Source organism: Rhea pennata, chromosome 8, assembly GCF_028389875.1.
Source record: "Rhea pennata isolate bPtePen1 chromosome 8, bPtePen1.pri, whole genome shotgun sequence".
Lineage (NCBI taxonomy): Eukaryota > Metazoa > Chordata > Aves > Rheiformes > Rheidae > Rhea > Rhea pennata.
In genome coordinates, this window is record NC_084670.1 from 18989241 (window position 1) to 19212025 (window position 222785).

The following is a 222785-nucleotide window of genomic DNA, read 5'->3' on the forward strand; positions in this document are numbered from 1 at the left end:
CCAAAGAGAAAGCAGCTGAACCAAAGTTTCACTGTTAGAAACATAAAATGTCACCAATTCTCTCTAATGCCAAGGGGATCACAGAAGTAACTTCTTAACAGTTACGTGATAAACCTTACATACATTCATGATAAAACAGACTTATTTAGCCTAGGTATGAGAACACATCTTTTTTCCATAAGCAAGAGTGGCCTCTCTTAAACAATATATTTTATCTAAAAAAGCATGATGGTAACAAATTAAAACAATGCAGCACAAAGGCTTAGTATCCATTAAGCCAAGTTAGCAAAAGACAGACAAAACACATATGACTGGACTGCTCTCTTCCTTAATTACAAGAAATGCAGTTAATGTTTGACAGTAATTTCTATCCTAAGTAGTTAAGCTAAAGCCCATGTAGGTTTTGAGTATTTGTTCTATTTCTATGGCTAAAAATTCCCAACCAACACATTCAGCAGTTTAGTAAAATTTTCTTGTTCCACTTCCAAGTTTTTGAAATATGGGCTCATTGTACTACTCAAAAAACTTAGTCCTTGATAGCTATTAGCATTTTATTAACTATGCCTATATGTACATTTTTACTGTAACCATATACATCTCTCATAGGGGCATAAGCTGGGGAGCATTCTTAGCTCATACTTATTTTCCCTATGCAGCCACACATGTGGTGAACAGCTGTAGAAGTTGTAAAATTGTCTTTACACATTGCACATGCTGTTGAATATAATATACACACACATATGCATGAAGCAAGTCCTAAAGCAAAATAATATACTGAATATTTCTTTTTACTTGTTTTTGTAAATAATTGGCTTTCCATAAATATATACAAATGCTTCTTGATAAACTCATTTTCACAGAGTACCAGCACTTAATTATTCAGAATTGCAGGTTTACCAGTTCATAACATGAGCAAGCCTTTCAGCCACCTCCATTATGGCAAAGAATCAAATGCTGTCAAAAGTGAATCTGCAAAGCAACTGTTACTATGGTATTGTGACCAGCTCCACTGCAATAAAATACAGAAATGAAAATGTAATGTTACTTAGATATACATTTTCCTCCAGGGTGCTATAAGCAAAAATTGAAAACAGCTGAAACTGAGTCACTCTTCTAGAAAATAAATATTGTTAATATGAATCTGATGTGTTAAAGGGAGGGGGATGCTCCAGAGACTGACGCTCCCCTTATTAATATTCTACAAAAAATTGAAAGAAAGGTGTGGCGATTTCCCCATCTCTGGTGGGAGCTCAGTTTTCTGAATGCAGCTAAGTCGATCCCCACAGAGATATCTTATCTGCAAGGCTCATGACAAATATCTGAGGAGTAAATGGTTAGCATTTGGAATGGACCACACTGCATGAAATAACAGTTATTTCATAAGAGAGTTCCCATGGTAGAAATTCTCAAACCCAACTATGAGGTCTTCATCCCCACACCCACCACAAATGATACTAGTTCAATGCTGTGCCATACACTCAGGGTGACTTTAAGCAACAAACAAAGCACAGTAGAAGGTTACCTTCTTTCCTGGCTATTATAAAAAGAATAAAGCAGGTCCATTTAAATGAGAAACACCTCACTGCCCCCATCCTCCATCTGCCAACAAATGCAGATATTGCACATGGGACTTATCACACACTAGGAAGGAAAGTGTTATACAAGCCCATTGTTAATTTAGTGAGCAAAAGATTGCAAGCAATCTTTTTTAAGTTCATCTCTTTTTCTGCTTTTTTACGGTTCTCACAACACTTACAATGTTCCAAAGAATGAACATTCTTTCCCGTGAAAAACTTTCAAAAGCATTTGTAATTTTTAATTATATTTTGACCACCTATGTAATGTAGAAATGTAGTATCACTTTTATTTTAATGTGAGCCTGTAAGAAAAGAAGAGGAACAATCAATTGCATATACAAATTCTCCACACGTCTTTCACACTCATGCACCACACACATCAGCTGCACGTACTAAAACTGATCAGATTAAATATTTTCCCCTTCTATTTAATAAAATTGGCAAAATCATTTTTATCTTATTTATGGAGATGAATAGGAGCTTACAAAAATTGTCAACTAATTTGAGAAATTTCACAGATTTCACAGAATTTGATTGTAATACATGATTGCCTTCCTCTCTCCCTTTTCTGTATGTTACATGTCAAGAAAAAAATTACAAAGTGGTTATATTTTACTATTTTTAGTATAGAGTTATATGTGCTCTACATGCCAGAACAGTGTATTGCTGATACTCTTAACTTAGGGTATCATCTTACCCACCTTTGCCAAGTTTTTATGGAACTCAATCCACAACATACACCTTTGTCAAGTCCCAGTTCAACCAACTACTTTTATGTACTGGTAAATTAGTAAGTTGTCCCACTCAGAGTTAACGAAGCTGCTCGTCTGTCCAAATTATGTTGATTTGAGCCCTAATGAGGTAATCTACCTGGAGAGATACAGGTTGGAACCCCTCACTATTTCACTTTCAATGAGCTCAAATCTACCGGTACCAGCAAAATGATACTAACCAAAGATCAAGACTCAAACACGAGAATCAGGCCAAAATAACCAACGAAAAAGGTATATGCTATTCTGTAGGATACTGCATGAGCTGAGGTCCCACTCCTGTTAGCTCTACTCATTGGGACAATTCACACATTATCTGACATGAGTAAGTATGGCTGAACCAGGGCACTTCAGATTTAAGAGCCTATGAGCTTTAGCATTTAGACACATGCTCATCAGATAATTTGCTCTCCCAAAAGTTAGTTCTTTCTTATTATAACTGTAGTTGTTACGTATTTAAGCTATTGTTGATAGATAGAAAAAGCACTGGAGTTCCACCATCTGAGGATTATCGTCTTAGCTACTGTAAGAGATATCAGAATTGATTTTTTTAAATATACAGGGACTTGCTTTTTTTCCAGCAGTTCCAGCAGAGATCTAGGAGAAGGGGAGGAGGGGAAAGTTGGAGAGATCCTTAAATCAGGAATGTAGCTTCCAATAATGACTTACAGATGTCAGAGTAACATTTCAGGATCCTTCTATTATTCCAAAGCTATTATTTGTTACATTAGCAGAATGAAGGCCCCATGCATAAGACTGTAAATAAGTTTCTCAACTTAACTAGTTGTGGCTCAGCTGACTTCAACCACTGGGGCAAGGGGGAAGAGGACCTCATTTTCTAGTATCACGCAGTAGGTTTTTTCTTATGATTTTACCACTGTAATTTAGAAATAGGATGTCTCTACTATTTAGATTCTAAATCACTCTCAAAACTATTAGAAATGTCAATGCTCAAGCAAATAAAACCACACCCATTATTATAAGAGATATACTTTAAATTCAGACATGCAACTGTACTGAGAAAAAATGGAGTTTTCCTTTAAAATGTATAAAGTTCATTGCCAAAAAGGGAATAAAATGCATCCAAGTTGGGCAGAGTTTATGTGTAACTGCATCCAGCTTGCACAGTAAATAGCGTAATATATAATTAATTACACTTCACTAATTCATTAATAAGATTTCAGCAGTAAATATTAAACTAATATGCTGAATGCCTCATTTACTGTTAAATACCGTCAAGGCCCTTTTTCAGATAATCTAATTTGCAGAAGTTGTTTAACAGAAATTATTTGTACATGTTAATATTAACATTTGATCTTCATGCTTGTTCTTAATTATCAGATAAAACTCTTAACAGTTCATCTTTGATGTAAAATAAGAGCACACGTAAGGTGACAGATTTCCTTTATATGTGACAATAAATTATTTATGATGTGTGTCACCAGAGAAGAGATTTGTCAACACACTTGCTTCAGGATCAGCAAGAGACAATTTGATTGAGTCAATTAGATTTTCATTTGGATGTCAATCAGCACTTTTACCAGCAAAAAGGTACTAGAGTGGGCCTGAAAGCATCAACTGCATCAGTGGCCAAGGTCTGCTGAGAGGGGAGCAGCTCAACAAGGAAAATGAACACCTGGGTTCTCACAAACACCTGTGATGGAGGGCAGCAGAAGATGGTCCAAAACTACTTTCCCCCAGGGCTAAGTAGCCACTAAGCCAAGATGTACTGGGCAGCGCTCTGCCTCTGTGGAGGGGCTCAGATATTCTGGCAGATGAGAGCGAAAGCTCCAGGCCCTCAGGAGGTACCATGTACATGGGAGCCGCCGAGCCTGTTAGATGTACCTGAGCTACATTTATGTACTGTCTCCAAAACTGCTGCTGGAATCAGTGGTGGCAGGGCAAGGCCTCGCTGCCAGGATCCATCCCACCACCCTAGGAGGGAGCAGGGCAGCTGGGGAGCTCCAGCCTTGGGCATCGAGCAGCTCCATGGGGCCAGGACTGAGGCTGGGCCACCCATGGATCAGGGTTGGGGTTGGGTGGGCACCCTGATGGCATCACAGGGCAGGAACGGATGGCCCCAGGCTGGGCTGAAATGGGAATTAGGGCCTGGGCATGGAGGAGGAGGCCCAGGGAGGTGGGCTGGGACAGTGAGGGCTCTGGGTGCCCTCAGAGCCCTGAGTGTAGAAACTTTTCACACTAATCACCAGGAAGGCAGTCCTGGAAATCCCTGACTAGGATCACGCTGCTGACCAAGAACTGTCATGCTGGTGGATCATGCTGCAAAAGCAATCTTACTGATCTCTCCTCATGCTGGAATTATTGCCATGGGAGCGGAGGAGTAACCACTGCTGCACTGGATCAGTCCCAGGGTTCAGCTGGTGCAGAGTTTTGTCCTTGGCCACAGCCATTTCGTAAGTTCAAGGAGCTTTACAAGAGGTAGTTAGGTCAATCACTCTCGAATAAATTCTTCTAGACCCCATGAGGCCAAAGTTGGTTTGCGTCTGAAAGCATAAGAGTTTATATCTTTTGTAAAACACTTGATTATTTATTTAGCAGTATTTCACGTCTGAGTAAGGTTGGTATTTTTAATTGTTAACAGCTACTCTTTTTCTGGATCCCACTAAACTCTAGATATCAAATGTCATCTGGAAATAATGATTCCCATAAAGAAAACATGCATTGTATGAAAAGGATTTCCTTCAAATTTTGAATGCAAAACATTTCAGTTTTATGAATACTCTCTTCATCTTATTTTTTAAGATAAGGTGGATAGACGTTCCTGTTCAAACTTACCTTACTTTGTTGAAAAAAATAGATGCATCATGGCATATCTTATTTACCCAGAATAAGGTACATAATTCTAATCTTTCTTTTAGTCAGAGTTCTTTATCTCTCTTAATGTGAAAGCTTCTCTCTGTTTTCAACACTTTTGGACCCTACTAATCCTGCTGTAAACTGCTGTAATTTGGGATGAGAAAGATGTTGCAGCAGAAGAAATGTTATCAAACTATGTGACAGATACTCTGTCTTCTCCCCTCCAATTACATTCGGAGCACATAGTGATGTGATGTAGGGCAAGCCACCTTAATGAGTGAACACACAGGGAATTAAGGAAGTCTGGCAAGTGGCAGCTGTGGGCTTTCTATGTTTGTAGATGCCAAATAGACAAGTAACAATATCTCTACAGTTTTACTTTGGGGCAAAACATTTTGCCTAGTAGTTACAAAGGACTTTGGCAATAACAAGAAGCAGCAACACAGAAAAGCAAAATGTTTCCAGTACTAAGGTTAATAATTTCAGGACAAATCCAATAGCCCTGGATGAAAACTTTGCATATCCAAGGACTGGCATTTGACAAATTTTTTAACCAGAAGGGAATACTGTGAGAGAACTGAAAATTATTTTAAATTAATGGAACAGGACATGGCATTAAAAATCTAGAAGGATGTCTCTTCAGAAGAGTTTCAGCAACAACTTTCAATTTAGATTTTCCATGAGCCTCAAAAAAAGAAAGTATTAGTACTTCATTCATATTTCATAATATTTTGTAATTATTTACATTCTTAAATAATTTTGCTAAAAACTATAGTTAACTGAGAACCACCTGTGGAATTTGTATATTCAGTCTAAAATCACATAGGTAAGACAAGATTTCTTCATGTTGTAAAAACTGCCTAAGTCTTCAGATCCTTGCAACTACAGGCCAGCATCACCTAAACATAAGCAGAGTTTGCTTATGTTTTGTTTTCATTTTTCCTTGTAGCAGGGTAGATGAGCAGCAGCTTATTTTGCAAGGTTCCCTTGGTTCCAGCTTCCTTAGGCTGTCAAAACCATCACCTCTATTGACTGCTGCAGCGGCTGTAATGAAGCCCACCTCAGCTCTGTTTGCCACATCCATCCCCAACACTTTATGCTTTTCAGAATTTACTGTTAATGCATACAGTACAAAGTCTTCCCAGGATATATTAAATATCCTCTAAGATTCCATCTCAATCCTGAGCTTGTCTGTTCAACTGCCTATATATAAATTTGTTCAGAATTATTATTGTATTTTAAGAGTTTACAGTTATGGAGCTTTAAAATACATAAATTAATGAGATTCAATACAAACACTAATTCAGATTTTCACATGTTCATTTTTTCCCAAAGTATTGTTTCTTATAAATAGAAATAGAGGGGATAATGCAGAGATCTAAATTATGGTTAACAATACAAACATTTCTATCAAAATCAATAATTACATATAAATTATATGTATGCATCTACATATGTATAATATTTTTTCTTCATTCTAAACATTGCAATGTCTGAGTTATGTTAGGTGTATGCAAACAGAAAGGATGAATACTTGCCATAATTCAGAAATAATTGCCGTCTCTGTTTTGTGGCAGCAACAAAGAAAGAAAAAGCTCTGTGAGAATACTTAAAAAAAAAAAATTATTTGTATCTCCTTTTTAACAAGAGTTGAAAATCACATTGCAAGTACAATTCAATAAAACATGTTTTAAAAAGACTAATAACTGATTTATTATATAAATCTGTTTACACTTTTAGGTCGATACAGGATTGATACCTTCATTTCTGATTAGTCTGTTTTCATTTTAGGTAAAATTATAAAATGCATAGTTTTATATTCCTAAAGTGACCTTTGTCTTTGTTTCAGCAATTTTCCTAGGAGAAATGGTAGAGCAAGTCCTAAACTAGTGTAAGCTATTTGGTTAATTAAAAAAGATTTAATCAAGCAAGTTTTCCATGCTGAATCTGTCAAGGAGTTATTTCTTTTTTAGTGAGTAAAAAAATATTTTTTGCAGTTATTCTAACTCTTGATCACTGAAATGAAGAGCTGTGGTGCTTCGTGACCCAGTTCTTATTAATTTTAACAACAGCTGAAGTGGGCTCCATTTTTCTCTTGGTATCTCCATTGTACTGCAGGCAAATAATACTTTTTCATTTCTGTTCTTTCTCTCTTTTCACAAATAATATATTTGCTTAAAAGGAAAAAGAGCAAAAAATATATATTTTCTGCTTTTAAGTGGGAATATAATTTAAAACACCTATTCAGCTTATTGACTCTTTTAATAATCTCTTAAACAGTTGATTAATAGGATTAATCAAACACTTGAAGAAATACTGAGCACTCACAACTTCCACTGAATTAGGAGGTTCTAGATACATCTTAGGACTAAATCCTCAGCATCTAACATTCTCACTGAATATGGCTACTGTTTCATTTGCCACTGACAAAGCACAAGAAACTACACGAACAACTGAAAACATATGAAGTATCTGAACACTGTTGCGGTTTTTCTTTGTCTGACACAGACATTGTGTTTACAGTGATATGTGCACATAGTGTAGCAGAATTTGTCCCCCTGCATTCAGAAATTTTTACAAACACAGAATGCTGAAAGCTCACACATTTGTAATGAGCCAAATCATTTCTCCTCATTTAGCATATTCCAGTGTTGGATGGATACTACAGTGGAATTATGCTTGCAGGAATCACCTGAAAAGGGTATAAGAAGGAAAGAAAATAAATTACAGTTTTTGTTACTCACAGAGGTAGAACTGTCCAGAACAATTTGTTCTTAATGGCTGTTCTAGCTCAAAAGAGGCCCTGAAGTGAAGAATAAACAAACTGTCAGAGGAACAGAGAGTAGGTCTCTTAAGATCAGGGTTAAGGTTCATTGGTACAATTGCTCTGAGGCAAAACATTACCACATCTTGTATTAATCTTGGCATGTAGATAAATATAAAGGTATAGCACTACTGCACATATTATGCCTTTTTTGCAACTACTATACTTGCAATACATCCAAATGCATAATACACAACGCAGTGTTTTGTAGAAGTTAATTGTGAATTCTAAATATATTGAAACAGAGGTTTAGATATTCAGAAAAACAGATAATAAACATAAGTTATAGAAACATGCTCTCCTGGCCCTGTCTTGTACAAATTGCATTACCCTTGTTTAAGCTAATACATGAACTCCAGCCAGCAATCTAGCTCAAAAAAGCTGTCAGATTTCACATCTACAACTTGCCTTCAGCTTCCTTCTCCCCCACAAAGCCCAACGTTTTATTTTTTGTTTTAAAACATGATTTTTAACATATTCTGACCCTCCCATGAAGAAAACGAGCTATGCAGAGTTAAATTCCGTGCAAGATTCAGAAAGGTACTCTGCACACTCAGTGGAAGAATTAGTCCATTCATATTTATCTATTTTTTTAGATCATGTTACTGAACAAACATTTAACTTAGTATCAGTTAAAAAAAAAAAAGTTGTACTAAAACACTCTGTTTTCCTCCCCATTCATAATTTATTGTCCTAGAGTACCTGAGTCCAGAATTAGCTACCTCTCCCTCTCATCCCTAAAAGTAAGCCCCTCCATATTTCCCCTGCCCATTCCAGCTAAAGAAATTTCTGCTCTGGGACTGGATAGGAAATAGCTTCTCAGCACACAGGCCGTGGGCTCAACCCAAGCAGCCTGTTCTCTTTGCCACTGTATCACCTTGGCTTCAGACAGAAGCTGATCACACACAGAAGTCTGGACAGTTCTAGCTGCAAGAATGGGACTCTGGGCAAGGACCTTTCTTCTCATCTTGCCTGAGGCTCCTCATTCAGGCACTATGGACTGCAATTTTAGTTAGTACAATGCCTCATACCATGCAAAAGTCATATATCACTACACTGATATGGTGATAAAGATTTCTGACTAGCAAAGCACGGTTACTAAGCAGCACAACTATGAGAACAAGGCTGCATAAAGCTGTATGTCCACACTGCTTATCCTTCGTTGTTTATTCACAGAACATAGCTGAGCTAAGAGGGTGAAGGGGAGAAGCCATTCGTCTGATAGCAAGCATCCGCATCCTACTTCAGCACTGTGTTATCATTTCTCTTCTCTGGCAAACATTATTTATTAGAGGAAGAGTGCTAATTGTTTGTTGGATTTCTGAACAGGACAAACTCACAAGAACTGCTTTGGTCACTTACTAAACCTCTGCATTTGCTGATACACTGCTCACTTCATGGACTCTGAAAAAGTCTCCTTGGCACAGAGAGCTGGAATATTCCCACTGGCCTGAAATATTAGTTCTTTTTTCCATTATGGTATTTTAAAAACTTTTATACTGTCCAGGCCTTCCCTGGCCTGCAACAAAGCTAGAATCAGCATGGGTAGCAGAGCCTTTCTCAGGTGAAATTCTAACATCATTAAGCTGTTCTTACCACAATGTGTCTGTGGTAAGAGCTGCTGTGGAATCACTGATCAGTCTGGGGCCAGGAGTTTGCAAACACAGTTTCATAGCCAGCTTCTTTACCAGCTTCAGTATCAGTGGCAATGCTCTAAAGCACCAGTGCCCATACACTCAGCTTCAAGCCACTTCGTGCAAGCAGTGCAGGATCTGCTGAAGTCTCGGGATGGCTCAGAAGCAGACAACTCCATGAACAAGGTAGGTGTTTCTCATGCACGCTGCTTTCTACCACCCATGCCACTGCGCAGCCATGTGCAACAAAGGCAAGACGCTCTGCCAAGAGGAAGGAAGAGCTCTTCTGATAGCCATTACCAATAAGACTGATCTTCAATACTTTCATTTTGTGACTCACCTATTCTCACTATAGCTGTTTTAGATGTATTCAGCACACAGACTTACAGATCATTTTAATTCACGTTGCGCAGGAATTATTTCTGTATGTGAGCAACCAGTTGGTAAACTTAAAATGGTTTGACTTGAATTGCTTAGTTAATAATTTGGTTTGACTTTTAAAATATGTTGCTGTGTGGATTCTGCACATGCAGAAAAGCCAGGGAACATGTTACTAAGCTTTAATAAAATTGAAAAACGTCACAATCACATAAAATCTAAAGCCATATTAAGCCTGTAAAACATATGGTCACTTAACACCTAAAATCACAGTAAACCATTAATCCTTGTGACAAATGTACTCATGGTTGTATAGTAAAATCTGATTACAAATTCATTAAAATTGTTCAAATTATTATAACCCCCTCAGAAAATCATATCCTATGTCACCAGGGTGTAGGTATACAAAACATCTCTCAGCTCCCCCACCTGCCTTGATCCAAACCCGGTAATGAAAGGGAAACTTTCTGGTTGCCCATATCAGCTCGGTAAACCAGCAGGCTCCTGGAAATGCTCCACAGAAAAATACTACTGTAGCTTAATGTGCAGGGTTTGTAAGCCTCAGTCTAACCGACAACATTGATCTCACTGGCACCCAAATTGATTTCTCTCAACAGCAACAACTTTCATTCAGCTTGACAAAATCACTTATCTGCAGTAGTCAAATATATATAACCAATCTCATGTGCCTGTCTTTCTGTTGCTAAGCGAGCATAATTTGTTGAGCAATGGCACTAATGAGGAAGCCCAGAAAAACAAATGGCCATGACATATGGTGAGCAGCAATGTCCCTAGAGTCAAAATTTTCAGCAAATAAGCACTTGATCTCCTTAGGACATTGCTGCTGTTTGACTGTCCTGAATTTAGTATATTGGCATTCACAAACATACTTTGAGCTAGGCCATAGTGTAAAAAAGACAGTTTTCCTGGAATTGATGTATTTGCTTTGTCTCTGTAGACGACACAGTGGGAGCAGGTATGCCATCTATAGGACATTTACCAATTCAGAAGGTCTAATCTCTGAAAATGATCTATTATTTCTTATATTCACAAATTTGAGGAGACATATCATTAATCATTTTACAGACTCCACAGTACTAATACAGAGAACTGAAGTGCTAACTTCATTTTAACTTAATTATAAATTACAATTTACAATATACATAACACATTACAGCCTGTGATAGCAAACTGGCTACACGACATTCCTTAAAGCGTTCAGGCGTGAGAATGTTAATGTCAGGGAGCAAAAGGAGCAGGCTGCTCTGCAAGGGAAGGGGAGCAAGGAGCCAAAGGTGACAGTATCCTCACCAGCAAGAGCTCCATCTCACTGGCCCAGAGCGAGGCAAGAAGAACAGGTCTGATGATGGTAACCAGGGTTAACTGATAGTCCAGTGATCATCAGACAAGTCTGTGATGATGAGGCAGGTCCAAGGTCAAGCCAGGAAGCCAGTCAGCAGGACAGGACGAGGAGGCATATGACCAGGCATGGGCATAACTACCACATAGCTCAGTCAAGGGCAAGGGGCTGCGTTTTAAGTGCAGCTCCTGAGCCAAAGCAGGGAGGCCCCAAGGAGGCTCTTCACAGCCCTTTCTCACACCGCTCTTTGCACAGCAGCCTCATCCAAGGCTATACAGCTGCACTGTATTGGAGCTGGTCTTGAACACATGCAGCCAAACCTCCCTCCTGGAGTAAAGGGGCTGTACAGCCCTGACAGTTAGGAGGAAACTCCTTATTCAACTCCATGGCCTAATTCCTGAGTGCCCCACTGTTCGTTTTCCCAGATGTGTATGATAACACGACTTCAGCCCACCCTAAAACACCAGTTTATCCATAGAAATCCACAGTGACTGCAGCATTCATCATGTCTGCTAAGTTTGTGTCCTCACCCTCCATATTCTGTCTTCTAAACTTCAGGAAAAATTTGTTTCTGAATGCCAACCATTTCACCAAACATCTACTCCACTAAATAAACAACTTGCCTGCAAGCAGGAGCAACTGATCCATTCTAAAATGCTGATTTGAACAGACAGGGCTCAGGAATGCACACAACAGGAAGAGCCTTAGCTAAATGTGACAATGGCCTAAAATCGCTGCCCCAAAGGGCTGAATATGCTCTTCCCAGTATACTACAGACCAGCTCCCAGCACAGTTCCAGTTGTTGAGGCACTAAGGTCTCTGGGGTATTCCTCCAGAAATCCTCAGGAGAAATAGCTACAGCTACAGCAGTACTGGAAGTGTGGGAATATACTTGTGGTATGCATCTAATCTTGAAGCATGAATTTCTGGACATAAGACTATCTTGCACAAACTTGCAGAATAGAGGAACACACTGCAGTTAGACATTGTTTGGGACACTCCATGTCCCAAAAGCACAGGAGTAAGTCATTCTGTACACCTGAGAAAGAAAATGCCATAAAACGAGCAGAGAAGACAGCACTGTGGCACCTATTTCCACAGTATATAGAAAAAATTACTTCTTTCTATATGGGCTTGCAGATGTACATACAGTGTCACACTACTCTTAAAAACAGATGGTCAAATTTTTGCCTTTTAGATGATGTTCCAGCAACATATATAGGCAACAAATATCCTTATAATTCTAAGAGAAAAAAAATTTCCAGCAGAGCTGTATAGAATCATTCCCTGCTCTCATTCTCTCACACAGGTCACCAGTTTACTGGGGCAAAGACTCCTTCTAATGCCACAGTAATTCTGTTTCTGACTTTGCAGAGGTTGCTACAAATTAGTATGTCACTCTTTGAAACAGTAATTGCTATTGCCCTGGCTCACTAGCTCCAGGTATGTTGACTTTAGGAACCAGAGTCTGATTTTTTAAATTTTTCCTTAAAATTACGATCAGTTTAAAATTAACAGAATAACTGTTTCTCCTTTTTTTCGATCACATATCAGTTCTAATTCTTTCTCTTCACAAATGTCACAAAGTGTTCAAATGTCATCCTGGTCATGTGCTGAATTTCTGAACAGTGGCATCGTGCTGTCTGATGTTCAGAACAAGCATTCTGATACAGAAAGACACAGCAGAAGCCACTGAACCACTAATTGTAATTACCTTGAAACAAATGGAATAAACTTTCACCAGTTCTGAGCTGACATCTACTGGTAGAATATTGCAACTGTATAGGACACTTGACATAATTAGGAAATACATGGCAAGCTATTTATTAATGTTCTCCAGTGATACCTGGTAAAATGAGCTGAGATAGGGGAGGATGAGAGGTCATAAAATATATATTTCATGCAAATCTGCTGTGAGGATAGCAGTCTCTCGCAGAAGGATCAAGCAAACAGCTGAGGGAAGTAATTCTTCAAACGCTACCTCAAGTTCTGCTTTTCAAATACAATTTTGAGGCCATTTTGTTAATGTAAAACATTGCACTGGAATTCATTTTAATCAGGTCTGCTCTGAGTTAGCTTAGCTCATGAATGATTTGGTTCTCTAATTCTTCAGAGGCAATCATATGATGACAGGATTGCCATACCATAAAGGCACTTGAAAATTGTTACCACAGATTTGGCCCAAACTACTATAAATTATATTATCTAACATACTTTAACAAAACAGAAATTAGAGCCCTAATTTAAGACAAGGTACACAGGATACTACCACATGCTGTTGCTTGAGCAAATATTAGACCTCCTGGAAAAGATGAGGTGCCTTCTTACATATTCAAAGAAGGAAAAGAATGAGATGAAACTGAGACTCCATATGCTGTTTTGTTTCTCGTGTTCTCTGCCACTCTAGTTGATTCTAGTAACTGCAAACTTTAGCTTATGCAAGTTTAGTTCTGACAGTAACCGAGTATCAGTTTCAAGGGGAATACAAACATACATTCAACAAGCCAGTTATCTTCCGTTACCAACTTATTTACATCATAGGTTCTGCAAAAGATGTAGAGAAGTTGGTTTTGGCAGGTTTACACGTTAAGAAAAGAGCCCCCTTTTCCATGCCACGGTAATCTCTAGAGTTGGTAGATTTTTTTCCATTCTCCTGTATACCTAAATGTGGTGGGAGCGTACTTGAGCTCTTCAGAATAACACGTTAAACTCCTATATAGGGAAAACTCCTGATCAGTGTTTTAGTAACTGAGAGGGCTTCTGTTCTTGCTCAGTGTACAGAGGAATTTGTATTTTCTGAGGATACCCTTTGAAATCACAGAGTAGCCCCCAAATCTTTATATGGGTGTGGTCTCAGGACAGATTTCTAGCACTCCTGGAAGAACAGAAGGAATTTGGCCAATGGAAATAAGGGCCTGAAATTATTTTGAGGAGGTAATTGCAATTAGTGAGAGGAGTAAGCGTAAAAGATGAATATAAAGGATATAAAGAGTTAGTAGACATCCCTCCCCCACTCAGTGTACAATAAGGCTTGGCAGGAAGCCAAGCAGCTAGAGGGACACATTTGTTTCAGGTGAGAAGAGGAAGTGACAGAAGGCAGAGCAAGGCAGAGGAGACTGCTCATCTGCAGGCTGAATAGAGAGCAGCAGCAGGGGTACGAGGAGAATCACACAGACTGTCCAAAGTAATTGATTCAACTGTAATGAAAGAGTTTAGGAATTACTTTTCAGGGAGAGAAAGAGGTAGTTGCCAGCTCCATCAGCTCATGATGTAGTATGGCCTAAGTCAAGGATCATTCTGTAGGCTCCCTTGGTTGGACACTGGCTGAAGGCTGAGTTAATAAAGTGTGAGATTCCTCTAGCAAATGAGACCATTCTAAGTGGTGATAAAGGCAGCAGTAGGAACGAGCAGAGCTACCTTCTGGGACAAGTGATTTTTCTTCACTGTAGTTTCTTGTATGTGCCAAAGGTCTGCCTGCACAACCTTCATGTATACTCTGTCACAGAGTCTCAGCTAAACACAGCTTTACAAATCACTGGGAAAAGAATTCAGTAAGTTAAATAAATAACATAGGGCTATACTTCGCTATCAATTTCCCTGATGAGTAAGACATCTTCAGAAAGGCACAGTCTAATCCTCTGCAGGAAGAGAACACTGTCAAGGAACCTGCTACCGAAGTACCCCTCCATCTCAGTAATCCCATCAAACTTGTAAAAATTCATTGTGTGTGTAAGAAATGTTATACTAATCTCTCACATATGTGGACAGTGCTATGACTGTTTTAGAACAGCAGATTGGGGTTGAAGACAACAGCGTGGAGGTGACCACCTCTTATCTCTCTTTTCTTGTCCTCTTTTCCCCTCTACTTAATTATCACCCAAAGTATTGACTATATGTCACATAGACAGCCAAAATCAAAACAGGCAGCAAGCACTGAGATTATACAGCCAGCAAGGATTACTGCAGTAGTTTTCAAACCTTTTTTTAACACTATGTTTATATTAAATTATTCTAATACACTCTTCTTTAGCTTATTTTAACATCAAAGACATGATTATTTTAAAACTGAGTTTTCTAAAACCAAACCAGTATAATTTTAAAGCACAACGTTTCTTCATACTCTAACCAGAATAACAGTAAGTTTCAGACTAAATAAATTCAATCCAGTCACCAGAACATCCTGCCACAACAGTCTTGAAAAAAAAAATCTGAAATATAAACAAGTAGATCAATCACTTGCTTGAGAAGAACGCAAGCAGTTTCTCATTCCAAGCTGACATGTGCAACTGAATGAAGAAAGATATCAAATACAAATTTGATTTTACAGAGCTATCTTGTACCATAGCATGCTAGGGCTAAAATTTTAAGGTAAACTGAAAAAAGCAAAAGCTTAGTCAGTAATCAAAATTCAGAACTAGCTGCCTAAATTCCCAGTCTTTGTAGTTTTAATGACAACAAATTTGATGCATTAGGAAACAACCTGGTCCTGATTCTTATGCTACGGCATCATTTACTAGATGTATTTGGTTTTTTAATTTGAGTAATGATTCTGGGGAGAGAAGGGGGGATATAAATATTTAGGGTCCTGAAGTCAGAAACACTCTTTACGCATGCCTGTTGCGCCATAAGACAGTATGATTAAGGATAACTGATAAAGCGTAAGTATTTGCATTCTCTTTAAGCTTTACAATTTAAAGCTGGGACAAGGAAAAAAATTAATCTAAGTAGAACCACTTGTGTTTTCTCACAGCTTCCCCTATCTTAATGACTAACTAGTAACTGAGTAGGCCTGGAATAAATAACCGTCTGGTAGATGTCTAAGCCTTAACAGCTGTTCCTATTTTATACTGATAAATTCCCAATTAGAAGTGCTGATGGAGCAAGTTTTGGTCAGAATTTTAGCTCTGTGGTTGTGCTAGTGCTAGAGGGGTAAAACTGGGGAATTAGTAGATTATAAAGACTTACCTGTCTTTCTTCTAAAGCCCTGTTCTTCCTTTCCCTCTACTGTAAGGTGAAGAGAAAGTGAGCTGTGGCCTTTTCTAAAGCTAAGGTAAAATGATGCTTGGTCTGTTTTGGGGGTGGTGGTTTAGTTTTGAATTGCCCGGGTCTAGTAAGACTGCCTAGTTATGATGGTGTTTGTAAGTTAATGGTTTCTCTGGATCTAATGTTTGTGTGGTTTGTCTTAATGGCTAATGTTTGCTTGATATATCCCCTGAGAGGTTTTAAAAATAACAAAATGCTGTCTTGTGGATATCTGCAAAGGAGTAACTTCTCCTCTGGAAGAAGAGATCATCTTATTTGGAATCAGAAGGTTGTAATTGGTTCTAGGTGGCCTGGATATAATGTTAGGTTTTTTCAATGCTTTTTTTTTTTTTTTTTTTTTTAACAAAATGTTTATGCTAAAACTAAATACCAGTTAAACAAAAAGTTATTAAAAGACGTTGAAGGATGAATTGCTCTTGCTGTGTAGAGTGACTTCTGACAGACAGCATGTTTCTGTTCTGTATATAGTATGCTAATACTTCTCTGAGATGCTGCTCCTGATCAGTAGGATAATATGTGTGGACTCTAATCATTCAGGTAAAATAGCAGACTAAAACAAGGAGAGATCTCTCTTTCTGCAGGTTAGCTGATGTGCTCTATGAGAGAACAGATAACCTCTTAAAAATACTGATTTGCTGCTGAACTTGCTTTCACGGAGTCTCATGAGATATTGTATCTTGCGAAAAGCCTTGACTTTGAAAGTGATGTAATTACGTAAGATGCTTGCTTTCTGCTCTTAAACTAAAAACTCTGCCTGTATCAAGTTGGCTAAAAGCTCTAGTCAGAATCTGAGGGGAAAACTCATACTCCCTCTCCCATGACTGTTTGACTTTTGGGGCCCATCTCAGCAACTCCAGAATGTGTGGGGCTAGAAAGGGGACAGTTAGAAAAATATCGAGCAATCTAGCTGACTGGAATCTGATCACACTTCTGTAGAATATAAATCTGTTTTTTATTTTAAACCAAAAACAGAACATGATGTGAATAGTGGAGAGGAGAAATGGGGGATGGACCAAAATAGAAGCCTTTGTCCTTTAGATGATGCAGGCTTGGCTCTTCTGTTGGCTTGGAACTTCCCACAGCATAAATCAAGGCTTTAAAAGTAAAGTATCAAGGCCCAGGGTACTGTATGTATTATGTATCTAAAACTTTGATCCTCTGCATTCCCTGAGACCTTTGACACTAAGACTGAGCTCCCTTCAGGGGTTTATTGTGTTATCTTGTAAAATGTGCAAGAAATTAGATGTTATTTACTTGCTTTTTATTTTATTTTTAAGATTAACCTGCAATCTTTCCCTTTCTGCCTTCAACTTCTAGTCTCTGTGCTTCAAATAGGAGGGGAATATGAACAACTGCATTGTTGCATCATAAAATGGGCTTTTGGGCAAGAAGAACCATAAATTGATAGTGTGGTCTAATAAGTGAAATAATGTACCTAAAAATACCTCAGAGCTTCTCCTGATTTTTTTTAATATTGACTCATCATAGGAGAGATTGATTATGTGTGTACCTTTTTTGTGTGTGTGATATACATTCTAGCAAAAGGACTATTAGCATGACGTGTAATGTTATAAATTAGCTATGAAGAGTGCTTATAAAGTATAATAAACATGAAATTCAACTTAAGCAAGTAATTTAGTTAAAAAGCTTTAAGTTCTTGTAAACCCTTCTTCATGTAAGAAGTGATACATACAGCACTAGAAATAGTAGATCTTCAAAGCAGCTGCTCTTGGAATTGGATGGAGCCATGAGCTGTTTGGTGATAGGAGGGCTGTTTATACTTATATGTGTAATTTTTATATAAAACATATTGAGGGAGGGGAGAAGGGAGGATACCACTTCAGGTATCATGTTGTAAAACCTTGGAATGTCTCTGGTGCTGGAAAGGATGAAGGAAATGAAGCTGCTGCAGCTGTTGTTCTCTGCCTTTCCCCTACCTTTTCCTGGCATTAGATCTTGATTAGATGACAGCAAATCCAGTATCTGGAACTTGCATGTCCTTCCAAACTCTCTTCCACAGTTCAGCATAAATCCTTGTATTGAGTTCTAGTCCAGCCTTGTTTTGGATACTGCTACCTGCTTGTGTGACTATCTGATGAAGAGATACACAACAGCTAAAGCTGCATGCTCGGTAACAAAAAGACCATTTGCATTCACTATTCACACTATGCAGATGTCACTATCTTCCAAGGCATATGAACACTCAGTATGTGCAGCTTTTGCCTAGAGGAAGAACAGGATGATAGGTGCCTTAAATTGATACTGCATCACCAGAAAGCATTATGGTGAGCTTGTGGCTGGCTTGAGGTAGACACAAAGGAGGGGCTTCGGGCCTACTGGAGAGAAGAGGGACAAGGCCAGTGAGGTTGTCCTCGGTACCTGAGCTGGGGCTGGTTTCCCTCTCAGTAGTTAGAGACATCTCCAGTTGAAAGAACAAAACCCGTGTCTGACTATTCTGACATCAATTTCCTGCCTAGAAGGAGGGGAAAAAAAATGGTTACATGACTCTGACAACCACATACAGTAAAAAATGTTGTATTTATGTTTAGTGCAGTATCTGAGACCAAAATGATATAGGGTGAACAGATTAACTGTCTGTTTTCCTTTAGGGAGACGTGTGGGAACTTTGCTTACACCACCTCATCTTTAAATACTATGTTGTTTATAAGCCCTTCTGAAGGGAAAAGTGGGGATAGCAAAAAAAATGAGTGTAAATTTGCTTTTGAGTTTGGAAAGTGATCAAGTGCCTTACTGTACCACACACTAGTACCTGCCACTGTATCAGCTAGCTTTGTAAAGGCAGTCAGCTGTGAAATATCTAACTTCCATATTAACATACTACTAATCACAAGGCAGACTTCTGAGTAGAATGCAAGCGGTTTTTGCACATGCTGTATCCTGACACCCGAATGTTTAATTTCGGGAAAACTGTTTCCCCCTTGTGGACTCTGAAGTTTGCTTCACAATAAGTGCTAGGTTTGGTCTCATCAGAAGACACTGAGTATGGGATATAAAGGATGATTAGCTGCCCATTTAAAAGCAACATAGCATGTTATATAAATAACTTGAAACTAAAACATCATGTCTAAACAATTAAAATGGTCCTTTCAAATGAAATTAATATCCTGAAAAAATTAATATTCTTGATACCTTCCTTATTGTGGACCTCAAAACTAGCTGGTCTTGTAGTACAAGTTATTACTGATGCAGTGTGTGTACAGATGCATTGAGTCATAGCCCAGAGCTGTTCCTGATTTAAACAACTCAGGTTTGATGTATTTTATTCTTTTATATACCTGATACTACTGCTCAATGAAAGACTTCTGTGTTCTGTAAATGACTAAAATGAACACATGGGGGAGAAATCTGAACAGCTCTTTAGCCTCAAGAGCAGTTAGAGGAAGGATTTTCCTTTGAATGTAGAAATAAAGAACAAAGATGAAAATGTAAGATGTGATATGTAATGGCTGATGGAAAGCTGCTGCTGTTGAAAGAGGGAGACAGATGCCTTTCAGTGGTGTGATTAGAGTAGCTATTTAGGTGCTAATGACACTTTCTGAAAAAATTGCACACCATAATCAAAAGTAGGCTATCAGATTTTTGAGTAAAAGCAGGACAACTTAAGAATAGAATAAGTAATGCTTAATCTAATGAATGCATGAACAGTAACTTGGTAAACTTCAGAGCAATGTCAGAATTTGGGGGGTTTTACTGTAATGGGGAAGGGGAAGCTTCACTCTGATTTTAGTGTTTGGAACTCCGTGAAGAGCTAAGAAGGTGGGCAAGGACTGAAACTTCTGCGATATTTGGCAAAGGTCCTGCCTAGCTAACACACTCCAAAAGGCAGCATCTCTGCCATTCCTAAGTACCTATGTATTCTCTTCTGGCACAGCAATACTGTACTGGCTAAAGACAAATCACCATAGTTGGTTTTTGTAGTAATTTTTAAATAATCCAAAACAGTTGGGAGGGGGAAAATGTTGTCAAAGTCTTTAAAACAAAGGTGATGCACAGTGGCAGAAGATACTGTTGTGCACATGCTCAAACCTGAAAAGTACTGTGTCAAAATATACTTTTATGTTAAAACTTAACTTTATTAGTTGTTGCAGGGTTTCTGTGAGGTGACTGGCAGAAGTACTTGAGGAAGGTAATATCTAGCTGTTGCTGTATGCTAGACTAGATTTGTAACACTCTGTAAAGGTGTGTGTTTTTTTTTTTTTCCCTCTCAGGTTAGATGTATAATGAAGATCTTGGAACAAGTGGCTGCATAAACTTGCTGAAGATGTCTGTTCCAAACCAACAGCGTTCTATTATTGTTAACCCTCCTCCACCTGAATATATAAATAACAAAAGTAGTGGTTGTCAAACAAACCAACTTCAGTACTTGCAGAGAGTGGTCATGAAAGCCATGTGGAGACACAACTTTTCCTGGCCATTTCATCTTCCTGTAGATGCAGCAGCACTAAATCTTCCTGTAAGAACAATTCTGGTATTGTATTGAAGTAGGGGTATCTAAAATACTAGAAGACTAGTGAATTACTGCTGGTAAAAGAAACTCTTCAGATCATGGAAGACTGCTTTGCACATGAACTGCTTGTGTTCATCCAAGGACTTTGTTATGCTCACGTTATTTTTTTCTAATCACTAGAAGGATATAAAAGTAGTAGCCAGATAATGATTTAATCCCAGAAAACTAAATGGACAGTACAGATTTTGCTCGTTTGTATTAATGACTCCTGAGGAAAGCTAAGCATTATCTGGATAGATTTTTTTATGTGTTATTTCCAAGTATATTTACTTCCCTCCACCCCAAAAAGTATCAGTACTTTAAAGTCAACAGGCATGTCATAGAATCACAGAATAGTCAGGTTTGGAAGAGATCTCTGCAGCCATCCTCTGGCCAGATTATCTCCAATACATTGACCTCAGGGGTATGGGCCAAGCATGTTGTGCCTTTCTGCTTCCCTCTATAGATCTAATGATTATAGGCAGAGTTCAAGAAAACTGCTTTCTCTGGTTCATTTCAAATGCTGCATCTTTGTTTTTTTGCTTTCTGATCTAAGATTGTTATACCTAAGTATCTATAAAGAACCAGTAAGAGTGCTTAGATGTAGGAAGCACAAGAATTTCTCACTTCTCCCTTAGGTGTTGCCAGAGGTTAATATTCTGCCTCTACTTCTTTCCATCTCTCTGCTGGTTTATTCATTATAACTAATCTTTAAAAGACTAGTTTTCTACCTTATTATTCTTTTAATGGGAGGGGGCCAATTCTATCGGTGGCAAATGCTTTGTGATGGAAAAGCAGACTTGGTTGATCCTAAGGTGAACAGGCAAACCTGGATCTGGTTTGATACACAGAAGTAATTAAACTTGTAATCAGCTTTTTTTATTTCAAAACACTTTGGACATCTTGGTCTGAAGTTTCTAGAGGAATTGCATGCCTCTGCAAAAACAGGAAAGAACAAGAAGGTATCACAGTGATAGAACATCCTTCTAGAAAATACAAGGTTCTTACACACTTGAATCTTGTTCCTGCTCAGTATTGCTTTGTTAATTTATTTTACAATTTAATTGTGACAAAGTGCGAGAGTATAACTTCATAACATACTCCTGTACAAACATAATGTCTCATGACAAACTGTCTTAATTAGGTATTGTCAAATTTCAGTTTGATTACCCCAGCTTTCTCAGTTAAATGGTAATGGAAAAAAACAGTAATTTATGGAGTGGTATTTCAAATAATGTGGAAGATGCTGCTTTGGGTACAGGAGTAGAAAGGTGTTAAACATGGTATATTTCCTTTAATTCCTTTTTCCAGCCTAAGTAAGCCTATTAGTTTTGTGGAAATTCTGGGAAAACTAATTCTACCAAATCACTGGTGCTTTTTAGACTAGAGAGAACTCTCTGGACCTGTTTCTCATGACAAGCTTACTTGGTTGGGCTCTCCAAAAGCCCTGCCAAGTCACTGTCGTCTTGTATCTCCCTCTCATCCCCTTTCTTGTAATGAGCTGTCACTTAAGGTTAATATTAAAGGTCATTCAGTCAGAGTAGTGGCAACAATTGCACCTAGCCTCAGGCCAGTTCTGTCTCTTTGGATTTCTGAGGCAGCCATTTAAGTTGCTAAAAGTATGTATTTTAGTTTTAGCCTCTTGCAATCAACAAAAACTTCTGGCTTCATGGCAAGGAGAGTACATCTCTCTACTTCTGCTTCTCCCTTCCAGATGTTAGATGCAGAATGGACAGACTTGACTGACAACTGTATTTAAGTTCTCCTGCTGGTGTTTTGATTGAAATCAAACATTCTACACTGATGTTTAGTTTAATTTCACTAAAACAGATTCCTTTTTTTAGGACAGCTTCTGAAGGCTTATAATTAATTGGTATTAACTTCATAAAACTACTATGTGTATGCAAACTTATTAGTGGCGATATTCATGTTCTGATTATTAAACTCACTATCAGGAATGAGTAGTGTCCTGATTCTGTCTTTAACCAATGCTGCTAAGATAATACAATAGTTCATTATGCTTTTCAACCATCTTACTGCCTCATTATTAGATACATAACCTGGTAGATGAAGCATTAAATCAGCATGTGGGGGAACTTGGCTTTTTTTCCCCATATTTGTCAATGACTGAGTGACTCTTTAGTGCTCTCACCTTGTCCTGTTCTGTAAGATGGAGTTTTAAATCAGGTAACCGCTCTGAGTTTAGCAAGACAGAAGTACATACGCTTTTCATAACCATTACTGTCAGCATAGCTTTGGATCATATTGCAAAATTCTTTGGGGCTTTGAAAATTCTGTTGGAGAATGTTGTAAGAAAGGGCTAGGAGAAAATGCAAAATAGAGTTTCTGAATGCTTGCTTTTATGGTACCTATGACTAGAGGAAAACTTTTCAGTGTAATAAAATATTCCTTCCAACATAAGATAGTTCTCATCCCTTGCAATTTAATAAGTTTAAATAACTACATCTGTAAGCATCTTCATGTCCAAGTATTAGTACTGCAGTTCTTGTATTATTAACACTCTTTCAAAACTACAGGATTATTACACTATCATAAAGAAACCCATGGACTTGAGCACAATTAAAAAGCGTCTGGAACACAATTACTATGCAAAAGCTGCAGAATGCATTGAAGACTTTAAAACTATGTTCTTGAACTGCTATATATATAACAAGGTATGTGAAACAACAGTACCCTCTTACCAGTAACCAATTATATTGAACAATACAGGCAAGCAGTTACTGTAACTAACTAGCACATAAACAGTCAATGTTCTTAAAGATACTCATTTTCAAAAATTTCAAAAAAAAAAAAATGGAGGGGGTGTTGGTTGCTAGAACTGACAGAAGGTACACATGCAAGTCTGAGCCTACTGTTCAGCAAATGAATGCATAGGCTTTTCTGCCTAAAGATTCTGCCTGAAAAATCTCTAGGTTTGTTGTGCAGCTTATAAACTTGTACAGCAGTTACACTGTGCTGTTCAAGGCCTGCTATTATGAATCCTGCTCTGTTCCTCCAATAAGTTGCATAGACTAATCTAACTTGAAATAAGCTGCTCTCTGTGCTTGGATGCTTTTTGTTGGCTGTGTTTTAGCACTTTGAGCTTTAACATTTTTCTTCAGAACATGAGAATGAATAAGTTCTGCCGTCTTTCCTTTACTGTGACGAAATACGTGGATATGTGAAGAAGCAGGATTCTGCAAGTGGAAAAGTGGTCTATTCTTCTGGTTACAGAGCTACTTATAATTGAATGAGTGTGGGTGGAGGAGGTCTTAGGTCCTCCTGTGATACTGGTGGCTTGTTTTAATTGTCAGAGTGGGAGTCTACAGATTGGTTAGCTGAAAAAGTAAGATTTGCAATTACAGCTTTTTCTTATACTCGAACATTACTGACTATTTTGCAGCCAGGTGATGACATTGTGTTTATGGCACAAGAACTAGAAAAAGTGTTTTCACAGAAAATAGCACAAATGCCACCGGAAGAAAGAATAGTGATCCTCAACAAAGGGAAGAGAAAAGGAAAGAAGGCAGAAGGTAAGGACTAAATTATATGCTGAATTGCCTATATATACACACACACACAAATATATAAAAAAACTAAAAGCCGAGGACAGAATTCCCCACAGCTTGCTGCAGCTTAACCTTGGAATAGGCAAGATGCTCTCACAAGACTGTGTCTCCCAGAACATATTGGACAAGCAAAAACACTGCTACAATGCTTTAGGTTCACTGCAGCTGTAATATTTCTACAGGTGCTGTCCAAATATTCTTTCTTTCTCCTTATAAATGAACTTAACTAAGATTTTGGGGGGGGGGGGGAAACAGAACTAACAATTTCATTAATAGTGTTACAGCATAGTTCCACGAGCAAACTTCTGGTGAAATGTAGCTTTTGCCTATAAGAAGGAATATTCAGTGAGACTCCTCAGACTTATGAGGGAATAAGCTTCAAGCTACATTAGGAAGACTAGTTACAAGGGGCCAGGATATTAGCTTCCACCTGTTACTCATCATGGACCTCTATGCTTTTTTTTTATTGCTTTCATAACTTGTTTCACTACCCTGAAAATAGTTTCACTTCTACAAAGTCTCTAATTGTCTCTAATCAAACTATTATCACATTACTTCAGAAACATCTGATTTGTCAACACTGGCAGACAAATACATTTCTGTTGATGGAGATACATCAGAAAGCAAATAATTAATAAAAGGCAGCAGGGTACAGAAGTGTTGCAGTAAAGTCTGTATGAGAAGCATTGATCTCAGCTAGCTCAATTCTTACTGCTTCACTTTACAGAAGCTCTTATATAGCTAGGCAACTCTTTTAGGTCTCCTGATGACTTTGTTGCCTTCACCTTACTATTCTTTGCGACATGATTGTCCTTGTTGATATCTTGAAGAAAGGTTTATTTAGAAGCTAGTATAGTTTGACAGACCTCTAACTTCCTCCTCCGTGTATATTTGAGGAGCAGCACTCTCTTTCAAAATGATCTGGTAGATCATGCCATTTATAGACAGGCATAGGAAAAACATTTGGATAACTTGATTCTTCCATACACTTCTTTGATGGAGGGGGTAGAAGGAAGAGGATGCTCAGCTGGTTTCCTGCTCTGACTAGTATACTTTAAAGTGAGGCTACTAGTAAAATATCAAACATTTCATTGCTTTGGCAGAATGTTGATTGAACAGAGAGGTAACTCCCAACAAGGAATTACCTTGTTGAAATGTTGGAAGCTGAACTAACTTCTAGTTCTTGAGTGATTACATCCATTTGAGATGCACTCATAACACAATCTTGCTGGTATTAAAGCTGTGTAAGTCCACTTATTTCCTTTGTATGAACAAACATGCAACTTGTACACACTTTGAAATGTGTTAGTATTCCCTATTGGATTTGATAGCGGCGTACGCTGCTGTGATCTAAGAAATACTTCTTGTTTTGTAGACTTCAGCTTTATAAGTAGATTTGCACATACAGTCTGTTTCCCTGAAACCAACAACTGATCTTCATTTTGGAAAATGTCCTGTTGTTGCTTAGGATTATATAGTATCAGCTAATAGGCCTGAATATTTATGAGAAATAAACAGGATGATTAAAGCACTGGAGAAGATCTTGAGAGCTAACCCACCTCCTTGCTCAAAGGAACAGTCATATACAGAAAAACATTGGTCTAAATTGTTCTTAAATCAGAGAATGAGTTCTGTAATACTTCTAAGCAAGATATGCAGGACTACCTAAGCTGCCTTAAATTTTAAACTGTGCTCAGACTCAAATGTTCTTACTGCAGCTTGAACCTACTGCTGCTTGGCCCTTTTAAAGTATCTGTAGAGAACGACTTTTTCTCTTCTTGGCAAAAACCCTTTTCAGCTTGCATAGTGTAGCATGATGCATCTCTGATCTTCTTGCAGAGTTATTCAAAAGGCTCCTTGAAGCAGAGCATCTGTAACTTAGCACAGTGCTCTAGCTGACACCCTAACAGTGTTGAGTAGATAGGAGTAGAGCATATAGAACTGTCTTATTGTATGCAATACTCCTGTATTTGTTACTTGTTTAGTTTGGGGAGCAGGAAAAGAGGTTCTGTTGACAATTGTTCATTGCTCACCTGATTGTGAAATAAACTGATTGCAATATTTAGAATATAAATGGAAATTTTGTTTTAAAATCATTAGCAGAAATTGAGCTGCCCAACCCTGGGACCTCTTCAACTAAACAAAACACAGTTCAGAAACAAGTTGAAAGCAGTGAGCAGCCTCCAGTGATGACTCAAGAACTGCAGCAGGTTACAGTAGCTCCTTTGTCTACAGCTCACCTGACTGCTTTAATGCCAGCTGCAGTCCCTACAACAAAAGTAAGTTACCTCATAGCAACAAAGGTATTGAGATTATTGTTCCAGGCACTAACAGCAAAACTATAGGAGCCAAGTATATACATTTTCAAAACTTACACTGTGATGGTAAGAAATCTGCTTAGGTTATCTGCTAAATAACTGGGACAATACTACTAATTCTACTGAGGAAGCAGAGTTTGTGTTGATCACTTGGTGATAAGCCATAAAAATATGGCTAAGCGTTGTTTGCAAAGAAACAAAGTGAATTTGAAGATGGTCATTCTTGAAGTGTACTTCTACAGGCTTCACCCAGATGTAGAAATTGCCCTTTCCTTGAGGGTTAGACAATAGTTCTAATAGTAAAATAAAGCTCTCTAAGGTCTATTTATGTTCTCAATGTCAGTCAAATGCTTGGTTGCCAAAAATAGTATGCTTGCTTAAACACTAAGTAGTCTAGAAAGGTGTTTGTAGTGCTCAAATTCTGGTAACTATCTGTAATCTGAATTATACATGACTGTTTTGACCTGATAGTTCTACAATGGTTTAATTTTGTTTGCACTATTGCAATTAGGAATAGGCACATGCTAGTCTCTTCCAGTGAATGCTTTCTCTTTAATGAAGAGTGAAGCATTAATGAAAACATGTTTTATCTATTCCAAATATCACCAAAACTAAAAAGAACTAAAAGATAAGACTTTATTCACAAAGTCTGCAACTAGGCTTAGAAACTAAGTTGCAGTTACTTTTTCTGCTTTTTCCCTAATAGTAACCTTGTGTCAACTTATAACCTGTCAACTTCCTGGAATCTTCTCATGGCTTAAACTGACCATAGCCTGACCTAGAGTACACTCTGTTCTTGCCTTTATAAGTCAATGCCAAGTTTAGTTTTAAATGTAATGCTCTAGGTTTTCAGTCTAAACTTGCGAAATCTGGACTTTGATAACTGTAGAACTTATAGCACTTAGTTTCAAAGCTGACTGTTCCGGATACCTGTATTCTAAATAACTGCAAAATCATCTTCTAGGCTAAAAAAGGTGTGAAAAGGAAGGCTGACACTACAACTCCTACTACTTCAATATTCACAGCAAGCAGTGAATCTTCTGCAACATTTAATGAAAGAAAAACTGTTAAAACTTGCAGAGGAGAAAATGAATGTATGATACCAAATAAGCTGCTGAAGAAGGTCTTGCCAGATTCTGAAGAGTCACCTGAAATTCTTAAAAAAGTTCAGTTATCAGAACAGCTAAAACATTGTAAGGAGATTCTTAAAGAAATGTTTTCAAAGAAGCATGCAGCATATGCATGGCCTTTTGTAAAACCTGTGGATGTTGCATCCTTCTCCCCTGGTGAGAACCAAGGGACCACTAAATGCCCTATAGACCTGGGAACCATTAAAGTAAGTATGCTTTGCAGGGAACTGAGATGTGCGCATGTTTGCTTCAATAACTTGTATTGAGTGGATTTTAATGTTGTTAGCTGAAAGTGTCATGAAAGCTGCTTCTCTTTTGAAAGAGAAAACAGGTATGGAAACTACATACACTCATAGCTTTACTGAAGTTCTAAGTCACAGCTTACTGAAGAAAATCTTTTAAGCCTCACTGTGACTATGTGTATAGTGGCTAATCTATCTGAACATGTTAATAAAAGCACTAACAGGGATTACCTTCCTGCAATGAAGCACTTCAAGCAAGCTGCTAACAAAACATGCTAAATAGCACTGTGCAGGTAAACTGAAAGATACTGTTCCATTTTTTAAAAAAGGGCAATTCTGCAATTGCGACTTCTGCTTCAGTCAGAATCATGTTATCCTTGGTGAAATGCTCTAGAATCTGAAACATCAAATACTCACAAGCCACCTTTCACCTCTCTTGTAAGAGGCACCTTTCTAGATCAAGATATTAGTGGCCAATTCTTTGCAAACAGCGGGCACATCTGTCTAATGTTAAATTACTTAACCAAATTAAGACCTAATCTTGCAGGGGGAGTTGAATTTTGATAGTCTATTCATTAGCTTGAAAATTGGCTTGCACATTATAAAGAGCCCTCCCGACTTTCAGCCAATTATTTTGACTTCAGAATAGTTATGGAAAAGGCTTTGTATGAGCATGCTTAGAATTAAAGTGGCTAGCACATAATCAAATACAATCACCTGAAGCTTTTTGTCTTGATTTGAAAGCTGAAAAGTAGTACTATAAAGTCCTTACAGCAAGTATAGTTAAACTGTTCAAAAGGGGAAACTCTAGTACTTTAATAAAGAGACATTGGTGGAAGGAGAAGCAGCAAGTCTCTGACAGCTCTTCTGTTTTCTATGCAGAGGCAAGCTACTTCTAATCCTGGATGTTCATTCTTGTTCCTTTTCTATTGCTGGTTCACAGTGATATGCTCTAGCTCTGAAGTTAGAAATGCTAAATGCACATTCATTTTCTTTTCTCATAGAAGAAAATGGATAACTCTGAATATAAAGATACACAAGAATTTGCCACAGATGTTAGATTAATGTTCATGAGCTGCTACAAACATAATTCTCCAGACCATGAAGTAGTTGCTATGGCAAGAAAGCTTCAGGTGAGTTATCATGCAGGTCTGACTGAAAACAGGTAGGAGATTCTCTTATGGTGATACACCCTGATACAGCATCTATTGATGTTACAATTACTATGTTGCTGTGTAGTTCTAGAAAACAAGCAGCAGCTTCATAATATTCTCAAACCTGAAAAAAAGGGCTACTCTCTCCACTTGACATTCCTGAACTCTTCCTATCTCTTAGGATGTTTTTGAGATGCATTTTGCCAAAATTCCTGATGAACCTGTTGCAAGTGTTCCTCTGTCACAGCCCACAAGAGAAGTGACAAAGACTTATTCCAGTGAGAGCAGTAGTGATGAATCTTCTGAAGCAAAATCATCTGAAGACTCTGAAAATGAAAGAACAATGTGCCTTGCAAAGCTTCAGGAGCAAGTAAGCAATAATACTCAGACATGCATGACAACTGTAATCTGTCTCTGACAGTGCTACTTGCAATTCTCTATTTAAGGCTTAGCATCAAAGGTCATAATTTTTTTTAAAAAAAACACAATCTTCTGGATTTTTAACATAGCTTTTGTTCCTGTTTGGATGCATCTCCAAACAACATCTAAAAGTGAATGTTCTCTTGGCAAATACAAACTGTCTATCTACTGGCTTAAAGATGGGGGGGGGGAGGGAAGTTTCTCTGAAGATGTCCAGTTGGTATTTGTTGCCTTCCCTTAAAGATAAGATTGCATTTGGATTCTTCACACAACTCAAATGCAGAAGAGGTGGAAAGGTGAGGTGAGCAAGATTTTTCTTGCTTATTCTAAAGCTGAGTGAATCATGGGTCTGGTACCTCCTGCCTAACTTTTCCCCAAGAGGTTCAAACTTTTTTAAAGCAAAAGCAAAATTACATTGACATAGGATAACAGCAGCCAGATACTTCATACGATGTCTAGTGACATGGGCTTCTAATAATGCTATTTGCTTTAAATGGTTGAAGAGCTCCATTATGTTCAGTCTTTCAAAGAACACTAGTTTTATTGAGTAATCCTGGGTTCATTTTCATAAAAGCAAGTCATTAAATTCTACATTAGAAAACTCGATATGAAGTAAAACGTAAGGAATTTCATGCTAATGCTGATAGTATGGCTGTGCTTTGCTGGCTAATAGTAGGATGAGACTTGATTCTGTTCGACCATAATGCTTTAACTTATGTATTTAATGTGGCAGGAAACTTACACTTGTTCTGCAAGTCAAATGAAGAATAGTTCAGTTTTCAGTATTTGTCAGAGTAGTACATGTATCATGAATACAGACTTGCAAAACAAATAAAATCCTACAAGATGGCCTTAGCAACAGCTAAGCAAAAGCATTTTAATGTGGTTGAATTGGAATCTTTACTGTCCCCTTTTCTTTTAACTTCTATGGAGTTTAAACAAATTTGTTAGCTTTTTCTCCAAAGTTGTATAAGTCTCTCCCAACTAGCCATTTCATGTCACAATATCTTGGACTTACGTGCTGAAGATGTAAAAGTCTCCCTAGCCTGGCTCAGTAATTTTGTTAGAGGTGTAACCTAATAAAATACTATGCTTGCCAGATGCCTGAAATAAGAGAAGCTTGCTGGACACTCCTACAGTGATTTTCAGCATTTTAACCTTCACAGGATGCTAGAAGACAACTGTTAGAAATGCCTGCTTAAAACAAGCAGCCTTGCATCTTCTGAAGACCTAATCTCTGTGATTAATCTATATGACAGTAAGATGCCTGGAAAACAAACATCCTATTAATAATTATTAAGATGCCACAAATATTCCATGATATCGAAGACCAGTTCATTGTTCATGTTGCCCTGCCTATGACTCAGGGTTTTTTGTTGTTGCTTTCAACAGCTTAAAGCTGTGCACCAGCAGTTGCGGGCTTTGACCAGAACATCCCTACCTAGACTGAAAAAGAAAAAAGAGAAGGCTAAAAGAGAAAAAAGGAGGAACAAAGAAAAAGCTAAGATAAAAAGAATGATTCAAAAGAAGAAAAATCTAAAACACAAATCTAAGAAAAAGCTGTCTTTAAACATGTAAGTGTGAGGGACTCATGTGGGTGTCAGATTACTTTAAATTGCTGTTACCACAGTAAACTTTTTTTCTTACAGTCAATCAAAGAAAACCATGAAGCATGTCTTGTTGGCACATAAGTCAGAAGATGGTGCCAAGCCAATGAGTTATGATGAAAAAAGGCAGTTGAGTTTGGACATAAATAAACTCCCTGGAGATAAGCTTGGGAAAGTAGTCCATATAATACAGTCAAGAGAACCTTCACTGAGGCACTCTAATCCTGATGAAATAGAAATAGACTTTGAAACTTTACAGGCCTCAACACTCAGAGAACTAGAGAAATATGTGGCAACTTGTTTGAGGAAGAGACCGAGAAAGCAGCATGGTATGTATGTAGCATAAATGATGCTTAAACATAAACTTGCTCTGTTTGGCTCTAAGTGTTAACTTCTATTCCACGTGCAGCTAAAAAAACAAAGTCAAAAGAACAACTTAACTCTGAGAAGAAACAAGAACTAGAGAAGAGACTACTGGATGTCAATGGTCAGCTAAACCCAAAGAAGCAAAACTTCAAATGTAATGTGACTCTTACTTTTATTAATTTGCAATACAAATATCTTAAAATGTGATTATTTTGGGCCTGTTTTCTGGTATCCATGTGGGGAATTTCTCCTCAGTATATTTGAGGTATTAAGCTCCCATTGCTGGTCTTCAGACTGCTTGCATGTTAAATCAGCTGGTGAATGAAGCAGCAACTTCATTCGGTTACTTGTCTTGCCTCAGACCTTTCCTTATTCTTGCATCTAATCCTTTATTATGTCTTGCCTTATATTACAGAAATGACAGAGCTATCATTTCTTTTTTATAATGGGAGTGATGAAGTTTGGCATTCTGTATCTGATAGCCAATAGTTAGAAGAGACTTCAAACCCAGTTGAAGAATGACACTAATCACTAATCGTATCTGGATTAGATAGTCAAAACCTGGCTAGGTGCTTTCAAATGCTGCTTCCTCCCCCCCCCCCCCCCCAACATCCCTCACTATGGACTGAATGCATCTACCATAGATATTTGCTGGCACAAGTTTAGCAATACCTGACACCTCTATACCTTTTAACATATTATCAGTTTACTAATTCATAAGATTATCAGTTTGTTTTAATAGCTTAAGTGACATGATAACTTTAGGAAGCTTTGGAAACTGAACACTACTTCCCTTTTGCTGACATAAACATAGCACAATCTAAACTGTCCCCATAGTCCATATATTTGGTTTGCAATTCACTTCCTGTGGCATGAGATCAAAGAGTAACGAACTCTAGTCATACTTGGTTAGCTACTAGCCTCACTACTGCTTTTATGCTACAGACAAGTCTGCATCAGTGACAGAACTGCTGTGTTGCTCTAGGCTTAAGAAACTGCACTAAACAACTCGGTTGTCCAGGCTTCTCAACAGCAAAAACAGGAGTTCAATACATGCTTGACTAAATCTATACTTACTGATAGCTCTGTCATTTATGGACTGAGAACAGATTAGTGCAGTTGATACTACTGTTACAGGTTGATAATCATTAAACTAGTGAGTGCCACTATCGCCCTTTATTGGCTATCTAATAAGCTCCATGTTAAACAAGTTGTCTGAAATGACAGAAGCAGCCCTGCAAGATGTGGGCTTGCACCAAGCTCAGGCAAATCTGTCTGGTGTACATGGTGGCTGGAAAACACTCTAGAAAGCTGCAAAAAGTAGCTAAAGCAATTGCTAAGAATATGTTGTGGGAGAAGAAGCAGGCTAGGGAATCTTTACAACCTTTCTTGCAAACAAGAAGGCATGTTTAAGCAATTTGTGTCCAGGGAAACAGCTATACTTGTAGCTTTTCATTTTCAAAACTTCATTGGAGCAACACATTTTAAAAATATGTTTTTGACTGCAGAATCACTTTAAATTCTAAGTTAAGTCAACCCTGCAGAGGCGAAATGGTCAGATGGTGGGGAGGTGGCAGAAGATGACATCCTACATTACATATGGCTAAGGAAAGAGGAGAGTTGGCTATATCTGGACTTCAGCATGCGAGTCTGGAAGCAGCAAAAAGCAGAGAAACAATTTCTTAACAGCTGGAAGACTGCTGGTAAAAACTAGTAAAAACTGTGCTTGACCTGGTCTGAAGGCAAGTCAGATTCTAATTTGCCTTAGGACTGTGCATGTGAATTCCTCTTTGGATATTTCACTTATACAGCCATCTTGCAGTTGGTAGATCTTCCTTCTCTATGAGGGTCTCAAACTGTTAAATGGATAGTGGGCAGGGACATGGCAGAGGTCTAGGAGCCATATGACAGCGCAGCCCTTACAGGGTAGACCTAGTCTTTCATGTTAAGACTGCTCAACTGCTGAGTATTACGAATTTTTCCTTTTCATCTTATAGTTGAAAATAATGCTGAGCCTAGTATTGGACCAAGCCGACTGAGTGACAGCAGCAACAGCAGCAGCTCCTCGGACTCTGGCAGCAGTACCAGCAGTACTTCTAGCTCCTCGGAGAGTAGCGACTCTGAATCGGGTTAGATAACTTCCTTTCATGGCTGTGCAGGCAAAATGTCTTCTGACTTATTATGCCTGCTTGTTCCAAATGCTTATCAAGAATTTCTGTCATCCTTCTAGGCTTGATTCATGTTGAAGGCCTAATTTCAGTGCTGTTAAATGTCTTGAAAATGAGTAAAAATTTAATTGTGAAACATCTGCTTTAATTTATTTACAAGCAACTTTAGGAAAAACTTGCCAGTAAGAGGTCTGCGCATCTAATCTGGAGATTTGGCTACCAACTTACAGCTTATCTATGATTTAATGATTTTTTTTTAAAAAAAAAAAAAGCTTTTTTTTTTTGTTTTTTTTAATAATCTGGTCTGCAATGTGAAGGGAGCCTTAAACTATTAAATAGATTTTTTTTCTGAAAAAAATCATCAGGAATGTTTTAGATAAAATTCCTTTAAAAATAGTTGAGACTTATATATATCCAAAATCCTAGGCTGACTCCATGGGATTCTAGAAGTTATAATTCAGATAGTGGAAAAGAATGTTTGACAGGATGCTACAGATGGCTGTAACCCTTGTGGGAAAGGTTTTGACCCTAAGACTGGGAATGAGTGTCAACAGCATTGACTGTAGGCCCAAACTCTGCCCTGGGAAGAAAGGCTGCTTAAGGTGTGTCAAACTTGTCTAAAGGATACTACAGTCTAGATAACCAAAAAGATGTTTCTCAGCCCAGAATCTTTTAGCTTTCTGGGACAGGATATGTCTGCCGAATGTGAGGGCTACAATTATAGATATGTCTGAGGTAACACTGTAAGGTAAGATGAATCCTATGGTTAGCCATTTGAAGCACAGGGAAGCAAAGATCTTGATCCTGCAGGAATCTGCAAATGGCCTCTTTGTATATTCTGGGAGCACTTTTCTATGTAGGTCAGGCTAAAGAAGTCAAAGTGTTCAGGATAAGAATGTTCCTTTCTGAGATCTAGCTCTCTAGGTATAACTGCAACTTGCACATTATGTGTGTAAATAATGCAACATATGTGGATGCTGTTTTCCCTCTTCCTGCCCACCTTGCTTTATTTGCAGTTACGGAAACACACACAAAACAGAATGGAACCAGACAGAACTGTCCAATTTCTATGGAACAAGCTAAGGTAAACTGATTAGAATGGATATAACTTTAGTTAGGGCAGAAGAGTTATCTGTTGCTTCTAATGCTATTGTATTTAACAAAAGTTGTTTTATTAATAATGTAGTTTGAACACTGCTTGTGCTGTGACTTCCATGGAGATGTAAAGTTTGCTGCTTGTTCAAAGTAGCCTGTGTAGCTGTATTAGATAGTAATAGACTAGGAGAACTCCTGAGGTTCTCTTACCACTTTCAGGTATCCTGGCAGTTCAGTGTGCAGTGTTCAAAATGCTACTGAGTCACTTTTTCTATAACTATGGTATTATTATGAGCAACAGCAAAGTCTTATGTAGAAAGTGTTTAATGCCTCTAAGGTCAAATTGCTCTATTCCTGTGAACACAGTGGGTGTTAATCTTTTTTCAGGGTTATCTCTGCCTCTTACCTTTTCCCTTAAAGTTAGCATGGATGGAGAGACTTCAGATTTCAAAGCAAGATCGCAGCAAGACCTTCATTCTTCTTTCAGTAAACTAATTTCAATTTAAATGAAAAAGTATCAAAACTTTACCTTGATAGAGGAAACCAGGTTGTAAGTTTAACTTGCTAACTCTGTTCAGCAGTTCCTTCTGCATCTTTATAAACAAAAGCTGAGGAGAACTACACAAGATGCAGTTGTGCCAAAAAGCTCAGCATCTGCAATGACAGAATAAAGACACAAACTTGAGAAAACAAGATACTGGAGTTAAGCTTCAGCTTGGTCAGTTATAACAATCTGTCATAAGTAGCAAAAATACTTCAGAACAAAATGCAGTGTGAGGTTCTGATTGAATTCTGTATATATCAGGTAGCACATTTTACCTTGTGGGTTTTTTGTCTAGTCATCTAAACTCTAACACTAGATCAGTCTTGCAAGCATATACAATCTCTATAGTGGAAATAGTGGTTGAGTAGGGGGACAGGATCAAGTGACTATTAGAAATCTGACTAAATTACTGAAATTTCTTTCTAGAGAATACCATTGTCTTTACAGAGGACATACTGCAATGCTGTTTCAGAAGCACAGCCTTCATCTGCTCTTACTAGCAGCTTGAAAAATCGAGGATCATCTGAAATACAGCAGCCATCTCCCAATGTACTACAGAGGCTTAAGCCTTTACAGAGTGGATCATTTAAAGCATCAGAAAAAAATACCCAGTCTCCCTCAGGTAAAATCATTATGGCAAGGAACATAGCTTATTTTTTAGTGAACTTTGAGGAAAGGCTGGGAGAACTAATCTTGATATTGCCCAAGAAGGTTGAGTCTTTGGAGTTTATCTAGTTAGTAATGTTGAAATCTCTTGCAGAGTGTACACTATAAAGGGTGTGACTTTAAATATGAAACTGTTAAGATTGGCTGGGATTTCAGATTACTGGGGCACTTGTCATGGAGCAGAGTAGTATTAAAACAGTGCTGTTTATGCTCACTCAGTAAAGGGAGGTGGCAACTGGAGATGAGATGGAGAATATCTCAATGAACCTAGGGCTACAGGAAATGCTGAACACCCTAGGGCTGGAGTTAGATGTTTAAACCCACTACCTACCCCTCAAGCCCATGTCCAAAACACCTGTTACCTGAATTTAAGGCTTGGTACCACAAACCTTCTGATTTGCTCAGTATTACCTAGACATGCATCAAATACAAGTTGCTTAGAATCATGATCAAGAAGTAGCTAGTCTTATTTCTCTCTTCTCCCTTTCATCTCTAAAGGTCTAATAACTTTATATACTTTGGAGTTCTTGGTAGAAGACAGCTTGAGCTGGTAGCTGATTCTCTATCTGAGAAACTAATTAAGAACTAATTAAAAATAAGTCTCCTAGTAGAGCTAAGATGCAAATCTTTATCTAGTTAATCTTCAGTTTTAAACATTGACCTAATTTTGAGATGTTGTAAGATTGCCTTGTGTCTGATAGTCATAAATCTCCCCCTCTTTTCTTTCCTCAGGTATAATCACAGCTTTATCTGCTCTGCATGATGCTCCAGTCCAGCAAATGCCTCAGAGTACAAGGACAAATCAGCCTTTTGTCACACCATTTAGTCGTGCTGTTCCAGAGGTGAACACATTTGTCTACAATGGATTCATCTCCAAGTAGCTTTTTTCCCCAATATGTACTTGCCCCTTTAAATATGATTTGATACGATATTGTAGCACTCTTGGCTTAAGGCTGAAACAATGAAGGTCACTTCAGATTTACAGCAAATAACTCATTTAAAACCCCACTGACAAAATGATTCTTACTGCCTGTTAAAAGAGCATGAATTCAACTCCTGTTTGCCATAGCACAAGAGGGAAGAGTTTGGCTGATGAACGTATCGCATTTTACACTGCATTATAAATGCTTTTCTCACTTCGGTGCTTAGATTCCTGTAACCCTTGCAGAAATATAGGTCAGAAGCTCACCCTGTAAACCAGCAGTTGTGCAAAAGGGTAATGGGCAACTTGCATGTTTTTGTTCTCTAGAAATACTACTATATCTTAAGCTCAGCAATACAGTGAAAATTCTAGAGGCTAGAATTAAGTGTGGTGCTCACTTGCTGTTCCTAAAGCACAAAAACTAAAGCTGTTGGGGCACAGATAGGAGATCACGAAGTATTTACCCACAGTCCATTTCTCTATCAAGCTGTTCTTATAGTATGCTGGTTAGAAGGGTCTCTGTGCTAGACTTGAAATTGAAACAGACGTTACTGAGACAGCATATCTTCTATCCTGGGATGTATAGCTGCCTTTCTAGGCTTTATTTAAAAAACAGTCCTTCAGCCATGACTTGATAGTCTTTATTTTGGGTAGAAACCACCTCTTCTCCTAGCTCTGAGTGTAAGAATGTATCCTTTGGAACAGAAGAAGAGGAACTTCTACCCATTTCCACATACATTCCAAGGTAGCAAGTCACACACATCATTTGTGCATCACTTGTGAGACTTGTGCAATCTCTTCCCCAGTTTAAGGGCTGCTCTACTACATAATCTTCTCCAGGAAAAAAAGGTACTATTGGACTATGGTAACTTAGGTGTTCTTCACTGAACCATAAGCCAGAGTGAGGCAACTGGCTTTACAACAGTCAGAGACAAATTCTATTATGTTGCACTGTGTAAGGGTTAAAGAGCTGATTAGTTTCTCTCTCCATCACCTTCAACACTTGATATCTCGGAGCAATTCATGTTCTAATTCTGGAGTGTAAATGTATGAACTTGCTTTGGCTATCATAAACATGAATGAAATCAAATTCTTCTCTGTTTATATAAGCTAGAACTGCAACAATTAACTGCTTTAAGTCTTTAATACCTCTACTGTATAATAGGAACTGACAAATTAAGTATTCTAGAGTATATTCTGAAATCTAATTTCCTTTCTAGGTGTCTGATACAACTTCCCAGGCTGATACTACTCCTTGGACTGACCAAGCTGAGAAAACAGTAATAAACCCAGATGAGTCAAGTAAACATCAAAACAATGATAGTGAGAGAACCACTGACTCAAAATCCATAAGTCAAGAACAAAGTATGTACTGTCACAATAAAAAGTGTAACTGAGATCAGGGGTATAAAGTTAAAATGTATATGTGAACCCTGCCTTAAAGAAATAAAACGTTGAATGCTTGTACGTTAATTAATTTGCAAAATAACGTGTAGAGAAACACTTTTTCCCTTGCTCTTTCCTCCTTTTTTTTTTCTTGACTATCTACTGCTCTTAAATATAAAGCTAAGTTAATACTTTATTCATTTTCTGTGTTTAGAATATATAGAGCCAATGCTGCTTTTTTTTTTTTTTTAATTAAGGACCTAACTTCCTGAGTTTAGCACTAAGAATAAGCACTTCAGTCTTCCAGGAAGCTTGAGAGAACTAATGCTCTAATCTGTTATGTAGAACTTGGCTGGGCTTTAAGATGTTTTATGCTGGAGCTCTACAGAAAATGTTTTATGCTGAAGCTCCATAGCACTCTTCTCCCATGGAGCTTATTTTGTGTGTATTGAGTTACCACCTCTGGTTCTTGGAGGTGACAAGGATCTGCCGGAGTAAAGGAATGTCAGCTCTTCATCACAGAACAAATTGATAAAATTCATTGATCTTGTGATAACAAAGGAAAGGGGTAGTGGCTAAGGTACTATAATACTATGCTTCCCTGTAATATTGTGGTACTTCAGCAAGTCACCATGCATAAAGTTCCCCTCTAAAAGCAGCTTGCAGGAAACTTGAATGCAATACTTAGAGCAGCCCAGATACTGGAGTAATTTACACAGAGAAGGCAGATTTGAAACAGGTTCCCTGAAAGCTATGTTCCATACAGGGATGCATCAGACTTCATGCATGTTTCAAGCTAAAGACTTTTAAGATGGAGATTTATCATCCATGGTGCTCATGGCCTACTCATCTCTAGAGGGGAATAACCAAGTGTTACCAGAGAGTGCTGCTCTTTCCTCCTTTTAGCCTTACCTCTCCAAACGACCTGCATATGGTTGAAGAGGAGATGATGTAACAGGCTTCTGAAAAGTTGATTAAACTTAAAGGCATAGCCTTATCACCTAACTCTCTAAGTATTGCCAATGAATAATACTGGGCACTTAAGAGTTGTATTAAATCAACTCTGAAAAGTGGGACTTAGCTCTCTACTGTTTCTATTTAATAGTTGTATGCTCTTAACACACCTATTCATACATATTGCTGATTGCTCTTTTTAGGCTTGTAGCAGCTGGAGCTGGTACCTATTTTCCATGGACTTGGCAACTGATCTTCTCTAACAATGTTTTGGGGCCTTCTAGAATTTGCAGTTCCTGACCTACGTATCAGACAACTAACTGCATCAGGATCTTGGTGTTGTCTGAACATGTTAAAGGACTTGGGAAATTAGTAGGAAGTCAATCTGTTTAATGTTTATAGGGGAAAATATAGCTAAATTTACTGGAAAAGCTTCTTTCTATACCTGTTTACTGTTTAGTCTCTATTCCTCCTGATTTTCTATTTCTAATCTTCATTTAAGCTGCACTGTCCTGCTATGTTTTCCCCCTCTCTCCTTTTCAATTATGCCTCTGCTGAGAACAGTAGGGGGGCTCCTACTTCTAATATGGGAACTATGTAATGATGACTCTTTGCCTTCGAGTAACTGAACTTCAGCATTATGTGTAACGCTGTTCTGTGAGTGTAGTTATCTGCCCCCTTCCACAACACAGTGGTGCTTGTTTCTGTAATGATACATGCCCCAGCTGTACTCTTCCTAGGAGGGTCCTTCAATCATCAGCTCCTCCTCCTGTGGAAAATGAAGAAAAAAGTGCAGTATGCTTAGTATTATATATACCTATTTAGACCAAATGAGGGGACCTTTAGTTTGGTCTGGATATTAAATCCTTTGAAATTTGTAAAGAATCCTACTGTCTCGGGCATTTTCATGAAGTCACCTACATCTCTAAAAACAAGAGCTTTTTGATATTTGCACTTGTAATACCTCTGATACTGTGGGTAAAGGCTTGGTGCTGCGTATCACTGAACTTAGTATTGGCTGGTTAAGAAGCTTAACTTGTGTAATAAATTGTAATCGCAATCTTTCTCTCAGATTAAGAAATAGGATATTTCAGTAAAAGCATTTGGAAAGGCTGCTATTACTATCAGCAACCCCAAGCCACTGTTTTTAAGCTCATGGCTGCAAATTCTCTTGTCACAAAGCCTCTAGGTTTTTGTGTTATATCTAGATCTTTAGATAAATGTGACTATAAATCTAGATTTGCTTCAGGTGAATCTTCACAGGTATAACAGGTTTTGAGGTTGCTGTGCCAGGTTTCTTATCAGTTGCCCATAAGAGGATAAATGATCAGGGAAAAGAAAGATGTCTATGGTATTGAGACAACCACCTTAATACACATTTCTGATAACAGAAGTTGACCAGAATGGATATATTTTGCTTAACCTGGACCAGGAATCTATGAAGATAATGAAGATAACAGGTTGTGAAACCATCACCAATTGGACTATAGAAGTCTTCCATCCTATTTTACTTTTTTGCGTGGTAAAAAAAAAAAAAAAAAAAAAAAAAAGTTCTCCTGCTCACTTGTAATTAAATTGTCTCAGAGACGACTGTGCAGGATGCAGAGACAGGTGACATTCTTGCCTTGAGTTTTGGAGGCTGTGGGTCGTCTTGTAAATCCTACTTAAAACAAGCTTAAGAGTTTGAAATGTTGTTTTTAGCATTCTGGATTCAAATATCTAAACTTTTTCATTTTCTTATTACTTTTACTTGGAAGACAGACAAAACATAAAATCAAACTGCAAGAGGATTACTGTTATGATACAAAGTAATGTGTGTGTTATGTTTACAGCTGGTTCTAAAATAATGGCTTTTCCAGATATGTCTGGACTTTCAGCTTAGAAAGGCATTATACCAAAGTAACACGTAACGCACAAAATGCAATATGTAGCTATTGCTAACTGTGTGCTATTTTAGCAAATTCCTAATTTTGCGGAAGTCTATTTTCAGGCCTACCCTAATGACTAGCAAAATGCACCTGTCCTTGCATTTGAAAAGCTGTGGGGTTTTGCTGTTCTTTTCTTGTGTGTGTTTTGTTTTGTTGTCTTTTTTTGTTTTGTTTTTGCCTTAAAAGGCTTAGTAAAGGCGCATTTCATATGGAATAGTAAGGCCCTCGTGAAGAAACACAGCATATCAGAACTGTTTATCTGAATTTAGTATTATCAAAATAACAGTTCCAGTTTGCCTACGTAAATGGCTTTCTTCTTCCCCTTCTAATAAATGGACCACAGCACAAAGTATTTATGCATCCTGTAAGCTAATAGAAATGTAGTGATGAGCTTTCACTGGCTGACCTACTTGTTTAAAAAAGTGGAAATAGGCAGACTAGAAAGCTTTAGGCAAAAGGAGTTTATCTGATGAGTGGGAGATTACTAAGTAATGCTTGAATCAAAATGGAAGCGTGCTGGGAAGCAGACAGGAGGGGAGTAACCGACAAGGTGCTGCAGTGGAAGACTGTCTGCCAAAATGATTTGGACATTTTTCAGGGAGCCCTCCTAGAACTGGGAGTTATCTAGAGTTATCTAGAGTTGTTTAACTTACCAATTCCTTTACCCACTCCAAAACTGAAAGAAGGAAAGAAGCTCTTCAGTTCAACTTAAGCTAGGAAAAGTGCCTGTGTTTGGGAATATTTATGCCATTCAAAAAAAAAAAAAAGTAATGTAAATCCTTAAACTAATTTCTAGAATGACTAAATTCATCACTTCAGTTTGAGGTAACAGTCCATAAAAATCAACACATAATGGAAAATACTTTTTTTTTTTTTTCCTCTTTTCTTCCATCAGGTCATTCTGACAGACCTAATGATGGTAAAACAACACTGGAGCCAAAATCCCAAGCTCTTTCTAAAAAGGTAAGAATTGCCCAAGCCCTGCTTGAGGAGGAGAATCTGGATATATGCCCACTAGCATCAAAAGTTCCCTGCCATGGGCGGTTCTCTACAAATCCTATCTCTTATGACTTAAACCTGATAGGTCTTTGGCATTGTTGTAACCCGTACAGCTTTCTCTCTCACTTGTAAACAAACGTATATCTCTGAGCTCTATTTCTGAAGGTAAACGCTATGCAGGATTAACTTAAAATTAGTATCTCCGTGTTGTCATTAATGTTGCTTCTCTGATCTAATTTTCGTATTTAAACTATTAGTGCACCTTTCTATACTTTTAATTTTCAAGTTAGTTGTACATCTAACCCTTTATCTCGCTGATCCAGTAACAAAAATAATGGATAGCATGTCCTTATGGAGTAGTGGTCACATACAATCTCGGGTGCTGTTGAAAAACCTGTACTGAAAAAGCACCACATGCTTTTCCTGTGACCTCACCACTATGACTGGAGGGGCCACTTCAAAGTTCTTTTTATGAAAGATTTTGTATGTGATCTGGATTAAAGCGCTTCTAGAACTTTTTTAAGGCATTCAGATTTCAGAAAGCTATTAACTTGAATTCAACTCCAAAAATATGTTTCACATTCAGGATGGTCAACCCGGAATACTGCAACACATGCAAATAATATCGGCTCTTGAGGTTTTGTTTGAAATCTTCCCTCTCCTAAAGGAGCCAAGGTGTACTCGAAGACATCGTACATCAGCATTCCTCCTTCAGTGCAACTTACTAGAGATAATGATGCAACTTGTGCTTAAAAACTGTAAAAGAAACAGCGCCAGTGCTTTTCCTCTTCACTAACACATAACCAGTGTGTTGTCAATTCTAGGCAGCTGTCAAAGAGAACCAAAAAATGGTTCTCCTGACTTCTTTTCTTTTTTTATGGCCAGATAATTGCCCTTTGCTCTCTTTTGTCTTCTATAAATATTTCTCTGCAAGCCCCTAGATGGTAATGATTCATTGGGGGATGAGACTACTATTTGTTAAGAAAACCTCTCCATCATTCTCTACTGTAAGAGAAGCATCTATAGAACAAGTCTTTAGAGATGTTTGCCGGAAGTTTGTAAAGTCTAACTCAAATAACTAATTGAAGCAGTGGAGGATGAACACAAAACATCACTGGCTAAGGAAGTACTAGAAACTTAAATTCCTTGCAAGATACATACACTTGATTGCAATGTAAGTTTTGTGTAGCACACATCCTGTGTGTGTTGAATGGAGCATAGGGAGCCTTATCTTTCTGCAGTGCAAAAACTGTATGCATGTACCTCTTGCAGAGGGGAATTATCATGAATCAACATATAAAATGGCACCACACTGAGTACTATGTGCTGATCTATGTGCAGAATTCTCTTCAGGTGCAAATGTTTGTTATCATGAAAAAAAGAATCAATTTTTCCAAATTGATTAAATTGAAGTTAATCCATTTAACGATTTTTAATTTCTTAATAAAGAATTTATACTTCTTTTCAAAGGGGCCATGAAGGGGCGGGATTGGGAACTACGGCAGTGAAAGCTTTTGAGGCACAAAAAGAAGACTGCAAGAGCAAACAACTGCCAGAAGCTCAACAACACTCTCTTGTACAAGACCGTAACTTGGCTAGAAAAATGGAACAAGAACGTAGGAGGAGAGAGGCAGTAAGTTGCTAGCTTTCCAGCTAATTTTGTTTCATTTTTAATAGAGGAGAAAAAAACATGCTAGCTCAGGTCCTTATTTTGAAGAACTATTATAAACAACAGAACTATGCTAACTGAAAAGTTAGTCCAGAAAATGAAAGAGGTCTTCAAGCGGTGCAACATGAAAAGCAATCTACTTGGTCCCATTACTCCCATTAGCTTAGAATAACTGTGTGGTAAAATCAAATTTAAAAGTGGTGTTCCTGGTCTCTGAATAACTTCAAACCTTAAGTCTTGCAAGCTGTCCATCTTCTCTTATGTATTGCATGTTAACAGAAGTACTACTCATATTGTCCTTTTAAAACTGGGCCTTTTTAAAAGTATCTTATTGGTTTTATTAGTATCAGTAAAGAATAGTCTTTACACATTTCCCAGATTCGTGTGTTTGTTTTTTAATTCATAACATTGTAAAACCGAATGCAAGAAGTGCAGTGTGATAAAGGTCACACTGGATTCAAGTAAGATTTCCTGAAGCTTTCATTCTGTTCAGCTAGTTTCACAGAGGACTTAAACAACATGCATATGCAAGTTTGTAGTGACAGAGGAAGTTCTGGGGAAGGAGTGTGTGGTTTTTTTTTTTTTTTTTTTTTTGATCTAAATAGTCTCTATATATGATCTATACGGTATTCGTTATATCTGACTGCTCTAAAAATATATTAACTTGCTTTCTTACAGATGACTTGTACAATTGATATGAATTTGCAGAGTGATATTATGGCAACTTTTGAAGAAAATCTTGAATGAAAGCAGTGCTTCATGCAGAACTTTGACACTACTACAAACTGCTCAACTTTGAAAATATACTGGTTATGCTTAAACACTAATACCACTTTAAAGGAGTGTGTAAGTTGCTTTAAGATGCTTAATATTAAAAGCTTATTGATACTTGAAGGATCTGTTGCTTGTTTATAATAAGAGATTAATTTGTTGCTAAGCTTACTTTTTCTTGATTACTGTTTTATATATTAAATACTTACATTTTCTCATATATCTTTTTAATTTAAAACTTGTTTTGAAATCAATTATTTTTCAGATATACTTGAGAAACTCTTATATTGGAACATAGTTGATTCTTGGCTTTGACTTTTAAGTTATAATATACTAAATATGCACATATAAAACTACTCTAAACCAAGGTCTCATCAGTTACGTGATCATTATTAAAATCGTTGTTTTCCTTCAACATACTTGTACAAAATCTGGACTGCAACAGAAGACCTTTATAATTTCTGTAGGGTCTATACATTATTTGTAATCAGAAAACAACACTTCTGGAACTCTGATTTCCACAACAAATCCACTTCATTTGCAAACTCTGTTTGCCTGTCCTTTAAGACATAGGCACGTTGATCTTCTTTGTAATGCTCTTTGTTAATGTAACATGTGGCTAAGTGTGCATGCATGTCTGTCAGATTTTTCTAATTATCTATAGAAAGCAGTTAACTAAAATAACCTGTTCTTGACTCAAGTTTGAGAGGATATATGATCAATGAAAGACTTGAATGTTGGGATACCTGCCTGAAGCAGAAACGGGGTGTAAGAGATCTCTATTCTTGTTGATTACACGCAGCTCTCTCATATTAAGTATAGGAATAAGAAATATCTTTATAGAATTAATATCAAAATAAAATATGCATTATACAAATGTTGGTTGGAAAGGGACTCCTGGGCATGATCTAGTTGAACCTCCCACCTAACTCTTTTCCCCATGGTCCTTCCACTGTTTCCCAGGGTTGCCTGTTCCATTTCTGCACAGCCTTCTTGTGAAAAGGCTTTTTCTACCAAGCACAAACTGATGACTCTCACCTGCCCTGCACATGTACATGTATGTGTGCATACACACATGCACTTTTTCCTTCACCTTCTGTCATTGCAGTGTTTGACCTGATCATCTTTTATACTTTCCCTTCCAATAGTTGTAGGCTACTTGCTTACTAGCATGTCCCCAGGCCCCTGACTAGTAATAGTGTTCTGCTGAACTTTTTTTCTTTTTTTTGGTCCCCAGAATTCTTTAACTACAAGGTCCAAGCCCTGAACAAGCCCTAAGTATTTTAGGTAACAGCCTCCCCCCTGCCAAGTCAAGGAGGAATAATAGCTTTCCTTAGTTTGCGTAGTGCACACTTATAAGTAGTGAAGCAGAGCTACAGTTGGCTCATACCCAACTTGTCATTCCTTATCAACCTCAAGTTCTTAGCGGGGCTGCTGTTCAGCCAGCTAGTACTGACATGTGGAGCTATTCCAAGTTTTTTTGTTGAAATTTTAGGTATTAGTTCAGCACTTAGGCTTCTCACCTTGCAGTGAGATCTCAACCACTTCCTGCGATTTGCTACTATCTTCAGACTTCTCTCACTGGTGAAGATGTTGAAAAAAACTGGCCTTGCTATTACTTTTAGAGTTGTTCTGCTTGCTTCTGGTCAACAGCTAGCTACTAAGCTATTGGTTACTATTCATTAAGCATAGCAATTTAAATGTTTTTCAAACCATTTAACAGTCAGTTTGTCCAGCCTATGCTTCCCTGATTTTCAAAGGAGACTGCTGTGAGAGTTGATACTAGAAATCTCTAAGTATTTTACACTAGCTGCTCTGCCCTAGTCCACAAAATTGGTTACTTTTTCATAGAAGGCAATCAGCTTGATCAAAAGTAATTTGTAATAAGCAAAAATGTTGGCAGTGCCTGATGATCTTTCTTTCCTTTGTCTGGAAATAGATTCCACAAAGGTGTGCTCATTAGCTTGCTAGGCACTAAAGGGAAACTGGACAGCTTGTAGCTCCCTAGATAGCCCTCTTTTCATTCTTTTAAGATAGCTGTAATGTAAATTCTTCCCTAAGCACTCGTTATTTTTTTGGATGACATGATAGCCTTTCAACCATATTAACCAGCTTGTTCACCTGCCTGGAGGAACAGCCAACCAATCCCATGTTGCTGCTTATCTGTAGAAAGGCTTTCTGCTTAGTTTACTTAGCCAGGTGATCTGTGGCAGGCTCTCAAAACAACACAGTCAATGTTACTTCCCATTTTAATTTTGATCCAGGTTCTCTTGATAAGACCAGATGTCTCCAGATTTGTAGTGGAGTGGTATGTAAAGGTGCATGGAACACAATGGTGCTTCCCTGCATATCCTTCCTAAACACCATGTACTCCTTTTGACAGTGCTCCAGTCATGTCTCTGATTCTAATTATTTCATAGTCCTCTGGCTGTACATATGCTTTCAGTTCTCTATGTCTGTTAACAAGGCTCGGTACGCTAGTATCCAGTGGTTCATGGTATGCCTATGAATGCTATCTCTTCCAAAGAGGAAAATGAGCTTCCTTTGCAGTCTTCACCCAAGTACACCTCCTCTATTTGCACTGTTCCCTCATTTAGCACTAGTCCCTACTTACAAAAAGTTTAAATATAGTTTAAAGCCCTTCTTGCTAGGTTAGCTATTCATTAAAGCATTCTTTATTTGTCAGGTGATTTCCTTCTTCTACAAACATGGTATCATTATCAAAGAACCCAAAGCTTTGCTGATAAAGCTAGCTTTGCAGTCAAATGTGGGTCTGCCAGCTGCATTCGCTCCTACATAGACCTTCTCCTTTGACCAGAAGAATTGAGAATACCACCTAAACTCCTGGCTCACTCTCTCCTGTGTTTGGAGCCTGTTGGTCATTACTTTTGATCTGCTTTAAGCTTTCACTCAGCATGTGGATGTAAAACAACGTAGTTAAAAAGACTACATTAGCATCAATGATCTTAACAAGATCACAGATCTGGGCTTTGAGCCAGCAGGAAATCTCTTGGGTCTGTAGGGTTAATAGGGTCTGTGAGTTCATCAGAACTTATTTTGAGATCTCCTTCTAATGCTGGTTCTGAATTTTCAGATACAGGAGAAAAAATGCATCTAAATACATAAATGACAGCCAAAGCGTGACTTAAAGGGCTTTCTGGTCCTTCAGGTAGGAGGTTGATGAGGTAGTACTAGCTCCAAAATACCTATTCTGCCATAAAAGACTGTTCCATATCTTCTGCTTCTGTCATTGCCAAAACCAGTAATATTTGATTAAATAGTAATAATTTGTGTATTATCAGATGCTCAGATATTGAGGTATCGCCCCTTGAAATATCTCAGGTAAGTCCTCCTACGTGAGCTCTATCTGGATGTATGCTTAAGTGTCCGCTATCTGTGAGATTTGAGTATTTGCCTAGGAAAGGGATTTGGGGTGAAATATGGGTAGACGGGTAGTATCTAGAGGGGTTCTGCTAATTAGGATATTGTGTTGCACATCCACATCAAAGGTAATCTAGCCCTGCCTTCCCTTTTAGTTTACATGTCATTAAAAACTGTTTGTCCTAGAATAAAACATTACAGTTCACATTCATAGCTTCCTACCTCACCCTCCTCTAGGCATATTTTCTGATGCCATTAATGCAAGCTCAAGATCTCTTGCTTTTGAATCAGGTGTTGACAGAAGGGAAGATGAAAATTTATTCTCTGCATTTCTTTCATCTTGTATAACTAATGTGTGTTGGTACTCTTGTCCATTTGAAAACTAATTCCTGGTTCTGTAACAACTTTTCCTTTGATCACAGCCCCACTGGCTCAGCAGTTACATGTGATATTAGCCTTATTTCTTACTAACTGTGATATACAAGGGAAACATTACTCACTGTTATTCCACACCACTCTATATTGTCATGAGACTTGCAGTTACAGTGTCAGTGGAGTTATAATAATGTGATATACCTCTTATTTGCAACCTACAATTCACTTAAAGATGGTAACAGTTCCTACTTATAGACAGAAGGCTACATTCAGGGGAAAGGAAGAAGGCCTCCCGATGTGAGTGAGTAGCAGCCTAGAATGGCTGCAATTGCCCAAAGCACACACTCATCATCACACTCAGGCAAGCAGGAATACAATCCACAAATAAAAATCTATGCTGCTTGAAAACACTAAGTATTAGCATTATTAAAATGTGTACAAAGTTCTGCGATGATACTATTAAGTTTTCTTGATCATCATTATTTGTGAAAATAGCTGAACTAATGTGGTATTTTTGTTCTTGTAAAATTGTATCTAGAACCGAGATAGTTAAAAGCTTAAAAGATGTCCTCTGTCACTAATTGAAAGAATATGTTTTGTTTTGTTCTATTTTGTTTTACTATCAACCAGGCTTTGGTCAGGCTGGAGGCAGAGTCAATGACATGCAAAGTTGTCCTTTTTTTCTCTGAGAGAAACAGGGTTAGTTGAACTAACAAAAGATAAGCAGGCAGATGGCACATCGTGGAGAGCAAAGTACGCTTTCAAAGCTGGTAAGACAATTTGGCCTGGGGTTTGTTTGACTTGGCTCCCATTAGAACAATAGTTTAGAACAGAAGATGAGAAAATCAAAATACAAGGATGCCAGAAAAATAACTGGTTGTAGTCCCTACTTTCTCAATTTTATTTACTCACATTTGCTAGAAGCTGACATGAAAAATACAGAAGATTCTAGACTTTGTTTCACTAAATGCTGGAAAATGTATGGAATACTCTTGACTGGCACAAATTGGTTTGCTGTGCATGTGTAGACAGCATGGTCTTGCAAATATAAAGACCATATTCCTCAATAAAAGAGGAATTCTACTGCTTTCTTGCCAAATAGGTCAGTTTAGGTAGCTCGGCTTGAAATGCCCAGAAACACTGAGTCAGGGTGCGCTGAAGGCAGCGGCAACAATTTCATTGTGCAAAAGCCGTTTGGAACTGCTAGTCTCCAGTAATTTCTTACTCCAGTTCTGCTACTAGATCCATATCTAATATCTCAAGACTACGTCACTAAACTTTATAGGCATTTGAGGTTTTGTGTGATTGAAGAGTTTGACATAAAACTACCCGAATCAAAAGCAAAAGAAATGTTCTTACTTTGTTATGGAAATCCAGGGTAGGCTTATCCAATTGCTTTTGGTCAAAGACTACAAAATGAGGAGGAGGGGTTAGCAGCTGAGAAATGCTGACAATTTAAAGTGACTCTGGGATTCCCCTACAAAACCATGTTCCAATTTTTCCACTTTTCAAAAGCCCTGAGGCAACACAGGTGACACAGTGCTAAGGCTGATAAATCTTATGTGGACAGCATGAGGGTATGGAAGATTGCAAAGATGCATGTTCACCAAAGGAGTAAGCACTCTAGACGCTACTAAGTGTTCTAGCACTTAGTGTACCCCAGAACACTTTAAGAGGATGAAAGATGTAATCTACATTAGTACAGACAGTGCTAATGTGACAGTAAAATGAGAACCACACTTGACCCTCTGCTAACAGCTGTTTCACAAACCAGGTCTGTGCACTTGAGTTTGTCTAGGAACTAATATCTGAGATTCTGATACAATAACCCTGGTTCAGATTTATAAACTACCAAGCTTTCCCACCATTCACCAATCAACTCATTCCAGCAAAAAAAAAGGTTACAGGAAGGAAGATTGGACCAGTATGGACACTGGTACCCCTATTCAGTTCATCCCTGCAACTTTTCCATAAGACTAAAATATTCAAAGGCCACCTTACCTAGAAACTGCATAATCACCACGATAGCTCCAGGAAATAAAGGAAAAACTTAAGTTTTTCTGTTCTTTTAAATACACTTCTTGGCAGTTACTATGGTTGTAATAGGTTTTGTGTTTTTGCCAATCTTGACGAATTTTATACCGCATTATGTTTTCAAAACTCAATAGGAAAAAAGGGATCTGAATGTCGGGGAAAGATAAGGGAAGGTGATAGACACATGAATGTATTGTCTCATGCTGAAACACAAATATCTTGCAAAAATGTCCTCAGTCTTGAAAATGGAACAGAAAAGGAAATATCCAAATAAAAAGACACCATAAATAAGGAAGCCGTGACAATCTCTTGGTAATAGAAAAACGTTGGATTAACAAAATATAAAACTCGAAAGAAAAAAAAAAGCAATAAAACCTCATAGATGGCATATACGCAATTCTTGGGAGCAGAAGTGATGTACAATGTATTGTACTGTTCAACTATAGTAGTGCTTCAAGTTTCAGACTAATTTAGTTCTATGCTAGTGAAAAAAAAACCAGCTAAGTGAAAATACTATTTTTCTTTGAGTAGATCTCATGCTCGTACAAGAAACGTGGTTTAGCTAGGCCAAATATTTGCTTATAATAAGGCACATTACGGTTCCATACTTAATCCTTTTTATATTCTAGATGGCTATTATCAGCTCATGACTGAACTGAATGCTGTGCCTAATCTATGGCTAGGCTTGCATCAACCTTTCTTTAGAGGTTGGGAGAAGCTCACAGTAACTCCAGGATTTCCAGTCTTCTTTCCCCAGTTTTTCTTAGAGGATGCTTTCTATTAATTCACTCTGACATCTCATTTACTAAGAAACTCAATGCCCACTATGATACAAACATCAATTACTTTCCTCCCGCCATGCTTTCTAATTTACGTAACTGAGTCACTGGATGGCTCAAGGGCAGTGAGGGGAAAATCCTGCAACTAGTCCTGAGAAGCTGTGAAGGCTTCTGTGCTACAAAAAGGCTATTAACACAAAGGCTGACACATAAAAAAATTAGTTATATGCTAATCCTAAAGTTGGCGGTATGAGTAATCTGAGTATGAACGGAAGGCTCAGGGTTGGCAGGCATGATTCATATAATCTTATTAGGGTGTCTTAACTGAATCGTATCAGCCTCTGTTTTTATTCCTCCTCCTCTTGCCCAAGAGAAGGAAGCATCCTTGAACAGCCAAGCACCTTCTTCCCCCGATAGCCTGATAAAGCCTCTGAACTTGAGTTTGTAGGCTCGCATTCTGACAAGCATGGCCAGTCATCAGCACGATTCACACAGTTTTCTAAATACATAAACTGAAACCACCATTGTTGTCATCTGATATAGTTTACTGGCATTTGATTTGTGCTATTGATAAAAGGAAGCTAGATGGTTTCTTTTACAGTTACTTGAAGATGTTATCTTTATTAGTTAAAAAAAAGAAATATGGTTTTTTATCTTACTTAAACTTTAAAATATGTGAAAAGGCAATAATGGGCAATTCTTTAGAACATTTCCTTCTGCTGCTTAAGCTTTAAATTGGTTTAAATGTAAGAAAAATTCTGAACTTATTGAAACCAGCATTAATTCTGCCACTGCATTCAATGGGACAAGGATTCAACATTGGGATCTATATTTGCAAGTCTGAATTTAGAACAAGTAGGAGAAAGCATTTGGTACGTTACAGACAAAAATTGTCTACAAGCTGTGTTTCAAGCATAATGTAAAGTATGATATATATTCCTTCTGTATACATGCTTATCCAATTTGTATTTTAAAATAACTCAGTTACATGTCTTACAGTTAACAGATGGCATAGTGTCTTCACACCAGCTTCTACTTACATCAGTGGACAGAAAAAAATTTTTTTTGAAAAAGTTTTTTTTGAAAACTGAATTCTAATCTTCCACACACAACTGAACCAAGAACAAATTTTGGCCTTGAAATAAAATTTGGCCAACCCTCCTCACCAAAAATTGTAAAGGCACACGGGTGTACAATGTTAGCTGTGACTCTCTCCTGGGGCCTCTGCAAGTCCTGGACATGCTGGTAACCTCTGCTCCCAGAAACAAGGGTTTTAGAGCACGGAGTGAAGGTGAGCAGGTTCTGCAACGAGTTGGATCAGGATGTGACATGCATTCTCACCTCCACCTTTCTTGTAACCAAAAACTATTAACTCCACATTTCTTTAACTCCCAAACTAATCAACTGCAATATATTCCTGCACTTTTAACATGAAAAATCACTGATTTAATATATTTATGCTTCTTCTTATACTTTTCAATTACATGAATCACTATCATTCTAAAATATCCTTTACCTGCATATCTGTCAGTTAATAAATGATAGGTGCTGACTGGAGCTCCTCTTCTTAGCTCAGCTGATCTCTGGCCTCACATGTGACCATGAGTCCTCGCCTTGCGCCTGTAGCAATTTAAAATATTGGAAAGGCGTAAGACTGCTTAGCTTGCAACGCCGGCCGCGCGGGGCTGAGCTCTCACTACCAAATCGCACCGTCAGAGCAGAGTCACTAACAGCGATCCAGCCTCCCCTGTCAGCAAACCTCTGTATTAGAGTAAGTGGAAAAATTAAAAAGTTACAAATTTTGCTGCTGCAGTTCAAAACTAGATCGGGATCATTCTGAGAAATGTTTTCTCCAAAGCAGCAGAAATTAATAATTAAAACTGTAACACATACGCAATGGTGTTTATAGTGTCACTTCCAAGAGCGAAGGAGCAGTGAAAAAAAATCTAGTTTGAACTGCGTTTCCCGAGCGACGCGGCTCCCCGTCCCGCCGGGCGGGCAGACCAGGCGCTGCCGGGTGACGGCCCGGGGGGCTGCGCCCGCCGCTCGGGGCCGCGCTCCGCGGCCGCCCCGCCCGCCGGGCCGGGCCGCGGGAGGCGGCGGCGGCGGCGGCGCGGGCCGGGGCCCCGGGCGCGCCCCGCCCTCCCCGCGCGGGCCGGAGGCGGGCGGCGGCGGCGGCGGCGGGGCGGGGCGGCGGCGGGGCGCCGCGCCCGGCGGCGGCGGGGCCCAGGGCGGCCGGGGGCCGCGGGGCGGGCGCGCCGCCGCCGCTCGCGGTGCCGCCGCTCGCGGTGCCTCCGCTCAGGCGGCTGCTGGCGGCGGCGGCGGCGCTCTGAGGCGCTCGCGGGCGGCGGCGGCGCGGGCCGATGGCGAGACCCGGCGCGGGGTGCCCGCCGCCCGCCCGCCGCGTGATGGTGGCGGCGCGGGCGCTGCTCTTCTGGGCGCTGGTGTACAGCTACTGCGGCGTGTGCGCCTGCCTCGCCGGGCTGCGGCTCCTCTGGAGCTTCGGCCGGCGGCCCGGCAGCACCTTCCGCTGGGCGGTGCGGGAGAACCCGCCCGCCTGCCTGCACGACCCCTCCCTGGGCACCCACTGCTACGTCCGGATCAAGGTGACGGCTCGCGGCGGCGGCGGCGGCGGGCGGGAGCGGGGCGCCCCGGGCACGCGGCCCCGCGCCGCGGCCCTGCCGACCCCCGCGCGCACACGTGCGCCGTGCGCGCGCAGGGCTGCGCGCAGGGCTGCACGCACGCCTGCAGCCCTTGCGCGCCTGCTCTCCGGCGTGCGGGTGTGCTGTGCTGCGCAAGCACACGTGCGTGCATGTTTGCTTCTTACACCCGCACACACGTGTGCGGGCATGCCCTCCTCTGCATGCACATGTGTGCACGCATGCACGCCCTTCTGTGCATGTGCATACCTATGCATGCCCTCCTGTGCATGCACACATACGCACGCATGCTCGCCTGCGCGTGCACGCTGGCCCACATGCATGGCTGTATGCACACAGCCATGCGTGCACATGCAGTTGTGCCCCGCCGCCTGGCCTTGCCGCTGCGCACAGTTGGCGGGGCGGCGATGGGGCCGCAGCGGAGCGCGGTCGCTGCTGCCCCGCGTGCGGGCGGCGGGTGCGGAGCCGGCGGCGTGCCGCTGCCCAGCTGCGCAGTCACGTCCTGAGTCAGTCTTTAGGCCACTCTCAGGACTGCAGCCCAGGAAGCGAGAGTCGTGAGCGCTCCCGCAAACGCAGTGAGTGGGGCTGCGTGAGCTTGCTGCTGTCTGTAGATACACTTGAGCAAGCAGTGCCCCGCGCATTTTATAACGTGCTATTGTTAATAAAATGAGCTCCAAGCTCTGACTTTTCTGGGATCAGGGGAGATTGCTGTGTGCCACACGAAACTTATGAAGGATAAATTATGAAGGATCCCTGTTTCTCACGGTTCCATTGTGCTCTTCTTCCGGCATCGTTAGGCAGCATGTGCATACTTTTTGCTCTAAAGCTGTATTCTTTTCTATAGCTCCATACAGTAAATGAGGGGGTTGCTGGAGCAGGGAGGGGTATGGCCGTAACGAAGAGCACGTGGGAGGCCGGGGAGCTGTCGGCATCACGGCCACGCGCTGCGCTCACAAATACGAGCACCCCGCGTAACAGCAGGCCGGCGGGTTGCCCTCTCAACGCCTCCTTCGTGCAGTTCATGCAGAGTCCCATGGAACAAAGGAAAAAGACCGCGTGTTTCAACAGAGATGGCAGCGTCCCGTTGTCCTCGGGCTGTCCCCGTCGGCAGGGGCTGCAAAGGCTGTTGCAGTAACACTCAGGAGGGAGCAGCTGGAAAGCTGGATGGTGGCCCTGGTCTGGGGCTTGTGGCATTTAAACTGCGGCCTGGGCTCTGTGAGACAGCATGGGTTTGGGGGGCAAAAATACTTAAGGGATGGCAGGATAAAGTGTACCAGTGATGATTAATGTGTATGAGTAAAGGGAATGTCCTTAACAGCAATAAATAGATTGAAAAAAAGTCATTGAGGGTAAATCCCTAAAGGGCTCCAAAACCAAAAGCCGTTGGAGGGAGCAGGACTTACCAACTACTCACTAAACTGAGGATCTGAGGAAGGAGGGGGAGAAATGTCTGGGATCAAAGACAGAAGTGATGTAGGGGATGGTGAAGAGGATGTCATGGCCCTAAAATTTACCAAGAAGAGATCATTAAGTACTTAGAAACCTATAGATACTGCTACCACCAAGTTGGAGGGACTCCAGCTTCACTGGCATCCCAGAGAAGAAATATCAGAAATATCAGTCTGGGCAGAACTTAGCAAAAAGTCCCTATTAAATCTACAGTGAGTATGAAAAAAAGAAAACAGATGTTCTCTTTTGAGAGGCCTTTCAAGTAACAAGATGTCAATTAATGATTTTGTAGCTGATCAGTGACTTAACAGTGCCAAGGTAGCTCCAGGAATTTGAAGCATCTGTGGCAAGAAAAGTTTGGTTTTCTGTGCATTTGTGATCCTGGACATGGCATAAGCTCTTGATATATAGGCAAAGGCACAAGTTGACTGTGTTCTTTTTTTCCTCCCTTAAGTAGGAGAGACTGCAACCCATGACATTTGTTCAGGAGATGTATGACCTTTCTTCTGGCAGTTCCCTTCATGTGGTTTCTAAACAACATGTAATATTTTGTAAGCTAAGTCTTTCCCAACTTCTGTATCCAATTCTGTGCAAAAATTCAATAAACCTGTTAGGTCATAATTTCAGCTTATTTAAATTCTGCCAGGTTTGACCTTGAGTTAGCATAAGCTTGTGCACATCCATTCATTTCGATGGCATTTCATTGCTCAGCTTCTGGACTGCAAGGCAATAAGCATCTTGCCTATTGGTAATTCTAGTGATGCACCTTAAAAGGTGCATCAGAAATAATGACTATAGCAGGGTAGGAAGAAGGTGATTGCATTACGACTGTTTTTTCTGAAGCAAGTCTGAGACCTTGACTAGTAAAAATAAGCAAAAACCACTTACTTTCCAGTTATCTTAATTCTGATCACTTTTGTTTTTTAAAAATCCATGCAGCCCTTTATCATGCCAGATTGCAATGTGATCTAGTTTTAAATAGCTGACTATACTGTAAATTAGCTGACAAGATTGACAGTGCATTTAAGGTATACTTTACTAAGTCTTCCCATCAAGTGTATGATGGGTGTCTGTTTGAAAGAAAGGTGCTAGCTTCTGGAAGAATCTGCCTTTCCCAGGCACCATCCCTGGCGGTGCTCTTTCAGAAACGTCAGCGTGCCCGTGGCTGAATTGGCACGCGGTCAACAGAGCTTGTCGCATATTAAAGATGGTCCTCCCTGGAAGGAGCTGTGGCGTTGAGGGTGAGGACGCTCAGCTCTGCCATGGAGCAGCAGATCGCCTCATCTCAGAAACACAGACGACTCCAGCTTCAAGGGGAAGCAATATGTTTTTTTTTGAGGGGCAATAAATTGTTTCTTAGACTATTATCTAAACCATATTTACACTCAGAGCCTAATATTAATAAAAATTCTATGCAGCAATAAAACCCCCCTTTTTTTCCCTTTTCCTTTAGGATTCTGGATTAAGATTCCACTATGTGGCTGCTGGAGAAAGGGGTAAACCGCTCATGCTGCTGCTCCATGGCTTTCCAGAGTTCTGGTAAAACTCTCTGCTTGCTTTGCTTGTATAAAAGAGGCTGCTTGAGATACCAGGGAATGGTCATCTCACTTTAGGTATCCCCAGAGGGATCTGTTGTATATAACTATGCATACTAATAGTATTAAGTTCTAAGGGGGAACAAATGATGAAAACTGTTTTTAACTGCAGCATCCAGAAAATAATTCCTGCAGCCTAACTCAAACCAACCATGCTTTTTCCACTGCAAAGCCATTTTTTCCCCCAAGAATGTACGCTGCTCTTCATACTTTGGAGAAATTACTTATTTTTAATGAATTTCCTGTTTGAAAAAAAAATATGTATAGTCATGGTTAAAATTAGGAACCATAGCAGAGGGTGCTAAAATGAGAATCCATATATATTACGTACAGCATGGACTGCTGCATTTGTTAAAAATAATATACATGAAGTTTTAACTGAAGGAGGGGGAGAAGAACTCGTTCTACAGTGTCTAGTACAGCCTCATTTCAGAAATGCTACTCAGGGAAAAAGGCTCTATTATTAGTTCATCATGAGATGAAGGATGGCACCTGCAGACTCATGAAGGTATGCAGTGAATCAAAACTCACCCTAAACGTTTGTTGACAGCGATGGAAAGCAGTCACCTGTCTAATGTTTTCACCAAGCTGCTTGGGCTATCATTGCCAGATTTAACCAGTGAAGCATGGTTTACAGAACTTGCACCTTAAAAATTAACAAGGGAGTAGAGGGAGCGGCGATGCCAGTAATTCAGCAAGTAAACGATCCTTTTCCATTCTGCACTCAGCTATGGAGCCAGGCTCCACTGTTGACACTGTAATTTTTTCAAGCCGAGCTCAAGTCATACCATGTTGATCTGATGTAGGTAAAAAAGAGGTCAGTTCTCTTCCCTCAGTAGTTTCCTATAAATACTAAAGGCATTGAGGATGATGGTAAAAAATGGTATATATTATTTTCAGATAAATTTTCAAGGAAGCAGATTTTTCTAGTAATAACATGCTAACTAGTGGAATAAAAAATGTAAATGTAGATTAAAAACAGCCTGTTAGATTGGGGGGAGTTTGCATTTTCTATGCAAAAAATATGCTTATCTTGCATAATGTATGTTCTGACATAAAAAGACGGCTGAGACGACAGATAATTTCCCCTACAGTGAGCTTGATACCCAAAATTTAGCATTTTAGTACATATTCTACTAAGATTCAGTATATTTTTTCCAAAATTCAGAAAGCCATTTTTACATTTTAGAACAGTGAGTCACACTTTAAATGACAATTAATATATTATATTATCTGACTACTCAAATGGAATGGAATAATGAATAAAAAGCTTGTATATAGGTCATTGCTACCACCAATAGCATAGCTTATATAGCTGTTTTTAAAAACAAAAAATCATGCAAATAGTTTATAAAATAGGCACACTAGAAATACTGATGTTGGTTGCTTACTCAGTCTGTGTAGAATGTCTTATGCAAGAATTGAGATGGTTTTGAGAGCATAAGATAAAATAATCACAATTTAAGAGCCATTTAAAGCAGTATCAAATTTGTATTGTTTGGCTGGAAAAACAAATGGGTATGTTTCACAGTCACAGATCTTAATTACCAAATCCTCTGCCTTCAGATGTCTCAAGGTTATAACTAGAAGAACTATAACGAGCCAGTACTGACCTTGATGAGTGACTATGAATGTCTTAAGATGAAAGATTATACTTAAGTATATAATGGATCAGAGCCATTAAGAGCCTTAGATGCCTAAGAACGTGAGAATCAATACCAATTTTATGGAAAGACGATATTAAAATACTTCAAAGTGGGCATAATGTGAGATAGCTGGCATCTGTATGGATGTGTATAAGATGGAAATAATGTGATCAGAAAATCATAAAATAATTTCCATTATTTAGTCTTACAAAAAAAAAGGCATTTACCAACTTTTCCAAATCCTGCTTGTGAAGCAGTTTCTGAGTAGTATGTTTCATATGTGGTAACAGGAGTTCTGTGAATGCGAATGTACTTACACAGTCAGACATTTAGTGATTGTTGGACTGCTGTGGAAACCAGATACGGGAATAGCAAGCAGGCATGCTTCTAGAAACAAAAATATTTAATTTATTTATTTACTTATGGGCCTTGTTGTTTCTTCTTACCGAAATATATATGATAGCTCTGACAGTTACCATGGCAAATTCAGCTCCCAAGTTGGTATACAATGACTTTTTAAAATTTAATTCCTGGAGACCTGTCATAAATCATATATTTGCATTATATGGTATTGAAACAAAAAGGTGATGACTGTTCTGTTTACATGAATACAGATTTCTGTAATTAAAAAGTGTTATTGTAATATTGCTTATGTTATGTTTGACTGGAGGCAAAGCTAAAGTGGAAGAGAAAAAAATCTCATATAAACACAGTTTGAATTAAGGTAGAATTCCATGCATCTCACTTACAATAACTGATGATACAAAAGCTTTATATAATTTATCTCAGAGTTTGAAACAAGGCCAGAAGTAAAAGCTAGATCCTAGAAGAGAAGGATTCAGCCATATGCCTAGAAGGATCATATTTTTCACGCATCTTTGAATTACAGTACAAGATTTTTACTTTCTTGGTACTGGCTAGTCACAATTTTAATTGATTTCAATAACAATTGAAGGTCAGGTAGTTCTTGCAGCATCAGGTTTGCCATCTTTATATTATTTTAGCTTTATACCATACTCATACATTCACTACTAACTATTACAGAATGAGGACTATTCTAAGCCTTTGCCCGAGTTCTTCATTTTCCATGTCTTTTAATGTATGTAATTTTATCCCTGTTTTCCACAGAAGCACAAGCAATTAAATGTTTTGTGTAGTACCAACACATTGAGAGATTTCTCTGGAAGAATTCTGGTAATAGAGAGACACAGCTAAAGAAGTAGTAATATAAACCATAGCAGTTGACCAAGTTCATTTGTTACTCATTTCTTTTTTTCAGTTTAATTACTGTATGAGTTATCTGTCATTCCTTTTCTGAAAAGGAGGAAAAAAAATACCCTGTCCCTTGAGGCAGTTCTCCATCCAACCCTTCTTTGTATCAGAGGAAGCTGGGGAGAAGAGAGAACCTATTAGAGCATTATTTCTTGATACTGTTGTGGCTGCAAGCATAAAACAGAAGAGTCGCCTGTGTGCTCTGGTTTGTGCTTGCCTCCTTCGCAGCAAAGGGAGCACGCCAGCTCCAGCAGCAGTGGAAGCAGCCAGGCTCTGGCTGTATCTCCTTCTGAGCGGCTGCGCTTGCTTACTGGGGAACTGAGGAAGGGAGCCTAGAGCAACAGGAGCTGCAAAGGACCACCAGCTCACTGCACACAAAGAGGAGTTCATTGCAAACAAAGCCCAAAAAATTCATCCTCAACTATTTGGGAGCAGGAGGATTGACTAAATTGTACTATCATACTCCTTGACCTTATAACTCCACCTTTTTTTCCCCCTTTGCTAGGTATTCTTGGCGCCATCAATTGCGGGAATTCAAAAGCGAGTATCGAGTGGTGGCCCTGGATTTGAGAGGCTATGGAGAAACAGATGCTCCTTCTCACAAAGAAAATTACAAGTTAGATTGCCTGATAACAGATATAAAGGACATTTTGGAATCTCTTGGTGAGTCAGTAGAAGACAAACTGCTCAACTCAGACTGTTTAAATTTCTGGCAATAAATACCTATCCTTGATTGTAAAAAACTGCATTCTCTTTAATTGATAGACATTATAGATATATATCAATACAGGGTTAAGGATTCTCATATCTTACAGACTATTATCAGTATCAATGAAAAAGATTTGTTTTCAAACCCTGATGTTTTACGTCAGTATAAACAATATGTAAAGACAATTTTCCATCATGCGTTTTAAAAAAGAATCTCCTGTGTGTGCTGTGAAATCCAGCAGCTCGTTCCTATGATCTTTTCTTCTGACTAAAAAGATCTTCACTTACTCCTAATGCTTGCACTTAATGAATACTACTGTGAATTAGAGTCTAATAGCACTTGCAGACAAAAGAATTGAAATCAGGTGAAATTTTTCTGGCATGCACAATATGGAATAAATATACTGGATTTTGTAAAAATGATGACAGTACATGTGCTGTATTTAAAAAAAAAATCCCCAAATATTACTCCTGCACAGTAGTCAGTTCTCAAGAGCTGAATCACTCTGTCTTTTATAGCAGTGAGGGAAAAAGAAAGGAGAACAAGGTTCATATGGCTCCCTGTGCCAAATACACTAAGTAACAAATACACTCAGGAACTGAAGCAGGTCTGCAAAATTTGCCCCTACAGCTCAGCAGGCGGTGTAGCTGTTTTGGGAATAAATTGTAGCACCTAGTGGAGATTATTTCCCCTCCGTACCAAAAGCAAGACAAAGAATTAGACTGTCACTCTCTGAATCGTTTTCATTCCCAGGATGCTGCAACAATAATGAAAATACTAACTGCATTTCACATAAAGAAATTGTAAAGCAGTGATGTAGGCCTAAGGCTTGAATTTAGGATTTGCTTGTGATGTTTGAATACTGTCAAAAGACTAGGCAGGCAGTCCCCACACTGTGTTTACAGTTTCCAACTGTCTCTGGCTGTGTTAATTTCCATGGTAATGCCATAGTTATGCTTGTGAAGTGCTGTCATCTTAATGTAATTTCATAGAGTGTTAAAAAAATTCTGGAAAAGATATTTCTGAGGCTTGTTATCTTTGTTCTAAACCCAAGGTTCTTCTGGAGAGCCTGATTATATCAAAAGTGCTGAAAGAGATTTCCATTCAAGAGAGATTTAAAGATGGTTTGACAAGTGTGTCCAAATTTCTGTCAGAATTTGAAAGAGTTTGGCTTTTACGCATTTGATTTGGCACATATCTGCATTTCATTCAGTGGGGAATGTGATGGTCTCTGACAACACGGAATGTATTCTAAGACTAGTTGGAAAAGGATGGATCAAGCTTTCAAAAAAGTCATGGTTTTTCTCCCCGTTAGTAGTAAAATTCTCATTTTCATCAGTGGAAGGATGAGTAGGTGAATGCTGAGAGCTTTAAGGATTGTCATCAAAGCAGGACATGGAGAAGTGCTGTGGGCCTACTGAGCATATACAATGCTATGTGCATTACATAAAGCATATATATGTAAATGCTATGTGCATATATGCACATACACACACAAATTTATATATACTTCATATAAAATGTATCTATAGCTATTAAGTGTAACTCTCACTTTTTGCATGATGAGGATGTTTAGAGCTTAGACCACCTCCCATATTTAAACCAATTTGTACAGATCAGTTTTGTTAAGGGGGGGCTCAGATCTCTCAGTCTTTCTGCCTGCAGTTTCAAACTCCAAACTCTCCAAACACAACAAGTGTGCATGCATTATAATGACTGCAAGTTGAATTGTGTATTTGACCCTGCATTGGCTGAGATGTAAACAGCGTGGCCATTTGGATACTTGAATGTCTTTAGTTTGACGTTGACATAGTATGGTCAAAGCATAATTGAAGGCAAATTAAATAATTCTACTTGTGTGTTAAAATTCTAACTATAACAGTGCACTAATTTTTCTGGCCATTAATAATGGAAGCAGTGCAGTATGAAATAGCTGTGTTAGCAAATGTGCTGGACCACTAGTTTTACCTAAAAATCATTGTATGTGATAATTTGTATGGATAGAAATGTTACTGAAATAAAGTCCAAATCTGTGTTTATGTGGCAGGATACAACAAGTGTGTGTTGATTGGCCATGACTGGGGAGGAATGATCGCTTGGTTAGTGGCTATTTGTTACCCAGAAATGGTGACTAAACTGATTGTGGTTAATTTCCCTCATCCTTCTGTGTTTACAGGTGAGTTTTATAGTAGTCTTACGTTAATCCAGAATATTTGTATTTTCACTGAGATTGTGTCTGCTTTGAGGGGATTTGAAGAGGAACAAACTACTTGCTTTTAGTAACATATTCAGCAGACAAGTTACTAGTATTCAGTGCCTCTCACAAACTGGACTGCATTTCATGAAACATTAAAGTATCAAGTATTTTAATTTTGGAAAAAAGTTATTGTAGGAAGTGGGAGAACTTGCAAGCAAGCTTACTGTTTTTTTTGTTTGTCTGTTTGTTTTTTGTTAATCCAAAGGTCCAGAAATTTAATTTTCTTATACATGAATCTCTTTCATACCGTTTTGACAGGATAAAGTTCCCTGAGCATGGGTATATATTACATTACATCTAGGTTAAGGCCTCACTGCATTATTAGAACTTTATAAAACACCCTCTGTATGAATGAGAATTTAGATTTTTAGAATTTAATCCTGTTTTAGGTGACAAGTGAAACTTTTTATGATCTTCTACAATATTCATTGGAATAAGACAACCTTTCCAGGCTATTTACTAGAGGCTCAGGAACATACTAGCAGTGAGATGAAGCAAGGATTTACGTACACTATTAGAATTTGTGGTATGATAGGCTTTGAGTTTGTCTACTACCCAGAGTTACAAAAAGATTCATAGGGATTAGATTTATTCATTCACTATTTAAAATTACAGTAATATCTCACTAATTTTAATTTCTTCAATTGCTGTCCTCATCCTTTCTCCATTAAGATACTTAATAATATTCAATGAGGCTTTAATTTTCATCTCAGCTGAACGTAAATGTGACTTTCCCTGGTGTACGTCACTTAGAACCAGAACCATTCACACTCACTGCTCTTACAATGTTCTTGGCTACCCTTCCAAGACATTAAAGAACATTTTGATGGGTAATTAAACCTCACTTACCACAGAAGAGGTCTGTTCTCCACTGCTAGAGCAAGCAGGAGCTTTTACAGTATTTTCCCAGAGAGCAGTAGCCAGCCTGCATAGAAGCAAAATACATTTTACTATAGGCTTTTTTAGTATTTGTTTGCATACTTGTTAAAGTACAAAATCTGTTCTGTAACTTGAGATAATCTCCCTGGATCAAATTTGTTCTGCTTTGGAAAATACACTGCTTATAAATTGACTGTTCTGCCTATAATCATTACCATATTCTTTACTATGATAAAAGTCAGGTTCTTTTTTTGTATTATTTATACATTTAATTCCATAGTAATAATTAAAATACTCTCAGCCACTCCTAAGAGATTACTGTACTTCTTATTGTATGTCTCACTTGCTTGAAATTGCTTGATCTTCAGTCTTGTGCCTTACATATCACTACTTTACACAATCTATAATCACTTAGTCACTTAATGCATGTCATTTCTTGTTGTTAACTGATAGCAATTATGATACTAGATTTTGAGAGTTTCTTCCTTATGGTTTCCATCTCAGGATTTCTTGACTTCTCACTGCATTCATATGTCCTAACATCAAAGGATTGGTAACAGATCTATTTTTATTAGTTATGCTCAGCAATGAGGTGGGGAAGTCTGCCTGTTAGAAAATGGTGAGTTAGCTTTTTCACTATTGAAGAGATCTCTGTAGTCCTTGCAAAATTAAAATATTAAACACAAACTTTAGATATCAGGCAATTCCAAAAATACGTTAGCTTCCTAACACCCTAGGAAACATATTAGTAACATATGAGTGCAGAAAAGTCACGTGAACAGTGCTGATGATGGTCCATCGAAGGAAAAATATAATAGCTGGTGCAATTTAAGAATGTAAAAGGTAAGAATGTTTAGAAGATAGCTGAGACTTAAATTTATTTTGTTTTAAAACCAATTTTCATTCACTGTCAGAATTAATATTTCAGAGTTGTCTCCTATTTTGGGAATTAAATGTTGCCTTCCTGAATTTGCATCTGTAAAGGATAGGTTCTAGACTTCTACCCAGTATCTGCCTTTGTTCTGTGCTTGCTCCTAGGCAGTTAGATATTTGAATGTCAGTGTTGGCTCTTGCAACTCACTGGAGACACAAAACTACAATTTCAAAAAAGACTTAATGTAAATTCAGCTACATCATTTCCTTTTGTTATATATGTCTCCACTGTCTTTCAAAAGTGACACTCTATGATCTTGATTATGGTTCTTGAAATTGCCAAGAAAGAAGATTGCTAGAAAAACAGTCCTTTCATGAGCAGGATTGATGCTGTCTTTATCAATGTAAGTAGATTATCATCTATGGATTTTTGTGCATCACTTTTTTTGATAAGAGAAAAACTTAAAGACAGCAGAAACACCTGAATTTATGCCTTTGTTATTCCACAGCTGAAAAAATGCAACTTTAAGTGAAAACTTCCCAAGCTATGAAACCCTTCAGTGTCACTGCTCTCACCTAATCTTTGACAGGCTTCTGTTTTGCTCTCTATTTCTATTAACACCTAAAACAAAAGAAGTATGTTTTAATAACCACATTGTATACTTCTGAAACAATAATCATCTTTTGTCACACAGCATGTTCTAATGTAATACTTTTAAAACATTCCTTTAAGTTTAAAAAGTAGTGATATTAACAGTAATTTTGTTTGAGTCATCAGTTTTCATTTTTAATTCATGGGCATTTTTGTTTCAGAATATATTCTACGACATCCATCACAATTGATTAAATCTGGTTATTACTTCTTTTTCCAAATGCCATGGTTTCCTGAATTCATGTTTACAGTAAATGATTTCAAGGTGAGCAAAATGAGTGCCCTTGTTTGTATATTGAACTGTGAGTGATGGAACAATTGCCACCTACATTGATCCCTTCTGATGTTACTGTGTAACTATAGTTACTGGAGAAAAATTAGGTGTTTTCTGTTTTTCCTTCAGCTTTGTGTGTTTCTTTTAGGCTAGTGGAGTATTAAACAGACTAACACATATTTGGATGTAAGTATTTAGTACTTACTAAATACTAAGTATTCATTCTTGCTTTTGCGTTTCTGGCAGGTGCTTAGGTATGTACTTTTAACCTACAGGACTATAGTGCATTTCTCCTTCTAGGCAGTCAGCTGGTTGCATATTATTTGTGTCCATGCCCATGTGACACATTTGGTACCTGGGGAACTCCTCCTGCCTTTGCAGAAGCTCCTGTGTGCAGCAGGACAACGCCCTGCCCCTCACTGCCTGACACAGGGCAGGCAGCCAGGGATCTGAATATCAAATTCTGCCACGTGATTTATTCTGCCTGAGAACCAGTAGGGCCAATATCTTGTATAAACTTAAAAAACAAATACAAATGCATAGAAACAGAAAAAGCACCTAAAAGCTTGCATCCTCCTCCACACATACAGTCCAGACCAGAGCTCCCAGTGGTGCTGCAAAGGCAGCATGCACGGGGAGGACACAGCCTGAGGGCAGCCTGGCTCATTCTCCCTCCCACTCTCTCGGCTGCTGGGGTCCATCTCTAGGACAAATCTCTGCATTAAACTTGCCTTTGCCTGTAACAGGTGACAGGGTGGGACCCAGAACTGAGTAACTTGGTAATATGGGTATATGTTAGTACTTTATTCTTCTGAAATAAATTATACTAGAGATAAGTATATTGTAGGCTTTGCTTATGGCTCTCTAAAAAACATTTGAATCGTTCACTACATACCAAAATGTATAGGTACGTTTAGAAAGATGTGTTCTGTTGAAGGAGAGAAATAGCCTTTTCTAGGTATCTTAGGTCATGACTTTTTATTTTTCATTTTCTAGGTTCTGAAAAATTTATTTACCAGCCAGGCTACTGGAATTGGAAGGAAAGGCTGTAGATTAACAGCAGAGGATATTGAAGCTTATCTCTATGTCTTTTCACAACCTGGAGCATTAACCGGACCCATTAACCATTACAGAAATATTTTCAGGTCAGTATAACATTCTGAAACCAGGTAAAATATTTTAGAGACCTCTGGAGGCCAAAAATGTTATTGTATCTTCTGCCACTAAGGTAGGAAGGAAAAAGGCAAATCTGTTCCTGAAGTCTGAACAGCAAATAAATACATTCAGTGTCAGGCAGTGTGAAGCAAAGCGCACTGTATGGTATATCCACAGAAGATAATGAAACAATTAGTGTGCTGATGAAGAATTTTTTTTTTTCAAAATTTAAGAAAACAAAGAAAGATCCTTCATCATTCATAGAGCTTGAGGCAACCACAAAAGTTCATCCCTAAATGATAATAAGTTAATATCAATTAATTGTTTGTGTTACGGTTCATATTATGGAATAAGCTCTGTGAAGAACAATGAGATCCAAGTAAGTTTCCCTCTTTATCATTTTATGATACCATGTCGCTCTCTAATTTTATGATATTTGGGCTGGCTTTTATAAAAGGCAATTCCGTGATTTCTTTTTTTTTTTTTTGGGGGGGGGTAGTTAACCCTAAAGGAAAAAGAACTATGGTTTTTCTTTTTGTCTTGCGTAGGTCTCATCAGACTCAGTGACAGCAATGAGCATATATAGCAGGGTGCATGTACAGGCTAAAAGAGAGAATATCATGATAGGAAATAATCTTGCAAGCTTAACATTTATTTTTTCCTAGAAGTTTTCTAATGATTTAAACTGTCTTGGAAAAAGTTGGTCTGGCTTTAAAGACTGAACCCCATTTTTATCCACTAAAAACTTTGTGAGCCAGAAAGTCTTAATTCTTCATGTACTCTACTCATGATTTGTGGCCCTAACTTTAAGGAATACCCCAAGACGAGTGGGTTTGAACTCCTTATTCCCTCACTGCCTCCAGTCTTCAGTAGTGCCAAATCTCCTGCATGCTTCTCTAACAACAAGCAAGCTTCCCAGTGTTCTTAATAATGCTAATTCTTTTCTTTCTCTAAATTCAAACAGTAGATTATAGGAGCAGATTAATTTTTCATTTTCTCTAGCCCTAATTTAGTGCCACCCTTTCGGCTCTTTCTGTGCCTTCCATGTTGTCGCTGAGCAGGAGAACATTCAGCAGGGAAATAATGACAGAAAAACGGGGATCTGAGCTAGATGCTTCTTGTACAGGTTTGGAGACGAAACTGGAAAGAGGAAGTACAGAGGTGATTTACTTTTTTCTAAGCAAGAGCACTAAGTGCAGATACCAATGGGGAAAAAAGAAGTGGCTGTGCTTGTAGCAGTTCACTTATTTGAAGCTATGTGGGGAGCAGTTGATGCCATCAGCTGGGATGCCCCAGGGCACTGTGGCAGCTGCACTGCAGGAGACTCTAGGGTAGAGCTAAGGAGGAGCTCTAGGAGCACGAGTCTCCTGAGCGTTGTTCCTTGCAGTTGCTGCAGCACCTCACATCAGCAAGTGAGCACATGGACCAGATGCTTCTCTGACAGTAACAGTGAAATATTTGTGTTTGTTGAAAGCTGAATTGCTATGGGATTCAGCTTAGATGACTGCAACAGTTGCATGTGCTAGAACTATTGTTTCAGATCTTCAGGCTCAAGACAAAAGCCCAATACCAGCTATTAATCAGAAAGTATCTTCACAGAGCTATGAACTCGTGTGTGCCTGTGAGTGTACACGCTACTTGGTTTATTCTTCTAAGGAAAGTATGACTAGATTGAATTTGGAGGATGCCATTTTAACTGACCTCAGCCACAGTGCAGCAGGTTTTGGACTAGAAGAGAAAGATTGGTCTTCAGCTCACATGGCTCTTGCCCCAATTCTCATGGTCACATTAGAATGTGAATCATTAAATACTAAAGCTGGATTGAAATTTGGATTGAACTGGACCTGCCAGTGGGCTGGCACTGGTGACCTGCATGTTAAAGGCTCCAGCTCATTACTGTCCACCTGTCTACCTTGACTATTGGGATCTTCAGAGCTTAATTCTACTGGGTTATTATCAAAGAGATGATGAAATCATCTAGTTCCATCCATCCATCAACAACACATTTTTGTTTAGATAGCATAGCAGTAATTCCATAATCTATAATTCAGACGCAAACACCTTCGGAATTATACTCAAAAAGCTTTTGTCTCACACTTAAGAGAGATAAGCAATTGAAGTTTGAATTTTCTTCTGCCACACAATTTTTAAAAAATGGGATTACTCTTACAGGAGTTAGGAAATACTTCAGTAAAACAGAAAAATTACTGGTCAGTAGTACCATATAGAAGGTCTGAATGTTTTTCAAAGATAGACTTCCCAACTGGTATTCCCTTTCTAAATGTGAAATTTGCATGTTAATTCTTGTTAGAAGATATTTCTAGAAACTTAAGACACAATGCAATGTTCCATACTCCAGACTGAAAAGAAATGTAGTGTGCATCATAGGCAATGAAAAATGACAAATAAGTGTCATTTTATCTATGCACTGTGTGTAAAAAGCCCAGTTGAGTTTTCTTAAGCAAGGCTACAAATTTTGCACAACACTTAGTTACAAGATAATAGTAATAAACTGTACAGTAGTGCAAAATATGTATACAATATAAATAGTGAAGAAATCCAGGACTTAGAAAGTTAAGAGGTAAAGAGATTAGTCTAAGTATACTAAGTGTGCTGAATCAGATAATCAGATTATCACTTTTAACAATGATACTACAAATAAGCTATGGTTCAGTGTGATCGGTCAGTTTGAAAAATGAGATCTAAATCAACTACTACAAAAGCCACTTTGAATTTCCCTAGTTCATCATTCAAACCTGAGAGAACTCACATTATTTTACCTTTGCTTCTAATACATTCAGTCTGATTAGAATACTGAATACAGAATGTTGAGCTCAAAAAGAAAAGGCCAAACTTTTAATTATATGACTTTATATGACTGATTTAATTATATGACTGAATTATATCTTTCTTAAGAATATAGTGATTTTTCAGGAAAGGCTGTCTTTATAACTGTCTTTAAATATCTAAGAGACTGTTGCATACGAAAGGAGAATAATCTGTTCTCCATTTTCCTGCTGGATAAGATGAGCAATGGTTTTAAATTTCTACAAGAAAGATTCATAGTAGATAGAAGGACTGGTGTAGCACTGAGTTATGGAACTGCCAACTTGGAAGACCTTACAGGAAAAGCAAGATAAATATCTTCTGTAGGTTGAGTCCACTTTAGGGCAAGAGAATGATTTTCTAAGGTTTCTGCCACTCGGTATCTATGATTTTATGTTTCTTTAAGAAACAAACACAAGAATGGGAAACAGGAGGCCATTTACATTAGAAAACATGTAATCACATCATCAGTAATTTTTTTATGTCTTTTGCTTAATAATAGTATTTATCAGAATAAAAACAAGCTGAAAACTACCATTTTGTTAGAAAAATTAATCGCTATTACATTCAATAGCTATGAAATTCTTCTCTTTTTTCCCCTTTAAATTTCACAACCAGTAATTCATACTGCAGTGTGATGCATTAGAATATAGCCTATCAATTATATATAAAAAGTGCTGTTTTACCTCTGCTTTGTATATACTTTCTCCATGCGAGAACATAGTATGCCATACAGTGTAGTCCCAGCACCACACAAAATATTTGTTTAAGCCTTATGCAGAGAAAGTGCAAAGAAATTTGGAGATTCAGCCTAATAAATGCTTATTAATATATAATTGTAAAAACTGAATTATGATTTAAAGTGGCCTTTTATTAAAAGCAAAAGCTCTAGACTGCTGAGGCTTCAAACAGATTATTGCTGTGCAGATTTTTAGGGAACAGTTTTATTTCACTGCATACAGATTTAGGTATGCAAGTTCAAGGCCTTCAAAAAGATACTGTATCTATCTGTACTGAGAACTTTGATGCATTTTGAATGTTTTTACGAATCTCAGGGAAGAGCAAATGTAATCAGTTCAGCACTGCAGCCATCAATGTCCTATTGAAAGTTGTTTTCTATAAATACTTTTAGCCATGCCACTCCGTATTTAATTTTGAGCAGATCTGAGACACTCTAGCTGATACTTCCTTTACTGCTTTAAAAAGGCAGTAAAAACAGCCTGCCATTTCCTGGACAAAAATTTTTTTTTTTCACTTTGGCCAGTCAGTAGTAGGATGCCTTGACACTGTATTCTAACTGTGATTCAAAGCATCATGTTTCATTAAAAGCTACTTAGAGTAAATAATACCAGTTCAGAAATTTGTCATACCATTCATCAACCAAGGAAAAACTACTGATCTACAAAATTCTGGCCGTGTTTTCTACTTCACTTTTGCAGAGATCACAGGGCTCCTGAGCTGTGCATCGTGAGGAAGCATCATTCATGTTCCAAAAATAAGACCACTGTTTGCAACTAGCTACTGATACAGACATGTTATAGTAAAAGTTTCTTCTTACAGTGTTACCATCCCTAAAAACAATGAGAGGACACTGATTCACATGAGTTTTTTTTTTTTTTTTTTTTTTTTTTGTATGGTAGAAGATATCTTGGAACCCGGAAAGCTTGAAATAAGTTACTGTATGTTGATTTCAAAAGCTAAGTTGACTAAATCTGTCTTTGTTCTTTTTTTTAAAAAACGAGACTAAACTAGGTGTGTTTTATTTTTTGAAGTTGCCTACCTCTACAGCACCATGAAGTCATTATGCCAACCCTGCTGTTATGGGGAGAAAGAGATGCATTTATGGAAGTTGAGATGGCAGAAATTACACGGATTTATGTTAAAAATCACTTCAGATTAACTATTTTGTCTGAAGCCAGTCATTGGCTCCAGCAGGATCAACCTGACATTGTGAACAAGTTGATATGGACCTTTCTAAAGGAAGAGAATACAAGAAAAAGAGAATGATTGTACATGTTTTAAGGGGTCTACATAGAAGCTCTTCAGATTTAAAAACTAATTGTTATCAGGGCCATATTTCCAGCCTGCCTTCTATTTTGAGCTCTGTTAGAGAAAAGTGTTTTCAATGTACTGTACATTTGGACACCAATGTTACTGCTAAAAGAAGTGAGTATGAAAATATATGATACCAACACTGGTTTTACCTGTATACTTGTATTTTGCACATAAAACACCTGCCTTAAGATGTATGTATTTGTACAGAAAGGAAGTCATGGAAAGCTGCTTGGTTTTGTTTTTTCACTTGCTTTACAGTTTTAACATGTGGTGCCTTTTACAGATTTATAATCGGACAGTGGAGTGGTGCCATACAAAAAGGAAGCTATGAGTTTTCATTCTAGATTCACCTGAATTTTTTTACTGTATTTTACCATTAAGACACTTACTAACTCTTTTTATTAGGTATATTTTAGCATACTGAATGAAAAATTTCTGGGCACATTTCTAGTCTTCAAGTGAACAATGATACCTATCTTGTTGTATTGTTGAATGCAGCTGCTTTGTGCAATGTGTTTTTCCTGACTGAAAATTGAGAACCTGTACACTCAACATGTCTGAACAAGAATAGAAAATTAAGATCTATACTCGTAACTTATGTATCAAATCCACCTCTGCCTAATAAAATGCAACTTACATTATGCCCTTTATCTGGCTTCTTATGGAGAGAGTTCTCACTGAAGCGAAGAATGAGGTCTGAAAAGCTGAAGTGTCTGTCCACTGTATAGCTTTCCTAATACTGTGATTGTTGTAGTTGCTTGGAAATAAAGCCCCATTGTTGGCATTACTCTTCCTATGTTAGAAACTTCTGTTCTGGCCTCCAAGAACTGCTGCCAAATTCCAGTGTTTATAGGAGGAAGAGACACAACGACTCTGAAAACAGAGGGTAGAATTAACTTGGATGTGATGGGAGAAGAAAACTGGATGCTACCAACAAAGAAAAACGTATTAAATGGGAGTCCCCAGAAGAAGTGAGTCCCCTGCCTGTGCGATCTCCCAAGGCTCCTTCTCCACTTGCAGCTCTGCAATTGCATTGGGAATAGCTGAGCCTGAGCCAAGTGCCCACACCACAAGTGGGAGACAGCTGAGAGGTACTGGAGACTTCCAAGCATGATATGGCCCTGATAACAATCTGTAGTAAAAGAAGCCTGTGACCATTAGAGTTTATAAATGTTGAAAATGTTTTGGGAAAGATCATCCTTGCAAGTCAAGTACCATCCACAGCTGGAAAAGGCAAGATTAATACCATTACCATCATCCTGAGGTGACCCTTAGATCATGTGAATTGCATGAAAGGAAGCAGATCAAGTGTGCTTAGGCTGACAGCACAGGCTAGTTATGAGCAGAAGCTATGAGCAGAATCTGTGCTCATAACCTACATGAGAGTCTGCAAGAACTGGACTCCAGGACTATTCCTGGCAGCCAGTTGGGCCAGGCGGGTTCATCCCTGTTTAGATGCACACTTAGCACAAACATGAAAGGGGAAGTGAGACCTTCTTTAAAAATAATAAAAAAAACTTTAACTTCTTTGTGCCCTAGCAATAAACTTGAAAAAAAACTCTCCTTGTCCTAGAAGGACGTCGTAAAGCTGCTTCTATTGTCTGCAGAGCAGTTGAGTTCAGTTGCTTGGTAGGAAATCCCTTCCTGGACTGCACGAGCTTTTCTGAAGGGCTGGGGAGCCCCTGGCCCGGCAGGAGCCCCTGCGGAGCCCCTGGGGAGCCCCTGGCCTGGCAGGAGCCCCTGCGGAGCCCCTGGGGAGCCCTGGCCTGGCAGGAGCCCCTGGGGAGCCCCTGGGGAGCCCCTGGCCCGGCAGGAGACTCTCGGGAGCCCCTGGGGAGCCCTGGCCTGGCAGGAGCCCCTGGGGAGCCCCTGGGGAGCCCTGGCCTGGCAGGAGCCCCTCGGGAGCCCCTGGGGAGCCCCTGGCCCGGCAGGAGCCCCTGGGGAGCCCCTGGGGAGCCCTGGCCCGGCAGGAGCCCCTGGGGAGCCCCTGGGGAGCCCTGGCCCGGCAGGAGCCCCTCGGGAGCCCCTGGGGAGCCCTGGCCTGGCAGGAGCCCCTCGGGAGCCCCTGGGGAGCCCCTGGCCCGGCAGGAGCCCCTGGGGAGCCCCTGGGGAGCCCTGGCCTGGCAGGAGCCCCTGGGGAGCCCCTGGGGAGCCCTGGCCCGGCAGGAGACTCTCGGGAGCCCCTGGGGAGCCCTGGCCTGGCAGGAGCCCCTCGGGAGCCCCTGGGGAGCCCCTGGCCCGGCAGGAGCCCCTGGGGAGCCCCTGGGGAGCCCCTGGCCCGGCAGGAGCCCCTGGGGAGCCCCTGGGGAGCCCTGGCCTGGCAGGAGCCCCTGGGGAGCCCCTGGGGAGCCCTGGCCTGGCAGGAGCCCCTCGGGAGCCCCTGGGGAGCCCCTGGCCCGGCAGGAGCCCCTGGGGAGCCCCTGGGGAGCCCTGGCCCGGCAGGAGCCCCTGGGGAGCCCCTGGGGAGCCCTGGCCTGGCAGGAGCCCCTCGGGAGCCCCTGGGGAGCCCCTGGCCCGGCAGGAGCCCCTGGGGAGCCCCTGGGGAGCCCTGGCCTGGCAGGAGCCCCTGGGGAGCCCCTGGGGAGCCCTGGCCCGGCAGGAGACTCTCGGGAGCCCCTGGGGAGCCCTGGCCTGGCAGGAGCCCCTCGGGAGCCCCTGGGGAGCCCCTGGCCCGGCAGGAGCCCCTGGGGAGCCCCTGGGGAGCCCCTGGCCCGGCAGGAGCCCCTGGGGAGCCCCTGGGGAGCCCTGGCCTGGCAGGAGCCCCTGGGGAGCCCCTGGGGAGCCCTGGCCCGGCAGGAGCCCCTGGGGAGCCCCTGGGGAGCCCTGGCCTGGCAGGAGCCCCTCGGGAGCCCCTCGGGAGCCCCGGCTGCCGGGATGCGCGGCCTGCCGGGCCCGGCTCCCCCCCCCCCCCCCCCCCGCAGGCCGTTCCCCCTTTCGTGCGTTACAGGTAGGCGGACACGCAGCCGACCATCATCGAAACCTTATTCTGCCTGTCGAGCAGCCCGCGACGTTGCCATGGCAACGCTCCGGGTACGCACTGGAGCCCACGTCAGCCGCCCAAACGCTCCCATCCGGAAGAGAGGCGCGCGGGGAGGCGCCGCCGAGCGGCCCGCGGGCGGGGGGCGCGGCGGCGGGCGGAGCTCCGCGCGGCCCCGCCCACAACGCGTCACGCCAGCCCCGGCCGCGCGCAGCCGGCCGCGCGCCTTCATTGGCCGAGGCGGCTGCCGGCCCCGCCCCGCGAGAGGGCGCGGGGAACGCGCCGCCGCCGCCGCGGCGGCACCGTTTGTGCGCCCGTCCGCGCACCCCCGGCTGGCACATGGCGCGCTGCGGCGGCGGCGGCGGCGCCGCGCCCAGGGGCCCCGGTGCGGCGGCGGCGGCGGCGGAGCGGCAGCGGCTGAAGGAGGCGCTGGCCGAGCAGCTGCGGCAGGACCTGGGCAGGTGGGCGCGCGGCGGCGGGTGGCGGTTGGTTGGCGGTTGGTTGGCGGGGACGCGCGGCGGCGGCGGGTAACGGCTGCGCTCCCGCAGGCTGCTGGCGGAGGGAACGCGCGCCGACGTGACGCTCCGCGCGGGCGGCGCGGCGCTGCGGGCGCACCGGGCGGTGCTGCTGGCGCGGGCGCCGCGGCTCTTCGGCGGCCTGGGCCTGGGCTGGTGCCGGGGGCGGCCGCCCGCGGCCTGCGAGCCGCTGCGGCTGGACGGCGTGGGGCCCGCCGAGCTCCGGCGCTTCCTGCGGTAAGTAAGTGCGCGGCGGCGGGCACACGGGCTCGGCCGCGGAGCATCGCTACTCGCACCGGCCCGGGGGCCGCTTCGGGGTCTGTTTTCTGGTTTTGTGCTTTTTTTTTTTTTTCTCTCCTAGTCTAACACCTATTTTAAAACTCTCCCCTTCAACGTGTTGCCTTCGCAGCCTTCACGTCTCCTGCAGTGTTTGCAGAGTACTTCGCAGAGTACTTTCCGGCAGCTTGTTTATTTACCTCTGCACTCCTCCCTTTGCAGACAGCATGCCCATATACTCATCACTGTAAGGTGGTTTCACGTGGTATGTAAAGGCTTCGTAATAAAACGAGGAAAAGGCAGCAAAAATCCTAGCTATATCCTTAACATTGTCAGTAGGTATTAGCACTATTGCTAACAAGACTACATCATGAAAACAGCAAAGAGAAAACACTCTTGTCGTGTTTAAAAAAGAAAAATTACAGACTTGGAAAGGAAAGAGGACCTTTGACTGACTCATTCAGTGGGAAATCGCGTGGTCATCACTGGAGTTGTAATAATCCCTGCTGTAGGGCAGAGAGCAGAGCTTTCCGCCCAAAATGGGATCCCAGACCGAGGTGTGCCAAGCCATCAGTGCTGTGTGTGGGCTGCCAGCTTCCTGTGGGAGAGCAAGACAACTGGTGCAAGGCCAGAGTGCAGGATTTTCCCGTTGCCAGCTATTAGCATGTATCTGAAATCCCAGTTGCCCAATCTAGACTGCAGGTAAGTACATCAAAAATGTTGGTTGGAACCTCTGCTAGACCCTGCAGTCCTCCCTAACTCCATGCCACTAATTTGTCTCAAAGAACTGAGCAGCATTTGCTTTCCTTTAACAAGGCTGTGATGGTGCCATCTATATTTTATCTAACAGCACAGCTATTGGAGCAAGTAAGCAGTTTGGGACATGCACAGGAGCCCATGGTAGCCACTGTGGGACTCCTGAGAGGGACTCTGGATGTGCTTGAAAATGTAGGCACTTTCAGACTCCAAACAGATGTGGGAAGGGAAAGGCATTGCAGTTCTGAAGTTTAGTGCCTGAAATGCAACTTAGGCTGACTTGTTCCTTTTTACCTCATCCATTCTCTCCTGAAAGTTATAAATGAGGCAGCAGATGGCTAAAAATGTCTGTTCAGGGTAGTAAAACTAACAGGGAGGAATTGTTTTAGATGTAACTCTTTCATGGAAACACTGCAGTTGAATATGCTGACAAATTAAAGTCAAAGTCTCTAGTGGGAGCATCAACAAAATGAAAGTGGATGTAGCTTTTTTTTTTTTTTTGACAGATGTTTTTGTCTCAGTCTTTCCAAAGATCCGTTATTCTTAGTTCAATTTCATTAATTTGCTTCATATTCACGTAAGTGGTGGTACAGAGTGCATTCTGCAGAGACATGATAATGCAAATTAAATATTTTCCTAATAATTTTAATTGAGTACTGTTGTTGTTCTGTCATTTTCTTCATGGTAAGCACTTAATAAATCTACAGTTCATTGATACTTGCTTTTACTTCTGTCTGTATTTGCTGGAAGGCAAATAGTGATCTCTAGAATCCTGCAGGTTCTCCAAGGAGAAGTACAGTACTAGTCTTGAAAAACATTTTTAAATTTGGAACAGCTCATCTAAACATAAACATTCTATTTTTTCAATCTGTATAGCTTAGAGGCTTATAGTGAACCTCACTATACATTTTAAGCTATGAATGAAGTGCACTTTGAAGGTTGTTCTTAACTCAATCTTCAATGGTGTTTAATACTTAAGCTTTACAAACTTGTAACCTAGCACATCTTGTGAAAATGCCTGTCATAAAATGCAGAAGTTTGACCGCCTTGAATTGCTTTGGACCAAGGCAAGGAAACAGCTTTCATTGGAAGGAGGCTAATTTCACTGTGGAACTGATGACTTCGCTAATATCAGTGGTTGCTGAATCTCAATGGTTTCTTATCACTAAAGTGCAAGTAAATTAGATCTTCACAAACCCCAAAGGATGCCTTGAACTACAGCCTGAAGCTGATTGGAAGCCACCCTAGTTCTTGAAGCACATGTGTCACCAGGATGAGCAAAGACCTGTAGCTACTGTTGAGCTGCTGTCCTAGAGAGAAAGTTGTGGTCTTCTACAAAAGTTATAGCTTTTTTTGCTTATGAATATTATTTCTCCTGTAGAAAAGGAGAAACAATACTAGAATAGCATAGAAGAGTTCATCAAATCTGTAACAAAACTTTTTTTTTTTAATCTGTGTTTAACTCTTCTTTTTTTTTTTCTTTTTCTAACCTCCCAAGTAAATATGATCTTCCCCAAGGGATACTTCCTTTGGGCCTCTGTCTCTCAGTCAGGAGAAACAAGACAGAGGGTGCATGTCACTTGCATGCTGACGGCTGTGCAGCTCCTGTTCCTGAACTTCTAGGTATTTTTTAGCAGTATAGGAGACAGGATTAACTTCATGATGATCTTGCCCCATAACCTCCAAGTGAAATAAATGAGCAACTGAGTACTGGTTCATTTCCCTTCCTATACTTGCACTGTCTAAGGAGCTCTTTTTCATCAGGAAGAAGCTGTTGGTCACTACAGATAGTACAATGTCTATATTGTAGATATATTCACTCTAGGATTTTTGCCTGATGAAGCTAGATAAATGTTGAGTCTGCTTTCCTGTAGCTTTCTGTTGCTCTTAAACCCACTTGAAAGGAGTCACCAATTGCAGGCATGCCAATGTCAGATGATTGCTCAAGGGTTCTGCAGGCTGCCTCAAGAGAAGCAAGCAGCATAGCACTTCTAAAGGACAAATCTGTCATACCTCATTAATATCTTGCCCTCTGAGAGAAAAATTGTTTTTTCACCCTTTGTCCCATCAAATGTGAGAAAGTATACAAAGACATAGAAAATATGTAATTCAGTTGATTAGCTTTTGTGGTAAGGATGGACTATCAAAACTAAAGCATGTTAGGGGAATTTATTTCTTGATAATGCTAAGATGGAAAAAAGTAATAATGCTTCTTTTTAGATTTGGAACCTAGTTTTATTAATTCATATCACTTACAGATGTATTGCTGGAGACAGTAACTAAAACAGAAAACAATTTCTAACATATCTGGAGAAAGAATAGCCGTTACGTGCTTCTGTGCATGCATGCACACACACACCATAGTTAAAGCGTATCTATGTGAGATTAATTCTGCAGAGGAGTATTAGGGATCACAAACTTTAGGGGGCAGGAGTATGTGTACTACATAGACATGCTCTTAAAATATTTGGTCTCAGCTCTGTAGCACTTTCTTTGTGTAAGCAGGTCTGTAGTTCTTACTGTTAATTTTTTTCTCTAATCCATTATATTTCTACTGTACTTTTAACTAAAATGCTGGCTGGTAGAGCTGTTTTTTGATTAAGCCAAAATAAAACTTTTTATAAACGAAGTGGTTAGAAATTACTTTTTTTTTTCCATTAAAGTATTCTAGTAATCTGTGCTTCAGAGTACAGGCCTGAAACTTAGAACCCAGACGTCATTAGGTGTCATTAATAGGTGTGCTGTCATCCTCATGAAGATCTGCCCATACTTGGGTAGGATTAAAAAAGCAACATACTTGTCCTCAGTTGACAGACTTGTTAGAACTTTAACTGCAATATGTAAAGCTTGTCTGTGCTTAGAATACCCTGTGCCTGAACCATGTTTTTCCTGTAGTTGTAACCCTGATTTGATAAGTATTCTTATTTTTAAATATGTTACTATAAATGTTAACTTGCACGCTGGTGTAAGATGGAAAGGGGGAATATAATTAACTTAAATCTTTTTTCCATTGTACTACTAGAGAAGAAATCTCTTTACTAGTGTATATAATTCTATATTGTGTGCAATATGTCATTTTTCTCCTTTAATAAGCTTATGTTTATGCTAAGCTTTGTATGGCTTAATTACATTGAACTGTTTCAGTACTGGCTCAATTATTTTAAAAAGAGTCTGGAAAGTAATAATGCTTCTTTTTAGATTTGGAACCTAGTTTTATTAATTCATATCACTTACAGATGTATTGCTGGAGACAGTAACTAAAACAGAAAACAATTTCTAACATATCTGGAGAAAGAATAGGCGTTACGTGCTTCTGTGCATGTCTGGAAACATAACTCAAAACTTTCAGTCTGGAAAACATAACTTTAGAAATGAAAATTTAGTTATTATTCTTACTGTCTCCTGATATGTATATTGAACGGATCTGATTTAAGGAAGGACAGAGAAGGACCTAATGACAGTCAGATGAAGTTAAAAAGCAATAAATATAGATCAAATACAAAGGAATACAATTGTCATTGTGACATTTACTGCCATGGGGGTTAATCTGTAGCATCAACGCTTGATTCGGAGTAGATTGGCCAAGACTTTGACCTTGCTATATTTATGCAGTTCTGTGTTGATTAGTACAGGGACGCCACATCTAGTGGCATCCCCGCAAAAGTGCTAGCAAAAACATTTTTGAAGATAAACTGCTAGAGAGCATGACAGTAACTTCTTTCTGTACTCTACATACATCCTTCCTCTACAGAATAAATTTTAGATAGTAGCAGCCACTATTAATGCAACAGATATCCTATAACATTGTTCCAGTTTCACCTGTCACTTAGTCACACCTATTGCAATCTCACACCTGCTTACATCTGTCAATCTTTCTTATGTGCAAGGAAAAAAAATAGCCAGAAGGAGGAGTATCTGTCAACACTACAGGGTACGCTGAATTCTTTTAGGCTTACACCTCAGCCATCTTACCCTTAAAATACAGGCTTCCACATTATAATTGCAGACCAGTCTATTTCAGAAAGAGAAGAGCATGCTTTCTCCCGTGTTCTTGAAATTCTGAGTTATACAATCTACTCTGGCATGACACATCCTCATATCATATTATGTGTTCATATCTGACGAAAAATGCAAATGAGATGATCCTATGCATAACATCTTTGAGTAACAGCTTAGAAAAAAAAAGTTGCCCATCCCAGAGCAAATGGAATTAATAAACACGGCATTATAAATATGGGGAGTACAAGATGTGTGATTTGATTGTTTTAAACTTTGTAAAACTATAAATGCTGGATTGTGGAAATTAAAATGCTCTATAAAAGCTTGTTTTCAGTGAACAGAGAATACTGAGAAACTTCATAACAAATGATTGTAAATCAAAGTGTGTATTTCCAAAGTGGAGGGACTAAGGAATATTCTCCTCTGGTTAGCCAAGCTGTTCTAACTTAATAGATTTGGCTCATATGACCATATCTTCTCTGACTTTTAGTACAGTGCCACATTAATTTTGTGTTGTTAAAAACATGAGCTAAGCTAGACACTAAGCATTATCAGACTTTACTGAGTGAGGAAGGTGGGAGAAAAGGAATAAGTAAGAGGCTACTTGAAGCTTGTAGTTTACATTTTATGCCATATCCTGTAAAGAAAAAGCTTCATGATAACTACTTTATTTTGATGAAAACAGGCTTCAAACACATGCCAAACAATCACAACTGACAATTTTATCTCTTTTCCACATACACAGAAACAAGGAGTTTTTCTTTTCTCTTCTTAGTTTTTTTATTATTATTGATTCATGTTTATATGTAATATCAATTTCACAAGGGAAGTTGAGAAGCTAAACTGTCAAGTAGCAGTATGCTCAGTATTTATATGATGTTAATTTTTTGCTTAGGAAGATACTGCATCTCAATGCCATGGATTTATGCCAAAAAGAAAAAAAGAGAGCGAGCAGGAAGGAAATTAGATTTATAAGAAAAAGGCAGAAACCTTTCACTGGAACAGTGATTGCCTAAGGGCTGGATTCTTCTGCTGAAATGAATAGCTTTTATGAGGACTTTGAAAATGTAACTGGCATCTGTGTGAGGCAGTGAAGTAGCTGATGTTGCATCTCATGAGAAGAAATTACTGAAATATTCCTCTCAAGAAATCAATTACATAAAAGTAACCATCTTAGCTACAAAAATCAAACAGATGGCTCCTTTAGCAAATCAGAAGGGAAATGCAAGGATCTTAAGTGATTCTGCTCAGCTGGGATTGCACAGGTAACATGCTCAATTTGTATTAGCAAAGATTCACTGCTATAGGTGTGCACCAAGTTCACCAAGGTTAAATAACGGTGCACAAAAGTATTTCCTGCAGCTGGGTTTGCTAAGAACTTCAGTCCTCACACAGAACCTGCCCACATTTAAACAGGGGGCAGGAATTCATAGACTTTCTAAACCTTCAGTGTTATTTATCAGCAAAAGTTAATAATAGATCTCATTTTTATTTTGGCATTTTATTGTGATAACAGTTTTACCATTTTAGTAAAATGGTGTCGTGGTATTTTAATACATGCACAGAAGGTACTTCAGTGCTGATCTAGTTATTATTTGAAGTTTTGATATGTGCTATATGAAGTCCCTACTGAAAAACAATCCACAATACTTGTACAACTTGTAATTAAAAAAAAGTAGGATTTACGTTTTATCTGTGTCCATTTATTCTGTTACTGGCCATGCTACCTGTTCTGGGGGTCTGTACTTGTCCCTTCATTCTAAAGTTGCAATAGTTCTTTCTTTCAGGACATACAAGCTGATGCACTGTCAAACAGCAGAACCTCCCTTTCTTACACATGGCAGGCTTTTTTCCTGGCAGCTTCATCCTATCTGTGTGTTTAGTGTTTATGATGAAGAAACTTCTGAATTAGAAATTAGTTTGTGTTGCTGGCTGGATTTAAGAGGAAAAAACAAAAACAAACAAACAAAACCCTCTCTCCTGGCATCAAAGTCTTTGTTCAAGCCTGGTTTGTAATCTCTTTCCTAATGTTCTGTGTGAATCTGGGCATATCCACAACACACACACTCACACAGTGAGTATGTAAGAACTCAAAAGCATTTCTGTAGTGCCACTGATGCATAGAGAGCTTGTATGTATTGCTGAAAGCCCTTAGCCTTGGTCGGAAAGGCATGTGTATGTATAACTTCATTTAAGGTGAATGTGGGTGAGGAGAAAGAAGGCAGGTAACAGTTTCCTCCAGATGGATTCTCAGTGAGTAACTCAACTCTGAGAGCAAGTCAGCTCTTCTATAAGGAGGATTTAAAAGGTGGGTGCCTAATAGGTGGAGGTTTTTTAGAGCTGATTAACGCTTAAATCTAGTGTTCTTTCAGCCATGCTCACGATTGCTTTGAGACAATAGGACTGGCTGTCCTTAGAGCTTTCAGTAATGTTTGGTGGCAATAATGTTAATTTCAGTGACTGTAGGTATTTTTGGAAATGATATCAAAGATATGTTCCTCATATATTTAAATATGGTATCTCATTAAATTAAAGTCTGCCTTTTCCCTCCCCCTTGCTGCTCTGTCCTTCCTGTGCTAGTGTTTTACAACATTTCTGTCTGGGATCTTTTCAGTCTTGCCAACAGTGGATGTGGCCCACAGTAAGAACAGATACCTTTTTATCTTAGATAACTAACAGAAGTGGGCCATAACTCAGAACTCTGTTTTAACTCAAATATTATCCTGGGATTTTTGTGATTATGGGTTTTCAAATTTTTTTTGGTGGGTATAAAACATACATAAGGCATAAACAAGCCTTATTTGTTTCTAATCAATATTTCTGACTCTTTGGTTGTTTTGAGAACAGAACTAGATGACTGTGCTTCTAATGAGACTGTTGTTTTCAAGACCATGTAAATTCATGCATCTACAATCGATAGAAATAGATGGGCCTTAAAGAGAGATCATTATCTGAGAAACCTCCCATAGAATTTAGCCAAAGTGATGTGGAATGAGAGAAAGCTTAATTTCAAGATCTTTTTCAAAAATGAAACTGAATGAAATGATTTAATGCACTAAAATAATCTAACATTGGCCATTTTGGGTTTTCTTCGTATTTTTGCAAGCTACCTGCAAAGTACCTGCTTTTCCTCAGACAGTGTTTGCATGTGCTGTTACACAAATGAAATAATACTAGTTATACTTTCTGAGAAGCTGACCACAGTGAGTATTATCTTCATTCTATTGATCTTCATCAGATAGGTATGTTGAAAGAATTGAAACACTGGTTTACGTGTTCCTAGTGGGAAGCTGCTTTCCTGTAAATACTTAATTCAGTTCAAAGCTGGTCAAGTTCAAAGATTTCTTTCTCTTAATAATGGCTCCTGATTTATAAAAGAAATGTACACCTTTATAGAAACATAACCTCTTAAACATACTAAACCAAGATGTCACAAAGAATGATGACTGCTCCAGGTGGTCTAGAACAGCAAAAGCTGTTCACAGCATAAGTCTGCATCAAGGGTCCTGGTTTCTTACAACTGTGTTTTAAAGAGATAGATTTACAGTATTGCGTAAACATAAGAGCTCCAAGATCCAAGCTATGCATTTTGCTGCGTATGAAGTACTTCTGTAGCTTTTACTTAAACAAAAAAGCATAATTTGATATTCTGTAGAAGATGGTCTAGAAAACTTCATTCTGCCTTTAAAAATGAGTCCCTAAAATAACAAATGTTGGCAAAGCAATGTTTTCTGTAATCATTTTAAAGAAACTGTAGAATCTTCCCTCCTGGAAAGAACAGTTAAAGGGATTTAACTGAAATAATGAACACATCTAAAAGACGTGCTAAAAACATTACTGGTGTCTGTGAAGTAGAATAATGTATATGCTCCATCAGACTTTAAAAGTACTGAATTACAGTCTGTGTGAAACAGGACTGTCATGTGATATACAGATACTTTGCTGAGCTTTTGAAAGTAATTGAGCCAGTACTGTTGGCAGGATTTTTAGTTAGCCCCATCCTGTGTCTCTTTAAAGGAAAAATATTTTGAGTGGAGTAACTTTTCAGATCTAAAAACAAATTACTGTGTTGTAGTTTAGCAGCATGTCATTTTGATTTATTTGCAGAACCCCATACACTTTCTAGTTTTGATAATGGTGCCACTTTTATTGCCTTAAGCCTAGTGACAACAGAATTGTGTTCCTGAGCTTCCTTATGTAGATAGTCTGAAAGATCCAGGATTCCCAGAACACTGTTGTCTCATTGCCTAGATTACCACATTCCCTGTGAATGTTTTTTTAGTCACTGGCAATGAGAAAGCAGTAATGTTAAAATCATGATTTTTTGGCAAAAGTGTATTTAATTCTCCTTCCTTCTCCTCAAAGTACAAAGTCAATATGTACTGTCTTTACATGTTGAATATGCCACAGATCTCAAAACAAAGGAAAGGTAAATAAAATTCCAACATAAATTTAACCTAACTGCCTAAGAATGGCAGTTTACTTTTTAATAAACCCATACTAGGAACCTTCCTGCACTTTGTTTCACATTCAGTATATGTTACCAGTTTATTACTACTTTAACTGTAGCATTTGTTTGCATCTGCTAAAAATGCAAGGAGAATGTTGGAATGATTTTTTTTTCTTGTCAAGTCGTGCCTTGTAAGGCACTTGTAAGTGGCATTGTCCATGTTTCTAAAAAACATGGGTGTTTCTTGGAAGATCTAATGCAGTCAACAAACCTGAAGAGGCAGAAAACTAAACTTTATCTACATCATTGAAATTCTGAAAATTCTAGGTCATTTGGAGTTCTACTCTGACTTTTTGCTCCTGAGTCCTACTGCAACAGAACTGTAAAATACAGATGTTAAACACTGAGAAACATAGTCAAGTGGGAAATTGTCTGGAAGTCATAGTCTTATATTTTCTAAAGAATAGTTAGTTGTTTTTAAAGAATAGTTGTTATCTGTCTTTCTCTGATCTCTCATGATAATTTATGTGGGGTTGTAAAGCATTGTAAATTGGAAAAGCAATACAGGATTGGGCCAAGTTCACAAGGCAGAAGTTTTACAGGCACGTTTACGTACAACAGTCTCAGTAAAGAGAGTAGCAAGGACATCAGCTTTACTATTTCAACATGAAATTTCATTTCTCCTGTTTCCACATATTCCTGGCCCTTGCTTCCTAAATCTAGCAAAATATCAAAACTCCCATTTCTCTGAGCTTCCTCACAGTTTCTTGTAATTCATCTGTTGGTGAGGACCCTTACCCCATTACACAAAACAAATCTACATAACTCAATCCTTTAAATATAAGAGGTAAGAAGGAAGGTTGCTTCTTTGTATCTTTTCTCTGCCTATTTAGAGGACAATGTTCAAACAGCATATTCAAGTTACTGTGTCCCCATTCTTAACAATAAATCCTCTTTGCCATAGAATAAGTGACTAAATGCAAATCTATATGTCTGCTAAATCCAGAGTAACTGTAGCTCTTCTGTTAAATTTTGTTAACTTCATCTGTCTGGTATGAAACCACTGATTAAACATATTATGCATTCACTTTTTAAGGCTCCATTAAGTGATTAAGTGCAGTATATTTCTATAAATAAGAGATCTCTGCAGTTGCATACTGCAGGCTTTGTTAGCCTTTCCAGATCTTGATCCAAAAATAAGCTGGTGAAACAGATGGGAAAGTGGGAAGCTGCAATTACTAAATGGAGAAAATGAAAGCTTTTGGGTGATCTTTACTGCAAATTTTCATGCTTCCAAGCGTTTAATATCCTTTGAAACTGAAATTTAAATCTCAAAATTTTCTTACAGTTCTGTATTTGTGATTTTGATGTTAGAAGCTTTTCACACTTTGTTTTTGTAAATTTGATGATGATATTAAGGGACAATCAAATGCTTTTTCTTGGTCATATTAAGATTTATATATCAGCGAGCTGTCTTTAACAAAACAAAGGGTTTGATTCTGCTGTTGCCAATAGATAATTATAACAGGCAATGCAGAGCAGACAAAAATTTTATTAAATAAAAAAAAGTTAAGTGAGAGAGGGAAAATTTGTTCCTTGCAACCTGATAATAGATTTTATTTGTTAGAATGTACCAGTGCTGCTTTTTGAACCGTTACAAAACATTTGTTTGCTTTCACAGAGACACTGTTTAAAGAGTTTTAATTATTACTAAGCTGTCCTCACTGTACAGTCCAGCTGCTGTTTTCTGTTCATGAACCTTGTTAAATGAGATATGTTGTCATTTTGAGCTGGATTTTTTGTTTTGGTCAATTAAAAACTACAGGAGTAAACTTAGTGTCATTTTCTAGGCTTGTATATTCATCTGATATAAATCTTAAAGAAGCCGAAGAACTAGCTATGATGGAAAAAATATTGGGACCCAAATTAATACAAGAAAATGAGATTGCTGCTCTTCAGAACACTCAGATAACAAATGTAAATTGTCTTGGAGATGACAAAAGAACAACTACTAAGCAGAATTCTCTAAGTGGAGCTATGCTAAAAGAAGTCGCCTGTTCACCTTCTATTGAAGAAGAAATTCCAGGAGCCGATGCAGAAAGCAAGAAAGCTACAGCAGGTAGGTATGGAATTCTATTTGTTTTGATTTTAATAGTTATCCCAAAACTGTTATTGAAGGAAAAAAAAAATGTGGGAAAAGGTTATAGCTATTGTTGTAACACAACTAATATGGTTATTCATTATTATGGTCCACTTCATTCTTTCACACCTTGAAAAATGAACTGCTATAGAACTTTGGCTAGAATTGTTCCCAGACCAGTGGAAACCTGACAGCACGTCAGACATCGCGTGCGTGCACCTGCATTGTGTCCAGCCTTTATGCTGTCTGCAAACTTGAGTCCTGAGAGCATGAGACTTCCATAGTATATAATCTCTCAATTTCTTTCCTTTCCTAGCAAAATTTACTAGTTCCACTGTTTTTAATTTAGGGATTTTGGAATCTTTCAAATGTTAGTCTTCCCTACTACAGCTCTGAATGAAATAAGTAACATTAGCAATGTATAACTGCATCTACACCAGAGGTGTTGGCTGCTACACCTATCAGTAAGATATACAAAAAGGTAGGATCAAACCACATAGTGTTTCAGGCAGCACTTGGTAACACTACATGACCCGAAATTTCTTCAGAGTCTACTTTTCTTGAACTGAGAGGTAGCAGTGTGATAGCATATCTGTAGAAAAATGAACTGGCTGCATAATCCTCTAAAAGAATACCTGTAGCACTCTTCCACCTATATCAAATGTGAAACACTGGTCAAATTTCCAGCATCTCAGTTCAAAATGACAAGTATAATGCATTTTCCCATTGCTGTGTCTGAAAAGCCTTTCAAGAAAAGTTCTAGCTTTAATATGCCATCTTATAATTTTTTATGATGCCAGAGTCTTCTTTAAAATATTTTAAATTATCTGTACCCTGACAATAGTCTAGCCTACACTAGAAGAACTCAAAATAACTCTTTCTCCTGCCACCTGCAGGTAATTCCAAGCTAGAAACTGCATCTGTACTAGGAGAAGACTTAATGATGCTCTACAGGAAGTGTTGTTGTCCAGATATTACTATTTGTGCAGAAGGCAAAGAGTTTCAAGCTCACAGGTACATACATTAAGTATTTAGCTAAAGTATTTCAATAGGCATCCTTTTAAAATAAAACACTGCTGGTGCCATCTATCTAGTAAATTATCGCTGATGTTCTCCAAGTGTGAACTATTTTTTCTGGTTTCATGTCAGAGGTGGACGTACTTTGCTGCTAATGAAAATTATTTTGTTAGCTGCAATTATTCTGAAAACAAGTGAGTTTTAGTACTTTTAAGATTGTTGTGTACTCGTATGATACTAGTATAAACCTGTGTATAAACACTAGGTTTTCTTTGCTAACATTTTTTAAGAGATCTGTGCTCTTGGAAGAAAATGAAAAATTATATTTAAACTTATACACCTGTTATTTCTGAATAAAATTACCATACATGTATAAAAATTCTGCGGCTGAAATATTTTTTCTGCTCTTTAGAATCTGTGCACACAAAATCTGATTTTGCTTTGATTACTCGAGTCAAGCAGATGTAAAAATTGTTCTTAGGTTTTAAGAGGGCAGCGGTGTTTTTAGATCTAAAGTTCCACACCACATGAAAATCATGACTTCTAGCTGAGAAAGGAGCAATATCCTTTTCTTTTTACTTGTATGTTTGATATTAGTCTGCTCTATTTTGAGATAGCAAATTGGAAAGGTTTTTTGTTCATATTGTGTATATTTATAAAATAGAGCTGATCAAAAACCCCATTATTTTCAATGTTTTCTCAACGCAAATTGGGGAGGGGTTATATTAATTACATTACATGTATCTTTACTGAAGATATGGGAACATAGTGATTATAATGGTGAGTCTTTTTTTTTTTTTTTTTTTTTTTTGTCTTTGTTTTTAATAATAAGATTAGGATATATGGAGAATTTCCAAAGTGGAATGTAGTTAGATATAGCTCTTTTCCCTCTGATCTACACTATAAGAAGGCATGTTATCAGCTCCATATTTTTGAGAAAGAAATACTTCAATGCAAAAAGAAACTCCCTTAAAAATATTCAATCAGCAGAGATTCTTCAGTTTAAGGCACTTACTGCCTGGAGTAATGTATCTTGTCTAGTCAGAATAAAATACATGGCAGTAAATCATAGAGAAAACAAGGTTGTTCTGATGCAGCTGCAAGACATGATTGTTTCAGGACATCATGTGAACAGTAGGAATCAAGAAAGGAAAGTTAACTTCAGGTATAACTGTAGTGAAAGCACCTGTGTAATTGATTTATTTTGAGAGATTTTTTGGACATTCTCAAACTGGAAACAGTAATATATGCATGTAAACAAAGACCACTTTTCTCAGCAGTCCTTAAATTTCTTCCATGAAGTCCTATAAACTTCTAATAGGTTTGTAAAGTGTAAGGAGGAGGGCTGCAAAGTTATGTCTCACTAGCGCTTTGTTCTAGGCTCTAAAGAATTCTGCACTTAGCAACATAATTTGTTCAGTAAAAAACTTGTGGTACAAATCATGACAACAGGAAAGTACAGATAAATTTACTTCAGGCTTCAAATGCACTTGGTATGTCCATGTATATTATAAATTATTATATCCATGTATTTTATAAATTATTTTATCACTGTTGTAAGTTTAAGTAATACATACTTATCAAAAGTATGTGTAGCCCCTCTTAATTTAAAATGAATTCTTGAAATATCCACTTCAACTATACTTAGCCTTGTAGTTGACCTAACCTTGTTCATTACTAAAACTTACTTAGAAGAGACTGATAGTACTGGAGATACTGTATTTTGTATCTTCATGATCCTGAATTAATGTATTTTGTAAGAACAAGAAAGTGTGTGTGTGTGTGTGTAAATTCAGAATTTCACATACTCAAAGCTGTGATGTAATACTAACTTAAGCATGGCCATATTTAATCAGATGTGAAGCACTTTAACAAACTGAATCATTGGAGTAATGTGTGAGAAGTTTCAAATTTGAAGTATAAAGACTTTTGAAGAAGAAAGAAGGGAAAGCTATAAGAAATTCTAGAGTATATGATGAATGGAAAAGAGATGGTAAATAACATTCTTCTTACTACACAAAAATGAGAGTGCACTGAAATATTTTGGGAGCCAACGAATATCAAATATGTAAAAGAAAGTATTCTCATGCATGTTTTTTTTAAGAACACTTTGATTTTTCTGCTACAGAAAATAAATAACGAAGTAGTTTTATAAATAATCAGAAGCTTAGTAAGTGTCAGAAAAGCTCATATGTATGAGCATATGATCTACAGCTACAGTAGGCCAGATAAAATGTATAAAGGCTGACACTACAAGTGGGGTAAATCTGGAAGGTTAAAATCAAAAGCAGATTTAATTGACTATCCTCTTCCTTTTTGCCCTTGCATTTCTACTTTAAGAAAGGAAGTTTTGTTGCAAAGGTCATCTCTCTGAAGAATCTAACATTGGTAGAGATGAACTAGGTACACTCCTTGTCTAGGGTTTCTTTATTGTCTTTCATGGAAGAAGTAGTAAATCAGATAAGCCTCTTTATATCTTGTTATGCCTTTTGATTATAGAAATACAGGATAATAGTCTAAACAGAAGTAATTCATAGCTCTTCTCGAATAATGCTGGAAACACAGATCATGTGGCTGGATTATGTTAGCATCAAGGGGTTTTTTTTGACATTTAGCATGTGCTGGTTAGATGGGCAGCTGATCTGGAATGGCAGAGGTTTTATACTTACCTTTTCATTTTAATAAGTAGACTTATTTTAATACAAATGGAATTTGAGACATTCAGGATATAATTATTTGGCTAAAATGGTGCTGTATAAAATGGTTATATACTGTTATTTTGATTTTTTTTTAAAAAAAAAAGGTAGAAGAAATAAATTCACAATTTAGTTTTATGTAAAAAGAGAATGCTTGTAGTGATAGATTTCTTCTGTGTGAACGTTAAAGTCATACTAGAAGTGAGCTTTAACTGAGAAATTTAGAGCACCAATTCTTTTCTTTAGCATGTTTTGAAATTCCAAACCTACTGAAAGAAAAGGCATGCAGTATCCGATGACACCTTAACGCATAAAGGGAAAAGATTTAAGTCAATGTTATCAAAGAGTTTCATAATAAATATTTGTATCTAATGGAATAATGTTTACTTTTTCCTCTCTTAGGGCCATTCTATGTGCCAGATCTAGATACTTTGCTGCTATGCTGAGTGGAAGTTGGGCTGAAAGCTCCCAAGAGCACATCACTCTTCAAGGGTAAGTGCTGTCTTTGCAAGTCATGCAGGCAAAGGTAGGCAATTTAAAATCACTGCAAATATGCAGCAACTGTGCTGCATATAGAGCACTGGAGATTAATGTGCCTTGACATCTTTTTGTGTGATATATTTCCTGAATAGCATTTTGACCTCAGCACAAAAACACTGTTTGAAATGTATGTGTTAATATTGTCAGATGTACAAGACAGAAGATTTTTTGACAAAAAAAAAGGTACTATCCTTTTTTGTGGAACATGTTTTAGTATTCACAGCCTATTTTGCCTTTCTCTCTTATTTGCCTCCTGTCACACACACCATGAAAAGTACCATAAATGATTGGATAGAATAATTTATTCTCATAGCTAGTTGTAAAATAAAAGTATCGTATTTATGATAAAAAGACAAGCAATTAGATTTCATAAATAGTGTTAAATAATAGTATTTCAGCATCATACACTAAGAAACACTTTTGACGAGCATGCTTGTTTCTAATGGCTTTTTGTGCAAGTGCTGAAATATAACTGAGCTGTCAGCGTAGGATGAATATTTACGACTTTGTGGATAAATTGAGGAACAATTTAGTTCTTTCCAGTATCACAAAAATCAATCAAAATATTTCAAGTTTTCTCTAAAAGCAAACTAATACTTCTGCGTACTTGCTTTTTTAGTTTGTGTGGTGTTGGCTGATTCAGCTTTCTTCAGGAAGAACTATTATCTCTTACAGTGCTGCAAAATATACTTGCTTAGTTTTAATATAGAATTGCTTGGCCAAGTGGTTCGTTCTTGTATTTTCATCATTTTAATCTTCTGTCTGTGAAATAATATTCACAGGTGCAGAATCATGAAGGGTTTTTTGTTGATTCATTTTTTTTTTAATGCTGGTAAAAACAATACACTTTAAATGTAATTGATTGCTTATCTTTATGCTATATGTAGTGAATGTTTTAGAGGCTGCTAGTCAACAGTTACTCTGGTATTTACATTTCTCTCTCTGAAATAGATTTTCATATTTGTTATTTTCTATCAAAGAAATTTTAGTGGTTTTTTTCTGTAAAGGCTTTCTCCTGAGAAAAGGCCTTCTCTACTATAAGAATGTACTCTCATGCCAATGTCATATAATTTTCAGTATTAAAAATCATCTGTATTTATCATACCTTTTGTATTGCATTTTTCTGCTTTGTGCAGATTTTCATGCTGTCTTTTTAAACACTTATAAATAAAGTACATATGGCTTACTCTGAAATAATGAAAATTTTGCATAAGATAACAGCTGTCAAGACAGCAGGGAAACTCCTCCTTGCTGATTTTATGGCTTTCCTGCGTGCTAATATATTGAGAGACAACTGTGTTGATTTTGCTGCTTAGCATGTGGCAACTGTTTTTTTTTCTTTTGTTTTTAGTCATCGATGTCTGTTGCTTAAACATGGCTAATGTTTTGAAGAGTCTTAGCTCCATTTGCATGACTAGCTTACACTGAAGTACACTGCATCTTTAGGTTGTGAGTACATAAGTACTATAATGTAGTGTTAGGAAGATTGTGTCCACCATTTAAAAATACATATTCTAGGACTTTTCTCATTATGGGGCTGGAACAATGCAAGGATGTGAATGGCAACTCTGTGAAGTGCTTTCAGGTTTCTTCTCCTTATTTCTTCTGAATATAGCCATAAAGACTTTTTCTAAATATTTTGAGATGCAGCTTTTCTCCTTAGCACTGTAATAAAACTATTTAATGTATTTTATTAAATATATTCATAAAACCAAGAATTAAAAATAACAGAATGATTTTGAAACAATCAGTTACGTAACAATTAAGTCATTACTAGTAAAGGACCTCAAGAAGATTAAAAAAAAATCTTTTCTGCATGTTATTGGAATAAATAATCTAGAGTTCAGGTAATTTTATCACAGATCTTACTAGTATATGGTACTATTCTGCTTATGACTAATCACAAAGATTTAAAGTATTATAAAGTTTCACCAAGACTGCTGAGTAGGCAACAAAACCCACAATGCTATCCCTTAGATAATTTTACATTGCAGTAATCTTGGAGACAGGAAATATTTTATTGGGTTGTTTACCTTCCATTCACAGAATGGCTGTATGATATATTAGTCTTTTGACCAACTACTTCAGTTAAAAAAAGTGGTAGTTTTTATTCTGGATATGCCTTTATTTGTAGTGATGTTTTTCTTTCTTTTTTTTTGCAGCATAAACCATGTAGAAATGAGTGTCATCTTGCATTTTATATATGGAGGTATTCTGGACTTTCCAGACAAAGTTGATGTTGGGTATATGTCAAGTTTTAATTATTTTGAAATGCAGTTTATACCTGTTCTGTATTTTCTCAGTTAAGAGTCAAAAGCAAACTTATTCATCTAGTATAAATACAAAGACGTCAGATGTGGTGATCATTATAGCTAAGCATACTTGAGGAAATTCTAATAAAGCTGTTCAAGAAATCTTGTTTATTCAGCAGCTACTGGAAAAGGTGGGCCAGCAATTTTTGGAATATTATATGAGAAAAGTAGCACCCAATGTAACTGTTAACTTTTTTTTTTCTGCTATAGTTTCTAATCCTATTTTTAAGTTGCTAGTCTACAATAATTCTAAACTAATGAAATAAATTCTGAAATGTATAATTACTCCCTGAAATAATTTATATATCAGCTATTGAACTTTGCCACTAAATAATAAAACCCTACAATTTCTGAATTTTAGAAACTGTTGGTTAAAACTTATCTAAAATTAAAATATAGTATTGTTTATAATATGCCTCAATGTCAACATTTAAAACAGTAACTGATACAGAAAATAATTTTATGCTATTGATTAGTGTACAAAATTAATAGCTTGTTCACCGTGGTTGTTTTAGTATTTGAAAGGGATGTAATTCTCAGATACTATGTCATCACTGAGATTTTATGTAACCCTTGAAAAGAAGAACTATGAAAAGCCAAAACTGCCGGTGCAAGTATTTTTTTCTCTGGCTAACATTAAATAAACTGAGCATTTTTCAAGAAGTTGTTGAGGCTTTCATATAGGCTGGAGTTCGTGGTTAGGGAGATTATTTTTAGGTTAATACATGTCCCCATTCGAAGATTATTCTTTGGAGTGTTTCGTATTTGGTTATCAGTTTATTTCCTGCAGAAACACCTGATTGAATGGAGAAGTGAAATTAGTGTGCAAATTGTCTTGTAAGCAAAATGTATATATCAAAATGATTTCTTTTTTGATTCCTCTTGTTACTGCTTTTTCTTTAGTCGCATATTGGGCATTGCAGATATGTATGGGCTAGATGGGCTTAAAGAAGTAGCTATCTACATTTTGAAAAGAGATTACTGCAATTTTTTCCAAAAGGTATGTCTAGATCTGTCACTTCTCATGCTATTTTGTTAGCCAAAGGGAAGAATTTCAATCTCATTACGTAACAGATCACATTGGGATAGTTAACAGCTGTGTGGCCGACAGCAGACCCTGTTCTTCTGTGTGGATATTTTAAATTCACTGAGACCACTGATAAGTCTGTGGTACCATCCACTTATTTATGGAAACCTGTCATCCACACCTGCTGAAAAGCAGTATTCCATTGCATCAATTATTAAATTACATGGCATATTATTTAACACATTCCAATGTATACATTTAACTTGTTCTTAACTGGAGTAGGAATATGGAAATACTGTATACTTGCATATCAGATTTCATGTGCATAAATTTTTAAAATACTTTTGTTCAACTTAAGGGAGTTTAAGAATAAACAACTGTTTAAAGTTGAGCATTTTCTTGTAATAGGTTCATTAGGTTAAATGCTATATTTTTGACCTGTATGGAGGCAGATGACTTTCCTGTTCTGCACAAAAGCAGACAAACTTAAATACTGTGATAACTATCAGTTCTTCTGACTGAATTGAAGATATTGTACTTCTGTACAGTTTGTGTAAGTAAGAATGTACAATAATTGTGATAATTTTTGAACTACTGTAGCCTGTTCCTGGAAAGCAGCAACCTGTGCTAGAATGTATGGCTATTGCTCATTCATTGGGAGTGGAAAACCTATATGCTGCCTGTATGAAGTAAGTAAAATAAAATATACTGTGGTTTGTCTTCCATTTCTCTGTTCACTGATGAAATTAATTTATCGTGAGAGATTGAATTTATTAAATTTTCATGTTTTAAACAATTTTCCTCATAATATTTTATAGGGATCACTTAATGTTAACAAGTGAAGATGAAAAATTGTTTCATCTATTTCTTACCTGAAAAAGACACCTTTTCTTTTTCTTCCCTCAATAGATGGGTACAAAAACATTTTGTGAAGTGTTTGTCTGAGAGAAGCTTTGCCAGTTTACCTGATGAACTTCAGAACAACTGTCTTGTTATGTTGATTCAGTCTTTAGTAAGTAGTATACGGTGTGTTTCATATAAAAATATGAATATATAAATTTTTGCTTATTTAGCTCTGCAAAGTAATTTAGGAGATAATAAATACAGTATTAAATTTGTAATGCATTAATTATATAAAGATCTCATTAAAATAACAATTTAAGAACAAAATTTGATGTGCAGATGTAGTTGCTATGCTTCATGGAACACAGTCTACTGAAAATCATGCACAAGTCCAACATAATAATACACAAGAAGTTTATGAAATACAGCTGTGCCATTGCAGCACAGAATCATCTATTCATACACAGAGGAATAGCAAAGTGCTGTTATCAATTCTTACATTAGATGGTGGGGCACCAAACTGCAGTATTTATGACTCCCTTTTCCTCTTAGTCTATACTCTAATTCAGAAATGTACTTTTTTTTCTAGACTTAAGGTGATCACTGGCTATCAGTGATCACAAGCCACCTATTTACAGGCACCTAGTCTTTCAAAATAAAGTAACAGTATACTATGCATATGATCTTCTACTGTACATATGACAATGTTGAAATGGTTCTTCAAAGCTTAGCATTCACTCTGTGAAATATATTTATTGTTTCAATTTCGATCTGTCTGAACTTACCTTTTTCCAAATTGTATTTGTGTTTAAGATCGCCATCTGAGCTGACTCAAAGCAACTGCTTTGAACTTGACTCATTAACAGAAAATTCAGTCCAGTACTTAGTCTATAAATGCACTGAACTCTATTAGAAATATGAAGAGTAGGTAGAGGAGCTAAAGGTAAACCTGTAGAGCTGCTGCCAAGCATTACTAAGTATTACTGTAATGTGGATTGGCATACATGAAGTTTAGTCTAGCTAGCTCAGGCAACGTTTATATGAAGACAGGATGATTTCAACTCTAGCACACACTAGACAACTAAGTATGTGAGGTCTCCAGAGGGCTTGTATAGCTCACACCAAAGTCTTCGTTCCCATGTCTTTGTTACTGTTGTTCTCCAAGCTAATTAGCTTGGGTACAGCTACCCGTGCTGCCAGACATCTCTAGTTCAAGAGACGTGCTCTCAGATGATTCTGGCTAAGAACTGCCCCTTGCTGCAAGAGTTGCAAAGGCTTCTGGGCGCCTTCTTGGAAGACATGGCAAGAGAGTGCTTACACCATCAAGTGCTGGTCAGCTGCGAGTGGCTGCTACTCCATATTTAGGTGACAGCCTGAGAACTGAGATATTTCAGAGTTACATGGTTGTAGCAGGGTTGCTCCAGGGTATCCAGAGTTATAAATAAATTGTCCTTCTACCAGGATAAATAACTTCGCTTGCATTAGTGAGGTTTGCAATATACTAATACAAGACTGTAGCTATAGCTGTTACTACAATAGGGGTATTTTGCCATCATACTAGATTAGTACAGTGAATTGTTCTACTATATATATGGATATACACAGCTTTGTAGTCATATATATATATGTGTGTGTGTGTGTATGTCATAAATAGTTTAAATACTACAGTACTTTCAATTAAATTTCTTGTAGATCAGTCCATCTGATCTGTGGGTTTTCATGGTTACACCACAACCCATTGTCAGAATAGCTCACAGCGTACTGAAGATGCAGCTCTAGTATCCCCTCCAGTCACCCAGTGACAGCATTAGGACAGCATAAAGTTAAAGCCAAGCCACTTGGCATCTCTTCCCCTCTACGCTTATTATAATATGTCAAGATACATTTTACTAATTTAAGGTTAGTGGAAAGGTTTTAGAATTGCAAATTAAAAAAAAAAAAGTGTATCATAAACCTCTTCTGACCACAGAACAGTTCTGTTGACTGAACAGTTAATTCTGAGCTCTTGTGGTACCCAGTCCAAAAATTTGTGGAACTCCCTGTGTAGTTTTTTCAACTCAAATCTGCAAAAAAGCTTAAAACTTTTGAGGGAGAAAGAAGAACAGGTCCAATATTCATTTTACAGGGGACACTGTATGTTTTAAAATCCTGTTTTTGAGTCCTCTGCTTTAGAACTTTTTAACAGTTTACACCCAGATAAATAGTATGACCCTACCAATCCCTTTATTTATCAATCTTGGAAATATAAAAATTAGTTACTGTGGGGCAACTCTTTAGAGGAAGAAAAAATGCAAAGAAAAGGATATTGCTGGTGGGAGACTCTTTGGGAAGCCTCAGTGATGAGCATAGAAACATTAAAATGGGAGTGCAGCTTAATCACCATTCAGGTACTTTTCAGGATTCCCAACTAGATCTAGGGAAATTACCATGTTTTTAGGAAAACAGAGTAGACTCCAGTTTAAAATGGAGCTAGGTAAAGAATTGTAACAGAAGTTAAATTCAGTTAGAGCCTCTCCTGCAAAGTGTTGATTTAATCAGAAGTTCATGAAGGCATTTTATATTTCACTGGAAGTGTCTAATGGGAATAAATGCTTATTGCCTTGTGAGCAAGGGCTGAATCCTAGACAACTCAAAAAGCTTGTAATTGAGTCCAATGGGAGCAGCAAGATCAAACCATAAGCACGTATGTGATCCTTAATTTACCTTATATGCATAAAATCAAATTGCTTTTGCTCAGTTTGCTGAATAAAATAATAAAAATATAGTTGAGCAATGGCTGGCCAGACTGTATATGTTCACTACAATATGTATTTAAAAAATTCATACTGATTTCTACTTTGCATGGGTCAATATAAAATCTGAATTTACAGTGAGCTTTTTTGTGTCAAATGTTTGAGTTGTTGCTTTTTCCAGCATTACAGATCTCATTGCATAGTTTATCAGTGACCTACTGGGTCGTGTTAAATAAAGCTTTTAATCCATTTTACTTGTGAACAATGATAAATTGCAAATTCATTTCATGTACTACCCATAGTGTTGCTCAGGTACTTTGCTGATGAGGTGATGCCAATACTTAGGTAAGTACAGAGGTACTAAAGGCACAGAATAGGGAGTAGGTATCAGGGAATCTGTTTGCTTGTTTTTAAACTATGAACATAACTATTATTTCTTAGAGAAGCATTAGAAAATGCAGAGGGTGAGTTCAGTTAAAACTCCAGTGCCTAACAATTGCTTTATCTGAGAGGACAAATATTTGATGTTTGACTCCTTTAACACAAGCAAAAGGATTCACGTATATAAAAATTCTTCAGTATTTATGTATCCTGAATGCTAAGCAGCCATCTGTACTCACCTGAAACTTTTACTTCCCATTTTGTAAAAGTTACTGTATTTTTCCGTGACATAAAAGGATCTTCTCCATTCACTTTCTCCAGTTCTGATTTGCCTTATTGTGTTCAGAATTACAATACGTAGTGACGCATAGTTGAAAAATACAATAAAAGCTACTGAGAACTTTATTGCCCATCTTCAGCAGGCAAAACAGAAGTGCTAGATTTTCAGGTTTTCTTTAGCTTTTAACCCTTAAGGTAGGTATGATGTCTTGAGTTATAAAAATCCAAATTTATTTAAATAAGGTTTTGATATTTGTGTAAGTGCTTAATAACTGAACAGAACCTGTTCTATAAGCAGCAATTCTTTAGGTGGTTATTCCACAACAGGCTAATTTCTGTTTTTATTTTCAGAACCATACGAATGCTCCTTTGCTTTTGATGGAAAGTGATCGGCTGATCAGTAGTCTTCCTCAAGTGAAATGGACTGAGACAGCTTTTGCCTTGGCATCTAGGCTACAAGAAGAATGCATAACGTTTATTGTGGCAAACTTCCTACATATAGTACAAAGTGAAGGCTTCTATATTTTGTTGCAGGTAAAAAAAATTCTCAAGTTATTGTATGTTAATGCAATAATAATACCTGTATAAAAATTGTATAAAATTTAAATTGTATTTACACTTTGAATAGTTCTGGCTGTTAAATAATCAGAATGATTTTTTTGTTTTAAAGTATGTTTATATGGAAAATTAATATAGAATTGGGCCATTTTTATAAGCGTTATTTTAAAGTAAATTAAGGGTTAATACTGCATTCATGTATATGCCTAAATTATATAGAAGTTCCAGTGAATTTAGTAGGACAATTTCTGGGTCACAAAGAGATAAATAGGTACATAAACTTCCAACAATTTTCTATAACAGTGGGTCCCCCCACATGACAGCATATACCTGTAGGAATTATTATGATTATTAGCAGCATGCTCGAACTGCCAGTGATTTTTGCTGAGAGATGCAAGAATGCGACAATGTTGTAGGTCCTAGTTAGAACTTATCTACTCATCTACCAGGTCCATTTTGCCCATGAAAGCTTTTATTTTTTTTTTTTTTTAATATTAACAAATTTAAAAAATTAAATATGAAGATGTTAAAACATTTTGGATTTCGTCGTGTGTGGCCGCAAATTCTTCACAGGCTGTATGTTCCTAAAATTTGGGTTAACCAGAGGTCTCAAGATTCTTGCAGAGATCTCGAGGGGGAAGGAGTATGGAATAGGTACACAGGAAAATGTTCAGCTTTTGGCATGCCTTTCACACTGACGTGATAACCGACCCTTTCTGTTCTGCATACAAAGTACACTCTTGTTTTAAATGGCTGCCTTTTGTTGTTTCCTCAGGCACAGGCAATGAGCAGCGAACCTGACCTTCTAGAACTAATTTTTAATGCAATTGAAAGAAATATTAATACTGAAAACAGCTGCTTGCTTCTTGTAGCTGTGGATATGTTGTTGAACTCCACAAATGTGAAGGAGATGGTAGGTTTTATAACGCACAGTGCTTGTAGGAAAAAAGTATTCTGATACTGTTTTGTGTAAGGGTTCAAATCAGATGACGCAGTTTGAGCTCAGGCAATTAGATGAACACAGAAAGACACTAGCCTCAGTCCAAAGTCCTGTTGGTGCAGAAAATATGGGTAGTAGTTTACTGGATAATGACTTTTTTATTTTAGTATTGCATTAGTATGTATTGCATGTTAGTGAGAATATGATTCTCATGGGCACCATTACTCTGTTGATCTTTGCTATCATTTTAAGTTTGTGATGCAGGAAGACTTACTAAAATGTTCAATTACCTCCACTGTACTGGGGAAGAGAGCTTATTCTCTGTCTGACTGAATGTATGTCTGGGTTTTTTTCCCATTTTGTAAAAAGCATAGCACACTTGCTTTTGTTTAATATTATATCCTCTGAAATAAGAGGGCTTCTTAATCTGATGCATTTTGTGGACTGGGGGGAGGTGTCTGTCTGTGTGTGTGTGTAACATGGTGTGTATATTCCCACAATTTAAATAATGAATAATAACATTAAAGATGTGCTTGACTGTAATGCTAGGGATAATTCATGAGTAATATGACATACTGATTAAAATCCAGAATGATGCTACCAGCAAAAAATGAAAAATAAATGCAAAATGAATTACTGTGATCTGGTGCTATTGCAGATAGTCTTGGTAAAAGCAATGAAAATTTAATCAGATGCATTATTTTTCCCTAGAGTATTTGACCTTGCTGTGACATAGCTGATAGTAAAGAGCTATTAAGGGTTCATTAAAAAAAAAAAAAAAAAAAAGGGTTGTGTTTTCTATGCTTTAGTATGCCTTGAAATGGTTTGGCTTCAAAGTATTGTAAAAATTACAGGGGTGGACTATGCTTTCAAAAACAGCATCTCTATCTACCAGGCCATCATAAAATATAAGTGATGACATCATTGATCTAGCTTAGAGAATAAGTAGATTCTGAAAGGAATAATGACTGGTTGCTATGACAATATGCCTCTCGCCAGCTGCTGATTTGTTACTTGAACACAGGGTTTTACGTGCAAGATCCAGGCTCTGCGTGATAAGCTCTGGGTCTTCCTGGTTCAGTCTTTTTATGCTGTTCGTCACACAGAAGGCTGGAAGCTGATGAGGCCAGACCATCAAGAAAAAATAGAGGCAGGTATGTGTGGCATCAAAGGGCATTATAGCTATTTAATAATCTGTTTAGTATACAAAATTTAGGCAGTACTGGGGAGTCAGAAAGAAATTATAACAAGGTTTGTAATGCTCTAGGTTTCTGAAGCAGTTTCAGAACTGAAAGCAAAATAGCATGCTTAGTTAGTTTCAGGCATGGAAATCAGCAAATCATTTTCTGTGAATAGATCCCCCCTGTTTTGTTGGGATTTTTTTTTTCTTTTGTTTTTCTGGGAGCGTATGCAATAGCAACCAAAGATATGCAGATTGATTCTATTCTTGTTTTATTGAAAATATTGCAGTAGGACTTATCTGTCTCCTTTTTAAGGAGATAAGCCCTGTGGATGAATTAAATCTGCACAAAGCTGATTATCAGTTCTATGAGTTTTATGAATTTGCTTTCTATCTTTTACTGGTTTTCTATATCATTGCATATATATTGCTTGTCTCTTGCATAATGCTCATCTCGTGGTCTGTGAGTAAATGCAGATGGCTTGACTTCGCAGTTGATTGGTATTGTGATACTGTGTATGCTACTGCAGAGAGCCCCTAAGGAGCGGCATAGTGTTCTCTAAAAATGTACTTCAGCTTCCAACAGAAAGGAGTTTTTGTTCTGAACGTTTCTTTGTTTTGAAGTACACAAGTATTCTGAGGGTGCGGAACTGATGATGGAGTTAGGTTTATGGCTGAGTATTAGCTTTTATAGTACAGTGTTACAGGAGAAAAAATGTGTTGAAGACTTCTGTGTAACCAAATCACTTTTGATTCAAAGAAAAGGTAAACACTTGAATGTCCTTTTTGTTAAAGACATTAGCATCTAGAATATTACAGTAATAGAATTGTTGATGCTTAGAGATTAAAATTTTAATCTAGAATTACATGTTGAGAGAAAGACACAGTGTCAGTCTTTATAAGCATGATTTATGGGTGTAGCCAAGCGAGTTCTCCTTGCTGCTTTATAGAACAGGCTTATGATTTCTTCCTAGATTATAAAGAACTTTAGAAGCTGAGGAGGTGGCTTCAGAAACAATCTCTCTCTCTTTTTTATTATTTTTTTAATATATATATTTGCATCCTTGTTCTAAATTATGTTTAGGCCCTTTTACACAGGGCTTTCAATGCTAAATAAATAAATAAAACTGAGGTGTGCCATTAGTTGTCTGAACTCCATCTTGCCAGAAACTGTTTTTATCTTTTACACTGTAACTCGGAGCTGTGACACATTTTATTTGTAAACAGACAGACTTGAATGTTTGTATGAATTATCAGTTTTTAATTATAGATGAAGCAATTATGCAATACTGTCAGACTAATTTTAATCTTCAGGTGAAATCTGTCTGGGATAATTTAAATCAACTTTAATTTTACAGATTTCTGGTGGTGGCTTACTCTTTAAGGATTTAGCCTGTATAGAATTAGCACACTATAAAGGAGAAGGAAAAATGCCACAAAAGATGACATAATATTGTGGGTTTTTCATTCACAACATTTTTTGTGTTTTCCTAGACATAAGTTTATATAGGTTTTGTCTAATATATTAGTGTGTATTAATGTGCAGAGTCATTGCTGGAAAAAGCATTAGGTCCCTGTGGTGCCATTTTCAGCATACCTTTTCTTTTGTGATTTTTACAGATTTGTATAAAATTTAGTATCTTAAATGAGAATTCAGCAGAATTTTCATCTTATTGTTATACGTGGATATGTTTTTTCTATGTATAAATATGTACATAGAAAATGTAAATATGTTTCTATGTATGTAAGAGTATGAGGGATGAGTGCTTGATTTTTTTTAATCCTTTTTTTGTAAAACCTTTTTTCCAGCTGGAACACTAATACAATCAAAAAAAAGTCCTTAACAATTTGCGGTCTGTACAGTGTCTATAAATATCCTTTTTCTATTCTAGAAGCACAATTGATTTAAAGGCTTTATTGAAATATGCTTCCCTCCCAAAGTAGAACAGTCCCCCAAAAAAAAAAAAATAAAAGCATTCACTGCTCATAGGATAACTCATGACATTAGGCTGTATGCTGACTAAAGAGATATTGCCATATACTGCTATGAGATACTTTGGCTTTAGAACTTCTGCAAACTTTGAAAGTCTCTTTTTTTGGTATATTTTTGTTCATATTTTCAAAGATCTCAGTTCACTGCAAGCCTTTAATGAGCTAAGCTTGGAGATACAAGTGTGTCATATCATGCAGAAGGGGAAACAGAAGAGTTAAACAACTTGCCTGTGGCCACATGAACATAAAAACATACTTCTCCGCTTAACATTTGCTATGTCAGCAAAATTAGCCTTCCTAGAGTAATTACACAGCCTAAAGAATTGCTTTCTCATTTCAGAACATGCTAATTGAGTAGGCTGGACTGTTTTCTGTCTCTCCTTCCTCTCCTGCACAACAGTAAAGAAAATGCTTTTTTCCCTTTTACAGCGGCTTTTGACAAGGGTGATAATCGAAGACTTAGCAAAAAACCTGTATTCACTAGTTCTCAGGTAAACATTTACATCCAAATATTAAAAATACTCAAAAGCTTGTAAACCTAATATCAGATTAAAAAGTAAATAATTAAAATAAATTTATCACATATTAATTAATAGAATTTACTTTTGAAATTTTATATTTTCCTTGCAAACTAGTGTTTCATCAAAATCTGTAATGTCCATTACTGGAAATCCATTTAGGACTCATCCTATGCTCTACTACATTTTCAAATGGATAAGCTCAAATAAAAGATAGGAATTTGTGTTCAGAAACTCACATTCCCCTGTTGCTACGTAATGAAACTGATCTCTGTTTCCCAAAGCAAATGATTTGCTGCTGAGCTAATGAATCTCTGGTATTGTCACAAGCCATCACAGCACAGTCTACGACACTCCCTGCCCTGAAATAATACATTTTAGTGCTATCACTCTTAATAATGAGATTCTCACTTGAAATTACATAACTACTTGGTAGAAAAACAGTATAGGTTTTATATGATTTGATGCTACGGGATGGATACAATGTAATTATTTTTGGTATCACAAAGATTCCATTTCATTCATTTAATTCTCCGTATTCCAGAAAATATCTTTATCTGAGAGACAGAGAATGAACTACAGTTGCTTAATGGATACTCTGTTAGTAATAGTTAAAAACTTCCTGTATCACACGTGTTTTGAATTAAATTTTGGTTTTATGTTCATAATAATTCAGTCTTTGTTTCTCTTTGGAATATGTGCATATATACTCAAAAGTTTCCTTCAGCAGACACTATTCACATAAATAACACAGAAAAATCTGTCCAATGTAAAATTGAGATTTTGCCTAGATATTTTCATATCCTCTGTGTAGAGCACTATTTCGCAAGAGATGTACTGGGCACTGCAGTTCATTTCTGATACATTTCGATCTTTGAAAGCCAGTAGTCTGAGCCGGAAATATATATATAAATTTTATGTTCAATCTTGTTGGTTTAGATTCATGTACTACTAAAATAGTAGCTGTGTTTCAGAAATGAAAGATCATGGATGGTTTTAGTGGAATAAATCTCTTCTGGGTTTTTTGTTTTTGTTTTCTCCTAGCTAAACAAATCCGCAGGTGAATCAGTTGGTATAAAGAATACATCCTGGACAGAACAAGGCAGGAAAGATTGCTGGGGAAATACTTCCACTAATCAGGATAAAATGAAATCTGACGGATTAGGAGCATCTGGACATACATCAAGCACCAACAGAAACACCACTAATAAAGCTTCAAAGAATGAGGATGTAAAGGGAAAAGATGGCAAAAAAACAGTTTCCAAAATTACTAAAGATTCAAAACCTGGAGAAAAAGTTGCTTCACCAAAGGCTAGAGCTGTTATAAAGCCAAAAATAGAAAATAATGGAAATGTAAAAGCTGAAAGCATGCTTACCAAGCAAGACGTTGAAAAGACCTCATCTGCAAGTGGACAGAAAAATTCAGGAAGTGGCAAAGGACTAAAGAACCAAGAAGGAAAAACTGCAGGTGCTAGACCTAAAATGCTGACTGGAACCTCAAGTGCGCAGATCAAATCAAAGCCATTGAAAAAAAACACAGGAAAGGAATCTCCTTCCTCTTTAACTGGGGCAGGAACTTCCAGCAAATCAACAAATTCAAACATAGATATCCAGCCTGCCAGTGAGCAGACAGAAGAACCCAAAGAGCATAAATTGGTGGAAGAAGAAAAAATATATACTGGTAATTTAAAATTAAAAGTCATAATTCCCTTCTAACTTGTCACAGGCTGGTCATACATTGAGAAACAGCCTAGGGAGTTAAAAAAAATAAAATCTAGACTGTTTGTATCCACATGTTCCTATGTAAATAAATATTAACTTCAGATAAGACTATTAAATTTCTCCTCTGTTAATAAATTTTATTTTATGATGTTTTAAAGAAGTCTATCATCAACTAGCTGCCATGTAAAATGGTAAAGTTTTCCAGGTTTAGAATCTACACTGTTTTCAATAGCTCAGTTTCATAGATTAGAATTTTTTCAGTATTTGTATGGTATGCATTTTCCCCTTTAATTAACTCTGAATTTACTTTACTATAGTGAAAACAAAGTTGTCTTTGAAGACATCAAATGGACTTACCAGCAAAAAAAAAAAGACTGAGCTTGAGACTAATGCTGCAGCAAGCAGGTTTGTTACAACTCAATGAGCTACTTTATATATATAATGTATGTGAAGGGCTTTTTCAGTTAAGCTATTAAACTTACTACTGGTCAATGTATTCTTTTTAACCTAAGAATACATAAAACAGTTTTCTGTTGCATGTTACTAGCAAAAGATAGCTATTGAAAGCACGGCTGTAAAGATAAAACTGCTTTTGCCTTTGTGTTGGATTGTTGTATAGTAATCATTCCAACGTTGTTACAGGTTATTCAGAACTCTGTATAATCATTAACAGTCCAGTAAGCAAAGTGTTGTAAAATTGTCACCTCTGGAATAGCTTAGATTGAATTACAAAAACACCAGACAAGAGGACAGCTGAAACCCTGTGAAACTGGTTATTTTCATATATATACATAAACACATATATGTATATTTTTTATTTTCAAAAAGAGAAAAGTCACTATGAATCTTAGGTTGCATTTTCCATGTTTTTGTTACATATTTGTGTATATTAAAATACATATATTATTTGTTTAAATATCATAAAACATTTATAGATCTTAAGCCTATAAATAATGCATATAATTTATTTCCAGTGTGGCAAAAAAATCAACTGTAAAAGTGTGTAATGAACAAAATGTACAAGCAGCTCTGAAGAGAAAAGGCACTATGAGTAGCAATTCTGCAATTCAGCAGAAGGCACAGAACACACCTACCAATTCTCCCCAAAACCAAGGTAAAGTTTCATTGTGACAATGAAACAGTCCTCCTTTGTTATGTAAAGCTTTATGCTATTTTTTTTAGCACAAATATTTGGCAAAATCTTCTGAACAATTGTTTATTTTCCATATTTCATTTCTGTTGACAGCCCTAAACTGTAAAATGTAAATGAATATGAGGCAACTCCACAATAAGTAAACAAGCAGAAAAATCCACCAATTGGCAGTGAAGGCCATCTCTCTAATCTCCTTTGCAGTCTTTTATTTTGCTGATACATTGCACTTCTGCACTTGGAGCCACCCTAGAGTTCAACAGTAATTCTGTAGATGAAACATTTATAATATGCATCAAAGATCCACAGTGCACACTGCTTGAATGAAATACTTCTAAATAATCTGTTGTAATTTTTTTTTGTAATTATAAAACTGGTGGAATCCAAGTTCAAAGTAATTTTTGTTTTACATAACTAGCTTCCTAAATAAACAGTTAAGAAAATCTTTTGTATGATTTAAATGCTTCCATTTGATTTTTACTGTTACAGAGAAGGTAGTTGCAATTAACTGTAAATAATAAACTTAGATGTGTAATCTAAACAAATAATTTAAATCAAAATTAATGCAAAATGTTAAGGATGGAACCCTTTTTAATCCCATTTTGACCGATAGGGGGGAAATGTTCAAGTTATACTATCTTAAATGTATTATGATATATAAAACACAGGTCCTGCGAATTTGTGGTCATTAAAGATCTTGCAGCACTTTCTAACAGAGCAAGAATATTAATTCTGGTGTTCTAATCATATTGTAACTAATAAAATTATATTCTGCCTACTTTCATTTCCTCGGCAATATAAATTGAGTACAGTGCTCATCACTTCCTGTGTTAAACCACTGTGCAGTGTTTTTATGCACTATTAGTTGCTGCTTTCTACCTCAGTGATGACTCCCTCAGTGACAGGTGAAGTAATTCCTTTACATATAGTCTGTAAAATGCATTAGTTTCAAACATGGCATATAAATGCAAGGTGGTATTTTGTCCAGTGTTTGTATTTAAGATTTTAATTTTTAATTCTTTAACAAGCCTTAAATCCCTTAGCTGCAAAAGAGGTTAAATAACTATAACTCAAATGACATAAATTCATTCTACATACTTTGACTGAAATGTACAATCTTTACTTTTTTTTCTCTTGTTTGTTAGGATCTCAGGGAGGATCACCAAATTCACTGAAATCAGGAATGTCTCTGAAACAAAATGAAGAAAAATATGTGATACAACATCTGGTTAAGACAACACTTTCAGAAAAACATCCTTCAACTAAAAAAAAGAGTGTTAAACAGATGCAAACACCTGTAGCAAAAGCCACTGCAAAAATAACACCTAAAACTCAGACTCAGTCAAAGCATAGTGAGAATATGAACAATAAAGACCCAAAACTGAAAACAGCTGGGCAATCTGCATTAAAATCACAGTCCTCTGCCCAAAAACATTCAAGAAGTGAATCTCCTGTTGTCCAGAAGACTATGCACAACTCTGAGCACAGAACTTCAGGACAGAAACTGGAAAAACATACGGCTGATGCTGTGGCAGTTCAGCTTCAGGAAAATAATGAATACTGTTCTGCAAAGCAAAATGAGTATTTGAACTCTTTGAAGGAAGACAGCAAAGAAGATATACTCTTGGAATCCTGTCAACATGATAAACAAAAATTATTGAATCCTCCCGACAGTGGGGAATACATATTACAATCTGAATCACCTTCTCCTCTAAATATTGAACAAACTATTCCTAAAACAAATGTTTCAGTCCAAAATGAAATGGAAGCAAAACAAATCTGCGGAGATGCGACTGAAATTGAACAGCTTAAAGATGCAAGGAAAGATGATGATGTTGCTGAATTTCACTGTCTCACAGAGTGTGCTAGTGATGGATACTCAGACTTTTCCAAGGAAACTAATCAAAAGGCAACTGCTTCAGGAGAAAAGATGAAACATTCAGAAGCAGCAGAAGTCTGGGCTGAACAAAGTAATACATTAAACACAGAAATAGGTCTGAACTATGGTGAAAACATTTTACCAAGCTTTTCTAAAAGGATATCCACTAAAAAGAATGAAATATCATCTCAAATTCATATGGAGGGATTTCTGACAGCTGATGATTCATGTGATAGATCAGCCTTGACTGAATACAAATCAGTTGCAGAAGATTTAGATGATGTTTCAAAATGTGCCGCAGAACAAGTAGCAGAAAAATGTTCACCTAATTACACAGAGCCTACAGATGCTACAGAAATGCCAAAAAAACATGAAAATGCAGAAATCATGGACCACTGGAGTACAGGGGCACTTGATCCAAAAGAGAGTCCTGAGTCAGATACTGGCAGTGCTACCACATCCTCTGATGATATAAAACCAAGATCAGAAGATTATGATGCTGGAGGCTCTCAGGATGATGAAGGATCCAATGAAAGAGGGATTTCCAAATGCAGCACTATGTTATGCCATGATTTTCTTGGAAGAAGCAGTAGTGACACAAGTACACCTGAGGAATTAAAAATTTATGACAGCAGCCTAAGAATAGAAGTGAAAATGAAAAAAGAGGGTTCTGATCTATTCCGTGTTAATTCAACAAGCGACGATGAAATACCAAGAAAAAGATCTGAAATCTGGTCACATCAAGAAAGTGCAAAACGGACCAATACTAGAGAAAATGAAAGTTCTACTTTTGGCAATGCCCAGTTTACTCAGGAAACAGACCAAGTTTCTTCTTCTGCTGATGAAACAGAGGATGACAGATCTGAAGCAGAAAATGTTGCAGAAAACTTTCCTCCATCAGATGTTCCTACTCAGCAGTTCCAAGGAATTGATAATTTAGCTTTTGAAGATGCAACAGAAAATAATACTGCAAGACAAGACTTTTCTAAAACTAAAAATTTCAAACGATCCATTTTACTTTCAGTAGATGAATGTGAAGAAATGGGATCAGATGATAGAGCGGAAGCTCGTACATCACGTCAGCATTCAATAGATTCTCTTACTCCTTCAGATGTATTCGACAGTGTTTCTCATGAGCATCACGGAACGACTTTTTATTCAAGATATTCACTGGAAATTGAAGATGGATTCCTGGACTGCAAACAGCATAAGGATAGAGGCAACAGACTGGATAACAGTGAAAGTTCTCTTCTTTGTGACACTGAAATCCTAGGAAAGGAGAATCAAGGTGCTTCAACGGCTGAACAAAACTGTCCAGAGAAGGTATACTGTGCAGCAAGTCTGTGTCCACCAGCAGAAAAGCAAAAAGTAAATACGAAGAATGAAATAGCTAGTGAATTTCAACAGTGCAATAAATTCTTAGACAATGATGCAAAATCTCAAGAACGACCATGTCATCTGGATCTTCTTCACAGAGATGCTAATTCTGATATGCAAAAGAGCAGCTCTGCAAAACCTGTAGAACCCGATAAGAATCAATTACTGACTCAGGAAAGTCAAGTGAGAGACAGTCAACCAGCAACTACTGAATACGCTAATACTGATTTACTTCCAGGTAATGTAAAGAAATAGAAACATTCAGTCATTCAAAAACATATTAATAGGGAAAATATTGGCAGTTTGTCTGGGATTGAATCCTGAAGTAATTTTGGCTGAAAAAATATGTTAATTTTAAATATTTTAAAGTACTTCACTTGGGTACAGAATGCTTGTCTGTTTGAAATATCCATAAATAACCAGCTGTTAATAAGAAACTTGACTACTCCGGGAAAACAGATTTTACATAATATTAAAAGGAAGACTGGACACAGTTGTCTGTAGTTCAGTTGTTTGGGATCCAGTTTAACACTGACAGCATCAGCTTTTGATGGAAACTCAGTATTTGTTTTGTCTGCTTGACAACATAGAGTATGTCTGAATGGGATGTGCAATAATACAGTAATAACCTTAACTAAAGTGCACTGAACTGTTTACTTAACAGCTATATGCATTACTGTTGTAAATTATTTATATATTATATTATACACAAATTGGATCCTTCTTCCACTGAATATAACTGAATATTTGCCATATACATCAGTGGGAGCAGGTTTGAACTCTGATTTAGAGCTTATGAGATGTCTACAATTCTAAATTTTACCAGTAAAGCTAATTTCCTAAAAGAGAGATTATACTTAGAACTAATAATTATATACAGAAAAATTCTACTTGTTTCACATAGTTAGATGATTACCTGTCTAGTTGTTTTGTGTTTTGTCGTTTTTGTATCAGTGATTCAGTTTATTATCCCATCAAAAATATACAATAGCTCTGATTATAACTATTGTGTATTCAAGAGTAATGAAATGCTGACGATGACCTATGTTCAGCTACATCACAGAACAAAAAGACGTTAAAAGCTGTACTATTTTTTTAAGTTTGCTTGCTTTTGCCTGCAGCTGCATGTGCAGTATAGAAATAAGCCTGTGGATAAACTATTTTGTTTTTAATTCTCTTCTAAGCTGACATAGCGTAAGTCACCATTCAGTAATCATTCTCTATTAATTCCCTCCATGCCCCTCCTGGTCTAAATTTAATTTATGTAGTAATTGAGAAATTTCATGTGCATTAAATGTGTACTTACATAGCTTGTCACTTTCTGTATCAGAAACTATAATGGAGGTTTAATGTTAATTACCAGTGATGATTGCTGCTTTAATTTATAAACCATACTTTGTTTTTATATAGGAAATAAATGCCTCAATTTCTGTCAATCTGTATTACACTCCTTCCCCCTCCCCCTTTTTTTAACCTGGTTGGATTGACTTTCCTGAATGAGTTAAATTTTGCTCTACACAGCCCTGAGGGGAAGATCATGTGCAATTTTTACATTGTACAGTATTGTGAATTATTTCAGGAGACATAGATGATTATGACACAATGGCACAAACCTGCATGTATGAACATCGACCTTCAAAAACCCTTTCTCCAATATATGAGATGGATGTTGGAGAAGCAATTGAGCAGAGGATGGATTCGGGAACAGCAGTTCTAGATGTGGATTTTGAAGATCAGCAATTTGCAGAACAGGATTGGACTCTTCTCAGGCAATTATTATCTGAGCAAGACTCAAATATAGGTTTCAAAAACTCTGTTCCTGAAGACCTTAACTTAGCACAATGTCTTATCAATCAGACACTGTTTCTGGCACGAGATGGTTCTAATCCTCAGGGTTCATCACAAGTTGACACTTTCAGTAGGTGGACTGAAATAATGTCTCCACTTGAAGATTCTTCAGCAAGCATTACAGTGGCAAGCTTTTCATCTGAAGACTGTTCTTCCCCACAAGGGGAATGGACAATTCTTGAACTGGAAACCCATCATTAAGATGATCAAATGTTTGCAACTGGACTCCAACCCATTCCCCAAATCTATTTTTGATGCGTTGTTTCCATACAATAATGAAATACTGCATCAGTCAAGAACAAGAAATTCTTGAAACTGAGGCAATCTTTCTGATATAAGGAGGTAAATATGTTAATTTATAACCTAGATTTAATCACAAGTACAATAATTTTTCAAAGCTTAAATGTGTGTCTTTTTCTAAATCAACTTTGAGCATGTATTTTCTAGAGTTGTTAGAAAAAACAGATGACATGAAAGAAAAACCCAGGTTTCTCCTTTCCCTTTTATACTCCTTTCTGCCATTTAATTTTCTCATTGAGCAAGAATTTAAAGATGACTGCACAACTAGTAGAGCTATTCTCCCTTTTTTCTCTGTGTGGTGATTTGATTTTACAACAATAAAGACTTAGAACAGTTGTGTCAAAAGGTGATGTGTGCCAATGCTGCTTTAAATAATAGAAAAGTATACTTGTTTACAGAAAATGTTTAAATATGAATCTGCTTTAGGCTTTATTAATATGAACAGCTTGTTTCATCTGTCTCTTCCAGATTTGATTTTTGTATTTTTGTTTTTTGTTTAGAAGTTTCCAATAAATTTTTTAATTGTCTTTTGTTCAAATCTAAGATTTCAGAGGGTCTGTGCTCTAGGAAGGGCACAGTTTCTTTCTTGGAAATGCACATGTTTAAATGATATTTTTAATGACTTAGTGCATGTATTCAGAGGAGTTGGCAGGATGCTGATCCTGTTCTTAAAACAATGTGTCCAGTATCTCCAAAGGTATATTTCATTCTAAAGTGCTGATAGGAAAAATCTGGTCACTGTTACAGCAAAAGTCTGACCGGTATGAGAAGTCCCTCTGGGCTTCAATTCACTACACTTGTGCTCTTTTGAGACTTAGGCATGGCTAAATTCTCAAGGATTTAGGTTTGTTTATTCTCACAGATGCTTCAATTTTGTAAGGGTAACAGGATTTTTCTATCTTTCCAGCTTCATTGGTACCTTAAGTGTAACCTTTATACGGAGACTAAATGTCAACATAACCATTTTTCTGACTAAGGAGAGTAAAATAGAAATTACTTCTTCACACTGCTCATTCTGCTGTTTCTGGCTATTAAGTTGGGTGTGCTCAGGACTGTGACATGACAGGAGGAGGAGGGAAGTTAGAAAATATTTGTAATTCTTACCAAGTCAAAACTATTCCTTAAACATCAGGGTTGTTTTTTTCCCCACAAAGGTTAGGCCCTCTAAGGAACATGCATTATGGAAATAGTAAATCTTCTTTCATGCAACCACAGAGGAAGTGTTCTGCCTCCTCTTAGTCATTAACAGGTGCAGCACCTTCAAAAGTGGGTGACATATGGCAGCAAAAAGTTACTGACTTTTTTTGTTAAAACTATCTATTTAAGATAAGTGCCCAACTTAAGCTGGCCATAACAACAGATACTATGATCAATTTTGCAAGCTTTTGCACTGTTTTGACAGAGCCCTTAATTTTGTTAGAAACTTCATTTAATTTTGTTCATAGTCAGAAGTTCTCAGCTGTACTGAAATATGAAATTGCCCTGGCGTACAACTAATGAATTTATCACTCATCTTATTTTTGGACTTGACGTAAGAATCTCATGCAAAACATTTACTGAAGAAAGCCACATCATTTATCACATACAGAAGTAAAAATGATACTTTATTTCCTCCAAATTAATGGAGGAGACATGAAGACAGAAAAAAAAAATGAAGGGCTTCCCTCCTCTTTATGTTCAGGAAGAGGAAGGAGTCAGAACCCATGGAAGAAGGATACTCAAGTCTCAGAAGAAAGCCCTTTCCCCTACTCCTTCAGTTTTTAGCAGCATAAGCAGTCTGTGATATTATAATTCAAAATATTTAAAATGTAATACGCTATATTTATACCAGTCTTCATACAGGGGGAGTTAGATGTACCTTTAAAAGTGTAGATTCATCAAAATACTTTTATTTTCAAGTTTAGAAGGAACACAGACAGTGGATAATCTTTCGGATAAATGAAAGAACTCCAGTATTGGTAATAGCTAAAGACAATACTCTAGAGCGATTCTTAAAGAAGGCACAGGAAATAGGCTTATTTCCTCAATTCCAGTGTAGAAGACTAAAGTAAAAGATGTTTAAAATCAAGTTTAATGAACTCCAACATCCTGGCTGATAATATTGAGATGGTAGATATTCATACTTAAACAAAATTAAATAGAAGAAGAAAATAAAAGATCAGTAAGTGATAAAACGAAAAAAAAGATTTTTTCTTTGTTTTATGCATACTTTTGAGTTCTATTTGAATTTACAAGTAACACTGAAAAGTGGCACATGGTGCTCCATGTTTATGTCAGAACAAATACAATCAGCTATAGGATTTTAGTTGTTTTTAATTTACTGATTGTAATATGAAAACTAAACCAGATTCTCACCTCAAGTCCCCGTTGATGTTGTTGTATTTCCTTTAATAGCTTTCCACTAGAGCAAATGATTAGGATTTGGTGTATTGTTCAGTTGATGCCTATGAAATAACAGAATACAGCTTCCCATAGCCACACAGTCTCTGCAGAAGTAGCAGACATAGAGAACACTATTGTTTTAATTTGCATTACTTGAGTGCCTGTGAGCCTTAGGCAGACCAGCATCCCACAGGCTAGACACTGTACAAACACAGAAAAAAAAACAAAGACTTCCCACAGAGTGGTTACAATCCAAGTTAAGACAAAAGATTAAAAAAAAATGATGGAAAAGCAAAATGAGAGAATCAATATTTGTCTAGCTAATAAGCAATGGTTTCAGCACATCATCAGTTTAAATAGTGTCACTTTCTCCATATGCTTTATGGCAAGGAAAAATCAGAGGGTGAGATTTGAAGACTGGATAATGAGGGAGCTTGTAAAGATCTGTATTCTTGACAAGCTCTGTGTGCCATCTTAACTCTGCCCATTTTACTTTGTTTAGTAGTCTTCAGACTACTTCAGAAGGACATACAAGCTCTAAGCAGGTGTGGGTGACTATCTGTTAAATAGTACTGATCATCTGAGGTCTCTGGAGTCCTGGTTATGTCTCCTAACAGTGATTTTTGTGAACGTTTATTAGCCTCTTCTCCAAAATATGAGAGAATGGGCAAAGGTCTCTGAAAAGTTAATATGCAAACAACTAAAGATGGTAGTATGGGAAGTAAGTGAACAGTGAGTAAGAGGTCTTGAATGATCTTTAAGTAAAGACAAGGTACGTACTCCTAATGAAACAGCAAAGGGGAACTGGTGAGGAGATGACATGGTTAAAATAATGTTTAAGAAGGCAGCAGTATTTTGAAAAAGAGCAGTAACATTGCTTTTGTCAAAGCCTTGATTCTGAGAATAGAATGTTGCAGTCAACAGGCGATACTGACAGCGTAAGAGATTCAGCTATGTGAATGGATGAAAGTCTGCATCTTACAAGAGATAAGGAAAGAACCACAACAATTTAGAGGACAGAACTCAAACCTGAGTTGAAGACAATGATCCTGCTTTTGCCTACATTGAAAGACATGTTACTAAAGTGAAGAATAAGGAAAGATGTTTTAAATCTACTGACTTAAAGACAGGCTGGACCTCCACAAACTGATGTTCATAGACAAAATAATTTTTTTTGCTTGAAAAAGAGGTGTCTGGTCTGGATTAGCGAAGCAGCTGTCCAGATTTTTCAAATAAAGACAGTAGCTAAAATTGTATTGGTGGAATAAATTACCAATAGATGTATTACAGAGAGAAAAAAATAAAGGAATTGAGGCCAGAATACTTAGACCTCTATAGAAAACTTAGGAAATTGGAGGTTCTTACAAAGCATCAGCTAAAATACAATGAGGGGAGCTAAGGAAATAAGCAAAGATGGTAAAGGGAATCAAATGAGGATGGCAGGATTTTAAAAAAAAAATGCACTATTGGTTTGTCAAAGATGGCCCACAAGGCCAGATGAGGATAAAGTACCATTTTTTGAAGCAAGTTAAGGAAACGTTCTTAGAGACTGTGATCAGAGTGAGATTCTGGCTTCCTTGTAACAAAAGGAAGGTAGATACCAATTTGAAAGAGTAGATGAAAGGAAAGAAACTGAGCTTAAAGATGAAAGAGATGATGATAGATAGGCAACAGTTAGAAAAGCATATTGGTTAAGTATATTTTGTCTTGTTTTTTTAAAGGCATGAGATAGATAGACTGTATTTATATACCATGTAGCAAAAGAAATGAGGAGAGTAAGACCTGAAGTGAAGGTCAGGAGAGAGGAGTGAGTATGCATGAATGAGATCAGCATGCACTCTGATAGTGGTACTGCAAGAGAGTATAAAGAGATAAATATCTGCTTTTGTGGAAGGGTAGTGGAAAGGACACTCCATACATTTATCCTTTTTCTCTCAGAAAGATTTGCTCTAGAATCGGAAAAATCAAAGAATCACAGAAAAAATTAGGCTGGAAGGGACTTCTGCAAGCATCTAGTCCAAACTCCCGCTGAAAACAGGGCTAACTTCAATGTTAGATCAGTTGCTAGGGCCTTGTCAGGGCCTGTAGCACATGGAATGGTAATAGAGTCAGTAGACAGGAATATCATGTGCACAGGAAATAAGTATTCGAGATTAAAAAAAAAATCTCATTATAATAAAATAACTTTGGATGTTGTTGGGAAAGATAACATTAATCACAAAGTACAAAAAATATGGCTTACTTGCAATATTTCCAAATTCTGGATGATATGTGACTTGACTGTACATGTTTAATAATCTTGGTGTAACATTATACATTTTAAGTTTTTAAGCTGTTTCAAAATTACCTTGAATTTTTGACTTTGTATATCTCATTATTATTTTGGAGGAACTAGAGAGCAAGAGAACTTCCCATGTTTCTCATACAAAGACAGTCTACAGGATCAGTTCCCCTAACATTGTTTATCTTAATTTCTTTCAGAGAATATATACGCAAAAGTAATGCTCCTGTTCTAAGAACAGATTGCCAAGAGACTATTTAAAGACTTTGAATATATGTTACTGACATCTGGAAGACAATTACTAGCATGTTTATTCTACTTTATTCCAGAAAATCTAAACCTTTGCATGAGGAATTAAGAACTGCTGTTATGTTTTTCATCTGTTGCTCAGAACCAGAACACTTAAGAATGAGTAATTTTGCTTCCACTAATGTCAAAGTAAAACTCCTGTTGACCTCAGCTGAAGCAGGTTCAGGGCCTACCTATATGAAATGCATGCAATTGAAATGCTGTTTTTCCAATATGTGTGTTTCACAGTTCTCTCAGTTTTACTCTACTAGCATGTAATATTGTACAATTATAGATGTGAGAAATTACAGCTAGAAAGACTTCAATTTAAGAGTCATAACTGTGTGCATTCTGTTAATATTTCATGATGGGGGGTGATTAACAGCTATACACTGACAGATGACATTATTATTTCCTGGACCCAGCAGGAACTGAGGACAAAAGACAGAATCAGAGGCAGAAGCTCTGTTAAAATAGATATTTCATGGAAAAGGGCTTTTAAATTTGAAATACTGTATACTTAGCTTTTTATTTCTTGCAGAAAATCCTTAATTTTTTCAGGTATATTTCTTGAACACAAGCTATGGGTGCTATTTTTGACAAATAAGCATCAGTATGTTCCATTCTGGAAGAATTTCGGATAAAATCCATTCTTTGATTAATTTAAAACTAAGCTTCCTGTCAGCAACTACAACATGTATTTGAGGGAACTAAACCTGCAGCAGTGAAGAATTATTTATTTTAAATGCGGATATCGACCGGGGAAAAAAAATTGGTTTCCGTAACAACTTTTTTCTGCCTTTGATAACTAATAAGTGAAGAACCACAGAGTGCATGTGTGTGCACACATGCACAAATATGTTTATTTTTTTGTGTTTGGCCATCCTTTTATACTTTGCTTTACAGTCTACACAATATAGTCAATTAAGCAACAGTTCTGCAAACCTGTAAGCATGTGAGTGAATTTGCTTAAACATTTGCAAGTTGGCTTTCAGGTTAACAATCACTTCTCAGAAAGGGTAATGGAACTGGCATTGGGGGCAGGCATTGTGCATACTTGTGTTTTTATATAGTACTCAACTTAATGAGGTTCTAATCTTGATGTACCATCTGGATGCAGTTAGAGTATGAAATGATTAATAATGGAATTCCATTAAGTTGCTACCCTGCTCACCTTGATTTATTACTGATCTTCCCCGCTCAGAAGATAGTTCCATTAGTGAAATCAAAGCCCTGAGAATGTAACTTTTTGCATTATGTACAGCAAAAGACTTTTTGCTATTACACTGTTAAATATGAATATTGATGTACAGGTCTTGAATAACTGAAGCCTCAACTTTTTAGGAGAATGGAGGAAGGGAGGACATCAAAACTAGACACAGTTAACTAGGACATTAGTAATCAAAATACTTTTCATATTTTAAAAGAGACTGAAGTGGAATGGAGTGCATGCACTGTCTAGTGAATGTGAACAGAGGCTCGCACATATAAATTCTGAACTGGATGGTTGGTACTCACCTCCCAATCAGCTGCATGGGTGCAGCTGTGGGAGACTGAGCCCAATGACACAGGTAGTCTGTCAGGTTTTACATACAGGCATACCAGTAAAATCAAGTGGCTTTACAAAAAGTACTGAACTTCCTCAGCTCCCAGTGAAGTTTAACATTTGTTAAAATCAGCATATTTTTTATACAAGTGTCTGAGCAGAAGGAATGGTACCAGAAATAAAATTTTGGCTCATGAGCTTAGTAAGGCTCTACCAAAACACTTAAATTTTACAGGATCCTCATTTACACAGTCCTTATTTAGTCCTCTTTGTGGTTCTATTCTGATCAGACAAATATGTGATTTTCTTAAACTTGTGTTTAATAAGTCATTTTAATTCTTCACTTCCTTATTATAATCCTCCTTGTGTGTGGCATGGCATTCTGCCTCTCAGTAGAATTATATCAATGTGCTTAAACTCAGTATAACCAGGACAAACCATATATACATGCCAGATACTGTGTAGGTAGTGTAAAATCTTTTTGTGTTACTTTCATAGAATCAAGTAATTTTCATGGCTATGAACCGGATAACTACATATATGTCAAACCTCCTACCACACAAAAGTAGCCACTTTTATTTTTGTGATAGAGCAGAAAACTTAAATCCCTATTTTCTGGATTACTGTGCTCTAGGAATTGAGATTAATCCTGTGTGTGTGTGTGTGTGTATGTATACATATCTACATGCATGTACACACACACATACACACACAAATATATATATATAGTAGAGTGCATTCTGAAAAAAGGCTGAGTCTCTACTGATAGTCCATGGCTTTTTGATCCTATAATAGCTTGACTATTCAATCATTTCAGGGAGAAGGGTTAAGCTTTCAAACTGAATGCTTACATTTTTTCCACTTGCTTGCTTTTTCAAACATTTGTCATTAGGATCATAGCTAGGACCTAAGCAACCATATTTCCAAAGGATTTCTCACAAACCCACTTTCTGTTTCCAGAATCACTGTATGGTTTCATACTCCTACAAGCTTTCTTCCCCATGCTACATATTGAAGATTCTTAGTGGCTTTGTGTATGACAGATGGAAATAAATCCTATGTGTAACTTAATGCTGAGTCATTGTACTTCATTGAATGTATAGACTGCAACCACTGTTTCTAATTTGTGCTTATTAATGGCAAAAAAATGTTACTTTCCAGTTGTTTAGTGGAGCTTCAGATCTTTTTTCTCTTGCACACTCTTTCTTGGGTTATGTCATGGGAGAACAAGGCATAGGTGCTGTGTCTGAGGTTGAATAATCAGTCCTCATATAAAAAAAAATCTAGAAAAGGAAGATGAGTGGCTCTGTGATTGCCCTACAAAACTGGGTATTAAAAAATTGTGCCAATTCAGTACAAAAGGCTGCAGGACAGCACAAAGAAACACTACTTTTGAGAGATCTTGCCTTGTCATAAATCAGCTATTCATCCAAACGCTTAAACCATTATTTTCGTCATACAGGAGTTTTAATGCCAGGATCTTCCTATTACAGCCTAAATACGAGCATCCCCTCTGCTCCCAGGCGTTACTCGATACGCTGCTGGATATAGTACTATTCATTCTCCCTCTTGCAGCTTCTCCTGTATGTGAAATGCACCCTGTAGGTATATCGAAAATGAATGTGGTTTAAGACGAAGTTAAGACTAGCAAAATGTCAGAAATCTTCGGAGCAGAGATGAATGTAAGCAGTAAAATAAGTCTAACTTCTATTCCATAAAAAAGAATTATAAACATCGCTTGACTTACAAGTCAGCTTTGATTGACCTTTATCTCAAAATCACTGCAAATGAGATAGATAGGTTCTAGAAGGTTTATGCAGGTTATGCTCTGTGCATCTCCCTGAAGGATAAAAAGCTGGATTAATAGCTGTAAATTGTGATAGACTTCTGCCTCTGCTGCATAATGAAACCCTAAAGTTGCGGGGTCAGATGTAGTCTCAAGACTCCAGGAGTGATAAGAGTATTCAGCATGGAAGAAGAACAATAACTCCTAGACTTGATGTGAGAGAATTTCCTGACTGAGCACAGATACGGTAGTGAAGCAGAATCTAGCTCATAGTATCAGGTAGCAGAGGATCCCTCAAAATCACTCTTTGAAAGTGCGACTACAGGGGGAAGAATGTCCCAAAGGATATGCAGTCCAGAAAATTCTATTGTCTTTGAGTCCAAGTTCTATTTAAATAGCCTTCTACTTAGATAGGAGCCTAATTTATATTTCCTCATTATGCAAATATGTCTCATTCCAAAAATAAAACCTAGTCAGTCAATATATTTAAAAACACTATTTGTGTTTCTCATATATGTATGGTTTTAATAAAGATGTAATGATGAGTATCTCTGAGGAGCAGGAGGCTTAATATAATGATTTTGTCAGTCATTCACTTTTCAGTATGTTGAATGAAGACTGAGCTTAGCACTTCTCAAGACAATACATATTTTTATATGCAAGCAGTGTGTCTACGAGCAAGATTCTTGTAGATATCATAAACTGCACTGCTTGTACCCAATATATTGCATGTTCTGAGGAGAGCCTTGATATTACTAGCAGGCTTCAATCTCCTTAGAAAGTTTCCTGAATACGGGTTAAACGTGATGTACAATTTTAGGCACGCACATCAGTGAAAACTCTGCATTTTTAATTGCCCACTTAGCCTCTAAACATTAAGAAATGTTATTTTAGTAATCCATTTCAGAGATGGAATCAGTAGAAATAGTTATTCACTGCTCAAATGTGATAGCAGGATTTTTTCCATATGTATTTTTGCTTTTTTGCTTGTTTTTATATAGTTAGTGTACTAATCTTCATGCTAATAGTGTGCATCCTAATAATAAAAGGATAAAATTTCTCACTACAATTAATTTTTCCAACATGCAAACTTCACCCAAAATGTGATACCTTAATTTAAATTCAGTGAAGGTAAAGTTCATACCAAACATTAGTTTTTACTCCTTTGGCTCAAGTGAAAACATGATCTGCATAAAAAAGTTTAGATAACAAGTAGAAGAATGCAGGCACATTCTCAGTTAACTTTTTAATAAAAGTACTAGTTTTGGAACTGGGAAGGGAAAGAAATTACTACGTTAGTACTGCTCAGATGACAGAGTACACCTATCTTAAGAACAAAAAAAAACGAGCTTTCATCACCTTTTACCTCTAAGCAAATAAATTAAAGCATGTTGCTCTAGGTTTGTTCCAAATCTTTACCCTAATTTGATTTTTGTTTTTCAAAACGTTATGTTTTATTATTTTAAAACATAAGCACATCAGTTTATGTTTTTGTATTGATCATCTATTAATGCAAAACTGAGTAAAATGTGTAAGGAAGGAAATGGAAGATATTCTTACAAATCATGAAAGAATGAATATGGGGCTGTGATACAGATCTTCCCCTAAGGAAGACAGTTGAAAACATTCCCACCACAGCTTTCCTAATTATCACTTCAGTAAAATCTTTTTTGAGTTATTTTCCTTTTGTGGCACACACATCAGCAACAAACTTGGCACTGCAGCATATACAAGAGAAAGTGCACCGTATCTGCCTTTTTAGATCATTACCAGCTAGAAAAGCCATGGAGTTCTGAGAAAGTGAAACATGCGGCAAAAGTGGAGCTCAAAATGGGCTATTGAAGTAAAGCTAGGGCTGCTGCTAGGATTCTCCCCTTAGCCATCATTAGCCTGGCATCTCAGCACCCCTACTGAGTAAAACTCAGTCCAGGTGAAGGATTAAGATTACGGTTAGGGTTCCAGCTCCAAGAAAGAGCCAATTAGGACATACAGCAAGAGTAGGCTCAATAGGAGCTGGCAAAGTTTCTGAGGGCTGCTGGTTGATTTCTCCCCTTACTACACATTCAGCTGAGTTTCTGGTCTAGAGGCTCAGTATAAGCTTAAAGTCAAGATTAGTGCTGGGCTTCACAAACATGAAGACTAAAACACACAATAAAGCGGGGGTTAGAAGTTGTAAAAGCGAGGGCTACTACCAGAACTCTCTTGCAAGCAGTCCATAGGCTGGAGACTGAGTCGGTCCCATAAGACAAACCTCAGCCTAGTGTTTGGGTTCATGAAAAGAGAAAGCCAAGTCATATAGTAAGATTCTGCCTCAAATGGGATTGCAATATATATACTAGGACTGCTACTAGAATACACCCTTGAGCTGCTCCTAGCCTGGGGACTCAGCACCTCCCATTTCGTAAGACTAGACAAGTATAAGGCAAGGGTGGTTCATACTGGGGGAAGTGAGGCCCATTCCCCTCAGAAATTTCTGTCTCATAGTCTTATTTTTATTTCAGCTGTGTCCAACATAATGGCAGCCAGAAATACATTAAGTTTCCATAATAACATTCTGCCACCTGAACTTAAGATATATTAAGATATAGTAATATTTAATGTTATTAGTTAGTGATTAATAATATTGATCAATTAATATCATTTGTATTTAATATGTAAGCAAGTTTAAATATAATAATTGGCATCAACAAAGTAAGAAAAGCAGCTTCTGTTAACTTGATGCTTCTCCTCATTATGTCCTCATTATTGAGTGCAAGTGATTTATTTCATTAATCCACAGTGACAGAAACTGAATACCAAATCCATAAAACTTTGGAATAAATAGTTGATCCATTGTGCTCTGATGCCTCTCAAGTGGATATTCTAAATCTGGGGCAAGAGAAGTTCCAACTTCATTTTATCTCCTATACAGTAAATGGCTACTGGGGAAAAAGACATCTTGCAGAAGCCTAAATCCACTGTTTCAATTTCTTAGTAACATTTTCACAATGTAAAATTTACTCTTGCTTTTATGTACCATATATTCCTATAATATTACACAGAAGGAAGGAAAATCTACTCACTTGTTAGATACGGCACTGTAAACTGTCATCTTACCCCATCCTGTTCCCTGCTATTCTTTTCTCCCCGTCTGAATTGATGTGATTTAGTTAATGCACGTACATATTAGACATATTGCAAAACATGAATTCAGAGACACTACAGCATAACAAATCAAGAACCATTACTTCCACAGACCAGTTCCTACTCTGTACCCTAGGAACACATCTAGTCCTGAAACACAAATTCATTCATAGTAGGCATGAATTCAAACTTCACATCAGCAGACTGTCCCTCTGGATCATCAGTCCTCATTACAAAACTTACTTCCTTACAGTAGTATTTTAAAAGAATTCCTGATGTTCTCAACTCCCTGATTTTTGTGTGCAGTCAGGGCAGTGGAAAAAGGCTCGTTGCTCCACTGTGTTACAGGAAATAACCCCATAGTCCATTGGTCCCGTCACAGCCATCCAGAACACTGGAGCCCAGCTACCTCCTACATTTGTTGCTTTCCTTTAATTGGCTTTTACATTTATGCCTCACCGAAATAAAAAAAAATCATCATTAGAAATATTTGACTTACCATTGCAGTATGGCCTTTCCACACCCTTTCAATTAAGGTTAATTCAAGTTTTCTGGTGCATCTGACCAACAGAAGTAGGCAATCCAGTGTGCATCCATTTCTCCTGAAGCAAAAAAGTCATTTTTAAATCACTAAGGTATCTAATTCTCTCTTCTTGAGTACATTAGACCATTTGTTATTTTAATGTTTCTATATATAAACAAGTAGGCCATTCTATTTTTAAATCTTCTAATAAGCATTTGAGAAGGAAAAGCTTTCACTGTAATTTCAGAATTTTAGCAAAAATACTATTTTCATTATACAAGCAAGAGTCTAGATTCACATATTTGGGCTAAAGACACAAGCTGGAAATTAATGGTCTTTTTTTCTTCCTAATTTTAGTGAGGTTCTGCACAACAGCTCTGCTTTAATCTTTAAGCAGTGCTGTTTTCTCGCACACGATGAAAAAGGAAGTACCAACATTGTCGGTATTCCCCTTTCTCTAAAAGCATTGCTATTTCTTGCTTCTAAATGTTGGTACTGTGTAAACTCTTATATTTATTCTATCACAGAAAATATTTGAAGTACTTTCTCAGAAATGGCTGCAGAAATAGCTGCCCATTTAAAAACAATCTGTGAAGACTTTCTCTACGCAAAAGAAAATTAATTATCATTATCGCTTAGGTCGCTCACTTGTTCGGGCCGGGGTCCTCCCACAGTTTGGCTTTTTCCATCCTTTTTCTCACCTGAAAATGTCACGTAATCATACTCCCGCGCAGCGGGCTCTCAGGCAAACACTGGGTTTCTGCAGCATTTTTACTGGGGCACTGATGTCAGCCAGGGCTTTGGACGCTACCGCGGCAGGAGGCATCGTCCTCCCACGCCACGGCGGGAGCCCGGCCCGCCATGCGCCCCGCACCAGCGCCGAGCCGCGAGGCCCCGAGGGAGACGGGGCGGCCCGGGCGCGGGAAGCCCCTGAGGGGGGGCGCGAGGCGGCCCCGGGCGCGGGAAGCCCCTGGAGGGGGGCGCGGGAAGCCCCGGGGCGGGCGGGGCGCGAGGCGGCCCCGGGCGCGGGAAGCCCCTGAGGGGAGCGCGCGAGGCGGCGGCGCAGCGCTGAGGGCGGCACCGACGGTGACGAGCAGCGGCCCGAGGGCGCGGGGGGCCGTCCCTGTCCGACCGCCGCCGCGGCTTTCCCTCACGCGAGGCGCCTGCGGCCAGGGGTGACGTCTGAGTGCGTTTGACAAGGATGAGGCATTTCGGAGGAGGATAGGCCCCGTTAAGCTCGGGAAACCTCAGGGTTGAAGGGTTTTACGCGAGCCAGATCTCCACCCCGCCGCCAGCCATTTCGTGGCGTTTTGCCCCAGGTGGGGCCGCGGCAGTGAGAGCTGCCTTCACCAAAGAGCCTCTGTGCCCCCCGATGCACTAAATGAGCCTTACTGAAATAGAAAATAGCTGCCGAGATGGATATCGAGCAGTACTTTCAAAAGTAAAAATGCAAATATACAGAAAAGAGCTACTGCGCCAGCAGAAAGCTTGGTGGCTGAGCAGGAGGGCCAGGGTAGCCTTCACAGAAGTATCTTACTGCGAAAGGTGTACCGTGGCTAACGTGCTGCTTGAGAGGGGACAGCAGTTCCTTAATCATTTAAAAGTTTTTCAAAATGTTTTCCTGAAGTCATTTATTCACTACACCACTCTTGCCCTGTTGGCTTGTAGAGGAAACCTCTTGGATGCGAATCCTTTACAGGCATTTAGATACCTAGTTGCCGTTTTATATATATTAGTTCAATGGTAGTAGGCACCTACACACGTTTTTGAGAACTGGGTAGTGTGCTGATTTTGATCAAATCTTCAATGGATCCTGTTGCCTTAAACATTTCATCAACTTTATTTGACAGCTAGTATTTGTCATCTTTCTTTTGCTCTTTTTCCTAAGTTTTTCAGAATGCAGCAGCAGAGATTTCTTTGCAGAGATATTAAATCCCTGTAAAAATGATGGAAAGTGCTGGGCAGGAAGAGTCAAGATGGGTAACAACCGTTATTATGAGCACAGCCCTGCAGGTACTGTACTATTTGTCAAAAACAGCGTCTTGCTAAACACACTGAAAGAAGCAGTTCCTATATTCTATACATTAAAATATTGAATGCAGTATAAATGAATTTTATACTATATTAAGGAAAACCCAGAGTCATAGCCCTGAAGTCACTTCTACCATAACACTGATTCTTTTGTATTTTTTTGTGTTTTTTCTCTTAGCTATTTCTGCATGTATTTGGCTACCTATTTAGTATTCTTACTACCCACTATTCTGAGTTACAGTGCTTCAGGAATTGTCTCCCTGGCTCATCGTTTTTGCACTGCACCAATGCTGCTTTCAATGAGTACTAAAATAATTCTGCAAGCGATGTTCTTTTTATTTTCTAAATTTCTCCATAAACATTTTATTTTCTAGTATATAGTGAGATAGATTATTATTGGGTAAGTGTGCCATTTAGTTTAAAAATAGAGAGTCTTCCAAATATTAATGTATATTTATATCTTTAATATCACACCAAGACTCTCTGTGCTCCTCAGTAAAGGGAAAGGGGCTGTCAAGGAGCTGGGAGTTAGTTCTTGATGCTGAGGCCATTTTGATGCCAGCCTGAGAGAATTTAGAGGCTGAGGGCTTTGACTTGCAAGGAAGGACAGCATGCGTTAGCTGGGCTGACAGGGTTACCTACCCCCCCACCTCTACTGCACAGATAGGTGAATGGTGGTGAAGCAGTTCCTGAACCATCACAGTGTAAAGCCTCTTCTTATTTGCCTGCTTGCCTCAGAATGACAGCCTGTAAATTTTATCAGTTTGAGAACTGTTTCAGGAGCAACTTAATCCTCGGTATGTTAAGAGGTGTCTGTGGTGACCTCATCAGCTATACCACTGTAACATACCTCTGCTCTTAAACACCTAATTCTACTCAAAGCTACTGCCATTGGTAAAGACTCCCTGGGAGTAAAGATGTGGAAATAGCTGCAATACAGTTCCAAGACTTTTTTTTATAAAGGTATTACTTTGTATCAATATGATTTCTTCTGCATTATATTTTTTCTTCCTATGCAGCCATGTGTTCATTATAGTTGTTGCTTATATTTGTATATTACATAATTTAATATCAGCAGTGACTTTGAAGCAGAGTTTTTCCAAAATTGTAGTCACACCTCATAAGCAGTTATCATTGAGTGTTCCATTTCTAGATCCAATTTGAAACATGAAATTTCTAGTAACTGTCTCCTTCAGGATTCAGTTCTCCTCCCTATATTGCAGGTTGGTTGCATTTTAAATGGGTAAGCTAAAAGACATATTTGAAAAGGATTAAGTGGTTTAATCTTTAAAATTTATGGGCTTGAGCAACTTTTGTAGAACACACTGTAAAAATGCTTTTTGCAGGCTGAAAAATATCCAAATGCACCCTGCTCTGCAGATGATTATGTTGCATAGCACAATGTTCTTGTCTTCCTGAATGGATTGCATTCAGTCAAAAAGCTTTAATGAAAATCATGCCCAATACATTTTTTCTGAACTATCTGCTGAATGAAATGCTGACATCCATGAAAATGAATGCAGTCTAATTAACTGGAGTCATAGAAACACACTACTGTATGTTCCTCATTTCTGCAAATCCCCCTTTAGCACATCTGCAAAAAGATAGACTGTAAAATGTTTGAGCTTCTTTATGTATTATGCAAGAATTTTCTGTGGCAAACTGAATGTATGCATACAAAATTGTGATTCAATTATTTGATATTGTCCAATACGAATATTTCAAAATTTCATTAACTGAAAAAGTTAACATTTTACTATTTTGTATTGCAAGTAGAATAAATATTTTCTAATCAATAGTATTAAAGTTCTATATATGATCCTTCAGAAAATGTTTTATGAATGCTTCTATTCAATTTGTTTGCTGAAAACATGTAAAACTTATTTTTCTTTAGTATTAATTTTTTAAATATTTATTTAGAACCACGAAATTTCTACAGTTCTACAGAGTCAACATCACCGAGTTCGATATTCAGATTCAGTGGAAATTGGATCTGTGATATTCTCTCTTTCTGGTACAGTATTTTGAAGTTTGTTTATATTTTTAAACTCATAAACTCTAATGAGGTATGAAATCAGGCCGTGTTGTAGCCATGTACACAGAATTGGAGAAAGCTGCCTTGCTCAAGTATCATACACTAGTGGATGGAGTTGTGCCATAATTGCACATAAATCAGAGGGCAGAATTAAAAATTTTGAGGCTAAAAAATTTTCATTGGTCCTTACTGTCATGGAACTCATTGTAACACAGCTGCTTGGATTTGATGATCATTGGCTGAACTGTTTAGTCATTTCTTGTTATAGCTGAGCAGACACACTGAGGTGCCACTAAAATGTAAGATAGTCATCAAGATTTTTAGTATTCATGACTGTTAATACAATAATGAATCAAGACCCTTGGCTTTCATCTTCCAGATTGAGTTTGCAGACCTGGTAGTGATGCAGGAGTTAAGGAAAGGTTTTTACTTTTTTTTTTTTTTTGGTTGATCAGGCTTGATTAGTAAATCACTGACACTGCAAATACAAGATAACTATCTTTCCTTTCTAGAATAGAAGATGCTTTAGACAAGTAGACCAAAATAGAAGGATAGATCTGATTTTTTCCTGAAGTATAAGGATGAACGAGGCATACCTTGACTTAGTCTTTGTTACCTTTGTTTTTAAACAATTATGAATAGCATGGTAGACATGTTAGCTTAAGAATTAAGATGTTACAGGCATATTTGTCTTATTTAGAGGTGGGAATTGCTGATGTCTTAAAGCAGTATTGACATGATTAATTCTAAATTCATTGCAGATAGCAGTTTCTCGTTCCTGAGGCATTTGCCTTCAAAAGCATTCAGATGTCTCTCTGTACTTTTAGTAGATTGAACACTTTTATTTTGATATTGTGAAAATAACCTCCAAATGATTTATAGTTTTATCTTAAATTTACCAATCATTGCTGGCCAAATCTCGTGACAGGCGTATATAGCGGTTGCTTCAGCATTGTTATTCCCAGTATCTTGCATGTTACTGTCAAGATGTGTAAATTCATTCACAGCTTTGTTTTATTGCCTTTTAAACTAATGCTTGAGCAGGAATTCTGCTTCCTGATAGGGTATTTGTAGTAAGAAGACATCATCTCAGTATCGCCATGAAGTATACGTGTATACTGTAATCATTTTCTTCTTCAGCAGGTGTTGCATTTATACTGGCAGACGCTCAGGACTTACTTAGGACAGGAGAAGAACATTTTTTAGACAGAATTCAGAAGTTCATAAGCATTCACCGAAACAGTTTTTTGGTTTTGTCAGCTGCCCTTCATGGACCAGAAGAATGGAATATAATGTTCAGGATTCAGAGAAGGTATGGATTTGACACTAAACCAAACTTACTATTGTTATGAAGAAATTAGAAGAAATATATACTCAACAGTCATATATTCAAGTGAGTTTTATTTTGCTCATGCAATGGAAAAATAACCAAAGGATACATTTATCACACTGACCTATCTTATTAATGGCAAATGAAACAAAAAGAATGGTGAGTGAATCAACCTGACATGTCATAGTCAACTCAACAAAAGGGGACATTTCTCAAAAGATAGCAAATAACATTCCTTTCAAACACTTTAGGACTATGTAGTAGAATTCTTTTTCAAGACTTTTTTTTCTCACATTGGAAAATTATGCAATTTTCCTTAACTCTTTTAGGTCTGTCAGCATATTTTTATGTTAAGTTAAAAAAAAAAAAAAAAAAGTACATTTTCTTCATACAAAAAGGCTTTATTGTAAAGCACATTCTTTGCCAGCTTTTAACATCTGGTTACTTGGAACAGCATCTATTATATAAAAAACTGGAACAACTGAAATAGTAATCAGCAATTACCAAAAGTGTAATACTGTACATTAAGACAATGTCTGATTTCAACTGAAGCCTGAAATCTCTTATGTTGCAGTACATACTGGCTGAGAACATTATCAAATTCTGTGTTCTTTATTTCTCCTCTAGTCAAAGCCACTTTCTTATAGTAGCATAACTGCAGCTGATTTTCACTCTTGACATCAAATAAGTGACTATTTTAATAGTCTGTGATCTTTACTTTCCTGAAATTAGCACCAATTTAGTTAAGTCCTGGGCACGCTGCCAATTGCTGATGAGTAGCATAGTGTATGGGATGAAATACAGAGTTCCTATTTCCCATTTGTGGAAATTCCATATATTTTATGAGAGGTCTTAAAAGATCTGCTACCATTCTTGTTGAATATTACCATTCAACACGAATATGCTATTCAGCTGATGGCGGAGCTAATTCTCAATTTACATTTATTTCTTTGTACACTTGATTTCCAGGATACGTTGCTCACTAACAATACAGTGTTTTGAAAATAAAATCTATTTGCCAAGCCAGTAATTTTATTAAAGTAAAAATTATACTTTTTTCATTGCAGGCCATACCAAACTGATGCTGACAAGGCACAATTGTATTTTGAATGCATATGCTTTGTTACTAGTTATTTTGCCGTTGTATGTATATCAGCGAATAAGTTGTTGTATTGGTGGGTGGGTGAAACTTGTTCTACATTCTCAAAGTAGAAGTCGCTTGTTGGATTTGTTAAAAAAAACAAACAAAGCCCCTGCTAGTTTCCAGAGGTCTTTCGGTATTACTGTTTTTTTCTGCCTATCTACAGTTTTGTTGCAATTAGGGAAGGATTTTTTTTTTTTTACTTAAAAGGAACATTGTAAGAAAGACTGCTGTTCAACACCAATAACACTTTATGTGGGGTTGTGCATATGATGGGGTGGGAAGGAGAAACTTTATCATCACAGTTCTGGAAAATGAGCATTATAGTAATATCCTCAATAAATCCACATTTATTTTTATACTCCTTACAGCGAAGATCAGTTATGTGCTTAAAAAGGCCAGTATTCTGTCCACTGATCAAAATTAACAAAACAAACTAAATTTAGATATGGTATAATTGGTAACAGCACTATTGACAGAAGTAGATTTTACATGTACTTACCCCAATACATGAATTGCGTCTTTATTGTGCTTAGTTCATTCATGCTTTACTTTGCCAACAGCTGGTACTGGCAAAGTTGCATATGTTAATCTTCCTAATCCTAAAACCGGGATCAAAAGGTAAAATCAAACCTATTTCTACACTGGATTTTAGCACAACTCAGAGAGATCCTGGCCACCAACTCTTAGGGAATGGCACTGCTTACATTTTTGCTGATTAGAAGAATAGGCTGCCAAGTTCAGCAGGTATCCAAGTATCAAGGGAGTTGATGTGAATGAGTCCAAGTCATCAATCAGGCTGAGGGGAAGAACAGGTGGTAAACGTGTACTGAGTACACAGTTGAGCAGCTGGGTCCCTCTCTGCTTTATTTTTAATTATATAAAAAATTCTTCATTCCTTGCCATTTAATCTCTAGAGTGTTTTAGCTCTACAATAGAAAATGGCAGCAATACTAACTACATTGTCACTGTCACAACACACTTAAGGTATAAGAAGAGAGAGGCTTTGTGCTTGCCTCTTCCATGACTGCTTTGACTAACAGGATAACAGCTACAGAAGTACATATGAATAACAGATATTTATAGAGAGAGCAAGAGAACACATTTTAGGCTAAACTATTTGAATGTCCAAGTCTATAAATGAGATTCTTATTAGAATTATCCCATTAGTTTAATTACTTTAATTCATACACAGACTGCTGTATCTAGATTGTATCTACAGAGATTCAGGTCAAATATTTGAAGTATTTTTAGAACATTTTTTCAGATACATTCCTGTGTTCTGCCAAAGCCATCAAAAAACATCTTTTCTTTTGCTGGCATTTTGAGAACACTCAGTCTTCAACAATATATCAGAGGAGTTTTTAGGTGTTTAGTTCTCCCTGAATGTATGCATGCTTAAGAAGTAACAAAGATTGCTTTTATCTTTAGAAGCAGCTGCAGGGTCTGTGATGTTTGCATACCCATCTGTTTCATTTCTATACAACTAGTTTATCTGGGATTTTAGAGAAACTTTATCTCTGCTAGGGCTACTAGAAAAACAATCCTCTGTGTACTTGCGGTGACAGCACCGTTAGAAGAGTCATCTGCATCACGTGGGAATGCTTTTCTAGTTTTACAGCGTAACAAACTAAACATACATTCTAGAAGTAACCTTAAATTTTTTTGATGTGCAGATTCCTGGGCAGTAATTTACGCATCATTCCGGTTCATAATACTGCTGAAACTGTTAAGGTTATGCTAACTATAGCTAAGGTGAGTCTAGTCTAGATATTAGATCCTCAGAACTTCAGAAGTATATTAACCTATAAAAATCAAGAACTATAAAATATTTTTCCTTAATATATTTGTGTCATATTCATCACAATCTATATAATACATTGTGGTAGGAACACAATTCAGATGCTTTAGCCGAGTGTTTAAATTACTGTTGAAGGTAACTTTAAAGCTCTCAATATCACGTAGGAAGACAAATGAGATATTTAAATATTATTCACCACTGTTAAATTAGGGTATCTTCACTTCATCTACTAGTGCAGAACCAGCATGACATCAAAATGACTTCTAAATATTTAATGGCTTCTTAAAATAAAACCTCAATCTAAATTCTGTAGTTACTTGTGGATTTTTAATGATGCACATAGTATATTATTTCCATGGCTTAACAATTTGTATATAGGTGCATATTTTTCTTTATCTGTTTTTGTAATTGCAATTGCATCTGTAATTACAAGGTATCTCATATGCATAAATATTTTTCATTGAATATATTTGTAAAAGCTCTCTATACATTTCTCCATGAAAATTCTAAGTTGGTATTAGCTGTAACAGTCCTAGCAGCATCCCATGTACTAAAAAAATAAAGAACAGAATGATATTAGAAATCAAATACAAATTTACTTTTTATCCTCTCCTGAGATGAGCTTCTCAAAATAATAAGCATTTATCTATTTAGAGTATTCATCATTTTGAAAGTTTATAAACTCCATCTCATTTGTTATGCAGCAAGAGCTGTTAAATGCTTATTACATTGTTGAACATTCTACTTTTCAACCTTTTTATGGAATCTATTGATATCTCTGGTCTAGCCTCTTAATAAGTATTAAAATGAAATTAACAAAATTACTGCTGATCCTATAAATTTGAATCTGCTCTTCTATTTGTTCTGAGTGAATACACTAGATTTTGATGCAAGAGTGCCATAAGAAGAAGACAGTACATACTACAAATTTATCCATTGCCATTGCATTACTTTTTATTATTTTTTACAGTGTCAGTTTTGGCACTGGTCTGGCTGCTAAAGGGATATATCAAATCACCTGTGTATACCATTCTTAAACATCTGCTTCAGAGAACATGATTGATGTTATTATGCTAAAAAAACTTTACATTTGTACTATTTGAAGAATAAGATGTTGAATATTCCTTTAGATAAAAGTTATTTTCTCCTACTCATAATATTTTTCTTTCCTCTAAGATAACTTCCAAGCCATACAGAGATGATATTCGTTACAAAATGGCAATGACAAAAGCCTACATAATAGAAAAGAGTCCAGTTTGGGAGATGCTTCAGCAGTACCAGCTGCATTGTAATTAATTTAGTGTTTGTTTTTTGATTTTTTTTAATTCATTAAATATAACAGCTACATTTTAAATAAAATATAAATGCTCTTAAAAATATATTCTTACATTTTCAAAGACTATATACAACTGAGGCATTTGGAATGAAAATTTAAATAACTATACAGTGCAAAACTGGCATAATTATACCAAATATGTATTCTAAGAAAAAAGATTGTGGTTTAACTGCACTATAGAGAAGTCACCCTTATTTTTAGCTTGATTCTGAACATACAGACTTTAAAATTTGTAATCATTTCCCAAAATACATCTTTAAGGAAATTTTCATCATTAAGGATAAGGATTATCAAAGTAATTCCAAAATAGTTTTCTCATGCACCAAGATTTATGTTTATAAAGCTTTATGCATTGTATTTTTTAAAATAAAAGTTTCATCTGCTGTGCTATAATGTTTTAGCATCTTATTTGGCTCAAGGTTGATGTTTGCTTTTCTTTAAACCTGGTTTCACTCACCATAGTCTCTCTACTGTAATTTATAGCAATAGACTTACAGTCCCATTTGTAAATATAGAAGTTTGTTGATATTAACAAGTCCTAATGAAAACAGCTAGCATTTATACAATGCATTTTAATTCATGGTTCTCCAAATACTTTATAAAAATCTTTATAATTCAGCGCTCAAGTCAGCAAGTATTGAAAATGTGAACAGAAAAATAAATGCGCAACCATACCTCCTTGCCACAGGATAATAACAATAACAAAATCTTGTTAAGTAGATGTAGTTTCTAACTTCAGAAAAAGTGTCAGTCTGAAGAAGAGTACTTCAGTAAATAGGCCATCTCTGCGAATCACATACAACAACAGTAAAAGGGGAAAAAAAGAAAACAGAGCAAGAAGACATGCGAAGAGCAGGATTTGCAATTCTTCTAGTAGCCATTCAAAATTACTCTTCTCTAAAGGTTGGGAGCCTCTTTTTCAAGTAAAATCTAATAGCTAAAATCAACTTGCAAGAAATATGTTTATTCAGATGTTTCAGCTGAGCTGAATATTTTCATGTTACAGCTTTTATTTTCACTTCAATGAGTTCTTCTACTCGCGCTAGAACACTTTCTATTAAATCAAATGTGAAGAGAGCTGAGCGTAAAACCTGAAATGACAAAGGAGATTAATGTTATTTTATTAGAACAATGATTTTCCTCATCAGCTGTATATGTATGTTTGTCTCCAGACCTAAAAGACAATTTCAGGACGTCTGACTGAGGGGATTGCAAACTCACCTGAAGCTGCATTTCGGTAGTCATGGCAGGCATCTTCTCTCCACTCACAGTTACAGAACCGACTATGTTAGCATTGTGTGCCTCTGTAGGAAAAGCAGAAGACAAACAGAAATCAGCCTGTTGTTCCATGTAAACTTTTAGAATGAAAAGAATATTTAATATGTTATCATTCATTCATTAGCATTCCCCGTTAAAATTGCAAACCTAGGGATTGGCCAAAGGCTGAGGAGGGAAGGTGCTGAACTTTAAAAGGAGGACAGTTTGACCTGGATGCTATCTCTGCACTTTCTATTTGACATATGACTAAACAGTCTATTCCTGGTAATACTATTTATGAACTGTTACATAAGACAAGTTACATAATACAGTAAATACAGTCGCAGCAATTAGTCTATTTTCATGTAATTCAAAACAATTTTATATAGCTAAAATTCACCTTGAAAGGACAAAATAATAAAATTTGGTCACTTTTATTTGAAATATTTTTTTAATACTTCTATATCCAGAGATATAGACAGGCCTTTCAGCTTGACTTAATAACTCTTGACATTAAATATTTCCTTTATGAAGCAAAGGCTGCAGGCTCATCTGTTTCAGGCAGGCTTCTTGTAGCAGGCAAAACTACAAGGACAGGTCTGAAAACTGAGGCGAAAACTCTTACATTCAAAGTATTTACTTGAAATTTATCATAATGCTTAAAAAATTATACATTGGAGTGAAAAACTAAATTATTTATTGTTATGAGTTTGATATTCTCTCCTGAACTCACTTTTCTTTATGCTTTATCAAAGGCTAGAGGAATGTAAGATGACTGTAAAGAAAAAAAAAATCCAGATTCATTTCAGAGAAGGGTTTCCTACAGGTTGCCTTCAGAAAAACTCTTCCTCTGCCACATACTAACATGGTTACAGCAACACAAGAGGATAAGACTAGGGGCAAAAGCATTACTGACATTTTTGGCAGCTGAAGCAACTTCCTTGGGCTAGCTTAATTATATTGGAGTCCACAAAGGAACAGAGGATCTGACATACACAGAGATGGCCTAAGGCAGCTGTAGCTATAGCTCTCATTCCCTATAGAAAGTGTCTGTTTAACCCAGAGCAGAATCTGATTGTGTGTGTCACACAAAACAAAACAAACAAAACCAAAAAACAGAACGTAATCCTTCAGGCTTTAAGAGAGTACCTATTTGCCATTTGAATTATTTCTTCTCTTAACAACCTCCCCACACCTAGTCTGAAAAGGGTTATAATTTCACAAAGAGACTTAGATGCCCCTGTCTAACCTTAAATCAAAATTATAGGTATAGAACAATGTCTTCATGTGGTAGTTTAACTTCAAACAAACCATATTCCATTCTGTTCACAAGCAATTTCTATAAAGTTTCAATAAGGTTTAAGAATGTGATGAGAGATAAAACAAGTTTAGATTTTTCTGACTAATGAAAATTATTAGTATTAAATATAGAAGCAACTGAATTATTATTTGAAACCTGGAATAGTCTGAACAGTTAAGTAAAAGCATAATCTATAGAGCATTCACCAATTGTTTGCAGTTTCAAACATGAAGACCAAAGCTAAGAAAAAAAGCAAACAACTAACCTCTTTTGTTTTCTTTCTTATTCTTTATTTCTGCTTCATAATGTGCTTTTGACATATTGAGTCCTACATGCAATGGTTTTAAAAATTTTTGCTCAATCTTGGCAAGCATGGTCCATACACCAGTCTATTCAAACAGAACAGAAGAGAGAAGGTTACAAATTAGTTTTATTGAGGCAGTGCAGTGATAAGCAACTTTTTTTTGGACTAGTTTTTATAACACACATTTCTGTTCTAGGCAGAAAGAGGGGGGGAAAAAAGAATGTAGATTCATCTACATCAGCATGAATAGCATTGTGATGAATCTTTAAACTCCTCTCTCTCAAAGCAGACTAAAAGTTTTCTTAAAAAAATAAAAACACTTTACCTGATGCTGGATTTAAAAATACATGCTTTACATGATACTGTCAGTTAAATGAAAATATACCTACCATAAACAAATAGGCACTGAGGCACTGAAAGCTGCAGCAGACTGGAAATATTGAGGCATACCGCCAAAAACAAACAAAAAAACCAAAATCAACATAAAATAGTATTTCTTTTCCTTTTGCTATTTTATCTTGCTGCATTTTCAAAATTACTTGTTGAAAATAGGAGGACTGAGCAGTCCCAAGAAAGGGCAAACAGTATGTAGGCTGATAACTATAGCAATGGAAATGCACATTTTCAACTCATTCTTTTAAGTAAAGATGAAAGGATGTTGATATGTTTCTTGAGATAGTACCTCAATTAGTTATAGCAAGTAAACATCAGTTATATATTCTTCTAACATAATTCAGCAGCAAAAAAGTATAGATACTTAATGTTCCAGAATTAACGTTGTATTGAGATGCAAAATAGAAGCTGTAGCAAATGCCATGCTTCCCAAATATCGAAGGCCTTGTCTGTACTGCATTCAGTTTAAGAAGCATTACAGGAATGTGATTTAATTTACTATTACCCTAACTTTTGCATCTTCAGTTTTTCCAGTGAGGCTCATATATGTAGGCTCTGCCTGTATATATGAACAATATGTACTTACTTAAAGGTCTTTTCACCTTATTAGAACACCTTATCATTTTTTTTCAAGGTTATTAGAATACCTATCAAATATGTACTATATTCAATCTGCCTCAAAACATGCACAGAAAACTTGAATATTTGCTAGCTGCAGAATCAAATTCTGCTATAAGCTGTATCCATGTTACTCTGCGTGCGTAACCCCATTGAAAAGGGAAAGACTCATCACTGGCTGTGCGTCACTGGAAACCGCATTCACAAACAAGCGAAGACTCCACCTTACAGACTTTATAATCTAAGGCAGAAATTGTTTCCCCATCCCTAACCTTAACTTCAGTGTATTTTTTAACCAGAAAATGGCATTTAGTATTCTACTAATGTGAAGATTTTAATTCTGATTGATTAGGGATTTCATTAAAAAAAAAGTTACATTGTTATGCTTTGTATTAATCTGTAATCCTAGGCAGAGTAGCCAAAGTGCTAAAAGAAGCCTTCTCCAATTTGGGATGGATGAAGGAAGGAGTTTACAAAAATAGCACTCAGAAAGCAAAAAAGACAAGGGAAAAAAAAAAAAAGGCTGTTCAAAGTTACACAGTATGAGAGGAAAACTTCTCTGCTTTGGCACCTTAGAAACTTTTAGTTACAAAACTGCAGTAGAAGAAAACAAATATAAAGCAGTCTTTGTGTCTTTAGATATAAGAATCATATATATGACTCCTTTCTTCAGGCAAGTGCCTCAAAGAGCAGTGAAAGGAAGATAAAAATAAGAATTCTCAATGGTAAATGATTACAGGGAGTTGATTACAGGGGAAAATACACCAAATTTTAATGCTGAATGATAAAGTTAACTGGTCTAATAAGAAGACTGGTAATTACTTCCACTTGAATGGAGCTACAATGAAAAACTAATCTTCCAGAAAAATACCAAAACTGGTTTTTATACTTGATTAATAAAAGCACTTGTTACAGAGTGATCAAAATATCTGAACTTTCATAAAAGAGACATTTTCTTTTTGTCTCATTTTCACTATATGAAGGAATAAATAAAAGATAAGAACATCATGCAGGGCTGAAAGTTAGGAGAAGAAGCTGGAAGAGATGATGCTATTTTTTCATCAAACCATAGGGATATTCTTTATGCCAGGTACTAAAGAACATTGTATAGATTTTTAATGATAATAAAGGAAGCTTTCTCTCTTTTTTGAAAGAGCTATGCATTATAAAATTTACATGAAACTGAGTGGACCACAATGAGCACTTAAACAGAAATAATTCTATAAATCTGAGAAATAGAGCCTACCAACACTAATTAATTAACAATAAATTAGAAATGCATCATTTGAAGGCTATTTTTACCATTTTTTCCCCTACAGTGGTTTTGGTAAGCCCTATAAACTATTTTATCATCATTCTATTTAAACTAGTAACATCACTAAGGACATATAAAACTTGTATTCAAATTGAAGTGCTCTGAAAGTGGATCAGATTTTTTTCCGTATTTTAGAAGTCAGAGAAAATAAGATGCCAAGGTGACTTACCCCAAATCAAAAAGAGAGTCAAGGAACAGAGAATGGGAAACAAAACACCTTGAGATACTTTTACATACTATCTGATTGTTAAAATATTCATCTGACCATGGTATCATTTATTCAAGTCATGAAAGGCTTAGATCTACTTTAAAACTGAAAAGCAATTTTTATCTAACCTGTGAAGAACATCACTGCCACTAATTTTAGAAAAATATTTTAATGCAAAATCAAAGTCTTTAGTACTAAGGAGATCAGATGATATTGGTAGCTGATAAAAAGAGACTGAATTGAATGGATTAGAGGAAGGTTGGGACATAATAATTAAAAAAAAAAGAATCAATAAATGTTGCATTTGTTATTTGAATAAGGGGCCTTTCAATAGTGGAATGAAGGCCGAAAACAAAACACAAACAATTCTAGTGGCTTTTCAATGTGGCACAATGCAGGCCAAAGCACTCAAAATTATAAATTAGTTACTAGAATATGGAATCCTTATGTTGACCCAGTTGTGAAATTTAAACAATGACTTTTCTCTTGACTATCCAGGGACACAAAATCCCAGATTCATCACAATATACTGCATTGAAAAGCCATAAAGCACCTGAATGATAAACATGGTTTGTACTGATCTACCAGTAACAAATGGTGGCAACTGCTTCAGACAGAAAAGAGCTAACCAAATCAGAGAAAAAAAGAGGCAGAGATTACTGGTAAAGCTATAAAATACTGCTTTAAATGAGACAGCATAAAACTATATGGATAAAACATATAAGGACAGAGCTTTGTAAAAACATATTGCAAACTTCTAAAAATGCAGAGTATTTCTGAAATATTTACATTCAGACATCCAAGCACCGGAGAAATGAAGGCGAGGGAGCATTCCTATTACCCATCAATACCTAGGTAAACTGCAGGGGTGGAGTTTAGCCTGGTGAGTTAGCTTTGTTCGTGAAACATTTTATGCTGTATGTGGTAAAGCAAGATAGAAGAAAACAGGAACAATGTATACAAAAGGAGAGATCAAACATAGGAAAGGAATTAGGAATTAAACATATGCTATGCTTGTTATAACTAGATGAGAAATCCTTTTTCCAACAACAGAAATCTCCAAAATTTGAATGACACACGTTATTAACTGAGCGGCTTATAAAGAAGAGAAATTGTATCAGGAAGAAACCAATCCAGATCAGTAAGACACACTTGCCATGGAATTAAAACAATGGAATTAGGGATTTCTTTTCTTCCCCCTTCTGGCCAACATTTCAAATGTTGTAAAATGTAACCATTTTGATATTGGCAGTTGGAATTTCATAGTATCAAGGATAATGCAAAACCATACCAGAATTATAGTACAGTCTCTGGGCAAGTAGAAAGAAATTATTCCTATCATTTTGCTTGAAGGAAGAGAAAAAATGAAAAATCGAAAGGAAAAAACTAAGCTGATTCTCCCATTACAATCCTTCTTTTCATTCGTACATACTAAAGACCTCCCCCACTGTGCTATATTGGATAGTACTATCAATTCCATTTGTTACTTCAGAAGGCAGAGCTTACACACAAGAATTTGTCTGATGTTAATACCTATAGAAGCCTTTAACGTGTGTCTAACATGCAGCTGCATAGTTGATATAAATAAAGAATATTTTTGCACAGTTAAAATTATTTAAATATGATTATTAAATACTATCTGAGAAATCTTAGTGCTAACAGCTTTTATTTTAGTGTGTTGCACAAGAAAGTATTTTTGCTAAAGATGAATGAAATGGATTTCTTGAACTGCAAAGAGTTTGTAAAGAAACCAACATTTGGGTCTTGAGGGATAACAGTGAATAAGTAAGCAAGGGTGACAAATAAAATATGGTTTTTTTGCATGGGAATACTTGATAGTGATTTTATTTTGTGATGCCATCCTCTAAAATTACAGACATAGACCACAATTCACTTAGCAAAGCAAAAGGATTAGCTTGTTTACATTAAGTATGAATGCAATCAATTTTCATCAGAATGAAATAACGCATCATGCATTTCTTAATATAGTCAACAAAAATATCACTTCTAGACTTCTAAACACTGCAAAGAGCAATGAGAAAATATTTTTGCATCAGAGAGAATTCATATGAATTTGTTCACATGAATCTGTTCAAATGAATTTGTTCAGCTCTCAGCTAAATGAAATCAATCTTTTTCATGCCAATTAACACTTACTTGATCATCGTATTCACTATCCTTAATGATTAAGTATCTCAGTAGATTTAGCGATGCCATAATCCTGTGAATTAAAAATACACTATAAATCATTTAGAATGAAGTTTTACATTACAGGGATAATAACTTACTATTAGCCAGGCATCCTAAAAACACCCATTTATACAAAATGCAACCACTCATCTGCTGAGCAATATAGGCTGATCCAGAGTACCAGTGTGCAGTAACTTCCTTTTTATAAAAAAATTGACGCTTTACAAGGAAGATTAAAACTGGCAGCAGATTGGAAAGGGCTAATGGTTGTGAGGAAGAGATTTTCTGAGGAGACTGAACTGTATTACAGAATTTAAGAAGCAACAGAAAAATTAATATAAAGCTTATTAACTTCTTGCATTTCACCTTTCCCCTCACTTGCACATTAGCATCTATAATTTTTCTTTATTTTTTTCCCCCTCACATATGCTGGAACACCTTATTCTTGTTTCTAAACTACTTGAGACATGCTCATACTACAGTGAGGGAGGGAGCAGAGAAGGAGGAATCAATAAAAAGACATATAGCTTCCCCCTCACCAAATGCACTACTGGCGATCCAAAGTTGATTGGAAACTAGTTTAACAGTTCTCTACTAAATTTTATATAATATATTAAAATAAATTATATGTATTATAAAAATAATAATAATACTAATTTTTTACTTTGAGCACTTATTTAAATATCCCCTTTTCTTTTGTTTTACTCTAAGTTTTTAGCAAAAAACTAATAATTGATATTTCCAGATAAACAGTAGCACTGTCTCCAGTTATGGATTGTACATGTAGGATTTTAAGTAGCTAAGTGTTCTTCATCTGAACACCACTACCCTGCTGACTTACAAGCTCAATCTTTACTCCAATACAGGAAAATTCTTGGCCTATACAGGAGATTTTTGGAGACATTTCTAGTTATTTTTGTACTACTTAATGGCAGTATTGCTGTTCAGGTGCTTCTATATTCCCACTCATGAGACACAGGACTCCCAGCAGCAATCTGTGAAACAGCCCTGAAAAGGCTGCATATTATAAATGTACCAGATCATTGTTACTCCCCTATACCACTAAAGCAACATACTACATTTTTTTTTTTTTGTTGTTCTTCCAACTGTTAAAGTTCCTCTTCTGCTTCTGTAGAAGTTGACAAACCACATATCCCTCAAGGAATAATGCTTTACCAATTAGTTCTGCAATTTGACACCAGGTACTACATCCCACAGAGATGCACAAGGAACACCTTTCCTCATTGTTAACCTCAATATAATTGACTGGGACATTTTTGATGAGTCAGTTAAACAGATGGTTGAAATAAGTGATCATTCCCTTCTCTAGTTCCAAAATTCTAAAATACATTGCTGCATTTTAGTAATGTAGTTTGAAGGTTTTTTTTAAATGATTAAAAAAGAAGAAAAGTTTCTAACAGTGATTACAGCTCACCTATCTGAATTTTGCAGAAGATCTGTTTCAGCACCTTCAGGAAGCAAAAGCACTAAATCTAGAAGGGAGATCAGGTGATGTCCTGTAAACCAGCTATTGTCACACATGTTCTGAAAAACAATACAAACAGTTCAGCTGTGTGCAAAATTTAAATCTTAAATAATATCATAATTTTGCAGAATCAAGAAAAATCAAATGTTGAAAGAAATATTTTCTAATTACTACAAGTGATCAAAAGGAAATATATTCCTCTCTAGTTTGTTTCACCATGCCAAGCTGTTCTTTTCCAATTCATCAGAATGAATTCTCTACCTCTTCATCAAATTATTATCAATATAGTTAATATTTTTTTACATAAACTTAGCATACGGTACTAGGCACTCCCTTCTTTATGGAAGTTCCTAAGTATGGAACAATTTGTTTCATGACAGTATTGTGTCATACCATGTCACAGCATGCGTTCCTGGCTTTCCTTTTCAAATGCTAAGGACAGAGAAAGCAATTGTGTAGGTAGACATTAACTCTGTGCACAAATAAAATCAAAAGGACATCTGCTAGCACAGTCCTGGGCTTGGGCTGGCACATACAGGGCAATAACAAAGTTAATGTGATTTAATTACACACTTGTACATAGCTACATTCCTAACAGCATATGTGATTCTATTATGAATGTTCTAGCATTTCCTCTTTCAAAGATCTTACTTCAGGTGCTTATTACTTTCTTAATGAAAACCATTTGGATTAAAATGTTGCATACTAGGTGTTTGGCGTGGCCTCCGTTTTTCAAGAGATTTCAAATAAAATGGATCAAATGTCTCCCAAACTAATGCTACAGATGATGCATTTTATTTATTTGTTTATTTTTAATGACAAAGTGTTTATGCTTTCTTTGAGCATTTCTAAACTCACAATTCTTCTTAGCAATGCTTGCAAGTGAAGTACAACTTCACGTCTGTGTTTCTTTGATGGAGGAAGCACATGCAACTGCTTTTTATTGAAAGGGGGAGGGAGAAAAAGAACAGAAAGGACAATCATTCAAGCATAAGATGGACAGCACTAGGTTTTGAAGTGACAGAGCATACCTAATGATTCTGATGCCCTCCACATCAAGGATGAGCCACTTGCTATATTCAAAAGATTTCTCCATATTAGGTCAAATTTCAAATTGAGAAGCATACCCACTCCTCCTCCAAACTTGCTTTGAAGTTTGTTAGAGCTTTGTATTTAAGATACCTGAAAATCTCCTCTCCTCAGAGAGGCTGCTTGAACCTCCTTTAACTGGAACTGACAACTAAGGGGTTTCCACATGATTCCCAAAGAACAAGTGCACACGTTCCTCCACAGGAGTCTCATGGCATCTTTCAAAAGACTGTTCCAGGCCAGCACAATGAAGGTGAAAGCATAGACTTGTTTTTCTATGACTTACGAAGACCTAATGTTGGCTAAGTCTTTACATCAGGTAAAGGAGAGGAATAAGTAGGCTGGGGGGAAAAGAGATCACACAGCAGATAAAAACCAGACAAGAAGAACCTGGGACAAAGCCATAAATGGACTGTTAGGAAAATTGCGATTAGACAAGGAGCTTGAGAAGGGTACCTAGCAGTATTACGGCAAATCAGATGAGGGACCTTGGAAGACTAAGACTAGCTGGGCACAAAAACTAAGATGGCAACAACTGACAACTTTCTACTGCCATCCATTTATTTAATTAGGTCTACAGCATGATTTTATGTAATAAACCTAGAATATTAAGTACCTGAAGGGAGGGTGTCAAGGGGACGGGGACAAACTCTTTTCAGTTGTCCCATGTGACAGGACAAGAGGCAATGGGCAGAAGTTGAAGCACAGGAAGTTCTGCCTGACCGTGAGGGGGAATTTCTTCCCTGTGAGAGTGACAGAGCACTGGGACAGGTTGCCCAGAGAGGCTGTGGAGTCTCCTTCTCTGGAGACAGTCAACCCTGTCTAACATGCTCTAGTGACCCTGCTGAGCAGGGAGGTTGGACTAGATGATCTCCAGAGGTTCCTTCCAACCTTATTGATTCTATGATTCTGTGATTCTAATATTTAAATTTATACAATAACCTTAAAAAAATGCCTTTTAGACAGCCAGGAAATTCTACCAAAAAAAGGAAAAGGAAATGGAAAAGGAAATGGAAAAGGAAATGGAAAAGGAAATGGAAAAGGAAATGGAAAAGGAAATGGAAAAGGAAATGGAAAAGGAAATGGAAAAGGAAATGGAAAAGGAAATGGAAAAGGAAATGGAAAAGGAAATTTTGAAGCTGCATAGTCAAAAACTCATTACTAGAACATTTCAGGGTATATATTACCTATTAAATTTTAATGCAAGTCCCTTTTAGAAGAGTTTTCTTAATATTTATCTGCTTCATCCCTGCCCCGTTCAATATACAGGGTTAACTATCATTTAATAAACAGGAATTCACTATTTTCTAACATAAGTTTAACAGCCTGAATGTGTTAAACTATATAAATGCTAGCTCAAAATATGTATAAATATTGTCCTATTTAGCAAAAGGCCATATTTCTGAGAATCAAACTGGCTTAGGAAAGAATATCTTAAGTAGTAAAAAAGAAAAAAAAATAGATAATTTATTTTTAATTAAGTTTTCTGACTTCTTGATATAAATGATGATAAAAAATGTGATTTAAATAGCTTCAGTTTAGCTCAACCTTTTTTGATGAATTTATCATTTGTGAGTCACTCTATTATAATGCTGACTGTCATTATAAAACTGCGGAAAAATGAGTAATTCTGTCAGGACTTCAGGGTTTGAACTATATTCAGGAAATGAGAAACTGTGAAGATAAAACCAGATACTGAGTAGTTCCTCCTTAGGCAAGGAACATGCTTTTCAAGTACAGAAAAGGTAATAACCTACTACAAAAATACGAGACCACGCAATTACAAGTATGTAAGTAAAATTATAATGTAAAAATATATATGCAGAAAGAAGTCAAATTAAAAGTTTTAACTATACCATTTCCCAGTCTTACTGCAATCATACTTTCCTTTTCAAAGCAGTATTTTTAATTTGTTACTGAAAGCTTAAGCTATACACGTTTTCTTACATAATACTGATAGAATGTTGAAGTGGCAATTTGTTTTTTAATGATAACAGCCTTACCGTTAATGCTAAGTGAATCTGATCTTTTATATTTTGAATAATGTATCCTTCCACACCAGCATGGTTGCTCGTCTTCAGTAAACATCTTGAAAACAAAATAGAGATTATCTCCTCAAGGCTACCAATAATAGTTAACTCAAAACTTGGGTGATATTATGGCCTTATTCATTAAATGGGAGTTTATCACAGAAAAATAAGGTGAATATCTAACCTTTAAACTCTAGGTTATGTTAAGACAGCTGAATTTTTCGGAAGGTATTTGAAACTTATTATTCATCCGGAGATTAACATAATAAAATTAATATGTTTTTTCCAGGTAGCTACAATGAGTTCTGATAGAGCTTCTAGGCAACTAAATTGTGAAAAAAATGATATTGCACAATCTACAATAATCTGGATGTATACCTGAATAATGTGTATTTTCCCTCTGCATCAAACTTGTCTATGAACAATTGCAAAATATTTAAACTCTTCTTCCTCTAAGGAAAAAAAAAGATATATGATTTATTCTAATTTAAAAAATTCAGCACTTAACTCATTCTACAGGTCAGATTACATACCAGAATCTCTATGGGACAAAGGGTCATAACTTTCACCAAATTCTGCAACAGGACAAAGAAAACAAATTTTAAATATATCTAGATTTACTACCATTACATCAAACTGACTGGCTAAAATCTACTGTAGAAATGAAAACACAGAGGGAAAAAAAAAAAAAAAAAAAAAGGCAACCAACAGTGCCTGCCTGCATGAGCTGCCTGTACATACACTAAATATATTTTAGTTGTTACTGAATTTAATTGTTACTGAAATTTCATGCTTTAGCATGCAGAAAAGACTTACTTGCGTGTTTAACATAGGAAAACACTAAAAAGCCTACTGACATGTCATATGCTGCCACTTGAGTTTAACATTATACTTGCTATATAGTCTATTTTTAAACTCCATAGGGAACACAGATGTAGTTAAAAAGCAGAACGTTCTGTATTACAGAAGTGTGACCAGGAAGATTTAGGTGCCTATTTCTGTGGAGTGTGGCAACCGATAAAACATAGGACTTGTGAAAACATGATATATTCAAACTATTCACAGAGCAAATACAGAATAATGTTATATCTGAAATTAATTGTTTTAAGGTTATTTAAGGATTCATCCAGCAAAATAGTAGAACGACCTTCTTAGCTGGTGTTAGAGTAATAGAAAATAATCAGTGAAAAGCTTAACAGCTACACTATATAAAACACAGGACAGAAAAATTTTGTGTAATGATCTCTCTTGCTTTGCAGAGGAACAACTAAAAATTTTTAAGTCTTCAAAATTCAGGTCTAAAAGAATTTAAAATATGCAAGGAAGTATCAGGCAGCTGAAGTCACAGAAGCATGTTTCTAACTCTACACAGTGTACCAGTTAAGATACTGGAGACTGCATTCTCCATTTAAGTATTATTTATGGCAACGATACTCTACAATTGCACTATCAGATAGCTAGAGCAGAGGTATAGTAGCAAAAAGAGGAGGGATCATATCCCTACTGCATGTAGGTAAGGGAGGGAAGCCTTATCTATGAAAAATTCTTCTCATCCTTCAAGTAAAAGCTGCCTCTGCTTTCCATTTTTCCTCACATCCTCATCTCTTTTTCCCATTGTGTTGTATTATATCAATGTGAAAGGCCACACTGTGACTCTGACAGTTTCTCATGAGTATCACTGCTATAATTGAACAAGCAGAAGGTCCAGAGCCAGTGTGAAGTTGGTGGAGAGTAAAACACTTGACATTCTGCTTTGCAGAACAATCATAGCACATTGCAGATTTCCCTTGTCCACAAACAATTCTGTATAGCAAGACACCACAGACTTCAATGTGACAACATAAGTATATAAAGGCTCAGTAGTACATCCTCTCAAATTCTTAAAAATAGCTAGATATTATTTATAATCAAAATTTAAAGACTTCTGTATTACCTGAGGTATGGTAAGAAAATTGCTGAATTCTAAATACTGATGGAGAAGGCTATTATCTTCAATTCTCAATAAAGAGCTCTCAAACAGATCCTGAAAGTGGAAAAAAAAAATGAAATGGCTTAACATTTCACAGTTAAAAATTCCTTTAGTATAAATGCTTATTCACATATTTAGAGCTCCTAGAAACTACAAACGTAAGTGATAATGGTAATTTTAAGATTTACCCATTTGTGTAAAGTTCAATAAACACGGAAGAGTTTGCAAAACTGAAGAACATCAATTAAGCCTCAAAATATTTCAGAAATTGTAATCTGAACTACCATCTGAATTATCATTTGTACCTTTCCTAGAAAGGGAAACTAAATTTACACTATTGCTTAAATTGGAAATAATATAAATTCAAACAATGAAAATTTATTAAAGGAAAACTTACAAGTCCTTTAGATAACACAGATTCTTCTGTTCTAGGAAAAAAAATTTAGACATTAACAAATTTAAGATGCAAACTGAAAAAAACCACTGTGTATATTTTAGAAGAAGTACTAGCAGAGAATAGTAAAAGAGATATCAAAAAGGAACCTGGCCCTCGCCAACTGTCATTGTTTCCTATCTTCTCTATTACTCCTCTCAAAGATTTTTAGAATATACTGGACTGATGGAGAGGCTGCAAATTTGACTTATCTCTTTGAGATCAAAAATAGTATATCTTCTGAATATTTATAAAAATTCAAAGGCAGGACCTCATGTCCCACAGGCATCAAGATATTAATTAGCAAAGAGAACGAAACTTTTCCCAGATGATTCCATTTGCACAGTTCTGTAAGCCAAGGCGAAAGACAGCAAGTCCTAATCTGAAGAGATGGAGAAATTTTACTTAAATTTTACTAGGAAATGGTAAGCAGTCATAATAGGAAATCTTTCTTTAATAGCACTAGAAATTATTTTGTCAATGGTGCTACTTACAGAATGCTCAATAATCACAATATATGGAAAAGTATGGTTTCTGTAGAAAGCCTGGCCTTTATTCAGATTGCATAATATATCAAAATACACTCAAATAAATGCTATTGTAATAGTCTTCTCTAATAGTAAACTGATTGTTACAGAAGTACAAATAAATATATATTCCAATTATTCTGCATTTGTATATATGGCCTTAATTTTGCATTTTCAGAATAGAATTTCTAAAAATGATATCACGGTACAAGCTGAAAGCATTAGCCGAGTTCTTAGGACACCTTTTCATAGCTCTTCAGAGAAAATAAAGCGATCTTGTCCTGAAATGTGCCATTTTAATTCCCAGCTTTAAAAACCTCCCATGGACATAATCGGTATATCCAAAGTTTCATTCAAGGAATTATTATTAAAAAAAAATCAGAAATATGCCATAGGATAAACAAAAGAACCTTCACTTATTTAGAATGCCAAATATCATATAAACCTACCTTTTCAGTAGGACTTCAATGTGTGTCATATTGCATTGCAGCAGATATGATGGACTAAAAGAGAAAATCAGATTTACATTAAATTGCATAAGCTATGTAGGCCATAGTCACAAACATACGTTTTCACATAGTAACTATTTATTATATTTGAGAGGTTTAATCTTTTTTTCAAAAATCTATACAAACATATTTACAAAAATAATAATTTTGAAATAGATATATGAGCCAATAAGTCAAACTGCTGTTCTTAATTCTTATGTGGCATCCATATATAAATAACTGAAATTTTAATACATGTTAATTTTCAAAATATCACCAATAATACCAGTTTCTTCAAAAGAACAGCTCGTGTACAATTACTACAAGTAGTAATTAACTAATCTGAAGAACTGAGCTATGTACTTATGAATATAAGCTACATAAAATACAAACACAAAAATGTTACCATAAAATAAATGCAAAATACACAGTTTTCCATAGTAACTATTTATAAATAGAAGTTTTATTCTGCTCATAAAGAACCTTCAAAGTATAGACTTATCATAAGAGAGGAAGAATAGCTCTTACCTAAATACCATAGGAAAGCAATCAATACCAAAATACTGAACAAACATCAGATATGATAGACATGCCAAAGAATCCGCAAAATTCTTTCGCTCTATGTCCGCGAACTCCTCATTCTCCCAGGATGAACTTCTGCCTTTATGATGTAAAAACACTAATGGTATCAATTCTCTCATATCCCATAAAATGTCCTAAAAAATAAAGTTAGATTGCATGTATCTGCCTTTAAGTTTCAAACCTTATATTTACAGTAAAATCTCTTACATAGCAAAAGTTACTGAAAATATTTTGTGACTATTTAAGACACACACAAAAAAGTTTCCAGGAAAAATAACCACTGTTAGAAGGACATTATTAGGATAGCAAAGTCAGGCACTCACAAGTTAGCATAAGACAAAATAAAATTACCCTGCAAAAACCTGGTTTGGTCCCCTTATCTACACATGCTAAGAAAAATAATGATAGTTACATGATCATTTTTCAGTTAACAGAATACTTACTTAGTATTTTGCTTTCTCTTCATTGTTCAATATGCATCATAAGGTTTATCTACTAAGGGCAAGCCCTGCTTTAAAGCCAGAATCAGTCTGTATGGCCTTTCTTTCCATTGATGCACAACACAGGAACATCTGAGTACTTCACAAATATTAATGTTTTTTCCCACACATTCCTGTGAGATTAGGAGGTAGGGTAATTCATATTGCAAAGATTGTGGAGGAAGCACAGAAATCAAGGTTAACTCACTATTCTGGGATTATCCAATTTAGATCTTTCAGAGAATTAGCATTACATAACATGTCAAATATTCAAAGCATGACTCTACTGACCTTAGCTGCAGCTCTCACTACCAAATTCTATAAATAGCTAAAGTGATTTTCTTCAGAAAAAGGAAGAAAATGTAATTTGTAATAAGTTGTATAAAATGTAGTTTTAAAAAGGCAGGGATAAAAATCCATTTTTCAGAGCAGCCTTCAACCTTCCTAGCCATTAAATCGATTTCTAATAATCCCTGCCTCCTTCACTGCATACCTTACAAGTTTGGCACCAAATGAAGAAAAGATCTTACAGAAAATAATCTCTTTCATTACACAACCCTGATCAATCCACAAAGCGGTTCAATCCTATGTTCTGACTGAGACATCCTGTGGAAAAAATTGAATGGGATCATGATTGCAAAATCTAATTACAGTTAAGTAACAATTCAGAATTTTGCTAATTGCTTATTCAGTGTGCTTCACTTCACAACCTGAACACTTAGAGGATAACTCTTAGATTTTAATGTGAGCTAATACTGTACCAAAGATGTAATCCTTCAGATACTCTAATAGATTCATACATCACCAAAAAAAAGAAGCAATTACAGCAAAATAACAGCTGCTGATTGAGACAGCAGCCCAAACTGGCGTAGTAAGAAGCAAAGTCTATGAGATTTATAGGTTTCAGAGATGGCATCTGAAACTATTCCAGATCTTTCTCAGAGTAAATATTATCCTATAGAACCATGTAAGTCATCTCTAGAACTGATTGTAGGGAATTCTGAACTGCACAATGGGTTTGGCATACACTGTAATTTGTTTTGACTACACTTACTATAATTTCAGTTGCAAAGCGCCTAAAAGGATGTTCTTCAAGGCTTTCAAGTTGTTCAAGCTGAGCTGTTAACAATGGGTATTTCAGGCTTTTCATACAGCTGAAATAGAAAGGGACAATACTTAAATAAAATCACCAGTAAAGTCACAAGTACAGACCAAAAATAAAGTCTATACTCAACAGCTGCTGCTATTCTCAGTATTCCAAGGAGAAGAAAAAAAGAATAATGCTTCCCTTAAAAGCACTGCTTAGACTTCACCTCCAAAAAGGGATTATCTTCACTCTTGTAAGCTTGAGAAGAAGCAGAGTACTACTAAATCAGCTCCATACCACAGGGACTGAAATTTCTTTACCATTTTCCTGCATTTAAAAAATTATTTTTACTCTTCTTTCCTCATCTCAAACATGTAAGGGATTTTTTTTTCTTTTTTGAAATATAGCATTAGTTTATATAAATTGACAGCATTATAAAAAAACTAGTAAGATAATTTATTTACTGCCTGTGCAATAAATGACAACTGCATTATGTTACATTATGGGAATATATTAAGTGGATATAAAATACTCACAACTTCAGTAATTCTTCCTTCAGCTCCAAATCAATGCATTCTGATGACTTTTCCATGTTTTTAACAACTTCATTCACAAAAGGTTTAGCAAAGTCCACAACAGCATTACAACATTGACAGAGACCGAGTTTATCTTCTTGTATTTGTTGTTTTGTGTAAGGTACAGGCAGTGGAGTGAGCTGATTCATAATCATGGCCAAAGATAAGCCCACTGAATAGGCCTTCTTGTTCTGAAGTTTAAAAAGCACTGAAACAGAGAAGAGTTTAAGACAAAGTTATTACTTGCTGGAGGAAAAAGTCAACAACAAAAAGAAGTGACTACATAAGAAAGTCTCTTGTTTCAGTGAAGGAGAAGGACTGATGCCTGAAATAACACGAGCAAGTACAGCACACGACAGCACACGACAACACGATCAGTTAGCTTAACATACAGTGGTTAACACGGCCATAGAGTTGGTACTGACAAATAAATATTAAAGCAGACACACCTTTGAAAATATTCCTCCTGTCTCAATAGCACAGTGATGAGGATTGAAAAAAAATTGTCTTTTTAGAGCTAACGTAAGTGAATTAATATTTATCTTCCTGACCTGAAAATGGATTTGCTCTTGCTTTATCTCTTGATTCTTTCTGTGTCTGGCAAGACCAAAGATAATAGACCAACATCTGCTGAGATCTGACTCTCAATGAGTCAGTTCAGAACTGTTCTATATTTCATGGTAGAAACAGAGTGGCCCCCAGACTGAGAAAAGAACAAACTGCTCTCCACTTAACTGCATTCAGTGCATGCTAACTGCAGATCGGCAACAAAACATATCCTTCCAACTATCAAAATGCTGTTTTAAAAGTTAAATAATAAAGAATTCCACACATCAGTGTAATTTTCCATTTATGTAAGAAGAACATGAATAAATTTTACTTCTGTAAAGGTAATTGCCACAAGACCAAAAAGTTAAATGATGAAAAATGATGAAAAATAGCTGAATATTGCTTTTCAACTCATGCTATCACTCCCATCTAAAATATTTTTTTAAACAAGCCAACACAAGCATGGAAATTATACCTTGTGTTATTCTGCTGAATGTAAAGAACTGTAAAGCCTGTCAGCCATTTCAGTAAAGGCTAAAATAATCTAATAATTTAACAAGAAAAGTATTTAGTTCAAAATCATACAAGAAAGTGAATGTTACCTGTCTGCAAAGGCTGAAGCAATAACATGACAGTTTGGCATACTTGCTCTCCAGAGGTCTGCTCAATCTGCTCAAGTAAACCTAAAAAAAGTTCCTTTGCATTACATAGCTGCAAGAGAAGAAAAATGCATATTTTTAAATTATCATAGTCATGAGCTAAAACCCCACCACAAACAAACTGCAGTACAGAAGCTCTTGTACGTCAAAGAAAGCAGATCCAAACATCCAAAATAATCTTTAAGAAAAGTAAATAAGATAAATATTTGTTAATGTCTTCTGTAGGACAGGTATGTGTGTACACAGGTTAAGGCTTATTTTTCTACTACATCAGAACCACCAGATAATTATTGTCATACCCCTGTATCTGCATTAGACAAAAGGCAGTATTTCTGTGGTTGTGGCTACAGTCATGCTGACTGTAGCAGCAGTCTACCAAACAACTTTCCAACAGATGACCTCTACCTGTCTTTTTCTTCACAGTAGTGCTAGAGCTCTTTGGTTTGCCTAATTACTAATTTCACAAAAATTGTAAGAGGTTAATTATTTCTGAAAACACTATCCCTGTGCCTAATTCAGATTAAATCAGGCCTATGAGTCAAAAAGTTATGGGAAACAAGCAGAAGAATCCAGGTTAGAAAAGGTTAAAAGAGAGAGGGGCAGAAGGGGGAAAGAAAAGAGAGGGGAAGAAGCATTTCCCCTTCGCTACAATTACTGTACTAAAACTATATATTTCAAAATCATACCTGTACCAACAGATCTAGTATCTTCAGGCAGTGTTCTCTCTTATCATCTTCCTGTTTAGACACTAAAATACATCTAACAAGAGGACAAATGAGATTCCAACCCATATTCTTGATGATAACCTGCAAACCAGATTTTCAGAAAACAAACCAAAACTAAGCAACTTCTAAATACAGAAGTTCATATACAGGAAGGCCAAAAATGACACTAGATCTATGCCCTGCTTGTAACGAATACCATAATAATGTCATTGAAAATTTAATATCTATCATAATAAACTTCTGTGCTTTATACACGTTGTATTCTCTCCCCATATCTGGCAACATAGCTGTATATGCCGTATAGTTTTCTTCTGTGTATTAATTCCAAAATGTCAATATATATTTCCAGATATTTTATGACAAAATAGTTCAACTAGGACCGGGCTGATGGTTTTTGCTGGTTTTTGATTAGACAAATCAAAGAAAGAAAAGTTAGAGAAATTATTGTTTTACAATATTTTGTCCATGGGAGAACCCATTCCTTCAAGATCTTCAGTTGCTACTCGCAGAGATCATAACCAGATCATAGAACTGGTAAGGTTGGAAGGGACCTCTGGAGATCATCTAGTCCAACCCCCCTGCTCAAGCAGGGTCACCATTAGACAGGGTTGCGTCCAGGCTGGCTTGGAATATCTCCAGAGAAGGAGACTCCACAACCTCTCCGGGCAAATGTGACCCTCAAGCAATATCACCAAAACATTCCATCCTTCCCTTCCTCTCAGACTTCCTATTTATCTGGATTCAACACAAGTATGTTCTCCTAATCCCTTAATCCCGGAAGTGCCCCCACACAATTTCTCTTCCATTAGCATCAGCTTAGCTGTTTGCTCTTATGGTTTTGGCCAACGTTACTGTATCCACCTGAAATTCTCTCTCCTGCAACAGAGGGCCACTCTCACTTTCTCTTTGTTCTGAGATTGGCCTCTTTTTTCTCTTCTGCTTAATCAGTTCAAAAACAGCTATTAATAGCTTTGTTAAGATTACCATGACTTGAGTACATAAGTCATAGTAATTCAGATTTCACTAGAATGTGCACTTAACACAGAGCAACAGACTGACTATTCATATTCGTACACTTACTCCATAGTGAAGGTAGCTTTCCTGCTTCACATACAGTTTCATCTATTCAATGGTTTACTACACAGCTAATACATAATACAAATCTAAACTCACCTTATTTTTCTCATTTTGAACTACTTCCAATAACTGAGCTGCATATCCATCTTCCAAACATTTCTGGCCTGCTACCTGAAATAAATTGAAATCTTCTCCTCTGAAATCAGCTTCTTCTAGAACTTGCTAGAAAGAAAACATGCATGTTTAACTCCATATTTATGAAAGATGAATAAAAGTAAAGTCAAGCTTTCATTTCAAAGTCAAATGTAATGTCGTTGTAACTTATTTCTTCTTGCACATCATCTTTCACATACTAAAAAAATTACTGAGAGCTACTATAGAAGAGAAAGCAGCATTTCAATAGTATTTTCCAAGTCTAGACAACAGCATGTTATTTGAGGGATATATTTTCTACAACAATCTGCCAGTGTTTTCTTCCTTCAGAGAGATACTTCTGAGTGAAACAAGAACACGTCTTCCTCCAAGAGGCAGAAGCTACCAAGCATCTTGGGAAGAGCACCAAAGAGAAGGCAATGAAACATGAAGGCTAAACCCAGTTGCTCAATGATGAGTTCTGGCAACAACTGTCCTGCATGTTAGGTCACTTTGTTTTTAGCAACAGTGTATAAAAACAAACTTACACTGCTGCATCTACAACTGTTATGAGAAGTACTTACACATCGCTGTATGATGGCTTGAAGTTCATCAACTGCCATTATAAGTTGACTTTGTTCTTCCAGCATTTAAAATTTCTATTATAAATTAAAAAGAGTGCAATATTAAGCCACATAATGCAATTATTTTTCAACCTCTATTTTTACTTTATCAAAAAATGCTAAATGAGGAAATAAAAGCAATCAATACAAACAGATATTATGAAGACTGAATGACAGAAAAAATAGGAGAAAAGTATCTTTAAAGTGTATGCTATATGATTCTATCTCCTGTACTCTAGACAGAAAACAGCCTACATTCTGTGTACAGGGAAGTAATTTTTCAAATACTATCAAGGTTACCTTAAAAAGCCAGGAGGCCTTGGCTACTACATGGACAAGTACATTAAGAACTGCAGCTACCACAGAGCAAGCCTGGGCTCACTGCACCCCAGGTACGGACACCCCTGCTCCGCCACATTTGCTGCAAATGTACTGATCAGATGAGCTCTCTGCTCAGATCTGACTAGAAGGCTCTGATCAGATGCCCGGGATGGGTACAGCTGATCCAACCACTGTGCCAGTTTTGTATCAATAGTGTTTTAGTCTCATAAAGATTACGTGTGCAGAATCATTTACTTCTTTCTACTGCTATTTGTGGCATTTTAACTCTAGACATTATAATTGTGTTGCTGAAAGAAACCAAGTAAAGCATTTGAGTAAAATTAAGTGCATATCAAGTTTTACAGTCAGGGCCATGACTTACAAATAAAATCAAGTTCAGTTTTCTCACATGACATATCGTTGCAGTAGTCTCAATCTTTATGTTTCACAGTAACTCCACGTGCATAAACACGGTTACATACTCACTGTGACCGTATGCACGAGTCACTTGTCTCCGCACTTGAACGATTAGCTAACTTCCATGAAAACACCCAAGCCTCATATTCATACAGACACCTCAAGGTATAGTCCTCCACCCTCCCCCTTAAGTTTGACTTTAGCTAATGCAATACCTGAACAGTTGAGCTATTCGGTTATTTACAAAAATCACTCAGTTTACCATAACCTACAAAGCACCTGTATGTGAATTTTGTTACTGAACAAATAAACAACTTTCTGTTCTCAACTGCCTATTTTAACTTTTCTACTTCAGTAGAACGTAGCAATGTATATCTAGCCTGTCATTTTAATTTTGTGATTATCATATAGTTTCTTACCACTCACTGTACTATTTCAGCTCTTACAGGATATTACCAATTCCTCTAAAACAATTTAAACACACTTCTGAACGTTAATATTCCCGCTCTTTCAGCCCCCAGCACATTTTCAATGCATTTACAGCCTTGAAATAGGCCCCGAGCACTGCGCTGTCGCCAAGGATTTGCCAGCTGAGCTCAGAGCCAGTTCGGGCCTAAATACTTAATCCACTTTCCAGCTACGCCTCCTCGGCGGTTTCAGTATCGGGAATTTTCCGCCATCAGTCCCCAGCAAACCGCCTCCTCCCCGCGGAACCGCGCTCGCACCCGAGCCCTGCCCGCCCGGGCGAGGACGCGCAGCCCAGCGCCAAGCGCCCGCTCACCTCGGCCGGGCGCGCCAGGCCCCGCGCCAGGCCCCGCGCACGCCGCCGCCTCCCGCCCGCCCGCCCGGGCCAGCGGCCGCTCCGCCCGCTCGCGGCGCGGCCCCGCCTCCCGGTGAGGGGTCGGAGGGCGGGAGCGCGGCGGCGGCGGCGATGGCGGCCGCGAAGCCGCAGCGCAGCGCGCAGGGGAAGCCGAGCCGGCGGCGCGCAGGTAGGTTCTGCTGGCGCCCCCCCCTCCCCCCGTGCAGCGCCATGGGCTCTCCCTGTGCCCTGAGGCTGCTCCGGCGGAATGACCCAACTCGCGGCCCCGCGGGGGGGACAGGGCCTGCGGGTTCCCCGGGGTCTGTGCTGTCCGCCTGTGAGGCGGTGGCGGTCGGAACAGCTCCCGGCGAGACTCCCGGCCCTCCTGCGGTGCCTGCGGGGCTGGAGGGGGCGCCAGAGGCTGCCGCGGGCCCGGCGGGGCCGGGAGGGGCGGGGGCGGGGGGCTGCCTGGCCGCGCCGCTGCCGCGCCGAGCGCCAAGCGCGCCGCATTTCTCAGCCCGCGCCGGCCCTGCAGGCGCGCCGGCGGGGCAGCCTGAAGGTACTGAACGTGGCTTCGCGATTAAAATGATAATAATAACGATAATGGTAATAAAGGGGTGTTAGCGCCCAGGGTCCGCCCGGCCTCGCAGCCTGCGCTGGTGGAGGAGCGCGAGGCGCCCGCCTCGTCCCGCCTCGTCCCGCCTCGTCCCGCCTCGTCCCGCCTCGTCCCGCCTCGTCCCGCCTCGTCCCGCCTCGTCCCGCCGTAGCTGCGCCAGGCCGAGGCCCTGCGTGGCCCAAGGCTGCCCTGCGCCAAGCTGCCGCGACGGGCCTGCTCGGAAAGGGCGCCGCTTCGCAGCAGCGTGGCTGCAGCGGGCGGCCGGGGCTCTGCAGCAGGGAGACAAGGCCCGTGCAAAATTATTCGGGCAGAAACGTTTTTTCCTCTAGCTTGCTCGTTGCGCAGATGGTGTCGGAGGGGAGCACGGCGTCACGCCCGGCTGCCCTCGCGTACGCAGGCCGCACGCAGGCCGTGTGCGGCTGGCTGCTGAGCCGGTCACTGCCTTGCTGCGGCTGCGCGCTGCCACCCGAGTGGGCTTCCCAAGCCGCTGCCTCGATCATGCCTGCAGCTTGGAGTTTGCGGTGTTTCCTGGATAAAAGTGTTTGTACGCTGACAAAACATGAGAGTTCTGTTTGTTTGCTACTTAAAATGTATTTCAAAGGAAGAAAATGTTCTGATTTATATACTTGATTTCTAGGAAGTAAGCATTCAGCTGCTCTGAAGAGTGAAGATGCTGCTCAGAGGTATAATTACATGCTTATGTAGTAAAAAGTGTACTCCTACCTTTGAGTTCCTGCATCTGTGAGCCTCCTCTGTTGGGAGAGCTGGTTTGGGGAATAGAGCAGCCCTAAAGCAGGGTTTCTGTATGTGCAAAAAAGTCTGCTTTTTCACTGTTACATCAGGTGGTCTTAACAAAAATTACTGTCTCTTCTTGCAGAGATCTGTGGGCTTTTTGTTTCTAAAGTGTCACAGGCACAACAAACCAACTGATACAGTTAGTTATCTTTTGGCAATAATGTATTTACTTACTAAGTAGGTGGTTCTTCTCCCTCTTGAAGCTTTTAGTTCATTCTTCTGTAGTCTTTTGCCGATAAGAGTCAATGCTTTTTTCTGACTGTGGGAAAGATAAAAGTAAACCAAGGTTGGAAACTTGGTTTGGTGGCTGTGGCTATTACAAAATCACTATCCAGTTACTTATTGATTTGTTAGGCCACCATGGTGAAATACAGAAAAATATGAGCTGCTCTATTTCAGAAAAAAATACATAGATTGGATGAATTGTTCATGGGAATTTGCTCTCTCTGTCATTCGGTGTTTGTTCTGTTACAGGAAAGCAGTCCTGGAGGCTGCTATTAGAAAGAAAATTGAATTTGAGAGAAAAGCACTATATACTGTTGAACAACTGCTGGAAGAGAACATTACTGAAGAGTTCCTTGTGAATTCTGTACGTGTTGCAAGTTTTTATACCATTTTGTATCTTAATGTTCAACTTCTAAAAACTTCTTGGAACAGTTTTCTGCGTTTTAGAGTAGACAGATCTCCTTGGATCTGATAACAATTATCTTATTTTCAGAGGTTTTGCAGTGAAAATATGCCCTATTTTTAAAGGACTGTATATACTTATGTATCCTCACTTTATTACAAAACCCTTCATTTATGCCTCTTGAGCTCATGACTGGCACATTAAAATGGTAGGTCCAGATCACCTCTTCTGTGGATTTAGGGGAAGTTTCTACAGTGCTACGCTTTGCCCTGAAGTTTATCTGGCAGCACAGTTTTGCTGGCACTGTATGAGCATTACTCCTGCTGGAGTTACCTGAAGTGAAGTTCTGCAGAAAACACGTTACAGTTCTGGTATATGTGTGTTTTCTAGCTAAGTTTTCCATGACCAAACTGGAAATGATACATAGAGAGGAAGCTTATGCCACAGTAGGATAAAGATAACTGCATATGGTGAATCGAGTCCAGATTTAGTTGCATGATCCAGGCGAAATACAGGATAGTTTCATCTGGCCAAAGCTGAAAGATCAAGCTTAGGATGACTGTGTTGTGCAGTGGGAATTAGCGTAGAGCTTTTCGGAAGTTTTGTGAAGTATATAGGAATATAACTGTAATTACTTTTACTTGATATTATAGTTAGCTGAAAATTATTCCATATAATGTTTTCTTTCTAATAATAAAAATACAAAAACAGTTCATATACTAAAAACTGTTTCTACAAAATAAATACTTTAGATGAAACTTTATTCACCAAGCTCAATAAATTTGGGAGAGGACTTAAGTTTTTTTTTTCTTGATATGAGTACTGCATGAGGGTTTTCTGTGAATGGAGTGGCGAGGGGAGCACAAAAGACTTCCAAGTATTTGAGGATTGTGTAGACAAGAAGAGGAAGCTTTCTGAAACTGGAAACTTTTGCAGGAGAGGAAATAGCTACCTTTTCTACCTTTTTTCAATATTTAGATATCTTGCTGAGGGAGGCAGAAGAATGTGGTTACCCACACTTTTTATACTTCTATAAGTTATATGGTTATAAAGTTATATAGGTGTATATATAATATGTCAATAGAGTAAAATAGTGAAAATGGGTCATACTAAAGACAAAATAATGAGACTTTTTTTTAAAGTGGGTGTATCTTGCTTCTTTGTTCATTTACAATTTTACTACTTTTGCTATGTTAATTCTAAACATTGTTTATTAATCAGACACTATTATAAAATTAAAAATATTTATATGCTTATGAGGGGTTTTGAGACTGACAAATAACAGATCTTATAATATCTGTTGATGAACTATTTTCTTGTCATTTTAGGGAAAACTTATTACACCATCTCACTATAAAGACGTCGTTGATGAACGTTCTATCATCAAGCTGTGTGGTTATCCTCTGTGTCCAAATAAACTGGAAAATGTAAGTTGCTTTTTATTAATGTTCTTATCAAAAGCCTGTTAGCATTTTAATTCTCTTGCGTTTTTTTTTTCTTTTTCATTTTAAGCTTAAAATTTTAAATATGGATTAAAATGTTATCAAGTAATGGGCCAGTGGTCCCATAACTCCATTTTAGTATAATCCTTCTGAAGTAAAAGGTTAAACCTGATCAATTGACAATCATTGCTTTATGACTGAATCCCTTGGCATCTACCTTGACAGTAATAAAGATGAATAAGGAATGGCTTTGTGGCCTTTCTTTGTGCGTGCAGAAACTTTCTAATCTGGTGCCTTCCTTGATGAGACCATGTATCTTTGTGAGAAGGAGGACTGAAGTGGAAAAAAAATGCAGGAATATTACTGTATGAGTGCATAAATGTCTGCTCTAAAAACATTTGTTGCCTCTGTAAAGATCATAGTCATGCTTCGAGATGGTACTTCAGAGTTTCCTTAAGCAGAACTTGAAGTTCAGTGTGTAACTGTGATGTGATTCCAGCTGTGGTACACCTGATTATCTGAAAAAATTTGTTTCAGTAGAAAAGTTTACTCTTTTGCACTTCATGTGTCCCCACAGAAATTCACTTGGTAACTGTATTATGTTTTATGTAAGTTCCTCCTTGTGTTTTTATTGGGGGACAGTCTCTAACAGTAGTCTCACTGGTGTATAAATAGAGAAGGGTTAGAAAAGAGTGTATATGTAATTGCCTAACACTTACACATGTGTAAATTTTCTCCCATAGCATTTCCATTACTTTACTGTCAGCACAAGATGTCTTGTAGGTCTGAAGTTAGATGATTAATAATAAAATTTTTGCATCAGAGAGGTAATACCAAGAGAATTTAGAGAATAGGTGGTTGGAGTATGTAATTCATTTTTAATACAATTCTCAATTTACAGAGAGAGAACATTAAGAATTGAGTTTTCTGTAAAGTCATGATGGTAACTACAGTCTTGCTGATGAAGGCATATCATTTTAGGTGCCAAAACAGAAGTACAGAATTTCAACGAAAACAAACAGAGTTTATGATATTACTGAAAGAAAGGTACAGTAACAAGCTGTTTCCAAAATGTATTTAATACTGTCTCAAGACCTGAAATACATTTTGTAAGAGCATTTGTATAGAGAGTTGACTCCAAGCTAATATGTTTGGTTCTTATAAAAATCACTTTCATGAATCGCTAGAATACGAATTTCCTAGATAACTGTTTGCTCTTTTGAAAGAGAGCATCCAGAAACAGAACACTATCTTCCTTTCTAAATTTAAGCGTTACACGGTAAGTTGTACTCCAATAGCAGGTTGTTTGAATGTGGTAATACTGATCTATTAAAGGTGTATTTGTGAGCAAGTATTTTCCATTTTGCTTCAGTGTAGTCAACAAGCTTTTGTTGTGGGATCAAAGTGTACCTCCTTTTAATTCTCAGATGTCTATAACACTGCAATATAAATTCCATCCTATGCATTCCGTAGTATAATTACTTTTTTTTTTCTTTCTTTCTATTTTGGAGGACTTTTCAGTATAAAATCTATTTCTTTGCAAAGTCTGTTTCTTTCTTTAAGTGTATTTATGGGTATACTTGATTAACGGTCTTCATTGCCTGCTTACAAGATATGCAGTAAGCAGCTGATGATAATACCTTAAATTGCAGGTTGAATATTTCCACTTCCCAAACAGATTTCTTCAATGTCCTTATTTACTTTTCTTCGGGTTATAACTCTGAGTATACACAAAATTTCAACAACTGCTTTCTCAAATTACCAAGCATGACTCTGGGAAGAATTGGGATGTTTTGTTTTGTCCTACTGCAGGTGGCCCAGCTAACACCTCAAAGGTGCTGCAAAAGCACCTTTGAGTGCTTTTGTTGTTCTAGGGTATTGCAAAAGGTCAACGTTCAATGCTGACCAAAATGTATATTATAAATTTTCATTGTTAAACGTTTGAATTACGTTGCATGTCTTTAAACAATATAGTCAGCTTTTTGGGTTAGAGATTGCTTTGAATGTTTATTATTATTATTCTGTAGAACCTGATACAGGTTTGGTTCTCAGTACGTAATAGAAGTGTAAAAAAGAGGACCAAGGGAGAAAAAGTTACAAATAGTTTATGGGGAATGGTAGAGGTTTGATTTTTTTTTTAATGATGAATTAAAAGCCTAGATATAGACTTAAAAAGAAACATGAATGAGTACCTGAATTTTACAGGTATTAGAAACATGAATTGTGTACCTTTCTTTTAGTATTAAAGATATCTTTGGTCATATTTTATTTCCTTTCTCTCTCATTCCCAGTGTTTTTGCAGCAACTTTTGCTATAGAGCATCTAAATATTTTGAAGCTCAAATTTCCAAAAGTCCAGTATGGATGCGAGAAGAAGAAAAGCAAGTATAACTTTACATATTCATTGCTGCTTAAAACAGTACGCATTTCAAAGACTCTTAATACGGTCCTCATTTTAATCAGTTGACTAGCTTAGGAAGCAAAGGCTTGCAAATAATGAACTGCACCACGGGGTGTCACTGTTTAACAATAAATACCTGCGTAGAAAACATTCAACTGAGTTTTCAGCTTTCTTTCTCCAAAACACTATTCTTGTTATCTTCTGGTTTTCAACAGCAGAAACAAGCAGAAACTAAATCTATAAGCTCATTTTCACAGCTTAAATCAGTCATATGAAGTACCTGATCAATGGCAGAAGAGGTTTAGAGCAGCCTGATCTGAGGATTCTAGTAGGTAAAATCAGTCTCTTAATGAAATGTTTAGGGATGCTTACCAGTATTTTGGTGATACTGTTTTGCTGTTTTTTTTAAAGGAAAATATTTATAAAATCTCTCTCTTTATTGTTAACAACTGATGTACCTGATATAGTTAATTATTTATGCTGAGTGGTACATTGTTACCCCTCTACCCCTGATAAAAGTCATTTTATGCTATCATCTTTTGTTTCCAGACTCAGTTCATTCGTGTGAAAGGTGCAGATTCCATCTTTTTAATCCTATTTTTTATATTGTCTAAGCTGAAGGTGTTACTGTATTGACTTGCATTTGGCACGTAAGAAGGATGAATGAGGATTTAAACTTTAAGTGTTGGATAAGACATATAGGAGCTGCCTCATAACTGAATTGAAGGACATAAATGGTAATTAGAACTTCAGAAAGAAACTGTTCAGAATCTGTTTAATGATGCTTTTTAGAGTTTATGGAAACCTTTGAACTCCATTTTCTTAAAGTAGTATAGCTTGATAGCCTAATTTCTAACAAGGTAATATTTCAAATAAGTAAAGACTTTGAAATTTGAAATTTAGACTAAACAATAAAATACATGTTTTCTTTATGAATTTGGGACTATAATCTGCTAAGGATTATTTTTCCTGTATGAATCTTATGACCTATACGGAGAAGTTGAGAGCTGAAGTTTGGTGAAGAGGAGACCAAACAGTGATCTAGTAGCAGTCTATACCTACTTGAAAGAAAGTTGCAAAGATGACAGAGCTTCTTGGTTGATGTCAGACAACTTAACAAGGGGTGATGGCCTCAAACAATGGTGTGGGCGGTTCAGGTTGGATATATGGACAAAAATTTGCCCTGAGAGCACAATGTGATCTCCATGTTTGAAGGCTTCCGAAACTTGGTTTCATGAAGCTATGACTGACCTAATCTAAAGCTGGTGAAATAACATTATAAGCAGGACGTCAAACTGGAAAGCCCTTCTGGCTACCTGTGACTTGCTGATTCTATTAGACGTTGTTCAGCATAACAGCTACAAACACATGCGAGTCATGCTCTGTGGACACAAATGAACCTGCTCTAGCTGACTGTGCAGGTTGCGTTGGGCTAGATGATCTCCAGAGGTCCCTTGCAACCTTGACTAGTCTATGATTCTCAATACTAATGTGTATTCCAATAACATTGGTTTAGGAGAAAAATCTTCACCCTGCATCTTTTTTTTTTTTTTTTTGCAGACCACCAGACATAGAGCTGCTGAAAGAAGGACAGAGGTATATTGAACAATGATTTTGTTGTTGTTGTTATATGCGTTTATAGCTAGAAATATTAGCATCACACCAGGTTAAAGGGAAGTCTTCAATTTCCTGTGTTATACAAAAGACTTACTAGAGTCTACACAAAGGATTATTTGTCTTGTTTAGCTTTTTCCTTTGTGATTCTAAAACAGCATATTTGATTTGTATGATTTAGTATACAGCTGCTCTTGGCCTATGTATCTTAATTGTGCCTGTTGAAACCTGAAACGAATATACTGTTTGTCCTTTGCATATTTTATACTATCTATTCTTTATAAACAAAATGGTACCAATAATATGTGGTGAAAGCTTCTGTACTTCTTAATCAAAAACATCTGTATCAGCTAAATTGAAGTCATGCAACTGTCATCTCTCTGTATAGTGCTGTACATTGTGATTTTTGTTTGTTTTGTTTTGTAACACATGGCCATTAGGGGGCAAACTTGCATGTACCTGAAACAGGCTCTGCTGTTCCCTTGATTTTAGAGTATTAAGTTTATAAATATGTGTGTGTGAATGTATGTGTGTGTGTGTATATATATATATATATATAAATATATATATATATCTGTATAAGATATACACACACATATATGTGTGTGTGTGTATATATATATATTGCCTATCCTTATTTTAAAATTGTAATATATTTAAATTGATCACAGTAAGTCTGACCCCTTTCTTTTTTTTTAATATCTTGTTTCCTATTCCTTTATAACTGCCAATAAGGAACTCGGAACTTGCTTGTCTAAATAGTATCTATACCTGCCCTCTTAATTGCAGAACATTACAACTCTTTGAGTTAGAGTACTTTTAGAAGAGAAGCTATGATTCTTTAAAGCAAAAAAGTACACTTCTAGTATCAGGGAAACATGCTTTATTAATCTTACTGATGTGATAATGAAAAGCTGTTATAGGTAATATCCATTTTTTATTTCATCCATGGCTTATGTTTTCCGTTACAGTGGTCAGTCTGGAGAAGAGGTGAAACTATGTGATGAAGTAATTAAAGCTTCTGACATTGAAAATCCTAGGGCATCTTCAAGTGCACGTGAATCTGGTTTAGCTGGTGCTGTCAGTGACAGCAGTAGTGATACCGAACAAGAATTTGTTTCTTCTGTTCTACCAGGAAGTCAGTCAAGTTCAGCCAATCTTGCACAACAATTGCACAGAAAAAGCATCCTCAAAAAGAAACATTTTCAGAAAGCATATTCTAGCCCTAAAAATGAAGACTTAGATGTGGTAGAAGCCACTGAACAACTATCTAATTGTAAACTAAATGCTCAAGAAGAAATGCATGCTTGCTCTGTTCAAAATAAAATAACCGTAACTCCTTCAAAAAGTACTATTCCTGGAAAAACAAACACTGCAGAAAACTATGAAAATACCTGTAGTGGTTCCCAGATAGTGTTTTTGGGTGTGAGCAAAACAGGGGCAGAACAGCTTAAAAGAATGCTAGCTAACTCAAAACAAAATAAAAAGTATGAACTGAAGGATCCAGTAAATACCCTGGCTGCCAAAGGCAATTTATTAGAAGTGCTTAGGCAAACATTTGTGGAATGGAGAACTGAAGAAACTTTAAAATTTCTCTATGGTTCAAACTATGCTTCTTTGTGTTCGTCAGAATGCACATCAGCTGCCAACCAAGAGAATGAAGAGCTTGATGAGGATGACTTAGATGCAGCTGATGATTTTAACAGTGTTGCTGCAGGGGAGTCTGAAAGCAGTTTGAACCATTCTTTACCTTTTAGAGGCTCAGGTGGAATAATTAAGCCTGTGCCTAGTTATGAAAAGTTAAAAGAAGAAACAGAATTTCTTGAACTCCGAGTAAAAGAGTTCTATAAAGGAAAGTGCATCTTGGCTGAAGAGGCAATGACACATGCACAAGTAGAGGAGCATCACAGCAAAGATAAAGTAAGTGTCCAGTGGAATAGTGTCCAGGCTGTTTAAAGTTGGCCTCCAAAGAATTATACAAGGTCTTTGTTTCTGTCTCCATAAGTGAATACTGGCCTAGGTTATGACAAGCCATTAATACAAAATATAAAAAGAGGGTTGGGTAGATTCACAATAATCCCATAAGCGTGAAGAAACATATTTTAGGTTGATAAGAATGATTTCTTTTGACTGTTTGACGCACACTGAGTTCTGAAGGCTGCCTTTCTGTTTGTGAAGTATGAGAGATTATTCCATTGCTTGAGCACAACTTGAACATGGTCTGAGGCAAGCAGAGGAAATGCCGGTAAACTGAACCGGGAGGAGTTAAGAAGAAGATGAACCCTATGCAGTTTTTGTAATGCAAGAGAAAGTCAGTGTGCAAAAAGTACAATTACCTCTGTAATCTCTGCAGAAGGGTTAAATACACAACCTTCAACTGCTCTACTGAATCCTTTCCCTTTATAAAGACTTTTCTGATTCTTCAGTCTACAACCGTTGTGTTACCTAATTGCAATGAAGTGAAGCTGTTAACAGAACCAAGTGTGAGGAGAGCTTACTGCCTAGAAAGGCTGGTGGTTATCCCAAGTCAGAAGACTAGGGATTCTAAGAGTCTGTATAGCAAAGGTTTCTATAAACCTCTGCTCCCTTGCAGGGCAGGTAAGGAAGGTTTCCTGAGAGGAAACAATGCACCATAAGAGAGAGTACATCTCAGGTGAGGGGGAAAAATACTGTTTCCTCTCTTTGATTCATTAAACAAAACTTTAATTTAATGACTGTTTTTGCTTTGATTCATGACAGGACATACTTGAGTTCAGATTTATTTCTTTCTTGAGTAAGACTACTCTTTCTAACTTATGGTTAGACTTCTCTGAGTTGGATCCTGCTCATTTGTTTGGATATGTTGCTGCAATTTAGATAACTTAATCAGAATTTGCAAGCTGCAAGAACTGTAGAGTGTCTGAGGTTTTACTCCCTTCAAGTCAGGTGGGTCTGCTGATGGCAGCCAGCTGGTCTTGTCATTACTGTAAAAACAGTATGCTGACTAGACTAGGTAGGTTGTACAGTTTCTATTGGCATGCAATGCTGCTTTTGTTTTTCAAATTCAAGTGTGATATTAGCATCAGAGGGTGTAATTTTAAAAATGTTTCTTTGTATAAAAAGTTTAATCTGACTTAATTTTTCATATAATGTACCATTAGTTATATTAATGCATCTAACATACTGCTTTGCAAAGAAAGGAGAAAAGTAGGTCAGCAGGCAAACCGTGTTGGGTCAGATTAAGTAAAGTTCTGTCCATTGAGAAATTACTGGTTTTGTTTTTTCTATTCAGAGATCAGTGTTTCCTTATTTAAACATTTATTGGTAAAATGTGGCTATTTTGATGCATTGAATGTAATTCACAATTAGGTTACAGATGTTCATGTTTTTAATGTTGTAATACAGGATGATCAACAGGAAGATCTCACCTTCCCACTTGTTGATTCAAACGCACAAATGCAGATTAGAAAGAGGATTGTCCTTGAAAAACTGAGAAAAGCGTAAGCATTTCTTATTTTCTTGAATATCAAGCTGCAGTTGCTGCTCGTTCATCATCACTTTAAGTAGCAAATGGACTGTGCAAGGATGTTCTGGCCTTTTTTAACTGGCATTCGTTATAAGTTAAAGCCATTATTGCTGTAAAGAATTTGTTTATTTCTCAGATGATCATTTCTGATACAGTTTTAGAGATCAGTTTTGACAGCCTTCTGAGGTGGATGTCAAAAGCTCGCAACTGACATGTTCTGTAAAACAGACTTACTCCTTCCTAAGGCAACTTATTTTATTCTTTCTTTTGAATTTTTCTTATTGTTCCACTATTTTTGATTCCAGCTATCAGTTTATAATAGACTGATATTTCTGTTACATCATAGATTCTTCTAAGATTAGAAGATGAATTTTGTGTACCCACCTCATTTAGGTGTGTAGATTCCTTTTGTTTTAATTTTTGACCAGAATAAGTATACAGATTTGAAATAATTGAGGCTTAGAATTTTAATCCTCATAATGTAAACTCTTGGAGTATTTTTAAGAATGCCTTGTCAGAACTGAAATGTGAAGTTAATAGAGTATACATGTAGAACAGTGTATTTACTTCCTTTTTTCCATTTGAGCTGAACTAGAGCTTCTTATTTTTATAAATAAGCTGTTATAGAGAAATTATATTAACCAATGTATTTTGCCCTCTAGATTACCTGCAGTTTTGGGCCCTCTTCAGATTACCCTGGGTGATGTTTACACAGAACTAAAAAATCTTGTCAAAACTTTCCGGTAAGTATTGGTCTTTTTCCTTTTTAGATTTTTTTTTTTTTTGGTTGATTAATTACACATGCTGTAATTATTTTGGGCACAGAGATTTGGGCACAGAGAGGGCCCCAGTGCAGATTTGTCCTTTTCTAGCTGTGTCTTCATGTAGGTAACATTGCATTCCCTATGGACTAACAAGTCATCCTCATCCCCTGCTCCTGACAGTAGCTGGGTCACCAGAATTATTGGTGGGTTTTTTAAAAACTAGGCCAGTGATCTCTGGAGGATGATGGTGAGTCTTTTAAAGGTTCTGCTACCTCGTCACCTCCTATTAAGCGTGAGTTTCTGAGATGTCACTTTTTTTTTTCTATGCTCCCTATAGCTGGGCTAAATGGTTTTAATGTGATTAATAATTGTTACCACCAGCTTCTAGAAGCAGGAAGAAGGTCCAGCTTGACCTGTCCGGCTTTTGATTTTAGGAGAAAGGAGGAGTAGATCTACAGGACGTTTTATCACTGCAGATGGTCAGAAGCACTGAAGAGGCTATTTAGAAACACTAGCACTAGAGAAGGAGAGAAATCAGAATATTAGTAACTTCTTTTATGTTTTCTTTGGACAACAATTTTTGTAGCTTGGACCTAAAGCAGGTCCTGCATCCTGAACCATTGTTACTGTAAGGAGCAACATCAAAGTGTGTGTAGTCTATCACTCTTGAAACAATTTTTTCCCCACTAACTTACATGAGGTTTACATGTACCTTTCAAAAACTCATTCTTGTGGCATTCTTGTGACAAGGGATCTAGGCTTTCATGAGTACAAACCCAATTCTACCAAAGCCCTTACAATTTATCTTACGTGAAGCACCCCACTGGAATACTGATTTCTGTGTGTGGCATTTCTAGTTATGGAACCTATTCTTTTTCCATTCTGGTAACCCTGTGCGTGATCTCCTTTGATTAGAATTTTCAGCATTTGAACTCAATGCTGTAACTGCAGTCTTTAAGAGTTCTATTGCTGCTGATAGCAAAATACATGAAAGTACAGGAAATAGGGCCCAAAGGTCCTTTACTACTTCTCTTTCTCCTTGTATTTCTGATACAGGAGGTTCTGTTGATGCACAAATGCTACCTCATGGATATTAAGATGAAGACATAGGTTTAAATCCCCAACTCTATTAATTAGCTAAAGTTTACCTCATATGAGTATTCTCACTGATTTGCGATTGAATGCTTTTACAAGGGGACCTGGGATAAGTTTTAACCTGTACTTATGTTTCCCGGGCTTATAAATTGTTGTTTTCTTTGTTGATGTGGTTAAAATGCTTGACGAATAAGGAAGCAACAGTGATAAATGCAAGTGTTCTTTTCTGTGTTTTATACTGGAAATATTTCAGCCTGAAGGACTTGCTGAAGAGGGTAGGAGATAAAATACACGGCAGTACTAGAGCTTAGCTGAAGAAGGGTAAAAGAGCATGTGGTGAACTGAGCAACAACAATTTTCAGCTCCATTGGTTTTTAAAGGAACACTTGCAGTTCAGCCTCCTTTGGGCAGCATTTTATTCAATCATCACTGCTGGGAAATGCACTAGAGGGATCTCAAGAGACATTTTAGAATGGTTATAGCTCTTCCAAAGCAAAGTCCCTCAGTGCCTGTAAGCTTTTGTTACGAAAACTGAGATGTCAAATAATTCTCCAGAGAGTGTAAGGGCACTTTGTTAAAAGATCAAGAGAAAATTAGCAATTTATTATAGAAATTTAGGCTAAATGATTAAGTTTCTAAATGTAATTAAAAAAAAAAAAACAAAGCAAGCTTAATAGCACATAATAAAAACAGAATTTCTTTTGTACCCTATGGTTACAAATATTTTAACTCCTTTTATGGAGCTCATTGTTAACATTGAAAAGAATGGGATATAGTTGCTGCTTAAAGATATGTTCATGACATTTAATAAAGCTTTGTCTTAACTTTTTTTCTGAGATAATATTTTAGCTTTTAAATACGTATTATTAGTGCGTGCTACCTAATGTATGCTCACCAACAGGCTTTAACATATTACCATTGTTAACTGGAGCTTTAAATTCCGAGTTTCAGCTTAGTCAGCAATACTTCATGTGGACAGGGTTCCGTATGGAAATATGGAAGTCACAGAATTTTAATGACCTTTTCTCTTCAGCACTGGAGAGAACACATGACTGAATTGCCAGTTAAGCATACCATTATAACAAGATAGGATGGATATAACAGTGTTCGCTAACATTATAAGAACATTTGCTGTGACCATGTCAAACTTGAGCATACAGATGGATTTATTAGTGCAGGCTTGTTTCTAAAGCAGCAGATCACCAAAGTAAATAGCCTCCTCTTGAGGAGAATGTATAGGTACAATAGTAGGTCATTTTTGCTGGTTATAATCAAAGTAAATTATAATTCAGTATGTAAATATGCTGCTCTCTTTTGGGGTGAAGGGAGAAGAGCTGTCTTTTACTGTTAAGCTGGTGTAGTTGGAGCTTAAAGAAGACCTATGCTTCAGTATATGCCTATACTAACCTGGCTTAGTTAAAATACAACTTCTCTCATCTTAGAGTAAATAAAGTTTTAAGAAATTAATAGTTAGCTGAAGTCCTCTGAAATCACAACCTTAGATCCTAATCCATGGAATCAGCTTACTGCCTTATAAAATAAGCGAATGGCCAAGCTAATGGTTCAAATTTTTGAACTGATTTTATATTTGCCTGCATCTAGGAATTTAGATGCATGAATGAAGAGGTTGCTTCGCTTGCAAAGATGCTGAGCACATTACCTTTAAACAAAATTAAACTGTACAAGTAAAAAAAAAAAAAAAAAAACACTTGAGGTACATCTTCTCGGAACATAAGAACAAGGACATGGGTAAAACAGAGAGAGACAGCATGGGCCTGTTTAAGGGAATATTCTTTCACCAGATGCATAAAGACTTGATGTTCATAGATTATAGGTATGTTCTCTTTGTAAGATGAACTTTTAGAAAAGGAAAGAATACTCTAGAATGTAATTTATAAAAAGATACAAAAAATATGATTGTTTTATGCAAAACAGTTGCATTTTCAGGCATCTCATTCAAAATACTTGATGCTAGGGACAAATTGGGAGATAAACTTTAATTCAGTGCAATAATCCTTGTGTCCCTCTGCCATTCTCTGTTAGACAGCATTCCTATCAGAAAACAGTTTCTTAAATCTCAGAGAATATAATATTGCTGGGGAAAAGGTTGCATTGTTTTGCTTTGCAAAGAGTTTCTTTTCTATAACTTCCAGTTTCTTGGGGTTCCTGTCCACGTTCTATCTCAGGGCACTTAGGGATGTGCTTGAATCTGCTAACCTGCTACTGCAGAGGCACTGGCTGCAAATCACTTGGCCATCATTTGTTAATGGAATTTTGCTAGTAAAATCAGCAGCTGACAGTAACTAAGTGAGAAGATGTACCAAAGGAAAAGAAGTAGGACCAACTGTGTGTGCAAGCTTTTGACATTTTTGTCTTTAGTTTTTCATTTAGTGGTTACTTTAACTTTGGTCTTTGCTGTACTACCACAACTTCCATACCAGAGTTCACTTTTTTATTGCAGGCTGTGCTCTAATGAGATGTTGGAAGGTGATTTATAATGGAATTTTCTGGGCCTTTACCTCATCAGCTTCTGTCACTTTGATCCAATCTGCCCAATCCAAGCTGCTTCACAGAGTATTAAAAATGCTCTGTGGATCCTGTTGCTACTGGTTAGAGGAAGCAGTTAAGTCCAGCTGCAGTGCGTTTTCCTGCAAGCTACTGGGGTGAACTACAACACCCACAAACCAGTAACTAAGTGGCCCACAGAACTATTTGGGATCATCTTCCAGCTTTCTTGGCATATTTATCCAGCCTTGCAAAGAGTAGGTGTATATATTGTATTTTGAGAGTTGTATTTTTTTTTTTATTGGAGAGGGGAGGATGAATTTATTCAAATTCCTCGACAAAAAAATATTTCACTGCAAACCCCAAACTTTTGATGCCCAAGCTGCATACCCAAAGTTTGGATGTGTTTTTGCATTTCCATGTGATATCTTTATGACAGAACTCTGGTGACCTTTTTCTCTTCTCTTTCATGGATTGTTCTAAGCAACAGTTTTGGCTAGAGGCAAGACAAAGAATTAATGAACCATTTTTATAGAGGACTTGCACTTCCCTGTTTTCTGAAAGCTTTACTCTTCAGAGGCCTTGGTGTTGACACACAGCTTGTTTCTGAAAGTGACTGCCCTTCCACTGCTCCTCATTATTTAAGGCTTCACACCTGTAGGTTGCTAGCTCTAGTCTGATCTGAAAATGGCTTTTTCAGTGGAGTTGCACAAGTGCTTCAGCAAGGTGTTACACTGAAAGGTTACTTGTTGTGGAAGCCTGACTGTTCATCCAGCCCAGTGACAGTGGTGCATCAGCGAATCCATATTGCTGTATCCTGTAGGTTATCTGTGTCTTCTGACTACCTCCTTTATAAATAGCATATTGATGGCAGTGACTAGTGTTGAGACCTTGCCAATCAATACTAACATTGAATAAGAGTTAATTGACACAAATAACTGCATCTCTTGGTTTGTGTACAAGAATGACGCCTTCCCGTGCTCTAATCAATATGGCTCCTTGTAGAGCATTGAAATAAAGCTGCTTTCTCTATTTGACAGACTTTTCCCAGGTGACTTGGAGCTGTCTCTTCCACTGTATCTCATCATAGCAGATTAACTGGAATGTTACATATGAATTGCCTGTCAAGATGATTCCATCAGGCATTTCTTAGTAGTGTTTATCACTGTCATCAGTATTGAGTCAAGACCTTCAGCCTTTGTTTTGTCTCTTGTTCAGTAACCAGAAAATTTAACAGTTTAGTAGGTGGTAACTTCTGCTATTTCAAATAGTAATTGGTAAATATGAAGCTTTTTAATAGCAGAAATAATCTGTATTTACCAAAACTGTTGATTCTAATTTGTCATTACTGTTTCTGTACACATAGTACGTGATACATAGTTTCCTTTCATCATTTAACAAAATTAGGGCTATAGAGGTACTACTTGAGTAGTCTTTGCTTACAAATCTTAGTTTGGTTGGAAAACTTTTAGAATTTGAGGAGAAAAAGAGGACAATATTGTTTTGATCATTACTACCCTTAAAAATAAATTATAAGAATTTTATTATCTTTCTGAAACAAAGGAATACGAAAGAATTGTATAAAGCATCCTATTGATGACTGCATTTCTAATTACTGTTGTGAAAAGTTTGTAAAAAATCAAAAAGTTAACAGAATTTGGATTTTAACAATGGCAAATGCCAAATACTTGGCTTTTCCCATTTGTATCATCTTCTTTCATAATTTTCTTGCAAGCATATTCTTGCTTGAAGAAAATTTTTTTAAAAATAAAACAATTATCTTGAAACTGAATTTGTTGCCAGATACTCGATTTTAAAATTGCTGTATTTATGCGATGTACTCTTGTAGTTTGGAAAAAAGAAGGCTTTTAGTTCTGGTATTGGGACACTAAATGTAAAATGGATCTTTGTAGATTGCTATGCTTTGGGAGCCCCTGAGCATAGCAATGTGCTCTCCTGCTCCTGAAGCTGGAATTATTGTACACGATCAGTCAGAAGGGATATGTCTCCACTCTGTCTGCAGCTGTGATTTAGTAAGGAATTAGAGGCACACTTAACTTTCATTTGTTGGAGCTACTATAATTTGTATGGTGACCATTTGTCATGCTGCCACTAATCACATTTAGTTGGTAATGTTCTGGTAAAATAGCCAGAAATGGTAATGTGAAGAGATCCAGTGATAAAGCTTTAACGGCTTGGCTGCTGATTGCAACTTTTTTTGCTAATTCTGCCATGTGATTTTTCCATGGGTGACATAGGTACTTTTTTCTGTGAGCTTCCAAAGGCTAAAACATCCAGGAACAGTTTATTCCTTTTGAAATGCCCAAAACTTTCTCCTAAAGTTGAGCCTTGAAGATAAAATGAAAACCTGTTCTCATACCCCTGCAGTGCTTGGTGTCCCCCATCCTTGCTTTTTCTCCTCTCTTACTGAACACTAGTATGAAGCTCCTGGTAGAGCAGGTGAAATACCACCTTTTAGCAAAATCATTACCCTCACACCTTCAAGCAGCCTCCCATCTTCACCAGTGCCTGTAGAAGTGGATATGAATGAAGGGTAGCTTCGTTCTGGATCTGGATTTATACTTGGCAAGACAGAAAGGAGGCTGAAGGCAAGAAGGAAGGAAACCTATTGAAGCACTTACCTCTTGGTATTTCTGTTGTATGGCACCACCTGTCTAAATCAAATTAACTCTGCTAGCCTTTTTGGATGCTCACATAGCTGCAGTTTCATTGCTAGAGGTGACTTTTCCATAAAATTAGTCTTGTCCTGAACACCATGGATCACACCCAGAATTGGCTGTAACAGTTCAAGGGTGACGTCTGCATTTGCCTTGAAGCAGCTGCACTTTACCTAGAAGTTAAACCAAATGTATCATGAGGTATAAAATACAGCAGCCTTTTGTTGAGTATCCAAGTGGTTCTTGATGCACACCTTGTTTTCCTCCTCTTATATCTGCACTGGCTCCCACTAAGTAAGTTAGAATTCAAGATTTCTCTTAATAGTAAGAATCATCAGAGGACAGTTTCTGGTTTATTACAAAATCCAGTCTGTTTCTGCAATATTAGCTCTTACAGCAAATCTGAATCTGAAACCAACAGGGGAGAAACTGAATGTAGGAAGGCCTGTCTTTTCAGAAATGTGTGTGCAATTCTTGAGAATTTCCCAGTGGATAAGAGAGCCCTCACAGCAGACAGAATTATTTCTTTGAATTAGCTTCTGTTCACTCTTCACATCCTATTTTTGTATAGAACAAAGAGACTTACTGAGAATTCTGCAATCTCTTCATTGCAGGATGAGATGAGAGAGAACCCTGAAAGCTGGTGAATTGTTCAGATACAGCTGTAATCACCGCATTATAATATAACATATTAAATCTTAATGGTAGACTTAAGTGAAAATTCAACAGTCAAAATCTGTTAATCTTCACTGTGACTTTAAAATGTTCTGATGTTCTTTAATTTCTATTTTTCAGGTTAACAAACAGAAATATTATTCACAAAATGCCTGAATGGATTCTAATTGCTATTGTCTTGTTATCTGCGTAAGTAACCTATAATGTCAAATACTGTCATTGACAACTATCTTAACTAGCCTACTGAGACAAGATTTAGCTTTCAGGTAGAAGTGGGGAAAGATATATTTAAGTTGATGGGGGAATCAACAGAAATATTTTTTCACGTAATTAAAGTAAGTTCCCTTGATGAAACAGGTGATTGTCCCACTTGCAACAGCATATTGGACAAATGTAATGCTTGGCTTTTTTTTTAAAAAAAAAGGGGGGGGGGGGGGAGAGGGTCCAGAGAAAAAGTGGGAGGAAGGAAGAGGATGCTTCACTTTTCTACATTCACTGCTGCCAAGCAGTCTTCCCCTCTGTGATAGTATTTTATACAAAACGACATGTTATTTGCATATGGCATAACTGTTACACTTTCCATAATCAATAACATGCTTTTTTTTTTTAACTTTTCAAAATTAGAAAATACTGTAAATTACCTTTTATTATTCCTTTGTAGTTTTCCTTCTAAATTTATTGAAGAATTCACTTGCACGATAAAAGTCAAATTATTTTGGTAGATATGGTGTGCTTCTAAATGTTTGTTTAAATTATCTTTCAATATTCTAGCAAGTGTCCTTGAGGGGGAAACTTCTGTTTAGTAGCACTAACTTTCTCATAGGGATATTGGAACCTTTGTGCATTGTGTGTGCACACAGGGTTGAGGAGGGAGGATTCACTTTATTGTTTAAGATTATGATACTGCAGTGCCTAGACCCCTCGTTAGCTTTGCTCTACAGCACATTCTGCAGAATTAAATTCTTTACAAGGGTTTTCCTAACTGGAAGCCTGATTTTATTGTAATCTCTTTCAGTAAGCTTCTGTACTGAGACTTGAATTATAAAAGCTGTAGTCATATACATCGAGTAACTTCCTTAATTTATACTTTTGAAATTAATGTACATTTCTGAAGTTAAAAAGAAAGATTAAAAACTCTGCAGTGTAATAAAACAGTTCTTTCACAAATTCATATTAAACATTAGTTCACCTTTTAAGGAATCACTGGTGGTTTCACAAAGTGTCAGGCCCTACCTTTCAGTAGGGTTAAAACCATCAAGCAATCTTTTTATATCTTTCAGCTTGAATTACAAGATTACAAAAATCTTATTTCAGAGACTGTTTATTACCGCACTACTGCTTCTTCTTTTGGGCTTGCTGGGTCACTGGAGCCTGTAGGACAGAGAAGTACTTACAGGCATTCAGAGGTCAAGAAGTGTTGTGGGCCATCCTCATAGCATCCCCAGTACTGCACTTACTTTCTTTTGATATTACTTCATCTGACACATTGTTCTGGCTTTACTGTCCCAAGGAAGGCTATACCGGCAGGCATTAGAGTAGGCTTCAACGAGCCTTACATCTGCGTCACCCAGCCAGATACCGCTCAAATGATTCATTAAATCAGAACACAGAAAGTAACTTTACTTGAATGCCTTGGCATAAATTTTTTATTAACTGTAAGAACAAATCTTTTGTCATTTTTACTATATATTCTTATGGTTGAATTGGTAATTTGTGAAACAGATCTTATGAATTTTTCAAATAGTTCCTTTACATTTTATGAAATAGTGACTGCTTTAATCATGGGTTAAAATATGTCACTGGTATCTGCTGCATATAATGAGCTCTAAATGTTTACATAGCTAGTAATTGTTTTACAGTTGTTTTAAAATGTTATGGAAGTAGCAGGCAATCTTCATATTAGTAGCAGTTAGAAGCATAGAACCAAATCTCTTTTTTATTTTTTAATTTTTCCCCTAAGGGTCCAACCCTAGGCAAATGACAGTTAAATTTGATCCCAAAATAGAGTGAATTTCTTATCTGATATTATTCTAGTGAAGTCCTGAACAAAACTCTCATTGACTCTAGCTTACTATAAGTTTATTGCAAGCTGATGATCTTCAGATCTTGAGCAACTTCTCTGAGCCCCTTCTTAGAAGTTGTGCAAGAATGTCAAGAGCAGACAGGGTGGAGTGAACATGAAGGTTTTTCTTGGCTCTTCTATGTCAAGGCTGAAGTGTTGCATCCTTTCAAGAAGGAGCAACACAGAACACTTACTATTTTTTTTTAGAAATTCTTACCAAACTTTAAGATTTAATGGAATCCAGAAGTGTACAGAGAAGACCTGGAAACCTGTTCCAGAAACCTGGCCAAGTCCCTTTGGAAACAGATCTTGAGACTGTGGGTATTTCTCACTTCCTGTAATCTGCTAGGGAACCTGCTATATCTTACTAGTATTGCTCGCAAAAAGGATTATACTCTATGATGTGGTCGCCCCTTAACTATACTGAGTAAAGATGTATGCTGCAGCAGATACAATGTCATTTAGATTGAGAAATTTTACGGGGCATAGGTCAAAGAGTGGGTCTTTGCTAGGAAGTATAAGAATGTGGACTAAAGAAGGCAGAGTGAGCATGGGATTTCAGGGTATACATCAAAAGAAACTATCAAGACCTGAAATATTTTTTGTTGTTGTTTTGCTTGGGGGGGAAGGGTTTTGTTTAAAGTAGCAACAGTTGGACTTTGCTTGCACCCCATCTTGTGCATAGATGTTGTGGCTTACCACTTCCTTCTCATATATGGCTAGTTTATGCTAAGGGCTGATACAGTATACTGAGCTTCACTGTGCACTTGGAGTACCCTGACACTTTTTGTGGTCTGTGAGCTCTGCTATGCTGCTAGCTGAAATCACTGTCGTCATTATTGCTGTATTGAATTCAAGTATTATCACCACTTAATGCCATGTCTTGTGTTATGATAATGCTATCCTCTCTTCTTTAGAATGAGCGCTTGTGTGTATGTGAATATGAACTAACTCTTTCTAGGATACTCTGTGTAGGATACCACCTGATTTTGGTGCTTAAATTAAACCTGGGCTCCTGACATAGTCTGCTGGCCTCCAGAAGCTCTTCAAAGCAGTTACATGCTCTTGGCCTTATTGATTGTTAAAGAAACCCGGGCTTCTAATTTATAGCTTTGAGGTAAAATGCCTGAACAGTATAAATATCTCTCTATATAAAATGTTGGAAATCTCAATAGTGGAGCATATCCTGTTTTTAGTGAACAGCTGCATTTATTTAACCAAATTATCATATAAAATATGAACAGCTAGTCTGAACCTTTATTGAAAATGTAGCCTGAGGCAGTCTTGCCTTTCTGACCAGCACATACAGCCATACAGACTTTCCTGGAATACACTTTGAGAGCCAGTGAAGAGATTATCTTCAGATAATTACATTAATTCCTAAAATGGCATAGGTGACTTCTAAAATAATCTGTAGATCAAATGCCTTATTTATTTGCTGGTTGTAATAATTTTGGTAGTAGCAGATTTCTGTGTCTTCCTGTTTAAATGTTCACTATGTTAGCAGAATTGTGTATTATAGTAGCATCTGCTGTATAACATAGTGTAAACTAGAATGCATAAGGTGCATCTTTTCCACCAAAGAACTTTATGGGATATCAAATGAAGCAGATAAATAGAGGCAGAGATAGTAGTACAAGAAAGAATGGAGAAAGCAGTGGGAGGATTGGTTACTATACAAGCATGGGCATTTGCTGGTTTTAGTGTATACCCCTGGCACAGTCTAATGGAAAGCTTTCAAGATATTTTCAGGAAATGTCTGCTTTCATCTTAGTTATCTGAGCTCGCTGGTTCCAGTGAACTGTGGTCAGCTTCATCTGCAAAGCCTAGGCAAGAGGGGTCTCCCTGCTAAAAGCTTTGAAGCATTTTGAAATGTTCTGGGATTAGTTTATAAGCATTTGGCTGCAGTATTTAAACCAACTCAAAATGACTATGATCACTAAACAAAAGCCATCATTATATGTGTGCAGCCACGTTAGATAAATGTGTGGTGGGGAGATGTACTCTAGAGGTTTGCTGTCTCGGAGATAACAGTTCTGGAACTGGAGAATCTTGGGTACAAGTGTGGTATTTTTACTTCTTTGCACACCAGAGCACATCTGTGGCTTGAAATTGAAATTTCTAAATTATTTTCAGAGGAATTCAGATGTTTGTGATATTTATGCAGTATTATGTCTGAAAACTATCTGATTTACGAATGTATATTGGATGTGAATGAATCTTCCAGAGTGACTGTAAAAATTAGACTTGTACTCAACAGATCTGCTTTCCAGTATTCTGTTCTTGTTTAAATGACGTAAATTCTACCTTTTAATGTCGAAAGATACTTTTTCCTACAGAGAAAACATACAAATAAACTGGATGCTCTTTTATTTATCAAGACTGATGATTTAAAAAAAAAAAAAAAAAGTAAAGTTCCATCTGACAAAGATTTTTTTATTTGTAAGTTAGGAATGTAATCGTTTCCCATTCTGAAATGGAGTTTGCAGGTCCAAAAACCCAAAAAGCTTTCTCTTATAACAATACTTGAATTTGGGCACAGTCTTTGTTTCTACTCTTGGTCCCTAGCTGTAGAGTATAGTTTTGTGTAAGTTTTGTAAAACAGAGAAACTGCAAGTCTTTTTACATATCAAGAAAATCAGAAAAGTGTGTTCTTTCTCTTAATAATTACAAGATGTCATTTGGTAAGCATGAACTCGGAGGGGTTTTCTATTAAGCAGTTCTTGCATATCAGCATTTTCTAAGCAGACTCAATCTGCCTGTTTGGCATATTCTGCAGGAAATCACTGTTACTTTACTTCCTCCTAGCATGTTCCAGGATTACTTGGGAAATATATTCAGTATATTTTATATATATATATGTATATATATATATATATAAAAAATGATATATATATATATATGTAAAATATACACACATACATACACACACACACAATAAAAGAGTATTTTTTATATATATATATATATACACATATATACACACTCACAGAGTAAAGTATTTGCAGTGTAAAGGGATTTGCAGTGTTGTTAATTGTGAAATAAATGAGTGCCAACTTCAAAGTTTAGTATCTTCATTTACCATTCATAACGGGAGGGTGGGAGAAGAAGTCTTAGCGTCTTAGCAGACTAAAAGAAAATGTTTTTCCTCATACCAGAAAAATGCTCTGATGTTAGGGCTGGTGAGCAGAAAAGTGAACAGCTTGAATTTCATTGCAGTGTACACAGCTGCAGCCTTTTCCCATTCTGGCATTTCCTGTGGCTGGCCTTTTGAATGGGAGATTTGGATGTATTGTATAGGTTTCATATATGTCCTGCACAAAGTCTCTGAGGTGAATCCAGGATGTAAGTTGCCCTTTACTGTAAAAATGCTTCTGGTCCTTGACCTTATTGGCAAGAGGGAAGCCCTGGCATGTGCTGTCTCGTGGAGCTGTGTTGCAGGGAGTGAGACTTGGTGCAAAAAGCACCCTTCTTCTCACCTGCCAGTTCTGCTGCCTAGTGCAAGGGAAGAGCAGGGTTGTGGCTTTTGGCTTAGTGTCTTGGAAATCCCTCCAAGAGATGGAAATCCATATGTTCCCAGCAGATGTGTGTGTGGGCATGCAGAAAACTGAAGTCATGCTCAAGTGTGCAGAGCTTATGTGCAAAGAAACATACACTGGTTATAAATGGTCCTTCATGTTGTTCTCCTAATTAGACTCTTTATTACGGGAGAACATAAATCAATAGAAATATTTTTCCTATTGAAGAGAGTTTGGAGCTTCTGTTTAGTTGCCCTTGGGAACTTTGTTCCAAATTTACTTGCGACTTGTGAATGAAAAATCTGGCAGTAAGGAAAGTACCTCCTCCTCTGCCACTTCATTTCTGCCTTTTGTGTGTGTAAATGTGAGGTAAGTTTTTTGCTGGAACTTCTGTTTCAACCATCTGAAAGACAGCATGCCAGTTACTGGAAGCCAGTTTTACCATCTTGTCTCTTTCTCTTTTGGGAGCTGTCAATTGAGTTCACGTCCTGTTGAACTTGCCACAACTATGTGCTGATTAAGCAGATAGGAAAATTGCTTAGCTCAGTTAGAGAACCTTTTCTATTTATTGAAAAGGTATTTATTAGGCAGATTTCTTTTATAATGTCATGGTCTCCCTCCCTCCATAGTCGCTGCATACAGCTTTACTGATTAGAAGTTGTGTCATAGCCCAGAATAAGTTCTGCTTCTGTACAGTCACTTGTAATGTAGATTATTCTGAACTGCTGTTTCAATTAAGACATTGTGAGTAATGCAGCACTGTTAACAGCTGCCTTAAACTTAATTTTAAAGGTATTTTTAGTTCATCTACTGAGCAAACTGAGCTGTAATTTTGCACCTGAATTCTGAAGCTCTAGCCTAATGAAAATATACTTGCTTCCTTATTAATAATTAATCTTAATGCATTAACTGCAAACATTTTTTTTATCATGAAACATAACCCATCTGTTAAAAGAAAAACATGACTGTGACATACACATGTATCTCTTATTTTCAGAGTTTTAACTTTATCTTAGTAAACTTTCTAAAGAACAGCCTACATTTGTTGGGGACATGACACAGGCCATTCTTTTGACTTACAGGAAACTTCTTAAGATGCAAATCAATGTTGAGTCTGGCTTGATGTTTCTGAACCAAGAAAAATGTAGAGGCATACATCACTGGAAAGGTCACCAGGGCTTCCTAGAATCTGATCCCCAGGTACTTTGTACCAATAGAATTTCTAGCATGGCTTCTGGATTAAGTTTTCTTCTGTTCAAGAGTCATACTGATACCCCTACTAGCCTAAGCGTTGTCCTCTCTTCTCCTATCTGCACTGCAAGAAATAGTGCTCAAAGTAGAAGTGTTGTATTACTTAACTCTTCCGATACCATTACAGCAGCGGAACTTTGATCTGTAGATAATCTCTAAAAGAGCAGTATGTTTTGAAGATCTGGACCATCAGTCCTCTCCTTATGATAATGCCGATTATAAAACATAAAACCTTATGATATTAGACAGTAAGACAGACTATGTAGAAAGACAGTACTTCATTCCTGAGATTCTGGTTTCCTCTGTCGTATAGCTGTTGCGAGCATCAGATCTGACATATCAGCCATTTTTTTTGCTCTAAGGGTTTTTAAGGAGGAATAATCCTTAAAGTGATTTAAAATCTTCAGAATTTTATTTTATAAATAAATAATGTCTTTGAAAAGGAAACTAGTTGGATCATTGAGCTAAGTTATAACTTGCTTGGATCAGAGAAGTAGTACATGGAACTATTCAAAAGACCATACCTCAAAGAGCCGTATTAGTTAGGGAAAACTAGATGCATTTCGTTAGTTTTCGTATAAATGTTATGGTGGAGAATGTTAGTCTGTCTGTAATACTCTGCAGTGACCAGAGATAAACTGAAATTTATTTAGAGGCATGAAAAATGTGGAGGGTGGTGGAGAAGAGAAGATTAGACTTAATTTATTCAGGAAGGAGACAAAATGATTTTTGATATGATAAATTGTAGTGGAATGGCATACTGGTGAACTAGAGACTCGTTTTCATTTCCTGATAATACGGGAATTGACTACAAAGGGAGTTTGTACTTTCTTCTCCTTAGTTTGTTACTTCTTGAGACATAAAAGCAATTTGGCACCCAGTAGTCTGATCCAGTGTGGCAATTAATTTCTGATCCTAATGCAAATGTTAACACTGAAGGCAAATAACATACAGTGTTTCCTGAGGTACGTTTCTTTCATATTTGTGAAAACAAGCAGAAAATACAGCCTTTTGGGGGAGGGAAAGGAAGAGGTGTCCCTGACAAGAAGATGATGTACAAGGTGCATCTCTGGGCAAATGGGATCTGATGAAGCCCTTATAGGCAGTCTGCTCCACTGCATTTAAAATCCAGAGCGCAGGTGACTTTTCTTGACACAAAGTATAATGAAAACAAGTACTTGGTATAAAGGGCAACTGTCAGTTAACCAGAATGTTACATGTATTCGGTCTCCCTGACTCAAGCGTAACTGAACGTCGCTACAGGTATGACTGTTAACTGTTTACATAGCGAGCACCTAGGAAAGGTTCCTTAAAATAACCATACACTCCTAAAATTTTGAGTAGTGTAATGTAAAGAAAGAACAGCCATGTGCCTAACAGTGCATGTTCTTTTCTCTCTGCTCCCTTCCAAAAGTAAAAGTATGCTTTAATTAGCTGCTAGAAAACATAACTAACCGGTATTTGGGAGTCCAGAAACTGTAACGAACACTACTACGTATTGCTAGATGTGAAACCCGTTTGACTGTATCGATGCAAAAGTGTACAGATGCCTGGTTGTTTGAAGGCTTGGGATCTTGGTATGTTTAACTTTGTTTTGATGTTTCTTATGGATGTACCATGTGTTCCACGGCAATGAACTTTCTCCCTCTCTCCGTCTATCTTAACGTTTTATGAAGACACTGAATAGATCTAACTCATTTATCATAAAACTTGGTGTTTCCGAGATGAGATCTTCAGTTTTTTAACAAGATAAGGGTTACTTGAGAAACAAACTTTATTGTATATTCAGCTTTTTCAGGTATGTGTTTAGCCCAGGTGTGCCTTCACAAATGGGAGTTAGTAGTATCCTTGATTGTAGAGACTGTGAAATGGAGATTAAAAGTAGTGCAGTGATTTACTGGACATCATGCAGCCAATCAGTGATAGATCCAGAAATAAAGCAATTAAGCAGAAATAGGCTTTTTTTAAGCTTTTTTTTTTTAACCTGTGAAGGGCCATCTATCTAGGGAAAAGTGGTTAATAATCTTTAATTTGGGGGGATTTTTAAGAATCTCCTTCTGAGAGGTCCAAAACTGCTATTGTTTTCAAAACTGTTAAATGTAAGCAGGAAAATATTGAGGTCTTTAACTTCTAAAACAGAAAAATTTGGACATAGTGGAAGCAAGTCTATTCCCAGTGTATCTCTTTACTCAGCTGCAATATTCCAGGTGTTTGATCTCTGTATGGGACTGAAAGGTAGATAATCAAGTTACAATGGTTAGAAAGTTCTGAAGCTAAACTGTGGTCAATTTTATGATCATGGTTTCCGTAGTAACTGAGTACAGGTGAGCACAATTTATATAGTCAGTATGGACAAATAATCCACCTGAGCACATTGCATTGTAGCTGTTCCACCTGTAACATAATATTTGTCTAAATTATTATTGAAAACATTTTTTGTTTATCATTGAGATAATGAATTGATGGGAATAGATTACACCATATAGCAGCAAAAAAATGTAGCAATTGCAAAAATGGATGTAGGTTAATAATTTTTAATTCATAAAGTGTGCCAGGTCTGTATATAAGTGCAGCTTTTAGATATTTAAATTGTCCCATTGTATGAGCACAATAATTTATACAGCAACGTATATTTTACAAAATACTTAAAAGTTTCATGTTCTCAAAACCTTATATCTTCACATTTTTAATTTAACAGGGACTTTTACCTGTGCTTAATTTCGCATACCTAACTGATGCAAGGACTTCAGTAGCATAGATTCCGATACTTGAGAGGTGTCACAGGAAATGTTTGAGGCACTTAAAAAGTAAGGAATAGAAGATTCAAGTGGATGAAAGAATCATTTTTTAAAATAAATTAAAAATTTATTAAATTCAAAATTTCAACAGAGTTGAAAAAGATGGGGGAAAAGGGGGAACAAATGGTAGGACTGAGAAGTACCTTTGATCTGTCAGCTGGTTGGCAGGAAACAGATATCAAATAAATGGAGCTCTTTAAACAAGGTCTGTCCTTGAAATGTGTACCTAAGAAACTTGATTTGTTAGAAGGAGACAGCTGATAGTGATTTCTTCTGAGTTTGTTGTGAACTTTATATTGCCTTGGCTCTATGCAGATAAGTAAGTTAAATTGAAACCTTTTGGAACAACTCCCTGTATGAATGTAAGGGCTTTAAATGGCACACAATATAATATATGTTCTGATACTTTGTGTCTGTTTGTGTTTTAGTAATAAATTGGAATAATAGTAATATAGAAGTGGGTACCATACTCTGATTTGGTTCTGAAAAAAAACATCCTGCAGTCATACATGTTAATAAAAAAGATGGAACGTTTTAAAATAAATAAATGTTTGAAAGTAGAGTTCCTAAACATCTCTGAAACAGAAGGCGAATTGAAGCATTGCATACTATTACAGTAGTTTTAAACTAGTCATGTGTCCTTGAATTTTTGTATTGTAACATCAAAGTATTTCCGGAGTGTTGGTTGTTACCTTTCTCATTAGGCAGGCTAATACAGTGATCCCACAGGATCTGATGAAGCCAGCAGGGCTTGGCATTACGGGAACAGCATAAAGCTGGCAAATACTTGCAGAAAAATATACCACTTATTTTGCATTTGCTGAATGTTCTGAAATGTATAATTCCTCTTCTGGACAATTATGGAAGGAACTGAATTTATTGAAATATAGTCAAGAAAATAGCTAAGAAGGAACATTATAGGAGTGATACTATGTGAAAAGAAACACTGTTGATGCTTGCATTGCAAAGGTTAAAATAAGTGTACAAAGCAGTAAACTTTTAAAACCATTCTTGGTTCAGTAGAAATTGTTGCTGTCATGTTTATGTAGTACTGGTCACCCTCAAGGAACAGAAAGATGGTAATAGTAAGAAATGCCATTTTCCAGTTGCTTTCTGAGAGAACTGTGTTATATCATTCAGTAACCTGGGATAAAATAGTATGTTATAGGAACTGATGGTTTAAGATGCTTTTTTAAATATCGAGGCATTTTTTTATTTACATTTTCAGTAATTTATATATATGATCTATTGACTTCAAGTATACGGTGTTCCAGAACTGACCAAAAGCACCAATTGTCCATAGCAGATGACTACACCATTTGAGGAAATATTTCACCGTAGTTTCCTTGAACATGTAGTGTATTTTTAAGACTTATTTTGTGTGTTCCTTTGAATTAGACTTCTACTTTGTTTCCTTAAGCTAGATTTGACTTTTGTTGAAGGACAGGTAAGATACTTTCTTATTAAAAAAAAAAAAAAAAAATCCATTTACATCATTAGGTCAGTAATTCATTTTATAAACAATGTCATGAGGATGCTCCAGTTTTCTTCCCTCCCTTTCTGGCATTTGTTGTATCAGTGCAGCCTTATTATAAAATCTTTTCATTGCAGAATCTTTGAAGTTATATGGCTGGCTGTTACAAATAACAGCTGGCAACTGATGGAGTGAGCCTTCGCTTTCAAGAGAGGGGTAACAAAAGTGGAGTAATCAGTACATCCTGCTACTCGTGCAAATAGCTTTGTTCATTAGGTTAAAAAATGCAAAGTCTCCAAACTTTTGCATTTTATTAAATCCATTCTAAATATACAGTTTCTGTACTGTTAGGCAGCTATAAGCCTATTGCCCAAACACATCTGCCCTGCATTGTCCAGTTAAAATATTGGAGTTCCCATACAGTATACAGCTTAATGTTTAAAAAAAATAAAATAAAACCAAATCATCCACATGATGTGTTAGAGGAGAGCCAGCAAAATCTCTTACAAATATTCACTCAGCCTTCTAAATCCTTTTGAGGAGAGCATTGCCTTTCACGTATAAGGGGTGAAAATGAGCACAAACTAACGACCTGACCCAGGGGAGCTCTGCTGCAGAGCCCATTCCTTGGGGTTCACACCCCGAGCGCCTTCCTGCAGAGCAGTGCTGTTCTCGCAGGGAGGCTTTTACTTGCATCTTGGATAGTGTTGTTTACTGAATTGCCAGTCACCCTCTTCTTGTATGTGAATAACTGATTAAAAAAAGAACAAATCCATTGACTCTTTCAGTTGTTACTAAGCGCTTGTATCAAATGGTTAAATACAGCCTCATTATTACAGGCATGCTCTCCTTTCACTGTTGGTTGTATCCATTCAGCAGCACCCCGAGTGACGTTTTGGTCCATTAAAAGGAATGGAATGTCCAGGCATGTACTATTGAAAAGTGTATGTAGAAGGAGTGAACTTTAAAAGAAGAAAAACGTATATTTTGTTTAGTGTTTGCCTAAGCATGTATCAAAGAGAACACTTTTCTTAAACGAACTTGTAGAAGCTGCATGTGGAAAAAGAATGGCAGTAGTGGAAACAAAGAGCAAAGTTAATTTTTGAATGAAATTTCAGTTTTGCAGCATACTTGGATTATGTATGAATTCCAGTTGTTGATTTTTGAATCAGTGTTTGCAGCATTGATTTAAATGTAGTGGACAAAAATTTTTTAAATATAAATAATTTAGCTTTGGTTGCCATCAAAGGATTAAAAAGTCTGTGCTGGATTCTGTGGACAAGTCAGTACACAATAATGAAAGTTAAATAATAAATAAGACATAGGTTGCACTCTAGCTACAGCTACATTTTTATGCTAAGAATAAGATCTTCAGGCTATATTTAAAACTAGACCAGAAGTAGCTTTTTCCCCCTCAGTAAGAAAATTGTTTATTTCTGTGAGTTGTTATGATTTAACATTGTGGGCTTTTAGATTGTTTTATTATTCACCCAAGAAAATAGAAAATATGACTAAAACTGGGGGAATTAAAGAAAAATGCCTCTGAATGCTAACTTCTGTCCTTTGACCTATAGGATATACTAACAAAGGGCCCCAGGTAGGGAGTGCTTTAATTCTAGAGCTGCAAATGGCACTAATTGTAACTACTTCCCCCCCACACTGGTAATGTGTAATTAAATAGAAAATTCCAGAAGTATCTTTAAATACTTCTACATCTTGTTTGTAAGTTAGATGCTTCCATTTCAAGATAGTCTGTCAAATATTAATGTGTTCTAATGGAAAACATTCACTTTAGAGACAGCCTTTTGCTTTCAACAAGGATTTGTGGGGTTTTTTTGAAATGTTAAGCTTTTTAAACCAAACTCAAACTGAAATTATAAGATACATTTTTTTAAATTAAATTGTGAGTATAACAGCTAAATTGCATGTTAAGCATGTAACATTTTCCAATTTCTGAGTGTACGTTAATGCAGTATGATTATATAACCACTTAGGTATATCTAAGATTTTATATATATATATGTATATAATCTCTCTGATATTGCAGCTTTAACCTGCAACGACACTCACGCTATGCCTCAGATTGACTTTCTGGACAATATTTACTTTTGCTTGATGAATGCATTTTGCTCTAAGCTCTGTGAATTTCTCTTCTGCAAAGTAAATTCTCCAACTATTGCAGTGTAAGGGGAGAAAGTAATATTTTAACATAACTCAAAGGCATCTAAATATTATTCTAAATGCAAATTCTGAAAGGTCGTATGTCCACTTTGGATTATACTATATTGAAAACATTTATCAATGCAATAGCAGTATGCCTAACACTAAGAAGCAATTTTTGTGAAAGCTGCTGTGATTTAAGTTACTTTGATAACAAAATTGCTGTCTCTAGTCGCATGTAGTGATACGCTATACCAGTGATACGCTGGTAACTGAGGGACACTACTTCAAATTAAGCAAATTATCAATATATTTAGGAGAAAATTCAGAATTGCAGTCATGTTTTGATTTATTGTGTCGATATGTTTGCGCGTTCTTCTGTAGGGACTACTGAACGGGATGAACACTGCAAGTGTTTCAGTTTACCCCAATAACGCGTGATGGATCTATACGGCATCCTCCAGCATCTATAGGTACAGGCAGATGCTCTGCAGGCTGCAATGCACATCTATTTCAATGGCTTGAGCCTAGCTATTTATTTTCTTAAAGAAAACAATTACTTGTGTTTAATCGGTTGCTGTGGAGGCCACCTTAAAAGAAATGTAATTGAAACAGAATCCAAGATTGTATTCTATAAAAGTTTCCTGTATAGAGCTGCTGAAGGAGTCTTGGGCTACTACGGAAATGAGAGTACCTTGTGCTACTGAAACAACTTCAGGGGCGCGCGTGCTGACGACGGCTTCCTCCTCGGTACCGTCCCTGTAACGCAGCCCTGGTCCAAGCGGCGGTGCGATACGCTCCGCTCGGCCAGCAGCCTGCCCGGCGCCGAGGGCTTGTTCTGGGCTCCTCGGCTGTCGCCTTTTCAGCAGGCGTCCCTGGGGCCAGGGTGAGGAACGCGCCCTCTCCTGCCCCGCTGCAGCTGAACCGCTGCGCGGGGCCGGCTTTGCTCAGCTCCGTTGTTCCCATCCTTTACACCTCGTAAAAGCAGGCAAAGCAGAGACCTCATAAATTGCCTCATAAATTGACTGTAACAGTAGGTGCAGAGTAGGGAGGAGTCTGTTAATGTTCCCTATAAACCCCAAGAGCAGTCAATATTTAGGTAATACTGTTTCCAGAAATTGTGAGGGAAGAAAAAAGTGGGAAGTCCTGTGCTTTTGTGGCCTCGTAATGTTTTCCTGCTATGTCTTGATTAATTCATAAAAACGATAACAGGCGTCCTACGTTCATGACTTCTTTTTCTAAATATGTGACACACATAGTAGTCTTTCAAGTGTAGTTTTTGAATGGAAATTTGACAGACTTCTAAATTCTCTTCTTCTAAATCAACTTTCCATTGTCCATGACACCCATGATGATAATCCCTGCTTTTGAAGTAAAGACTTATGTCCGTAAAACAATGATGGTGTTTCACAGGCATCAAATTGTTAAATTAAGACATTCAACTATATCTGATACACTGATATCCTAGTCTTGAGAAAGAGATTTTGTTTGTTTTTGTAACTTTAAGCTCTCAAATAGATTTGTGTGTCTGTATAGTGAGACTAACTCAGCCCAACACAGAAAAGTAGAGATGAGGATGGCTGGGAAAGCACCAAGTACAGAAAAGGCTGAAATGATGGCTCTTAGCAGCCTGCACAACGAGGGAGTCCTCATTTATGGATTTACATGAGCTACTCTGCTTCTACAACCAAGTTGTCACATGTGCAAAAAGAGCAATGGATAACTAAAGAGTCCATGCCAGATCCCAGCAGTGCGCTTTGATGTAGAGTTGCCATCAAAATATTTTCCATTTGTGTTTGGTGATATCCTAGAAGACGTTTAATTTTTAGTTTTTCTTTTTTTTTTCTTTTTTCTTTTTTTTTTTTTTTGTTTTTTAATTCAGATCACATTCTGTTTAATGCTTTATTGCAGTACTTGACTGGAAACTGGCACTCTGGAGTCTTTCCTGCACAGTTACATTTCTTCAATTTTTATCATTATTTCTCCTAAATCAGTCCTTGTTGACAAGGTGAAATGACCTTACATTGTAGCAATGGAACAAATGTGCTGTAGAGCTTTAAGTTAGCACCTTGCTGTAATGGCTGGTTATTCCTGCAGAACTTTTAATAGCTCTGTTAAATCATCTGACCTGATGTTAAAGATGTGATTCATTTGACCTGATGTTGAAGATGTGTATGCGCCTTCATTTTTTTCTGTTAAGTGTAAATAGGCTGTTTCCAGACGTTCAGGTAAAATGCTTATGAGATGGCTATGAGGAATCTGATAGTTCTCTCACAGTCCAATTTGTAACTGCAAAGATAGCAAAAGAAAATGCTCTTAGCAAGAGACTACTGATGGCACCTCAACCGGAAGCTTATTGGCACCTTCCCTGCAGCATATCTGTGGCTATATTTTTTGAGAATGAGAAAAAAAAAAAAAAAAAAGCGCTACCTCTTCCTTTGTTTCCATGTTCTGATTTCAGGAAATGAATGTTCAAGAAACTTTTATGATCGTTAGTGAGAATCCCTCATTCTCACAGAAAAATAAGTATCAGTCATCCTGGTTATGATGATCTTAAGAAAGACGTCTTAAACACCTAAAACAAAAACTAGAATTTAAAGAGAGAGAATTTAAAAGAAAAAGAACTTTAATGTTATGATGGTGATGTAGTGTGATTCATGATGCTTGAATGCTTATAAGTAGCAAAAATATTTATATTTGTTTGGAATTCCAAAGTTTTCTGTGGAAAGACAGTTGGCACTTACCTTTCTTTATTTGGTTTTATAATTCTGTTCTTGTTTGCATTTCAAGCATGGCAAACAAGGTAAAGAATTGAAACAATCATGTTCATATTCACAGGTTTAACCACAGTCAATGATTTTTATTTTTAAAGCTTCTGCCTTTAGAAAGAGATAGGCAGATGCTTACTTTTATTGCAATAGGAACTGATTGTTAACTTTTGTGATAATAGACATACGGGGTTTGCTCATGACTATAGAAATGTTTTGCACAACACTAGGTAAATTTCTATACATTCCAGTTCTCAGCAATTTTCCTGTAATTTTAAATGATCATGTTGGAGGCTGGAAAGGAGTCCAGCTCTTGTATGTTCTTACCACTGTTCCCAGGCCTTTATTTCAGAGATGTCTAACTGGGCAATATCACACTGGTTGCTTTGAAAAATGTAACTTTTTTCAGAGGGGATACAGAACTCATTTTAAATAAGAAGTCCAGAAAGGTTTTCTGGGGTCCAATCTCTGAGGAGTAGAAGGCTATGCAGTTAGTTGTTTTAGGATGCCTGTTCATATCGTTGGATAGGAGGTGCTGATTCGTGCTTTTAACTGCATGAAAACATCACCATCATGTTTTCTGAATGTGTTCTGCTGTCTTGGTTAAGATATATGTAGGTCTGAGAACAGGCTGCACACAAAATATATCAGTTTATGAAATATATTTCATGTAATGCTACTGATTTTAAAAATGTTTTAATTTAGGTCGGACTTCTAACAGTACTTGTCAAATGTTTTTGTAAGAAGACTATTCATAGAAAGTTTGGGTCTTGAGTTTAAGCACTGAAACTATGTAAACACTTGTGATAGCCAGATGTCATTTAATAGCTTGGCAATAATTCATTGGTCTTCCCATTAATTTCTTTTTTGTTTGGTTGTTTTTTTACGTGTAGCATATGTGAAATAGCCAGCAAATGAGAGTTTTATCACTCAGATACAGTTTGACATTTTTAACACTTTTCAAACTTTGCAAAGACCTGTTTACCATATGGTATAAGTGGGTGTGCAGGAAACGACACTGTTTCATGAAGCCTGATCATGCTGTACTACTTTTCCATGAACTGAGCTTGAAAGTTTCCTTTTAACAGTGTGCTGAGGGCAACCTTTAAAGCATAGGTGTATAAGTTTGGACAGTAACATTTATGTTTGAGTGCTTCTATAGGTGACATTTTTTTTTTAAATCACTTGATCCTTTACCTTTTCTTATTTAAGTTTGCCCTCGAAAATTTGCTCCACATTAATTTTGCAACATGGGAAAGTAAGTAACCAAAAAGCAGAATTTGTGTGTGTGTGTGTGTGTGTGTTTTTCATTCTTGCAGTAACCAGTTATTATTGCTCCCATCCCAAGTATCCTATTTTATATTCTATCTTTTCTTTTTAAAGATGCTGCAGAATTTTATGGCAGTTCCGCGAGCCTTGAATTGAAATCCTGTATGCTATTAAGTTGAATTAATTGTAATAATTTTTTCAGAGCTAGGGTCATTGCACCTTTCAGTGACATTAAGGTACCGTTTCCAAATATTGTTCTGGCTTATTTGCATACAATTATGGTTTATTTCAGTTAGAATTAGAACTTCATGCAAGAAGGAGACCGCAGCCTTTAATGCATCTTTAGCATACTGTAGCTTGCCTGATACAGCTCTGTCTAGTGCAGTATCTCAAATACGTGTTGGACCAGCATTAGTAAGAGCATTAAACATACTGCTGAGCTTAGACTAGCAACTTGTGCTTGCTCCCATTGCAGACAAGAGCTCCTGCTTCTGTTCAAGCAGCCATTTAAAAGTGGAAAAGTACCTGTGGGTAACCACCTCTCAAATTACAAATTCAAGCATCATTTAAATGCCAAAAGGACAGTTTTTCAGTGCTGAAGTGTTTTTACATACGTTCATAAATGTTTAACACTGTCCCCTCTAGAGCCAATTTTCAAAAAGTTACTAGAAACTAACATACGCCTTTTTGAAATTATATTTTAATTTTTTCTCCTGCTTATCAGATAATTAGCAGCTTGACTAATTTTTAAACAAAGTTTGGTGAGCAAAAATACCGATCCAGAGCTAAAACCAGAAGATTTTGGTTTGTTTTCTTAAGTTTGTTCTTCAATATTTAGTGTCTGGCAGTGTCTGTGACAACAGGAATACCCTTTTTTTTTCCTTAATGGGGTCTGTAATAGCTATTCTTTAGACAGTGCCTTAAACAGGGCCTGTTGGGACATAGCTATAGTTCATGAGGCTATATAATTTCAGAAATTGCAGTTCCAAAAATATATTAAAAAAAAAAGCATGTGAGCTTCATGGCATAAAGATTTTAGTTTTAGTAAACTATAGTTAAAACTGTGCACAAGTTTTTCTGCTCATTTAAAAGATAGCATCTTTATTACTTTGTAAAGCAAAGGCAGGAGGAAGAAGATTGGGGTAAAATAGTGCATGTAAATCTACATTGCAGAGATATCGTTTTGCAATATTACAGCCTCCTGGCACCAGCACTCAGGAAGTCATGACTGTTTGTGCCACCAGTTGCTTTTCGTATATGCCCTATCTAATCCCGATAAGGGTGCCTTGAAGACGAGTGACAACGCGGCTCCCGATCCGTCCCCACCATCCTCGTCTCCAGACCAACCCTCTGCATAGCGGCGCTTCTGCCCGCGCTGCTGCTGCTGCTTCGGCTTCCCGCGGCAAAGCCGCCCCCCGCGTGGCAGCCGCCGTCGGAGGCGCTCGGCCTTGCCGGGTGGCGTAGCACCGCTTGTGCTTCTCGCCGCGGAAGAAACAGCTTCCGCGTAGCTGTCGTGGAGCGCGAAACAAAACCTGGGGGCCTCCGCCTGAAAAGCGCCCGTCCCGCGCGAGCCGAGCGCTGCTGCAGCAGGCCTCGGCCGCGAGGCCGGGGCTCGCCGCGCCCTGCCCTTGCTTTGCGCCGCTCCTGAAGCCCTGCTCGCCTCGTGCCGGCGTTTGCTAGCCCGCGTGCTCAGCTAACTGGATATACCGAAAAAGAATCGCCCCCAAATGGAAAATTATTTAAGTCTTTTGATCAAGATTTTTTTAAGAAAGGCTTGTTTTTGTATAAGGAACAGTATTTACTATGTCTTGTGTGATCCTTTGCTTGTATTCTACCACTACTTTGCTTAATTTAAAAGAACCTTCTTGAATATTCAGCTTTTTCCAAATGGAGATGCTCTTAATACTGTACCAGCAGATGCAGGGAGGTTAATCTCAGTTGTTACTTGGTTAAAGGCTGTATGAGCTGTGAGATTTTTAGGAAGCTGTAGACTACCTTGAGCTGCTTATTAAAAGTACATCATTTCACACACACACTGTAAAATCTATTTCCCATAGTGTGTCAAAGACACTAGTTATCTGTGCAAATACAGTATTTGAGACTAAGTAAACGTTGGGATATGAGTTCTTGTTAATTGATCTGGTCAGTAACGTGCTGAAGTGACCTAACATTCAGTGGAAGCTTTAATATTTGATTTTGTTAATTAAAGATAGTTTTTAATATTTGTGAATAGGAAGTAGATTCAGCCATTACTATCTTAATTGCAATATTTTTACAATCCTGTTATGAGAAAAAGAAACAGCATTTTGACAAAAATATCTTTAGGGTAAAATTAAAGAACCACTGAAAATTGATAGTTCAGCATTTCCGCTGCTCTCCAAATGGATATCTTTGGTAATCTGCATGGTGATAGCTCCTTCCGATCAGAGCACTACGTATGCTTGTTCTTGGATGCCTGAAAGATGATGCCTTTTGCTGCTCTTACCATTGAGTCTGGAACTAAATGCGATATACAGTAATGCGTGCCTTGCAGTTTGCATTATTTCAGATAAGGAACAACATTCTGCCTGGGGAATGTACAGTAATCCCCTATTTATTTCCACTGCCTGTTCTCATGCAAATATTTTATTCTTCTTGTTAGTAACCACTTTCAGCTTCCATTCATTTTAAGTTTTAAAATCAGTGGAAACTGGATGAACTCTGTTCTGCTCAGCAGCTCAGAACATCAGGCCCAAATGGAAGATTTTCTGTAAAATGTTGTTGATAAAGAGCATAATTTGACAGGCCATCTGAAAAGTATTGTAGAATTCTAAAGCTAAACTTGACTGACTAAATTAAGTAATAAAACTTTTTTCCCTCTTTGGTTCTTATTTTTCTGCAGCACTCTCTTTGAGACTCTAGTCACTCTGAGACTTCTTTAAACACTTTTGTTACCAAAACAGAATAGTTTGACTACAGCAAGTCTTTGATACAATATCACCGGTAAAACTGAAGCTTAGCAACCCATATAAAAACTTCAAGATCAAATTAGTTTTGTTCTGCTTGCCAAAAGATTGTTTCTATTTGATAGTCTGTTTGGTATTATTAAAGCCTACTTATAAACAGTTCAGTGCTGTAAGAATTATAATTCATATGGTTTTAAGATACATGCTGTCAAACTAGGGAATTGCATTGCTCAGATTACTCATTCACATTGGTCCTCAGTTTTTGAGAGATTCATTAATGTTTTCTGCACCCTTGGGCATCAAATAGAGACATTTCAGGTTATTATTTATTCTTTCAGAAGCTTCCATGTGTTTGGAGAAATCTTGGCTTAAAACAAAACTAATTCGCTATCTAACCATCTTTGTGATACAATGCAAGGAAGGCTCCTCCAAGCAAGTGGACCCTATTATATATCTTTATGAAAACTGATAGTGTATAAGACTTTACGGTTAAGCACAACAACTATAAGGGAACCTTGTTACGAATCTACAGTTAAAATATTCTTATCGGGTGTTTTAAAATGTAAAAAGCTTATAAACTCTGTTTTATTCATACAAACAATACAGCTTTTACAAGAGGAATGTCTAGGAACTTTTTGGTAAAGATGACAATAACATCGATACCTTTCCTTTTTTATATGTATTTATATAAACTTTTTGGATATTTTTTCTGAAAATTGTTTGCCTGTGTTAAATAACACCAATAAACAACTAATTAAAGGCATACAAACTAATAGCCTAGTCTTCCTAATTAAGCTTTCCTTTAGTTTCACTAAATCTTAATTTCTTGCTTTTTACCTCTGCTGCTGAAAATTCTCTTTTCTGTATTAAATATTTTTTTTTCTTTTCCAGATTGTCACAAGTTATACCAATTTTCAGAAATACTCAGAAGAGCCCAATGTATACACAGTTCCTGTCTACATTGCTAGAAGAGCTGCATTTCAAAAATGAAGATCTTGAAAGTTTAATGAGAATATTTAGAAAGGACAGCTTAACCTGAGTGGTAAGTCAATTTAAATATCTAATATTTTCATATTTAATGTGAATTTTGCATTTCATAAAACTAAGCCAGTTAACAAGGAATTTATTTTTCAGTGTTTCATAAGCATGCACTGTAACTGCAGATCATATCAGCCAGAGCTGAAAATGTGTAAAGTACGTTTTAAAGTGAAGAAAAATATATAGTATGGAAATTAGTGTCATCGTTTTGTCATTTACAGTAAATGCCAGCTACTGATTGCTTATCACTTTAATCTTCTGATAATACATAGTTGGTTCACCGCAATTTTGTGAGGAACATTTGCTCAAGTTCTATTAGGACTTAAGGAAAACAAAAAAGAACTTTTGTGTGACTACAACAACTAACTCTCAGCAGCTTTGTTTTTTATTAAAAAGATTGTTATGTTTAGTCTTCAATATATAAAATGAAATGTTAAAAGCTTTTTTGCATAATATTGAGATTACACTTCACCGTCTGGATAGACTGAAAAAACAAAAGCAAATGCCTTCTTTATACTGGATACACCATTATGGTATATAATTAATTAATTTATTAATATTACTGATCACACTCTTGTTTCCACAGAACAAGATGGACATCTTAACATCTCCTGCTGTCCGAAATGGTGGTGTGGAGAACAATAAAACATCTTCAATTGTTGGGACTTTTTTTTTAATCAAAAATGAAATTAAGTATTGATTGTACTTCTTGCATTTTTGCGTTTTCGTTTCTTTCCTATGAATAAGAATCTTGACATCTTTCAGAGAAGCTGAATAAAACAGCACTTGTTCAGGGTATGCATAAAGACTGGTTAAGATTTGAATGGTCTGAAAACTGTCAGTTTAAAAGCAGTAGAATGGGGCTTGGTTTTATGGTTGGGGAGGGGGAGGAGGTTTTTGAGCCTTGCAAATTTTCGGTCAAAATTTTCCTACAGGAACTGGGGAAAGAAAAGAAAAATGAATGTCAGCCTGGAGGGCTAAGGACACTGCTGCTGGCGTCTTTCCTGTTGACTCAGTGCATGAAAAAGTATTCTCCAAGAATGATGAAGACAGTATCCAAAGATATCTGGACAGCCTGTTAATGTGCTACTTCTAAGAGAAAGGGTGATCTTTTGAACTTGTGCACAACTTTTTTTTTTTTTTTTTTTTTTTTTTTTTTTTTTTTTTTTTAAGCAGTCTCTAATTGTTAGTACTTTCAGCTTTAAAATACTTTTTTTAGTAACAGAAAATTTGATTTTTGGATGTCATTTCATTTACAACAGTTGTTTTGTTTAGATTGAGAATGTTTGGACTTGTCCCTATTATAAATAATTAGAAAACGCCCTTTAAAATTAATCCACTTGTAATTCTTAGTGATGTTGTAAGATGGTGTATTGTATAGTTCTCGGTTCATAGCACACTAACTTTTTTCAAGCCCTTGACAGGCTTGAGAGGAAAGTTCTGACAGTGCTTAGTCTGCAGTAAACACCATCACTAGTTAAGACTGAAGCCACACTTACCAGGACTTACCAGCTCCATTTAGGAACAAAGAATTAATTTCTTTTGTCTTGTTTCTGTAATTGGATACCAAAAGGGAACTCTCTACATAATTAGTTTATTGCTGGGTAATTCCTTCATGGTAATTGAGATAAATGTGTTGATTTCCCCACAAATACGTCTGTGCAGATTTGTCCATGGAAGCTGCACTGTACAGTAGAGCTTACTCAGGGGATGCATGCCTTCTCCTAACTCACCTTGTAATGGGAAGTTACATTCCGTTTAACCTGTAAAAGCAATCATTTAGAATGAGGAAGACCTTAATGCAGAGTTAAAGCTGTATATTTTTTTAAGTATGTAATAGGGGAAAAAAGTACCCATCACAGTATGTCTGATGTCAAATTCATAAGAATGCATGAGGTAATCTAGGTAGAAGATGCATGGTTTTGTACTGTGATGGAAAACTTCTTACTTGGATACATATGCAAAGAAAGGACAAGACCTCACCAAAAGATAAGCTTACAGAAGACTGAGTAATGGGTAAGATGCCTTGAGCAAAACATAAATTTATATCTGCTTCTAATTTACGAAATTGAATATATCGGGATTTCTTTTATTTACTACCTTGCTGTAAATTCTGAGAAACTACTGTTGTGTTCCATGCATCAGTTTACTTGAGGCATAAAGACTACAGCTGCCCCATGACAATGCTGCTGTACTGACCACACTTAGGAGGAGTCACAAGCGTACATCATGCTAGGACTAGGACTGTGGTTCATCTGCTTCTGCTCTCATATGAAAAGCTTTTACATTTCCTGTCAGCTTAGTGGTGTGATTTTGTTAGTTATTTTTAGGCTCACTCTTCAGCGTTTACTGTATTGGAAACATTTGAGCTTTTAATACAAGTGAATAGGTCACAGGCCGAAAGACCTCCTTATTGGGCTTCACTGTAGCTGCTTTCACTGCCTGCCTTAAGCAGCTCAAAAAAAGTAAAAGTTTCCATGATTTTTACCTCTCCTCCTTGGCTGCTGTGCTGTAAGCTCACTTCTTTTCCTTGCCCTGAGGGAAAAAGAATAGCCTTTCTTCTTCCACCACCTTTTTCAGCAGTCCAGGAGACTTTTACAATATGCTGGAAATATTCTTCACTTACTTTTAATGATCCATCTCCCTTAGACTTGATTAAAATATGTGTCAGTAAATGCAGAAAGTGTAACTATGCCCATTACTTCTCAACAGCAGAAAAGCTCCTGCAGACTCATGCAGAAAGACTCTTGTACTGACAGCCTTAACCTGTTCTGCAAAGAGCACAACTCGGCCATCTGAAGACAAGTGCATTCATCCAGTTTTCTTATGAGCATATTTTGTAACAGCTTAACTAGGTAGAAACTTTCAAATCTAGCCCTCATATATGAATTTAGTTTCTTCCACAACTATCTGTCCTTTAACAGATTTTACTCTCTCTGCCCACAATTTATTTATTCTTTTTTCATTTTGGTTAATGTTTGCAGGCAGTTTGTTTCCTCATGGCCTTGCTGCTGTGCTTACTGTTTTTCCTTCCCATGTTAGCTTAGTGGGTGAGAACAGGTGACACCCAGCTCAGTGGTGGGTTTGGGCCTTATCTCAGATGGGCTGAATTTCAGTGCCTTGCTCGTAAGCTGCAGGAGTGTGGGCCATTACTCTTTTGGGGCTTAGGGCACCTGGACCTAAGCCCTTTCTGAACAGCACCACAGAAGGGGGAAGGACGTGGCAAAGCCATCGCACCTGACTTAGATTGAAAGAATCATAAAAGTGTAACCTATTGCAGTGACCACATGACGTCTCCAAGCTTGTCTGGCAGGGAGCCTGTAGCAACCAAATATGGTATGATACGGTTTCTTGTAATAGCAGAAAAATCAGCTTCTCCAGGTTGTTTGGGTTTTTTTCCTCAACATATGTAATGAGTAAAGAACAGAATAATGCTTTGTTTAAAGCTTAAAGCAAAGCCTGCTTCATGCTGCTGCAGCTTCTGAGCATCAAAGGAGTAGTGTGTGTAATACACCTGCATGGTACAGATACAGGTTTCTTAGAGTTTTCTATAGATACAACAAAGTACTCTCAGAGAACAATGTTAATAAAAGCACATTTACAAAGAAAACCAGCAGTTCTTAAGTTATTCAAATCAGTCTTTTGTGCTGCCCAAGGGGGTGAAGGAAAAGCTTGTGTGTCTATTTCCACAACAAAGTTCAGTTGAAGACCCTGTAAATACCATCAGAGTAAATACTGTGCTTTTTAATACCACTTCTTCTAGCACAGAGCCCTTCAACTACCAGCACTCCTTCCTCATGCCTGTTGACCAAGCCTGCTGAGCTAACGAGGCTGTCCTGCAAATCTTGCTGCTGAATCTGTGAGTCCTACCCCTCTTCCCCTACCTCGGATGAGCATGGCCTCTACAAAATGCAAGAGAGGATGAAGCAGTACAGCTGGACATTATGTCTGAGCTGGCTTTAAACAGTTGAATAGAAAAGAAAAACTGACTTGTACCAGGGAGAAGAAAAGGGAAGAGAGAAGTGGAAGGTGCTATTCATACCTTTTAAATTTAGATATCCAACTGTGACTACCTACCTGTCTCTACTTCAGAGAGAGCTGAGGTCCTTAAGCTTAGGTTCTCCAAATCATACCTTGGATCACTGTATGAAGTGGGTGTTAATGCCTCTCATTTCCTGTTGGCAGAAATAAAGCAGACATAAATCAAAGGGCTTTGACCATAGTATACTGGGTAGCCCTAGATAAAATATTTGATAATAAAGCATGGCACAAAGCTAAATACAGAGCAGGAAATTTCTAAGCCATGTGATCCTATCATTCATTTATTTTGATGACTGTTTTTTTCAGTTTACAACTGTTTCACATAGACTTTTTCCTTAACCTATAAGAGTTACAACCAAAATGTGAATGGGTATATTTAGGAAAAGATTAATGCCAGTGTTGAAAGTACTTTCAGGAGGTTACACTCTAGTTCCAGACTTTGCCCATAAGCTTTCCATACTTACTGTTTATTTCTGCAATGGCTTAAGAGCATCCAGTACTGTGGGTGGAGTTCAGCTTGTTCTCACTGGGGTAACATGTAATGGTGAATTGTCATTTCCAGTGGTCATTAAATATTGAAAACACAGCATGAGCCTCTCTTTGGCAAGTCTTAAGTTTCCGTAAGTGGCAGATGGTATATAAGGCCGGGCTAGGCACTTGTAAAACCCTCTGTGTTTCTCAACTGCATGTCTCTACCACCTGACAGCCCGTCCTCCTCTGCTCAGAGTCAGAGGAAGTAGGTGCGCCTTCCACGAGCAAAGGCAGAAGTAGTTGTGCTAGCGATTTCCCCTCGCCGTGTGCTCCTTCCCCTCAGAGCCACTTCTGTGCACAGGCTTCAGGCAGCACCACAGGAGTTGGGCTGCCTGGAAGAACCTGTCAACGGTGACCTGTGGCATTTGTGGGGCTAGCCAGGATTTGGGGGGGGGCGAGAGCTGGAAGCCTATGTCTTCCAGTGACTGTTGCTGAAGCACTCTGGTTTCAAAAAAAAGCAAGTGAAAGCAGTCATTGCCTCAACACCTGATCTGAGGCAGGTCATTAGTCACCCCACCACAACCCCATCACCACCTCCCTCCCCCAGCTGCGTGCAGCCATAGAGCAAGGAGCAAGAGCAAACTGGAGTTTTGAAACAAAATAACTAGCCCAAAATAGCAAGAATTGGCAAGAATAAAAGTATGAAACTAGTACAAACCTTTTTAAACTGTCCAAATCCTGGAAAATGGACAATATTAATGCGATACCCCAGCAAAAGAGCTCCCTTTCCAAGGACAGCACAGAGTGGCAGTGGTGATAATAAGGCCATCACAGATCATCAATTTGAGAACTCCCTGCTTCAAAGTCAGTCCTCCAAAATGTTTTGGTAGCCTGCACTTTAAAGGCAAATTCTTTAGTAGATCTTTTTGCAAGCTGTAATTACCTGCAGGAGCTACACCACAGATTAGAGAACAAGGCAGGTGGTGCTACTACGAACCACATCGATCAGTACCATTACAAACTACATCAGCTAAGTGTCATCTCTGACACTTTTTAGCCTCTTAGATTTCATGGGATATAAAACTGAATTGAACACTTCGAGTGGGACATCAGCAATTTCATAAAAGTCCTACAATTATTTAGAATTAATCATCGCTACAGTGAGTTTGGATGACTTTACAAGCAGCTTTAACCAGCTGCAAACATCTAGATCAGGATTTACATCATAAATCTTGCCTTTTTGTTCTACTCAAACGGGAGTGTCTGCAAATCAGATTAATATAATTAAACAGTACAGTAGTAAAAGAAAAAAAATAGTATTATCTTAGAAGCCAGAACAACCCTGCTTACAGCTGCCAGCTAAGATCTGACTCATCTAAGGTATTTTATAGCAACCATATGTTAGGCATGTCTATCTCACCTATTATGCAAAAAATGATAACGTTTCCTAATCAGGATTTGCCACTGAGCAGGATTTTCCGTAAACATCTCAGTATTGCAGGTGCTATCCACCATCAGAGGAAAGCCGGCTGCAGACACTTTTGATTTGTTAATTTAACAAATAGAATAAATGGCTGCAAATCTCTGGCTAGTAATGATTCAGCAAGGCTGGCTGTTGCTCAGAGTATAGGTATCTTACTCTGTCTGGCAATAGATGCGTTAAAACATAATTTAGGAATTCTGTTTTAGAAACTAACTTAGGAATATCTACAGTTCTTGTGAGAGAAGCCTGCATGTTTCCGGTTGATGACATGATCTGGAAGCAAGAGCCACCACGTGATACATCATTAAAAATGCTTCCCTGTGACAGTGCAAGTAGAGTTATATTTGTATGCTGTATTTTCCTGCACAGCCAGGAGAAAGAGGGTGAATTCCTACCTCTACAAAAGAGAGAAAAAGATAAAAAATTAAGTTTAAAGTTATTAAATTAAGGCCTTCTGATAACAATGCAGTTGATTGATTAAGCTAATTGGGCCTGCAAAGGCAAGCAGCATTTTCTGTAAACTCCATCATCTGTTGATTCCTTTTGAAGAAGTTTTACATACAGTTTATGTGCACACAAAGCTGCCTGAGCCTATATCCCTCCTGCAATCCTATGGGACCCTGTCTTGGTTGAATACTTGCGTGCACAGAGACCGGCCAAATGTCCAACCATCCTAACTACTTCTTGGCCCTCACTGCAGCCTCAAAACAGTTTAAAAGAGTAAGATGAGGGACGAAGCTCTAGTCTCTACATTCTCTTCTGCTCTGCAAAGGACAGTAGTTTTACTGCTCAAAGAAAAATGACAAAGTTCATATTGACACAAATAGGAGTAAACTTTTTATCCTAATAATTAAATACCTCCTCTAGGGATGTCGAGCTCTGGTTTTGGGAAGAGGTGCCCCTCAAAAGCTTTGCTGAGTTCATTCTTCCGTGGCAACTTCAAGTTGTGAACTGCTGGCTGTCACTAAATTAAAAAAATAAAAAGCAAAGTAGATATTTTTGCTCCTTAAGATCATTGGCTTATAAAGAAGTTTCACAAGCAGAAATGTTGTTAAATAGTTTCTTCCTTATTAAGATTATTTTTCCAAAGGGCATTTGAAAACTTTGAAAATAACTTTACAGCTATATTAGCCTCTGGGTCAAACACAAGTCATCTCTGCTAGCTATTCGTTTCTGAGATCCTCCCAAGCTCTGCCTTTTTGTACACTGAACATCTGATGCATCTTGTTTTTCTTCTATAACCACAGATGTGCCCTCTTCAAAAACTCACAATCTCGAAATGCTAAACTGACAAGCTTCGTGTCAAACCACACGCCCCGCGCAGCAAGCAGTGCTGAAGAAAAACAGAATCACGCTTGAAGAAAAACAGAAATCACACAAATTGTTTCCAAAGAATGAATCTGAAAAGTGTTCAGCTTGCTGCAGCCGTTCTCGCCTCAGAAACCATGTGACATTTAGCAGTTACTTTTCATGCTTACTTACTGTACGCATAAGCAGAGGAGATGAATTTGAACAACTCTCTGTATTAGCTTAAGGTTAAACTCGTCTCTCTGAACTAAACGGAGCCTTGCTCCAGGACCGACACGGGGCTCCGCGTCTGCCCGAGCGCTACCAGCAGCGTGGGCCGGGCTGCCCCGCGGGCTGCGACCTCGGCCGCCCGCAGCGGCGCCCCGGCGTCCCGCCGCTTCCCCCAGCGCCTCCGCAGCAGCGGGGCGCTGGCGGCCCGGCCCTACAGAGAGGTGTTGGGGCGCAGGGCGCGGAGGCGACTCGTCCGCGGCTTCGCGGCGCCCTGCGGCAGGGCCCGCGGCTCTCCCGGCTCCGCGCGCTGCGGGGCAAGACTGGGGCCACGGAGGCCTCGCACTGAGGCGCCGCGTATTAGTAACTCGGCTCGGCAGCGACGCTGTGAGTTATCTAAAAGGACCCGGACGCCGTTGTGCAGAGAACGACGTGCAGGAGCAGGGGGCAGCCGTTTCCCTGCTGAAAAGCTGGTTAAGGCCAGCGAGCTGGTTTCTAACTTCATCTGGTGTCCTGTTTCAGCGCAGGAGCAACCACACTTCGCAGGATGCTGTCACCTCGTCTTTACAGCTCAGAATTTGTCATCGCACACAAGGAAAAAAGAAGTCAGGCTGATTAAAATTTAAAAGAGTAGCTACACGCACGCGTGCTTAGCAGCCCTGACGGCTCCCTGTCAACATACAACAGCGAGATGACGCTGCTGTGCAGGTTTCACTGGAAGAAGCATCCTTGTTTTTGTCTGGTGATTCAAAAGTAAAACACTGGCCTCCAATTTTGGTACTTGAACACTGATCTGTAAAGATCTGACTGAGAGCAATACCAGATCTGGGTTACATCATTTATATTTTAAGGAGTTTGAGTCAAAAGCTGGCTTTTTTCCTAGTTCATCTCTACCCAATGTATTCAAGAGTGATGGTGCCTGAAGCAAAGCTGATAAAGTCACCAATAAAGCTGATAAACCCACTGAGAAGTGTTGAGGTGGGGGGAAACTGCAGCAGAACAGACATCCAGATACGGATCTCTACATCCCTGTTTCCTTTACAGATGGGAGGAAGGAAGCTCCCCGCAGGTTAGCCCAGGAGTAGCCCCTCTCTCGCAGCCTGAGAGCCAGCACAGATAGACATGCAGTTTCCAGGGGCCATAGGCTTTTAGAAGTACTGATTTCAGTGTATCATCTCAGTTATTTTTTTACCCTGTCAGGTTTTTCCTATACCCAGTGCAACTGAAAGCCTTTCAGTAAAAACTCACAACTACATAGTGCGACTTTCGGAGCCACGTTCTCGCCTACCCCACCCTGGTTCCTCTCTGTACTTCGCTCCCGTCTCATCCCTCTTCTCCGGACCCGGGCCGGGCCGCCTCTTCCGAGCCCCGTCCCGAGGCCTCGGCCTGGGGCGCCAGCGGCACCCCCTGCTCCCCGGGGAGCGCCGAGCCCGGCTCGTCGGGAGCACGCGCCGCCGGCGCCCCGAGGACGGCCGGGCTCGGGGACCGGGACGGGGCCGCGCGGCCAGCGAGAGGAGCCGCTCCTCTAGCGGGGCTGCCAACAGCAGCTGCGAGCCCCCACGACACCCGCCTCTAAACAGAGCCGAACCGCCCGGCAGCCAAAGCCGCGCTCCTGTGCAGAGCTGGCTACGAATTTTTATGCAATTTCTTTATTCAGATGAGGCCTACTTGGTTGAAAATGAAACCTCTGCAGGAAAAGGTTGGTTTTGATTAATTTCTCAACTTGAAAAAGTGTCTAAATTGTCAGTATGTTTCACTTGACATTTCTAAACAACAAAAAAAAAGTTTAAAGTGACTTTTCATTTTAGGATGAGCTAAATTTCATGTTGATCAACTGGTTGTCAGACATTTTAGCATATTTTAGACTACTTATTAATTTTGGGGGAGCAACAGTTTGCATTTTCTTCACACACTTCACAGATTGAACCGGGTAAAAAAAATAGTCTGCTGTAGGTTATATGTGAATACCCAAATTTATATATATATATTTTTAGTAGAAGTACAGTATTTATTTTAAAACTAATGATGTGGTTAAAAGAAGTAACAACTTAGTTCGGAATTTCTTCCCATTTAAGAATCCCCAAGCAAACAACAGCTGCTGTGTCCCTACTGGCTACGACCCACAAAAGCACCAACACAACCCCAGGGAAGACGTTATCACAAACAGCTCAGATGCATTCCTGCTTTTAACTAACAGTTCTAAAAAATCTGCTTTCAAACACCAGTTTTTACCAAGATTACAAGTTTACGCTTGAAGATGGATCCAACTGATCAATGATTAACACAGGATCATTCTTATTTTTTGTTGCTAACTTTTTGACCAAAATGATTCGTGTCTTATGGCACATCTGCACATAGAGAGGTGAGCTCTTCTCCACTTGAGGACTTACGTAAAAAGATTATCAGTTAGTAGTTTCAGCATCAATTTCAAAGCTTTTTCCAAAAAGATGGGTAACCCTTTTTCACAGAAAAGGAAAGTGAAAGGGTAGCGGAGTGACTCAGCCGGGCACGTGGACTGTGTCAGTGGCAGAGCCAGAAATAGCATCTCAGCTCCCAGCACCTAGACTAAGGGCCCCGGGGACAAAAACTGCCTTTCACAGACATCGATAATCAACATCCCACTGTTTCATGAAAGAAAAATCCCTTTTAGGTAGAACATGCATTTTAAGCTCAAAACATAAGCTTACATTCTTGGTGATGTGTGCTGTTGGACACTTTTGTCTAATTTAAATTAGTTTTATAGTGAACTGAAACAATCTCCACCCTACCCAGAGCTGAAAGAAAAAGGTGTTGGTATAACATTTTTCCATCTCTTGTCAAATGTCTTTGTCTTGGTATTGCTGATGCTGTAAACTCACCCCACATGAAGTAAAAGCGCTAGGATGAACTGGGTCAGATTTTCCTAAGTGTCTCCCCCCCAGACTTGAGTCATGTTTGTAGATATGCCCATTGTAACCTTTAGACTTAGTTTTCAAAATGATTAAGTATGTTAAGGCCAAGGCACTTTAGAGAGATCAAAAACAGGCCATCTGCTCTCGCCTCAATTGTGCATGGTGAAATCTTTGAGATATCGGGGCCGCTTTTGTGTATCTTGTCTGTTGATAGCTTCTTCAACGGGCAGAAAGGTTATGATGAGGCTACAGACGCAGGAGGGGAGCAGACAGGTAGGACAGGGCGAACTGGGAGATGGTCAGGCTCCACAGACCTTCAGGCTGGGAGCAGAGCAGGGATGGAGGGTTTGAGCCCCTGGCTCAGCACTGCTGGTGGCAGCAATCAAACAACAAACTAGCAGAAAAAAAATCTAGAGAAATATCTTTAAAGGTGGCTCATAGTTGGTAGAGGACACCAAAGTGCATGGGGCAGTGAGCTGGTAAGGAGAGAAGGTCAGTGCTTCACAGTGATCCAAATCACGCGTCACAAAATGCATTTTTAATATAGGCAGGTGCAAGAGAATCAGCCTGGGAGAAAAGCAAGCAAGCTGTTGGCATAGGATGAGCATCTGCCTCTGAAAGCAATGGCTGAGGCTAGGAGGGGAGTCAGCCTGAATAACCATTTCCACTTGAACACTCAGTACAAATGTAGCAATTGTATTTTTAGCATCCGCATCTTTTTTATCAATGCTGCCTACTACTTCTCTCTGCACACATGCTTAAGTATAGTTGTAATTGTAATAGAGTAAACACCAGGAAATCATCACAGATCTGTGAAACTACTACAGATCCAAACCATGGTGCAGATGATGAAATAAAATGTTGTGTGGGAATTAACTACTGCCACAGTGTTACGCAATCACTGTGGCCCACTCTCACGTAGCTTTCTGAACTCCAGGCACTTTGCACAAAGGATAACGTTTGACATTGCAGGACATAAGCATGTTATCCTCTATCCTCTAGTGAGAGCTGTAATAATCAATCAGTAATAAAGAGAAATGTAGAACCTTACTTCATCCCTTTCCAGGATGGAAGCACTGATAACATGGTTTTTTTTGACACGAATGCTTATTCTGAGGCTTTCATTACCAGGCTTTCCAGTAAAATAGCCATAGGCAAGAAAGCACTTAATCTGACTATTACTTCCTTAAAACCACATCAAGGTGCAAGTTTGAGTGCAGGCACAAGAAAAGTCTCTTCAAACTTCTAATAGACTAACAGAATGTTATTTTGGTCAATATGCAAAATTATGATGAAGTGCTGTGGTACGTAAGCATATTTATTTAATGCTTTAGGATTTTTTTTTTAACTGGTATGGTTTTTGTGCTAGTTTATGCAGAGTACACCTCTAAGAATTAAACAGATTTGAGACTGAACTCAATTCCTTGTTCAGAACAGCACAATTCATGACTGTAGTCAGAAGTCACTCCTCTGCTTAGATTTAGGTATTACTTCATCAGAGATATTTACCTCTAGAAAGTACTATTCTCCAAAACAGTTCTGTACAACTGCAATTATGGGTTTTGCCAACTTATTGCTGCCAGACACTTGCTATTTCTGCAGTACAGGGTAGATGTACCTCAACACCTTCAGGGTTATTACCACCATATAAACATCACTGAATCTGTAGAAGTTTGTACTGTTTTTTACTTACAACTTTCCAGTTCTAACAGGATTGATATAATGGTTCACTTGTTATTCCTAAAATAGGAAATCTTCAATTAGACGGTTTTCCCACAGAAAGATATTCATCCTCCCTTTCACACATGTAGGGCTAAACTATTGTCTTCTGAAATGGCAATGGGTGCTTTTCAGTGCAAAGTTTCTTGTCCTCACTTCATGCTCGCACACAGGTGCCATGTATTTGGCTATTAGAAATGTTCTCCCTCATCAGCAAGGGGCACAGCACACATGCTGATGTGATGGAGCAGACGTCCAGCCTGGTTGTACCAAGCTACACGGCCCCTGACCCTGGCTGTGCCCTGCACCAGGTGTGCCATCCTCTAGCCAAGCGCGGCCTGCAGGCCCTGGTCAAGGCAGGCCTCCTGGCTTATGTTTTAAGATGGTGAGAAGATGCCATTTACAGATTTTAGTCAGTAGATATTAAGATCCTACTTCAGAAAAAACACATTCCCGATTGCTTTGAGTTTTACGCATGTTGACAGAGCTTCTCTTCATTGGGACCATCAGTGAGTGGGGCCATCCATGTTTCACACTGCTCAATAATATCACGACAGCTATTCAAGCTTTCCGCGGTGCCCATGAGTGAACGGGTATCCGATAAAGCTTCCTGCCTCTCCCACCTATGTACCTGTCAACACTTGCAGCTGACGAGGCAGGGACCATACAGAAAGCCACCTTCCTTGTTGCCTGGTCTTGAGTCCCCCTGAGGCAGATGAGCGCAAGCAGTGACTGCATCCCCTGGATGAAGGGCAGCAGCCTGTGCTCCTGCACTCAGGGGCCATATAGTGATGGATGTGCACAAGCATTTACCTTTGCAACCTTAAACATGTTTGCTTATCAAGTTTTGGCCAGGGGAGACCCCAAGACCCAGAACAGAAGAGCTGTCACATGGCAGAGAGGTGCTTGTACAGCCAGGCCCTGTACCTCCCTCAGTCACAGATGCTTGCTGCCCCTGCTCACGCCCAATTGCAGGGTCCCTGTCCAGGTTTCAGGGACTCCTTGTTTTAACTTGCCCTTGGCCCCCTATGCTCCGGTCCCCCCTGCACTTGTATAAGGCAGTTTGTCGTTCCCCCCCATCTCTCACATGCATTCAGGCTACTGAGCCCACAGGAGGAGGAAGAAGGGATCCTGCAGGTAGCATGACTCCTTTAAAAATGCTCCTTGCATTCAGGAGGCAGAGGTGAGAGCAATTTAGCTGTAAAGATCTTGAAAGTCTCCACCAAACCTGTATGAATTGTGGTTTTATAACTTACAGAAGGTCCTGCAGCTGGACAGAAGTAGAATCCCGGCACTAAACTCAAAATCTTTGCTACAGCCTTGATCCCCATGTCCTGGAGCAATGCAAGAGCACTGGGATCTCAGCTTGCAAATTTGCCTTGGGAATCTCAGTTTGCAAGAGCAAACTGGGATCAAGCACTAACTAAGCAGGAGTCTGAGACATCAGTCTGTACTGGTACCACATCTACAGCTGCAGATAGTCGAGCTGCAATTCCCTGGCACTTAGCTGTGAGTCACAGCTTTGCTCCAGGGAGGGATGCAACAAACCCAGCAGCTCTGTTTTTGCCCAGGCACCACTCACAGGCATCGAGGGAAAGGTGACTGGCAGGGTCATTAAGGAAAATCCCATGCTCCCTCACCGCAGCACTTTGTGCTAGCTCTCCCCAGGTATGGGTCCCATTTTCCCTGTCACACACCTTGAGGTGAAGAAATAAAGCACCCAGATCAGACCAGCAACTTTAATGGTATGAACTCTTTCAGGCGCTTTTCCCGCTCTGAGGACAAAATATTCTGGTGTGGACCTCCAAATGATAGCGGGGAGAAGGGAAGGTGTGCCACGAGGGGGAACTACAACTTCACAAAGAGCAGGGTGCAGAGCCAAAGCGACATTTCCCCGTGGCCTCATTCTCAGAGGCTGCTGAACCACAGTGACTGCCTGAAACCCAAGCAAACACCAGTGTCAGAATTCAAGCACCAACACGAGAGACCTATCCTGCTAGTCTGACCGAGTTATAGGCAAATGGGAACAGCATCTGCAATACCATTAGGTAACTTAAATATATGGCCTTCTTCTACAGTCTTAACATACAGAGGTCACTATGAGTAACTTTTCTTAGCATGCAATGACTGTTGATTCACATGTAAGAAATAAAATGAGCACAGAGCAATTCTACTTAAGTATTGGAAATAAATATCTGCTACAAAAAAAAACAGGAGAGAAGACTATCCCACCCATGCTGTGTGCCTTGTGCTATGTGGAGCAACCTGCACCACAGAGCATTTGAGCACGGTGAAATCCTGCTGTTGGTGGACTCCTGCCACCTCCCCTTTCTGCCCAGTTCAGTTTCTGGTCATGGAGGAGTTAATCCTTCACCCTGGCTTAAAGGCTTTGTGGCAGCATTGGTTATAGCAGCTTTTTTATTTCTAGTTGAATGTAATGAGTTTCAGACTGACCACAATTTGGTGTGCTGCTATTAAGTGTCAGTTCTTTCTCCAGAAGGGCTGCAAGAGCAGCTCACAGCATTACACGAGTTCCTGGCCTGGAGAAAGAGCAGAGTGAAAAACAGATGCTGCCATGTGCACAGGCCCAGCGCGCACTGAGCCATGCAGAACTGCAGAGGAAGTGCTGGAGATAAGAGCTACACTTACTGACCCAGCATTTCCAGTAGTCAGCACTGACCAGGAAACGGCCATTTTTACCCCCATGGACTGACCTCTGCCAAATTTAGCCAGCAGAAACGCTCCACCAGCACCAGGCTCTCGTTATGGCCTTTAGATACAGTCCACATATTATCTACTGGGCTATGGAGGTACAGGTAGGTTCAATTCAGTTCAGAGCACAGTGCACTCAGCTATATGCTAAAGATGACAGGCCAGATGTAGGCCATTCAACAGTCAGCTTGTTGCTGTTTGATTTCAGTTAAAATAAAAGCATCTGTTACACGCAAGTCAGCTCCTAAATGCTCCTGAGGCAACGGGAGCTTGCCTAGATACAGAGCTACGAAAATACCAAAAAAGAAACTGAAGATTTGACCTTTGATTACCCAAGTGATTCTCTACTGACCAAAAGGCAAGTCAGAGTTTAATCAGACTTCTAGGATTGATTCAGCTCTGAATTAGGCCAACTTCCACAATTCAAGTGTAAGTAGCGTCTGCATGTCTCTAGGAAGCCTACACAGAGCTTGCAGCAGCATGAGACACCCACAAGTCACACAAAATAAGCAGTTTGGTGCAAAAGCCTGGAGCATGGTAGCAGGCACTGATTTATTCACCGCCTCCGCTCCCGCGCAGGCAGCTCAGCTGTGAAAATCTCTTCCGCAGCTCGCTGCCGTGGGGAATGCCCAGCGGGTCAGCAAGGGAGGCGCGGGGGCAGCCCAGCCCCTCGCAGCATCACGGATGCAGCAGTCCTGCTGCACAGACGCACGGCAGCACCCCAGCGAGAGGCAACCTCCGACGGGCCCCACGGCCGAGCGGGCAGCGTGAGACGCCCCACCGCCGGGCCCTGCGGCAGCCCCCTCAGCCCAGGGTTGCTGAGGGTTGTGTCCAGCCCTCTCCAAGGGCGCTTCTCCCTTTAACCGAGGGCGTCACAACTCTCTCTGTAATACTTTGGGCAAATATTGACTCCGAGATCCAAGAGACTGAAAATATTTGGTTTGTACCAGATGCGTTGTGCATACACATATACATATATGCCTGTATGCATCTTTGAAACATTAGCTGAAGGAATGATTTGGGAAAATAAAATTTCTAGATGGACGTGTTTACTTTACAGGGTTGCCTGCACTGTGCTCAGATCCTGAGAAGTGAGCGCAAAGGTCTTAACCACAGGAAGAAAGCTGGTCGCAAGGGCTGCAGCGCACGGCGCAACCGCGGCGCACACGTGCGCTCCCACGCGCCTGCCCCGCGGCCGCTGGGGGCTGCAGGTTATCGGCGGACGCGCTCCTGAGTCCCTGCATTCCTGCCCCGAGGAGACCTGGAAAGGTTTGTGGGGCGAGGAAGGAATTACTGAGCTTCGCCCTCGAGGCCGGGCTCTCCCGGGCGCGGGGCCTGCCCCTCGCCGGCGCTCAGCTCCCTGCGCCGGCTCCCTGAAACGCCAGCGCTGCTGCGAGGCGCGGCGCGGCGCTGCTGCTCCTGCCGCCTTTCCCTCGGCCACTCTGATTACGGAGAGCACAGAGCTCTGGCTAAAAAACAAACAAACCATAAAAACAAAACAAAAAACCCACCCACATATCTAAGCATAGCGCAGGTTAGGTCAGAAGGCTGAAATTAATGGAGAGGGAGCTGGAGAGGTTTAGGTTGCTTCAATTTTCCAGTGTTTGGGGAGGGTTTTTTTTCCCTCTGCGTGGCAACTCCCCTGTGCGCCTACTCCCTCTCCCCACTGAAATCATCGTTCACGTGTGGGTTTGGCTGTTGTCAAGCTTGTGTTAGGGGAAGTGGAGGAGGAGGGAAGGCAGCATGGGAACTAAACCAAAAGCACTTCAGCAACATTTCGAGAACCTGCGGAGTTTCCTTTCGTCTAACAGTTAAATTTGGGGAGTGGATGGAGTTTGGGGCCCGTTAGATGGGACAGGGGCATATTTGCCAAACGGACAGAAGCAGAAAGTCAGATTTATTCGGTATGTTCACAGGAAGAAGCACTGGTGAAGTGCTTGCGTTTTTCAGACAACTTAGGAGGCATACTGGGCCAAATGTAAATAATAGGTAGAAGTTTGTACAGAACAGAATTATTGTTCGGGACCATTGGACTGTAAATTTATAGATATGCAATTTGATCGCTCCTCTTAAAATAATCCTCTGAGTACACAGCACATCCCAGCCAGTTCTCGAGAAGTACAGACTAAGATTTTGCTGAGTCTTCTCCCCAACCTACCCCACCCGGTGAATCTCTGCATCCAATACACAACCGTGCATCAACACCCGAGGCGCTGGTGCCTTGCGAGCGGTCGCCAGGTATTGCCTAGAGCAGGACAAATGGGCAGGCTGCACCGATCCACCCGGAACGGGCATCCTCCCGGTCTCGCTTAAAATCTGGGGGGTTCAGAGATCTCCCAGTCTGGAAGCACCACTGAAAAGCTGCCTCAGCCCCCAGATGGGAGCCTTGTATAGGCTCCCTGTGGAAAGACCTTTCCTCTGAGCCCAGTGAATGGGCTTCCAGGTGTACAGTTCACTCAAGGATGAGATATATATCAGATGGTCTTTTCTATCTCTACTGTTTGGGGACCAATGCAAAAACCTTTCCTCAGACACTAAACTTGCCCTGGAAACTATCTGATAACCTTTGGGAGCTGTGCCAACGTGACACCCCCCAAAGGGGAGTTACAGATTCATTTCACCAAGTTAATCAGCTAAATCAGCACTGAAGAAGGAATTCCAAGTTCAGCCATATATTTCCTTGAAATTACTCCATTATGCCACAAGCTCACTGCTGCGAGGCCCAGACATTTCACACTAATATGCCACAGGTTCAGAACTAATTTTACATTGGAGAAGCCCCTAGAAAGACTTTTCCGTACTCATGGTAAAGCAGTTAAGTTCAAGCCACAGAGCCCATCGAGCCTTCAGCACAGCTGTAAACCCAGAAAAGCCACTTTGAGGTTCCCCCCTCCACCAAGGAAACTCTTTAGATGCACATTAGAGTCAACATGCCTCATACCTGTACATTGCCACCCCTCATCAACAGCATTTCCCCTTCCCCCCATGAACTAAAAGCTAACTATTGATGTCCAACATGGACTTAGCACTGAGTGTCCACATGAGTTCAGTCTAGGTTTTCCTGCCTCTGGATCCAAGCATGCATGCGAGTACTCCACCACCCCAGGCACAGTCAGGCGCTTCCCTCTCACAGCACTGGGGCTTTCCTTCGGAGGAACCGGACCGCTCCAGCGCCTCCGCGTGAATCCTCGGCCTCACTCGTCTGGCCACCGTGGCCAGAAGCCTGGGCCAGATGAGACAGCCACTTGCCACACACACATTTTCTCTGAAGTATCAGCGGGAGTTTCCTCTGCCTCTTTGTCAATCACTGTTACAACACACAGCCTAGCATCACGGTTAGCAAGATGTGCAATTACCCTGCTTGAAATTTCTCTTTCGAGTTTACAGAACTGCAAACACACAGGCGCTCCCAGCGCAGCATCCAGCAGGCTCCTCCAGGCCACGGACATGAGCAGCTAAACGCGATCTCCCACAAGCGCTGGGTTTATCGTATTGACACCATCTCCTCCACAACCCCAACTCCTCAGCCCTGACAAGCCTTTGCACAAAGGGATGTTTTAGCTGTTTTTTGCACTACAGAGGCAGACTTCAGTCTTCTGGGCATTAAATAAGGCTGTTAAGTCAGAGCCTCAGTTACACGAAGACTGCTTGGTACTCAGCTAACAAGAAGAACCTTTGAGAGGCCCTTTCACACTGCCAGACAGGCAATTAGGCCCATTTCACACTCCTTGAGGTTGACAAAATCCTCCCCAGAGCAAGAGGCAGAGCCAGGGCAGCTGCAGCGCGGACACAATCAGGGATCCTGCCATGTCCCCAGGCCGCCACCATGGCTGTGCTCGGGGTGGGGGGGGGACACCTCAGCCCCGTTAGCTCCTATACCTGGTTTCAATCACCACCCTTTATTCGCAACAGCCCTAAAAATGCCCCTTTGGGAGAAAGGGGCCAAAGTAATAGGAAACAGAGCACCCAAAGCACAGGCCGGATGCACAGCAGGTCAGGAGCAGGGCTACAGGCCCATCCCTCAAGCTGCATCCGCTTTGGCCAGGGGCCCCCATGCGCAGCCAGCTCTTAGCTGGGGCATCTGCTACCAGCGCTTGCAGAAGCACAACCTCTGCCTCATGCCACACTGGGCACAGGGGGACCGCGACAGTGCAGCACTGACTCACCCCAGAAAGGCAGCAGAGAGCAGAGAAAGGCAAAGCAGCACCCAGCACAGCTAGGAAAAAGCACCAAAAAGCTTTCAGGGTAGAAAAAGAGACTCAGAGCATTTGTTGGCTTCTACAGATTTGGAGAATAAGAAAAGTGCAAGGAAACAAGGGTTTATTTACCTTTTATGCCCCCCAAAACAGAGGCCACAAGGCTCCAGCATCACCAGGCCACTCTCGGCAAGAGGCAGCAGTGGCCACACTAGAAACCCAACTCGCCTGCCTCTATGGGACCTGCAGGGAGCTTCAATGGTATCAGCTGCATTACCACTACTGAATTAACAGCAAGAAGCATTGGAGAGAGCACAGTAACACTTACAAGAATCCTACTACCAGCAGCAAGAGACAACCTCACTGTAATACATGCTAATTGCTTAGTCACACTAATTAATTGTAACATTTCACCTGATCCAGATCAACAGCAGCTGAACCCAGCCCAGGCAGAGCAGTTGTCCATAAAAGTTACCCTTTGCTGTATGGGATCCTTAGGATTCCACAAGCTTTTGGAGTCAAGAAACACATCTCCTTACAACTCTCAGCATTTTGCAGAGAGCTCCTTGGCTGTCCGGCCCCTACCAATACCTAAAATGCTAGGAAAGAGAATGATCTGATGTCCTTAATCTCACCAGAATATCAGTAACGAAGGTGGCGGCAGCCTTCTCCATCGCACAGAGCCCCACAAAAAATTGCTCAAACATAAGATTTCAACAACTGAACATGCAGAGAAACAAAACGGACATTCAAATGGCAAGTAGAAAAAGCCACAGTTAAAACCAAACCACAGCAGTCTCAAAAGAGAGAAGTAATAGTCAAGCATCTCCCCCTCTGCAATTATTCGATGCTTAGCAGTTGGAGGCCCTTCGCACTCAAACAGGCACGTGCTCCTCCAGGACTCCACGTCTGGCTGCAGGACGTAGGAAAGGTTCTAACAGACAGCAGTATCTAGCAGTTACTGAAGCCTAGCAGAGGACAAAGCGCACCCCATGCACATAAAACCCCTTCCTCCCATGAAGGCAACCGTTCTTTTCCATCCCCTGCAAGGGTCTGTGACGCAACGTTGGCTGGGGAAACTGGGAAGGAAGCATGCACTGGAACATCTCCCCACTCGCCTGGGATCAAAGGAGAGGCAGCAAACGGTCTCACTATCTCGACTAGCCACAAAAATCAATCCAGAGGTTGCCAAACCCCGTAGGAAACAACGTCAATGAGCCCCTCCGGAACTAGGCCCAGCTCGAAAAGCGCCCCGGGAGCAAGGCTAACCGACTCCTGGGGAAGACTAGCTCTTGTGCGGAGCGTCTCCCCCACGGTGGAAGAGTTGCACAGGAAGGAGACATTTGCTGAGGCAAAATAGAAATGGAAAAAAGTAAGGACAAATAGTTCTAAATCAGCACTAATATTAATTTAAACTATTGAAGATGCAAATAATTCCAAAACTAACTGACAACCGATACACAGAGTGGGTGGCAGAGCTCAGCGAAGTGGAACTCTTCCTAGTGCAAAGCCTGCTGCAGGCACATAGGAAGACACAACTCTTCACTCTCGAGTGTGTGATCTAGGAGCAGACATCAGTGACCTGACTCACACTGAGCGTTACTCAGCTCCAGCAACGGTGTCCAGATCCGGCGGGTCGGAGCTATTAGGCTGTCGCACAAGCGTGCAGGGTGGCCACACCACCCAGCCTTTGCTGCAGCTCCAAGAGCAGGAACAGCTGTGTAAAGATCATTTTTCACCTATTCCCTTCACTGGGGGGAGCGGCCACCCCTCCAGCCACCTATCTGCATTTCTGTGACTCAGAGAAGAAAAAGGCAACAGCACAGGCAGAGCTGGGAAAGTGGGAAATTAGCAGGTTTCGCAGATAACATAAGATCAAACCTTTCCTTTGCTTAAATCAGTGTAAGCTAACTGCTAGTGCTGGCCGTTGTGAGCAATTTAGATCAAGTGAACATCTCATCTCCTCTGGATAACCACCTAATCAAATATAAGTAACATGTTGTGACTCTCCATGGCAATACTTAAACTTTCTATAGAAAACTGAAAACATCTATTTTATCTGTTTTCTGGTCAGGTAAGTGTTCTCTTTTGAACTAGTCATGGATTTTAGCTTGTCTCTTATACCAGTACCTCTTTTTTCTCCTCTAACTTGCCTGTTGAGTCCATCAGTGAGTTTGGGGAATGTATAATTCATAGAGAGAAAAAAAGTGTAAAACACAAGTAGATACATCAAAATAAAATATCTATCACCTCAGAGGATCTCCACTTCCATCTAATGCCAGCTGTTTACATTAAAGTAACAAAATAATGCAATGCAGAGAGCCGCTTGTTGCACCGCAGTCCCATGAGTGCCCTCGGCTAACGCCATCCACCACAGAGCTGCGGTGCCTCCCGGCCGCTCGAGCGGAGAACGAGCATGGCATCGCCACCGCAGCGGCATCGCCACCGCGGCTGCCACCAACTCAGGAAGCGGGGCGAAAGCCGGAGGGGCTCAGGACAGCCGCGGTGACCAGGGGTGCTGCATCCCCTGCGCGGTGCTGTGCAGCAACCCGGAGATAACAAGTATGTCAGAAAGTCACCTGGACTGTATTTAAAAGGAAGAAAAAACATTTATCTATCACCTGATTTTCTTTCTAGGTTTGTAGTATTCAATATTATTCTGTCATGTCATCTCTATTTTCCAAAAAAAAAAAAAAAAAAAAAAAGAGAATAAGAATATTGGAACAACTACACAAAAGTACTTTGCTTTCATCTTATTTGAAAGATTTATCATATGCTCCAGGCTAATCTGTTAGGCAATATTACTCTAACAATGTGTGGCCAGCATTTTATACAGTACAAAACATTTTCTGCCAGATTTATGAGCTTCTTCTATTTACAGTCCATATATTGTGTATATTACCAACTGGTGTGGTACAGACTCAGGAGACTTTCCAAGACTCATATGTCTTTTTTATTATTATTTGGACTAATTGGGCAGCCAAAGACACGGGTAGGTGTCCAGTGCATCTTCAGAGGTGGCTGAAGCTTTCAATGCCTATGTCTCTTTTTGAATGTGGTTGCAGCACTTTTTACATCCCTTGTAATGCATTACAGACATTTACATGCCTTAAATCCATTTAGATTGCTTTATTACTCAGAGAAGAATACACTGGAAATAACCTCTATTCTACTGTCCTTTAAAAAAATAAAAGTTACCTTTGGCACTCTTGGAAGACACCTCCACTACAGGTGACAACGTGCCAACGTGCAGCTAGGCATAGAGAGAAGTCTAAGTAGGGAAAATCTGAGAAATTTTAGCTGCGTGCAGCTGCCTCATGCCTGAGGTCCCCGACAGAGAAGCACTGCCTTGACTCACATGCATATTTCAGTACTTTTCGAAATCAGAATTCCCTCAAAAGGCAGTATGCGGAGCTGTATTTCACTATTACGTTTAGAGTAAAACCCAAATCATAAATAAAGGCCAAATCTATTCCTGATGTGAACGGAGGTTATGCTGGAGTTGAATTTGAGACAACTGACCTGTTTCCCCCCTCTTCCCCCCCCCCCCCCCCGTAAGGAAGGAAAGCTCAGAGCATTGAGGAGCACTCCTTTATCAATGTGCAACAGCAGTGCAGCTTGCGGATACGCAGTTGCACGAGTCTCGCAATCGCGCACCCAGGGGTTATTCTAGAAACCTCTTCCTCCCTCCCCGTCAACTGCAACAAAAGTTTTGCTTGAGGAAGGAGCAAGACCCAGCAGAGCTGGTCGCTCGCTTGTGTTGCAATATCCAATCTGAGTGTCACTATCTGCTTTTGGAAACTGGCTGTAGAGAAAGCACAGATGATGTTTGCATATTTTAATTTTAAACATCTCTGCTGGGCATAAGGATGGAACCTAATAAGCTGCTTTGTTTCTGCCTCATGAATTAATTCAGCCTGCTAACTGATTTGGATAAAGTATTTTGACTCCAGCTAACACGTTTGCTTGCTGGGCGAGCAGGGCAACTTCTGGGGGCCAATTCACAAGTTCAGTCACTTGCTGAGAGAAATACTTCTATAATATCTAGCAAGGACAGACTTTTTTTTTTCTCATTTTTTTTAAAAAAACCCCACTTGTTCCATCCATGTCTTTTAAATCAATCAGATAAATTCACCTTGTTTTTCAATGCCCTGAATCCTGATAGCTCTGCACACTTGATAGGTAACTTAATCATGGTCGGTGTGGATGAACACGAGCTCAAATTAGCTTCTGAAAGGCTTACTCGTCTTTTAGATAGCTCTGCCTTTCCACTTTTATGCAGGAACTGAGCTTCACCAACTGGTTAGCTAGAGGCGTTATTAAAAATTTACCGGCAGAAACAAAGGTGTGCTCCAGCGTCTCCCCTTTCCCCGGCTCCGGTTACCGGGGCGGACAAAAGGTGCGGGCCCCCTTCATGAATAATGAGCCACGCGATATGCACAACGCGTTTCTAACTGCACACAGCAGTAACACCGAGAGAGACGTTTCCAATCTTCAGACTTACGCTGTACGCTCGCAGTAGCCTGTTCTGATTCTCCCCAGACGGGTTCTTTTTTCTCTCTCTCCTGCTGTTCAGGCCGAAGAGCCGACCCCGAGGCCGTGACTTCTCCCCGGCGGCGTTTCGCACACCGTGCGCCACCGGCCGGGGACCTGCCGGGCCGGGGAACCGACCCCGGCTCCGCTCCTCCCTGGGACGGTTCGTGAGGGCCTGGGCCTGACGGACGCGGGGGCCGGGAGGACCCGAGCGCCGGCGGAGCGCCGAGGGCACGCGCGAGCCTGACGAGGAGGCGCAGGCCGAGCTCCGGGGAGGCTGGTGCGGGCCGCGGGCCCGGCGAGCGGCCGGTTCGGAGACTGGGCGCCGGTGGGGGCGACAAGGCGCTCGGCTGCCGCGGTTCGGGGGCGCGCGTGTCCGAGAGGCACGCGGGGCTAGGCGCGCGGCTCGACGCCGGGCTCCCGCGCGGTGCTGCGAGCGGGACGCGGCGCTCCGCGCGGCCAAGGCCGTGCTCCGGGCCCAACGGGCTGGCGCGCAAGCGAGGCACCTGCTGCTCGGGCGGCCCTGCGAGCTCCCACGTGCAGACACTTGATCTTGCAGGACACTCAGGTGCTTCCCACACTGACTGGAGAACTTAGTCTAATTTTCAGATGCAGGCACTTAAAACTGCTGTTTCACCTCCAAATCCTTTTATGGTGATAATCCTAAATACAGTATTCCCCCGTCTTCAGAAGTGTTAAACGTTTTAACTCAAAGCAGTGGGAGTCAGACACGTGAACGTGACGTTTGTGCTGTTTAACGGCCAGGACCCTTGAGGACGTTCTGCTTCGCCTCCTGTACTCCCTCCCTGACTGCCGCAGCCCTGACAAGGCTTAGGACTGCTGTAGAGTTATAAAGGCTGAAGCTGGCGCCAAGCTCTGGGCTCCCCAGTACAAGGGAGACACAGAACTACTGGAGAGAGTCCAGTGTAGGGCTACGAAGATGATCAGAGGGCTGGAGCAGCTCTCCTGTGAGGAGATGCATGAGCTGGGCCCGATCAGCCTGGAGAAGACTGAGAGGATCTGATCAATGTCTACAAATACCGTAAGGGAAGGTGTCAAGAGGATGGGGCTGGACTCTTTTCAGTGGTGCCCAGGGACAGGACAAGAGGCAACAGGCACAAACTGAAACACAGGCAGTTCCACCTGAACATGAGGAAAAACGTCTTTCCTGTGAGAGTGACAGAGCACTGGAACAGGTCGCCCAGAGAGGTTGTGGAGTCTCCTTCTCTGGAGATACTCAAAACCCGCCCAAACGCGATCCCATCTAACGTGCTCTAGGTGACCCTACTTGAGCAAGGGGGCTGGACTAGATGATCTCCAGAGGTCGCTTCCAACCTCAACCATTTTGTGATTCTGTGAAGTTCGCAGGCACATTGAAGTTACATATTGAATAAAAATCACTCTGGATGATCCTCAATATTTTATTAATTTAAAACGTTATTCCAATAAATATGTACCAATAAACATAAGACACTCCATAAAATCTAAATATTATAATAGGACATTTACAAACCTGTCAACAAAGTAAAAACTTTTTTTTTTCTTTTTTTTTTTAACTGAGGTACATGCAGAGTCATTTAAGGCAAATTCAGTCAATTATACTTTTATACAGATTCCTGCCCGCCTCAGGTAAGTTTCCCTTTAAAAATTAAAAAAACAAAAACAAATATACAAATAAGCCTATTAGGTAGCTATTTCCCCATTACTCTTTTAACAAGCCCAGAGTGTGGAAGCCAATGGTTGTCCTGAACAGTCTGTGCCCTTCCTGTGCTCTTCTCAGCCAGGAGGAGGTGATTGTTGGATGGGTTTCTAGTATATATAAGGCATAACTCTGTGCTTTGGCTTATCCAGTCAAGTCTTTCACAGACTTCTTTTTCCCCAGTGGATGTAGCAAGA

General features: G+C 38.3%; 6 protein-coding genes across 13 annotated transcripts; 5 read left to right on the plus strand and 1 right to left on the minus strand.

The window, feature by feature from the left end:
• Window positions 1-20685: 20685 nt before the first annotated feature.
• BRDT (bromodomain testis associated) lies at window positions 20686-44794 on the plus strand. Its single transcript, XM_062581635.1, has 20 exons — window positions 20686-20877; window positions 23448-23585; window positions 24314-24443; window positions 26583-26758; window positions 27762-28133; window positions 29174-29302; window positions 29505-29693; window positions 31136-31317; window positions 31393-31679; window positions 31760-31870; window positions 33714-33845; window positions 34072-34081; window positions 34917-34968; window positions 35950-36145; window positions 36922-37031; window positions 38332-38476; window positions 42275-42342; window positions 43264-43322; window positions 43849-44011; window positions 44726-44794. The coding sequence occupies exons 1-20, from the start codon at window positions 20686-20688 to the stop codon at window positions 44792-44794; spliced, it is 2910 nt and encodes a 969-aa protein (XP_062437619.1).
• Window positions 44795-53750: 8956 nt separating this feature from the next.
• On the plus strand, window positions 53751-72477 carry EPHX4 (epoxide hydrolase 4). Its single transcript, XM_062581333.1, has 7 exons — window positions 53751-53993; window positions 56950-57035; window positions 60515-60672; window positions 62766-62894; window positions 65541-65644; window positions 66650-66798; window positions 71407-72477. Exons 1-7 carry the CDS (start codon window positions 53751-53753, stop codon window positions 71639-71641), a joined length of 1104 nt encoding a protein of 367 aa, XP_062437317.1. The 3' UTR covers window positions 71642-72477.
• A 2528-nt stretch (window positions 72478-75005) lies between these two features.
• Window positions 75006-119643, plus strand: BTBD8 (BTB domain containing 8). Of its 6 annotated transcripts, none has more exons than XR_009959070.1 (19): window positions 75006-75127; window positions 75215-75418; window positions 86513-86781; window positions 87699-87816; window positions 90918-91007; window positions 93218-93298; window positions 94271-94367; window positions 94995-95083; window positions 95304-95406; window positions 98981-99163; window positions 99963-100100; window positions 101152-101281; window positions 103729-103790; window positions 104862-105498; window positions 105857-105944; window positions 106514-106653; window positions 107835-110183; window positions 111525-112135; window positions 117086-119643. XR_009959070.1 is itself a non-coding variant. In XM_062581171.1 (18 exons), exons 1-18 carry the CDS (start codon window positions 75006-75008, stop codon window positions 111992-111994), a joined length of 5370 nt encoding a protein of 1789 aa, XP_062437155.1. In that variant the 3' UTR covers window positions 111995-112531. The 6 variants fall into 6 exon arrangements, 4 of the variants coding, with proteins under 4 accessions (XP_062437155.1, XP_062437156.1, XP_062437157.1 ...); XR_009959069.1 differs by lacking the exon at window positions 117086-119643 and adding an exon at window positions 116957-117056; XM_062581171.1 differs by lacking the exon at window positions 117086-119643 and having other exon boundaries at window positions 111525-112531.
• A 6323-nt stretch (window positions 119644-125966) lies between these two features.
• Window positions 125967-133656, plus strand: C8H1orf146 (chromosome 8 C1orf146 homolog). The gene is made up of 5 exons (XM_062581283.1): window positions 125967-126035; window positions 127974-128067; window positions 129232-129400; window positions 132236-132314; window positions 133537-133656. The coding sequence occupies exons 1-5, from the start codon at window positions 125967-125969 to the stop codon at window positions 133654-133656; spliced, it is 531 nt and encodes a 176-aa protein (XP_062437267.1).
• Window positions 133657-134639: 983 nt separating this feature from the next.
• Window positions 134640-157393, minus strand: GLMN (glomulin, FKBP associated protein). 2 transcript variants are annotated; one of them, XM_062581202.1, is made up of 19 exons: window positions 157311-157393; window positions 155753-155827; window positions 155133-155258; window positions 153921-154040; window positions 153178-153286; window positions 151988-152234; window positions 151419-151518; window positions 149832-150019; window positions 149265-149318; window positions 148253-148283; window positions 147820-147909; window positions 146420-146461; window positions 146265-146338; window positions 145860-145944; window positions 142717-142826; window positions 141249-141312; window positions 136519-136642; window positions 134918-135000; window positions 134640-134787 (listed from the first exon to the last, which is right to left on the minus strand). In XM_062581202.1, exons 2-19 carry the CDS (start codon window positions 155816-155818, stop codon window positions 134692-134694), a joined length of 1809 nt encoding a protein of 602 aa, XP_062437186.1. In that variant the 5' UTR covers window positions 155819-155827; window positions 157311-157393; the 3' UTR covers window positions 134640-134691. The 2 variants fall into 2 exon arrangements, with proteins under 2 accessions (XP_062437186.1, XP_062437187.1); XM_062581203.1 differs by lacking the exons at window positions 155753-155827; window positions 157311-157393 and having other exon boundaries at window positions 153921-153993; window positions 155133-155226.
• A 36-nt stretch (window positions 157394-157429) lies between these two features.
• Window positions 157430-198152, plus strand: RPAP2 (RNA polymerase II associated protein 2). 2 transcript variants are annotated; one of them, XM_062581230.1, is made up of 13 exons: window positions 157430-157518; window positions 158582-158627; window positions 159214-159328; window positions 160696-160794; window positions 161791-161856; window positions 163101-163189; window positions 164770-164805; window positions 165795-166743; window positions 168208-168302; window positions 168991-169071; window positions 176166-176234; window positions 197182-197332; window positions 197915-198152. In XM_062581230.1, exons 1-12 carry the CDS (start codon window positions 157461-157463, stop codon window positions 197327-197329), a joined length of 1851 nt encoding a protein of 616 aa, XP_062437214.1. In that variant the 5' UTR covers window positions 157430-157460; the 3' UTR covers window positions 197330-197332; window positions 197915-198152. The 2 variants fall into 2 exon arrangements, with proteins under 2 accessions (XP_062437214.1, XP_062437215.1); XM_062581231.1 differs by lacking the exon at window positions 161791-161856.
• The last annotated feature ends 24633 nt before the right edge of the window (window positions 198153-222785 follow it).

Excerpts from the sequence above, each read along its gene's own strand:
- RPAP2 (XM_062581230.1), top strand. The coding sequence starts at position 157,461 with ATGGCGGCCGCGAAGCCGCAGCGCAGCGCGCAGGGGAAGCCGAGCCGG. Across the intron at positions 158,628-159,213 it reads AGTGAAGATGCTGCTCAGAG|GAAAGCAGTCCTGGAGGCTG; the intron begins GTATAATTACAT and ends GTTCTGTTACAG. Across the intron at positions 169,072-176,165 it reads AATCTTGTCAAAACTTTCCG|GTTAACAAACAGAAATATTA; the intron begins GTAAGTATTGGT and ends TCTATTTTTCAG.
- EPHX4 (XM_062581333.1), top strand. The coding sequence starts at position 53,751 with ATGGCGAGACCCGGCGCGGGGTGCCCGCCGCCCGCCCGCCGCGTGATG. Across the intron at positions 53,994-56,949 it reads ACTGCTACGTCCGGATCAAG|GATTCTGGATTAAGATTCCA; the intron begins GTGACGGCTCGC and ends CTTTTCCTTTAG. Across the intron at positions 66,799-71,406 it reads CATTACAGAAATATTTTCAG|TTGCCTACCTCTACAGCACC; the intron begins GTCAGTATAACA and ends TATTTTTTGAAG.
- C8H1orf146 (XM_062581283.1), top strand. The coding sequence starts at position 125,967 with ATGATGGAAAGTGCTGGGCAGGAAGAGTCAAGATGGGTAACAACCGTT. Across the intron at positions 128,068-129,231 it reads TGTGATATTCTCTCTTTCTG|GTGTTGCATTTATACTGGCA; the intron begins GTACAGTATTTT and ends CTTCTTCAGCAG. Across the intron at positions 129,401-132,235 it reads ATGTTCAGGATTCAGAGAAG|ATTCCTGGGCAGTAATTTAC; the intron begins GTATGGATTTGA and ends TTTGATGTGCAG.
- BRDT (XM_062581635.1), top strand. The coding sequence starts at position 20,686 with ATGTCTGTTCCAAACCAACAGCGTTCTATTATTGTTAACCCTCCTCCA. Across the intron at positions 31,318-31,392 it reads AAAAAGCTGTCTTTAAACAT|TCAATCAAAGAAAACCATGA; the intron begins GTAAGTGTGAGG and ends TTTTTCTTACAG. Across the intron at positions 37,032-38,331 it reads TTAGTCGTGCTGTTCCAGAG|GTGTCTGATACAACTTCCCA; the intron begins GTGAACACATTT and ends TTTCCTTTCTAG.
- BTBD8 (XM_062581171.1), top strand. The coding sequence starts at position 75,006 with ATGGCGCGCTGCGGCGGCGGCGGCGGCGCCGCGCCCAGGGGCCCCGGT. Across the intron at positions 87,817-90,917 it reads AAAGAGTTTCAAGCTCACAG|GGCCATTCTATGTGCCAGAT; the intron begins GTACATACATTA and ends TTCCTCTCTTAG. Across the intron at positions 91,008-93,217 it reads GAGCACATCACTCTTCAAGG|CATAAACCATGTAGAAATGA; the intron begins GTAAGTGCTGTC and ends TTTTTTTTGCAG.
- GLMN (XM_062581202.1), bottom strand. The coding sequence starts at position 155,818 with ATGCTGGAAGAACAAAGTCAACTTATAATGGCAGTTGATGAACTTCAA. Across the intron at positions 153,287-153,920 it reads TACTAGATCTGTTGGTACAG|CTATGTAATGCAAAGGAACT; the intron begins GTATGATTTTGA and ends CTTCTCTTGCAG. Across the intron at positions 136,643-141,248 it reads ATAGTGAATACGATGATCAA|ACTGGTGTATGGACCATGCT; the intron begins GTAAGTGTTAAT and ends CTGTTTGAATAG.